The sequence below is a fragment of the Hermetia illucens genome, chromosome 6 (assembly GCF_905115235.1).
Source record: "Hermetia illucens chromosome 6, iHerIll2.2.curated.20191125, whole genome shotgun sequence".
NCBI lineage: Eukaryota > Metazoa > Arthropoda > Insecta > Diptera > Stratiomyidae > Hermetia > Hermetia illucens.
In genome coordinates this window covers 21,781,125-22,012,735 of record NC_051854.1, presented here as the reverse complement: position 1 = coordinate 22,012,735, position 231,611 = coordinate 21,781,125, and the positions used below count along the sequence as shown (strand labels likewise).

Below are 231,611 nucleotides of genomic sequence, written 5' to 3'. Positions count from 1 at the left end.
AAACCGTCAGGCCTGGACGGAGTACCGAATAAGGCCTTTAAGCTTACCGTAGAATCCAGACCGGACATGTTCGCTAAATTGTTCGAAACGTGCAGGACATCTGCGATCGGTTTGGGAAAGCATGGATCATGAAAAATTGCTAGGAGGACGTGTTTAATAGTATAATTATGTAATTTACACTCACTTACTAAGATTAGACTGAACAAAAACCCTTCCCTAATTATTAGATCATTGGATTTATATCTTAATATCTGCAAGTAATTCTTCACAAAGCCATCCTTATCGCAAGCTCCTATACGAATTACTTACAATAGCATCTTCCCGCGCGCCTTAATATCTATCTTCAACGGTCTAGTTTTTAATCTTACTCTTTCTTTATCACAACCATATCATTTATCTCGACTTCTCACTAAATATCATCTTTTTCTTTTCTGATCATCCCAATCGATAGGTGGCTTTGAAAGCGCTGGACGAGAAAAGCGGTTGTAAGCTGCGCGAGATCGGGCTAAATCTTCAAGTTACTGCTAAACGACTTGCCCATACTCATATCACCTGCAACGGCCAGTTATACTACACTAAGATATCTTAGACAATCTTAGTTGCCTACTATGGTTTCTTAAGATCAGTACGGTACGGGATTTGAAGGCACCAACAGCAACCTAAGATAGGAGCATCTGACTCCAAGCGTCTTTCGGGCAAACGGCTAAGACGATCGCGTTTATCCATCTGGAGGTCTGCAGACCCTAAACATTAACTAATTGTGGCGGTTGTTATTGTGATGCATGTGTGGTTTCTTTTAATTGAGTGGTCACTGGAAATTAATTGCGATGACCTGACCTAGAGTGCGTCTAACAAAAGGAAGAGAAATAACCTGTCGAAAGTTCAAGTGTGCAAACAAACAAGACGAATGGATACCAAAAGTCTTTACATGAAATTATAACAATAGTTCGTGATTCGGGAGTGAAAGTGATGGTGATGGATTTTGATACATATTTCGGTGTAACGTGAAGAATGGGTTGTGGTGTTACGCGCTGAAAAAGCTCTTGCTCTAATTAACTACATACTCGGCGCTGGAGTTTAATAAACAGCAGTAACTAGTTCTGCGTTAAACAATAACGATTTGTATTGTAACAACAATTACCTGCGCAGTGCGCAAGTTTACACTTACATACGTTCCGGATTGTTTTGTTATTGTTTGTTATCGTTATTATTACTCCATATTGTTTCGTCTGTATTGTTTTCTCTTCTGGGTTTCCGGCGAACTTCTCGGCCGACCGTTTAATAATGAATAATGATTCTATGCTTCCCCATTTTCCTCCAAAAGATAATGTTAGCGAAGAATAATGTGGAGCAGTGCCTACACCGAGTACTACAAGTCTGATGAATAATGGCATATTATGCATAATGAATGATGAGTGAGCGTTTTTTGTGATACATACATTGTGTTGAAAATTCAAACAGGGAATTCCTCCAGCTTTCATAAAAATTATGCCCTAGACAAATGGAATTTCTGTTCGTTTGGTTTTGTAGTGATTCATAATGATGCTAGTGGTATTTCGTTTAGCGGAAAGATGCCGGTAGATCATGGGTCTGGAAATTGAAGTAATTTCGAAAATTTAGGCAAAAGTAGAATTTTCGGAATTAAGACCAAAACGTTACAAAAGAGGAGTACAATTTCAAGCAAAAATGGTAACGTGTAAGTCTGACCTAACAGCACCGAAAATGGTGACTAGTAAAACGCGTAGAGCATCCAGCACGTCGTCTGGATTCCGACTGTTGGATGGCGATCAATTGGACAATATATCCAGTGTCAGCAGAAATTCTATTTATAAGCTGAAAATTGATTCAATGTTTGACGACTCAAGGTAAGTTAATAATTGATTGAATTATGCTAATGTTTTGAAATCAATAAAATATAACTCTTAAAAAAGAAATTCAAAAGGGCGCCCAACGTGGGACAAAAATACGAGTGGAATTATTTTCATCCCTTTCTTCTTAAGGGCAGTAGAAAGTATATACATCAAGCATTTTGTACAGTGAATCACTTATCAGAGGTGCACAGGCTCCCTACCGAGGCATACCACAGGCACATATACGTACATATTTTGATCCTTATTTTCTATAATCTCCTCTGGTGTTTGATTTTACTCACTACTAGCACTAGCCATACCGTAAAGATAGGAGGATCCTCCGCTCTGATACTACATGTGGCTCCTGATGACCTTTGCAGATGGCCTAGGTTCGTCACTTGTCATAATCGAACATGTCAACTTTGTGCAACCAACTTCCAAAATGTTCGTAATTTTCAATAAATTCCTCGATGTAATTTAAGTACATCTAGTGTGGTAGTCCGCATTAAACACGTGGGCTATAATTAATTACGAAGCCATGTTTTCAAGCACCATCCAATAGCCATGAAAGAGTGCTCAGTTCCAGATAGAAACAAAGAGAATTCAATCGAAAAATAGCTCTCTACATGCAGGTGACATATTGTTACCCTTGGATGGGCGCACTGCCAGGATCAAATACAATCCTTCCATAACTGTCACCAAAAACTTTATTAGTTTCAGATTCTTGCCTTATCGGCGTAGGGCATCGATAATCCAGGAATGTGTACCAGAAATTTCACGATCCAGACCAAGACATGTCAGTTCTCTGAACTGCTTATGATAAACAATTTTTAAAATTTTGTGGTAGATGACAATAGCTTCGTTACTACATTTCAATTAAGGATAAGGTTTTCAGTTTTTATTGACGAACTAATAAGTTGGATAGTGAAAACGCAAAACTATTAAACTACCCGCAACCCACTTGGACATTTCACTCTCATTTTGATTTGTAATTTCCTCCAAACCTGCTTTTGTTTGAAAAGCTCACCTTTGCCTTTTTCCCCATTGTTCAACGGCAAAAAGAATTGTGGTTTTTTTGGTTCATATAGATGGGTCCTAGAATAGGAACCGATCTCACTATTAAACAGAATGAAGACTAAAGGAGAAGGAGAAAACTCTCGCCCAAATTTTGAACTCAATTTACTATCCCCGTTGCTAAGCAGTTTCAAGTTCAAAGTAAACATTTCAGTAGTCAATCTAATCAGATAATTGCCAGAGATTCAAGCTTCAATGTGAAAAGTCCTTGCTTGTCCTTATGTCTTTATTTCCAATTATATGATGTTTTGGTCAAAGCCCTAATTTTAAACCTATAAAAAATAACCGGAAAATAATCAACTTATAGATGATAATTTTGCCCGCTTTTGTTATTGATTTCAATAGCCTTTGCCAGTATCTTTTGTTTTCCAAGATAATACCACCCCAGATTTCGCTACTGGTTTTATTTGACATACTCATATATCTCTCTAAACAGGCAAATCAATTGGTAACATCAAATATTTATTCGTCAATCTAGTCGTTCTGTAGTGATTTATTGGCGCTAGTGCCTGACTTTGCTCTTACCGTATTCCCCACAATAAGAACAAGTCGCGAAATCGGAAGCTTGATGCTTCAGGTATAAAAGGTTTTGTGTTTCCCTATGTGAGAAGCATAACGCAGTTCTCCTTTGGCTGATAGCTTTGACTCCAGATATTTAAATGGCTCAGTTCTGGCAACGGCGGTAACCTGCCCAGAACTAAGTCAATGCTATCAGCCAATGGAGAACGCATTAACGCAACCTGAATGAAGTGGCGTTGCACAACTGGTGTTCTTTATGATCGACAAAAGTCTCAAATCTAAAATTTGCCGCAATTTCGTCTGTCTGCCAGTCTCTATAGTTATGGGTGCTGGCCGACAATAAAAGACAATGAACGACGTCTTGTTGTAATGGGAACGAAGATGTTGCATTGGACTAGTGGCGCAACACGTTTTGATTACATCCGAAATGAGGATATATTCGATCAATATAGGGTTGCACCGATCGTGGAAAAACTGCAAGTCAGGCGTTTTCGATGGTGTGATCCTGTAATTCACGCTAACGAGAATTCACTTACCAATAGTGGTCTAAACATCGAAGTCAATGGTGAGCGACTAAAAGACCGGCCGGAACAACGGTGGCTAGATACAATGGATGGGGATTTAAAAGCCTCGCGATCACATCCTAATCAGGCATTTGATGGAATAAAATGGTGGAACCGATCACTGCAAACCGACCCCACTTGTGAACAGGACAAAGGCTGAAGAAAAAGAAGTGTAACATACCTAAAAATACCGTTGCCCTCTATTTTTTAGAAAACGATTTAAATAAATCATTTGATGGAAAGCCCTGTATTGGTAATAGTCAACCTCATACGCTTGACATTCTGAGTTTAATATTATTAGCAAATGGGAAGAATTTAACCCACATCAGATATAAACAAGTCGGAATACCGGAAGCTCGCGCTTCGGGTATAAAGGTTTTGTGTTCATTTATGTAAGAAATTTCAACGCACATTTTTCTATCCCTATATAACTACAAATCCAACATAATGCTTCATATTTTTCCAAACTACGAGACATACGTACATATTACAGCCATAGATATTACGCTCACCCTAAACAAACAGCCTATTTCCGAATACTGTACACATATATGCACGTATATAAATTGATCGTACCCATATTTCCGATTTACGTCTTATATCTATCTGAATTAGGCACTATCTGCAAAGTTCATTAGCACGCATATATCATATACCTACATACACACATGTCTCGTTGGAATAATTGATATTCATGTTCAAATGAATAAAAAACTAAAACAAAATAATCCTTTTCCACCCAATTGATACGAACTAACTTCGTTGTGGTATTGACGAATTGATATGTGATGATGACGTCATGCAGGTTGTAGAGTGCACAAAATTCACAAAAAATTGTAAAGTTTCACCCCCTATAAATTTGTTAATAATAGTAGGATTTTCTTCAAACTTGACTAGCTTGTGCACTATGTTCTTTATTATACGCATGCCAAATTTTGTACTTCTGCGATGAATATAAGTGGGGGTTGCCGGGTAAATTTCTAAAATGTGGAAATATACTATTATTAACTTTATTTGTGCAGATATCGGAACCGGATATATTTTGAAGCCTAGATTTTATAGAGATGCACCACTGTGATTTTTTTCAGATTTTTCGGTTGGATAGGTTCTGAGAACGAGACCTGTTACACTTTTTGGGGGTCATATTTTGAGCCCTCACTCGCTTATGTTTCACGCAATATCATATATTAAACCAGTTTCGAAAAGTACTAATTGAGACCTTTCGTTTGATACCCCACATCGCTACATTCTGTGAAAAAAAAATTTGGACCCTCCTTTCACTTGTATGGGGAGCCTCCCTTAAATTTAACACAAGATGGCGCCACTTACTGCATGTAAAGGGAACACCAGATTACATACTCTCACCAATTTTCGTGACAATCCGCATAGCCGTTTCCGAATAAATCGGGTGTGACAGACAGACAGACAGACGGACGGACAGACGGACAGACAGACACCGTCTCGATTCTAATAAGGTTTTGTTTGACACAAAACCTTAAAAAGGGCTGGGCAAAAGTAGATTCTTCATGAATGGCATTTTATATTTCACTCGAATGTCAATTATTCGTGTGAATTCGCACGAAATTGACAAGTTTGAACTGCTATAACTTTGACACTAATAGTTGGATATTCATGAAACTTGTGGTGCGTATGCACAATACTACCCTCTATGCCGGTGCAATTAGTATAATATCTTTGTAATGATTTATTAGTACTTCTAATGATGACGATACATTAGTAGTCCTAATGATGATGATGATGAATTTAAGGGGAGTTTTCCAGTCAGTTTCTAAAAGCTGGTAATATACCATTAGTAAGTTTATTTGAGCAGATGTCGGAGTGGGACAGATTCTATCTAGATTTTATCTAAGCGCACTATACTGATTTTTTCGGATTTTTGGGTTGGGTAGTTTCCGAAAATGAGTCCTGTCTCATTTTAAGTGTGTAAATTTTGCGCACTTTGCAATACCCGACATGACTATATTCGATGAAAAAAATGTTTACATCCCCCTTTTACATGGAGGGGAGCCACGCAAATTTATGTCACTCACTGTATGCATGGGATTTCATAGTTCTCATATGTCCACCAAATTTAGCTCGGATCGGTTTAGCCGTTTTGGAGAAAAGGGCATATGGCAGACAGACAGACAGATAGTGAATTTATAGTAAATCTTAACAAAATGAAGGCAGGAGAAAGATTTCACCATTGTATATATTTTAGGCTTCGCTGCGAGCTTACATTTGCACCACAGCTGACATCATTGCTGCTGTAGGCTTCTTTGTTGAAATAAGAGGGTAAAAACCCTCATCATTTAAAATGACATGACAACTAGTTTCTATTACTGATACCCCATATGTCTTTGTAATCCATTATGGCATGCTGTGAGTGCCTTACACTGGTTGCTTCAGCTTATTATGAACACTACCCCACTTTTCTTGAACGTTTCTTTTCGGTATACGGATGGATGGTTTTTTGAGTGTACTTAGAGATTTACTATCATTAAATTCGTGCTACTATTCCGAAGCTCACTAAATGATGATTCCAGTCTCCGTTTGTCTTCTGACCAAATACCTCAGTAAACCCAATTTGCGACCGAAACCTTGTGCTTATTCCCGCTTAATATCTAGACAATCAAATTCTTGGCCTCCAGGAAAGTGTGCCTCCACTCTTATCGTTCATAGATTGTTTCATTTGCGTTTTGCTGTTCTTACCAATTAAGCCTTCCCCCTTCTGGGACTCTACCTGTACTAGTTCATGTATTGCAAAAACTTAGTTCTCTCCAGTTTCATTGATTTTGTTAGAGTCTATGCAAAACACTTCGTGATACAGAACCTATAAGGCCCATACACTGCCAATTAAATTATACAATGGAGCGATGCGCAGCGTTGCATTGAGCAATTGTATTTCCCATTCACTTAATGAAGATCTGTTTAAACATTAATTACAGGTTGGAAACGATACAGGTAGCATACCATTGAAATGCTATTGCATCTATTTTTATCGGATTGGGTAGAAAGGCAAAAGGATGTCTCCTTCTGTAGCCCTCTTGCGTATTGGACGATAATTACTCTACCAGCTTATTTATGATCCGAAAATATCCCCTTTTCAGGGTCTCGTAACTTCAACAGAAGTAGAAAAGCGGGACATTTTTTCCTTCCATATATCTTACTATTACTCTCCGATTGGTTGGCAAACCCAACTTCATCATGATGACCCCCATTAGACGGGGGAATTTGAGTGAGAGGACATCCTTTACCACTGCGGAAATAGGGCTCAAAATTAAATCCTATTGTTTAAAGGGATGTTGACTGTCACACTTCTTTAATAGGATTAGAAAAAGAGAGCCTTTCTCTGTCTTCTACAAATCCTCCCCATCCTATCCTCCTCACTGGACAACCTTGAAAATTCAACTTGGCCATTCTGGTATAAAAGGAAGTCCACTGCCCGAACATTTTAAGGGTGATGAGCGTATCGGGTTTCCACTGGGTTTGAAGAGGGACACCACTCCCTTCCTCCTCCTTAAACTTTCCACCGCCTTCAGGGATGAGTTTGAAATTCTACCTTTAAGAATATTACATTTCAGCCGTAAGCTGAAAAAGCAACAGCATGCATTGCGCAATTTGTTTGATAATATATGGGCGCTACTAAATCAACATTAGGCCAAATACACTGTTCTGAGTCCTCCTTTAGATATCAGAAGAACTTCCATAAAGTTTGCCATTTAAAAATGGTTTTTATCTTTCACGATTTTTTTAAGTCATATGTTCTCAAACTTATATCGCCGCCCACTTTGATAATCAATTATTTTTCAGAATCACGCAATTCTTTTTTTGGTCTGGAATTGAATAACCCAATAAGGTGTCCACTCTTGAATATCTTTCATATTTGTAGCAACACAAAACAAAAAATTATTCCTTGGGTTTAAAGCCAAGCTGAAAGCGATGAAAAGAAAAATCATTTAAGTGATCTTTTCCTCCTGACAGTAATAGTCGTAAGTCAAGTGCTTTTACCTAACATATCGTAGGCTCTGCTTGACATTACCAGTGGAACTTCCTCAATGTAATAATAGCAAAGTTTGAAAGATTGGTCCCGCTAAGAGTCTGGACATTAAAATGATTGAACCAAAGGCAGCTTTTGGCCGGAATATAAGAATCTATGTGAAAGAATCCAAAGCGATAATATCCCTTAAGAAGGTATGCGAAACTCTGATAGGCCTTCAGGTCCTTTACTCAACTCGCCCCTACAATTATCATATGGCGCGGCTCCTATCATGTTAAACGATCCTGCAGAGTATCTTTTATTGATTTTATTGTTGGATACTTGTCTCTCCCCTCTGGATATCAGTGCGGGTTTATACTAAGCTGAAGATGGCTTCCTCTATTCCCTAACGTGCCCGTATCCATCCAGATGACTCAGATGACCTTCAATTCTCTACCTTTTTTGTCCCCGAAGGACTGTGCTTTTTTGAAACCCAATTTAGAAACTTTCGCCTTCAGCTGACACTGAAAAACAAACAAATGCCACTTGATGTATTACTCACTCAAATCCTCCTCAACCTCCTTTTCCTATTTTCATAGTGGGCATCCTCTTTCATTTCTAAGTTTCAGCTCTAAGTTCGTCGCAATCGTCACTTGTGCTTCCAAAATATCTGAATTTATCCTACTTTCCTCTTCCAACTTTAGCTCATTGCAGGCAACCCTCTCCCCCATACATTTATGAATTCTTAACAAGAAAAATTGCCACTCTTAGCTGCGATCGAGGAAAGAGTCCTCCAAAGAATTTTTAGCCCCCTACATTCCACATTCGTTACCTACACAACGACAAAATTTATGAGCGAGACCATGACCGCCTGATTGTGGATGAAATCCGGCTCAATAGGTTACGGTGTGCGGGTCACTAAATCCGTATGGAAGAGGAAAGTCTAAAAAGGCAATATCTAGGGTAGAAAAAAAAGATGAGGCAGACCCTGCTTGAGATGGAACGATGGCGTAGGTCAGGACGCCAGGCAGCTTTTAGGGATATCAAATTGGTGGACCTCGGGGCGAAACCGGGATGTCTGGAGTTCTTTATTAAGGCAGGCCTAGACCAGATACCGGTTGTTGCGCCGTTGATGATGAAATATTTATGAACCTGCAATCCTATTGATTCAATGGATTTGATGTTGTTGATTGGTTGGTTATTTGGTTGGTGTTTCCTTAACTTTAATTAGCTCAACTTTTCTATCACAATTCACGAAAGAATTGCTGACTGCTGCAGTAAACTGTAGGTGCTTTTGAGCATCTATCTCCCCCATTTTAAACATTTTATTAAAAAAAAATCACATAAGCTGGGACGAATTTTTTAAGCTAATATATGCATGACAAGACTCTTGGGGCCATCTCTGAACAAATAAAGGCATCTAAAGTTACCAGCAACCGTCTGAAATGTTGATGAACTTTCATTTTGAGATTATAAATAGTTGAGAATCGGCCCCACATTGGGCGCCATTTGATAAATGATAACTGTGACTCTTCCGTTTGCCGCAAAAATATATTTGCCGTACCCTTGTACCATTAGATGATAGGTATTTTTCACAGTTGAATTTTCCCATTTACATTACCAAAATTCTGAATAGACGACCTCTCCATCCATCCAAGTCCTTGGATGTTTTCACCAATATCTTCTGTTATATCTGGCTCTTACAGCTTTTGCTTCACTAACTATTGAATATTTAGGTAAAACTTCGAACAGCCACTTGAACAAACAAACCAGCGCTATTAAAATTGAATGGCTGCACCAGTTGGTATGAAGTTGCTTTTAGATGCCTAAACTACAGTCGACGGTGGGAGACGTTCATGATGGGACTGCCAGAGAAAATGCACATCATTAACAATAGGAAGATTAACATAATAGAACTCCAGGAGTCTGGTTCTACAATAGCGTTAAATTTTAACTTTAGAGCAAGAAGATTAGAACCCAAGTAGTCGAATGAAGAAATTTCAACTCCAGTGGCAAGCAAAAGTGTTCTTGGGAAAATCCAGGACCCTGTTTTGATTGTCCTTTAAAAAAAACCCTTGTGAAATTTTAATGAAGATACTGCCCTTTAAATAATCATCTGGAGAAAATGAAATTCTGGTAGTGGGCTCGACTATCTGTAGCCAATGTGAGGAATGAGAGACATGGTCCTTGTACTTCATAAGTAGCTGTTTGACTTCTTCAAGCTTAAGACATAGGTGTTTTTTCACTCTGAACCATTTAACTGATATGCAGTAGTTGCAACATCATTGGCATTCAACAGAGCTTCAAGTGCAAGGTTCAAGGTTAGTAAACAAAGTAAGAACCTATTTCTTCCTTAATCTGCTTCCTGTAGAAACTTCTCTACCGGGATTTCTGCTTCCCAAACCTTGTTTTTTTTTATTATATCAAACAGTCATCACATGGCGTTTGTCATACAACATCATCGTGCATATACCATCATTGCTTTTCGGGGATAGGCCTTCATTGCCACCTCAACACCGTCGACTGGAAATAGTTACTATTCTGAGTGGAAAAATTGTAAACATCAACCCAAACAGTGGATTTCGGGCTCCTGTCTACTCATGTTCGTTCTATTTCCAGGGAATGACTACCTTTATCATTGGTACTATTCGTAAGTCTTTGCAATCGTATTGAGAATTTTTACATATCTGGATAATCCTAGATACTACCGTTCTGTGGCTTGGTTGGTTGCTTCCCTTTAGTGACCACGGATGTCAGGGTTGATTGACACCGTAATGATGGTAACTCCTTTAGCTTTGGACTTGATCAGAGTGGTAATTAGTGATGGAAGGCATTTGTCAGAACCATAGTTCCGTTATCCCACTACTAAATCAATACCTGTGCCCTAAATACGGGTTCAGCCTGGAACAACATCAATTTGCACTTTCCATCTGTTCAATAAACTCAACCCCTAAAAGAATAAAACGTTTAAACAAAACTTTTCAGAGGGCCTAATTTCTCTCGATTTCCTGTGGCTAATGAAAAGACCCAAGAACCGAATAGGGTATTCGTATGTTGTCATAAAAATAAATTCTCATACACTGTCTTACAGAGATTGGGTAAGCATTTCCATATTTTTGTTCGTGGGCCAGAATAGTTATAGGAAAGGCACCTTAAGTACCAGCCAAAATAAGAAATGAAAAAGGCAGAGAAGTTGCACCGCAAGAGCTCAGAGCTCGCGTTTTGAGGTGAAAAAACCGTACGCATATTTTGACCGCAGTGTTTTGCTCTTAGAAGCTTGGCTGTAGTGGGATCCAATACCACGAAAGATCTTCAAATGAAGTACAATGTAACCGAGAAAAACCATAGTAAAGCCCTAAAAAGGCAAACCACGATGAAATTACTCATTGAGGACAGGGGTTATGACACAAGCTGAAAAAATCCCTGAATTTTGAACTCTTTTTTGACTACAAAAGCTTCGAAAAAGAAAGGACCTTGAAAGATGAGAGAGTTGACAAAAGCAATAAGCTAGTCAGGTCTCAAAGAGCACAGGACCTGGATATCTTCAAGCAGCTAACATAGAATGGGAGTAGTTGACCTGTTACCATTTATAAAGGACAAGCGGAACGTACACTAAGTCAAAACAAAACAAATTGGAAGCTGTGTTATGTTCATCAGAGTGATTTGTTGTATGCCGATAAATTGAAATAAGTTTAAGACCGTCAGCGAGTAAGTTTGCCATAGGTGATCAAAAAAGGTGAACGATGATCCGGATCTAAAAGACTTCTCCGAAAGAAATACAAGAATCTAAAAAACTCTGAAGGGAGACTTCACGTTCAATCTTAAGTGTATAAGTTCACAAAACTGCCGGCTTCCGCATACCAAGAATGACAGAGGTTATGTTCATGAACATGAGATCTCCGTATTATATAAGGATGTGGACGAAATCAAAATTAGAAGAAAAGTCAGCATCACCTAAAAGCAATCTTTCAAACTGCAGAAACTTCAAAACAATCATCTACTGTGAGTCGTGAAGAAGCATACGGCGGGTCTGTAATGACCACAATACAATTCCCAGCAAAGACAGTGCGTTAAATGCAGTGAGGAATGGCAGGATGAAAACCTGGCCAACATAATACATATAAGGCCATCATCATCCTTCTCTCAGCGTCAAATCTTGCCTTTTGGAACTTTCTACATGCTACTAAACATAGGACAAATTGAAGTACCATCCATCTAAAGTGGTTCTGATGTTGACTACAATAGCCCCTGCATCCAAAACGATAAAGAGGAAACCCGGGCCCTAACGTGATTGCATAACTCACCAAACATTTTCGATACCATCTTTACGAAACTAATACAGGAGTTTCGTTCCTTAAGCTTTGCTTTTCTGTATCCTGATACGAGTTTCCAGTGACTATTCTCTGATTACTGTAGATACTTGTATTATCCCCAGAAGTCGTTTATGACTGCCAGAGTCCCTGCCCTTTTAAGGGAATGCTGACGAATTGAATACACGTGATCTATTGTATAGTCCTTGAGTAGCCCCATTGCGACTCTCTAAAGACTCACCACAAACCTATGTTCGTCTTTAGGAAGAGTCTTTTAAAAGTTACATACTTCGTTACACGACCAACTTTCAAGAGCCTGTATTTAAAAAACAACAAAGGCTTACTAAAATCACTGTCTGCCTATTCGTCAGTCTGCCGTACGTACTTTGCTCAGAAAGTAAATTGAAGTAAAATTGTTTGGTGATCGCTGAGTAAATGCTAAGATATGTTTTGCAGCGGTAAAGACTGGTAGCTCAATTGTGGCTAGAGTCTACTTTTCAGTAGTTCATGGATCAGAACTATGGACTGTGGGCCATATAGTATAGCTGCACCAGACTAATTTGTAGGTTTTAATTTGAAATGAGTCTGAAAATGCAAATTCTGAAAGCCTCTCTTAAATTAGGGCGAAATAACACCATTTTTCCGGTCGAGGTAACACCGTTTTCAGTTGTGGATGCTACATACAATGTTGATTTGGGGCCCTGTGGCACTACTTGGCAATGTGCCCTTCATCCCCAACAAACGTCAAACGGGTCGGTCAATACCTTTTGCGTGTTTTTACGAGTGAAAAGGTGTTCCGCTATATTACAAAAAAAACTATTTAATTTAGTTAGCCCCTATTCCAGGCCCCTGACGAAACTCCGGGGCGGGGGGAATCACCACTTTTCCTCAGCCCTCTCTCGTTAGACCTTTCTACATCGTATGAAAAACTGCGTGATATAAAGACGTACATCAGGTTAACGTCATTCGACAAATCGTTTAACATTAGAGATCAATTTGTGTGTTCACCGGCCTTTCAGGAACTCGTTACACCCACCTGCGATTACCCCACTCCACCATTTCAAGTAAATAAACTAAAGTCATGACAATTGCTTTCAATTCTTCATCTTCTAATGTTGTTTTGTGGATATTGCAAACCGGCAAAGAAATCTGGCGGTTATGCTAGCGTCCACGCCACCATGAGTAGTAAATAGCAATATCGATTTCAGCACTCTAACTAGAGGCAAATTTTTATTGCGTTTCGGCATATTGACATACGGTAATATTAGTACAAGTGCCACCATGACACCTATTCGAGGTGTGCCTTAAAGCTCAACTCAACGTCTGCTATCATCAGATATTTGGAAGAAGACATCAAAATGACTCACTATTATACTATTACAATCTTCTTTTTGGCCAAAGTTAAATAAGCCCGTTTCCGCTGGTAATTATTCATGTCATCGAGGTGCGACGAGAACTACTTTATACATCATATTCCACGGTAGGGAACCTAGTGCCAAGCCTTATTGTACCTCCAATGTAGCTTTTCATTGTAGCTCCTTCACTGCAGCAGAAATGTTGTGCTTTCGTTGAATTGCGGCTACGTTTACTTTCGGCATCACTTCCATCATTTTCATTCTGCTGCCACCCTATAAACCGCACCCCAGGAGTTTTATACAAAATTGCTCCTCCGTATAGCACCTTTCAAGTTGCCTCGCAGGGAGTTATTGGCGGTCAACTCTACTTAGTAATGTCAACATCGAAGGTTCTTGCAAGACGTCAAAATGTATGCGTCGTTCATGCTTCCTTGAAAAAAGGCTGTAATCTGTATAAGGAGATCGTCTTTAACCTCCTACCGACGTTCAGACTGAACGCGTACTAGTAACCCCAACGTAATACACGCGTTCTCCTTAGGCAGACTGAAACCGTTCTTCAAGGAGGCAGATAATACTAGAAGGAAACGTGAACGCCACGTATATTTTGACGTCAGCCACAATAGCATCAAGGAGAGTTGGAATGCCTTCTAAAAAAGTGATTAATCCTATAGCCGTCAGGAATTTAAGAAAGTTTCCTGTTTATATTCTGGTATTACGTATTCTCCAAGGTACCTCATCCTACTTTACCGAACACTGTGCCAGAATATATATGAAGGTCCCGCTTTTCTCCCCACAGTATCCACAGGCAGTTATGTCTCTGTGAATTTACGTAAATACCTGTCCGGTGAACTTAATCCCACGGTCTTCTTAATACACGGATTGATTTTTTGACCACAATCAGAGCCATGCTAAGGCAAGCAGTCTATATTGAGTGCATCGCTCAATTTATTCGTACTGGTGGATGCAAGACCGACCTGAATCTCTACCGAACTTTGGAGTACGGCACCCGTGTTGAACCGCAACACCATTTTTGAGGTCCAAAGGTGTCTTTTTCCCTTGAACGTAACCACAATCCCCATAAAGTTCCTACTAAGGTACCAACCGCAAACAGCCGAGCTGAATTCACATCCCCCAGGATTTCTCCTGAAACAAGCAAATTCAGGAGCTATTGCGGTTCCCATGGTACCAGTACACCGCTGGTAAGGTTTCGTCGTCGAAGCCACTTCAAATAAGTCCCGATGCATAGGCTAGCTAGATCCTAACTTCCCAAATGGGAGTTTAGCCTACAGTGATCCAGGTGTACTTCCACTAGCAGAATCTTGCGAGCACTTTGGTTCATTTTCCCCTGCCAGGACCCTGGACTATTCCATTTCTGGTAACTTCATTATATAATTCCCTAAATCATTTCCCTCCCTTTCTTATTGTTGTGACCACAAAATCTTTCCTAATTTTTCGGAAGAATTCTGACCTACAAAACGGCATTTCTAATACTTGGCAAACCTATTAGGAACCTCGATGCCATCTCATCTCAACTGAATATATCCTACAACTTATAGCACTCAGACTTTATTGTGCGAGACAAGCGTGTTCAATTTATTAAGGAAATATGTGGCTCTCCCAGCCTGTCCTGTTGATCTATCGTGTTTCAAATTTATTATCGGGATGAAACGGCATAACCATGCTATCACCCAGTGTCATTGATTCGAGATGCCGCCTAGAAAGAAAGTCAATATTCCTTCGATTTAAGGATCTCTTTGCTCGCTGATACCGCTGAATATTCTGCACATTGCCGTCCTTACCTGCATCTGTGTGTGCAAATCAAGGGGTCAATTCAAGGATGCCGTCGGGCATGCAATTTCGTTCCATATTTCTGCATGCTATGTGTTGTCGAAAACAGAACTATTTCCTTATATCGATCATCTGACACAGGGCAGTATCGATTAATCGTGCTGCCCGGTAAGTGTGATAGTATGGATGTAAGATTAGTTTTCAACCTATGATCTTCTCCACTGTTTTCAGTATAGAGGACATTAGGCAAAGCGAAAGAGATTCATTTTACTCGATTTTGGAATTAAGACAACATGTTCGTATCTAGAGAAAGCGTTTGACCGTGTGCCACACGAACTCATCTGGCATGCTTTACGACAACACTTAGTGCCAGAAGAACTCGTGAGCTGGGTTCAATTGCTCTATCACGATCCGAAAAGTAAAGTTCAAAGTGTGATGGGTGTATCAAAACCGTATCGTGTCTCTGTTGGTGTTCACCAATCAATCAGCGCCCTCTCACCACTCCTCTTTCTCTTCTTGTTATGGACACCGTCACACGGGATATCCAACGTCCAGCGGGCTACACAATGCTTTATGCAGATGACGTTTTCCTAGCATCTGATAGCAAAAATGATCTCGAGCAACTTGTCCAAAAATGGAATGATCACCTCATGCAACACCATCTCAGATTGAATTTAAATAAAACTGAATTCTTGAAGACCGATCCCCATGAAAGAGGCACAATCACTGTCAGCGGCAGTGATCTGCCCAGAACTGAGCGATTTAAATACCTCGGAAAACTGTGTCATGAAATTGCTTCACGTATTAACGCAACATGGATTAAGTGGCGTTCCACAACTGGCGTTCTTTGTGATCGACGTATCAACGAACGTCTCAAATCTAAAATTTACCGCAATGTCGTCCTTCATGCTGCGCTCTAGGATTCTAAGTGTTGGCCGACTATAAAAGGTAATCGACAGCGTCTTGCGGTAATGGAGACGAAAATGTTGCGTTGGACTAGTGGCGTGATACGTTTTGATCACATCCGTAATGAGAATATCCGTGATCGCTATGGGGTTGCACCGATGGTGGAAAAATTGCGAGAGAGGCGTTTTCGATGGTGTGGTCACGCAATTTGTGCTAACGAGAATTCACTTGCCAAGATTGGTCTAAACATTGAAGTCGATGGTAAACGACCAAAAGGCAGGCGAAACAACGGTGGCTTGATACGCTGGATGGGGATTTAAAAGCCTCGAGATTGCACCCAGATCAGGCATTCGATAGAGCCAAATGGCGAAACCGAACCGGGATAAAGGCTGAAGGAAAAGAAGATTAATAAGGAACATGCGGAATCGAACGCTTATTTCACGTCCAGTGTCACTACAACAAGCACCTGGAAACCTTCAGAGTTTCTATTACGACCCTATAAGCCCTACTCGTGAAATTTGTGGCAGCCTTCATGTGCTATTGCTCCTCCGTACTACCAACTTAGATATCCCACCATAGAAGGTTCTTTACAACCTATTTACATCTCATCATCAACCAAGGAGAGTTAGAATGCACCTTAAAAGAACAACTGACCCTTCTTGATTATTAAGCCATGCGTCATGCTCTCCCAGACAGCCCCTTGCTGCTCTGTCTTGTTCAAATTTCTTACCAAAATGTCATAGCCATGCTATCCCTCAGAGTCAGTACTTCGGGGTACCGCCTAGAAAGAATGACAATCTTCTTTCCATTTAAGGACCTATTCACTTGGCTGTGTTCTCCTTGCCTTCATCAATGTGTGGAAACGAAGAGGAATCAATTGACGAATGTCGTTAGGCGTAATCTCTTTACTCCAGTGATAAACACATTGGCTAGCACTTGAAATTTGTACAATTTCTTGACTGTCTTCCCAGATTGTCACGCGGCAGGTAATCATTGGCTTTTTTATTGCAGTATACAATCAACGTAATGTTTTCGAGGTGTATCACCATTCTTTTGCTGCTATGGACTTACACATCAACAAAGCTTTTGTAGCTTTCCGATATATGTTCTTGACGTGCATCTTCCAAACTAGCTTCTGGTCTAGTGTAATTCCTGTTTAACTTCCATGACATTCAGACTGGCCTGCGCTTCCTTCTGAATGATAGAATGACAGTCTTGGCCGGATTGTTGTCCAGCCCCGTCCTTCTCTACCAGTAACTAGTACTTTTCACTCTGCCCATAATTACCCCTACAGAACCATACAATATTGTCAGTGTAATTCTAAACTGCCCTAGTATTTGTCAGCTCAAAGCTCTGTCAACTATTACACTCAACATTAGTGATGATAGTACCCCACCTTATGGGAAACCTTATCCATGGTAAAAGAACTGCTACCTGTTGGAACTTCTACTTGCCTTATTTCTAACATCACGCCCATTCAGAAAGCCAAGGTTTCCCCCTTTCCCTTGCGAATTAGGCCGTTCTGTATTTCTGCATGCAATGGGTTGCCGAAAGCACCTTCGGCATCCATTAGCACACGCAGCGCTGGTTCCTTCATATATAGTACAATGCGTAATACATCCATCAGCTGATACTGTGCAGTTTCTGCTCATCGACCTGCCTGACAAGCTTGTTGATATGGATCTAAGGGATAACGTTAGTTAGTTCTAATATAACCGCCCAAGATCTTCTACATTATTTTCAGTAGTCAGGATATCAGGGAAACTAGTCTGAAAGATTTAAGATGAAAAGGATTCTTTTTATCCGCTTGGTGATGAAAAACACATGCTCGACTCCCTGCCCTTGGTACGTGTCCAAGACTATGTTGCTCCTTGTTAATTTAGCAAGGAGCTGAAATTGATTCCCAGGTCCCCCTGAAGAAGCGTAGGAAAATGCCATCCACTTCGGGAAATTTCAATGTCTTAAAAGTTCCCACTGCTTGCGAGCATACCTCCTCTGCTATTTTCCAATTTTCCTCCCTCCTGTCGGCTATAGGGGTATCACTACTCTACCCCTCCGTGCGACAAGATTCCGAGAAATGAGTTTTGAGAAGCAGATGTGTGCTGTCCACTAGCTTACTCCAATGAATAAATGAAAATACTTTTTGGGGCTAAAAATAGCTAACTGGGATTTTAGGTCTCTAAAAGTTAAAGTTTCTTGCCGTTTTATCTATTACATCCAAGTATAATAGTTCAACGTTTCTTTCATGAATTGCTCCCTAATTTGTTAAGAATCGTCCAATCAACTTATGTTCATCACCATGCAAATGAAAACCTGACAATTCAAAAATATTTAGGTCAAATATTGATTCAGCTTTGAATTCCTAAGATAATCAAAAGCTACAAATCAATGTTTTAAATGAAAATCTTTGACAGCGTGTATCACTCTGACATCTTTGTCAACATAACTAACAATGCGTGCCCATAGAATTTCTTACAATGAAACTGTCCCTCGAAATTTATAGGCAATTAAAAAAGTCACGCATGTTATTTTTAAGTTCTCTATTATGTCGTCGTGCCTTATAAAATTCCGTATAAATCGAAATCGAGAGAGTAGCAGTAACCAAGATGATCCATAGAAGCGTAACGAAGATGATCCATTGAAAAGAAACCTCATTTCCAAAAGTGCGTATTTCCTCAATTTTTTTTGTATATTCCGATCTATTTACTCGTTACATACACTCTCCATTTGCACACATAATTAACCAAATTTCGCCAGTAAACAAGTTATACTCTCACTTTTTCTAGATTACAAAAAAAGACAATGGAAACCAGGAATAGGCACGGCCATAGACCAAAAATATGTTTCATTATTAAATGACATGTTATGACACCAAAGGGTCATCTCCAATTTAGTATGTTTACGCTCCACAAGAAGCTTGTTTTCGGTGAGGTGACCATGTCAAGAGGAAGGTCTTTTAGAGTAAGCACATGAATATCTTTCACATCAAAAAAGATTATTGTAATTAATACATATTCATGGGGATAAATATGAGGCGTTGCTTATAACAGTTCCGATTGTCGCTCAGCTCTTTTAACCGTATCCACTGGGACCACCTTGTAAGCAGCAAGTACTTCACATGGAAGTTCGCCATATAAATCACAGTAAAATTACAGATTGTTTTAGTTCCAATTCAAATATTATGCAATACCTTCAAGTATAATATCTTATCGTAAACAAATGGTAATTCTCATAGAAATCTTCATCAACAAAAAAGATACAAACAATAGTTTTCATTATTTCTTCTTGGCTAGTGAAGCCTTTCCGTTGATACTAATTTTATTAAAGATGATATAATTAGTCTTTGAAAAAAAAAGTGTAACGACTGTAAAAAAGATGACGATGCAGACGGCGTGACGTAAAGATACATAAACAACGAGAAAAGAGCTTTGGAGAAAATCACAAGCAGATATTATGCTTGGTAAACGCATCATTTCTCTGTGAATCACAAACAAATGAAATTAATACATGAAAATGCTTCTAGTAATCATAAAATTGTTGATTTTTTCCCGGGGATTGTTTTTATTTTTCCTTAAAAGTTTCATTCATAACGGTTAAGCATTTTTGCGAAATATCTTCTTCCGGAGCGGATTTAAATTGTGTTTATATGTTAACACCTTTCACATGAATGTGTTTGTAAGGCATATGTGCGTTATCTAGCATAAATTTCAATCATATTTACGGAAAATTAGAATACACGCTGTGAGTGTTATTTGAGAAATTGGAGTTTTTGCCCCAAAGAAATCTAGTAATGGTTTCACTCCTGCTTTTCATGCGTTTATGTAAGTACCTATTTGAATAATGAATATTGTATTTAGAGGATTTTTAGTATTTTATAATTTTTGTGCCAGAGAATCTGTGATATAATTACATGAATTGGTGTTAAGTGCTTTTTATTATGATTCAAATTGAGTAATCACGAGTAATTAGGTAAAAGTAATGAGAACGGAATGCATATAAACGGAAGTACTCTTATTTCTGCCGGCCGCAGAGAACTAACAGTTTTCCCTTGAAGTAGCTCGCTGGATTTTAGATAAATCATCGGAGTATTTGTGCCAGAACAGGATGAAGTGAAGCCTAAGCAAAGGCATATATAGCTTCGTGCAGCACATCACGCTAACCAATTTCCCACACCATTACTAATAATGCTGGTAATACTCCTCAATCTTCCACTTCCCCGGGACGTTGTCGTCAGTCGCCCCTTTTTTTAAAAAACGTGGTTGCAAAGGAAAGGGATAACTTGTGCTAAAAAAAAAGTGTTTGCCTCCAATTCATCAAGTGGATACGGACCCAACACTGCCTAAATCTTTAAACCAAAATACATGCCTCGGCCAAGCTTGCATCACGCACAACGAGATTGCATTCTCGGTTATCTGAGCGTCAGCTACCCAAAAAATGGTCAGTCAGCCACTAGTTTCCTCTACCAAAATTAATTGATTTTTCTCCTGAATATTGGATTCAACATTTTCCATCTAATTGTTCACAAAATTCAAAACGCATACCATTACAACATTTCAAATGAAAGTCAGTAAATACAGTGAAAACTCTCATGGGCGGACACCGCTCAAGAGGGATGTCCGTCCTTAAGGAGGAATAGTACAATTTTTCGAAAAAAATCTGTCGAGGGAGGTCGCCTTTGTAAGCTAAGGGATTCACTTTCTAAAGATATGATAAAATTTTTATTTCATTCTTTACCAGACAAAAAAACTTCAAAATTGAAATTGTTTTCAAAGCAGCCTGATTTGACAGCACCTCTGATGCTTCTTCAGGCTGTTCAGTGTCGGAATCCTCTTCATATAAGCAGATTTCGCTAGTGGAACAGTTGATCTTACGGTCTGGGAGTGTTAATGGGGACTCAGTGGCTAATTCCTTATCGATTTCGAAGAATTCTGTTGCGTCGGAATAGTCCTCCCCAAGTGTTTCTGCCAACTGAACAATAGAAGACAACGTTGCTAACGGCAAGTTATCTTCAGGGTTGAATTCTTCTGATACAAAATCATTTTTGTCAAATCTAACTTTTTCAAAGCAGTTTATAATAGTCACTGACTTCACCTTAACCCAGACTGCCTTTATGAATGAACAGTCTCCAAGGCGTTAATTAGTTTCTTCGCCGAAGAAGTGTCAATGCTTGCCAATATGTATTTAACATGCATGCTTCGATAGTGAACTTTGACATTTTTAATAACGCCCTGATGAAATCGCTGAAAAACTGATGTGGAAGAAAAATAATTTATATATTTTGTAGTAGCAAGTCATGGAGCGCGGTCCACAAACATACGTGGGGCTCTCCAGATGGAACTACTTTTAATCAAATTGACCACATGTTAATCTAACGCCACCACCTCTCAGCCTTGATGAATGTAAGAACACACAGAGGGGCCAATATAGACTTGGATCACTATCTCGTGTGAATACTGAAGCCATTCACAACACAGCCCTCCGCGACATCTATAAGTGGGAAATGGATGCCGCAGCTAACCAATGTTCTGGAGGTGAAGCATTAACAAATGATCTTCACAACCACTTAAAGAACATTATCACTGATACGACCACACACGACCGGCCCCAGCCACAAAAGAGTCGGAACGGCTGGTTTGAAGATGAATGTAAGCTAGCTACGGAACAGAAGAATGCCGCATACCGAGTAATGTTGCATTCTCAAAGAATGCGGGCACGCGCAGAGACTTATCACGAACTCCGTCGAGTGGAGAAGCGACTTCACAGACGGAAAAAGGAAGCCTGGGAGAACCAACAAGTCTGCGAACTAGAAAAGTACAGGGAACAACCGCACCAGTCGCGGAAGTTTTACCAACAAGTCAGCAGGATGAAGCCTTATACACCTCGATGCTCATCTTGCCGAGACAAAGAGGGAAATCGGATTTCCGACAGAATGGGCATATTAGAGCGGCGGTTTGAGTACTTTAATGAGCTACTGAACAACCAGAACATCGGCGAGTTGGAGGTCCCGCCAACTGAAGACGACGGACAAATACTGCCACCACCAAGTTTAGGAGAAACAGTCCGTGCAATTCATCGGCTAAAAAATCATAAGTCGCCAGGAGCCGGTGGAATTACAGCCGAATTGGTTAAATATGGAGGCGACCCGTTACACCAAGCGGTTCATCAACTTGTGCTCAAGGTATGGAACAGCGAATCAATGCCTGACGATTGGCAACGAGGCATTATCTGTCTCATACATAAAAGGGGAGATATCACACAGTGCAGCAATCATAGAGGTATCACGTTGCTGAATACCATCTATAAAATATTCTCCGCTATCTTGCTAGGCCGGATAGCCCCATACGCCCAGAACATCATTGGCCCATACCAAAGAGGCTTCACTCCAAGTAAATCAGCAAAGATCAGATTCTGTTTCTGCGGCAACCGATGGAAAAACTGTTGGAATAAGGACAACAGTTGCACCATCTATTCATCGACTTTCAAGCCGCCTATGATAGCATAGCCAGGGTAAAACTGTACACGGCCATGAGAGAATTCGGTATCCCGACGAAATTAATAAGACTGACTAGGCTGACCATGACCAATATGCGAGGGCAGATAAAAGCAGCAGGATCACTCTCGAGACCATTCGACATCAACAACGGTCTACGACAAGGGGATACCCTATCATGCGTCGTCTTTAACCTGGCCCTGGAGAAAGTGATCCGTGATGCTGATGTAAATGCGAGGGGTACGATCTTCTTTAAGTCCACCCAACTACTGGTCTATGCTTACGATATCGACATCATGGGATGAACCACCCGAAACGTACAAACTGCCTTCATCCAGATCGAGCAGGCGGCGCGAGATCTTGGGCTGCACATCAATGAAGTCAAGACAAAGTATATGGTGAAAACGTCAGCACCGAAAACCAACCAACCAACAACATCAAACCGCACTGGTCAAACGGGAAGAATAAAGATAAGAGACTACAACTTTGAGACCGTTGATAATTTCTCCTATCTAGGGTCGAGAATCAGAACCGATAACAGGCACGATGATGAAATCCGCGCACGGTTGTTGTCAGCCAACAGAGCCTATTTAAGCTTACAAAAACTGTTCCGCTCGAAACGTCTCACCATAGGGTCAAAGCTCTTACTGTACAAGACAATGATCTTGCCAGTCCTCATGTATTCCTCGGAAGCTTGGGTTTTTAACAAGAAAAATTGCGAACTCTTGGCCGCGTTCGAGAGAAGAATCCACCGAAGAATTTTCGGCCCCCTACATGAGGATGGACGATTCCGTAGCCTACAGAATGACGAAATCTATGAGCGATACCATGACCGTCCGGTTGTGGATAAAATCCGGCTCAATAGGTTACGGTGGGCGGGTCACTTAATCCGTGTGGATGAGGATGATCCAGTCCGGAAAGTCTATAAGGGCAATATCTATGGTAGAAAGAAAAGACGAGGCAGACCCTGCCTAAGATGAAGCGATGGCGTAGGTCAGGACGGCAGACAGCTTTTAGGGATATCGAATTGGTGGACCTCGACGCAAAACCGGGATATCTGGAGTTCCTTATTAAGGCAGGCCTAGACCGGATACCGGTTGTTGCGCCATTGATGATGATGACCATTGATAGCAATCCATAAACCTCAGGTTTCTTCCAGAAACACATGTACAGCCTTGGTTTCAATTCTTGTACTTTTAGTGAAGTCCTTCGAACGTCATTCGGACCGACAAATACGCGCTTTATTACGGCGGTCGATATAAATCTGGCATGCAAATTATCACGTATTTAACACCATAATTTCCGAACGACTCCGAATATCAAAAAAGCGCTTTGCCCATATATTCTACACTATATCCAGATACAACTGATGCCAAAAAAAAATCAATTCTGCGGATCCAACACACGGGATAACCCCCTCACCTAGTCCATCTAATTGTTCATAAAACTCAAAATATATGTATAGCATCACAAAAAAGCAGGGAAACCGGAAGCAGGTATGAAAGCTTCTGCGTATTTATGTTATAAAGACATTTGAATGTGCATTTATCCGATTAGTACGTAGAACGTAAATATGCATGTTACGAGAGAACTGGGCGTGTTCTCTTTAACAAGCGTTGTCACCTTCTCCTCAGTTGAATAGTTGCAAAGAATCGATGAATTAATCCTGTAAACTGAAGGAGAGAAAAGAGCCCCAAACACGAGAGTAGTTCCTGATGTAAACAGACTTGCTTTTACAGAATTTAATCCCACGATGAAAAGTGAAAGACCCTCTTTTCACTCACAATAATTAACTAATTAATTTAGGACTAAATTTAATTGTTATGTACTTATGTCGAAACAATGACGGACTGAGCGATTGAGCACGCAAGAAATAGAACATCTTGCTATGAAGGTGAATTCATCACGATGCGTATTCAAACATCTAGTATATTGGAATTTCGCATAGAAGCCAAATTTTATGAACATACACGAAAAATTGAAGGTTTTGTGCGGATGACGTGTCATGCCAATGCGATATCTAATTTTGCTAGCGTAACATGCATGTATTATGTTAGAAACCCCACCTTCAGGTGATACTGACATTCCAAGTCTTGAATTTGCATAGGAGCGACAAATTCGACCTATTATAGGTTTATTCGTAATAAAGCGATTTCCACCAAACTCGGTAGAGTCATGATCTATGTTATAGCCTACATTTCGTGGTTCAAGGATGAACTTAAGGATTCGGAAAGAACAGATTACAGAGACCTTTCATATGATACCCCACAAAACTATATTTGATGAAAAAAAATGTACACCTCCCTTTTGCATGTATGGAGCCCCCCTCCCCTCCTTGAATTCGGCGTAGAATTATGTGACTCACTGTATGCGTGAGCGTTCACAGTTCCCACCTTTCCACCGAATTTGGTACAATCGTCTCCGAGAAAAGTGCGCGTGACAGGCAGACAGACAGTAAATCGAGGTTTTGTTTTACACAATACCTTAAAAGATAAAAGTCAATAAATATTTTAATTCGGAGCAACTTATAGATTAATTAGTTTACAGTTAAGCTAACAATCCCACAATGAAAATTTGATAATTAATAGTAAAAAGAAAATAATTTTAACTTTTATGAGCTATAGGAGAAAAGAGATGTAAATAATCTTTATAGCCGATATTTGTTAACCAATCCTGAACAAGCCAATGGAAATTCCTCGGGAGCCGTAAAAGCGATGAATAGAATCAACGTTGAAGGAATGCGTGAGAAGAATTAGCTCGTTGCCACTGAAGATCTTCCGCCAGCTTTCTCGACTGCATTTCGAATAGAATACCTGATAAGGGATTTATTGAAATCCAATGAGTCGGGCTTTAAACTACCTTAAAAACTAAAATACGCAAATCACCCAGTTTAGTTCGCAGGCCTCTATAGATAGTTTACTCAATCTGCACACCTGGGTCACCAGTAAGTAACCGGAACCATTCTTTATTAAAATTGTCAGTACAAGCGGCTGTGAACTCCCTACAAAAGCTGCAAAATATTTTTTCCATTCATGTACAACTTACTCCATCAAATTTTATTAAGTTGAACCCCATTGTTCAAACCCTCTCTAACAACAGTTACAACGACAAAATTAAGCATCCCACCCCGCATGCACGTTTTTGAGTGGAAAAGCAATAATCATAACAATATTAACAAAATTAGTCAAATATAATATTTGCCTATCTAGAAAAAGAACATATTTGTGGGTTTACTTTTTTTACCTATGAATGCGGAGCAGAGACCAGGCTGCTCTCTGTCGATCAAGCTTGCGAGATGGTCTTTAATGAGTCCCACGATTATTTTAGCCATTATCTTTGCATCGGCAGGGAGCACGCAAATATCCCTCCAACTGTCACACTCAAAACGGCTGCCTTTGTATGGAATTTTAAAAGTAACCCCCTTCTTCCACTCTCTGGGAAAGGTCACGGATTTCCAAGATTTCCGTATGAGGGGAAGTAGCAGATCAGCAGCAACTGCAGATGGAGCGAAACATAACTCTACGGGAAGAAAATCAACCTCATCAGTTTTAATCTGTTTGAGTGCATTGATGATCGAAATGACTCTTGCTTGGAGGAATAGTCCGTATCCGCATGCCACAGTGACTAGCCATTCCATCCATAAGAGGAGGAAACTCATCCGATGTAATACGGTTAAGAACCGCAGTGAACAGTTTTTTCCACCTCTTCAGTTGATCGTCATCGTGTATGAAAAGTCAACCGTTGATATCCTTTACAGGACCAACAAAAGATTTATGATCGCATGCAACCTATTGTGGTCAAAAGGTAATATAGGTCTCAGGGCGAAACGTGGATTGGTACCTACGATGGAGCATAAAACCGCTAACGCACCACTAACAGCTCTATTACCAAAATCTCCACCTCCATGTGGTGACCGCTGGGAGCTCTTTCTTAACGAAAAGCTACAGACGGAGAAGGATGAAGCCAAGTCTCCTACAGCTAAAAAGGGGACAAATTGTACGAACTGGTCCTCCAGGTCGAGGGTTGGGTGGGGCCGACAACCCTACACGGAAAACCGAAGTTACGAAGCCAAAGCAGAAGCCTCGGACTGGACCCACAATACAACGACGAACCCGGCAACGACAAACTGCCAAGCTGCTAGCCGATACCCTGTCCCAATATAGGGTCGATGTAACAGCGTTACAGGAGATGCATTTGACAGGGACCGATTTCCTGGAGAAGAGTCGCTAAACCCAAAAAGTATAGCGGCCATCCAGTAAACCAGTCCGCCAAAAAATGAAACCTGCTGTTATTGGCTTTGAAAACATAAAAACGTAAACACTCTGCGCTTGCGAGGCAAATTTCAAAATACAGGGAGCGGCAGCATAACTTCCTTTTTTAAAATGCGCACCACTCAGTTAGTTGATGTCATTGCGGAGCGCTAGTAGTCTCGTTCAAGAGGGGATACTGTAAAGTTTTGTCCCGACATGGTTCAGTCGCCATCATGCGTTGGAATAGTGAGGAGCGTGCCTTTGCCGTTGAGGTTTACCTTTCAAGCGGATGTTCGGTTATTGCAACACAGCGTGCATTTCGGAATCGCTTTAATTTAGCCCCGTTGGCTCCCGTCCCAGACCGCAAATCAATTGTTACATGGGTCACTACATTCAGACAAACTGCAAGTGCGACAAAAGGAAGAACTGGAGTCCCTGGTTTGTTGAGGAAAATGAGGTTACAGTGACAGTGAATTCGGACCGGTATGTAAATATGCTACAGATTTTTTTTTTTCCACGGCTAGAAAATTTGGATTTGGGGGACACTTGGTTCCAACAAGACGGTGCAACAGCACACACTTCAAGAGCATCGATGGCTGTTTTGAGGGAACACTTTCCAGAGCGCCTTATCTCAATTAGAGGCGATTTGGAATGGCCGGCACGCTCTCCCGATCTGTCCCCTTCTGATTTTTTTCTATGGGGTTTTTTGAAATCCCGTGTTTATGTGAACCGTCCAAGAACCCTACAAGATTTGAAGACCAACATCCAAGAAGAAATTGCCAGCATAACACCTGCTATGCCAACAAGAGTCATGACAAACGCCAGAAATCGGTTTACGCAATGTATGGAGAATGGGGGACGTCACTTAACAGATTTGATCTTCAAAACAATGTAAATAAAAACTTTAGACATGTACCTACATTATAAAAAATAAATAAATATTTTCCGATGCATACAATAGTTTTTATTGAGTTTTGAAGAAAGGAAGTTATGCTGCCGCACCCTGTATAACCCTCATTAACGTTCACCACCCTATAGGGCAGACAGCAGAGTCTGAGAAGGTTACCTTCAACGAGGCAGTAGAACGAACACCCAAAACCTCTACCAAGTATGATATCATAATCAAACCCGTATTAAGGCGATAAGTTGGCTTCCATAGCTTACATCACAATACAAATGATAACGAATTGCGGATTATTCAACTAGCAGTGTTGGAAGTACATGGTTTGCGCGGAAAGCGGTCCACAAACAAACGTGGCCTCTCCCGACTGGACCGCTTTCAACCAAATCGCCGCCGCCACCTCTCAGCCTTGATGAATGTCAGAACATATAGGGGGGGCCAATATAGACTCGGATCACTATCTCGTTGGCATAGTGCTCCTTGCAGCCAACCGTTAGATGTAGCGAAATCTTTAACCCCAAGGTTTGAAGCTATTTCCTTGACTTTCTCTTCAATTGGTCCCAATAATGGAGTGTTTTGACTTCAGACCTTGCAAAACCAGTCATAAACCATGGGGTCAATATATTTCCCTTTTGAATTGATAACGTTATTTTGATTGTTGATATTTTTTCCAGCAATGTGGCCCTTTATACCTCCTTGTTACGCACAATAGGGGAAGCCTGGTCTTTCCTTTGTCAAATCTGGTTGAGAGAAGTCAAATTGATTTATCAATATTGAAACTGTTTTAGATTATTTGCCTATAGTTTTATCTTTTGGCTAGCACACGCACTGATGTATTTTCATTTTCATATGCGTTGTGAATATCTATTTGCTCTTTTTTTGTTAAGGATGCTGAAAGTCCTGAGTCTGCATCCACTTGATGACGGATGGGACCACTTCGGAAGCAACCTACTTCTTCTCTTGTGGTCCACGGACTCCTCCCCAAAGAAAACACCCAAAAGAAAAGAACAAATCTCGACTAATGGTTTCGTCCAGGGCAAAGCCAACTCATCTCTGCCCTGGGAGCTTTGAACTTGAGTATTTAACCCACACCACGACGACCAGGAGCATTGGTCCGCCTGCTGCAGCTGTTTCTCCACAATCTGTGGCGACCACTTCAGCAGGTTCGCGTAGGCAGCAGATGAAGTGCACTGAGGATATGAACTTCTTCATCATCCGCTCCAACAACGAAATAATGGCGGAGGCAGGTGCAACTAGTTAGCGAACCTTGTGGCACCAATTGGCGCACGTGACTCTACAGCGAGTTGCAGACTAGTATCGCTTTATTACTCGCAGCGATAGAATCCCGGCCATCATTTAGGAACGTGTTCGACTTGAGGTCATCGCGAAAAACGGTGATGAAGAGTCGATGGAGGCAGAGGCAGCAGTTTTAACAAAACCACACCGCACTGCAGCCAACAGTTTCAGTAGTCGCTGAAGTACTCTTCTTCATCGTCCAGCTGAAGTCTCCGCTGACATTTGAGATGGATTCCAAAGAGCGTGTATAGAATTCTCGGAAATGGATTTTTTGCATGAACCATATATTCCCAGGCTCTATGCAGCTCCAGTAACTCCGAGAATTCTTTCTCAAGTCAATGATGAGATTGCATCTCGGCTATGTGCTGATATGTTGTAATGATAAAAGTGAAAATAGGAGATCTGGTCGATCATCCTGAGTGGCCGATAACGACCTAGAGGGCAGAGCTATCCCAAAAATCTAAACAAATTGGCTAAATTGACCGTGAAGGTCCGCCCACAAAGATTGAAGCTCCATCAAAGTGCTTGGTCGACACGTTCTTGCACGCCTCTGTGCTAGCCAGGCTCGGGAATGTGGGGGGTCCTTTGAGCGCATTAATTCCTCACGCTTCACTACTACAAAACAACGTGTCTATTCCGATGCGTGGGTCCGTACCGGATTCTAAAATAAACGTTAATTAGGATATCACAACGGCCTATCGAATGATAAACAGAACGCGAACTAAATTGGAAAATAGAAAGGAAAAGAAAAAAAAAACGGCTCGACCGCGCGCGTGGAGCCATAAGTCTCCGGACTCGAGTGCCGCGATCAAGGAGGGGAAGATCCACGACGGATCACCGTCTCAATTATTGTTTCTTCCGCCTCAGATCTTGTATGAGGTGCGGCCCCTGAGGTTTCCACCCTTCCTCGACATCCTCAGGCCAGTTATTCATTTTGAGGATGTCGAGGCAGTCCAGACAGTACAGTTTTTGCGGAAATAATATTAATGTGCATATAATTATATACCAACATTCAGAGAGTTTCTGAAGAACTGCCACAGGAAAATGGGTTGAAAGTAGTGAGGACAAAGCCGAAGCATTCGCAACTCATTGGAAAGAAGTATTTAAACCAATCGATCCCTAAACGCCCCTGCAGTGGGGGAGGAGATGTAGGAAGTATGAAATTGTGACAATTATTCAAGAACCTGTAGAGGATTCCACTCAAATCAAATCATACAAGCCTATAAACCGTCCTCTCACAACATTGAAAGTATTAAAAAAAACTTCCACCCTAGGAGCAAATTCTATCTGACAACAACGCGATACCTAATAACTAATTCAGATTTAGGAAATAGCACAATACAGGAGTATTCCTTTTCGACAAACCACACAGGTCTTGTTAAAAAATCAAACGTCGACATCTGGTAGTTTTCATAGTCTATTAATTTCGTATTTAATGAAACTCAGATTCCAATTGAAATACAAAGATCTCCTCAGCGAACCATAAAGTAGGACAAGAATATCTCAAGGAAGTGTCTTGGTCCTATACTGTATCTTATCTTACCTATTTTACGCCTATTATTTAAACGCTTTATAAATCTTCAAAACCACAATAGAATTAGAGGAAGGATTGCAATTGGAAAACCGCCAAAATAAACAACTAAATCCATAATAAATTGCAATTTGTACTCACCGCCCGATATATCCTTGTCAAAACCCTCCTAGATCTGCAGCTCCTTCATGGATGATGCTCCTACAATAGTTCACACAACTCACTCCACATTTGCGATTACCGAATGGACACTGGTCAAAAATTTTAAAAATTGAATTCGATGTCAGCACTTGTATCACTTAACTCACTGGGATTCGTCCCGCCTCCGCCAATTTTGTCAGCTTTTTCACACTATCCTCCCGCACTGATATTTATTTAATCCTTCGTGGGAAATGGAAATCAAATAAGGAACGAAAAGATATGGAAACCGCACAAACAGATTGGAGAACTAAGCGAATCGTAGACACACAGGACTAAACTCACATGAATAAAAGTAAATCAAAACGCTATCAAGGACGATTTTATGAAGACCCGAAACTAAAAACACTAATTATTACCACGCGGAGCAGCAGGAAACTGGTTTTCACAATTATCGCGGTTTCTGAGGTGAACATGTTGCAGCTTGAAATATCCATGTGATAGCAAAGCTATTTCAATCGTCCTTTTTAGCAAGCATGAACGGAAAGAAAAAAGAATTAAATTTGATAAGAAGCTTATACAACACAAGGAGTCCTTTTTACCGAAAAAGTAGTGAAAAATTATGCAGAAACTTTGAATACGAAAAACAAGAATTTAATCCAAAATGCAAACTTGTCGCTCACGCTAGACTAGACACGAATGGCAAATTTGCATTAGAACCTTTCACTGAAGGGCTGACCGGTTGAGCGATGTTGCCGAAAAGAGCTGAGAGCGCAACATGATGAAGTTCTAAAACATGCAACCTTCATGCAACATGTTTGAAGAATTGAGACTGAGCAATATTTATATTAAAGAGGGAAAGGCTTCCATGATCATAAAATCAATGGTAAATCATTATTCATAATCCACTGTAGATTTATTTAAGTCAATGGGAGATACGTCACTTACAAAAATGTTAAATTTGTAATACAATATCGGAAACCAAAACCCATTCTTAATTGCAACATTTCTTAGGTTTATAAACAAGCTCAATAATTCGTAACCTGTCCCTATAATTCCTAGAATTTATTGGAATATTACATGATCTGATTAGCAGAACCAAATTTCCTGACCATAAGTCTAATTAAGGCACTACCAGAGAAGATACTCCGTAGTCTAACCCCCCTTGCAATTTTTTGAATAATAATTTTGGGGGGCATAATGCATAACGACGAAAGATATTCTTATTCTATACAGTAATATACTTGGATCCAAGGAATCACAGTCCAATAACTGTAATGAGTGAGGGTTGAAAAATCATTCCTCCTTAGCTTGCATTGTATCATTCACAACTTGATATAAATTGCGCCCAATGCGGGTCGAAACCATGTAATCTAACTTATATATATATAATTAGCTTAACTCGGCAGCCAACATTCTGTCTAAGAATATTTGCGGATGTTCTTCGTATACTGGAAGAAGTAAACAAATTAGGTGACACGCTTGTACTTACATTTCGTCCCCATGTACCCATGGAGGGCGATCAGATCCAAGTCTGTATTGGGGTTCATCTAAAGTATATCCTGACACGCATTTCTCTGGTTCGTCGCAGTTTTCTCTTTGTTTCAAGATAACATCATATCTTCTACCAAACAGATTATTATTATTCTGTTAAGGGACCGCGCACCGCGTCCTTGAAGAACTATTCTGACCGTTTTACTAATTATAGTGTACCTATTGATATAGTAGTAATATTATCTCAAGCGCGCCTGGAACCGTTTGGAACTTTACTATGTTCCCTACTTCCAGATCTTTGAGCTTCGCATCTGGTATTAAGTGTTCTCCCAGAAGTCTCGACCTACTTTGCACAAGTGCCGGACAATGTTCCAGGACGTGTATAGAGGTTTCGTCCTCCTCCTCACAAAACCTGCTGGCAGGGTCCGTAGATATCCCTAGCTTCCCTAGGTGATAGTTCAGCCGACAATGATAAGTGAGAATTCCCACTCTGATTCGGAGGTTCCTTTTGGTGAGGTTTCAGCAATCCTTTGTGCGCATGGGTTCGTATCCCCCAATAAGCACCCTAGACTGCTCCATCCCTGGTAGGCCCACCCAGTATAGTTCCCTCAACCGTTTCTCTTCATTTCTTAGATTCATAGCCATGAAACCGTTTCCGATTCCACAGAAGGATTCTGGCCCGTGTAAAGGTGTCCCTGCTCCTTTCTTGGCTAGTTCATCCGCTGCCTCGTTGCCTTCCAACCCAGCATGGCCTGGAACCCAAAGTATCCAGACCTTATTGGACGAGCCGAGTGTATTCAGTCTCTCAAGGCATTCCCATGCCAGTTTAGAGTTCACTTGGTTGCACCTAAGTGCCTTGATCGCTGCTTGGCTATCGGCGAGAATAGCTATGTTCTGCCCCCTGTAGTTCCTTTGCAGATTAAATGGGGAACATTCGTCTATGGCGTATATTTTCGCCTGTACCTGTCCATTGGCTCAAAGTACATTTTCCTTGGACCAATAACACCGGTACCCGCTCCCTCTGCTGTGAGGGATCCGTCAGTGTACCAAGTAATCAGTTGCTGGTTTAAGTCGTATGTCGCAGCCACGCTCTCCCAGTTTGCCTTGTTACTCTAACGTGTTTCAAACTTCTTATCGAAGTGAAACCTCGTTGTCATGTTATCCCTCAGTATCAGTAATTCGGGATACCGCTTAGAGAGAATATCAATCTTCCTTCGATTTAGGCAGCTCACTCATACTACCGGCCATCCTGAATATTGATCTCCTTGCAGGCATCTGTATGTGCAGATGGAGAGGGGTTAATCCCAGAAGGACCTCCAGGAATGCCGTTGGGCATGTCCTCATTGCCGCACTGATACACACGCAAGCCAGCCTTTGGAGCTTATGTAATTCCCTGGCTTGTGTGCTGAGTTCGGTTCTTTCTGCCCAGATTACCGCTCCATAGGTAATCATTGGCCTTACTATTGCAGTATATGCAAAGTATTATAGTATTTTCGGACTGCAACCCTATCTTTTTCCTGCTATGGATCTGCAAGTCATCAGAGCCCTCGCGGTTTTCCGACAAGTGTTTCCGACATGTAAGCAATTTTTGGTCTAACGTAATTCCCTGTTTCTCGTTTCTCCTCTATATCATGTAATCTTATGGCCCTCAAGTGATCAAGCTTACGCCTCCTAGTGAATGGTACTATGGTGGTTTTGGCTGGGGTGATCCGCAGTCCCACCTTCCTGCACCAGGCACTAGTAACCCTTAGTCCAGTTTGGATTCTATCACATAGGGTATCTTCATATTTGTCCCTACAGATTAAAACAATGTCGTCCGCGTAGCCCTGGACTTGTATTCCAGTATTTGTTAACACGTCCAGCAGTTCATCCAATACCATACTCCACATCAACGGCGATAGTACTCCACCCTGTGGACAGCCTTGAGTGGTGTTCATGATAATAGAAGTTGTACCTGTCGGTACCTCTATTTGCCTGCCTTCTAGCATTTCGCCCATCCAGAGTGCCAGGGTGTTTCCCACTCCTTTACGGCTCAGGGCATCCTGTATTTCTGCGATGTGTTATCGAATGCTCCCTCGATATCCAAAAACGTGCACAGTGCAATTTCTTTTGTTTCTATGGCATCCGTAGTACCTCTGTCAGCTGATACAAAGCAGTTTCAGATGGCCGTCCTGCCCGGTGAGCGTGTTGACAGTGATGTAGGGGATTACGCTTCAGAACGTTAGTTCTAATTTAGTTGTCTATGACCTTCTCCACCGTTCCACCAAACAGATGTATGGGGGTCTGAGAATCGGAAGGCATCACGAAAACTAGATTCTGTTCTCCCAATAAATCTTTCAATGTTTTGTGCCCCCACGTCCATTGTATTCCCATAGATCTAATCGAATTAGTCTATGAGCCACTCTCATTGCAGTGCTCTGAATAAACGAATACAAAAGCTGCAAACTGAGTAATGCATTCAGAGCTGCGCCGGATGTGGTGCTCATGGCACCGGGGATACCCAGGCACACAGTTCTTTGCAGTGTGGTTAGTTCACAGCGAAAACTCTTGTGTTTCTCCTTAACCCACCACACTACGGATGCATAAGCGAACATCGGCCTAATGATAGCAACATCTATCCACATTACTATCTGAGGCCAAAGTCCCCATGTTGAGGCAAATCGTTTCATCTTTACCTCTACATGTTTGTTCCAAAGAACCTTCTTGTCCAGAATAACTCCCAGATATTTCACTTCTTGGAGAGTTGAAGGGTTGCAGCCTTCATCTCTGGAAGCCAAAGATCATTCAGTTTCCTCCTTTTAAAAAAAAAATGTCATTCTGGTTTTATTAGGATTTACTGAAATTCCATGCCTGAGACATCAATTGTCAATCAAATCAACGGCGTGTTGTGCATTTCTACACACCATTTCGAGACCTCGACCAACAGCCAGTACAGCCACGTCATCCGCATAAGCTTGAACGTGTAGTGGTAAGCATGTTGGTTTTCATTTAGGGGGTGCGACTTTAGTGCCTTCTAGCGAATTGACGCTCTCCAAATATTTCATTTCATTTCTCTGCTGTACTTCCAAGAGGATCTGTGTAGACTCAACTCTGGAGTTCGTGAAAGTACCATCCGGTTTTCTGAGAGAGTCCAACTTGGCCGACTCATCCTTATTAAGGGCTCTGCACAACCTGGAAGTCTCCCTTTCACCTTCCTGTTCCTCACAGTATGCTATGCTCGTTTCGAACGTTTTACGAGCCTCTTATATTCAGCTGTGAGGTCCGGAAGTTTAGCCAGTCTTCATCTTTATTGCTTTTCCAAGCAAGACTTAAAATTCGTCTGGTTGATTTCCTGAGTCTCTGCAATTCTCGGTTCCGCCATGAAACCATTTTACCACTTTGGCCTCGGGAAATAGGACAAGCCTCTTCATAGCACTCTAAAAGTGTGCGATTCAGAGTTTTCAATTGATCTTCTATCGCCCAAGAAGTCCTTAGTCGCCTAGGGAGCCGAAGTTCATTGAACTTTATCCAATCCATTTTTCTAGGATTCTACTCTCTAGGATCTAGTACTCGCTAGTTTCTAATCAACTTTAACAACTTTGAAGTGCAGATTGTTAGGTCAATTACTTCACTTCTTCTTGGCCCCACAAACGTAGGGGCACACCCTAAGTTCGCGAAGTGAAGCGGAAGTGATAAAATCAAACAGCTTCTCTCCTTAAGGATGGCCTTTACTACTGCCCCAACAAATAAGCTGAGCATTCGCATCACAATCTATTAAAAGTCCAAGGCCACTTGATTCTGAAAACACTACCAGATCAATTAGTTCTTGCGTCGGCGGGGGGCACAAAGAATCATAGGGTAAGTAGACAGAGGCAACTATAACGTTTCTCCTCTTTCCATCAACCTGGTATTGTAAGTTGACCGCAACAAGGTCCTGTGAACAGAATTGCCTCAGCATGGTTGCCTCTAACAATTTTGACATCAAAAAGCAGGCCTCGGCCTCGAGGATCTTTCATCAAAAAAGATCCTGGTCCCCTTCACTGATCCAATGCCACAGATTCTGTTAAAGCGGACCCATGGCTCTTGAACCAGAAATATATAAGGACAGTCCTGCAACTTTGCCGCCAGTAGATAGGAAGAAGCTTTAGCATGCTGCAGGTTGATTTGACTAACTCTTATGTTTGTAGCCATAAGTCCAGTCTAATATGAAAACCGCCGCTAACTGAAAAGTCTACTGCATTCAATGGGGTACTTACCAGCTTGTTCTCACCTTCCACCGAAAGTTCCACTTTCTTGCGTCCGATTTCTCTGAATATCCCCACACTTGGTGGTGTAACAACGTCTATATCTTCATTCGTAAGAAACTTCGCCTTCTTTCGCAGTGCCTTCCGTTGTCGTCGGCTAGAAGCTCGCCTAATTTCACGGAGTCCAGGCTGCATGGATCTATTTTTACATACCGGCGTTAGACCAGTGGCGTCCACATTACCAGCTTCCCTTTCTTCCGTTTGTCCGGGTACAGGCGGAGGAGAAGGTTCTGACAAGCAAACCTGTAGACCCTTCTCCTTTGCCGTTGAAGTTTCCTTCTGCCGAGCCTTTCACCACCGTATTTTAGAAGAGTTAGGTAACAGTGTCACTGGCCGACCGGCCGTAGTCAGATTTCCAGTTGCTTTTATTAAGGGAGTTACTTTACTATCCTTTTTGGCTGACCGCGTCTTTTGCACTGAAGTGGAGAGCCTGAATTAGGTGAGACCTCCAAAATCCAAGGTGGTGTCCGAGGGGGAGAAGGGATAAACCACCTAAATGTGGATTTAAACAGCTGAGAAAAACATAATGAATCACCGATTACCGACACCGTACTTACAATATTGCGCACTACCCACATCTGAACAGTTCTCAATTTGGAAAAACATTTTTTAGCCATTATCACGCTAATGGTTGATTTAGATAGACACTAACCTCCATTCCGTAAGTAGTGCCAAAATCTGCAACTTTCCATTTCTTCTACTTCAACTTTCTGTATTGTAGGGCATAAGGCCTACATCCCTGAAAAGATAAATTACATTTAAAACCTGACAATCTTTCTACCTTCTTCCACATAATTGAAAAAAAAATTTCGGATCTCAAATTCGCAATGATGCAAATAAATTTTTTCGCCACTTAGGCCAGTTTGATGCATCAAATTTAACATGTATCAAGGACAAAAAGACTGACCTAAACCAGTAAATATTAGGTATGAATAAGAAACCGTTCACAGGCCCCTATTACGATTCATTTATGCAACTACAGATTCGTTTAAAGTAGCAAAAATCGCAATCGGTGAAAAAATTGCATAAAAGCAAGGCAAAACTGCATTGTTAAACTAAATGTCAAGTTTCACCATAAACTATGATTAATGATATTGAAATCAACAATGTCTTAATTTTCTGAAAAAAATGGGAAATCTTTTATTGTCAAACCAATTAAAAATGTCAATATGACCATCCATTAGATATACATAAGATATGGGATCACGAAATGGGCAAAAAAGCCTTGGGCGCGACGTTTCCCTTTCTAGATTTGCATCAATCTGCTGCCACATTATTACAGTTCATTAGCGGCTTGAATAAATTTCGTATCTTTTTTCCCGCGTTGAATAATTTAGCAGCAAGAATATTTGAAGCTTTTCAGATGCAAGCAAAAGATTATTATAATTTGACAAGAAGTCCATAAATATTATGCCTCCGCGAACGACCTTCACCTTTAGCGCCACATTTTAACAATTAAGAGTCTTATTAAGATTTTATCATTAAAATGCTATCATTAATTTGTTGTACAAATAACTCAAGGCATCAATTCGTCCATGGATATTATAGCAACCTGCAATTACCTGAGCAATCTAAAGGAGATAATTACATGGTTTGGAGGAAGATGACTCGCCCATGTTATTAAAAATAGTTGTTTCGAAGTGCGATAGTTAATTTACTTAAGATAAGAAACTGAAAGTACGAATTAAGTCAAATAAGATGGGCTAGGATGGGCTGCCCTAGATTGAAATATTTTCGAGAGGGAGGCAATTTGGTATAAAAAAGCTACGAAGAAGCTACACCTTAAGTTACACTATCAATTGCAATTTTAAGTCTATTTATTCAGAAGCAGTAAATCGGTTGTGTCGAAATCAATTTAACTGGATATCAATCATTTTCCAAAATTCATATAATTAATAACGTAACATGAAGATTTGCCGAGAAACTAATTAAATGGAACCTTGAAGTGTTCCAATGTCTAAACAAGAATGGCAACCATTAAAAATAAGAATGAGCACTGTTTGACCATTCACCCAAAATCCGGACCTTTCACAAATTACAAATTCATTGAACTAGATTATTTGATAGCTTTATTGATTCATATTTCACTGAAGGTTCATCATTATCCGTAAATGTTGCTTCATAATTTCAATGATGAAACTTTTTGTTGATAATACTCAATTAAAATTGCATGGAAATTCAATTGTGAAGCAATTTTTTTCGGTTAGATTATTATGCCCTTGCCGAGTTGCAACTATTATTGTTTTTCGTCACACCTAACAGAAGATAATTATGTTCTACGAAAATAAAAAGAAAGGAAGGAAAGTAAAAATTCCTAAGCAGACAGCTATTTACTTTGTAGGTATTGCTAGCCGGACGGTTCTAATTATGGTTTAGAATTCGGTTATGCCCTAGTTTTAGTTTAGTTTACTGGGCGGAGCCGCAGCTCTAAGCACTCAAGCCATTGTTAGGCCAAATGTATTATCCCCGTAAATCGCCTATTCAATGGCTTCCCGGCTACGGCATGCGCAGGCTTTAGTGAATCTAAGCACATTCTCCAGAGGCAGAGAGTGTCCAGATTCTTCATTGAAGAAAACCTTGTCAAGGTGTCTTCGTTTGAGATCTGAGGAGACCGCGCAGCTGCATAAAAAGTGCAGGGCCGTCTTTTCCCCCTCCCTACATTGGCTGCGCATAGCCGAAACCACCACCCTAATCTTTCCCATATGATAATTTAAGGAGCAGTGTCCCGTTAGGGTTTTCATGTCCCACGTCTTAAGGGACAACAAAAATGTCGCTCCTGGAGCCTGGAGTTACAGGCTCTCTCAAAAAGATTCCAAATTTCTCCACTCGGCTCCGTAAATCCTTGTAATTTCACTCTTCAGAGCAGGCCTGACAGTAGATGGTCGGATTCAAAGAGCTGGCTATTTAGAGCTGATAATGTCGCCCGAGTGTCGGAGCAGATTTGAATGGTGCGACCTCTACATTTTTGTCGCAGATATTTTTCTGCTGCCAACGAAATGGCATATATCTCCCCCTGGAATATGGTCGTCATTTTTCCGAGGGGTAGGGCCAGTTCTATAATCGATTTTCCCGAGAACACCCCTGTGCCCGATCCATCCTCCATTACTACCCGTCGGTGAAGATTATTAGGTCTGTAATCTGAAAAGACTCACCGCCATTTGTCGACCATTCTTCTCTTTCGGTGATTACGATAGTATATGTCTTTTCAAAGACGAATCTGGAAATAATATGCTCGGTCGGCATCAAGGCTACCGGATGTTTGTCAAGGAATTTCCAGATAGACGCATGACCGTGTGATTGGCCGCCTTTCCACGCCCCAATGGTATCGAGCCTATATGCGTCGTTGGCTGCTTTCCGTTTCACCCCTAAGTGGGGGGGGTAAATTTGGGATAGCTTCAAGTGCCATAGTCAGCGTTGCTCCAGTGATACTTAGGCAACCAAGCCTCTGAATCTGCATTAGCAACTTCCTGCTGTTAGCAAAGTTCAATCTTGGCCACCAGACGATGCATGCATACATCAAAATGGGTTTTATTATGGATGTATACCTCCAGTATGTCCGTTTTGGTGAGAGTCCCCAGGTCTTACGTATCGCATTTCTGCAGCACCAGAGCAATCTGCAGGATTTCTAATATTGTTCCTGGAGTCGAAGTGTACTCGTAAATACTTGACTGTTTGTACCAGCTGGATTTCCGCCCCTGCTGAGGTAGATAGCGTATACCTGCCCCACCTAACGTTCCTAGTGAACTTAACTAGTTCAGTCTTCCTAGCATTCACCGTGAGTCCATTGCGGAGACACCAACTTTGGGTTTCATGCAGAGTTGCATACAAGCGGTCACACATTGTGTCCGCAAACTTGCCAGTAATTATTACGGCTAGGTCGTTCGCAAATACTTGCTCGAAGACTTTTTGTCCTCAAGGAGCCACAGCAGAGTATTCATTACCAAGACCCATAACAACGGAGAGATAACCACTCCCTGTGGACATCCTGCCTCAATAGACTTCTGGCCAACCGATATGTGAATTTTTCTCCACTCTAGCATGTGAAGGATCCAACTGATTAGCAGCGGTTCAATTCCATGCTCTCTTGCCACTTCACAAATTGCCGCGAATGAGGCATAATTAAAGGTGCTTTCGATGTCCGTATTCCTTTTTGAACATCGCCTATTCAATTTTTGCCGTCAGTTCATGAAGTGCTGTCTCCGTGGATTTGCCTTTCTGGTAGGCATGTTGCCTATAGTGAAGAAGCCACTTAGGAATGTATGTATCCCTTATGATCCGATCTACTAGCCTTTCTAGCCCTTTTAGTAGAAAAGACGTTAGACTGATCGGTCGGAAGCTTTTTGCGTCTGAATGCAAATGAATAACCCCGTCACATCACGCCATTTAATTGGAATATGAGCATGTGCTAGGTATGCGGGATATATATTCCGAATGTGTAGACCCAGGGCATCCATTTCCTCTATTACTAGCGCAGGAATGATTCCATCCGGACCATGTATCTATGGAACGAGTTAAATGCCCATTTTACTCGCTCCAGTGATACTACTTTGCATGCCTAAGTCCAGTCTCTCGGTTGAGGGATGTATGCACCTGTTGGCCCCGAGATTAGATTTTGGATGCTGCTTGTGAAGTGCACTTCAAGCAAAAATGGTTTGCAGTTTCTTCGTCGTCCTTGTACCTTCTGTTCTGTAAACGTAAATAATCCAGTTTCTGGCTGCGTTCTTTAACTAGAATCCGCTTGAGCTTTGAGGTTTCCTCAAAAGAGTTAGTGTCTTCGCAAAAGCATCTCCATGATGATCGTTTAGCTGATCTTATGTTCTTCTTCTCTTTATAACGATTCCAACTAGCGCCTGAATCACACTTCAGAGGACGACTGAAGAGCATCCTTGTCGTTCTCCTCTATTTTGCCAAATCCTAGTTCCACCATGGTGTTTTACCCTTCTTTGGCATCTTGAGTGGACAGCTTTCTTCGAAAGCTTCTCTTATGCTAGTTGTGATCATCTGGGTTGTCATCTCAATTCAGCAATGGATTTGATGCGCTTCCCATGGATAGTGACTGTTCAACTCTATTTTATACATCACCCAATTTGTCTTCCGCGGATTCCGAAATGGAGTGCGTGGAGGTGGATCCATGTTCATTACGTCTGTGATCCGAGAGTATGATATCGTTTGATACTCTCCACTCTCCGACCAAAGCCGCGGTGTCAGGGGATATCACGGTGGTATCTCTCTATCCATGACCTCTCGCCTGACTACGTTGAAGAAAGCGGGTTCATTACTTAAATTAGGGATTTGCAAATCGGTTCCTACTAGATACTCCAGTAGTCTCGATACTCTTGCATCTCTTGGATCTCCCCCAGCATATGTGATGAGCGTAGACATCATATCCTGCTATTACCCCCATGCCTCTACTTTTGGCATAATGGAGCCGATGTGGTGTCGCCATCACATAGGTCGTTAACCAAATTAGCCAATTAGGTCATGTCCTACCTCCTGGGGTCACAGCAGTACATGGCTTATAATATAGATTAAAAAGTGATGGTGATAAATTAAGGTTCAGTGTTTGACTAGGTCTATGAAAAGTTCCTGCTAGCACTTCTAACCCAATTGATGATATTTGACCATTTCACGGATCAGATGGTTCTCCGTTCAGACAAGAATGGATACTTTTGCGTCTACTCCGATCAAATTCGCCCCCGACCTCACATTTCCTCTGCCACGTTGAGAAGTCTAATGACCACAGCTTAACCTCCTTCTCCCCTTCATGAGCCTTCAGATCCTCGGACTTATCCAATTCGAAGCGATTCAAATACTTTCTGCAACCACCGTCTCCCATTTGGAGTTGTGTCAAGTGGTAATTTAATTCTCCGCCTCTTCCTCCTATTCATTTCACAATGCACAAAAAGCCGACGGTCCCAAAGACCTCTTTCGAAATTATCCCAGCGTTTCTACCACTTTCTGTATAGTTTCTCCCTAGTGATTTTTTGACATCCAATTAGATAGGCGCGCATTCTTTTCTGACAGAAGCAGTGCTCCTCATACGCTAGCATACCAAGAAGGACCATTACAGCGCTGACCCACCTTACTGTACTACTGTACTCCACTGCACGACAGCACAGTTGTTGACCAATATGTCGAAGCCATCCTCTGCGGATTCACAATGTCCACTGTTTCGCCCCGACGAGAGCTATGCATTGCCGGAAAGCTCAACTTCGTTTCAACTAGCGCCTCCATAAACTTTATTGGCAATACCAACTCAGGTGCTGGCGATGTTATTTTCTATGCTATTTCTAATAATGACCGCCTCCATCGCACTTCTGTCCGTCACGTGTCATTTAACAAAAACTCCAGGTGTCATTATACCCATGCCTGGGCCCGAATCGGAACCTCACAATTAAACAAACATGCGATATCGCGCACACTTAACTGAAGTAAACACACGAGCTAAAGCTAGAAAACCGAAAAAGAAAACTGCTTGACCGTGGAATTCCGGATATGAATGACATGGTCGAGAAGGAACTTCCACGGTGGATCGCATCCTCGATAGAGGCTTCTCCTGGCTCAAATACTCAAGAGGCGCAGCGTTTAGTGTTCCCATCCTGCCCATCCTACAATGTTGCGTGTTTTTGTGAGGTAGAAAGGAGGAGGGGAAAAGGGAGCCCTAAGAAACTTAGTGCATTCGCATGTTCTATAATCAAAACAAGTCGAGAAAGCGAAAGCTTGACGCTCCAGGTTTTGTGTTTCCCTATGTCAGGGGCATAACGCAGTTCTCCATTAGCTTTGACTTCAGATACTTAAATCCCTCAGTTCTGGGTAGGTCACTGCCGCTGTCTCGGGTCAGTGCTATCAGCCAATGTAGAATTACATAATGGAATTTCTTCACACATTAACGCAACGTGGATGTAGTGACCTTTCACAACTGGTATTCTTTGTGATCGACGTATCAGCGAACGTCTCAAATCTTAAATTTATCGCAATGACGTCGGACCTGTCGCTTTCTATGGTTCTGTGTGTTGCCCAACTATAAAAGACGATGAACGACATTTAGCAGTAATGGAGGCGAAGATTGGTAGACCAGTAGCTTCCTTCAAGTAGCTTTATACTAATGAAGGGGGTAAGTTGCTCCCGAAATATTTTACACACAACGAAAGGTCGGCACTTCAGATATAAACGGTTTTGAAGGTACATATTTACACGATGGTTATATTTATATATAACTCGTGGTGCATATACGCTGAATATAATAATAATAATAATAGATTCGCTGTGGTGCTGACAGTTTATCTATTAGGAAGTAGTAATTCTTCGTTGATGAAAACCTTACGGGGTATATTTATCTGAGATCTGCGGAACCAGAGCAGCTGTACGCGATGTGCAGGGCTGTCTCCTCCTTCTGCTCACATTGACTGCATGTAGCCGAGACCACCACCCCATTTTTTCCATATGGTAATTTAAGGAGCAGTGTGCCATCAAAGCCTTAAAATTTTCATGTCCCACTTCTTAAGGAACAACAAAATACCGCCCAGGGTTGTTTCACAAAGATTTTCGCTTGCCAGAAAGAGTTCAAACTTCTCCATTCGACTGCGTGGAATATTTCTTCTAGTCGGGAAGTTCCAGCAGCAGCTGGTAGCAACTCCGATAATGCAGCCCGGCTGTCGGAATAGATTCAACTCGTCAATCCATAGTCGCACATATTCACCTATAGAAAACCATGACCCCTATCGAGAAATTTGAACAGCACCCGGTAGAAAACCAGTAGAAAAAAGCATAAACTTGCCTCTAATTGCACTAAATATAATTCTAAATTGTCATTTTAGTTCACTCTGGAAATTAATTAAAATTTTCCAACAAATAACGTACGCATGGAAACTTGTCTACCAGAAAAACTGCTCCCAAAAAGAACTCTGTGAGATGCGAAGGATTTCCGTTAAAGATCTAATGCGACTCTCCAAATCATCAAATAGCAATGCTGAAGTTGACGCACCTAATTAGCCCTACAACGTTCTAATGATGGAAAACTCAAAGAATCATCCATCCAATGACCTTTCGATTCAGCACAAGATCTTTTAAGAATAGTCTTCAGATTCATTGTTGCACATATTTCGACAACATTGAAAGAGTCAGTCCGCCGAATGGGAGGATAAATACGCAAAACTTAAAAGGAGAAACGCGTGACTCCACACATCCTTTTGTGGAATTCTTCAACGAGATGAGAATGCACCATTGGAAACGGTCAGATCCAGCACCTGGCTGTGATCCCCGTTTCCCAACTTAACACTTCACATTCATGAGTTCCTCCTTTCCTATAAAGAGAGAAAGCTAAATCAAAGGGAGAAGATGAAAGCCAAATCACGTCAATCTAATTTTTAATATTTGGAGTCAGAAAATTGTCTTGAGACGAAGTATTGGGGAGAGCTATGTACAGCCTCACGCTACCTACCCCTGTTCCGAATACTTGCTACCAACCAACATCCTTCTCTCGACAACAAAGGAAAGATGTCTTTTCAATTATTATGAATATCCAAAAACGAATATTTCAGAAACAAGAAAGAGCGAAATATTGGTTACAGCCAGGCACAGCTCCCAGTCGGAATGTATTCCTTCGACCCATCTTCCATCTCTTACCAGAGGAGTCACCCAGAGAAGTAACTCTCAATTAGCTGAGTTAAGTAGTTAGAGACACTCAGCTTAGTCAAAAAGCGCTTAATCCACTCCTGCTGAGCTAGATTCACCAAAATTTCTATCACCGTTACCGAGGCAAAAACGGCTTGTTGAATACCGCGCCTTTGCCATCTTTCTTATAGTGTTTAAAGGGTAATATAGGGCGATGTAAGGTTAAGATGTATGGTGATTTTTGCTGCTTCGTCAGCACAACCATTCTCCATGGCAAATTCAAACATGCTTTGAAAGATTCCGTCGTAATCCCATCCAATCCCTAAGCCCTCTTTCCTCTAATAGCTCCCCAGATTACCCGCAATTTTCCTCCTAAGAATACACCCTGTTGAACCGTTGACTGAAATTCACTCTCGGCCACAGGTACATTACTTTTGGTGTCAGGTGTAGTATACTCACTTATCGTGTTCCCTAAGCAGCACACCATGAAATCACATTAGCCTCAGGGCATAGGTATCTATAGCGACACCATTTATATTCCTGTCTGATCTCCTTAAGGTTATTTCGAAGATCTCAGTATTGTTCATGAAGCTCCCAATAATCTGGCTTCCCTCTGACTTTTGGCAAAGTCTCCCCGCTCACAGGAAAAGTGAAGTCGAGGTTTTCGCGTTGCAACAGTGAAGCGGTTACCTAATATACATAAGCCTAGCACTCGTACGAACTGTGATTGAATGGGGGAAGTGGCAATGAATAGGTCACAGATTCGGCAGGGGCGACAATTGAATTGCGGACTACGGCATTCAGTGGAATCCCCGCTCCTATAATGGTCGACGAGTAGGACGCCCCAAGGGCACTTGGAGTAGAACAAGATTGAAGGAGTCCAGGCATCTTGGGAAATCGTGAGGGGAGCTGAAGTACATTTCAGGCGATGGCGTATAGGTGTGGTCCTAAAGTCGGAAAAGACGGACTAATGGTCACTTACCTGCCCCTCCTGACTTCTTTTATAAACGAGATACTGAGATATTAGTTTGAGAATTGAGTCCGCATCCATTTGATGTCGGACCGGACCATATATAGGTAGGTAAGGTACTGAGATATATAAGGTCGATGATTGTGCTTGATTCCCTACTTCATGGCAGGTCGGCATGCATCTATCGTTGACTAATACGACGATTAACTTCACAAAAGTTTCGATTAGGATTTGGTATCTGATATCTGTGTGTCAATCACTTTAGAGTTGTGCTTCACAGCGTCTGATACCAAATGGGAAGCGTAAAAGCTGTATTTGTGAATGGCTTTGAATTTTGATTTAAGAAAGTGCTACAACTTCAAAAAACGTTTTGACAGCGTCAATGGGGTATGTTTCATAGGTTTTACCAAAGGCAGTATCCGAGAGATTCCGCTAAATTCTCGGTGTAATTTAAAGTTGCAAGTATAGTCGCGCTGGCTTACTTTCTGTCATCGAAACTATTTAATCCTGTTATAGTCAACAATTCCTCTCCCGCCTTAACAAAACAGCGTAAAGGCGTTCAAACTACTCCTCCTCTAACTCATCGATTGTTGCCATAACCTCGCCCTCCTTGCCTCAGCTAATCTTGTAAGCATTTTTCCACCTCCATTTTTCAGCGTTACCAGCAAATTATGAAAAAAATGCTTGTAGCCCTTTAAAATAATCATCATTAATGCCGCAAGAACCGGTAGCCGGTCTAGCCCCGCTTTAGTTAGGAACTCCAGACTTCCCGGTTTTGCGCGAGGTCTACCAATTTGATATCCTTAAACCTTTAAGACTTATGAAAATGACCGGAAAATCCACACGCAATTCATGCAGCTCCACTGAAGTGTTCTGTTGACACTCGCTTACACGCCTTTATACCAGCCAGGCTCGGGGACGTTTGGGGGTCCTTTTGTCAGTTCAGTTCCTCTCGCGTCATTATCAATTTGTAACGACTTAGTAGAATTGGCGAAGGTCAAAAGACCATTCAACTTAGCTGAAGTTAATTAAAACGGCAGAGTTTTCCCAAAAAGCTTAAGAAATTCTGAATTTGGCTCAGAAGATCTGCCCGAAAATAATCCAGCTCGGCTGAAGTTTTCCGGCTTCAACCATCGGTCAAGATGGTATTTTTTTTTATTTAAGAAGAAGAAGAACACGCGAGATCCTTAGAGGGACTGAACTATCCAAAGTAACCCCTAACCATAATCCCGTCCAAAAGCGTGTCGAGCTTCACGGTTCGGGTTTCCTAAATAGCTCTACCCTCTTAGTTCAATTCAGTCAAGTTGGATGGGTCTTTTGGCAACCGTCTAATCTTCTAAATCACGTCTTTGAGCTAAGTGGCGAAGAATAGGGGAAAAGAGTCCAAGCTTCCTCAAAAATCGGGGGAAGAGTTGAACCTATGTTCCATATGGGAAAAGGTTATGGACACTCTCGCTGTTACTCTGGCAAAGCTAGACCAGCGAAACGAGACGCTATGAAAGTTAGCATCACACCCCAATTAAGGTTAGTCATCTAACGTGCCATCACGCTCCTATTACCTACTATGACAGACAAAACGAAATGCTCTGTTGTCATAATATGTCATGGTAGATCGCCGTCGAACAATTCACTAGGGGGAGGGGTTTGGGAAAGGAAACTATGAATGGCGCTGAGGATGGGTGTGTTTTGAAAATTACGATGAGGAGTAGCTAGTCTGGAGAGATAGGAGGATTTGAGGGAACAGATGAGTTCGTAGAAGATTCGTTTCGACGATCTCAATCTGCTTGGCCTGGGAGATAAGGCGATTTAGATGGGATCGATATTTGTTGAGGAATTTGAGGGCATGGCGGGCTAGGACGACGTCAATGCCGGGAGTTTGACAGGAGTCGTAGAGGATTTGGTTGGAAATGTATTTGGAGCGATCTCCGTTTTTGTGGATGTTGGAACAGTGGCGTAGGATTCTGCGTTCTTTGAGACGGAGTCGTTCGATTTGGGTAGGGGAACTGTCGGACCAGAAGATGAAGCTGAAAATGAAGAGGAGACGGACAAGCTGTGTCCAGCAAAACAACTTGACTTTCGGAGGTGTTGGGCTACTGTATTTCAGGATCGGGTAAAGGAATTTGAAGGCAGCAGTTGCACGGCTCAGTGCCTTCATGATATGTGGGAGATGGGGTAGACGGGAATTCATTGTCACCCCAGGGTAGGTGATTTCCTTTACGGTGGGGATTGCGGCATTGTGGATTTTCGGGGGTAGGGTTGATATTTCACTCTTTATTTTCGGCGCCATCCTTGCATTACCGCAGAATATGATAGCCTCGCGTTTCTGCGGATTCAGGGATAGTTTTTAGCGGATGAAGTACCGGTAGAGCTCGTCCAAATAGGAATTCAGGCGGGCTCCACCGGCCGGTATTTTTCTGGTGGAGGTGTAGACGATGAGGTCGTCCGCGTATTTGAGGATTAGAATTGGATTTGGGTGTGAAGTTGGTTTGGATAGGTCTGCGGTGAACAGGGAGAAGAGGGTAGCGGAGAGGACTAATCCCTGAGGAATGCCAACTGGACTTGAATAGTAAGATCCAAAACTACATTACTATGTGTATTAGATAGTGGAATCTGCTTATAAAACAATGCTGATGAGTAATTTACTTTAGATGCAGGACAAGTGGAAAAGGGTATGGATTTAGACGGGAAACTGTGAAAAGAGTCAAAGCTCATGGCTAAGAACCGACAATGATGATGTACAAGACATGTTCAATCTGCTGACTCTACAAGCATACATTTTCATTCCTTACCATTGCAGTATCCACATACTATCTACGTCTATAAGCGTGTGTAAATTATCCAGAAATAGACAAAGGCTTTCAGCCAATAACAAAGAGAACAAACATTGATACAAATATGGTACATTGCCAAATAAAAACTTTCTCTTAATATTCACATGAAAAAACGCTATGTGTTTCGGTGTATCTGGTATTTTCCTCCCATAACGCAAAACTAGAAAAAAGACTCTGCAATAATAAAGATCAGAGTGAAAGCCACTCACTGGATCAGTACCAATATTCGAATTAAAATCAGTTCATAATCATCATTACCATCAACGCCATTATGATTGCCGCAAGACAGGGTCCATCATCACTAACAGGTGCTTCATTTTTTCACGTTACCTGGAAAAAAAACCTCTCGAAGCCCAACCATTTTTCTTATGCTAACAAGACTGCCGACACTACCGAAAAAAATTAACCAAAATTGCTTGGAATAATAACGCTTGAGTGGCTTAACGCCTAAAAGCCATTCATTCACAGATTTATTTCCATCTAAATTTAATGGCAACGTTGGCACCGGCCCAATACTTGTATCTGGAGAAGGTGTCGTACTCGTGACCAAATTGAAACGGTCATGTTGATTTCTCAATTGATGCCCATTGGCATTTTGTTGACAGAGGAAGGCTTAAATGTAATCAATTTTATGGGCTTTTATCTGAGTTGATTTAGTGGCTTTATCAGTCAAAATACTGTTAGGTGTTACGCATCGTCACAATAGTTGTATGTCATCTATCTTTTGATTAGGACCGGATAAGATATAATATTTTGAATCTGATTTTTTTTGGTATTAGATAAATTGACCTTAATCCGTAATAGAAGAAGATACATCTTTCTCTGAAGATGTGAAGAGTGCTGGTTAGTATTCTGAGAATTAGTTCAAGAAAGCTTGACCCAAGGGCTCGAAATAACACGATTTGCGATACAAAAATTTGAATAAATATTGGGCGTAGGTTCATATTTTCCTCAGAGACTTATTTTGACTTTTCTCAGTAGACTGACAATTATCTGCTAATAAGGTATGTGATTCATCTCACCAATGCAAAAGTACCTCTGATTTACCGCTCTTCAAATAATAGTGCTCTTTAGACTTCCCACTATATTAAATCCTATTGGTGCTGTTCCGGAAGGTCTGGATATATTTAAGCCTCCTCCTCAGAGATATTTATAGATAAAATACTAGGAAAAGGCTTAATCTAGCTGTTCTACATTGCATTGATCGATTCTCAAGGATGCCTATCTCCACAAGTAGTTCTATTTGCCCTTACAGGTTTACATGTAACCACGACTTAATTACTACACTTTCGCTTATTCAAACCCCTCATCCGGCCCAAATATATTTGATTTTTTTCGAGCCGGAAGTGTAGCAAACCTTGTTTTGGCATATTGGTGTAGACCAATCGTCAGAATGTGTAAACTGGAATAATCAAACAATGCCGAAACACTATCCATATGTCTGGTCATTCATTAGCGACCGACTGGAAACTAACTAAATTTACATTTCATTAATATTTAGAGGGTTTGCGATTATATAATATCATTCATATATTTCCATTCGTCTTATCGAAGCTGACCCTCGATTATTGATATTCCGAAATTTCATTTGATACCCAAATTGCCACATACTTGAATCGGCTAAGTGAAGCATTTCGATAAAATTTTCGTCCCCCTTGGACGAGCACTAAACGGATCCTTTAGACTTGAATTCAACCCTTAATGGGTCGATAGATATCTTTGTAAGATCGAGTTGAGTGACTCCATAATGCAACCTACTGGCTTATTGTATGCCTTACCAAAGTTCATTAAGTGGATTATTAATATTATTCTTTTAAGGGGAAGTCGAACCGCGTCCTTAAAGAACTATTGTGTACCTTTTACTGGTTATAGTGTACCTATTAATCATAGTATCTCAAGCAAACCTATAACCGTCAGGAACTTTACTATGTTCCCTACTTCCAGATCTTTGCATCTGGTGTTAAGTGTTCTCCCAGAAGCCTCGACCTACTTTGCACAAGTGCCAGACATTGTCCCAAGACGTGTATAGAGATTTCATCACACTCCTCACAAAGCCTGTGTCCGTAGATATCCCTAGCTTCCCTAAATGATAGTTCAGCCGACAGTGACCAGTGAGAATTCCCACTATACTTCGGAGGTTATTTTTGGTGAGGTTTAAGCAATTCTTTCTGCGCATGGGTTCGTATCCGTTAATAAGCACCCTGGACTGCTCCATCCCTGGTAGGCCCGCCCAGTATAGTTTCCTCAACTGTTCCTCTTCATTTCTTAGAGTCATAGCCATGAAACTGTTTCCGATTCCACAGAAGGATTCTGGCCCGTGTGAGGCGTCCCTGCTCTCTTCTCTCTTCCAATCCAACATTGCCTCGAACCCAAATTATCCAGACTTTGTTGAACGAGCCGAGCGTATTCAGTCTCTCAAGGCATTCCCATACCAGTTTAGAGTTCACCTGGTTGAACCTAAATGTTTTGATCGCTACTTGGCTGTCGGTGAAAATAACAATGTTCTGCCCCCTGTAGTTCCTTTGGAAATTGAAAGCGACGGATTTCTGCCTGGAATATACTACTGTGTCCACCCATTGGCTCCAAGTACATTTTCCTTGGAACAATGACCCCGGCACCTGCTCCCCCTGCTATGAAGGATCCGCCAGTGTACTAAGTAATTAGTTGCTGATTTAAGCCGTATATCGCAGCCACGCTCTCCCAGTTTGCCTTGTTACTACAACGTGTTTCAAACTTCTTATCGAAGTGGAACCTCGTTGTCATGTTATCCCTTGGTATCAGTAATTCGGGATGCCGCTTCGAAAGAATATCAATCTTCCTTCGATTTAGGCAACTCCGCGCCTGACTCATACTACCGGCCATCCTGAATATTGCCCTCCTTGCATGCATCTGTAAGTACAGATGGAGAAGGGTTAATCCGTTTGGCATGTCCTTATTGCCCCACTGATACACACCCCTGGCTTGTGTGCTGAGTTCAGCTCTTTCTGCCCACATTATCGCCCCACACGTATTGGCCTTACTATTGCAGTGTATATCCAAAGTAATATCTTCGGGCTGCAACCCCAGTTTTTTCCTGCTATGGATCTACAAGTCATCAAAGCCCTCGTAACTTTCCGACAAGTGTTTCCAACATGCGTCTTCCAAAGTAATTTTTGGTCTAGCGTAATTCCCAAATATTTTACCTCTGTTTGTCGTTTCACCTCCATGCTAAGTAACCTTATCACTCTCAGGTGATCATGCTTACGCCTCCTAGTGAATGGTGGTCTTGGCTGAATTGATCCGCGGTCCCACCATTCTGCACCAAGAACTAGTAAACCTCAGTCCAGTTTGGGTTCTATCACATAGTTTCTCTTCATATTTGCCCATGCAAATTAAAACAATGTCGTCCACGTAACTCTGGACCAGTTTTCCATTATTTGTTAGCATGTTCAGGAGTTCATCCCCTACCATACCTCACATAAGAAGCGATAGTACCCCACTCTGTGGACAAGCTTGAGTAGTATTCATGATACTCTCTAGCGTTATGCACATCCAGAAAGCCAGTGTGTTTTCAACTCCTTTACGGATCAGGGCATCTTGTATCTATGTGCGCGATGTGCTCAAATGCTCCTTCGATACCCAAAAACGCACATGGTACTTTTTGTTTTGTTTCAATTGCATCCCGTAGTACATTCGTCAGCTGATACAAAGCAGTTTCAGTTGACTGTCCTGCCCGGTAAGCATGTTGATTCTGATATAGGGGATTACGCTATAGAACGAAAAGTACCCTTTTTACCCGTTTCCGGAATAAAGACCACTTTTTCCCGCCTCGATGCCCTTAGTATATATCCCAGGGCTATGCTGCCCCCTCACCACCCTCAGAAGAGACACTAAGATGATTTCCAGATCTCTCTGGATTATTGCTGGGAAAATGCCATCTACTCCGGGAGATTTCAGTGGTTTAAAAGTTCCCACTGCCCACCTTATCCTAGCTTCTGAGCATACCTCTTTAGTTTGTTTCCAGTTTTCCCTTTTTCCCTTTTATTCGTCATTGGGGTGTCAGGCAGAATGTCGTCGTCTGCCGCCGTGGGGTACGACCCCGTAGAAATGAGTTCGTCCAGGGCAGAGGCAACTCATCAGATGCTGCCTCACCTGTTCCCTGTCCGTCACCGTCAGTCAAGATTTTTTTCTTTTTGAGCTTGGGTGTTTAACCCAGCATCCACAACAAAAAAAAAATCACTTCGGCCTGGTCTAGGTTTGAATTAAGGACAGATTTCACTTCAATATAATTCGCACTCATGTCGTGTTTGCAATTATATACTAATGGAGCGGTTACCATCTGTCGCCACTTTCGGTCACGCTGCTCCCAGGGCAGAGGTGAGGCACGGTCGAATCTACCCTGGACCAAACCATCAGTCAAGATTTTTATTTCAACATATTGCTAAGAAAAAATTAAAGGAGGTACTAGCTTCTTCTTTGGTGTGAATGCTTCCCTATACTTCGCGATGGGCGTTGGCGGAAGTGGAGAAGTGGTATCGCCCTCTTCTCACACAAATTAAGTGGATAGTCCCATCTTATTTATTAGGACGAGGTGATATTCGACTAAGCCGACCAGGTCAAGCCTCATTTCAGGATTTGTTACACCGTAGATAGTAAATATTGTACTTCCTTCACATAAGTGTTCGACAGTCTAGTATTATATGAAATGTCGTCTTGTTCTCTGAACGGCAAAGTCGGCATAGTGGATCTCCAATGTAAACATATATTGTTTGCAGATGCTTATAAGGAAGACACTGACTGGTTAATAAGTATTGGCATATTAATTTAGATCTGTGATACGTCAATTACCATAGCTTCCAAATCGACCTGGCTTTCAGAAAGAACTTGAATTTTAGAATATCTGCACTTCCTTAGCATATTTTCTCTGAAGCAAGGGTTTGTGGCGCAGCAGGATTCGCGGCATTTAAAATTTATTTTGAATGTTGCGGATACGACGGATAGATGGCGCACGCCTTTAGAACTCGACACGGGACTGGAGAGCTAGCGGTAAGAATGTGCCGTTGGTTGGGGGCAGAAAGAACCGGATCGGTTTCTTCTGCCTCTAACCTTGCGATAGACGGTTGTCTTGCGGTGCAGCGTTTCATAAATTCTTTAAAACTCTTTCGTTCCAATTAGTGGATTTTTAGTTTTTTCGTAGAGAGTATCGATATGTATAAATCATTCTGATCAAGCATTCACAGTCGTTTTTTATTCATTGTTTTGGGAATTTTGCGCACGATGCGAAAGTGGAATTGTTACAGTGAAGTGACACAAAACATCTAGGAATTTGATTTTTGTATGAGCTGCCGAACGGCCAGCGAACGAATTCTAATTGGTCCTATTCCTTTTCCATAACAACGTTCGAGCTTAACGAGCCGGGTCGCTAGGACTAGTTACGAAATAGGAAGTATAAACAAAGATTCATCGCGTACACATCAGCCCGAAATACGATTTTATGTTATATCGCGTTTCGGATGCGCCATTGCCGCTGTTCCATCTTCTGCTTCAATGGTTGCCCCACCAGAAACTCTCACCTCAATATCCCTTTCTTTATCCACACTCCCTCCGGAGCTGTTCAGTTGTTAACCACTCACCCTAGATACGTTTGTTATTACTGCTTCATCATCTAGTTGCTGGTGCATCCGTTTTACCGTAGCAAGCGTCACCCAGAGTTCCCGCCATTAAATGGGAATTTAGCTCTGTCTTGATGTTTCTCCTTGAAGTGCCAAATCTGGAGCTAGTGAATAAAATGTATACTGCAACTTCGGCTGCCCGTTAGCACACAGAACAATCCAGTGTTCATGCGAACAAACATATAGAAGCACTTGATGTACCCACGTATCTGTTTAGGAATTGAGTCTACTCAGGCCGCCACATTTGGACCAATTCCGCCTGCATGACGGGGTGCTCAAGGTGGTGACTAGGAAGATGAGGCAGCAGCCCTGCTGGCGAAGCCAAAACCGAGTGCCTATGGAGAAGCTCCTCGTAGTGGCACCGGGAAACGCTGTATTCACTTTAGATTGCTGGCCGTGATGCAGTAGGCGAATACTTCATAATTTAATCGGGGCATCCCATGTCTGCACGGGGACTCATCTGAAATGGCTTCGGTCACAAAACCTTACCAAAGGTATACTGGTACCAGGGGAACCGGGATAGCCTCTGGAATTTCATGTTGCAGAAGAAGTCCTGGAGCATGTGAATACAGTTCGGTTCTTTGCGATTGGCTCCCTTGTGAGAACTTCATGGGAGATGTAGTTATGTTCCAGCGAGCAAAAGATCTTCGGGCCTCCAACATGGGGTTGCGGTTAAACCGGGGTGCCGTACTCCAAAGTTCGGTAGAGATTTAAGTAGGCCTTTCCTTGCCTTGCCAGTATGAATAAACTGAGCCGAGTATTGGTACCGTTGTGCTTGTCTCAACGAGACTCTGTTTGTAGTCACAAAATCAATCTGTCTCTTAAGAAGACCGTGAGATTAAATTCACTGGACAGGTGCTCAATATCCTGACAGGTAGAATTACATCCAAAATGAGGATACCCGTGGTCGATATGGAATAGCACTGGTCGTGGAAAAATTGCGAAAGATGCGGTTTCGATGGTACAATCACGTGATTCTGGCTAACGAGAATTTACCCACCAGGATTGGTCAGAACATCGAAGTTCATGGTAAGCGACCAAAAGGCCGCTAGATGGAGATTGATACGCTAGATGGAGATTTAAAAGCCTCGCAACTATATCCAGATCAGGCATTTGATAGAACCAAATGGCGCAACTGATCATGACGACCCGACCCCGCTTGTGAACGGGGCAAAAACTGAAGAAAAAGGAGAAGAGTAATGAGCCGCTTAGCAACAAAGAGTTGACCACTTTTTCATATATCTATCGCATTAATTTCATCCTAGATCGGTAGCATTCATTAGTTATCCAATCTCAGGTCTGCATAAAACTAGCAAAAGCATAATAACGAAAGACAATAAAATGTTGGCAACTAGTTTCTCTTGTCCCCTTTGAACACAAAGACCATAGCTTCCAAGTGCTTAAGAGCCAAATATACTTCAACATTCTTAAATTCCAGAGTCACTCGCGATCAACCTTTCCCTTTGTTTCATAGCCTGGCGCTTTTTGTGTTAGAATATTTACACTTTCGAACTACTCCAAATTTTAAGCCTTCCCTTCAACAACTCCGCGCTTTGATAAATTTAGTATACAAAATTTCAATATAGTTATCATACATGTCTAAAATACTAAATGAAAACTTATTTTTCTTACCCTTACAGGTAAGCTACATGTTAACAATTACCATCAATAATAATGAACACAGTGAATGGAAGTAAGTAGCTTGGTGTTGTTTTCCAAGATAAGGATATCTAGGCAACTTTTAACATATTAGGATCAGTTCAATGTTAACTGAAATTTGTTCAATCATTTTTTGGGAGGAGAATAATTTTAAAATAGTTAAAGTAGAGTTTCCTTGTACTGGAGCATATGTTTTCTTTTTCGTTTACTGATTCCTCGTCATCAAAGTAAAAAGTTGAGTCTTCAACTAACCACGTTTGGTTTAAATAAGTGCACTTTACGAAGCTGTACGTTGTCATAAAGGAGAAAGATCCCAATCTTTACATTGAGAAGGGTTCAAGGCTCGGCAATTGTTGATTGATTTGATCACAGATGGGAATGCCTTCTATTTCATGAGCATTACATCCCAAAGGCCCGTGCCAATCTCCAAACGGCTTTTTGCAAACCCCGACAAAATTCTTGAAATAGCGGTCATGCTCTGTACGAGTATTCTGGTGAGGGATTGTTTTTGGAAATATGTCAAGATGTAGATAGGAGTATATCTAAGGTGCACTAAATTTAATTTTAAATGAAAGAAAATTCAGAAATAAACTGACAAACTGTAAGAAGAATCCAAGTAGCTGTAAAAAAACAGGTTGCTCGCTTAAATCTTTTGTTTTTATTAACTATTAAACTTGCCTATGTCAACCATTACGCTTCAATTCAAATGTTTATAGGATCTGCAGGCATACCATAAACCATATAGAATGGTGTATTCATCAAACATAAAAATACTATGAGTTGATCAGAGCAATGTCGAGATTAGTCAAATTAATCTACGGGAAAGTTTTGTTGTATGAATGATCATACAAAAGATATAGGCAAAGGTTGGTATTTCCTATTATAAGTTGAATAGCCACAATATTATTGCTAGAGGTTAATTATGAAGTAGAAAATGATCCTTGCAACCCATTATCTTCTAGAAGAACAGAACTGCTCGGTTTAGAAACCTTTTCTTGCAGGATAAATGCTCTCTAACCAAATTTGACAATATCCAATTCTCACATTTTGTTTAGCAATTAATTAGTCTCAGTAACTCCAGCTCTGTAAAACCGGCTGGCAGTCTAAGGGCAGTTTAGGTCCCAGGGCGAAACGTGGACTGGTAACCACGATGGCGTATAAAACCTAGGAAACGCCCGCTGGACCAATATCACAGCTGTACTACCAAACCCTATCTCCACTTCCACGTTATAATCACTGGGAGTTCTCTCTTAATGAAAAACTGCAGGCGAAGAAGAATGAAGGCGAGTCTGCTCAAAAACGGGACAAATTGTACCAACTGGTCCTCCACGTTGGGGGTTGGGTACAAAGCCACAGAAGGAGCCTCGTACAGGATGGAATTTAAAGTGGCGAACCCGGCAACAACAACGGAATAACGATTTCTCATGGAACGTGCACTCCCTGTACAGACCGAATGCTGCAGAGCGGCTAACCGATACTCTCTCCCAATATAAGGCTAATGTAACAGCGTTGCAAGAGATGCGCTGGACAGGGACAGGTTTTCTGGAGAAGAGTCGCTACACCATATATAATAGTGCCCATCCAGTAGATCATGTGCTAAGAGTAGTTTTCTTAGTCAGCCAAAAAATGAAACCTGCTGTTATCCGCTTTGAAAATATAAGCAAACGGATACGTACCCTGCGTTTGCGAGGCAAATTTGGAAATATAAACCTCATAAACGTTCACGCCCCTACAGAGGGGACTACAAAGTCGACGAAGTATAGCTTCGACGAGGCAGTTGAGTGGACCCTCAAAGCCTGTCCCAGATATGATATCAAAATCATGTTCGGAGAATTCAACAGTCAAGTAGGGACGGAGCCCGTATTCAGGCGATAGATCGGCTCCCATAGCTTACATAGAGACTGCGGATTATTCAGTTAGCAGTATCGCACGAAATGGATTTTGAAAGTACCGGTTTGCGCGGAAAGTGGTCCACAAACACGTGGGCCTCTCCAGACGGGACCACTTTCAACCAAATTGACCACGTGTTGATCGAACGACAACACCTCTCAGCCTTGATGAATGTGAGAACATATAGCGGAAATAATATAGATTCGGATCGCTATCTTATTGGCGTGGTGCTCCTAGCTCGAATTACAAGTTCACCTACAATCCCCTCTGACAATCAGGTGACGGTGAATACTGAAGCCATCCACAACACAGCCCTCCGTAATATCTATATGATGTCCTGGAGATGAAGCATCAACAAATGATCTTCACAACCACATCAACTTTATCATTGATGCGGCCACAAACGTACTTGGCCCCAGCCGCAACAAAAGTCGGAACGAAAGAATGCTGCATACCGACTAATGTTGCATTCTCAAAAAATATGGGCACGTGCAAAGACCAACCAAGAGCTCCGTCGAACTGAGAAGCGATTTCACAGACGGCCTGGGTGAACCAACAAGTCTGTGAACTCGAAAAGTACAGAAGCAAAGCACCAGACGCCCAAGTTTTACCAACAAGTCAGCAAGATGAAGCCATATACACCTCGATAGTCAGCCTGCCGAGACAAAAAGGGAAATATAATTTCCGATACAATGGACATATTGGAGGAAAAAATGCTGCCAGCATCAAGCATTGAAGAAACGGTCCGTGCAGTCCTCCGGCTTAAAAACCATAAGTCGCCAGGAGCCGATGGAATTACAGCCGAATTAGTTAAATATGGAGGGGACCAACTACACCAAGTGGTTCATCGACTGATGCGCAAGTTATGAGGGAGCGAATCAATGCCTGACGACTAGCAACGAGGCATTATCTGTCCCATACATAAAAAGGGGATATCACGCAGTACAGCAATTATAGAGGTATCACGTTGCTAAGTACCATCTATAAGATATTCTCCTCTATCTTGCTAGACCGGATAGACCCATACGCGCAGAACGTCATTGGCCCATACCAAAGAGGCTTCTCTCCAGGCAAATCAGCAACAGATCAGATGTTTTCTCTGCGGGAAGATGTATGGAAAAACTGTTCGATTATGGACAGCCGCCTATGACAGCATAGCCAGGATGAAACTGTACACGGCCATGAGAGAATTCGGTATTCCAGCGAAATTAATAAGACTGACTAGGCTGACCCTGACCAATGTGCGAGGCCAAATAAAAGCAGCAGGAGCACTCTCAAAACCATTCGATATCAACAACGGTCTAAGAAAAAGCGATGCCCTATTATGCGTACTCTTCAACCTGGTCCTGGAGAAAGTGATTCGCGATGCAGGCGTAAATACGAGAGGCAACATCCTCTTCAAGTCCACCCAACTACTGGCCTGCGTTGACCGTGTTGACATTATGGGAAGAACAACCCGAGATATACAGTCTACCTTCATCCAGATCGAGGAGGCAGCGTGAGATCTCGTGCTGCACAAAAACCAAAGAACGAACAAAACCGAATCGCACTAGTCAAACGAAAACAATAAAAATAAGAGACTACAACTTTGATACGGTTGAAAATCTCTCCTGTCTAGGGTACAAATCACAAAATCATAACAAAAACCTGTTGCGAAACATAAGAGTTCATTTTAGTCAAATACAATAAGTAGTTAGGTACTTAGGTAGGTAGGTATCAGTGGCCGCTCCGAGGAGCCCAATTAGCACTAAGAATGCGCCGTTTTGACGCCACAAACTCCTAAGGCCGTGACTGCTGTTATAAGAGCAGGGAGACAGAGTCCAGCAATCTCGCATCTTCAGAGCCAGCGCGTAGCATTCACGAAGGAAAGCAGTTCTCCCACAATGCAGCTAGAAATCTCTCATGCCTATGCTCTGAGGTCTCCAAAGAATGGTATACCCCGTGCCCATAACCTGACTCTAGCTAGAGCTAGCCCTTTACAGCCCCCAGCGAGATACCGACTGTATCCACCGAAGGGCTACCAAGAACAGAGCCCCGCCTGGCCATTCCGGCAGCCCATTTATTCCCCTCTATGTTCCTATGCCCGCAACCCAGAGAAGAATGACCTTGAGCGTACCACCCAGGCTATCCAGCGCGTTTTTGCACTGTCCCACTAACCTGAAGGATGTCGTCGGTGGGTACAAGGCCTTGATGGTCGCTTGGCTGTCGGTCAGAATGGCTATGTTACGCTTGGGAATCGAATTACGCTTCAGCCACCGACAGACTTCCAATATCGCCAGGACTTCTGCTTGGAATACACTAGCGAAACGTGGGAGGCCATATGACTGTTTGTTTTCGCTGACTCCACAGATCATCTTTGATCCGTTCGTAAAGAATACTGTGTCATAACCATGCAACGCCGGCGTTCTTCAACTTTGTGCTGGTTGGAAAGTCCACAGCAAAGTTTCTCGGGAAATTCAGCTTGCGTGTAGAGTATTCCGCGGGTTATTTCGTCAAGGATATTACAGTGGCCGTAGTACTTCGCTGCACAGCATCCGGACTCACATAGTCTGACGGCACTGCACGCTACAACGTGTTTAATGTGGAGATCTATCTGCCGGGGAGGACTGCACAGGTCCAGTAGCACCTGCACACGCGGTTCTTTGAATCGTATTAAGCTTCATCTTATTATATTTCTTGATCAAAGCCTGTCACCATACAATGGAGCCGTGAACATGCAGAGAACCATACTAGGCCGGAGACCCCATTTCTTTGCAAAAGTTCTCTTCCAGGCATAGAAGGCTATACAGGCCTTCTTAACCCTCAGCCAAATATAGTATTCTCTTATACCTTGTAAAAAGAAACGATATAACAACAAGCGCTTTTAAAAAAATGGAGTACATAACCCCGGAAAATTTGTCTCCACTGAAACTACTCCTGGTTTCTTATGTCTTCTATCTATGCTTGGTCTAAGTCAATCACCACACAGCAATCCTTCTGTCGAGGCTAGCATTATCAAGCTGGGGAATTATAGTCTTGGTTAATTGCAGGTAAATGGAAATACACTTCCTGACTGGACGCGCAAGTTAAAATTAACGGCCGGAAACCCCACCCATGCGTAATTATTTAATATGTCATATTATATGTATGCAATTTCAACCCTGCCCCTTTCACATTCAAAATAGCCACTTCAAGTTACACCACTTCCTTCTTTGTGATTCTTATCATCATCGGATTGAGAACCTTGTTTTTAATGGTATTAAAAATGAGTAGATATCATTAGCGCAGTTGAGATCCTTGAAAAATAATGTTCTGGTGCATTTAACTTCGCAGCACTCTCTGGCGAAACAAACATGAAGGACAACATCAGTGACAAGAAAAAATAATATAATAGAAATAGCACCATAAAGCAGACGGGTTAGCATGCTGAGGAACCTGTAAGTAAAGAAAATCGCTACAATGAGGGCAAATAGATTTGGCATTTATAATTTCACTCGACAGGGGTAGCCGTTTTTTGTGTACCAATCAGCCGCAAATATACATATGTAGCGGATTCTATGGAGTCAACACTTCTCATTATCGAGAAGAGAACCAACTTAACAAGATCAAGTTGACTTAACTCTTGGATTGTCCTATTTGATAAACCCCCAGCTAGCTTGCGGAATAGAGTGTCTTGTAGTCTTAAAACTATTCTTTAAAGACCAAAATACAGTTTGGACACAAGAGTGTACCCCAAATTTTGAATCTTCACTTTCGAAATCAATAAACTATTTTTTTTACATCATTCACCCAAAGTGTATAACCACAAATTAATTGGAATAAACATTGTTTTGGTTGCGCACGAGTTAGAAAACAATAACTGAACTCCTAGCTGTGGCCGACCCACGTGTTGGTTTCACTTTGACTAATTAGCACAGATAAATTTCAATCTTACCTGTTGCAACATCATTAATCAACAAAAAAGTTAAGTACCATATTGTTTTGTGGTGCGCTACCCGGAAATGACAAAGTGATATCTAATTAAAAGATGAGGTTGACAAATTATAGATTCACTAGGGAAATGGGACAGATACATGAGCGAAACTCAGCAGACAATACTGAGGGAAATTAAATAGACATTCATATGGTTGGGGAACAGAAATTTAGTTGAAGATGTTTGATTTAGATTTGGTAATATAAAAGACAAGAATATCTTACATAATGCACCTAAAAGAAGAGAGTATCTTACGTCTGCTGTGATGAGTCTGTTTTCGTTTTGACCCTCCTCCAGGAAGAGTTTTAGTCTAATGGAATTAAGCGTTTTAGTAATCGAAGAGCACTTTTCTTTTTGCAAAAATTTCAAGCAAAAAAAGTATCTTAGCTCCAAGTCCAGATGTATCTGTAATTGATTGCTTTTTTCTCCCAAGTCTGAATCTACTAATTTCAATTTGAAGCCAACACGTCGAGCTCCGGGCCACCTTCCTTCACTCTTCAGTTTTTAATAAGCAATTTGCTGATATTGCAAAAGCTCATGATCAACTTGATAGTGTTTTACATAAAACATAAAATTAAACAATTAACGTTTAATGGTCCATATTACGTTAGCATCAAAAACTGTAAGAAATGGCAATGCTAAATCTGGCAGTTAGACTCCTTAGCGGTGCGAATTGTGTCCAGTTAACAACATTTGTTATGCAACTGGAGCTGCACAGTAATGCGATGATCGTGTTTTCTTAATGCGGACCCTCCCTCTTCGTTGATCCATCTCGGAAGCAATCTTAAGAAGTGTTTTTGTTGCCGATATAAGATATTATTAAATGTGTATCATATTCATAAGCGCAACTGTTTAAATTCAATAAAATTGTATAAAGAAATAGTGCAGATAAAAGTATCTGAATCTTTCTGTGGATAAAAAACACCGAAATGGAAAGAAAAACAGTCAGCCACCGGCATCTGAGGCGAAAAATCTTAAATCTAACGTAAAATGGGTGCTCCATTTGTAAATTGTATATGCGAGCCATGGAGATTTGTTACGGTTCAGTTAAGTCAGATTCAAAATGGAACTCTGAAAAATTGGCTGGCTAAAATCGTATCATCATTGCAAAGAATATGAGCCAAGATTCATTCCGAGTAAAAAATTAAGCTTAATGATAGTGCTTAAATGATACAGTATGGCTCGTAAAAGCGATTTCGACTTGGATAGGGGAACAGTAGCTGCAACTGGACGTCGGACACGCGGTACTAAAAGGAGTGACCAGGAATGGACTTCGTCTCCAGAAGTTAATGTCACACCTCTTCGTTGTCTTCAATGACTCGACAGGCCAAATCGATCATTGGTCTTCAGCAATTTTGAGCCCCGCAAGGATATTGTGTACCGGTCCAGGAATTATTTTATAGTAAGAAAGTTGGATGCTCTCGGTATGCCCATTTTCACCAGTCAGTCCTGACCGCATTGTAACAACACGACCTTTACTACACGGGCCTTAGGAAAACTGTTTATATAACAAGTGATTGTTCCATTTTCTAGCTCCATAATTAACCATTGCTTCATTACTCATCAAATGAAGCCCCATAATTACGCGCATTCCAAGCCAAAAAGTCAAATCTAAACCTGAGCTACTGTATCCAGACCACTACGCGTTGCACTACAAACACACTCCAAACTTGGCTTCATCAAAATCGAAATCCAAAGATCAACTTTACCGGAGCTGTTAGAAATTGTGCTTCAGATATGAGTACACATCAATTACACACATCGCGCATATGGGCATTTACATATGTGGCTTGGCTAAGCTCAGCACGGATTTGCCTTACCCCGTTTTCAAGAGATGGAAAAATCATAGACCAGTGGAGGAGGCCTACCGTTACAGGTGAAGATAATCATAGTCCATTGATATTATGTCCATCCAGTCCAATTCGAAACCTCTACAATGGCATACGATCGCGATTTAATTTGAACCGTGCCTTTATGAAAGATACTCGCCCAAGTGATTCCCTTCTGGAAAACCTAAGAAAGATTGTGTTTCTAATTAGACCGGTATATCAGTAGCAGTTGCAGTGAATGTTAATTTTGAGTGATTGATTGAAAAGATACTTCTCCCAAGGAGCAATGATCGATAACCAGGGATTCGTGTCGTTGTGGTGCATCTTCCAATGATTCAGATATCTTTAAATTTGTGGTGTTACAGCGGTCCCAGTGTGATGTGTTAATGTAACTATGGATTCTGTTCAATGGTCGACTGGAGTGAAAGTGATTTAAAGTTTACAATACCTGATTCAAAAGAAACGCTGGAACATGTCTAAAAGTACGTCTGCGAGTCGAAGTTAACACGACTGGTTGGATTTTTTATTCACAAAATTACAGTACGTACTGTTGCATCTGTGAGTGTTAATTTAGTCAGTAATTGAAAAATATTCCAATTAGGCGGATCGGTCATTAAAATAACTCCACCGTATCCAATAACCGATCACAATTTACAAACGCAATAGGAAGCTCATCAAATCTACTGAAATATCTGAGTATCTTTCTATATGTTGTTATCTGAGAATTATACCTGCCCAAGTTCTCTAAGATTTTCTCTTCTCCAAATTCTTAAGAAATTCGCCGAACCTGCAACGATTACTTCTTATTTTTAGTGACAATACTGGCTACATCGGATCTTAGCTTTTTTAATGCACGCGGTATCTCTACTTCTTTCCTAGATGGTACATCTACTACCTCATTACCTCCTAACCCAGTATGCCTTATTGCACAAGTCAACTGTAGTTAACAAGACATTACCATACCAGTTAAGAGTTCATCTTTGTAGATTCAAATAGGGATACCTAATTACGGAGTGTATTTCCGTCTGAAATACCGCGATATTGGAGGTACTTTTTCCTTCGAAAAATTATCCCTGCACCTGCCCCCTCCGCCGTAAAGGAAAGAGTACACCAGGCAATCAGTTGCTGGTTTAAACATCACGTTAATATACTCTCCCAGTCTGCCCTGTTTGCCAGTCTTCTTTCGATTTTTTAATCCCCTCGGTAGTCTTTCGAGATATCACCTGAATTTATGTAAAAATGAGGAGTACCGAGTCCCAGAAAGATCTTGAAGGAAGCTCGTGGACATCTTCTCAGTTATATATACGAGTAGATAAGTCAGTGTTTGGAGTTTGTGCAAATCCGTGGCAGCTGTACGGACTTTAATACTGTCCGTCCAGATTATCGCCCCTAGGTGGACTGCACTCTTGAAGGTCATCATCAGCAAGGACGAAACAATTGGTATCCAATCTAGGCCTACTTTAATAAGGAACTCCAGTCATTCAGGTCGATATACCTAGAAGCTGTCTGGCATTCTGCCCACGCCATCGCGGGTCTGCCAAGTCCTCTTTTTCTACGATAGATAGTGCCCTATTAGACTTTCCGGGCTGATCATGCTGACCCGTCCACTCCAACCTATGGTATTCCGCCGGATTCACAACCACCTCCTTATATAGGCAGCGGAATCGGACCTTCTTTGAAGGATTTTTCTCCCGAACACGGCCAAGAGTTTGCAATTTTTCATGCTAAAAATCCAGGTCTACGAGGAATACACGAGGACTGGAAAGATCATTGTCTTGTACAGTAAGAACTTTGATCCTTTGGTGAGACGTTTCGAGCGGAACAGTTTTTATAAGCTTAAATATTGGCTACCAACAAGCGTGCGCAGATTTCATGGTCATAGCTGTTATCGGTTGTGATTTTCGACCCTAGATAGGAGAAATTATCAACGGTCTCAAAGTTGTAGTCTCCTATCTTCATTGTTTTCTTTTGACCAGTGCGATCCGATGTTGTTCGTTCTTTTGGTTTTGGCACTGACGTTGCCACCATATACTTCGTCTTGCCTTCATTGATGTGCAGCCCAAGATCTCACGCCGCCTGCTCGATCTGAATGAAAATAGACTGAACATCTCGGGATGTTCTTCCCATGATGTCGATATCGTCAGCATGGGCCAGTGTTTGGGTGGACTTGAAGAGGATGGTGCCTCTTGCATTTTCATCGGCTTCGCGAATGACTTTCGCGAGGACCAGGTTGAAGAGGACTATGGTAGGACATGCCCTTGTCGTAGACCGTTGCTGATGTCGAATGGTCTCGAGAGTGATCCTGCTGCTTTTATCTGCCCTCGCACATTGGTCAGGGTCAGCCTAGTCAGTCTTATCAATTTCGTCGGGATATCAAATTCTCTCATGGCCGTGTACAGTTTTACTCTGGCTATGCTATCATAGGCGGCTTTAAAGTCGCTGAATAGATGGTGCAACTGTTGTCCATATTCCAGCAGTTTTTCCATCGCTTGCCGCAGAGAGAAAATCTGATCTGTAGCTGATTTGTCTGAAGTGAAGCCTCTTTGGTATGGGCCAATGACGTTTTGGGCATATGGGGCTATCCGGCCTAGCAAGATGGCGGAGAATATCTAATAGATGGTACTCAGCAACGTGATACCTCTATAATTGCTGCACTGCGTGATATCCCCCTTTTTATGTATGAGACAGATAATGCCTCGTTGCTAGTCGTCAGGCATTAACATCATCATATCGTTAATAAATTTCGTCGGAATCGGAATCGTCTTTTTTTTCGAAGAATTCTTCTCTCGAACACGGCTAAGAATTCGCAATTTTTTCTTGCTAAAAATTTTAATCTCTGAGGAACCCATGAGGACTGACTAGCCCAGGTCAAGATTAATTCTTAAATAGTCGTTGATGGCAAATGGTTTTTAAGGTGACTTTGCCGCTTTTATGTGGCCTCCCACTTTAGCCGGAATCAGCCTTGTCAGTCTTATTTTTAGTTGGGACAGTAAATTCTCGCGTGGTTGTGTACAGTTTTACCCTGGCCCTGATATCATAGGCGATCTTAAAGTCGATGAGAAGGTGAACTGATAACCATACTCGAACAGCTTGTCAGCACAGAGATCTGATCTGTTGTTGGTTTGCCTGTAAAGAGGCTTCCTTGGTATAGACCGATAATATCATGGGGATACCCGGCCTAGTAAAATGACAGAGAATATCTTATGGGTGATATATTATTCACCATGATACAATCATAATTACAGCACTGCATAATTTTTTTAAGAGGTGGAAATCTTCAAAAAATTAGCCCCACGGTTCAAGATTTCTGAGAGTATCGGGTTCTTACTCACTAAAACTCACTTCTCACCAAGCTACGACTGAGATTTCCCCATCCAGCAGTTTCCTTTGCATATTTGAGGTTTGTTTTTATTGGGAAAACACCCTGTGGTCAACCCCAGCGCTTTGGTTGACTCGCTGTTCCTAAATGGCTTATATCATTAGGAATCCTTTATATTAGTCAGTCATTATGTTAGCGACTCATTCGGCTTTACTCTTTTCAGTCGTCCAATTACATTAGAGTCAATTTTCGGACCTCTCTCTCTCGTATTAGGCGGCTTTGCTTAATTCCTTGACCTTTGATGACTTTACTAACCAACTGCACTTTCAGGTCCCTATGCAGATTCTCATTACAAATGAACCACTTCCACTCGTCGACTATGCTTTTAGATACTTTATTTTGGAACGTTTGTATTCCCTTGAGGTTTAATTCTCTGCCATAGCCCTAGAGCTTGGTGCCAGTTGACCATATGAGCCTTAGGATTTGATTATAAATAAGCAACTTGTTGTCGACGGTCAACTGTCAATTCCTACCCAACACCCAGTACATCTGTCTGTATCTTTTTTTTGTAACGAGGTGGAAATCTTCGAAAGACTCCGGCATATCCAGGGGGATTTTTACCCACTAAAACCACCACTTCCTCCTGCCCCCTGGAACCACCATAAGGTATTACATCACGGAGCGGAGTTAGCTCTCCACTCTTCTATGCGTCACGTTCGTAACTGCGCCTTTCTCACCTCTTCCGCTTTTCGCAGTTTGCCCTAGATTGATGATTGAGTTGATCACATCCCAATCCTTCTTTGATGTTAGTCACATTTTCCGGTATCAGTGCTTCCCCTAAAGTTTCCTCTAGGCTTCTCCTCTCGTCCTTGTGTCTTGGAGAATGGAAGAATATGTGCTGTGGCTCCTCGCGAATTATCCAATTTGAACCTGCAAAGGTACTGGCGATTCCCACATGCCCCGTCAGAAACTGGGTAAGATTACAATTAATCTCTCTATGTTGTCTTCCCAGCCACTCCTTGATGGTAGGGATCAGCCTGTGTGTTTACAGGCTCTTTCCTGAGTGGCCCCAACAATCCGCGAAGGAGAGACTGACTCTAGATTACACATACTCGACATCTCATCTGCCAAAATGTCAATTGGCATCATTCCGGAGAGAACGAATGCAGCCTAATCTGAGACGGTTCTGAAGGCAGAACACACCCTTAGGGCTGTCCTCTTGTAGACCGCACTCAATTTATGAGCATTAAATGATTTTCCTCAAATAGGGAAGACACAAAGCAAGATCGAGCGCATCACCCTGACAATAATCCCTTGACATAAGCTTATTGCACGTGCTGTTTAGAACTTAATTTCATATCTATCATCACTCCCAAGTATTTGACAGTCTGTCTGTCTCTATTTGGCGTCTTCCTTCTTCTTCTTTCTAAGAATGTGTCTTTTCTTGCTAAGCTCGATGCTAGAGTGTCATACTAAATATTTGACCTTCCTCGGCTGTGGCACATCTTGTTGAGCACTACATGATATCCCTTTTTATCCGTGGGATAGATAATACCTCATTGCCAGCACCCCCAAGCGTTGATTCGCTGTAACAAACCTTGATTATAAATTGATGAACCGCTTCATATTTAAGCAGTACGGTTGTAATTCCATCGGCCCCGGGTAACTCATAATTCCTAAGCCGATAAACTGCAGGGAGCGTTTCTTCCATGCTTGGTGGTGCAACATTTGTCCACCGCCGTCAGATGTCGGAACCTACAACTCGCTGATATTTTGGTTATTGAGTAGTTAATCAAAATACTCAGCCCATCTCCGCAATATACCCATGTGTTTGGAAATCGGATTTCGCTCTGTGTTTCGACAGAACGAGCATCGAACTGTGAATGGCTTTATCCTACAGTCTTGTTGGTGAAACTTCAGCGCCTGATGTGGTTGCTACCTGAACTTCTTGAGTTCACAAATCTTTTGGTTCACCCAAGCTTCCCTGTTCTGTCTGCGAGGCTATTTTTCCACTCGACAGATTTCATAATGGATCAGTGCGCGTGCCCGCGTTCTTTGAGATGGCTCCATTCCCCAGTATGCAGCACTTTTCTGGTCTGTTGCTAGCTTACAGCCATCATCGAAACAGTACTTTCGACTTTCTTGCGATCGTGGCTAAATATGTGTCTAGCCGTACCAAAGATAACATTCTTCAGACGGCTGTGAATATCAATTGTTGGTGCTTCTTCTCCAGGATTTCTGTTTGCCGCGGTTATTCCTGCCCACATTTCCCCATGCAGTTGTTTTGAAAGACATTGCTAGTGGCTTTAATGTTCACTGTCACCTAATATACAGAGGGAATTCCGAGCGGGGTTGTTATTCGAGCCCGGAACACCGTGTCTACCAAACAATGATCATTGCCCCCCCCCCCCCCTATATGCGCTGACTTTCATCGAGACTGCCCCCTACTTTACCGCCGAAATTCCCAAGTATAATTTTAATATCATGCCTAGGGCAGGTGTGGAGAGATCATTCCATTGTCTCCTTCTCCGCCTCTGTAGTCTCCTTTGTAGGGACTTAAACATTAATGAGGAGAAACAGGTTTAATTTTTTGGCTGATTAGGACCCTACTCCGAATAAACTGGATGGCCGGTTGGTACGGTTTAACGCCACTTCTCCCGGAAACCTGTGATCTCAGCCTCATATTGGCATTCGGCACAAGGAGCGCACGTTCTATGAGAAAATATGAAAATCATTTGTCCATTTTCGGGGTCCATCACCTTAAAATCCATCCAATTCGAGGCTTTTATCGCAGACTCGTAACGAGTAGTTTTCCATGTATGCTTGTCAGTCACATACAAGTCCCAACCTGTAAGAACAGATGACTGGTTTTTAAACGCGGGAGATTCCCCTTCGTCCTCCTCCGTCTGTAGGCTTTCACTCAGAAAGAACTCCAAGCAATCACCACGTCGAGATGGAGATAGGGTTTAGTAGTTGAGCTCGTTATGCAAGCATTTCCAAGGTTCTTTGCCCTATCGTGGGCACTAATTCACATTTTCTTTTAGGACTTATATTATCCTATGACCTCCAAACATTACTAAGAATAAATTCTAGAAGGCACTTTCCTCATGGTTTGGTGTCTCTTCCTCCCTTTCTTCTCTTTGTGCGCAGTAACATCGCAACCAAAATATTTCACCAGTTTCACTTCTCAAAATATTTCACCAGCCTATCAACTTGCTCCCTTATGATCCGGGTGTCGTCTCTTCAGAAGTGGTGAGATGCAGCAGCTCCTTTACATTTTTTTTAGTTGCCTTTGAATTAGACAGGACCTCTGAAAGACATACGATTCAAGCTTTTGGTTTTTCGCAGGACATGAATTACCTGCATGTTTCCCCCCGGCTAACCAATGTTCCAACAACGTCCAATTAAATTTCCCTGCTGGAGGTATTTCATGATTGACTATCTTATCAATAATTGGTTCCTCTCAAATGTTATATTATTATCTTCTCTTTTTGACATACGTTTGTGGTGCTATAAATCAATTGTCAGCCATGAGATAGTGGGTTCTACTGCAATTCCGCTCCCGAAAGTTTCATTACATTTTAGAAGACATGGTTTCAGCAGACCTACAAAGCTGCTCTATATGTCTGATCAGTAGCCCAAATTCGAGGGCAGTAATTCAGATATAGCTCGCTAGTTGCGGCCAAATCGATGTGTTTATTGTGGGTAATCTGTGAGAGTAGGTCCTATGCCGCATCGCACTAATAAGGTTGTTTTGTGATTTATGCTGAGAGCTTTACTTCACTTGACATTAGAGCTACATTTCGCGGATATTGCGGAGCAATCAACCTTCAGACTTCTGCAGTTATGAAGAATGACAGAAGGAAGTAAGAGCAAAGTAAGGGGCAGAAACAAACGCTCGAAAAGCAATCGTGGTACCCACAGATCTCCTTTCTCCACCCAAAGATTAAAGTGTAGACCCAGAATAAACACCAAGAGATAAATTATAATCTCAGCCTTTTTCTTGTGAGGCATGGAAAATACGGCAAACGAATATGTCCTTTTTTAATTTTTCTAGATTCACTAATAGAAGAAAGAGTCTGCGGATACATTCGATCGGACCGTAGTAGTGAAATGTAGTCAGTTTTTTTTGTTGAGGATGCTAGGAGTCCTGAGTCCGCACCCAATTGATTACTTCCTCCCTCGTAGTACACGGACTCCTTTTTTGGGTTAAACACCCAAGTTTTTCAAAAAAGTTGACTGACGGTTTCCTCCAGCACACAAGCAACTCATCAGAAGCTTAAAGTTTACGTGATGTCTCAACACTATTGATTTCTCCATTTTGTAAGCCAAAGGCTCTAACTTAAAAAGAGACCTAAAGCTTAACATCAAACCACACTGGTCAAACGGGAAGAATAAAGATAGGAGAACACAACTTTGAGACCGTTGATAATTTCTCCTATCTAGGGTCAAAAATCACAACTGATAACAGCTACGATGATGAAATCGGCGCACGATTGTTGTCAGCCAACAGAACCTGTTTCAGCTTACAAAAACTGTTCCGCTCGAAACGTCTCACCATAGGATCAAAGCTCTTACAGTACAAGACAATGATCTTGCCAGTCTTCATGTATTCCTCGGAGATTTGGGTTCTTAGCAGAAAAAACGGCGAACTCTTAGCCGCATTTGAGAGAAGAATCCTCTGAAGAATTTTCGGCTCCTACATGAGAATGGACGATTTCGTAGTCTACACAACGACGAAATCTATGAGCGATACCACGGCCGTCTGGGTGTGGATAAAATCCGGCTCAACAGGTTACAATGGACGGGTCACTTAATTCGTATGGATGAAGATAATCCAGCCCGGAAAGTCAATAAGGGCAATATTTATGATAGAAAAAGAAGACGAGGCAGACCCCGCCTGAGATGGAGCGATGGCGTAGGTCAGGACGTCAGACAGCTTTTAGGGACATCGAATTGGTGGACCTCGGCGCAAAACCGGGATGTCTGGAGTTCCTTATTAAGGCAGGCCTAGACCTGATGCCGGTTGTTACGTCGTTGACGATGATGAAAATTAAGTTCCTAAGAACGAAGCCAAGAAAAGACCATTCCCCTACTCACGACTAAATAGTAGTGGCTCCTGATATCCTTTAAGTGTTCTACATTTTGAATTTTTTGAGTTACCGATTTCTAAGGCCTTGAATTCCGCAATAAGGCTGAAATTTGGCATCATAAACACAACAATCGGACAAGGTTAAACTTAATTTTACTAAATAGCGTAAAAGCCATTGTTGGCTTTGTTTCTTTCGCTGGTTTTAACCTTTTTGCAATCCATTGTTGAATTCCCTCAATATTTAGTAATAATTACGCTATCATGAATAATATCATAAGTGAAGCTCGTGCGAATTATATTCTGTTAATAACCATGAGTAGTCGGTTTCCATGAATCATGAATTTTCTTTCATTTTTTTTTTGTTTTCTTGAATTAGACAAATGGAACTAGAGTATTAGCTATTTATCCGCCAGTATAACCTGGGCACAAGGTGCTAAAGCAAGAAGGGACCACATACGTTGCGTCTTATTGCCCGCTGAGACAGAAAAGATATTACAAGAGGATGGAATCCGCCAAGGTTTTCCTTTGTTCGATGGCAGCGTCTAGGTTTCCGAGCGGATACTGGGTTACACGCGCGTAGTCGACCCGTTTATTTTTGTTTACTTCCAATATTTAAAGAATGTTACTATCATCATATGATTTTGTGGGTTAATGTTCCTGACTATTGGCTCCGAGTTTCTTACATCACATTGGTCACTTTTGATGTATTTCTCTCAGATATTAGTCTCTCTCTATGACTGTGCTGATGCTATTGAAAGTATTATTTCGCATCATCTAAGCAATCAGTCCATTAAGTAAAAAAAAACAATAATCATTGCAAATATAACCAAGTGGAAGCCTTAAGAACAAACGAATTCAAAAATGTTCAGGAAGGCCCATTCCAAAAACTCGAAACAAACACAATTTCCGTCCAATTCCTATTTTTACCACTGGAACTGTACCTGGCGACAATCTGCTATATTTCAAAAATACCTAAACCTATTGGAATAGTAACAGTTTTCTCTCACAGTAAACCACCGTAAAGATAACCAATATAGTAACATGTGCTTTGATGTTATTATCATTAGCTTGGTACAGCGTGTTGGATTCTTCTTCCGGCTGAATCCATTCGAATCAACCCTGGCTTTGCTTCGATGGACCGTGAAAGAAATTTTCCATAAATATCACTTAAAGTAAATAATATAAAAATAGTAAAAGTTTGAATAAAAATTATACAAACTAAATATGGATTTTTCTTCAAAACATCAACAAACAATAATACCATTTCAATGACTCTCCAACAACACTGAAATAGGCAACGAACTCTATTTTTAAAAATTGTAAAAATAAAATTTTGATTTTACCCAAAGCAAATCAAGCCACCTTGAACATAATCAACAAATAAAATATCTATTGCACATTTCACATGCATATCGAAAATGTTCATTTTAATTACTCGAAATTTGCATTAATCGCTTCCTTAATAACCATCTAATTATTCAAGACGACATGAGCACAGATATTACATTGTGATCATGTAACACGACACCCAGCAGAAGAATTATATGAAATCATTTTTTAAATATTCGAAAATTATTACAGTAAACTATCACGTGATCAATGTATACAAACAGTAAGAAATCCAACTGAAACTTGATTAATATTCTGTAAAATTTCATAATTCACTGAATCTTCCTCTGAAGAGATATTTTATTGAACTGGAAGTCATTGTTTATATAGTGTGAATGTGTGTGGTCAACGGTGAAAGCAAATCCGTACCGTGGCCATGTTGCACATTATCAAAGTTTGTTTGTAATCTTACACGATATTTTATAAACCATCATTTTGCCATGATTTTACGTGAATTGCTTTGTTTGCTGAGTATCTTTTTAACGGCAAGATTGGTAAGATGATGATCCGAAGATATATTTCGATGATTTCAGCTCATTTGTATCAGCTGTAAATGTGGTTTTAACTGTACCCTAAAAAGATAATGCATTGTTACATCTTCAAATTTGCCAACAGGCTAGAAATCATGTTACGTATGAATTTTCGGCGAAAAACTATTATATTTTTAGGAATTAGTCATTGAGCATTGTGAATTCATTAAATTAGATGCTTCGCGTGCCAGTGCCTAAAGCGTTCATAAATAAATTGTTCTTTCTCTCAGGATAGAAGTCTGCCACTGAAGATAAAGAATAAAAAATTCTACTTTAATTCAATACAGGTAGCTAACCTCCTCCGAGCAAATATTACGCTGGAAATTTCACCACTTTTTTAAATAAGCGCAAAATTCTGTTATTTAATGAATATTTTGCATTTGAATAAAAATTTTAAGTAGGTTGGTAGTGTGAAAGTCATTATATTCAGTTAGAAGAGATTCCCACTCTGGAAAAGCATAGATCCGGTCAAGTTAAAGAATTTTTATCGGAAATTCCTAGACTCAAACATGTGCAAACGCAATTATTAAAAAATATAAAATTGTGCTAAACTGGTTAGTGAACCGATTCTATATGTTCGCTGACATGTAAGCTCAATTACAATGAGTCAATATCAAACTGAAATTATTCGTAAGTAACTAAAATATTAAGAACTCCGGGCGCCCATTGCAATAAAACGAAAGACTTAAGCCAGTAACTCGATTTTTAAATTGCAAGAGAATTAAATAGAAAACTACACAGTTCGAAACTGAAACATTACAATATTAATCTGAAATGTTATTTGGTTGCAAATTGGTTCCAATCTTCCCTTCAAAAGTTGATATTTACCATAAAGTTGGTTACACGAAATGATTTACATTTCATTAGACATTTTGCATTGCATTATTGAATCGTACACAAAGAGTACTAAAGACTTCTTAAGCTTTAACTTCTTCTATATATTTTACTAGTTTTGCTACATAGATAACGTTGAATGTGACACTAAGACCTACATGAAATTCAGATAATTCTTGGGCTGCCAAAGAAAAATTGACTCATAATTTCGTGCATTATTATAGGATGCCTATTTGCCGAATTGACGAATATCACGAAAGTTACGTTCTTAGCAGCGGAATGCAATTGTGCCTCTGCATGAACCTAAATATTTTACCTAACAGTTCTCAAATGCATTTTATAAATCTAACTTTAGATAATCTCTTGAAACTTGCTGGGAAACTATGGACATTATAGGTCGCTAATGAGCTTCGCATGAACCTTCTAAAATTTAGTTCGAAGACAGATTTGAAAGTTTTCTAGTATTCTTGTAAAGAATAGAAGCAAAATCACCTTCAACGATTACTCCTTGCATCTAAAATTGTTTCAGTGTGATCATTTCACATATGCTACTGCACACGTTTTTTACTTCCATATTATTTCTGATGATATGCATACTATAGCCAACTGCAAAAGAGTAAGCAGGACTTTAGTACTAAAAACTGTGTCAAATCTGGAGGACTAAACACGGAAAACTACTGAGGCTTCATCATATATGTTCAGACTGGGTCTGCAAACCGGACTGAAAACAACGACTACAAGAAGCCAACACAATCAACGCCATTGCATCTTCCTACAGCTTGCTCACGGACCCTCTTCCACGCTGTCTTAGTAACCATTTAATAGACAACGCATTTGTCACCCTCGCAGGGATGGAAACCATGGTATAGCAAGCAGTGAAATTATCGTCCTTTCTAAATATGTGACATATCCACTGCTACTTTCATTTTCTTATCAATACGTCCACAGAAGTTTGGCCCATACGCTGACGTAGTTCTTCATTAGAGTTTGCTTCGGGTCAGATTACGCCCATGACAAGACGCAGATAAATTATGGCAAAGGTTTGAAGCTTTCGAGTTAAATTGCAAATTATTAAAATGCAGCAGGATCACTCTCAAGAACATTCGACATCAACAACGGTCTACGACAAGGGGATGCCCTATCATGCGTCCTCTTTAACCTGGCCCTCGAGAAAGTGATCCGTGATGCTGAGGTAAATGCCAGAGATGCGATCCTCTTCAAGTCCACCCAACTACTGGCCTATGCTGACTATATCGACATCATGGGAAGAACCACCCGAGATGTACAAACTGCCTTCATCCAGATCGAGCAGGCGGCGCGAGATCTTGGGCTGCACATCAATGAAAGAAGACAAAATATATGGTGGCAACGTCAGCACCGAAGACGAATCAACCAACAACATCAACATCGTCGAAAATCACAACCGATAACAGCTACGATGATGAAATCCCCACACGGTTATTGTCAGCCAACAGAGCCTATTTCAGCTTACAAAGATTGTTCCGCTCGAAACGTCTCACCATAGGGTCAAAGCTTTTACTGTACAAGACTATGATCTTGCCAGTCCTCATGTATTCCTTGGAAACTTGGGTTCTTAGCAAGAAAAATTGCAAACTCTTGGCCGCGTTCGAGAGAAGAATCCTCTGAAGAATTTTTGGCCCCCTACATGAGGATGGACGATTCCGTAGCCTACACAATGACGAAATCTATGAGCGATACCATGACCGTCCGGTTGTGGATAAAATCCGGCTCAATAGGTTACGGTAGGTGGGTCACTTCATCCGTATGGATGAGGATGATCCTACCCGGAAAGTCAATAAGGGCAATATCTATGGTAGAAAATGAAGACGAGGCAGACCCTGCCTAAGATGGAGCGATGGCGTAGGTCAGGACCTCAGACAGCTTTTAGGGATATCGAATTGATGGACCTCGGCGCAAACCTGGGATGTCTGGAGTTCCTTATTAAGACAGGCCTAGACCGGATACCGGTTGTTGCGCCGTTGATGATGATGATGAGTTAAATTGGTGGTCACTTTCCATTTGTTGCTCCCATATTAAAGCAGAGAACAATAGCGTGGAACAATCAAAGTCTGATACTAACGCTAAAATAGCTGCACTTCCAGGTTTTTTATCAAACAGCGAAAACAGAAGGCGAAGGTGACACCGTCTACAACACCAACGCTCTCCAGATACACTGTATCAGATGTATAAACATATCATAAAAAATCTCCCCAAAATGGATGAAGAACAGGATGAACAAAATCTAAATTTCGCACACTACTCCACAATAAAATAACGTGATCGGTGGGAAAGGCTCCAGACCGAAAAGCAAGCTGCTCTCCGACAACCAAGTTCCTTAATGCGTGCCAAGATTTTTCTAACCATTATCTTTGCAACAGCAAGGAGTACGCAAATTCCCCTTAAATTATTATCCTCTGCCACGCTTCTCAATAACTTTGTTAATTATCCTTTTCTTCCATTCACTATAAAGTATCTTTGATCCAGCATGTACAATTGAGATCCACAGTTAAATGGTCTTTTTTTACAGACGACTACGGTTTCGTCCAGCGCAGCATCAGACGTTGCCTTTGCTTCTACCCTAGGAGCAATGTTACCGAAGTGATTAACACAAGCAGTTTACTCCCTTTTGTTCACATTATGTGTGCGTATTATATCCAGAGGGAATACCACTTCGGTCACGCTGCTCACAGGGCAAAAGGCAGAAGCTGCGTCTGATGAATTGCCTCTACCCTGAAGGAACCTGTCTGCAAAATTGTTTTCTAACTTTTGCTATAAGCCCAAAAACAGGGGCCCATGGATTAGAAACGTAAGAGGCAGTTTATTTCCAATTGGACCGATTCCCCCTCGATTCCAAACAAGAATTACTACTTAAATCCCTCAAACCACTATCAAAAGACTTCCAGTCACCCAAAAGCTGTTTCTTAGTGCAATCTACGGTAGCGAAATCGTTGTTGTCACCTAGACCATATCTCCGAGAAGTGTGCTGTCAAAATCTACCTTAGCGTTCAGATCAGCTTCCAATATTACCTTTTGGAAGTCTCTTCTAAATTACGTGTTATAGTTCGCATGAAGCATTCTCCTCTGTATCAACAATTCCCGTTAGTGTGTAGCAGTAGCATGGATACTTGTCGGGACTTTTTCGGGAATACAATAATAAAGTGCCGCAGAGGAACACAAGTTCTCTCCAACGCCATCAAATATGACTTAGACACAGAATACTCAGACTATATCGGCGGAACTCCCGCTCAAGTTGGCGCAAACAGCCATTTGTGAGATCCTCGATCCACGCACACATTCCAAAATCCAATCAAAAAGCATCTTCGATAGCAAAAGATCACACCCAGGCTATTTTCAAACCCCAGCCCAAAGTAAATCTTGCAATGTACATGCAAGCAACCAATTCTATATGTTTGTACATATATTCTTAACTGTAATGGGTTGAATTATGTAGGTTGAGAAAATTCTTCATTTACCAAAAGCTCAACTGAAATGTATGAATAACTGAAAAAACGAAAGATTTAAGCCAGCAACTTGAATGAATTAACAAAAAATTAGTATTAAACACTTACATCCTTTCTTCAAAAGTTAAATTTTAGCTTGGCTAGTGCAAGTACAAAATTATTTAAGTTTCATTTAGCGTATCCAAAAACAGAGGAGAAGGCCAATAAGCAAAAATAAGATGTAAAAATAAATAAGGAATTGCAGATTTCAGCTCTTTCTGCAAAATTAAATAGGACGGGAATGAGACAACTAAGTAAGAAATATATAGACATTACAGGCATCTGTTATCCCAGTTCGGCCCAACGCACTTATTTCCGCGCATTCGTCCTTGAGTTGATACATGTCATCTGGCTTTTGAAAATTTTTTTGAGGAGCTTTCAAGAGGCAATCCGTAATGAACTCAACTGTCGTAAATACATAAACCAGAATCAATATTGAATTCATCACGTTATATTAGAGTCCTTCGTGCATCTCTTTCCGTTAGTGCATCAAATTCTGCAAAAGCACCAAAAAGTAGACTTCAAGATATGTTGTTCCTTGTAGTAAGATTAAACGTTCGTGTATTGCACAACTTTATAGATAGTCTTTCAAAATTCTAGTCTGATATGATTACATTTCGGAGAGAGAAATTCCTTTAAGTTTGAGGAACGGACCTAAATTCCTTGCTTTGCATGTTAACCAAACCCCAACTCGATTTTATAGTTGCTGATAATTGTATCTCAACGGACACACTAGACACCACTCCCGCATAGTATAATAGTTTCAAACGACCTCCAAAATATCTTGATATGGGACGCAGGGTCGGGATTCTCCTTCTGGTCAGGACGACTACTTCGGTTTTTTTCCAGCGAAAGGCTCAAACCGTGAGCAGTCATCCATCCGCTTACCCTTCGCATCAATATGCCAAGTCTGCTTTGCGCCTGTCCAACAGTGCGTCCAGCAACGTCGTCTGCATAACCGACCAGGCGTGACTCTTCGGGCATATCGAGTCTCAGCAGACTATCGTAGGACGCGTTCCAGAGGTCCGGCCTTAGGATGGAACCCTGTGCTACTCCCGACGTGATTTTTATGCTCTTTTGGCCCTCCAACGTCTCACAGAGCAGGAAGCGGTCTTTCAGATAATTCCTCAATGTCCGCAAGAGATAGCTTGGCACGTGAAAGGAATTTTCTAATGTGCCTAGCATATCTGTCCATCTTACGGAATTGAAGGCATTTCTGACATCAAGAGTTATATGGAGCACTATCCGTCGAAATCGGCGGATGTGTGCCTCGTCTCGATGAACCGCATCTACGACTCCCATAACAGCATCCACTGTAGATCTCCCTGTTCTGAACCCGAGCTGCCTTGCGGATAAGTCACCGGCAGCGCGGATCGCTTCAGCGAGTCTACCCCCGATGAGCTTCTCGAGCACTTTTCCGGCCGTGTCAGGCATACACAGTGGTCGGTATGCAGACGGGAGCTTCGGGTCTCCTTTACCCTTACTGAGTAAAGGAGTCTGGCCACTTTTCAGCGAGAAGGGAAAATGCCCTCCTTCAAGCAAGCCTTGAACACTTCAAGCATCAATTCTGGCCGTTAGCGGAACCTCAATTTGTAAACTTCTGCCGGGATGCCATCAGGACCTGGCGTCTTTCTGTTTTTCATGGTGAGAACCGCTTCTTCGAGCCCTCTCATTGTGAAAAGGGGGCAATCCTCGACGCTTTCCGCGCTATTTACTTCAACCCGTACTGGGTGTCTCGGGAACAATGCCCGTACAATGCGGTCCATCTGGTCGGTGTTCAATATGCGCAACTTTCACTTTCCTTGCAGGTCTTGCTTGATGACCCACTTGGCCGCATGTCCGGCATACTGTCCTCCTATCTGGACCCTTGGAAGCTGCTGACGCGTGTCCATAATCCAGACACCTGTAGCACTTGGTGGGGACCATCCGCATTCGCAGCCTGCATACTACTCATCTGATTTTGATTTTCCCACAGCCAAGGAGTTTCCTCGCATATTGCTCGGGGGCTTCCACCAGGGCGAGCTTTTGGCCTCCAGCATTTACACAGGTTATACCTACCCGGGCATTGGTTACCTCTGGACATTCACGCTTTAGCGGCTCCTCTACTTCGACCTTTTCTGCGAGGCAGTTAAGATCCCGAATTTCTTCTTCTTTATTTGGGCGCCCCGGTGACACATCGGGTATATCGGCCCTCGCTGCCTCTTTCGCTAATCGCTGCGGTGAGCGACACATTTTTGTGCTCCGCCCAAACGAACTCAGCTCTTTCTCCTTACCTGTTATTTCGTCGATTTTTTTTATAAGTTTATGTATATTCTCCACGAAAAAGTAACCAGCGCATCGTGTGCAAGGGAGCGGGCCGCAATAGTCAAGAACGGATATTCCTCAGGGACACAGCCCCTACCCCAGTTTCTTGAGCGCTGACCTACGCTTAGCTGATCCGGAATTCACAGACGGATCAACGTTCGCTCGGGGCAACGCGGTCTACTAAAACCGATTTAATGCACACTTCCCGACCAGGGTCCCGAAAGGGCTGGCTCCTGATACACGTCACAACTACCACCTTGGCAGACCTATGCTTACATCACCCCGTCGATGCCGACAGAGAGTTGTCGACGCCTCCGGAGACTCCCAGTGTGTCCCGACGTGTACCGGTCATTCGCGGTTCGCTCTTCACCGAGGCTACTTCCTAGGGCGCAGGTATACTGCTAGCTAAGCATAACATAAGCGACCCGTTGAAAGTCGCTAACGACCCCTGAGGGCGAGCTTTCTCTAGATTGGAATGGTTACATACGGCGGCAAAAAGCTTGCGGCCGTTCAGCTAACTTCTTTTCTTCTATAATAGTAGGACTGGAAAAAATAGTATGTAGATCGGTTCATAAAGATTATCTACTTTCTTAGGAGGGCGCTTCGCTTGAAGCAGCATACCTACCAGAACCGGAAATCTGCAGATTCCGCACTTTAAGGCAAAAATTTAGAAGGCAGATGGCACTGCAGCGACAGGAACTACGCCGACCGCGGCATCCAAAACTATCTATCCTGTAGATGTCTGTAGCTAATATCATAAAAATCGCACGTGGAAAGGCGACAGATCATAAGGTTATGCGAATTTTTGGAAATCCATGTACATCAGGCGGTTTCGATGTCTGCTACTTATATGATTTCCGCATCAATCTTTGAGAAGGGGTACTCTATTGCAATCAATAAAAGAAAAGAATAGCCGACAGATGCACATGAGTTTTTGGGATGGTAGATTTAATATTTTTCACCAACTGGTCGACTCCATTGTCGAAGTGGCCAACCAACCGTGTTTAATTCGAAGATATAGACGTACACGACAAAAATAACCGGGTTAACGCACCGCTATGAACCATTTCTAAAATAGCTGCAGGGCACGCGTACTTCGCAAGTAATGAGGAGGTTGGAAAGAGTATGTCTCCACAATTTATTTATTTAATGAAGACAATACACAGAAAACAACATATTGTCTTCAGAGGTAGGAGCAAGTAAATGGCTTACTTTACGCTAAAAATTAGAGGAGGAGACAGAGTCAAAGGACCCAAGATGTAGGGCGTTGTAAGACCGGCATATCCTCGGAATCGGAGAGTGGAAGTAAATCTCGGTTTCCGCGAAGGGTAATATCCGCCCTACGTTTGTTATAAGAGGCGATGCAGAAAGCAATATCGGAGTTGACAGAGCAGTCCATCAGCCAATTGCAGAGTTTGAAAAGAATACACACATGAAGGAAGATAATAGGAGTATCAGAGCCAAAATTTGCCTAGAACCGTTCTTCAAGCATGCTCTGTAAAGAGAAGTTACAAAGGAGAAGGATTATTTAATAATATTATTTCCTGATCTTTGGCAAAAATACCGGAGTCTCTGAAACGTCATTTTCATTGTCCTTTAAGAAGTACCACAAAAAACCCTGGTTGAGCTTGTAACGAACACTATCTTCTAAACCACCAAAAACAATTGTGGTTAGTGATCTTGTCAATATATAGACGAAGTTTAACAGTCTTCATAGCAAAGCCTGACCAAGATAACTATTCTAATCCAAGGAAGTTTAAACAGATTAGCTTGACATTATTCTTGTTGAAAAGTTTAGAGCGGCTGGTTGAGCTTCACATTCGTGGAAAGCGCTTAAGTCGCACCCACTTAGTAAAAACCAACATGCTCACCACCGGGGGAAGTGCTCTGAGTCTGTTCTTCATTCTTTGGTGTCAAAAATAGAGGATGCAACTCTCAAGGGTAGGACTACGCCATAGGGGTGTTCGCGGACATTGAAGGAGCGTTTGACTGTGGGTGTTTCCGAAAACTTTATCATGCCGCAGGTGGTGTCGCTGTTACTTTAAGTGAATCTATGCTATACTAACGCAAATATTGTTGTGTGCTGAAGTGGGTGTCGATCGCTACCTAATAGTAGAAGTATTGGAAAGTTGCCCTCAAAGAAATGTATTTTTGCCACTTGTATGGAGTATACTAAACGACTCAAAACTATGCGAACTGAAAAATTTACCAATATAGGCTTGCTGTCGATCGGGATTTTTGAACGGTGTGTAAAAATATGCAACGCGGGGCAGATACCATCTGTAACAACGACTGTGTTTCATTTGGAATTGGGAAATGTGATAATTGCTTTCGCCATGTTTCCACCATACACTAATGTTTGCAATGAGCATGTCCCCCCGTCGACCTTGTGAAAGCTTGTCCCTTCCGCGTTCCCAGAGAATATACGGCTGTGATCTTACTGCGGTCTGGCACTCAGTGTGCCCCTCCATTCGTCTTACATACCACACTCACTTCATTTACCAGAATGAGATCATTGTCGCCAGTACCAGCACTGCCGGGGTTCTAACAGCGTGGCAAAACCTTAAACCCATAAACCGCTAGACCGAATTCACCTGTTTTCTTCTCTGTGGATTTACAAGTGACGTGTATAGCAAAATGGATGACATCACTCCAGCTAAGAGCAATATTCTACAATGTTTCGTCCCGGCGACATTTGGCAAAATTCTTGCAAGTCCCATGGTGTCACTAACCGCTTTTTAATATGCATACTCTCGGTGCTCCCCGAAACTCAGTTTGGCGTCGATTATCACCGCCGGGTACTAGAAATCTAGAGGCAACCGTATGTCCAACGACTTCCACCTTTTTTTCTCAACGGTTCATTGTTAATATTACTTCCTTTTTCTCAACCGACGTGGTTGACCCGACCTTTTTCAACCACTCTTATCGTGTCTTCTGGCGCTTTACTGTAACAACTACAGCCAGATCATAGAATCAGTGCGTCTTTGCCAGGCCCACCATCATCCTTATTGCATTCACTGAAAGGTGGACGTGTCAAAACTCATTATGTTGCTCCGACTGGTAATTGCCGCTTCCTACGATAGATAACAATTTTCGTGGGTCACTCTCTGCATCATCTCCTGTGGGTTTGGGAAGCAACATCAACTTTTGCTTTTTTCTTTGAGCAACGAATATTCCTTCTTTTAAGCAGGCTTCGAAGATGGGGAAAACGTCCGACCAAATCTTCACTGCCAGATTCAAAGCTCTGTTAGGCGTGCCATCCAAACCTGGGTCCTTATTGTCGCCGATCCAGCCACATATTTCCCGCAGCACCTCGTCGACAATTGCAGGTGCCACGCTATTTCGTGGTGAGGAAACAGAATAGCGATGGTAGTTTCGAGGAGACCTCTGAAAATCACTGTCTGAATCCTTATTTTCGGCCCCACTATTTGCGCCTGCACTGCTTTATTTTTCGTAGAGTGCCTTTTATTCTCATTCAGGAGAGGAATGTCCTCATTATTTCCGCACTTGAATGCTATGTCTATCTCGTCTACCATGTCCTCCTCGAAACCATTATCAATGAGCAAAATTTCCTCTTCGCTGCTTGTTTTACGACCTTTCAAGCTGCAAAAGCAAGCATTTCCTGAATTTGCAACAACTAAATTTTAGTAATGTTTTCATAGAAAAAAGGAAATGTTTGGATTGGGTTAAGAAATAGAACCTGGGAATACATGATTAAAAGTTCCTAGCCCCTTGTCTGGGAAGGATGGCCGAATCGGTGCACAAATTTTCACACCGGTCGCTAAAAGCTTTTTCGGGGTAATTATTGAGATGGGGAAAAAGTCAAATTTCTTGATAAGAGTTCATACCTCAATTAATCCTTATTTATTATCATATTTACTTGCAAAACCTAATGATACACTTATATCGTTTCGCCTTGAATGCGCGGACCAATTTTCGTCTCCAAGTCATACCATTTAAAAGGGTGCATTACATTTCAGAATATGCCGTAAAAAGTGTTTGAATTCTGACAAATTGACTTCGCCATTGAAACAAAATATCCCAGGCATTTCTTATTATAACACCGTAATGTAAGCACAATATAACCATTAAGTAAATGCGGATATTTCAACTTATTTTGTAATCGCAGTCTTCACTGTCTTGATCGAGCCAGTCGTGAGAGTTAAGCTTCAGCTTGTGTCTTGTTTTTCAGGATTTGCAGCAGTTCTGAAGGTAGACGTTTATCCTAGAAGACTTGTAATTCGAATACCACGTTGTTGAGATGTTTCGGTAGCCATCGAAGTGGAAGCTCAAATTCACAGGTTGTCAAATCGTGCATCTCGTTTATCTAATGTTCCAGCTGTTCTTCAAGTAGATACTCTGATCCGGTCATATATTTGGCATGGGTCATTGTCTTCCCATATTTCAGCAGCTCTTCAAGTAGGAATTCATTTGAAAAGCCGTAGCGGTCACCCCTTCCCCCTTAGGAAATAAAGACGCTGCAAATGAGGAATATTTTAATATCACCATGGTAAGGTTTGATTCACCAAACCAGCCACCGATGTTACGGTGCCTCGACGAGAGACTATTTTTAACAAACTTCTTTGCAGGGCAATCATTGTTGTGATGTTCAAGGAGGCTTGCAGAGAGGGCTATCCCAAATCCATCCACCTCTTTCCGTAATATTACGGAAATGATCTCTTTTCGAGGCACCATAACCTTTAAACCGCAGATGACCTCCACAATTCTTCGACGATGTCAGAAAGGGAGGACCTTATCCTTCCTTCTGCATACTTTCTTTGTTGCCGTCTTCTCCGGGGGTAACGCTGACAGACCAAACCTTATGTTGATGATATTACTATACGATCTATTTGAAACGCAATTAGTTTTTAAGGAGAGGTAACCACTAAGATTTTCCATTTTTACTTACTTGCATACTTTTCCCCTAGCGAGACGGGGGTCAAAGGTAAATCCTACCGTTTTGACACGATAGTGGTCCCAATTTAGAGCTCCATAAGACTTAAGTGTGGGCAGCCATTGCAATTTTTTAACGGGGCTAGATAGGGGGACCATCCTCTTCCTCTTACACACCCCCGCCCATCCTTACTCTTTGACCCGGTAGGGTTGAAAATAAAAACAAGACCATAACGACATTACCGTACTATTCGAAGGGCCATAATTTTTCCAGGCGGGGGACCGCAACGAGCTCTAGATTGAAAAAAGGGGCGCCCCCTTCCTCAAGGATGAGGTTTACCGTCCAGCTGAAGTTTCCGCTGAGGTTCGGGACGAATTCCAAAGAGCGTGTATAGAATTCTCGGATATGGATCCTTTGCATAGACCAGGTATTCCCAGGCTCTATGCATCTCCAGCAACTCCGGGAATTCTATCTCAAATCAATGATGAGATTGCATCTCACCTGTGTGCTGATATGTCGCTGCTGCAACTACAATCACTTGTGTATTGTGGTCCAGTTGCGACTATCAGATTGCACGGTCAGAAGATTCGCTTTCGTGTTATTGGTTTGAGTGACCAAAGAGATCCACCATGGAAAATTCGTCTGGAACTGCGAAAGTCATTCCAGACGTGTCCAGAATGTAGCATACGCGAGGAACCAGCGGGGCTTTTTCAGATCTCTCAACCAATCCTAACAGAGCGTCCAGACAATACAGTTCTCGGTGACGGAAGCGAAAGTGTATTGGAGTGGACTTTGGGGGTTATCTGCCCAGCATACCGAGCATGATGAGTGGATCACCGTCGAAGGCACCCGCCATGCCAATACGCCTGACATGAATTTTGTGGATGCATAAACAGCTCGAAGAACTGGAGGAGGCCAGGTCTGGATCGGGTGCAGAATTTCTGGTATAAGAAATTTACCAGCATGCACAGTCGGTTGGCACGCAGTACAAATGCGGTCATGAGTCGGCCGGAGGAATTTCCACCCTTCCTCGCTGCGGAGATTACCTACTTTATTACTAAGAAGGACACGGTGCAGGACCCCGCAGACACAAGACCGATCACTTGCTTACCAACCCTCTACAAATTCATCACGTCCATTATTAGTGGAAGGATCAATGCGCACCTCGGACCAACAACATTCTGTCCGAGGAGCAGAAGGGCTGCCGAGTTGGGTCAAGGGGTTGCCAAGAGCAACTCATTATCGACCCGGTAGTTGTAGGACAAGCAACTAGAGGCCAAAGAAACCTCTTCAGTTGCTATATCGATTATGCCAAGGCTTTCGACAGCGTTCCGCATACCTGGCTAATCGATATCCTACATCTGTATCGCATTGATCCGAAACTAATAAAGTTTTTGGCGACAGTCATGGAAGGATGGCATACCACCTTATCAGTCCGTGCATCTGAGGGTGTTAATACCTCAGAGCCTATCCGTATATGGAGGGGCATCTTCCAGGGGGATTCATTGAGTCCCCTTTGGTTTTGTATGGCACTGAACCCCCTTTCATGGCTACTGAATGATGCTAGAGGGCATGGTTTTGCAATAAAGTATGGCCTACCTGCTAAATGCGAACTGACACACTTGATGTACTTAGATGACATCAAGCTGTATGCTGGTACTGACGACCATCTTAAAAGTCTGTTGCGAATAATAGACATGTTCAGCCGTAATATTCAAATGGAGTTTGGATTAGACAAGTGTCGAATCCAAGCCATCCGCAAAGGTCATCACGAGCCACTTGCCGGACATAGCATTGGTGACCTCCACATCGAAGCTATGACCGAGACAGACTTCTACAAGTACCTAGGAATTCTGCAAGGAACCCATGCTCGAGTTGGTGATCTGAAAGAAGCTCTGCTGTCCGAATTCCTGTGACGTGTAAAGCTGGTGCTGAAATCGCATCTCTCGGGGAAGAATAAAATAAGCGCGTTGAATGTATTCGCAATCCCTTCACTGGCTTAGGCATTTGAAATATTCTGGACGAAGACCGATCTGGAAAACGCCCAGCGGCGGATACGGACAACTATGTCCAAATTCCGAATGAATCATTCAAAGTCTGCCGTGGAGCGAATGAACTTGCCTCGTAACATCGGAGTTAGGGGCGTGGTTGACGTGGCGGCTCAACATCATCGCCAAGTCGACTCGCTCCGCGCTTATTTTTACAGTAAAGAGCGGGCGAGTCCCTTGCATGCGGCTGTCTGTAAGGCAGACTGTGGACTGACTCCACTTAACTTGAAGGATCGATCTTTCAATCCGCTGTGTGGGGTGAAGTCGAACCAAGACCGGATCGATGAATAGAAGTCGAAGGCAATGCACGGTTAACATGTGAATTGTCTTTGGCAGCCATTTGTCGATTTGCATTTGTCGAACAGATGGCTGTATGCTGGGGAGCTCTTTGCTGAGACGGAGGGGTTCATGTGTGCCATTCAGAATGGCGTGGTCGCCACCTGAGCTTATAAAAAGCTCATCATGAAAGAACGGGTGGAGAACGACCAGTGCAGAATGTGTGGTTCGGCGTTAGAGACGTTGGACCATCTCATTTCTGGCTGTACTGTTATGGCACCGGTGCAATACATCACCAGGCACAATGCTGTATGTAAGGTTATCCACCAAAACCTTGCATACAAGCATCGGCTGATCACGGGAACATGTCCGGTTTACCGATATGAGCCGCAACCAGTACTTAATAGTTCTGCTTACAGCATGTATTGGGACCGGCAAGTTCTGACTGATCGCCACACTCTACACAATAAGCCTGACGTACTGTTAGTTGACAAAACGGGTCGCTCCGCGTGTATTATTGATGTTGCTATCCCCCATAATACCAACATTGAACGGAAATACGTGGAGAAGAAGGTGAACTATGAGCCATTGGCTCGAGAAATCAAAGAAATTTGGCGTCTCGAGTGGATGGTTGTAGTTCCCATAATATTGTCAGCTACAGGTATTGTACCTAAATCCCTCACAGCTTCCCTTGATGTCCTGGGACTTTCGCACAGTCTGGTTCAAACCATGCAGAAGTACACCATTCTGCATACGTGCTCGATGTTGCGGGGAGTACTCGACGGATTCTCCCACTGAGCTACCACCGGCCACCACCACCAGCGCCCCTTTAGTTGTTAAGTAGGTAGGATCGTCCGAGCCTAAATGCTTGACACCTAGTCCTAGTATTAGGTAAAATCCGGCATCTGCCGAGATTGTGATAACTCGGAAATAATAATAATCGTTGGCGGAACAATCCATCTTGGATCAGAGCCTTGAAGTGTGTTAGAGCACTTCATTCAAGACCGTAACGGTACACTACAGTAGACTGTAGGAGGCAATGTGGTCAGCATTGCGTTCGCCGAGATTATTACCCTGATTTGACTCAGGTACTCATTCATAGCATAATACCATATTTTATAAATTTACCCGAAAACCCCTCTTAAGTGCATTCTAAAAGTACACATTTGGTTATATTATAAGAAATAATATAATACGCATTTTTGGGAAGTTTGAAGGAAATCCAACTTTTATTAACAAATTTATAGAATGTCAAAATTTTTATTTCACGAGAATTTATCGCAATCTAAGACATAAGTCATCACCATATAAAATGAACTTATACGAACGGTGGAGTTGGATATATCAAGGAATATTTTGAATTTGAATTTTGAATTAGCTATGTACGAATGGAAAAATGTGCAAAGAAAATTTCTCACACAAAATAAGCACAAATCCAGAAGGGCCCAGCTTCTGGTATTTCCACTTGTTCCACTGCTACCATCAGAATGCCATCAACTGTTTCAAACGGTTCAATAGTTAATTACCCGGTAGGCGAGGGAGGGGACCTACATCGAGAACTGCCAAATTCCGCATTCTTCTCCAAGGAGCAGCTCAGATTCAAAATATATATCTAATTTAGAAACTCAATTTCAAAAAAAACCACGCATTGCCTTTCCTTGATCTGAATTGAGTAGGTCAGGGTTAACATATATTCAGGTTACCGAGACTCTTTTGTTCCGATTTTGCCAAAAATCATAATCAAATTTTTCTTCACAAATAGATTGAAGATTTCATTTTATTAAGCTTATCTTTGGAGGATATAAACAAGGGCAAATAATAAATGTAATAAATTCGCGCTGCCAGTTGAATAATATGAATGGGAAGAAAACAACATTTTGAAAAATTATAATAATAAAAATATTTAAGAACTGGAATTGCTAACGTTTTATTATATGTTCCAGGCAAAATTCACTCCTAAATATTGAGTTTTACTAAAAACATGTAAATATATTCCTCTACGTCAACACCGCGGAAATTGATTCAAAACTGGCATAAATAAATAGAAAGACATCGATCAAAAGAAAGATCCATCAGAAATCCGTTTCAGAGAAATGTTGATGGACATAAAAACCGTGGAAAAACACGAATTAAAATCTAAAAATCCTCAAAAGAAAACTCTAACATCTCAATTTGCTTCGGTTTTTGTTACGGGGCCGATTAACTAGATACCGTAAAGCGAATTCACTCAAATAAAATTCCAACTTTAAAAACTCGAAAAAAAATCTTTTCATTTAATCAGTTACTCATTCATTCGGTCATACAAGTGGAAGAATTGAAGAAGATATATCGTACGCGGATGAATATACAGTCAAGCCTATTAACCTAAATTTATCAGACTTAAAAGATGTGTAGAAGTATGTGCACTCCACACATTACTGTGTTGATGGAGAAAAAATTCATATACGAGTATCTTCTAGTTTCTTAAGAGCAAGACTAGATACGAGTGGATCTTAACTTGATCGCATCATCTTCCTGATCTTCATCGACTCGTCGGAAATTTATGTACATGTATTCGTGTGGTAGGCAACAGCAGTTTCTTTGCCCGGTCTGTGATCTTGTACCAAAACCGGGTCTTATAAATTAAACTGTAACATGGCGGTAATCTCCTTTAGAGAAAGAAGACTAAAATATGATGCTTAAACTACTTTTTTTTATATATCGACAAGAATCCGATTCTAGACAAAAGAATCTAATTGAGGCTAGAGTGAAGATTGGCGATAAAGATATTAGAGCTTAATTTTCATAGCCGCACGCATCATACCTTTTTCCATTTCTTTTGTCATGTTCTGTCTGGAAAAAACTATGCAATTATTGGAAAGTCAATGTAGATTTAATCTTACAAGAGGGTAAAATATGAGGAGAAACTAATTTGGGAGTTACGTACGATATTCGAAGAACTAAGGAGCGCAAAGCATACTCATGTAAGTGAAATTTGCAAAGTAGCTTACACGCTCGGAGACTTAATAGCTTTCTCCGGTTCATTTCTAGTTCTTGTTAATTATCCGTAAATTATGATCGCTTTTTAATAATTCATTAATCCAACACTACTTCACAGACTAAACGTTCTTTAATTTCAAATGTATTGATTTAGATACAATCTCCATTTGCTCTAAATATGGACCATTCCAATATTCCAGTTTTTGATCTACGAATATATCTATCAATTCAGCTGAATTAATCTAATCTTTCTGTTCCTAATTTCAGATCAATAATAAGTCAACGTTTAGATGATCGTCGCGGATCTCATCGTACCGCATCAATTATAATGTACGGTCGACGTAGTGATTTTACCAATAACTCAGCCGCCAGTAATAGACTTTTATTGGCCAGTTCTAACGGTGACGATAAAGAAATCATTACAGAAGAAGTTTCAGCTACAATAAGTGCCGTACAGAAAGATGTTCGAAGGATAAGTAACAGTGTACAGGCACAAATCGAGAGGATGTTTACGGATGTGGCTAAAGATGCCACTTCGTGTAGCTTTCAAGTACGATGTTTAGGATCGTTATCATTGAAGGATAAAGTTACGAGTCTGCAAGGGTTGCAGGATCCACTGAGGCAGTTGTATCTGACTGGAGCCGGGCAAGGGGTAAGTGAAATTTTCAATGTTATCATGTTTGACTTAATCTAAATATTATTCGTGGGTCTTCGTCACCGGTATCTCAAGAATCATCATCATCATCAACGGCGCAAGAACCAGTATCCGGTCTAGGCCTGCCTTAATAAGCAGCTCCAGACATCCCAGTTTTGCGCCGAGGTCCACCAATTCGATAGTCCTAAAATCTGTCTGTCGTCCTGACCTACGCGATCGCTCCATCTTAGGCAGATTCTGCCTCGTCTTCTTTTTCTACCATAGATACTGCCCTTATAGACTTTCCGGGCTGAATCATCCTCATCCATACGGATTAAGTGACCCGCCTACCGTAACCTATTGAGCCGGATTTTATCCACAACCGGACGGTCATGGTATCGCTCATAGATTTCGTCATTGTGTAGGCTACGGAATCGTCCATCCTCATGTAGGGGGCCAAAAATTCTTCGGAGGTTTCTTCTCTCGAACGCGTCCAAGAATTCAGAATTTTTCTTAGTAAGAACCCAAGTTTCCGAGGAATACATGAGAACTGGCAAGATCATAGTCTTGTACAGTAAGATCTTTGACCCTGAAATAGGCTCTGTTGGCTAACACCTACCGTACGGTATCTTTAGAATGGTTCTTCAAAATGATACCTATTGAAGTTTTTCTCTAAATCATAACGGTTTTTTGTGGACGGAGAATGAAATTTTAAAAATACACTACTGTGCTAGAGTGTGTAGGTGGCACCCACAAAAACCACTCCCACTCTTGCTCCCGTTCCCCGAGAGGTAACCATTAAGCATTACTTCACAGAGAGAACTTTAGTCCACATCGGCAAACTAAGGTCACGCGTCCGACACACTTTTCGGTTTCTTTTTGTTTATACACTCCAATTGGATCAGAGCCTTGAAGTATATTAGAGCACTTCATTCAAGACCGTAACGGTACACTAAGGATTATAGCACCCTATAGAAGGCAATATGGTCAGCATTGCACTCGCCGGAGAATATTACCCCGATTTGACTCAGGTACTCATTAACAGCTGAGTTGACTAGTATCCGACATCAAATCACGATACAAATCCCAATGCCACCAGTGAGATTTGAATCGCAACCTTCCGGATAACAGCCTTGTGCTCTAAGCACAGAGCTATCCGGGCACGGAGGCGTTTACTGCGATTCAATGTCCTGAATCTCATACAAAATTCTCTTCAAGGGAATGGGGTACAATACCTATTTTGAAAGCGTCGTTAAACCTTCATCTCTTTTCCATGATCCTTACAGAATGGCATATATTGTGCTCTGGGTCCTCGGGTGTTTTAATGCATTGAAGACAATCGGGAGACTCGTTCAATCCGAAGTGATGTACATAGTATAGCCATAAGTTCTGTCAGTCAAACAAATCGAAGTAAGAAACCAAATCAATCGAAAAGGACACCATTACAAAAAAAAACATAGAGATTTCAAACGAAAAAAAAAATTATTCAAAATGACTGCCGCTAGCAGCTATACAGGCTCGAAGTCTGTGAGGCCATGCATCGATTGCTTCACCCACGGTATGAAGCAGCATTTCTCGAGCTGCATGCAGGATGCTAGCCTTCAAACTCTCCAAATCGATGTAAGTTTGATCGCAGGTAGTCTTCTCTAAATTAGTCCAAAAGCTGCAGTCCAGAGGATTCAAATCTGGGCTGCCTGAAGCCCATTCATCCGCGATTATGAAATCAGGAACATGCCCCGCTAACCGCTGCTGGATTATCTTGGCTTTGTGAGCGAGGGTCGCATCCTGCTGGAAGCACCACGGCTTTCCAACAAATAGAGATTCACTCAATAGGTCGACTACATCTTTTAACATCTTTCGTACACGCTCGCATTGGTTTTGACGCCCTTCCTCGCAGAAATGAATATAAGTTGCTCCGTGATATGAGACGCTCTACCATACCATGACAGAAGTCGTTTGGTGACGACGTTGGACTCGCGGAGCATTTTTTTTGGCTTCATAAGAATTGTAAGCGTATACTCGATCATTTTGTCGGTTGAATTTTTCCACAATGGTAAAAATTTTTTCATCACAAAATTGAGTTCGCCGTATTTCCTTCAGTTTTGGCGTTAACATATGGCTAACGCACCGCCGGTACGCACCAATACCGAGATCTTCTCGTAAAATACGACTCATACTTCAAGTTGAAACGTCCATTACAGCCGGCATTCGTTTCTGCTTGCGGAGAGGATTGCGACGAACACGCTCACGCATAACATACACAACATTCGGGCGACTTACGAAGCGCGGGCGCCCCTCCCGCGACCTGTCAACCACATCAGCTATTTCGGGGTATCGAGCTAATATCGTAAAAATGAATCGTCCATTTACCGGCAGCTTTTTTAACAAACTATGAATCTTTTTCGACGCATTCCCACATTGGTGCAACGCAAAAATAGCAATTCTTTTTTTGCAGTTATCGAACTTCATCGTGTTGTTTGAACTAGCTTTTACTGCCTTTTCCCGCGCATAGTCCAAGTGCCCGTTGAAACTCAATTCGACATCCATCACTACGCCCAGGTATTAAATGGTCAATTTTGAAACAATCTCTTATTATTGCTTTTACGGCGATTGGTAATGAAGGCCTCCCCTGTCCTTTGATCCGCTCAGTCCAGCTTAACTGTTCATAATCATAATTTGATAGTAACAATCGCTATATGGCCTACAAAACCAATGAACGTGGCATCATCTGGCACGCGAAGACCAAATATTCTATGGTAAATGACATGTACATAAAATTATCTAACATCTCAAATTATGCTATTATGGTACTAGGAAGAACGCAACAGCTGTACGTATAGACATCATTGATTTTTGCCCTAGCAAACTGACTACTGGTAAGGCCCTCATCGAAGCGTCCCCAGAGGTGACGTCCAAACTAAACGCTTGCTCACCACGTCGAAGCATGGGTGAAGACATCAAGTTCCTTAAGGGTGTGGACCGCTGGTTACACGGAACGAGATGGCGATGGAAGGCTTCCGTAGCAGGCGCAACAATCCCAAAGCCCATTTCTCTTGTCGAAGATCAGGTCAAACCAACCTTCAAACCTACCTCTGCCTCTCCTATTATCGACACCATCAACATTTTGCCAATTCAACTGAAGGGTTCTAGTTCTTATAGCGACATTTCGTTTCCTTGCCTAGCGGCTCTGGGTTAGTATCGCAACATGCTAATCACTATAATTCGTTTGAAGGTTTAAGTTGACGTTTCAGGCGTCTATATTTCTACCTGAAATATGCTGACATGATTACCTATTGGTTTCAAGTATATTTTATTCAAACCAATAGCCCCTATGGCTACTGCAAGGAACTCGTCAGTGTAACGGGAAATCATTTACTAGTTTACCCCACAGGTCACTAGCCCGCTCTCCCAGTCTTATTCTTCTCCTTCAGACTTTGTTCCATTCACAAGCGGGGCTGGCTCGTCGTGATCTGCGTCGCTATTTGGTTCTATCAAATGCCTGATCTGGATGTAGTCGGGAGGCTTTTAAATCCTCATGCAGCATATCAAGCCACCGTTGTTTCGGCCGGCCTTTTGGTTGCTTACCATTGAATTCGATGTTCAGACCAATCTTAGCGAGTAAATTCTCGTTAGTGCGAAAGACACCGTCCATTGTCTTTTATAATCGGCCAACACTCAGAACCATAGAGAGCAACAGGACGGATGACATTGCAGTAAATTTTAGATTTAGATAGAGATATAGAGATGTTCGTTGATTCGTCGATCACAGAGAACACCAGTTGTGGAACGCCAGTTCATCCAGGTTGCGTTAATGGATGAAGCAATTACATAACGCACTTCTCCATTGGCAAAAATATTTAAATCATCCAGTTCCGGGCAGGTCACTGCCGCAAACAGTGATTGTGCCTGTTTCATTTTTAATCAGAATCGATTTGAGACCGTGTTGGATGAGAACGATCATTCCGTCTTTGGGCGACTTGACACGAGGCTAAGAAAACATCATCTGCATAAAGCAGTGTATAGGGCGCTGGACTTTCCGTGTGATGGAGTCCATTACAAGAATAAAGAGAAATGGTGAGATGGCGCTTCTTTGATGGACACCAACAGAAACACGAAGCGGTTTTGATACACCCGCCACACTTCGAACTTTGCTTTTCGGATCGCAGTAGAGCAATTGAACCCAACGTACGAGTTCTTCTGGCACACTCTCCCAGGCTGCACATGATTTAGTCCTCATTATCTATTTCCTACATTGCAACAGGACGGACAATTGGCCAGCTAGCCACGGTTGTGTTTATATAGAAATCCAAATCCAAATCTAAGCCCGGTGGCTGGGTTATCCTAAAGAGATTGGCCAGTTGGCAACTACAATGCATACGAACCTGAAGGTAGTTTCAATAGACGCGATAGTGAAATTTCTCCGAAACAACTACGGTGATACTCCTACTAATATTTGCATGGTGCCTGTTAATACAGAATAGGTTCAAAGTTGGGAATTTGTGCCTGTGATTTGCTACTTGGTATCACACAATTTGAGTTAGTCTTTCCCGAAGAAAGATCAATCTCGTCTCTTCGAACTCGAAACACATTTAGCTCGATGATGTTAAAATCGGTACTTGATTAAAAGTGACATCAAATGTAACCAGCCAAAAGCTCTTCAATTTCGCGGTCGGCATGGTAAAGAGATACGAAAGGCACGTTTATTTCATCATGAGCTTTTAGGTCATCGTCGAACCTTCATGTAGAATAAGTGTGGCCTAGGTCTGGAATAATAAGAGTGGAAGTTATGTTGTGCGGTTAGAATTTAGGTGAAACACTCCGCCCTGTTTTTCATGGGCATATTTTCGACCGTGCAGTAGTCCTCCATGATATTAAAGAGAATTTAGCGGTTTGTTTCTCCGGACTTTTCCACGAAAGAACTATCGGACAAGAATTGCAGAATATCATTTTCGTATTTTATAAATTGAAGCAGGCACAATCACTGTCAGCGGCAGTCATCTGCCCAGAACTGAGCGATTTAAATACCTCGGGTCAACGCTATCAGCCAATGGAGAAATATGTTATGAAATTGCTTCACGCATTAACGCAACCTGGATGAAGTGACGTTCCACAACTGGTGTTCTTTGTGATCGACATATCAACGAACGTCACAAATCTAAAATTTATCGCAATGTCGTCCGTCCTGTCGCTCTCTATGGTCCTGAGTGTTAACCGACTATAAAAGATAATGAACGGTGTCCCGCGGTAATGGAGGCGAACATGTTGCATTGGACTAGTGTAATGATACCTTGTGAGCAGGACAAAGGATGAAGAAAAAGAAGAAGATTTTGTAAATTGTCCGTGCTTTCGACAACCTAGAGTGGGGGTATCTTAGAACTTGCCTTCTATGCTAGCAGGTTCTTTTACTGTTGTCAATTGGTAACAGTCAACGACTTATTTGTCTTAATGGCTGTTCTGATCAATGATCCAGTGAGAAAATTGTAGCCTAAATCCTGGAATAAACTCTACCAGAAATTTGTTTTTGCTGAAGCCCTCTTAATGGTTTATGTCGCATTCGGCTTTGACAGTTACTGTCGACCGTAAAGCTAAGGCGCTACTTTCATCTTTTTCTAAATGTCTTTCCCTGGTGACAACAGATCCGCTAATGTTGGCGTACAATTATCCGCTTTGTGGCAAAAACATGGTTCAACTGCCTCACGGTTCACTTATCGCTGTTTTGAAATCTGAAATTTATTTACACTGGTAACACTGGATGCTTTATATTTCGGTGCATATATATATACATGCACGACTCTTATTTTGACGCCTGATCTATTCTAAAGATACGCAAGTCATCTGCATATCTAGTTTCTTCAGAGAAAGCATTCTTGCGTCAACTTCGATTTTTGGTTTTCCAATGTGAATTTTTAATAATTTTAACTTTACGTTTTTGGGAATTTGAAAATATCTACCATGATTTAGTTCATTCTTGCATCATACTCCCGTTTTTTGTCCAAAATCAGTCCAGTTCGGAGATAATTTAGAATATTTATTTTTATTTTGTTGAGAATATTAGAATATGCTGACTTGCGGTAGTTGGGACTACGACTCCTTTTTCGTGGCAAAATATGTACTTTTAGTCGAAAATTAGGTACAGGTAGGCCAGATATATCTTAAATTCAGGTGCATGTTGAATGGGAATGTTCCTTAGTTTATACAGTTTTTACTTTTTATTCGATTTTTTATGCGATTCTTCGCAAGAGGTAGTTGCAGAATATAAGCTACTGGATCGCGACTGATTGTAAATCTAAAGATATCAGGATGTGGTACAATTTTGTATAGGAGCTGCAGTATGATTTTCTTGAAAAATTATCGCACTTAGAAATACTGAATTCATGTTGTGTCCTGGAATTCAATCATTTATTTATTTTCAAAAGAGCCAAAAAACAACTTTCTTGGAAATTCTTTTCCTAAAAACGGCCATTATCACTCATGAATAATTTGCCTTTTGAAACTAAAAAAAGCCGCTTTACTACTCTAAATAATTTAAATAAAGTCAGTCAAACTTTCCATTTCCGTTTCACATAAATTTAGTCTTCTCTCAAACCAACGTTCTGCTACCTATGACGTCAAAGAACGTCACGCATTAATTACTACGTATGCTATTCAAAAATCACCTTGATCAAACTTCTTACGGTCTCCTATCAATTTTCAGAACATTTCATCTTAAAGTTAAATCGAATGCATATCTGGACATCTGGAACACTTTCGTTCTTTAAATTCCCATGATAGTGCGTTATTGTGTTATATATAGAAAAATAAATATTCAGCATCCGCGAAGAATGGTAGAACTTTTACACCCTCGAAATTTGCGTAGGAATCGATAAAAAGAAGAGAGTTCCATTCAGCCGCGGGTTTGAATTTGCATTTTAGAAATTTTCGGCGCATATGCTCCTAAAATATGCTGCGGGGATACTTTCTTCTCGAAATTTGAAAATCAGAAGAACGAATTTGATATCAGGTCTAATTTATTCTTGCAAAGAATATTCATATCAGGTTTGGATATAGCGGATATTTAATATGCCTCCTGCAATCTTTTTGCATCAGAAATAAGATGATCTTTTATTTGGTTGATTTGGTAAAATTGAATAAGGTCAATAGCGGTCCATGAAATCTATTTTAAAAATGGTTAGTTCTATTTTTATTACCGTGGAAAATAAAAGTTATATTTTAGGCACGTGGATTGTCTTTTATTGACCCAAATATGCAAGATTAAAATAGTAAAATTATGTTGCTATAATTTTCTTTTTAATTCCTATGGCATTTGAAATTCAAATAAAACTCCAGAAAACTTGGAGAGTCCAAGGTTTTTTTTTCTTAACGGCCAAGGACACTTTTCGCACTTATCTAGAAAACATAGAGTTCAAGTTAAAGAGAGAGAGAGAGAAAAAAATGATTCGACGAAAGCCACAATAAAATCCAACACTTACCATATAATCAGTTAATGACCAAACTAGTGAGAAAGATGGATTTTTGAAAACTGCTAGATCCCCAGTAAAGGAATTCAAAATGAATGGAGTGCAAGTCATTAGAGATACACTACTCATTATTCAACAGTATTCGGGACGTATGATAATAGATAGAGGAGGGGATGAAGGCCAGGAATCTATAACATACGAAACTCGAAATAAGGACCATTTGGTTTGTTGCCCCGAGAAGCCGGCACTCTGTTTTCACTACAGCAATGAAGCTGTAGCCCTTCCTCAGCTTGTAGCCTATTTATTTCGCAAGTTTGACACTTCAGAGGGCCGGACCTTATTTGGGGTTGACTTCAGTGACTGGGGCATGCCTCATGCAGACCACAGAAGAAAACCGACTCTGGAAATGGTGATGAGAACGGGGTATGTACTTTTAAACAGCGGATCCACGTCAACGTTACGAAAAGAGCATTCATCTCCGAAGAAAACGAGCATCAGCCCGGCGTTCTTCCTACGCGTAGAATATAGCGAAGATGGTTTAGGATCCATGGAGATTCGGCTGTAAACTAATCACCGAAAAAATCGACTCTCCGTAGGAACTCTCTTCACTTAATGCCGAACAGAAAGAACTGAAAAGGAAGAAGAAGAAAAATCAGGAGGGGCCAGGAGCTGACAGTATGTCAAGAAATGTACATAAGCTTGGGTTTCACCATGGACCAAACCTACCGCTCAGTTTATTCAGTGTTTACCTAGAGTGGGACACTTCTCCTTGACGAGACCCACGCTAATTGGCTAAGGCAAAGGAGACTCAGAGCTTTCGTCCAAATACCAATCACCGTGTATGCTTGGCGCAGCCGAAAAAATAAATCAAAAGCTCATAAACAGCAGATTCGTCGAAGCAATACGTCCTGCAGGGGACTTAGCCCGAAGTCAGCTTGATTTTATAGCAAGGAGATCCACACTGAATGCTGTCATAGAGGTTGTTGATGGTGTTAATTGTGTTGAACCAAAAGATCTCGAAGAATAGTACTCCTCGTATCCCTTCATCATCATCATGAACGGCGCAACAAACGGTATCCGGTCTAGGCCTGCCTTAATAAGGAACTCCACACATCCCGGTTTTGCGCCGAGGTCCACCAATTCGATATTCCTAAAAGCTGTCTGGCGTTCTGACCTACACCATCGCTCCATCTTAGGCAGGGTCTGCCTCGTCTTCTTTTTCTACCATAGATATTGCCCTTATAGACTCTCCGGGTGGGATCTACCTCATCCATACGGATTAAGTGACCCGCCCACCGTAACCTATTGAGCCGGATTTTATCCCCAACCAGACGGTCATGGTATCGCTCATAGATTTCGTCATTGTGTAGGCTACGGAATCGTCCATCCTCATGTAGGGGGCCAAAAATTTTTCGGAGGATTCTTCTCTCGAACACGGCCAAGAGTTCGCAATTTTTCTTGCTAAGAACCCAAGTTGCCGAGGAACACATGAGGACTGGCAAGATCAAGTCTTGTACAGTAAGAGCTTTGACCCTATGGTGAGACGTTTCGAGCGGAACAGTTTTTATAAGCTGAAATAGGCTCTGTTGGCTGACAACAACCGTGCGCGGATTTCATCATCGTAGCTGTTATCGGTTGATCGCTTGATATCAGAAATGCCTTCAATTCCGTAAGATTGCAAATATGCTACGATTATCTGGCAGACTGTTCCTTACTCTATGCGAATGGTGTTGTGGCACTTTTTGTCAGTCAAACTAGTGAACAGGCACAAAACAGACTTGACATATTGTTGCGACGGACGATGAATGTATCCAATTTCGATCAGCGAACTGTTTAGTCAGTCAAACTAATAAATAAGTAACTTGAATTGACGCTCAACTTGAAGATAATCTGTTTCGAAATAAGATAAGATAAGATCACAGCTGAAGTTTCGACGTTAAGTCGTTTGATAGAAAACGTGGGAAGTTGATGAAGATGTTTTATCATGCGCAAGTACAGAGGCTGATAGCTTTGTGGGCGGTATCTACCCTTCGTACTGCCTCAAAGCCAATTGAGATGGTGAACGGAGAAGTTACCCGCTTAAGGAACGTAAAAATATTTATAAGCGCAAGGACGGAGACTTAAAGGGGAGCTCAGGTCTCTTTGCAAAACGAGTCAAGCGGCAGATGTACGACACAGTGATCGGGAGTTTACGTCTGTGGATCAACCGGAAACATGGTGAGATTGATTATTTCTTTATCAAATCTCGAAGCTGACATGAAGGCTTTCATTGTTACCTGCACAAGATTGGAAAGGGACGATTCCCCAACTTTGTGTTCTGCAATCAAATTGTCGACAACACCGATAACACCATTTTCTTATGGTACGTGAGATGGGGTTCGTCAGCAACTTTATACAGATATGCGAGAATTCTCTCTCTCAGAGGGATACCGAGGAGGTGGAATCGTGTCGATCATTACGTTCTAATCGTTCTTCTCGCGAAGAAGATTGAGCTCGACCAACTTACACTGCTGTTCCTCTTCTCCCCTCCCTTTGATGTTAAGAATTCCCTGATGTGCAGGCTCTCTGAGGCTGGTAAATGGAACCAGCTTTTTGATGAAGGGGTGATGATTGGTAGTTTGAAGGCTTGCCGTTGTCCAACTTTAATGCGCAAACATAATCCTAACCTACCTCACTAAAACAGAAAGGGGAATATATTTAAAATGAGAAATAAAACATCAGAAAATACTGTAAAAACAAAAGACGCATCCCTATGCTCAGAAATTAGAATCACGCGTTCTAATTTCTAAACCGCACATTTAAATAAATTGTTCGCCTTAATTTCCAGACTTTTCTATTGTAATACCTGTGAGTTCTGATTTTGAAGCGCCTGCTGTATTACGGCAAGACTTGACTGAAATGCAAAGCTGTTTACTTTACTTGTCTTACACTATGCTAAATAATACACTATCCCTCTTCTTCTTTGACATGTAACGCGTTCCCCAGCGGGTTGTCCTTCTGGGACAGGTTTGGCAATTTTCTTATTTTCTTGGTGGTAAGCTTAGTTTGGGTAGAGTAGAAAAGTTTCCGTATATGAAACCACCGCCGTTTCGGTCGACCTTTGAATCGATTTGCATCAACGTGTATATTTAGACCCACCTTTACTAGGAAGCTACCGCCGCGAAGATTACATGACCTTGCCATCGTAGACGTTTCTCTTACAACTGACCCACGATGTTAACAATGCCTTATTGATTGCGAATATCATTATTCCAGTCATGATCATACCTAGTTACAGCTCTGACCTGGCCCAAAAAGTTCAGCCAGAGCTCAGATCATAGAGCAAACGACCCCATAGCAAATTTTCGGTTTGAGGTGTTGATTACATTAATTATGAGGGACGCCAATTGTGGAATACCCCACTAAGCAGAATGTGCTAATTCGTAAAGATCTAGGTTGGTTAGGAGTGCTTATCTCACTCAATTAGCTAATATTTGGGCAGGTCGCCTGATTGTGATCATGTCTGTTTCTTCAAATTCAACTGTAGACTATACTACATGAAAATATAATTCCACAAATTGCTGAAGATCAACTCTACTATAATACGGTAAAAAAGCGCTGGAGATTAGATAACTTACATGGCTCTGCCCATGATAAGAATGGGGCGACGAGAAAGAACTTCCTTGGTGGAGACAGATAGAAAACGCGATTTAGCTTTACTCGAATTTTAGTATAGCATCAATCAGATTGCCTGCAAAGCCCATATCTGTGAGGCGGTTTAATCTTGATTATCCCTTATGAACCTCGCAGATTGCAAAATGACGTGCTCTGTTGCATTTCAAAAGTCTGCTACCACATCGAATGAATCGAATGAACATCAATTTTTTTGGGATCACTACCGAATTTCAACGCCAGTAGAAACGTATCTTCCTTCAAAGCGCCAGCGAATTAGAAAAGCACATTGGCTCTCCTATCCACGAAAAGCTTTTCGTTACCGACTCCTCCACTTTTATTGTGCGGAAAGATGGCCTGATAGTCAGTGTATTAGACTATATCTTTAGTTAACAAGGCACGGCACAATTTCTAACTAGCTTTCTTTTATGAAACTGGTTGCCAAGTGCGTCAATATTTTTTAAAAGACGTTTCCCCTATTTCGAGGCAACACTTGGGTGTAACTCTCACCCAAGTGGATATGGTTGATCGTCGCCCCATCCTGCACTCTGTCTGCTTTGATTACTAGTGAATGCTGCTGTAAAATAGTTAAATCATTGAAATATGTGAAAAATTTGAATTGCATATGATCTATCTATCTAATCTAATCTTCATATTTCCCGCTGAAATTAGATTAATCGCTGAATATGCCAGCCATGTTTCTCCTGCGCCTTTCTCATGCCCTTTATGCCTTAAACCACTCAGAGTGAATTACTACCCAATATAGCGCAATTTTGCGTCAGCTTAATTCGTCTAAATCTTTCCAGTTTATTCCTATCTTAATTTCTTTGAACTACAATTTCTACTTGCTGATCCAGCATCCTCCATACTTTTCCGGAAGTTTTGTCAACAGTCTTTCGCTAGGTTTATTTAATTCAAATATCAGTGTGGAGATGCGCGAAACATCAAATTAGTCGGTGATATCACACCACTTCACTACGTCGTGATATTATATCACCAATATCACATATTTCACTCGGCATATATTACCAAATATTATTTATCACTGGAATGATATTCCCTGCATTTATCACATTCATAACGTTAAAAAAAATATGTGCTATTGTAAGATATTTTCACACACAAAAATATGAAATCATAATTCTTGCAAACGTGCAGCCATCTATTGTATCAAAAAATATTAATCTGCGATGTTTTATGAGGTAATATTTCGTCCTGCCCGATATTGCTAAACATTTTAATGGCTTGACGGATTGGTGATGAACAAAGACTATCTAAGCTGGTCTAAGGCGATCCTGAAGCCGCTAAACCTAGGGGGAAGATCCATAAAACTCAGAGAGAAGATCCATGATGGATCACATTCACTTCACCGAAGATGAATTCATATTTCGATTTCAATTAACACTTTGAGTAAACTTACGACAATCTATGGCGAAAATGACTCCAGCAAGGATGATCAAAACATAGGCCGGCCCCAGTATACTTTCGGTACAAAGATGTCACTTGATTCATCGCCTGGTGGTCTGAACACTATTCTGGATGGTTTCTAATTATTGCAAAATCCTAATGGAATTGCGGTCGATCTCATACACAAGTGGTACCTGTTTGACTTTCTTGAGTGCAGCGCGATTACTTTCTGGCTCTGATACAGGCTTTAGTTTATCAATTTGACTTTTTGGATACACAACAAACCAGTTACAAAAAATTCATTTTTCCAAACCAAAACCAACCAGGAGAATAGGAAATAATTGTACTAACGGATTCACAAGATCTGTTCTGTATCAGCGTTAGATAGCCGCTGCTTGTGTATCGATGTGACGTTTAGAGCCTTATATGTCCTGTGATGTGATATATGATCCACATGAACGTTGCAAAATATCAAAAGATCATTACTTTTCGCAAGAATATTATCATCATCACTTATCTACCGTATGAAGATGAGGTGATCCTGTGATGTTAAGTGATGCTATAATGTCTAGATCGGTCAAGCGCGATATGTTGGCAATGTGATATTACACTTGAAGAAGATATCACTTTTGTGAATTAATATAAATCTCTTCACCATCTATATCACACAATTATGTAAGTCCTCCAGTCCAGGATAGGGTTTGATTTCTCGAAAAACATCAGCCTAGGATATTTCCATATTTTTAAAAAATAAATAATAATTCCGGACAGTTCTTTCTTTGGTATTCTCCTTGCAGGTGGTGCTCCAGTAACGTGAAAATTTTGCCGATTTGACCAAGGATTTTCCCCTAGCCTAGGTGCCTACTACAATTGCTTTTATCTCTTGGACATTTTGATCCTCTATTCGATAATTGTATCGCAATTACGCACAGTCACAAAACAGTGCATTACCCCGCTTGCCAAATGAGAGAAACACTATCCCATTTCTATTGCTCCCTTCGTCTCGTCATCCACTGAACAAATGAGTATCGACTGGCAGTTCATGTTTCATTCCAACCACTACGAGGCAGGATGCTCATATGTGGGTGATCTCTGAGTTCACTTCACCACATCCCACTTTATGTGACTATAACCAATCTTCCCACTATTAAGTCAGAATGGATGGCCTTAAAAATGGAAAGGTAACGCTTATCCGTGACTAATAAGAAGCGAAGTCGAACTACCTCGCCGTATTAACAATAAGGATGTTTTTTTTTGGGGGATTTTGAACCAACACTTACACTTATACTTTTTCTTTCGAAATATTCATTTGATTTGATTTGATTTGTTTATAGCCTCAAGCAAAGTGAGACTCATTTCTAAGGACAATTTTGAATCTGTGGGGTACAAAACTCGCTCCAATAAACTAACTAAAGTTAGTGCACGAACCTTATGTATGTAAAGTGCTTTAATTAGGCTTATAGAGGCAAGTGCGAACCATATCATATATTATTACATCAAACTATGAATAATAAAGCAGAAAATAGAATAAAAGTCGCCGAGTATGGAAAACTTATAGCTCTCTAAACCCAAGTCATCACAATCAATTCAAGGCAAGGTATTGGATGAACGTACGAGTAAGAGCTATCTACTGCTGAAGGCAAAATGTGAAGACAATAGGAGGTGACGTTAATTGAATCAGTCATCCCAAAGATCACCGTAGATAAGAGAATGACAAATTTCCATTTACCGCTGCGATGACCCTGCTAACTGATGATCAGGTCATAGTAATCTTCTTATCGCCAAGGTGCCACTTTGGTAGTGACAAATACCTCATCCCATTATCATATGCATGAATTTAAACCAGTCGGTGAATGACAAACGTTGAAAAACTCGTAAAAACACTAATAATTGAAATAATTCATGAGCATTTGATATTGCATTTAGTAGTTTATCCCATGCGGAAGTTATCACGGCATTCCGATATTGTCTAAGATAGAAGCATCGGGTTTCAATGAACCAATTTTTGTTACTTTTCTGGCGTCATCTGAAGCCGGTCCAATAGTGTCAACCAGCGTCCATAATACACCCAAGATTTTCAATTTATTCCCCGAAATGCTATAATTCGCTCTTGATTAGTTTAATATGCAGAAAATGAGCCTTGATTTGAAATTATAGCCCTACAAAGTTTTATTCATGTTAGTGATTGTACATCTATCATGAGTGAATAGGATTGAATTATGTATTTAAAAACTACCCTTAATTGATAAAGACAATAGATGTGCTTGATGATCGCGCATAATAGTCTTTAATGACCACGTTCACCTCTAAAAATGGCAATCCAAAGACCCCCACATTGGAGGAAATTCTTTTTTATTAGGCCCTTTTCGGTGACAATTCTTGTCAATCTGTCACTGAATTTCAAATTTTTCATCCCTGGAGTATCACCTTTTTTCATCGTAGGTTACGTCTATGGAAAAATCAACCTAAATATGTTTTGTATGACACCTACCCCGAAATGTAAGTTAATAGCCAAAAAGGCAGATTGACTAACTCCAACTGCTACGCCGTATGGTCGCAGTGGTAATTCTAATTGCTATGCCTGTTCGATCGATCCTGCTGAAGTTGCCATGATATCTGTTCTGAAATGAACATTTGAAAATTGTTTAGATAAACTCAATGTAACCGTAAACGTATATTCAATAATCTCACAAACCCTTGAATACGGAAAAGTAAACCCCAAATGCGACAAGCGCTTTGAACAGTGGTGAATGCAATCACTGCTAACTTTCTGCATATCTTTTGAAGTCATCTAAAATGCATACTCTTGCAACTGCTTCCAATTGCATACAACACATCAACTTCCTAGTTTACCTTCCTAGATTTCGTAAAACTTTTGCAATCAAAGATACAATATCAGATAACATTCTGATGTCATCATCGAGTCTTTCATGGAAGTGACATCTGGATATATCCGACGATTTGCATTTCGATACTATCTTTATCTGTGTATTCACACGAGATTTAGTCTATTGACTCTGCTGAATTGCATATTATTTTTGGATAACTTAAGTAGTGATATAACTACCGATGTCCGACTGCCCTCAATATATAATATTTACATTTGAATACCTTTCGCCATTTAGTAACGAATTCATTTGGCATAGCAATTAATTTTTTCGAAATTATGCTGTTATTTCGTGATGTTTTGAAAACAATCAAAGAAGTTCTTCCAAATTCACACTAAATGAAAAAACCTATTTTTAGAAAAAAGGTTTTTAGAAAGAAACCCGCCATCTTTATAGGTAAAACTTCAACTTCAGACAGTAGTTACTTTCTATATTGACCATTTTAGGGTAGAAGAAAAAACGTAATACGACTGAAAACCATTATTATTATTCTGTTAAGGGGAAGTCGCACCGCGTCCTTAAAGATGGCAGTGTACCTATTAATCATAATATCTCAAGCAAGCCTATAACCGTTAGGAATTTTAGTATATTCCCTACTTTCAGATCTTTCAACTTTGCATCTGGTATTGAGTGTTCTCCCAAATGCCTCGACCTACTTTGCGGTGCCAGATACCAGGACGTGAATAGAGGTTTCATAACACTCCGCACAGAACCTCCAGACAGTGTCCGTAGATATCTCCACTTCACTAAGTGAAAGCTTAGCCGACGTGAGCAGTGAGAATTCCCACTATGATTCGGGATTCGTTTTGGTGAGGTTGAGGCAATCCTTTGTGCGCTTGGGTTCATATCCCCCAATAAGCGCCCTGGACTGCTCCATTCCTGGTAGAGCCGCCCAGTGTAGTTCCCTCAACCGTTCTTCTTCATTTCTAAGTGTCACAGCCATGAAGCCGTTTCCGATTCCACAGAAGGGTTTTCGCCCGTGTAAAGGTGTCCCTGTTCCCTTCTTGGCTAGTTCGTCCACTGGCTCATTGTTTTCCAACCCAACATGGCCTGGAACCCAAAGTATCCAGACCTTGTTGGACGAGCCGAGCGTATTCAGTCTCTCGAGTCTTTCCCATAAAACTTTACAGTTCGTCTGGTTGAATCTGCTCGGCTGTCGGCGAGATTGCCTTCCTTGTCTGCATCTGTATGTGGAGGTGGAGAAGTGTTAATCCAGAAGGACCTCCAGGGATACCGATGGGCATATCCTCATTGCCCCACTGATACGCACGCAAGCCAGTCTTTGGAGATTGTTTAACTCCCTGGTTTGTGTGCTTGGTTCAGTTCTTTCTGCCCAGATTACCGCCCGATAAGTAATCATTGGCCTTACTATGGCAGTGTATATCCAAAGTAGTATCTTCGGGCTGCAACCCCATTTTTTTCCTGCTACAGACCTTCATGTCATCAGAACTTTCCGACAAGTGATTCCAACATCTGTCTTCCAGAGTAATTTTTGCTCTAACGTAAGCGTTTCACCTCCATGTCATGTAAAGTTATGGCTCTCAGGTGATGGTTTTGGCTAGATTAATCCGCAGCTCCACCTTCCTGCACCAGACACTAGTAACACTTGCTCAAGTTTGGATTTTATCACATAAAATATCCTCATATTTGCCCCTATAGATTAAAACAATGTTACCCTGGACCTGTATTCCAGTATTTGTTAGCACGTCCAGGAGTTCGTCCACTACCATACTCCACATAAGCGGCGATAGTACCACGGCCTGTAGACAACCCATGAGTAGTGTTCATGACAATAGAATTTGTACCTGTCGGTACTTCTATTTGCCTGCTTTCTAATATTTTGCCCATCCAGAATGCCAGGGTATTCCCACTCCCTTGCAGCTCAGGGCCATCTTGCATATCTGTGCGACGTGTTGTGCCCCTTCGATATCCAAAAACGCACACAGTGCTATTTGTTTTGTATCTATGGCATACGATAGTATATCCGCCAGCTGATACAGAGCAGTTTCAGTTGATCGTCCCGGTGAACGTGTTGACAGTGAAGTAGAGGATTATGCTTTAGAACGTTAGTTCTAATATAGTTGTCTATGAATTTCTCCACCGTTTTAAGTACGAATGGTGTTAGGCAAATTGGTCTGAAAGATTTAGGGTGAAAAGGATCTTTTTTACCCATTTTCGGAATAAAGACCACTTTTGCCTGTCTCCATGCCCGTGGTATATATCTCATGGGTATGCTGCCTCTTATCACCTTCTGAAAAGACTCTAACATGATTTCTAGGCCTCTCTGGATTAACACTGGAAAAATGCCATCTACTCCGGGTGATTTCAGTGGTTTAAAAGTTCCCATTGCCCACCTTGTCCTAGCTTCTAAGCATACGTCTTTGCTAGTTCCCAATTCTCCCTTCTTCCTCTTTTATGTGCTATTGGGGTATCAGGCAGAATGTTGCCGCCTACCGCCGTGGGGTAGGAGTCTGGGAAATGAGTTCTGAGAAGCAGCGGAAAATGTCCCATCTTCCTTCTGCAAACAGACAGAGGATATTGCCCCATCTTTGGCTACAGCCTTGTAAAGCCTGGTTGCTTCTGTGATCTATTCAATCCCTTCACATAATTCCCTGAAGATGTTCCGTTTTGTTTCCCTGATCGCGTTGCCATACGCAGTCAGCGCATTTTTGCACCTAGGCCAGTTCTTGGTTTGTTTTGCCTGAAGAGTTTTTGTACCTCTTTTCTCATCCTCTTGAAGACATATATATTTTAAATTACGTTTAAGAATTATGCAAGCTTTTGGTTTGTCACAAGAGGAGTTCCAAATTACCTGCATGCTTCCTCCTTACAGACCATGAATCTGCCCAAGGTACATCCAGGCTCCTCCTCCCTGGAAGTTGCCCTTTCATTTATCGCAGATACAGCTTTCCATGGTGGAGGTTTATCTGAGCAATCTTAATGCTGGCCATTATCTCCAACACGGCACTTTCCTGCGCGTCGCTGTCCACCCTGAGTCCTAGATGTCCTAGGTCTAGGTCGTTCAGCTTCTGCTCTTCACTGGGCAGCAGGTCTACTTCACGGCTGATCCAGTCCCTTCCCTCCTCTATAGCTTTCGAGGCTTCTTAGGGGACCTCGGTATGCTTTTCACCCAGTGTCTCTTCCGAGGTGTCTTTCCTCGGCTTTTCCCTGTGGACGTGCACAGGTATGTTGCCAAATCGATAGTTGATACGGCAACTCCGACGTTTGATTGCCTACAGGGATCGGTCATCTACCCTTGCCCTTCACCTTGCTCTGACCCTCCATAATCGCGCATGGAGATCTTCCTTCTGAGCGATTAGGAGGTCCATGAGATCTTCCGTCTCTATTGTTGTGGCTTTTGGGAGAAAAACTATCACCATGGGTGCTCCTAATATATCATTTCCAGCACATGTTGACAGTTCTGCTCCTTCCCAGGCTGGCAATTTTCGAACAGTCCACGAGTATGTGACCTGCCCAAAAGCATATCCCAGCAAACAAAAGTTTCGCAGTCCATCCCTTGCCCATCTGCCTGACGACAAGGTCTTCGATAATTTCCTGCTCCCCACGAGTGAGTATTTTCTCGAGAAATATTTTTGGTAGTATGGCCAGTCGAATGCCCTCAACCGCACTAGCATAGCTTATGGCTGGCTTCCTGATTCCTACCTTCACCCCTGACCTGCTCAGGTTTTCTCCCCCCTTGAGCTCCGGTTTAGATTTTTTGGGAGTATTCCTTCATGTGGGCTAATCATCTGCTGCTCCCCGCTTTCTTGGGTCCGATAAAAAACTGAAAACGATGATGGAGTATTCATACACCCCCTGGAAGTTTCACCAAGATGCGGTGGGAAATAACTTTTGGTCACAGCCCACACCTTACGAGTTTTGTCTTGGTATTGAAGTAGTGAAGCGTTAAATTCATTTCTTTTCACAACAATCATTAAAATTCCTGCACTTTCTGATCGACAAAACACAATTCTGGTGGTATTCCAATATTCTGACCATCTGTCTGAATTATATCTCGTCTCTACAACGAATTATCCCCTTTGTAACGACACAGGGATCGAATAGCCACTTCATATCGGACTGCTTGTGATATCACGGAATACTACTGTCTTTGGAGACTATTATCAGGGACCTTTTTGTTGAACATATCCCGAACCAAACTCTATGATCCACAGCTGGTTGCATTGCAGTTCAGCCGTTTACAGAAAGCTGTGGTCTGTTGGCGTGCAAATTGGTTTTATACAGATATTTTCTAATGCTTTAATATTGCTATTACGACGACTATGACCTTGACTAATGCAGATAAAAGCAGCAGGATTACTCTCGAGACCATTCGACATCAAAAACGGTCTACGACTAGGGTATGCCCTATCATCCGCCCTCTTTAACTTGGCCCTGGAGAAAGTGATCCGTGATGCTGAGGTAAATGCGAGAAGTACCATCCTTTTTAAGTCCACCCAAGTACTGGCCTATGCTCATGATATCGACATCTTGGGAAGAACGAGCCGAGACGTACAAACTGCCTTCATCTAGATCAAGCTGTCGACCGGAGATCTTGGACTGCACATTAATGAAAGCAAGACAAAATATATGGTGGTAAAGTCAGCACTAAAAACCCAACCAACAACATCAAACCGCATTGGTCAAATGGGAAGAATAAAGATAGGAGACCACAACTTTGAGACCGTTGATAATCTAGGGTCGAAAATCACAACAGATAACAACTACGACGATGAAATCCGCACACGGTTGTTGGCAGCCAATAGAGCCAACTTACAAAAACGTGTTCGGTGGGAACGTCTCACCTATTGTGAGCTCCTACTGTACAAGACAATGATCTTGCTAGTCCTTATGTATCCCTCGAAGACCTGGGTTCTCTGCAAGAAAAAGTGCGAACTGTTGGCTGCGTTCGAGAGAAGAATCCTCCTAAGAATTTTTGGCCTCCTACATGAGGATGGACGATTCCATAGCCTACATAACGATGAAATCTATGAGCGATAGCATAACCGTCCGGTTGTGGATAAAATCCGACTCAATAGGCCGCGGTGGGCTGGTCACTTAATCCATATGTATGAGGATGATCCCACCCGGAAAGTCTATAAGGGTAATATCTATGGTAGGAAAAGAAGACGAGCCAGACCTTGCCTGAGATGGAGCAATGGCGTAGGTCAGGACGTGAGGCAGCTTCTGGGGATATCGAATTTATTGGACCTCGGCACAAAACCGGGATGTCTGGAGTTCCTTATTAAGGCAGGCCTAGACCGGATACCGGTTGTTGCACCGTTGATGAAGATGATGATAATTTTAAGGCGCGCTTTTCATGTAACAGTGTAACTCGTTTTCTTTTAAAATAAATTGGCGAGTTTCTCTCAACACTTTAAATAAAGAAGGTACAAAAAGCAAATTCCCACGATTTACTTGTTCGAGTTCAAGCTGCTGAAACAGTTTACAACATCCAAGATTCGTTTAGTAACAAATATACAAGACAATGGTAATTTGAGGGTTTTTGCAGCAATGATAAGAGCCTTGAGCCTGATGCTTAATTGGAGCTGTTCAAAACCGCTCTATAGTATGCTGAGGGAATAGCTCCTGGAAATGGAATGGTTAGAATCACAAATTTGAAAGTAGAAAAAGCACGACAAATACGTGTTGCGCTGGTGGAACAGTCTTTCTGGTGACTGATCATCATTTCTTTTACCCAAGAAGAACAACTCTTTTTTCGGCCACATGTGACGTCTAATGGAAAGTAGATTCCTAAGACATTCCCCTCAGTGGTTGAAATGCGACCAAGCAGCACCATGCTTCCCGCAAACTGCACCAAAAAAAGGTTCGTCAACCAGAGCCAAAGTTGGTCAACAAAGAAGGGCCGATCCTTTTTCTATGGCTATGGGACCGCACGTCGCACTACAACAAAAGTTAAACAAACTGAGCTATTGTTCACCAAACCTCTTATCTACCTATTAACACTTTCTCAAGCACCTTGACAACTTAATGCGTGAAAAGTGTTTCAAAAACGCAGACAGGAAAAAATGTCTTCAGCGGCTTCATCGTCCGCTACTTGTTCTCTGTTGGCGTTACATGTCGCTAAGGTACCTGAAGGCCCAAGAAGAAGTAAAGAGGAATTTTGAATGGGAAAGCTTATACTCATCCTTTGGACCTAATTTTATAAGTGGCAGTCCGCTAGTTTTTGCTGTTCTCAACTTATTAGCTAAGTTTACCTTCTACGGCCCTACTCTAAAAACTGAGGATACTATGCTGAAAAAGTCGCCAGTTTTAAGTATTGAAGACTATGCTATTAATTGTAGAAGACGATCCATTCTCAATATTTTTTTCGTTTCAAATCCGTTTAAAGTAACAGTGTCCTGTACTACTTAAAACTCTCACCAGGCCGTGGTTATTCACCCTCAAGTACCTACACCTTCAAGAATGTCAGATATATTAACACTGGCACACTTGGAATGCATTCTGGCGAGGAGCAATGCAGCGTCACACTATCTGCACGTTGAAATGTATCTCCTTGAAGAATTCAATGAATTTAACTTTATTGGATAACTGTTGGTCACTTAATATTTTCTATTTGTAAAAATCTAAACCAAATCTGAACAGCATTTGTTGATATGTGAATTTAATCAAGCTTTGTGAGGAAAAATCTGTCTCCTGGAACACTTAATACACACCTCTAAATATCTAAAAAAAAAATTGCATTAAGGAGATGCCTAATGAAATCTTAAAAACCGGAAAAGCTGTCAGCGAAAAACCATAATTGCCATCATTTATCTAAATTTTCAATCGAAGATATTCAATATTTTGAGGAAGCTACTCACCACTTGCCGTGCAACTGACTCAAGTGGAAAATTTCAAGAGCCAAAAGCTAAACATGCAACGATAAAGTACTGTTTCAATTAACCATTCACCAAACCACTATATTCCACTTTTATGCTGCAAAAAAAAAGAACAAATATCACATTGGCAGCATATATCAAGCCAAACGTACTCGCATCTATTCACACTTGCATTTCTTACCCATACATATCCAGCTTAACACCTTTCTCTTTTCTAACTCCATTTTCACAATTTTCTTCTATCTTTCAATACATTAAATAAATGCTCCACATATAACCAATCGTATTATTTGAACGGAGAGCAAAAAGCCAACCGCATATGTGTTTTACATATTTATATCTTTTTTCGTATCTTGTATCTTCCCAATTCAATTGAATTGAATTCGATTTAAAATTTCACCGGAATTTGATTGAATTATGTAGTTTTATCCGTTTTTATCACGCGTTCTTTTCATGAAATCCAATCCATGAACTTGCCCGATGTATAAACAAATTAATGAATTGTTTGGAATAGAAATTATGGTAATAATCCGGAAGTAATGATATCTCATTAGAGTATGTACTTAGACGATGAGATTCATGTGATTTTAATTGGTCTGGAATGTTTGTTTTATATTTTATGATGATTACCGTTATTGGATTCGTCAAGACAATCGATCAATGGGGTATGTGTTATGAATGTATCTTCAATTTAACGGCAATATTAATTATGAATGTATGAACTTAACATTTGAAATTATAAATAAACTGAGTAGGCCTAGATATGCATTCATTTTATGACTAATATTTTAAGAATGAGGCAAAAAAACAAGGGGAAAGGCAGACACGAGAGCCTTTAGGTATAAATGACTTTATGAGGCTCTTATGTAGGATCACATACACAATTTATACTAAAGCACGTAACCGGGAATACTAGATGTCGAGATGGAAGGAATTTTTAGATTTGGACATATGAATGATTTTTTCTAGACTTTTCGGGTGGATAGTTTCTACAAACAAGTCTTTTCACACATTAAGTCCTTGTTTCAATCCCCCCATCTTAAGTATTAATACGCTTTGTTAGTTTAATCCCAAAAATAAAGCAAAATTAATAAACTTCAGCCAAAAGTGGTATCCTATTCTCACGAAAATAGTATTAATTTAAGGTCTCCTTCTGCCAGTTCTAATTATGACTCCTCGTCTGAACAAGCAAATCTGTTTCCAAAAAGAACATACCTATATTTACCTTGATGTATGTTGATGGCCTTTTGTAAACTGAACACTTACTAGATAAACAGTGTTAGCAGACAGACAAAGAGGCGAATAAACAGCAAAAGAATTGAACAAGCATATGAAAGCGCAGACAATCAGTGAACGGATTTCAACTTTGTTATATATGATATAAGCAGAACTATCGAGCTTCTACCACTTCCAGAAAAGTGCTAAAGGGAATTTTCAGATTTCTTCTAATCTAAATGCAACGGTCAAATTAAATATAGAAAATCATTAGTTGAAAACCCTAGGTAGCAGAAAAACCTAGATTTACATAAAAAGCAAATCAAAACAAAAGATTTAAGCCAGTAACTTCATTTTAAGTTAAACAAATCGAGGCTTTTATTTGGTATTTTTTTGACTCCTCTTTGGATTCCACTATTCACAAAGTAAGAGGAAAAGACAGTCCTAGAACAGAGGAAACCTTTCAACTGCATGAGAGAATTGTGATCATTTGCTAAATTGCTTTCAATGAGTGCGGATTAAAATTTGGACGTCAGCTGATTGAATCTTGCTAGACGACAATGTGGAGTACGTTTCTCGGTTGTTGCCAGGGAAAGAAAATTAGCAGACTATTAGCCTAATTTGAAGTCAACAGATTGAAGTAATCATAGACGTAGTAGACTCCAGATACGTCCGCAATCGGCACACTGATTCCCCCGTTCCTGAAAATCCTTAGTTAATGACAATGTACCTTTACTGAGCCCATGTGAGGCTTTTTGTTAAGTATTCGATAATGATGATCTTTGCCTTTTGTATCAGCAATGTTTCCACGCCAGAATGGATGCACGGAGATTTTGCATACTACATTTCTGATTTCACTAAACGTGACTGCCATTTACCCCTTTGAAGAGTATAGCACGTCAACCATACCTAAATGCCATCGCTCGCGGTTACTTCAAATGCCTTTCATCTTCCCCTACGACTTTCGGACACACGCACACTTTTCCTCTATTGTCGGCGGCCATCTTAGGAGAGTGTATTCCATTGCATGATATAGCCAGCAATACATTTGTCGCCCTTCCATAATGTGTGACCTATCCACTGCCACTCACGTCTTCCGATCACTGTGCGCCGACCAAGTCCTTCGTTTTAAATAGTGTGAAGGTAGGTGTTGAAGAAGGCTTGGAGCCTTTGAGTAACAGTTGGGTTCACTTTCCATGTACTACTCCCATATAGCAACTTAGGAAGAACACTAGCACAGAACAGTCTCAACTTGATATTGGTGTTGAGGTAACTATTATACATTTCCAGATTCTAAACAGGGCAGCGAAAGCGGATCTAGCGCTATTAATGTGTCGAGCGGCAATCACGGCAGAAATCGCGTTTTCTAGATATACGAATTGCTCAACGCCTTCGATGCTCTACCTATTAACGCGGATAGGGAAATTGCGATGACCCATCAGACTCAAAACCTTGATTTTGTTGGTGTTTATGTTCAGTCCAACTCTACTTATCTCTCTTTCCAAATCCACAGTCATTTGGCCAAGTTTCATGACCCGATGAGAGAGCAAACAGATGTCATCGGCGTAGTCGAGGAGTTTGAGGAAAGTTATAATCATCCATAGAACTCCTCTACTTCCTTCGGACAAGACAGCATGAGGAATGTCACCGATAACAAGAACATAATATCAGTGACAGAATGCAAACCTTGCGGACTCTGCTTTGGACCTCAAAATCCTCCCAGATTATATGTCAGTTCAGCACACGACATTTTGCGCTGTCATATGTCGCTCTAAGAATGGCTATCTTCGAAATGTCCCTTCTGCGTAAAACACTCCAGATGCACTCCCTGCTCACGCTAGTGAAAACGTTCTTGAAACGGATGAAGAGCAGGTTCAGCGAAAATCTAAGCTTCGCGCACTGTTCCAAAATGATCCTTATGGTGTTAATGTGGTCAGTGCAGGAGGATCATCATCATCATTAACGGCGCAACAACCGGTATTCGGTCAAGGCCTGCCTTAATAAGGAACTTCAGACGCCCCCGTTTTGCGCCGAGGTCCACCAATTCGATATCCCTAAAAGCTGTCTGACTTCCTGACCTACGCCATCGCTCCATCTTAGGCAGGGTCTGCCTCGTCTTCTTTTCTCGGCAGGAGGATTCGAAAGGGAAACAAGCCTGCTCTCTACCGATTAAGCTTATCAGATATTCTTTGATGCGTTCCAGAATTATTTTAGCCATCATCTTTGCGAAAGCGAAAAGCAAGCAGATGCCCCTCCAATTGTCACAAGCATAACGGATACCTTTCTTTCGAATCTTAATGATCAACCCCTTCTTCCACTCTTTCGGAAAGTAGCCGAATTCCTAAGTAACAAATTTGTAAATAACTCCGCTGAAAAACCGCCAATCCCAAGGGTTTACTCCGTTTTTCCACTACTTGGAGGATCCGCATGAACTTCGCCGAATATAATACAGTCAAAACGCTTGGTGAAGTGTTCTTTTCACCTCTTTAGTTGGTTGTCATCCTGGATGAGAAGTCGTCTGTTCACGTCTTTCACAGGACCATCAGAAGGTTTGCGACCACATGCAAGCTTTTTCATGATGCGGTATACACTTCTGAAAGCATTGCGTTCTGCGGTATCTTCCGCTTTCCTGACCAGTGCAATAGCAAATTCTCTCTTGTTAGGGCGTATACTATGCTGAACTTTCCGGGACTTCGCTCGGTATCGGACTTTTAATGCGGCACGCTCGCCATCGCTCACAGCAATCAATAGAGCCTTCCTCAGTTCTATCTGCCGTCCGATTAGCAAGATAGTTCACCCACTGCCAAGCGACAGCTGGATCACTCAAGTGGTCGATGTTAAACTTGGGGAGTCACAGCTCCCTGCAAGAAATGGTAGACAAACCACGCAAGCGAATGTAAGCGATCATCAAAGGGTCTCTTTCGAGGCCGATGTCAATGCCTCTCTTGTTACGCACATTCAACAGACAACTCCTGAAGCTACTGCTAATTGCGAAGTGGACGATCTGCTTGGCCGTACGGCGTCGGTCAGTTCAAACCCAACTGACCTCGTTGCAGTCTCTGAGCTGGAACAATGTACCACCAACTAAGAGGCGCTATGAGGCGGGTTGCAGAAATACACGGACCAACAAAGTATCCAACTCTGGAAGAGTAAGTTAAACCACTACACAAAGATTGTCACAATCTAATTAGAATAAAACTTCTTCATTTTTGGAAGTAAATATTATAAGCAGCTAGAAGAAGCCCCCATGAGGAACCCATACAACTCATTTTTCAGAGATCTCCTTGGCTAAAATGAAAATGATCTTCCAAAAGCATGGTAGAAGAGATAAAAGAAAAATGCGCACAATTAAAAGAGGAAACCGACCATATCTGCAATAGCTGATTATTGAGAAGGAAACAGAAGGGTTAGAACTGAAGATCTATATGGAATAGAGGGACACCAAACTATCCATCCCTAAAACATGGAATCTCGCAATACAACCACATGATATCCTTTTCAAAGGACACAGTAAAAACAAGCAAATATATTTTGGAAGTTGCCAAACTTAATGCCTACATCAACTGGATTATCAACAGTTTGACCGGGTCTTCATACCGACACAAGGTAAAGGCAATGTTTTAGAGTAGATATGTGAACAGCATTTGTGCGTTTATTAGTAAAACCAACGCAGCGATTCCCTCAACAAGCTACATAACAATATAAAATTCACCTTGCATATGGAACTTGAAGATCTACGGGCAATCAACGGATTCGAAACGAGCCATCAACAATACATCAAACCACGCCCATCAGTAACTGGGTTGCCTGACAAAAGAATTTGCAGGCGGTCGTAAGTGTCTGGATAATCTTGGGTCTTAAGGTAAGAGTAGACTCCTCCTCCACGACGACGAGCAGCTTAAGAGGTGGAGAGAAAATTCCGAAAGAAACACCCATTTTAAGTACATTTGGAAAAATATTTCTGTGCTTCGCGCCGTTTCAAAGATTAAAGCTCAAGTCAGCCTTCAACAGAACATTCCGAAGACTCGATCGATAAAAAGTAGACAGCCTTATACTCAAACCACTGAGCTATCCGGATAAGGGAATATGAATGATGGTGCAAAATGTCAGCTGTTGCATCAAGGTAAAATTTTTGAGAATCTGGAGTCAAAGCAGAGCAATGTTCTCTCTGTGCCACTGTTACCAAAAGGCTGCCATCGAGATGCTGTGTCGACGTACGGACCAGTGATGGCGATATATATTAGAAGGCGGAAGTGGCAGTGCCAATCACACTTAAAACAAAAGGGCGAAAACTCTGTTTCTGGCTATGTCATGCAATAGAATCCATTATCCTAAAGTGACCTATAAGTGGTTCAGAATACCTAGAAAGAGCTGAAGCTGCAGAGCCAACACTTAATCGGTTTTTAATTTGTTCGATCGGATTCAGATGTAGCCAGGCTATGACCGCAAGATATGCCTTCCCCCGGACAGAGGCCAAATCTGCGTGCTTCCACTCATTATCCCGCGTCGAAGTAAAACCACCCACCACCGCTTGTGAAGGCCAACTGACATATGACTTTACTTTGAGGGGCCGAGAATACAAGGATTAAAAAAGATTTCTTCTCAATGCTATCATAAGTCATCCGTGAAAATTTCATCCAAGATATTAAACGATTTACAACTCATCTAGGGTTTATCAACAACCCAATCGACCATATGCTTAAATCTGGAGTATATCAAATTTCCTGCACCCATTCCCGCAAAATAGAGACCAGAAGATTGAAACACGCCACAGCGAGCACCTGAAGGGAGTTTTTTGAGCAGCTGCATAATTAGCCATCGGATTTGCGTCTATTTGAACAAACCATAGTCGGAAATAGGGTTGTAAAGGATCGCTTAACTACTATCGAACATTAACGTGATGAGGCGCCTGGATCATATACTACGGGAAATTAAACCTGGCATTGTTTACCATCCACACACTGAGGGTTTAAAACTTATATAATTATATTTTCCGACACCAATAGATCAGCAAGATCTACTGGTCTTATGTCGATTTATACTTCAAATTCCCGCGTCTACACTTAGAGGAGTTTCAAATGAATGAAGACCCAAAAATAGTGGCGCACCACCAATACCCCGAACCTTCAAGATCATTATAATATTGAGATTGCGAGCTTTACGTTGATGGTGAAAGGGAGTATATTTTACTGTAGATGCGATGCGCGATGCGCGATGAGAATGTATCTAAACGACAAATTGGGAAACCCGTTGGGAGACAAACACAACTTGGAAAGAGGGAGAGCAAGAAGCTTGACTTTACTTACCAATAAGAAATATGCGAAAAGAATTGTATCATAAAAAATAGTAAAAGAACCCAATAAAGTTCAAAAAATGAACCAAAGGCCTTTGGAAGGAAATTTACAGAGGGATTTAATTTCCACTTCTGACGGAAAACATACAAAAACAGAATTCGTTCTGTGATGGGAAAAGTCCTTGTCTGCTCGGAGAACACCTTGCATCCCCTCGCTTCTCCTGATCTACTCCCAACTCCGTGGTTCAACTGTCGAAACAAACCGATCGATCGATTTGACCTTGGTTAAAATGAACTTAACTTTGGCCTGCCTCCCACCAATTTGGAAACTCGACTCACACATCAAAAGCGCGAATCTTCTGTGCGGTTGAACTAACAACGGCAAATCTTAGGCGCTCAACATTTCGCTTGAACCAATAGTATTGACCCAACTATTCTCGTATTTGCTTCGGTATTCAACTTTATGCAGAGCCTGCAATTTTGAGCATACGAGTTTTAAGATTGCTTGATATGGGAACCCCCTCAAGTCGCTTGGTTTACTACTGCTCTAAAAAAATTATTAAAGGCAGACGCAATGGGGAAAAATTCCCATTGATCCTGGCACAGTTGACATAACTAGGCACTCTACAATAGGCAGAATATTAGCTGACATCATGTTCTGTGATTGTATGGAGTCAATGATTTTTCGGACCCAAGGAAACTAGGGAACTGTGCAGTTTTAGCTCCCATCGAGAAACTACTTTATGCCGATATTGACTAGATACTATCGAATAATCATCAAGTTATTGGCCATGGTCGTTTTTTCTTGATGCGAGTGAATTTTATGTTTGCCACTATAGACAATACTTATCCTTCCTTAACTAGTAACCAATATAGTTTTTAGTTGTCCCTTGGAGACCCGCACCACGTGACAACCACTGACCTCAGATGGTAAAAGCTCGCCAACTGCGCTAATTCAAGGAGGCTCTGGCTCTCATATAGCAGCACTTGATCGCGATAGCTTTTGGCGATTTACAAAGAGTTCAAGCCTAAATTTACAATTTCCATTCTCAAATTTCCAGAGGTGGGGAGAAACCCTCAGACATTCCCTTACTCAAGTTAGAATTAGGTTGCGGACAGCAGAAAAACAATTCTCAAGGATCTCTGATTGTGGTTTGGGGAATAAATATTCCCCTTGATAGCTAGAGGATGAATAAAAAATACTGACTCGCCAGATTCAATCACAATCTTAAAGTTTTGTGGCAGCAAAATAGCGCATCACAGCACTAATTAGGATCCTTTGAGCAGCCACTAATACCTACTTGCCTCATCCTCTCGAAGATTCATCAACAAGTCATATTTGAAAAACGCGTTTGGAATGATACCAAGTCTAAGTCTAGTCCAAGGATAAGACACCTTGCACGGTTCCAAGACATTTATTTGTTCTTATTAATATCATCATCTATGTCATATCCAAAATTTGACCGTTTCCAGTCAATTCCTAAAATAAGAATATTATCAGTTCTAGCCCCATACTCCTCCGCTCTGTATCAAATGTCAAAAATGAAGCTAGCTTGAACTGTATTTGGGGTTCATTTATGGGGACTTCTCCCTCCCCCCTCCCCCCATAAACTCAACGTAGCAAGATGTTACTGACTACAAGAGATAGGATTCACAGTTTATACCTTCCCATCCAATTTCGTATAAAAAGGAGTAGCCGTTTCCACGAAAATACGTCTGACAGATAAACGAACAGATATTTAACCGATTTTAATAAGGTTTTGTTCTACAAAAAACCTTAAAAAACGTTTATTTTAATCAATGCGCCTTTCCTATTTTACTATTAATTAAAACACTAACAGCACATAAAAATGTGCATTTCGAAAGTTTCAGAGAAAAGACAGACCTGACAGAAAAACAAACTAGCAGACCACAAGGCAGACAAATATTGAAAAAAAAATCCAATAATATTCTGTTTCACACAAAACCTTAATAACTAATTTATGCAATACATTATCGCATCATGATGCAAAAAATAATTCAGGAAAGACTAAAATAACATTGAAAGGCAAATCAAAACAAAAGATTTAAGACAGTAACTTGCTTTATGGCATTCGAACTTATAATAGTTTCGACCAAATCAAAGGCAGAACTATAAATAGAAGTGAAGATTTATAACATAAAACATATTTTCTTGACTTCTTTTCGATTTCCGTTATTCGCTAAATCGCAACAGTGAAAAACAGTAATTTGAAAGAAAAAAAAATTTTGAATTGAATGACAAATCTTTCTCTAAAGAAAATGCTAAAACGGCCTAGGATTTCCTATTAATTAATGTTAAACTTACGACACGTTGCAACCAAGCAAATATGACCATGAATTGGTTAACTTATGTTAGTTTCAAGCCACTATCTAAGCATATTAATTAACATTTAATGTAGCTAACTTAGTAAGGCCAAGCAGATACGGTTGCATATTATATGAACTCTTTCACTTTGCAATTTAAGACGTATCATTTTTATGCATGGCAAAAACTTCAAGAATGACTCGATGAGTCTTTTTCCGGTAAAAACCACCTTCACTTACTTATCCCCCGCTGCGAAGCTATTTTGATACATTTAGCGGTATGTTTAGCGTTTAAGACTGCACACGATTAAAAAATAACGATAAAGTTTAATGATGTATATCAAGCTCCCCGGATCTCATTTCATCGGGAAATACCTAAAAACTTTTTGTGCAGACACCTTATCTTGTAAAAGAACAGTTGTACATGACCAACGTCTGAAACTTGCACAACACCCTATAAAAATTTTGTTGAAAATCTCATATTTCTTACCCTTTTTTTGACCAGCTCGTTCTCTTTCAGTGATGATTAGAAGAGCAATAAGCCAATATATTCACATTTATGTGAATGTAGGAATGAAACTATCTTATTTTACACAAAATAGGGTAAATGAAATTTCTTGACGTAAAAAAAGAAAGTAAAAATATTTGCTTTATTTGTAGCGTCTGGATTTTTTCCTCCATTTGATTTGAGCTCCTTCTCACACTCAGCTTAGTTTTTAGACTTCATTTTAAAATTGCTTCCTCATGGCCGTAAGCACGTGTTAATTCGGTGAGTTAATAGATATTTCCGGTTCAAAGAGTATTTTTATTTAAACTTTTTGGATTGGTTAGTTTTATTTTTGTCCATCTTTTCCAATCCATCAAATCGGTAAACTGGGCATTGTTGATAAACTGGAAAATATTTAAATGATTCTTATCTTGGTACCGTAGTGTCCAATCAAAGAGTTCATTAAATGCTACACTTCGAAAAAAACTAGTATCGGAGTTAATCAGAGTTGAATTTCAACGAACTATGTTTGTTATAAGACCTTTATCCTCATTCATCTGATGAACTGAAGCTTGCAAGTGGCGAAGATTATCAGCTGCTAATTAGGATACCAAAATACGGCGATATCTGGAGTTTTAATATTATTCTACTATATAACAGTTAAGACTGCACTGGAGCTCTTTTAACCTCATCAAAAGTAAATTATGTGCTACTCCATGCGTTTCGAAATAATCACCCCTACTTTTGATTCTTCTTTCCAGGAGGAAGGGGGTTTTCCAAACAAGAAGCTACTGAAAATGCTAAATAATAAGACGTCTTTGCTTTTTGATAGAGCAGCTTGTATTGAATAGAGAATTGGACACCTGATCCCACACATATCCGCCAATCTTTTTTTAAGGTTTTGTGTAAAACAAAACCTTATTAAAATGGGTTTACTGTCTATCTGTCTGTCCGTCTTATTTTCTTCTTTTTTTTTGCGAGGAGGTGGAAATCTTCAAAAGACACTGGCCTGAACACGCAAGCGTGTGGGACTCTTACCCACTAAAACCACGCCCGACTTCGGTCAAGCCCCGTGAAACCACCGTACGGTATTACATAACGGGGCGGAGTCAGCTCATTTTAGTTTGGTCCCCTTTCGTCTCTACGCGGCGTACGTAACCGCGCTTTTCTGGTCTCCTCTGCCTTTCACAGTTTGCGCTGGATAGATACGACCATGGAGTTGATCGCATCCCAGTCTTGCTGGCATGCTAACGTTGTTCTCTGGTGCGAGCACCTGCCATAGAATCTCCTCTAGGATCTTTCGTTCCTCCACAGACCTTGGACAGTGGAACAATACATGCTCTTGGTCCTCTAGGACTCCATAGCAGTTGGACAATCGAGTGAGGTATCTAGTTTAAACCTGAAGAGGTACTGCAATATCCTCCACGCCCCGTAACTGAGTAATAACTGAGTAAGATTATAATTAATCTCATCGTGCCGTCTCTCCAACCACTCCATAATGGAGGGATGAGCCTGTGTGTCCACCGACCTTTTCCCGAGCATTTCCAACGCTCTTGCCATCTATTTAGAGATCTCTCCCTTTTAGCGTTCTTCCAGAGATGACGAATGATGCATCCTCAGAGACAACCCTGATTGGCGAGCACACCCTTGGGGCTGTTCTTCTGTAGACTGAACTTAGTTTGTTAGCGTTAAATGCAACTTGCAATGCCTTCCCCAAACTGTAGCTCGAACTCACTACCCTAGCTATAAACAACCTGGAAGCATGCCGTGGCCCTGCCAAGTTCGGCATAATCCTTGCTAGGGCTACACTTGCAGTGGATGCTTTGCCATAAACATACTGCACTCCCAAGTATTTGATGGCAGGCTTCGAAGTGATGATATGTTTCCAATTTGAATACGGGCAAAATTTTTTTTACGGCGCTTGGTGATAAGGACCGCTTCCATTTTTCCTCCGCAAGTGTCAGACCAGAACTCTCCAGCACTGATCACTTCGCATGAGTATAACTCAGCATCTTCGAAGTGCTTTGCGACCACTAGCAGCGCTATATCGTCGAGGTAGGGAATATTAAGAACATCGTTGTACATGATGTTCCACAGCAGTGGGCCCAGTACGGAGCCCTGTGGGAGACCCGCAGAGATAACATACTTCTGGGGTCCGTCATCAGCGTCATACTAAAGCCTCTGTTCTTGTAAATAGCTGCAAGATAAGCAAGAATACCAATCTTCGCCAGAGATTCCCATATTAGGTTCCAATTGGCCGAATTGAATGTATTTCTCACATCCAGGGTCACTAACACGCAATATTTGCTAGTACTACCCTTTCTATGCATTGCATCTTCGGCCATGCCAGTAACCAATTTGATTTTATCAATGGTTGGCTTTACGGAACCCATACTGCCGATCTGAGAAACCTCCCTGACTCTCAACAACCAGGAGTAATCTATTATAGATTACTAGCTCTACCATTTTGCCCCACAGTGTCCAAAAGACAAATAGGTGTGTAAGAGGTTCCATGATGCAGGAAATATCCGCTCGGACATACACGCTTCGAACAACTCAGCGAACATATCCGATCTGGATTTCACGGCAAGCGTAAGGGCCCTATTCGGCACGCCATCCAGACCCGGAACTTTGTTATCTCCTATCCTAGCGCAGATCTCCAGCAGCTCGTCGTTGGTGACTGGCGGTACTGCCGTGCCGTTCAAAGGTCGCTGGAAGCTGTCTACGCCCTCCTCTTGCGGGGGGAATAACCTATGCCTGTCTGTCTGTCTGCCTGTCTGTCGGTCACACGTATTTTTTTCGGAAACTGTAGCAGCACAATTGGTGGAAAGGTGGAAACTGCGAGCGCTCATGCATACAGTGAGTTACATCCCTTTACGGCCAATTTAAGAGGGTCTCCACAGTTGCAAAAGGTGGATGTAAATTTTTTTTCACCAGATATAGTCATGTGGAGAATGAAATGAAAGGTCTCGATTAGTACTTTCCGAAACTGGCCCTAGTTTTGACATTTGTTGGAAAGGCGAGGAGTTCGGGGGATCAAAAGTGATCATTTATTTAACGGGGCCATTCTGAGAAACTGCCAAACCGAAAAACCTGAAAAAATCAAGAGGCTGCTACCATGTGGTGGCTAGGCTCCAAAATACCTTCCATACCAATATCCCTTCAAATAAAGTTAAAAATAATAGTAGGTAATAATAATATATTACTATAACTTTCAGTAATTGGCTACAGAACCTCCCTTAAGTTCAACCTACAACCTACAATATAGAACTTGATCCTACCAAGTTTGGTGGAAATCGCACTATTACCAACAAAGTTAGTTGTCACTTCTTTGAAAATTCAAGATTTTGAATGCCAATATCGCCCGAAAGTGGATATTTTCAGATAATATATGCATATATATCTAATGGGACAAATACACACTCAAATGGCTTTATAAAAGAAATACTCAAAACCTTCTAGCTTCCGGTTTCCCGAAATGTTTCATTTTGTATCATACACCATTTCTGCATATGTTCTTGTGCTTCTATGCTTCTTTAAATTATGATTGTGATGGGTGAACATAACTAAATTTTTATCTTCTGCACTCTAAGACAAGAAAGGGAAGGACCACACTTTCTTCAACTGAAAGTCTGCATCCTGACTACTCTTAATATTTCCGGGAACATTTAATCTGGGAACGGCCTCTCGTACTAAACGCAACGAACCGGTCTCTCTAAGGCCGTCTTTCCTGTCGAGGACCAGGTCGCCGGGAAGTCTAAAGTTCTCTTCCTGCATCAGCTTAGCAGAGCTGACAACAAACTCTTCGCATACCAAAGAGATAATAATAATAATCGTTGGCGCGACAATCTACTTTAGATCAGGGCCTTGACGTGTGTTAGAGCACTTCATTTAAGACATAACGGTAGACTACAGGATTGCAGCACCCTATAGGAGGCAATGTGTTAAGCATTGCGCTAGTCCGAGCTTATTACCCTGATTTGACTCAAGTACTGATTCAAAGCTGAGTCGACTGGTATCCATATCCAGTCACGATAACAGATCCCTCTGCACCAGTGTGATTTGAACTGCCGTCTTCCGCTATGACAACCCAGCGTTCTAATCACTTGAGCCACCTAGATAACAACACTAAGAAAAAAAATCTTCCTTACGACAAAAATGATTAGACACGACTCTCTTTACCTGATTCTTCACTGTGAAATAATCCCGGTTTTTTTAACCGACCCTCGTTGCCGGTTTCCCTCTTTCCAGCTACGGGATATTTTGCATGTGAAGTTCAAATCAATTTAGCGGATAGTGTCTTCTACAACATTTATGAAGGCTTCAGGCGCAGGGCCGCTCCATTACCAATGAACGTTATCATCACACTGAAGCAGACTCGAATCCTTTTTGCTGCATCATGATTGTCGTAGGAGAAACATACCAATGGTATTTAGGACTAACTTTAGTCCCTTGTTGAGTGATGAAGAATAATCCAAAATTTCGACCATTGGCGGTAAGAGACTTCGCAAAGCAAATCTCAAATGATAACATAGCATGTTTCGAGTACGAGCATCTTTTTTTTTGACTGAGACACTATCCTGTCATCGACTGCACTGGGTCTACTCATATATTGTGTAACCACAATTTCTTATACATCACCTTTGCCACAATTTCTTTCAAATCTAGGGACACTTCCCATATTCTGCCGCAAGAAAAGTGTACAAAACACAATACCCCGCATCTATGTACTTCGAATTTCGGACACTCAACCCAAAACGATACTCTTTCAAGCACCAGTCTCCAGCTGTTGACCTCAAAGAGGCTGCCAACCGGACCGCGGTTCAGCTAGATTACAATATCCGCATGTGCAATATTCCACTTTTGGCCGAGACAAGCGTTAGGAATGTCACATAACATGATAAAATCTATATGTAAACAACAAAAAAAAGGGTTTATGAGCCTTTCCGAGATCCTAGTAAATGTTAATGTTAGTAAATTTCTAAATTAACCTTGAAATGTTTAGATGAATATCTAACTAACTAAAAAGCAAATGGAGTGATGGTCCGGTTTCTGGACAGAATCTTCGCAGGTGCCCTGGAGTTTAGGTTTAGGTATGTTGAACTAACTGAAATTTCATCTGAAAATACTAACATATGCCTCTAAAAATATAAGTCATCAACAAATCAAATTGACCGTGATATTTCTGGACACCATACCAATTTAGGTCACTCAAAATACCTCCATTTCGAAAAGAAACTTTCCCTCTCTCCTTTTCTTCAGAATACCGACATGCGAACCCATGCAAAATATCATTAGTCGAAACTTTAAATGAAAAAAGCTTCTTGAGGAGCTGAGAATCGAATCAAAACATACCATCAAGGTTAATAAAAACACCACTGAGGAATGATTGATGTGCATCGCTCCTTTCTTCTTAATGGCTCCTCGCATATCTCTTATCATATTATCATATCTCTATGAAAACCTATTCAAATAAGCTACGAACCCATTACTATGCGCATCTTTATGCCTACACAGGTGGATGCAAATATTGTGGTGCGTCAATCGGAAATGCGAATACTAAAGTTTTGGGTATCAGAGTCCAATCGAATATATATTATGTAGATTCGAAATTATGACGTCAATGATCTCGAAAAGACCACCATTCCAGACAGGCCCAAAATGAAGAAAGACGTCTGCGTTGGTAATAAATAAACATAAAAAATAACCAAATCAGACAAGAATAGGAAGGAATTTATAGGCGAAATCTTAGTCTATGTTCAAAATATGTTGGCTGTGGGTTGAATTTGCGTAGCATTATGCGAAATTAATAGAAATGAAGAGCCAAACTGTCACCTAAGAGACAATTAAATTAATTAACCGCTTTTGCAATCTGTATCTGTATATCTTTTATAATTATAGCAGTTTGTATAGTAGTGGGAAAGTGGATATATGGAAATCACCAAAAAACATTTGTCTCGAATTGGTCTGTAGGGGACCACCAATAAGGAAAGGAACAAGAGTGAATACCATCAAATCGTTTGGGTATGTTGACATTGGCACTAACGTTCTAGAGTTTCAATTCGCTCTGATCTCTGCTAATACTGGCTGCCACTGATCATAAGTCAGTGATGATTTTCCGCTGCTGATTAGATCTATATGTATTGGTTTTATATTAACGCAGACGAAGGTAGCTACGAATCTTTCTAATAGACTCATACGAGCCCCTCGATATACCAGTTGATCTCCCATAATTCGGATTTTAGGTCGAGCTACTCGAAGGTTACTCCGTCTTTCGTTACGACAGAAAATGAGCGGTGCTTTACAAATCAACCAACGGAGTTTTCCTGATGGGTCATAAGTCCCTTTCGTGCCACGACAATTTTCTCCTCTCCCTCTTCTATCTACGCCTCTGCCACCGTATGAGTTGTTGCGCGAAACCCATATCCCTCTTGGCTTACCTTCCCTTCTGAAAACCTCATCCCACCCTTCCTTTATTCACTTTCATGAACACCTGTGACCCCCTTCAATTTAAACTTTTCTGAAATCAGATAAATCATATTGTTGATCTTGACCTCTCAAACGTTCCTCTGCGTTGCTTTTCCCAATCCCCTCATTGCTCCTGACGCTTATCATACTGATCTCAAGTTTGAGGCTCAGATCACCCGACCCCACTTTAGTATCGTGCGTCAGCCTGCCAAGTTTAACTTTCGTAAGGCGAATTTCCGAAGCCTGAATTTAGCCTTGGCAACAATGTGTGTGTGTGATCAAATAATCCCTAGCTTCTTACCATTCTATCAGATCTCCTTCCTTGCTACGTTCCCTCCCCCTTAAGTCCCTGCACTCTTACCCAGTCAGTTTCGAGACTAAAATCCACAAAAACTACAATAAAAACTATGATGATTTCGTTTTTTCCAAAACTATGCTTTCTTCGCGGAAATCTCTAATACCTAACTCCAAAAAGGAAAATACAGCCTGACTGGAGTGCAGAAACCTCAAACCATTCTGGTCTCACATTCGCAACTTACGCATTCTCGTCCAGCTTTCTCCTATTTTCATTAAATTCTCTGACTCCTCTGCTAACTGTCCCCAACTATCTTGTGATTTACTCTCCTGCTACTTTTCCTCAGCCTATCTTCCCTCTCTTCCTTCCCACAAGTGAATGTATCCTGTCCTGTATCTTCTGCCCTTCTCTTCCTTACCGCTTTCTTTTTCGAATACTTCATTGGCAACCTTGATGCCAGTGTCACCCTTGGTCATGACCAGTAGATTTGCCTTCCACTTCCCATTATTTTCAACAAGGGTCTCAAATAGGACCATTTTCTTATTCTGTGGAAAGAGGGTCTCATTATCGCCATTCACAAAAGTGGCGATCGCACAGGTTATGATTCTTTGCAAAATCTTTGAAAGGGAAAAATTGGTTGGCTCATACTTAAATAGCAGCCCGACTTTATTAAAAGTAAATCCACTACCTCCAACGTGCTCAACTTCACCCCTTTTTTAGCGAAGTGTCCAAATTCAAGCCAGAAAGGGCATGCTATCTGCAGTGATGTCGCTAAAACCTTCGACAATGTAAATCACAAGATTCTTTTGTCCAAATTCTCTTTACTCAGCGTCCCCATGTTACTTGTAACATAGGCTTCCTTCTTGCCTTTCCAACCAATTCTGCCAAGTCACTTTTGAAGGCTTCGCATTTCGTTCCTTTTTCCCCTCCTCTGGTGTCACACTAGAGTCTATTCTGACCTCTTTATTATTCTTCTTCATATCCCATTTCCCCTTCTTGTCCTTGCTTGCTCAATGCCTACGACATTTATCTATGCAAGATTATGGAAATATATACTACGCTCCTACTCTGATTTTGACTCCTTCCAACTCTCTTTAACTCCCTTCATATCCCTCGTTAAAAGTATCTTCAAATACTACTCCAGTTGCGTGTTCAGATGACGTCAGGAAGGGGACCGAGTGACGTCACTGTTTACATTTTTCACCCCGGTCTCTTGTCTGGCCGTCGGCTGTTTCCAGGCCGTTCAATGCGGCGGCAGAGGCGAATTCATGATGGCATTAGGGTTCGCTCCTCCGATGCGGCGACACATAATTGTCCTGAGTGCCCCTTCCTACAGCAATGTTGAACCTAGCTCAACTTATGGATACTTTTCAAACTTTCCACGGGTCTGATGGACTGCTCCTTCTCTAGTGAATGCACAACCAATTGGTCACTTAAACTTTTCTTACTTCAATAGTTTGAAGCATAGGTTATGTTTCTTCCCTACGCCTCCTTTTGAGTACAATAAATAATTGGAGTTTATTCTGTTAACGGTCCCTGAAATAAGTAAATAAATAAATTTAGAACATGTCATAATTATTCTGAAGGCGACTTTCGATTCGCTTGTGTTCAGTTGATAGGTTTAGCTTCACCATACATAGTCTAGCCTATTTCAGCTTATAAAAACTGTTTCGTTCGAAAGGTCTCACTATAGGGTCAAAGCTCTTACTGTACAAGACAATGATCTTGCCAGTCCTCATGTATTCCTCGGAGACCTGGGTTCTTAGCAAAAAAAAACTGCGAACTCTTGGTCGCGTTCGAGAGAAGAATCCTCCGAAGAATTGTTGGCCCCCTACATGAGGATGGACGATTCCGTAACCTACATAACGACGAAATCTATGAGCGATACCATGACCGTCCGGTTGTAGATAAAATTCGGCTCAACAGGTTACGGTGTGCGGGTCACTTAATCCGTATGGATGAGGACGATCCAGCCCGGAAAGTCTATAAGAGCCTGAGATGGAGCGATGACGTAGGCCAGGACGCTAGGCCGCTTTTAGTAATATCGAATTGGTGGACTTCGGCGCAAAACCGGAGTGTCTGGAGTTCCTTATTAAGTGAGGCCTAGACCGGATACCGGTGGTTGCGCCATTGATGATGATGATACATAGTCTAGACCACCTATATGCTACGAACTAGCAGCAGCAACAAGATTCGAAGGACCGAGAAAAGCGATTTAATATTTGAGATGAAAAAAATCCAGCAGGAACTAAACTGATGGCCTTTGTAAACAAGTCAAAAGGGGAAAATGTCGCAGTACATTCCCAAAAACATAAGATCTATATACAGCGCAAGGATCTTGATGAAATGGCATACAGAGAGGAAATCAGCACTATTTTAAAACATTAATTTCTTTTGAAACAGTTTCAGTCTAAGAAAACTCTATGGGTGTACTTATACGTCCACAATATGACTACCAATAGAGGCTCCGCGGAAGCTGTGGCAGTAGGGGAAATTCGAATTGGATGGCTTTTCTTCCGTCTAAGGGAACAGCTCTCAGATGATGCTGCTTCAAATAATCGGTCTAATAGATGCACAGGCTTTCACCCAGTGAGATTTAATACTGGCCAAAAAGGTGATGTAAACACCTATCGGAAAAGAGAGGTCTGGTGCAATTGTAGATCAGACTTTTTTCAGCCCCCTGCTGCGCCTTTTTTATTGTCCATTCGCTTCTTCGAGTAATCTGCGAAGTACATAATCATAGAATCTTCTAAGGATGGGATATATTCGAACTTCATTTTCTGTTATATTCCACAACGTCGGACCAAGTACTGAAGGTTGTAATTCAATGAAGCCCCATCAACTGTCCGATACTAAAATGTCCTCTGCAAAAGCTCAGTTTTGACCGGCCTTGCAGGAGCTGGAAACCGAAACTTTCCGCCACTATAGGCTTGTTCAAATAAAAATAAAGACCAAAACTGTCCCTCCGATAAACCACTCGCTGCATTCCCTATAGTTTCTACTGAACTGAAATCGGAATCTGAGACTTTTCCCAAAAACTGCATACTGCCGGTCAGGCATGCGTTTTCTAAAGGTATTCGCGTGCTCCCGCAAAATACCTAATACTGGAATGCATCAAAGAACAAACAGGAAGTGGGATCGGATGATAACTTCTGAACCGACCACATCAACACCATGTCAATCCTCATAGAATAGTGTCCACAGTTCTGGTTCATCTTCTCTTCATTTTGACTCTTAACATTTTTCAAGTAGATCGTCCAACAAACTCGTTCATGAGCCGCTCGTTAAAATCGACAACAACAATTTTTTGGCTATATCATCTCGCGTCCACTGTTAAAGTGCTCTTTTCAATTCCTTCGCATCTTCTCACACTCGACGAGTATTAGCCATTGATTTCTTCAACCTTCGTCCTTACAAACTCAGCTACAGCTACAGCTTGAACTCACATACTTCAGGAGAACTCCTGTTGCATGTGCATTCAGTCGGTTGTTTCTTTAGGTTGGCCCCTTAGTGGGAGCTTCATGGGAGTTGTGGTTGAGTTCAAGCGAACAGAGACATTCGGGCCTCAGCGTGGTGTTGCGTTTCAACAAGAATGCTGTACTCCTTAGTTCGGTAGATATTTTGGTAGGTCTTGCATCCACCAGTATGAATGTTGAGTCATGAACTCGGTATAGACTGGTATCGTCGTAGCTTGCTGCGGCGGGGCTCTGATTGTGGTCACAAAATCAATCCGTGCCTTAAGAACACCGTGAAATTAAGTCCACGAGACAGGCACTCTCGTAAAACCCCTAGGACTCTCGTAATAAATTCACAGAGGACCATTATTATCGCCAAGAGGGGGAAAAGCATATCAGTGAAGACTTAATTTCCACATCACTCTTGGCCACGGTTTCCAACCATAATTGCAAGTTGTGGATCTGATTACCTATCATTCAGTACCGCCCTATGGGATTTCTAAACTGCGTCTCCAAAGCACCGGTTAGAACTCTGCTGAATAGAGTTTACTCTGACGACATTTTCTGTATGTCCACCGTGACCACATACCTAGGCTGTAGGAATCGTAGCAGGCTGGCTATGAATTCTTCCTGAATGATGGAATGTGTAAATAATACGTCGTTGCATCCGACGCTATAAGTAGTTTTAGCAGATGCGTCGAAAACGACTCTGACCTTTGTCAAAGTACTGTTAGCTTTAACGACGCTATAACAAGGTGGGTCGTAGTCTAACTGGGAAAGTCTGTAACCTCCTGCATGGGTATGAAATCTCTCTCTTATTCAGGTTGAAATTCTAACTTACTTTCGAACAAATAGAACCTTGAAAAAACTGTTTTCTTAGCCTCATGTAGGGCGCCCTCATCGGCGGTGACAGGCAACGTAACATCATACCGCGCCTTAGCAATCCACTTGGTCACATTGTTTTGTTTTGAAATGTGCCAGTTATTGTGGAAATGCTGCTCAAACTCCGAAAATAATACACTTACTCCGACAGATCCTCCTCCTTCAATCCGATTCCCCATAATGCATTCTTCCTCCATCGATCGCTCCTACCACAATCAAACCTAGTGTAGTACTACTGAAGAACGAAGGGTTTAGCCCCCAGTTTTATTTATCCGATCGACAGGAGCTTACAATAGAGGAGTCGGCGTCGTAAGGGCAAAAGTCAAGGGCGTCCCCCTAGTGCAAGATTAGCATAATATGAGAAGGTGCTAGACAGTTTCGCGTTGGACGCTAGAGACCCTAAAATCATTGCCAGCGGTTTCAAATCATGGGCTTTGGTCTGGAGGAACCGAGTGATGAATACCAATATCTCGTTGGCGGAAGAGATGGACTGGAGGTTGAAAGATTGCTACACCCGCAGTGACCACCAAGCCATCCTTCTTGACATTAGAAACAGAGGAGGCAACTGTCTAAGGCGCAACTTAAATGGAAACACCAAGATGGCTGACTGGTCCACTTGATTTTTCGAGCCTTCTCGACATTTCTGGCAGCTTTCGAAAGAGATCATGGCCCGAAGTGAACGGCGCTGCAAAAGGTGAGTCAGCTATGTCAGCAGGTAGGCCACTCTGAAATGCAGGGGCGATGTTTCCAACACGGTAGGAAACCAAACCACTGGTGGAACCAGGAAATCTCGCTGTTGAGATCATCGATTCTGCATGCAGGGAGACTTCGCCGAAGGACAAGAGAGAAACCAAGACGTCGACAGGTGTAGAAAGAATACTGCGATATTCAAAGTAGCCGTAAGGCCATAGGCAAATACCAACCCGAGAGGTGTTGTAATGAACAAGATACGTAGACGAAAGTCAACCTATGTGCCGTATCTACGACTTTTCTTCAAAATAATTGCAATTGTTCTCCCACAACATGATAAAAGTAAACCTAAGCCAACAAGATGTCTTCTCGATCCTCAGGATGACCGAAGAGGAACTACAAGAGATCTGTGATCGAATTATAGATAATAAGGCTCCGATATTAAAGGATTTTTCGAACTAAGCCCTGAAGTTGACTGCTAAAATCAGGCTGCCCGTCCGAAAGAAGCAGAGATCGATTCTGCCACCGAAGCCTCAAACGCCTTCTGTCATTGAAAGACTATAGGGGAAATGTTGGAGATGATGATTTACAAAAGGCTGTTTTCTTTCGTAGAGCTAGCAGAAAGTCTATTGGAGCGGGAATGTGGGTTTTCGCGAGTGCGTTCCCCGTTCGATGCGTCACCTTTTGGTAAGTGCTACGCAGTGATGACGCTAGATGTCAGGAATGCCTTTAATTTGACGATGGGATTGATGAGACCTTATCTGAACCCGTTACCGTAATCATATAACTGGGACAATCGAACTTCACCTCTCGGAGACGCTTTTGGGTTTGGAGTGAAAAAATATGTTGTGACGGCAGGTATTCCCTAAGGCTCGTATTGCAGCTCTATGTGGAACATAATGCATGACGCGTACCAAAGGAGGTAACGTTGATTGGTTTTGCAAACGATCTGGTAGTTGCGGTAGTTGCGAAGCACTCCGAGGGAGAGAAACTTCACTGATATGAAACCATTCATGCCATCAACCATACGGATGGCACAACTGGGCCTGGTAAACGAAAAGACGGAGTCGGTCCTTATTACCAATCGCAGGAAAAACAATACTGTCAAGTTCGGGGTGGTAATCGTGAGATCAATTCAAAATCGATCATTAGAAACCTAGGGGTAATAATTGATTCCAAGTTTAGCTTACATGGTTACTTGGACTGTCTCTAGCAAGGACAATGCCTTATATTGGAGGATCAAAATATAGTCGCCGGCTTCTCATCACAGGGGTGATGAAATCCATCCTAATATACACGACTCCCCCTTGGAGCACTAAGCCACGAGGTGAACCTGAGAAGGGTGAGGGTGCAATACCGGCCAATCTTGCTGGAGGTGTGTAGCGCATATAGGACAGTATTGGGTGTGACAGAGTGTACCATTGCAAAAGATTCCTTCGGACCTTCTAGCGAGGAGGGCGGAAGAATCTGCCCAATGTGACTGCAGCTTTCCAAAAAACCACAAGGAATGATACGTACATAATATAATATCGTGGAGGAGATCATCATCATCATCAACGGCGCAACAACCGGTATCCGGTCTAGGCCTGCCTTCATAAGGAACTCCAGACATCCCGGTTTTGCGCCGAGGTCCACCAATTCGATATCCCTAAAAGCTGTCTGGCGTTCTAACCTACCCCATTGCTCCATAGATATTGCCCTTATAGACTTTCCAAGCTGGATCATTCTCATCCATACGGATTAGGTGACCCGTCCACCATAACCTTTTGATTCGGATTTTATCCACCACCAGACGGTCATGGTATCGCTCATAGATTATGTCGTTATGTAGGCTAGGGAATTGTCCATCCTCATGTAGGGGGCCAAAAATTCTTTGGAGGATTCTTCTCTCAAACGCGGCCAAGAGTTAGCAATTTTTCTTGCTAAGAACCCTTTGTCTCATGTATTGAGGACTGGCAAAATCATTGTCTTGTACAGAAAGAGCTTTCACCCTGTGGTGAGATGTTTCGAGCGGAATAGTTTTTGTAAGCTGAAATAAACTCTGTTGGCTGACAACAACCGTGCGCGGATTTCATCATCGTAACTGTTATCGGTTGTGATTTTCGACCCTAGATAAGAGAAGTTACCATCGGTCTCAAAGTTGTATTCTCCTATCCTTATTCTTCTTTGTGTTTGTGTTTGACCAGTGCGGTTTGATGTTGTTGGTTGGTTGGTTTTCGGTGTTGACGTTGCCACCATATATTTTGTCTTGCCTTCATTGATGTGCAGCCCAAGATCTCGCGCCGCCTGCTCGATCTGGATGAAGGCAGTCTGTACGTCAGCATAGACCATTAGTTGGGTGGACTTACAGAGGATCGTACCCTTGCATTTACCTGAGCATCACGGATCACTTACTCGAGGGTCAGGTTAAAGAGGACGCACGATAGAGCACCCCCTTGTCGTAGACCGTTGTTGATGTCGAATGGTCTTGAGTGTGATCCTGCTGCTTTTATCCGGCCTCGCACATTGGTCAGGGTCAGCTTAGTCAGTCTTATAAGTTTCGTCGGGATACCGAATTCTCTCATGGCTGTGTACAGTTTTACCCTGGCTATGCTATCATAGGCGGCCTTAAAGTCGATGAATAGATGGTGCAACTGTTGTCCATATTCCAACAGTTTTTCCATCGCTTGCCGCAGAAAGAAAGTCTGATCTGTTGCTGATTTGCCTGGAGTGAAGCCTCTTTAGTATGGGCTAATGATATTCTGGGCATATGGGGCTATCCGGCTTAGCAAGATAGTGGAGAATATCTTATAGATGGTACTCAGCAACGTGATACCTCTATGATTGCTGCACTGTGTGCTATCTCCCTTTTTATGTATGAGACAGATAATGCCTCGTTGCCAATCGTCAGGCATTGATTCGCTGTCCCATACCTTGAGCACGAGTTGATGAACCACTTGGTGTAACCAGTTCGGCTGTAATTCCATCGGCTTCTGGTCACTTATGATTTTTAAGCCGATGAATTCCACGGACTGTTTCTGCTATACTTGGTGGTGGCAGTATTTGTCCATCGTCTTCAGTTGGCGGGATCTCCAACTCGCCGATGTTCTGGTTGTTCAGTAGTTCATCAAAGTACTCAACCCATCACTCCCATATGCCCATTCTGTCGGAAATCAGATTTCCTTCTTTGTCTCGGCAGGATGAGCATCGAGGTGTATAAGGCTTTATCCTGCTGACTTGTTGGTAAAACTTCCTCGTCTGGTGCGGCTGCTCCCTGTACTTTTCGAGTTCACAGACCTGTTGGTTCTCCCAGGCTTCCTTTTCCTGTCTGTGAAGTCGGTTCTCTGCTCGACGGAGTTCGTGATAAGTCTCTGCGCGTGCCTGCGTTCTTTAAGAATGCAATGGAGGAAATGATGAGGTTTTAAGCAAACGGAAGCACAGTAAACGCAATAATAACTGCAACACCGAAATAAGCTTCATCAAGCACCGAAAACGTGAAGCGCGCTTAACTAAATTATGTTTTTTTATGAGTGAATGATTTTATTCATATAATTGATTATTGATATTGAACTTTAATTAATTAGCAAACAAGTCGGGAAACCGGAAGCTGAACGCTTCAGGTATGAAAGGTTTTGTTTGTTTCTTGTGTAAGTATATTTGAGTGTAGCACTATCCCATTTGTACGGTAAACTTTCAGCTACTGTAACTTTGTTACTAATAGTATGATTTTGATCAAACTTGGAAATAATATGCTTCATATTATATTTTATACTACTGCCACCTTTTATAACTCTGAGATAAACTTAAGGGGGGTTTTACTCAATTTTCCCAAAAATATATTAATATACTATTATTAACTAATTTGAACAGATATCGATATGAAGAGTATTTTGAGGCCTGGGCACCATATAGAGGCAGCTTCATGATTTTTTTCAGATTTTTCGGTTGGGTAGTTTCTGAGAATGGGTCCGGTAAAGAAATCATCAGTTTGCAGCCCTGCCACTCTCCGCTTTTCTAACCAATCTCAAGGCCAAGACCGGTTTCGAAAAGTACTAATCGAGACCTTTCATTTGATACCCCACACGACTATATTTGATGAAAAAAAATATTACACGCCCCTTTTACATGTATGGGGGCCCCCCTAAATCTCAACGTAGAAGGATATCACTCACTCTATGTCTGGGGGTCCCACCTTCTCACCAAATTTCGTGCCAATCGGTACAGCCGTTTCTGAGAAAAGTGCCTGCGACAGACAGACAGACAAACAGACTGACGGACAGACAGACAGACATTGAACCGATTTTAATAAAACTCACTTAAAAACAACTAAAACTATTATAACCCATCTAAATTATGTTTGATTCGATTGATCTTCATTACAAAACTCGGCAAAGACTTATTTCGCCATATTGGGCAATATTTTATTCAAATTTCTCCCCCACACAGTTTTGATAACGGAACTGGTTCATTGCACACAGGATGGTTTTATCCATGTCGAGTTTCGCAATGCCATCAAGTCGTTGATAGCAATTTTACGCCCCAAGTTTAAGATTAAAATTCCGAAAGTATTCCTCTTTGTTTGAGTTGAACCTTCTAAACCGTTAACATCACAGGTTATAGGGTTTTCCAAAACTTTCCCTTAACATAAGCCTATCCCATATTGTTTCATGCTACCACATTTTTTTTCACATTGAAATTGATGGAAGATAAGAGAAATTAATGGGAAGAAAGGCGTGGTGTCTTCATACATATCCAAGTTATCATACCATACGTTGTAAGATATGTAAATTCGCAATCTTCACTCAAATTTTATGGTTCATTCCTAAACTATCTATTACAGATGGGTCCTTTTCAAAACCAAATTGATGTAATCTGCAAATGTCTCCCACTCGAAACTTGCGAAAGAAAACATTTAAATTTTAAATAATACTTGAATCATTAATTTCACTCTATTTGGAGTGGACATTTTTTGAAAAGGTTAATCAAATGTTTTTCGAGAATTCCGTTTTTTTCGTATACTCCATGCAAAAGACAATTCATTCCAATCCAGATTTTTGGTAAACTCACACGATTTTGGATTGATTACTAAAAGCTTTTTCCTGGCTATGGTGTATATTTTTTATAGTTATTTATTTCCAAATTTACTTAATTATCAAATAAACTGAGAAAAATATGCAAAACAAAAATAAAAGGGATGTACAGTGTTTCCACTTTACATAAATACACCAAAACTTATTTGATGAGCATTCTTTTCAGGTCAATTTCTGAGATAAGATATTGCGAATTCAAACTAAAATTAAAACGAAAGTAGCTTATGGCTCTATACTTTCGTTCCAAACAACATATGTGCATACTCATATGTTCAGACGGCTGTGAATGCCGGTAGATATTTAGCAGCATCTGAATATATTAATAAATTACACAATCAGATTTGCAATCAATATCTGAACGACTTTTAACTCTTTGTTCCGGAATTTCACTCAGTCTTTCAACATTTATCGTTATAATACAGTTAGAATGCTTTTGTCGAATCGAATGCATCATAATCTGCATCAAGTTGGATTGCATTTATTTTGTTACATCTTTTTTCCAAAGCGAATTTACATATCATCTCAAGTTTCCAGAATAATATATGATAATACCCCAAAACTAAGATTATATTATATTATTTACATATGAATTTCCACATAGCATTTCCACTTATGGGAAGACATTAAATTTTGCCATCACCGATTTTATTGTATAATATTTGATTTTGACATCGATGGACCCAAAAACAATACTCCAACCTTTTTACCTGTATCTCTTATTAACATATGTTTTCATTAATCTTTTTCTGCCATCCAAATTTTTTACAGTGAACTAGATACTTTGAAAAATTACATCATATTCAGATGCTGAAATGCATTCCAACTAAAGTAGGTGAAAATCTGGGTGTGTAGTTCAGGAAGATTATGAACTCACCTAGTTAATATTGTAAATTGGAGTTTTTTTCTTCCCTGAACATTTATTTTTGGCATAAATGAGTACATACGTTACGAGTTGTGCCTAAACTTTTAGATATTTATGAGTGGAAGGCGTCGACGATGCCTAAACATTCGCATAAATTTGAGTGAGTTTTTGGGCAAGGTTTTTGCATCACTTTCAATTTTGTAAACCTTTTAAATTCGTATCTAGTTCGTAGGTTAAATAATAATTAATGGAAATGATATGATTTGTATCACTCTCACTCCTCACTTTAAGGTTGATAACAATAAAGTTGAAGATAATTGTTTCAAAGTGCACAAAAAAATAATGTTGATGAGTTTGTTCTGATTTTGATATGAACCTACTCCTGAAATGTTAAAATCCTATGACTTGTCGTGTATATTATATTTAAACCACCAAAAGAAAATCAGCAGAAAAAGTCGACCACAACGAATAGTGTATTTATAGAGCATTTTGGTAGCCATAGCCTTTACTGGAATATCATTGAGACTACCCTCACAACTCGGCTACTCGAAAAACTGTTAGGGTCAATTAGATCGTTTCTAAAACAATCGGGACTCTTCATGCCACCAAGGAGGGATGCCAATTCCCTACTGCTGAGCTCATGACCTGAGATAGTATGACATTGATTTGTTATTTAGCTTTCTATCTATATACATTTATTTCACAATATGCTCATCCAGAACTGACAAGCATCTTACATAATCATAATTGCACAGTGCTATGCACCTACGAAAACTTCCGATACAGTGGAGTAAGATGCTTTCTCTGAGCAATTACACGCCGTTTAGGAGAAACTTCCTAAAGGTAACATTGTGGTCATGATAGGTGATCTGAATGCCAAGGTGGCTCTGACATCACTTTGCTCAGATGTGTGACGGGGAAATATGGTATTGGCGACCATAACGATAATGGTGGGGCGTTTGCGGATTTCTGCAATTTCCTCCGCCTCGTCATTTGTGGTACATTGTTTGAGTACAGAGTTTGCCATAAATTCAGTTGTGTTGCAACTGATGCACAGCGTATTAAGGTTGACCACTTTGCGATCAACAGTAGATTCAGAAAAGAAGAGCTAACATCTGCCTCGACAAGGATCACCATCTAATGGTCGCTTGCGTGGTGCATTCGCCACTTCCCGCAGAGATAGTGAATTGTGACCTCCAAAATTCAACATTGGTCCCTTCTATGATCCAACTGTCACTCGACAGTGGGAGCACTATCATGCTGATCAGACGGCAAAAACCCTGAGTAACCCGCCTGATAAGCATCGAGCAGCCATCAAAAATGTTCTTTTCCCGGACGCTACGCAGGTCAGAGGCCCTCCCTCCAGAGACTGAAGGCTGTGCAACATTTATTTATTTTACACACACACCTCCAGTGCGGTCTGCTTAATGGAAAAAAGGCTTCAGCCTGTCCAAGGAGATCTTGTTGGGCTTCCTACCGAGGTCCAGACTGAGCAACTGCTCCCCATGCTCGAAGACCTTATACCCTCGATTGGTAGTTGCAGCGGCTTCCGTAAGGCATCAGTCCTCACCAGAACATGGGTAGACTCTTCGAAGCGTGGATTGCCAGCTGCATGTAAGAAGATGGCAGAGGTGGCTTTAATTTAAGACCGACATCTCGTAGTAGACTCAAGAATCCAGTCTCTCCACGGCCATCTCTCTTGTCGAGGGCCAAGTCCTCAGAGAGTTGAAGGCTCTCTCTGTACACCAACTTAATAGGGCTGGCAGTAAACTCTTCACAGACGGCTGTACGTAGTCTAAGGAATGAAAAGCAGGATCTGAGACCACGACGGCTCGTCACGCCCCCTAAGACGCGTCATTAGACTGCGGGTGGTATGCACCACCATTGGAATTTAAATCCCAATAACTTTCCGAACTGCGAGAAGTGATAAGATTCATATTGTATTCCTAGGTCATAATCGTCACACGGCGGGAATTCCATGACTGTGACTGACTGTGTCCTTCAGAGGTATTGTCTCAGGCTACCGCGTAAACCGATCAATTTTCGTGAGGCAAAACTAGCCGTGCGAGTCTCGCAAAAGGTCTGGTGATGTGGAAGCGCCTTGCCGACCTAGGGAATACACCTACTTCATTTCTAACATGTCTAGTGACATTTCACCTTATTCGTGAACGGCCAGAAATACTTGCTAGAGGCTAGCCAGTTCGTTGTGAGAATGCCGCGTCATGCTCGGGCCTAAATATATGGCCTAGGTCCCTTTTCAGATATCTCGCAGTAGATAGAGGAACGTGAGCTAAAGATAAGGAAATAATTGAACTTGTGTTTGAAATCCGACTGTAGGCTCTAAAGAACCGCCTCATCCTTCTGGGCCACAGCGATTGCCGACTGCGGCTGGTATGTTGATCTCGGAGATCCGGGACAAAGCGTCAGCGACTAAGCTGTCTTCACTGGACACATGTTGAATATCCGAAATTAAATGGTTGATGTAGACTAAGTGCTGAAGTTGGCGGGACGACGCTTAATTGAGCTCATGCCGTAAGGCTTCTGGTCCGAAGATGAACGGCCGGCCTTCCAGGAAATATCGGAAGTGATTAATAGTCAGACATGCGGCTAGTAATTTACTATCATAGGCATTGTAATTCCAATGAGCGGGATTCAACTGATTTGGGAAGAAATCAAAACACGTCTAGATGTGCATCTTGTTGAGAAAAGGCCAAAAGAGTAGCGTATACGAGCAGTTGCTTGGGGGTTTCAAACGATTCGACGGTTTCTTCTTTGGTGTTAAGACCAGACAGGAAGGCGATAAGTAATTCCTGGTGTTGAACAGCTTTGGGCAGGAAACAACGGTAGAAGCTTACTATGCCCAAGAACCTTCTAAGGTCTTTTACAGCAGAAAGCTCGCGATCGCTTGCACCTTGTCTGGGTCGGGTTGAATGTCGTCACGGGTGATGGAAAAGCCTAGAAATTTTACCTGCTGCTAGAGCAATTTGAATTTGAGAGCCAAGGTCGGGAAATCACGACAGTTTGCCAAATAATCCACAAAGTCTTGAATGAGTGAAATGGGGTGTGGATCAGGAATCGTCTGAGCACTCAGGCGTCTATAATATACACAAGGTCGCCATTCGCCATTAGGCATAAACACCAAATGGAGGGGGGATTGCCAATTGCTGTTGAAAAATCCCTGCTCATGTAGGTATTCAAACTCTTTCCGCTCAACAGCGAGCTTCTGGGGTGGTAGAGGATGCACCTTCGAGGAGATTGGGGAACCAGTAGTGTTGATGTGGTGCTATACATCTTGCTTACCTGGCTGAGAAAAACTACATTCCGTAGTAATGTTATGATATTTGTGGGCGAGCACGAATGCGAGTGTGGCGCGGCAGGATTCGAAGCATTCCAACTCTCCACTTTTTTGAACTCGCCACGGGAGTGGAGGACTAGCGGTGAGAAAGTGCCGTTGGTTGGGATAGGAAAAGAACGCATGGAAATAAGTCGGTCTCTCCTGCTTCTAACCTTGCGATAGACGGTTGTCTTGCGGTGCAGCGTTTGATAATTAATTTAAACTCTTTCACTCCAATTAGTGGATTTTTTCGTTCGTAATTAATTTAAAGTCTTTCGTTCCAATTAGTGGATTTTTCATTCGTAACTTCCTTAAACTCTTTCGTTACAATTAGTGGAGTTTTAGTTTGTTCATAGAGAGTATCGATAGGTATAAATCATTCTGATCAAGTATTTATGGTTATTTTCTTATTCATTGTTTTGGGAATTCGGGGCTCGATGCGAAAGTGAAATTGTACAGTGAGCTTAACGAGCCAGGTCGCTAGGACTAGCCGAATAAGAAAGCAAAATTAAACGAGAATCGTCAACGTTCTCAAAAATTATAGAAAGAGCGCTGTTGTTATAGCAGGTTGAAATTTTCCGTGGTGACCGAAAAGAGGTTGTGGGGCCTATCAGGGGCCTATGCTGCATATCTACCAGCAGCATATAGTGACACAGGAAGTCTGCGCCTAATATGAGGACATTGATGTTAGCCAAAATCGAGCGCCTCGAAAGGGTCGTGCGCAAGTCAAGACTCACATCTACTTGCCTGTAGCCAGAACTTGTGGTAGGCGTGAAGTTTGCTGTAGCTAAATTCAGCTGCTGAGACTTCTGTACCTGTTTCTATTAGATAATTGACGTGTTACTGCAATCTGTGTAAACGTGCCCCCAACGGGGTTGTGAGAAAAGTGTACCAGACATTTGGTGGCTAAATCCGCAAACTTATGATGCTGCCACCACACATCCAACGCCTATTTCCTGAAGCGGCCGTCGAATGAGTTCACGACTGCTCTCTTGAACGCAAAGCATTCACCGCAGAGGCAGTTCGGCACATTGCTCGCAAGCGCGGCTTCATTTCACGAAGCAGCTAGCAGGCTGTGCGATCGTCCAACGTTAGATCTGTCAGTAATTGAACCGACTTAGGTGTGTCTCTTACCGACAGGCGCCTCACCCAGCACTTCGACGATGAGTGCAACAAATTCCCCGTCCAGGCCAACCAACCAATGGCTGAATTTAGTAGCGTCCGTGGTAACGCCCGCAAGCATGACTTGCGCTTCAAACTGTACGAACACGCCTCCGGGTTTCGCCACCAACACGGTGGAACCCTAACCAAAACGGTGGTTAGGGCAGCAGAAGGTCTCACGACTTCTTTCTCTCGCGCGACATTGTCAATCAACATTTTTTCTTAACGGAATATTACAGCGGAGATACACCAACCAACTCACACCTCCTAGAACACGAGCCGGGTGAAAAGAGGTAGTGGCGACTCTTGCGGCCTAACGTATTTTACTTCAATAATGACGAAATAACCAAAAAAAAAAAGAAATTCAAACTATAACTGTGATTAAACTAGTTCCGCACATTTTGTTGCTTCTTTCTGATTCGCGTTCACCATAACTAGTTTTCAACTATAAATGACTAATCGGCAATCTAAGTACAATTTAGCACTTGTTCTCTGTACTCAGCATCAATGTATCTTGTATCTGTACTGTGTATCTGAAAGGATTTCAAGAGTTGAAAGCGACGCACTGACCACTTCACTTCTACCAACCGAACGCCGCAAATACTTCGAATGTTGCTTGTTCCCGTTAACTTCAAATCTCGGTCTGACTGTTCTACTCATCAAGATAATCCTCCTGCGGGACTGGATAAAAACAACGTTAAAATGAAGCCGAACACTCGCTACAATCACTCGGAATTCACTTCAATTATTCCCGAGCGACGCGGATTCTTCGGGGTCATCATTAGTAGGATTTATTTATTGTACTATACTAATCAATTTGTAAATGACTTTTTTATTTAAGAAATATATTTTCTTTTTAAAAACAAATTGAATTCAATATATCTAACAGAAACGTGCAAAATCCCAGGAAATTCAATCTAGCGTTCGCCGTCATAAAAGTGAATTTGCTATTGCGCTAATCAGAGGGCGCTCACCTGGGGAAGACGGAGCAGCAACCTTGTCGGCTGAACCAAAACCAAGTGGCCGAGGAGAGCCTCCATAGTGGTTGCACCAGAAGATGCTGTATCATATTGGTCTTCAGGCCGTGATGCAGTATGCGAATGCTCCAAAGGCCTAATTAGGGCGATCAGACTCGAGTCTGCTCGAGGACTCATCTGAAGTGCCAACAGGTCACGAAACCTTACCAGAGGTATACTGCTACCATGGGAACCGGAATAGAAACTGAAGCAGAGAGGAACTACAAACTACTATCAGAGCGACATATGATGGTACAAAATGCCACGTGCTGCACTGAAATAAAATCTCGGAGAGCTTTGAAGTCCAAGGTTCCGCCAGGGCTCCATCCATTTCATAGGTGTGGTTGATGCGCTAGAACCTACCAAGGATGAATGGCAACCATATATACATTAAAGGAGGCTCCCCCTACATACAAAGGGGGGGTGTAAACTTTTTTTCACCGAAAATAGTCATGTAGGACATCAAATGAAACGTCTCAATTATCACTTTCCGAAACTGATATTAGTTTTGACATAAATTGTAAAATGGGCAAGCTTCCAAAACTACCCAACCTAAAATTGTGGTGAATTATTATTATCATTATATGAAACCTAGCCCTCAAGCTATGTATACCATTCTGATATCTGCTCCAATAAACTTAATTATAGTAAAGTTTCATGCACTCATCGTTCCTTACATAGGCAAACGCTAAACCGCTTATACCTGAACCGTCCAGCACACGGTTTCCCGACTTGTTTATTATACCAAAAAATCAAGTAATTAAATTAAGTTAAGGCGCACATCAGCGCCATAAAGCTTATGTTTCTTATGTCACCCTCTACTCCTACCCCAAATTTCATGTCAATCGGTCTTGACCGGCGGTTGCATCCGATTTTCAACTCCAATAACTCAACTAAATTTGCACTCTTCCAAAACGAAACAACACCTTACAAGTCATATACTTTTACTATCATTGCAGTTCCTTCATTCTATGCAAAATAAATGAAAATTGACAACCAAAAGAATCTCTTCAGCCGGGACCCAAGGATCTTGGTAGTTACACCATAGCTCCGTCAAAAATTAAATACCCTGTCGTAAAATGATTAAATCCCCAAAATCGCAATAAAATTTGGAAAAGAATTTATCACTCAACTGAATCCATAACAAATTGGATATAAAGTTAGAACTTTAAAAGTGTACTCACCCCTGGTATATCCTCATCAAAGCATCCTTAGATCTGAAGCCCCTTTATAAAGGACACTCCGACAATAGTTTTCACAACGCACTTCACACGCGCAATTACCATATAGACACTGATAAAATTTCCAAAAATTTAAAAAATTAAATCAGATCAGTCACATGTATCACTCAATCCTATACAGTTTGTAATTTTTGATGCACTATTCACCCACACTGTTATTAACACTTGCCCGAATTGCATGAAGTTTAACTCGAATAACTTCGATAATCCTTTGTAAGAAATAGAAATCAAATTAGGGTCGAAAAATATATGAAAACCACACAAATGGATTACAGTACTGAGAACACAACAGGAAGGAGTTAATACGCATGAATAAAAGGAAAACGAAGCCGCAACGAATGACGATATTTGGTGATTCATAAAAATTAAAAATGCAAAAATTGGACCCGAAACTAAAAACACCAATTATTAGCACGCGGAATAGCAGAAAACTGGTTTTCACACTTATCGCAAAGACTTAACTGAACATGAAACACGTCCGAATCCGAACCATCCGTGTAATAGCAAAACTATCATATTTGAATCGCGAGTTTTAGCAAGAATCGACTAGAAAGAAAAAGGATTGAGTTCAATGTGGAAATTATGCAATACACACGAGGTCCTTTTTTCCTAAAGAGTAATGAAATATTAGACAGAAACTTGGAAACGAAAAAAAGAATTTAATACGAAGTGCACTACTACTACTAGTCTAACCTCGCTTGGTATTTGTTGAATTGTAATCCTTTACGGAGGGCATGATTCATGACCATATCACGTTGGTGCATTGAAATGATAAAAGAAATCCTCCTTCTCTGTATTAAAAGGCTTACCGGATCCATTAAAGCAAAGTCAACTGTGGGTTGCCAAATGGTTGCTTCTTAGCTTGAATTGAATCCTTCACCACTTATTATAAACTGCGCCCAATGTGGGCTCGAAACTATATGAACTAAGTTATTGGTAAACCGTCCACCAAATCATTTTCCAACTTCTTTGAAATTGCTGAAATGCTGCTCTGGAAGTGCATACGCCATTGTTGCGAAATGGTGATAGTCATATGACGCGAAGTCTGGAGAGTACCGCAGGTGTAAAAGAATATACTATCCAAACGATTTCAAAATTTCTTTCACTGATTTTACTGTGTGAGATGGCGAATTATTATGTAACAAAACACGGCGGGAAGTGCATACTATCTACAACTAACTTTGCTCAAACTTTTGACACTGCAAATCACAAAATACTTCTGTCCAAACTCTCGTCTCTAAGCGTTCCGACATGATTTACTTACTTTTGCAACCGATCCCGCCACGTCTCTTTTGGCTGCACATCCCACTCCATTTTTATATTTATTTTTTATCAACGACCTTCCCCCTCCTTACTTGTCCCTGTTTGCTCTATACCGAGAACCTTAAGCTGTCTTCCCCTATATCATCGCCTACTGACTGTACCTCCCTTCAATTAAACCTGGACACTCTACTTTGCTGGTGCTCTGTAATGGTTTAGCGCTAAACGTCAGAAAGTGACACTCTACGTGCTACTCGCTTAAATGCTCACCAACTTCCTTCTCCTACTCTTTTAACGGACATTCCCTTTCATATCAGAACTCCATTTAAGGGCTCGAAGTCACTTTCGACAATAAGCCCGCTTCGACATCCATCACCCATCGCAAAGTTGTCAGGCTTTATACTTCACAACTCCTCTGATTTTGAATCCATCCAAACCTCCGGATGGAGGTCTCGTGGGAAGTACCCTCGAGTACTGTTCCGTGATCTGGTCACTCTCCCGTAACTGTGATTGTGTGGCTCTTGAAAAGGTGCAACGTGAATTCGCCGATCCTTCTTCTTTAAGAAAAACTTTCCTTTGTGGACTACCTCTTCCGCCTCCGCTTTCTGAACCTCCCCTTCCCAGCGTAGAACCTACCTGGAGTTATGATCTTTTTTAAGGTTTTGTGTAAATACAAAACCTTATTAAAATCGGTTTACTGTATGTCTGTCTGTCTGTCCGCCTGTCTGTCTGTCCGCCTGTCTGTCTGTCCGCCTGTCTGTCTGTCCGTCACACGCATTTTTTTCGGGGACGGTTATAGCGATTGACACCAAATTTGGTAGAAAGGTGGGAACTGTGAACGCTCACGCATACAGTGAATTACATCCTTTTACGTCGAATTTAAGGGGGTGTCCCCATACATGCAAAAGGGGGGTGTAAAATTTTTTTTCATCAAATATAGTCATGTGGGGTATCAAATTAAAGGTCTCGGTTAGTACTTTTCAAAACCGCCCTTAGTTTTGACATCTACCCAACCGAAAAATCTGAAAAAAATCAGGAGGCTGCCACTATATGGTACCTAGGCTCTGAAATACCTTCCATACCGATACCTGTTCAAATATAGTTGATAATGGTACATTACTATAATTTTTAGTAATTGACAGGAAAACCCCCCTTAAGTTCACCCTAGAATCACAGCAATATAGACTACAGCATAGAGCATTATTCTGCAAAATATGGTGAAAATCGCACTATTACTAACAAAGTTATACTAGGTCAAAACTGTCGCTCCTCTGCAAATTCAAAACTTTGAATATCAATATCACTTGAAAGTGGATGTTTTCACATAATATATGCATATTTTACGTGCTACTTGCTAATGGGACAAATGCACACCCAAATTTCTTTATAAAAGAAATACACACAACCTTTCATACCGGAAGTGTCTAGCTTCCGGTTTCCCGACTTGTTTAAGCTTTCCTCGGGTCTGATGGACTGCCCCATCTTTTACTACATCTCCTACCGCTCTGCGTCTTATAATACATGCAACGCACACATTTTCAACACGCCCTTCGCGGAGCTCGAACTCTACTTCCATTCCCCTATTCCTAGACTTCGTCAAAGTAATAATTGCACAACAGCCTGGTCCATTCAATCAAGTAGTTTTAAGCATAGGTTAAGGTTTTTGCTTTCCCCTCCTCCTGGAGACAATAAGTAACTGAGGTTTACTCTCTTTATTGATAATTAATAATAAATAAATAAAAAAATATATGGTCTAACTTAGTCCTACTGACGTTAGCGTTGGGTATTAATGGTTTCGCCAGGCTTCAAGAGCTAATTTTCTGTCATCCATCACAATTGCATGCAAAAATTATTTCCTTTCGTAGTGTGTAAGCACATGTGGCTTTCCGATATTCCATTTGAAGTTCAGTCAAATTACAGGGAACCAATCTACCGAGCTTATTGATATTCCCCATTGCATTCTTTAAACTGACCAGATGGACGCTTTGTACGGGCATTATTCCTTAAATATCCCAAACGGATTGACGACAGCAATGGGGTATGCGGGGTTTGAAGACGCAGCTCTCTTTCAGGGGCAAATCCTGATGGGATCCCGTTGAAAGTACATAAACTCATGTTCCACCATCGATCAAACCTACTGCTCGGGTATTTTTGCTTCCCGCTGAAAGGTGAAAAAGTTCGTACTGATCAGCAAAAGGAAAGGAAAGGAGGTCCTGAACTGCCGTCTGGATACCGATTGGTGTGTATGCTTGACACGGCCGGGAAAGTGCTCGAAAAACTCATCAGGAATACACTCGCTATAGCGATACATGCTGGCGGGGATTTACCTCAAAGGTAGTTCAGGTTTAAAGCAGAGTAATACACCGCAGATGCGGTTATATGGCTCATGGATGCTATTCACCGAGCCGAAGTACAGAGCGGCCCATCTAAACGGGGAGTGCTCCTCGTATCGTTTGATGCCAGAAAGGACTTCAATCCCGTAATATGGACAAATATGCTAGGCAGACTAGAAATTTCCTTCCGCGTGTCGGTTTATATCTTGTGAATATTACATCATTATCTAAAAGATCACTCCCTGCTCTATGAGACGTTAGAGGGCCAAAGCAGGGTGCAAATTTCGTCACGACTAGCACAGGAATCCGTCCTGAGGCTGGCCCTCTCAAACGCTAAATGATAGTCTGCTAAAACTCAATATGCCAGAAGTTGCCACGCTTGGTAAGTTATGCAGCTGATGTTCGGATACACTATTAGACACGCCACCCATTGATACAGCGTGTAATCGGGTCGATTCATGGATTCAGCCTTGAGTTGGAAAATTCGAGGTAGTCAGTCATCTCATCCAAAAAGAGAATCCCGACCCTGCGTCCTCCATCCATACGCGCATTAATTATAAAGTCGAAACTAACAGCTAACTGGTTTAAGGATTTTAACTGCCTTTCATCTTCCAGTAACACAATAAAAGTGTTCGATATCCTCTGCGCTTTTGGGTCGAATTTTGACACAGAAGTTCATACAGATCTCTCCCTCTTTTCGAGTCTCTAATTAATCATAAAGATTTTTTAAGTAACTGCCCGAGTAACAACAATTGCTATACTAATTCGAGGTTTCCATTTCTATAAATTTTAAATTTGCAATTAATCAACGTTTTACCGACAAGCAACTTATAATAAAAGCGTTTCTTCTGATGGACCTACATTCAAACATCGCCATTCCGAAGCGAAGCATTACTGCTACTAAAGCGCTTACCAGATTCGGTGAATCCAGTGGTTGATTAGGTTGCTTTGTGGATCATATTCTCTATTCTGTTCTTAGTTTCTTTGATGCTCGCCATTTATCGGATGAGTGAGATCATTTCGTCTTCTTTCCCGTGAAATAGAACCCATTTCATTCGCAGTGGGACTGTGCCATCCTCTCGTTTTTTCAGTGGTGGTTTAGGATGCACGATGGTAGCCAATGGCCTATATTGAGGTGATTTTAAGCAAGAACAGTCTTATGGGAATATAGTTGACTTCAAACGTCAAACATAAATCAGGTGTGAACATTGAAAAGAAAACTACAACTTTTTTTTTCTTCGAAATTTATAAGATTTCTGTTTGAAAAACAGAAACCTCTTTCATAGGGTGTGATGAACACGAATACTTGAATCTGAAATTAAATTTAGTAAATTGAAACGTGAATTTACTCTACGTGAAAGTAAACCACCGAAACTACTAAATACTAACCGTAGTTAGGATTGCCCAGAATAACCAAATGGAATATTTTGCTTTTGAATCTTAAACCAACTGATCTCCATTTCCACAGAGATAATTCAAAAAATAAGTTGACAAATGAATTTATCAATGTTGAAGTGGCCCATGTAGTTCACCAGGAGCTAATTCATGAAAAGAAATTAGCTCCTTTATGATGGCATCATCGGACATACTTTGTCAAAGGTGTCAATTACGAGTGCTATCTCTATCGAAGTCTTTCCTTATTGAAATTAATAAAATTGAAAAAAGGCCGACTGACGGTTTCATCGAGGGCAAAGCTGCTTCACCTCTGCCTTGAAAACAACGTGGCTGAAAGTGGTTAAAGATGTTACTCGCATATTTATATATATTCGCATATACGACATGAAATAGACAAATTTTAAACAGGATCTACAGGCTTCAATGGTACTGGCCGAATATTTTGATGAAGAGAAGAATAGGCAGGTTTAATTCTGTCAAAATAAGGAAAAAATGGTTATATTATTGCGACTGAAAAAAGTGCACTGTACAGAACTATTCAAGTAGAAACTTTCTTGCGTCCAAGCCTAAAATGACCGAAATAGACTTTTAAGTTTGAGGATTGAAAGAATCCTGAGTCTGCGTTCGCTCGATGGCGTCAGCAGAACAGGAAAAAGGGATTTTCCCTTGGATATGTATTCCTTATTCCTTTGCTTTTAATACTATTTAAAATAGGCTTCAAAATGGACACAGACACATGAACAAACCAAAAATAAAACAGTTCTTCCGGAAATTTTCCTTGAAATATACATAACTACGTGCCACAAAACTTGTGAAGTCAACCCATTTACCCTTCATATCACTTACGTTTCTTCTAAATGAATAAATGAAAAGAAATCGCTCCAATGATCTTTAATATTTACAACCCAATCGAGCTTCATTTCTCTAAGAATCATTGTTATCTTCTCTTTTACAGAATCACAGCACTGGCAGTCTGGACATTTGCCCAAAAGGACTTCGCATATCACACTCCGGAGACTGTGACACTCTCATTACACCATTTCATCATATCGCAGTATGGTCAGCCGTGAAATTTGTAGTTTCCCCTACGGAAGGTGGAGCTGCATTCCTGCCATTGATAACAGATCCTGAAAATATAGATAAATCCAGTTTATTTCGCCCATTGACGTAAGTATAACATAAAAATTGCTCCGACAATGGTGTTAGGTTTCAAGCTGTAACTAGTCGTTAGTAATGATTTTTTCCACCGTTTTTCAAGAAATTTAATAATATTTAAATATCTGATAGGCTTTGAACTTTGTTATCCTGAAAACATAGTGGATACAAATTTTAGATGGACACATCATGAGTGAAAAATGGAGAATTTCAATATGTTGATTCGAATATGAAACATGACTAAATAAAATCTGATCCTTGCTCAAGACCTATATTAGACTAACTATGGTTTTTGGACGCTAAAAACTAGGCTGCCAATAACATATCCAATTCAAACTTGGTCACGGTATACAAGGCCATTCACCCCCATCAATCAACAATAAAACAATAAGCCGTTGAAAACAGTTTCCGAAATCAATAGGTAATGTAACGTCGGATGATACCCATAATAGCATGATGCTATACTTTCCAGTCTCAGACAAACTACCCCCTGTTGCATCTTTTTTTTTTTTTTTTTTGTACGTACACGGAGGTGGAAAATCTTAGAAAGACACGTCCGCCGCCCGAACGACGGAACTACAGCAGGCGCTTCTGGGATTCACACCCACTAAAAACCACCCCCGGTCTCTCCAGCCCCAGCCCCGCGGGACCACCATTGAGGTATTACTTCGCGGGGTAGGTTTGCTCTTAGGCACTCATCCTTCTCCTATTTGCAGCTTTCCTCCTTCTTTGTTCCTTCAGCAACCCCTCCTGCATTTGGATGATTGCGGAGCCAACCGCAAGCCACTTCTCCTCGGACTCCAGCATCTCAGTAACCAAGCTCTCCGGGATCCCGCTCCTGCCCAGCATCTGGTTTAAGCTCCTTCTCTCCATCGCAAATCGTGGGCAGTGAAACATCACATGCTCGGGATCCTCCGGTATGCCATCGCATCTGGGGCAGTTCGGAAAATCATCCAACCCAAAGCGGTGCAGATACTGCCTGTAGCAACCACCGTGTCCCGTGAGGAACTGGGTAATGTGGTAGTTGGTCTCCCCATGTTTTCGCTCAAGCCACACCCTAATGTTGGGAATGAGCCTGTGCGTCCACCGACCTTTCGCAGACTCGTCCCATCTGCGTTGCCAGAGATCAAGCGACTCTGACCTTGCCGCATTTCTACGCTGTGCATGCCCCTCCATATGTCTTGCATTGTGCAGGACACTCATTTCTTTGGCTAGAATGTCAACCGGGATCATGCCTGCCACCACCAATACTGTCTCATCTGATGTGGTTCTAAAAGCACTGCAAACCCTCAAAGCCATCCGTCGGTAAACCGAGTTCACCTGCTTCCGTCTCTGAGAGCTTGCAAGCGCCTCTGCCCACACAGGCGACGAGTAGAGCAGGATGGAGCGCACCACTCCGGCTAGCACCAGCCTCCGGCAATGTTTCGGCCCACCAATATTTGGCAACATTTTTGCAAGTGCCGTGGTGGCACTGGCTGCCTTTTGGTATGCATACTCTAGGTGTTCCCTAAAACTCAATCTGGTGTCAATTATTACTCCCAGGTATTTGATAGCCGGCTTTGATACGACCGTATGTCCACCGACCTCCACTTTTACAGTGTTATTTTTCCTGCGTTTCGTTATTAAGACCGCTTCCGTTTTCGCGTCCGCCAAGGTCAGCCCGGCCTTTTCTAGCCAGGTCTTTACCGCTCTCACTGTTTCTGTTGCGTAAACCTCCACATCTTCTGGGTGTTTTGCTGCAACAACCACAGCTAGGTCATCAGCAAAGCCGACAATCGTAGTCCCCTTTGGGACGGGAAGAGCAAGCACCCCATTATACATGATATTCCACAACAGGGTACCAAGTACCGATCCCTGTGGTACTCCGGCTGTGACAATGTACTCTTGTCAGCCAACGCCCCTTTAATTCTATTCCAGTTGGCCGAGTTGAATGCGTTTTTCACATCCAACGCCACCACGGCACAGCAGCCGCCAGAAATCAGTGCACCTTTTGCCAGGTTTGCCACCATGCCAATTGCGTCCACCGTAGAGTGGGCGCGTCGGAAACCAAACTGGCGTTCCGACAAACCATTGCTGGCTTCGACGATAGGCAGGAGTCTGTTGTAGATGACTCTCTCCATCATCTTCCCCATTGTATCCAACAGGCAGATAGGACGATACGACGCTGGGTTTCCAGGTGGTTTGTCAGGCTTCGGAAGCAACACCAACTTTTGCTTTTTCCACTGGGCAAGGAATATTCCTTCTTTTAGGCACGCCTCGAAGGTGTTGGCGAAAAGGTCGGGCCTAGTCTTCACTGCCAGTTTCAAAGCTCGGTTGGGGATGCCATCCAAACCTGGGGCCTTGTTGTCACCGAACCTACCACATATTTCCCGCAGCTCCTCCACAGTTACAGGCGGTATTATGCCGTCATTTAGCTGGACAAAAATTTGCCTTCCCCTATTTTCGTGGTGAGGGAACAGAATGGTAACAATCTGTTTCAGGAGGCGCGGACAGGTCACCTGGGGTGATTTCCGCAGCCTTTTCATCACCACTCTGTAAGCCTCGCCCCAAGGGTTTATGTCGGCATGGTCGCACAGCTGTTTGAAGCAGTTCTTTTTGCTCCTCCGAAAGGCTTCCTTTAGGCGGCCACGCAATTGCTTTTGTGCCTCCTCTCGACCGTCGCCACCGGGTTTTCCCCTGAGCCTCTGGCAAAGCCTCCTTGCCCGAAAACATGCGGCTCGCAAACTTGCGATTTCGTTGTTCCACCAGTAGTTGGGTTGCCTACTGGGGAGCAATCGCCTTCTGGGCATAGTAGCATCGCATGCTTCCGTCACCAATCGAGTGATCTGGGTGGCTTTCTCTCCAGCCGTACCATTCAGGGATATGTCGGATTTGAGCACCGCCGAAACCCCCTGTTGCACCTAGGACACATTACATCAGGTCAGGCCTATTCAGTGTAAGAGCATAACCTCGTAAAAGACTCAGCCAGCCTGGTGTCTCCCCTATGTATCTCCCCTTTTCACCTTAAGATTATCTTGAGTGTAACCTGCCACTAAACTCCACCTATCCTGGTTCCATCCACCGCATCATTGCTAGTAAATACAGTTGGGCGACCCTAATTTCCTGATGGTGTGTAGATAAAACTGAAAATACCTATGTCCTAGAAGACCTAGATTTGGTAACAGTCGATTAAACCAAGGCCGCACGTCTTTAATGAGATGCGCGGTCCATTTACTTCTCAATTTTGTTTCCCAAAATTATTGCGTGCCGCCTCCCTCTTCACAAGCCACAGATTCCTTATTTCCATCACCTTTTCTAAGAGACCTCTGCTCCGCATCATGAAGAGCAAACGGAATAACTCCTGCTATCGCCATGACTGCTAGCTTCGCGACAGTCCCATGCGGAACACGCAAAGCCACTCGCCATTGTACATGTGCTAGGCGGTTGCGGTATATCTCCTTATTAAGGGTACCCTCCCATACTTCCGGACCGGAAAGATCGATCAACAGAACGACGCTCATTAGCAGTCGACGTCTACTGGAAAAGGGGGCTCCGATATGGGGCATCAGTCGGCAAATCGAAAATTTTATAGCTGCAGCCTTAACTGCGGTGTTCCAAATCTGCTTGAAGAAACTCATCATCGTGTCTGCCGAAGTCGTGGTTTCACCAAGCTAAGTACTTCGGTTTTCTCCAGAACTAGGGAGAATCATGCTCAGTCATCCCTCTGCTAACTATCGGAATTATGTATGCGGCAATCAGTGCCACATCATCATCTACGTATTCGGCCGGACGTAATTCGTCAGCCATCTTAAAGGGTAACAGACTGTCATATGTCTAAAGGTCTAAAAGGTTGGACCAAGAATTGATAATTGAGTTGCCCGATGTGGCCACCATTTTGTTCTGTGCCTCTCGGGTCTAGTTGAGCAGGGCGCACTCCTTTAAATAATTTAAATAGTCCTCAACATCCTAAAAAGGTAGCCTGAAATATGGAAACAATTTTCCAGCATGTCTCACCACCTCGCAGAATTGAAAACGTTTCTTACTTCTAGTGTCACAAAGACCACCCCTTGCCAGCAGTATCGACTGTGCACCTCAGCCAGTCTGACCGCTTACACCACTTCTTCAATCGTATCATTTATGGATGGCCTTGTTCTAAAGCCATATATTTTGTGCAACATAGTCTCAGATTGAATTTGAATAAAACAAAATGGTGAACCACGTTATGAAATTGTTTCAAGCATCAGTACATCTTGGTTGAAGTGGAGTTCCCACAACTGACTTCCTCTGTGATCGCCATATTAATTAACATCCCAAATCCAAAATTTATCGCCGGGTCGCGTTCTATGGTTCTGAGTCCTCACCGACTATAAAAGACAATGTACTGTTCCTTACGGTAATGGAGACAAAGATATTGCGGTGGGCCAGCGGCGGAATACGCCATCATCATATCCGAAATTAGAACATTCACGACAGATATGAGGCTCCACCGATATACATCGCTGTAGAAAACTTTCTCAACTTCACTGAAAACCAGGTGGAGCGGTGATTTAAATTCCGGAGGCTACTCCATTCCGAAAAGTGCTATTGTGGTCAGTAGAGGAGGATCCAGAGTGGAAACTAAGCTGCTCTCTGCTGATCTAGTTTTCTATGTGTTCCTTGATGCGTTTCAGAATGGTTTTAACTCAAGTCTGCACCATAGTAGGAGGCATGCTACTATTGTCGCAGTCAAGGTGATTACCCTACTTCGGCAGCTTGACGATCATCTCCTTCTTCCACTCACTGGGAAGGATTTCATATTCTGAAGATTTGCAAATTAGCAGAAGTAGCAGCTTTCCAACGGCTGTAAGGGCGGATAGAAACAATTGCGTAGCAAGACTCTCAAACCCAGCAGTTTTTCCAGCTTCAATTAATTGATAGTTTGCTCTCCGGATGTTATACTTCCCACCAAATTATCGAAAGGCTTACGGTCATCTGAAATTTTGTTCCTTATATTGTATACGATAGTGAATTCGTTGCTATTTGCGGCGGCTCCAACTTGCCTGGCCAACGCAACCATCCAATTCCTTTCTATTATGATGTGGTTGTCTGGCACTTTCTCATTAACAGCATTCCAGCTTAGCCACTTCCTCCTTTGTGTCACAATCGACAGAAATCCTTGCGTTTATTAATCTAGCCCTAGTCAGAACTTAACCCATACCAAAGGTACTATCTGAGCTTACTTGGCGTTCAGATCAACCATCTCTATCACAATGCCACCTTTGGAATGCCCCTCCTGAAATTTCTCTAATTGTTCATAGAAAGTCTCGATCTCTTCTATATAGAAAATATCCGTTGGTATAGCGCTGCACAGTTGTGATGCTCTTTAGTCTAGACCGGAATCTCGAGTTGAAGATTCTGTCAGGAAATTCACTAAGTTTTCCAGAATAAAACATTTCAGTGCCATAGGTAGTAGAGAGGAGCTCCATTATCTTATTTTGCTTAGGCCCAGAAGAGCCGAGAAGCTTATTGCATAGACTGTCGGATGGGGCAGCCGGACAATGAAAGTTAGAGGACGTGTTCTGCTGAGAACATGCTAGACATATTACTTGCCAATGTCGGAATCTCACACATTATCAAAAAAAGGAGCCTGGAGTCTATAATGAACCTCACATACGTAAGCGACACTTTAGCCAGTAGAATTAAGTCAGTAAGAACTGTTCCCGCAATGATAACTTTGTGACCATGCCGATTTAAACCCTTGGAGAGGGGGGAGAGAAAAAAGAAATAAAGAGACTGTTGCCACTTTGTTTCACTGACACTCAAACAGCGAAAGGCAAACAGTTGAACTCAACTAGTGCTTAATACCTCCAGTAACCCAGGAGGAGTTAAAAGAAATATCGGATAAAATCGGCAACAACAAAGTCCCAGGTTTGGATGCATCTTTAACGGAGCCCGGCTTTTTCGCCAACACTTAAGCCAACTGCAGGTCCAGCAATATATCGCCCGATCTGTCTGTTACATACAATGACGAAGCTAATGAGAAGAGTTATCTCCAACAGATTGCTACGCGTAGTCGAAAGCAGCAATGGCTTGGCCCTAGTATGGGTTTCGGCCCGCCCACCCTACGGTTGATACAATAAGGATAGTGGTGAATCTGGCAAAAGACCCGCAGGTTTTCGGTGGCGGCTTTACCGTATTGACAATGCATGTGAAAAGCGCATTCAACTCCAACAACTGGAACCGAATTAAAGCATATGGGTTCCCGGGTATTTAGCGAGTCTGGTCGAAAATTACCCCGCGGAAAGTACTTTCTGATATGAAATGAATGAGGGCACAAAGGGTACGTTGCCACAGCAACACACGTTTAGTAAACTTAAGTCAGTAACTACCCTCTCTTTTCTGTGTTGTCGCTTAAGAAAGGTAAACATCCTGGTGAAATTCAAAATTGGCAGGAAAGAAGGTGTTGATTAATTTTCACATCTCGGAAGTATGGACAACTTGACGTTGCTCAACGTATTAACGGTGCTATATGCACCTTTGCTGCTTGTCCAAAATCTCGAATCCAGCTATCTCAAACGCGATGATATGTGGGTTCTTTGGCGCGCTGAAGGGTGAATAGCAAACTATACTGATACGCGAAAATCGAATACTGGCTCCGAAGAAAAAGGACATGAAAGTCGTGATAGGGAAAACCTTCAGAAGTGAGTATGGGGGGATCGGCTATCTGCAGCCTATATGAAGAAGAGTGGATGCAATATTTAGAAGGATTCTATATTTTATGTAACTCATTTCGACCGTTTTCGCTACCTTATCTCCTTGAAGTTTTGAATCGATGTGACAAACAGTTCAAGTAAGAATATTGGGAGATATAATAGGCCGTAGCATGGCGCCTTGGCATTAGCTAATGGAACTTACAGAAACAACGTCCCCGCTATCCATGATTATCCACGGATCATTCAGTAAGCCTTTGTTTATCACTTTCTCCCGGTTTCATCATTATTCTTAAAGTCCCCAAGAATGCAGCAGAAGATCTTTGTAAAACTTACTATTCTATGATATTTGCTAATCCTGTTAGAAAATCATCGTTATTGTTTCTCCACCATTTTTAAAAAAAGAAAAATTTTAGGCATGTAGGAATACATTTTCAGTCTTACCAAGACTTCACCAAGTAATCATCCATCCGTTTTGTCTATCATTGTAGTAAATATAAATGTTAACTGTCCCATAAATCAAAGAATATTTTTTTCTATATCTTTTTACAGTGCCGCCGATCAAAGACGCCTCTCCTCTGGTCTACATGCACCAATCTTCGCCGTAGTTATGCGTTCCGCCGTAAACCCTAAACTCTTAGAGTGTCATGCATTTGTATGTCAAAGTCCGGAAGATGCAATAGTCATCGCTGCAACGCTCTATCAAAGTTTAATGGCCCACGTCAGTTCCAGTCCGCACAATAGTACAAAACGAAGAACACCACGAAATCAAAATGGTGTCAGCTGCATAAGCATAGCCAGCAGCTCAGCACTGACCAATTCCACCCCAGCCCTCAGATCCGTATCAAAAAAGAACTCCTTCCGCGGTTCAACCAACAAACTACCACCGATTCCATCTCGTCCACCACGTAAGAAGCGAACAGCCACAAGTTCACTTAGTGGCGATAGTGATACCCTCCGTGAAGTTATCGAGACTACAACCGAAGAAAGGAAGAAGAAATCGCATAAGACAAAACGTGCCCCACCTGTTCCCGGACTAGCGAATAGTACACGATCTCACTCAAATGGAGATCTCTTCATGTCATCGATGTCATACTTGGATAAGCAGAATCGTGCAAGACACTCCCACCGATCATCCGATGCTCTGTACCACGATCACGATGGAAGCAGTGGTGATATCCTGACGAGGGTTGCGATTCCGAGATCGGGCAGCTTTTTGAACACGAGCGGATTAACTCGGTATAAATCGCGAGCAACAAGAAGGCATTCAGGAAAAAGTGGTGGTGGAGGTGGGGGGTAAGTTTGCTTAACTGCCCTCATTTACGATATGAACATCCAGATATCCTAACAAATTACATTATACAAACACCCACACACTCTCATGACGCGTTTCATGTCCAGCGAAACTTATTCAAATCAAAGTATCACTACAGTTACGAAAGTTGATTTCGTAGCGTAATCAGATATTTGCTTTCCATTTGGTTTTGGAAAATTAATTTTATATTTAGGCTACACACACTTTCATGCTTTTTATCACTGAATTTTGCTTTTTCCAGCGTTGGTCTGAAGAAGGCACGAAAAAAGAATGTTTTGCCACAGAACTAACATGCGCCTTCTTCTTGGAAACCAGGTGCCACTCCTTCCCCTTTGAACTAAGCAAATTCCGTCATCATTGATGCATCTTATAGAAATCGTTCTATCTTAAGAAATCCATTATCGAAAGTACTCTTACATATTTTGGAGACCTAGCAACCTCGCTTTGTTGACCATGATGTAGCTTCAGCCCTTTCTACTTCCCTCCTCATTGATCCCATATAGAAGCTTTGGCCCTTATAGAGCATTTAATTTCATGTAGTCGTTGATACTCATGCCCATGAACACTCCACATGAATAACAGCTTTCCGCCTTAGAAATGGCCCCCCACACTATACAAGATCTTTTCCACAGATCATCCAACATAGCTCCAGAATACTCTTATGATAGTGACCCTGAATGTTCCCACGATGATCCAACAAATCCAGTTGCATCCAAAAAAGCTTCTAAGCCGTCCCTATCCAGTACAGATGACCTACATCTGGTTCCATTACCAATTCCAATTCAGTACGCCTACAACCACAGTCTGAATAAATCTAAGTTCCCGCTTCACCTTTCCAGATCGCCGCTTGGCTTCAGTGAACTATTCAATGAATTTCGATTGCATGAAAATCTACATTCATTGGATGATATCTTAAATGCCATAATCGATGCTGATGGGATGTCGTTTAATGATCTTAAACCGATCTATAAGGAGTTCCTCTTGAAATTGGCCGTTACGTTGACAAAGGATGAACTCTATCAGCGTTCCAAGAATATTATGCGACGACAGAAGAAAAAGAAGCTGAAACGAAAGAATAGTGCAGCACAGGTGAGTAGAAGATTTTAAATTTATTGATTATTTAGATAAACGTGTCATAGATAATAATAGACTAATCATGAATTGCGATCAACCGCTGTGGATTAACTCTCATTTACTAAACTCTACATATGGCTGAACAAAAACTTTGGTTTCAAAAATGTTCAAGGAATTGACATATAGAGCACTTAAATATTTACCTTCCAAATGGTAAATAGGTAGGTAAGGTAGATCCGAAGAGCCCAATTAGCGCTTTGGTGCGCCGTTTTGATGCCACAAACTCCTAAAACCGTGACTGCTGTTATGAGAGCAGAAAGGCAGAGTCTAGCCGGCTCGGATCTTCAGAGCCAGCCCGTACCATTCACGAAGGAAAGCAGCTCTCCCACCCTGCAGCCAGAAATCTCTCTGAGGTAACCAAAGATTGATTCACCCAGTGCCCGTAGCCTGACTCTAGCTAGAGCTGGGCAATCGCAGAGAAAGTGCATGAAGGTTGCCTTTCCCCCCGCAACTTGCCGTGCAGACCGCCGTAATCTTGAATGCATTTACACGCGTCTGGCACAGTAGCTCTCGTGATCGGGCTATATTATTAGCGGGCCAAATTCTCCTTGATCTGGTACAGCTCGTAAGTCTTTGCCATCTAAGGCCGGCTGCCAAGTAGTGCGCCTTTGCCTTCCAAATATCCCTTTCGTTTTGGTGAGTCTAGAGAGCCCTAAATCCGCATTCAGTTGACAGCGGGCGCATCAGTTGGAGAGAAATGATCTCTAAGATTTTCGTTCCGCTGTTTTTAAAAATAAAAAAATGTCTAGCATGGTTTTGTCGAGGACACCGGCAGACGCTTTGACTTCTAGTTACGACTACGCGGAAACCAGGCGGGAAGTAAGTGAAGTAACTATAATATCGCATCTTCTAACTTCTCCCATACTTTCTTTCGAAACAAGGAAGTGTTAAAAACTCAGAAAGACTCTTATGATACTCGTGGCTGAAACTGGCATCTGCTGTAAAGTGTATCCTTAAGGTAATTTCGAATAAACGAGTCCCTTTATAGCCTTTTTGGCGCACTGATGTAATCACTACAACTGAATTGCAAAATGGTGTGCCAAAGAATTGTCTGGATCCATCTATATCCAACGGCAATTCAGGTCAAACAATCTACACGCATTAATTCCGGAAGTCTTACCACTTATGTTCCCAGCTTTCAGCGCTGTAGAACTTTCTGTATCTGCTTCTCCCATGAATTTAATGGCGTCCAGTGTTTTGTTTCGTCCTCCCCATCTCTATCCCCATCTCTATGAATACTCAACTGCGTTTACTACTAGTTTTATCTATGTTTATCCCTCTCAGATCGTTTACCACTTTGCGTATTACGTAGTACATAGCGAGGTTGAAAATGTTTGCCGCCAGCCCACCGCCTTATTCAAGTACACATTCTCGCCCTAAAGCTTCGAGTTGATCGGCCTTGTTCTTCCACCTTAGCTGATGATTGACTCTTTAGCATTTTAACGAGCCTGACTCGGTAGGACTCCATACTTAAGCAATATTTTATACAGGGCTATACAATGAATACTGTCGTATACTTATTTAAAGTTCACAAAATTCTAGCAGTCGTTAACTTTGCCTTACAAGTATGTCTCCAGAAATCCACCAACAATATCTGGTCGATCCCCCCTTTAATATCCGCTAATTATGTTCCTGGTGTAAAGCTCTACTCTTTCTTTAATAATTTTGACTTGTACATAACGATGAAATGTCTTTGCAACTTTCCCACAAGATTTTGACCGCCCCCCCCCCTTTTTGCATATTCTCTGGCATTGATTCCTCCATCCACATACTTGTCATTGTGGAGCTCCTGGAATACTGTTACTAGCGCAATGATCCCTAGTTTTACAACTTCCGGTGAAATTCCACCCCCGCCACTTTATAATTTTTGAGAACTTGTACCGCATTCTTGATTTCTTCTAGTGTGGGTGGGGGTATAATGGCTTGCTGCATTCCAACTACTTTGAAGTCGAGCGTTGGTATTATGACGTTTAACGCAACCAACCAATCTATTCTTTATTAACTTCATTTCTTGTAGGAGGTTTCCTTACACTTTCTTACACTGTTTACTTCGAAGTTGGAATTGCTCTGCTCCTTCGATGTGGTTCCCTGGCCTATACCCCGTCCAAATAGTATCAGGCGAGCGTCTTCTGACAATGCGTCACAGGCAAGTATTCAAGCCTTGAAGTAATAACAGTGGATGAATGCTGCAGAAATCTCCATGAACCTCTATCCGTTATCATTTCTTATACTATGACGAATACGTCACCTGAAGATTGCGACAATGTCCCATTTTCGATAAGTGCTCTATGAACAACTTGAAAATAAAGTGAATATTTCAGGTTCCAAATCAATATACTACTATTCGTAGCCATTATCGTTACGCCTCAATCCGGAGCTTGTCATCGGGTTTCTGGCCAGGGTTCTTTTTCTATGTCAAACCGTCACATAACTAACTTCAATGCATCCGCGTTCATCATCACTCACTTAGATACCGCTATCGAAGTATACTCGACACCTTTAAGGGGTATATACTTAAAGATGGAGTGGCCGACTTGGTATCAGTTGCTTTTACACAATAATTCTTATCTATGTTCCGATGGGATAAAAGATTGCAGTGTTATTCTCACAGGGACCCATACCAGCCTTCACAGCATTACCAATCTATATCACCCAAAATAGAACTATTTGTTTGATTCTTATTATGTTGGATCTGATTCTCTGGAATATACTACTCACCCAGCGTTCCCTATCTGCCCTTCCATATTAAAGGAAAAATAAGCCAGTTTCTGAGGGTATACAATTAACTCCCAATTCACATCTTCAACCGATGGTTAGAAAGTTGAAACCGACAACGATAGCAGCGTTCTATTGAGAACTCTATGTCCAGAAACGTTATCGTACGGAAGGCCGCGGTTCAAATCTCACTGGTGGCAGTGGAATTTGTATCGTGATTTGACGTCGGACACCAGCTGTGAATGTGTACCTGAGTCAAATCAGGGTAATAATCTCGGGCGAGCGTAATACTGACCACATTGCCTCCTAGTGTGCCGTTACGGTCTTGAATGAAGTGCTCTAACACACTTGAAGGCCCTGATCCAACATGAATTGTTGCGCCAACGATTATTATTATTATTATTTTGTCCAGAAACCTCAGATTTCATTTACTATTGTTCAGGACTAAGTTAACCTAATATTCAGTATTGGTACCAAAGTTTGGTTTGTCTGGCAAATATTAACCATTAGCTCTAGATATACTTTGAAAAAGTTGGGGCAGACTGCCTGTTAAACCTTTGGGGCATTTCATATCAGATTAACCTCAATTATAAATTGGATCCACAGTATCAGTTATCCCAAAGCTATACTTCTCATTCTCCGAGTCTGACAGTAGGAGATTTGGAGTGGAATTCAACACTTCCAGTGTTTTTGGTTCGCCTCAACATCAATGGGGGCAGTGATGCGTTTTCTTCTACTGGTACCGACCAACAAGAAGAAGAAATTAGGCCTAGCATCCACATTTTCAGCCCTTTTATAACTGATAAAAATTCCTACCCTCTGACCAAAAGTTTCCATATGAAGCAAAACCTTATCAAAATTGGCTTACTATCTCTCGGTATGTTTGTATTTCACACGCACGTTACTCAGAAATGCCTCCACGCTGTCAAATGGGATACAGCTACTTAATTTACAGTCTACGACTTTGGTAGGGATGCCCCAACTAGCTCTGCATTTCAAATTCATTGACCCCTATGTGACGGCCTACTGTGTCTCCGATCCTGTCTCAGTACCTCGCGCCCTCAACGGGGCAATTTTCACAGCACAATTTTACTTCCCGTCGCTGCTCCATACCCTGGTACTTCATCTACCCGTACCAGTCGCGGAAGGATAAAGGTGGCCTTCCCACCAAAACTGCTGTTTATCTGCACACTAGCGTTAGCTGCTTCTATGAAGTACTGAAGTACACTAAAAGCAAATTTGGTTCATTTTCACGATGGTTCTGTATGAAACTGACAAAATACAGTAACCCCGGCCAAGTGAGAGCCTCTTTGAAAGCCACTCATTCCCACGAATTCGATGTAACTGGCAATCCTTCTTTCTTATCAGATGTGTTCATCAAGCCACATAAGTGCACCAATTTGTGAGTAAATTTCAGGAGAGCCCGTCTACCTCGCTAACCAATGTAACTGGTTCCATCTATACTGTCCGTGTCTTCTATCAAAATGGAAGGGGTTTACAAACCAATTCAATTATCCGTGTTCCATTTTCCGCTGGCAAAGGGATCGGAATCTATCACGTAAATCCACTAGCGGTGGGGTCCTAATTGCAATAAACGGCCTAAGTTTCTCCCGTTCATTATATCTGCATACGCGCCTCCTGTGCTTATCCGTCTCACCTATACGAAGAATTATTTGACAGTTTGTCGGAACTCTTTACTGTTAAATTTCCTTCCCTCCCTTTCATCCTCCATTGACATTTTAGTGTGTCTATGCTCAACTGGTATAATCATCCTAGCCTTCCAATTCCTTCTAACAACCTCCCACACTCTTCCCTCCAATTCTCTTTTTTAATAAATACTTGTTCTGTCCTGACTTTTAACCCCACCAAAAACTTCTTGAATCGCACTCTCTTTCTCTTCCTTTCCAATCTTCCCGAGCGTCGCCTCTCTTTATTTGTTTGCACATCTCCGTATGTCAAAATTCACGCTCACAATTCACAATTTGACTAATACAACGGAAAATCATATTACTACCACAGCGTCTAAAAAGAACCACAACAAACTTTGAGGTGTCCGCCTTCTTACTTTAACCAAAGCTGTCCCTCAAGGATACAAATCTGTCACTTCAAAAAACTACTCAAAAGGTATTTGTCAGCTTTCCGTTCCTTGAAGTCAGGTCTGCTTCGCTCAAAAGGATACATCCCGTGACTCAGCAATCTTATTGTTTCGCCAATAATTTTGCCGAGGCTCGAAGAGTCATCTAACGAGGAGCCGAACTTCAACCGCTACCTGTTAGATTTATCAAAGCAGCTCTCACGTTACCACCTAATGATTGAGATTGAATTGAATCAACCTCATTCCCTACTTAATTATGGTCAAAGCTCTCTTAGTTACTGGGCAACTTCTGCTACCTGTAATGTTCCTTCCTATCATTCAAGATCTGTTTTACATTCCCCAAATATGTGATGTCTTATTAAATGTTTTGTATACCCTTTTAACATGTCACAGTCTCCTGCCCTTATGTGGCAGGCTCTCGGAGTCGACAATAAACCCAGCCTTCTAATCTTAGCAGCCGCTAGTGAATTGAGTACCACTGGTAATAGTTAACTTATGGTTGCGGTATGAACTAGTCGACATGCTTCTCTAAGCACTCCAATTATCGACTTCATCAATCTCCTTGCGTTAAATATTGTAATCCCTTTTGTTCCTTACTTCAGCCTATTATTCTATGGACTTCCCACAGAGTGAACATTTTCTACCGTCTTGTTCCAATATAAAATGTTCCCTTTAAGGAACACTTGATCTGGTACATTTTCTTTAGCTTCGACTAAATTGTTGATCACAGTAGACCCAATCTAGTTCTATTTCACAAGGAAGCCCGAACGTGCGTCATAATTGTTGCAGCCGTACCGTTGGACCACATCACTAAGTCAGAAACTACAGCCCCTTGGCAGACGATAAGAAGCAGACATGGAGATTCCAAAAGATCCAAATAGTCCGATTCGTAATTTCAGTGACGAGATTAGTCCTGCAAAATTTACATAAAGCACTGAAAGCGCTCGATCTAAGGGCGGATTACACATGGGGATGCAAAAAACTGTCAACCTTGCAACCTGTGCTATAGTCCAAAACAGGTACCAGTCTGGCAACATGTAGCACACATTTTCGCATGGTCGCATACACTTTGCTTTGCTTGCCCACCCTCCTCTGGGTTTCCGGGCATTGGAACATAGAGAGGAATGAGCGGGTTGTCGGATTGGCCAGGCGAGGCTCTGCTCTTGGCAGCTCTTCGGTGAATACAGTCGGTTTTTCCCTGGTGTCTGTCAGGAGCGCAGTCTACTCGCACTACCTAGCAACTGTAGGCCATAGATGGCGAAGGTTTACGAGCTGTGCCAAGTCAAATGGAATTTGGCCCGCGTACAAATGCATCCAAGACTATGGCGGTCTGCACGGGGCACTGGCCCATAGGGGACCATGCCACCAGGCTCGGGATACCCTATAATTCATATTGCCGAAGCTGCGGAGAAGGAAGGGAAAATGCCACTAACAAAAAGCTGCGCGGAGATCCTATGCTCCACAAAAGAATAATCAGGAAGAATGTATGTGTAGGATTGCAGCATACTCATTACAAAAATGCTACCTACATCCTGATAACCAGTCTATGGCTTAAAGAGAGACATTGACACTGGGAAAGATAGCAACCGTGACTACATCATTGATGGACCACCTAAAGAAAGAATTTTCCTCATCGCGACATGAAAGGGTGAAATCAAAGATGTTCATATTTACAGTTACTGCGCTCTCCGTAATGTAACAATAGGACAACATTTATAAATTGAGAAGTTGAAATGTTGAACTTAAGGGATTACATTACACAAATAATGACTAAAAGTTTTAGTCATTTCGCGATTATCAAAAGCATACTGAAAGCATTTGGCGAGCTAAAATTTGTCCTGGCAAACGCCGGAAAAATGTTCAAGTTCCAAGGGAGACGGACGACCAAACGATAGTCGTATCTTTGGCCGGAAAATGGCCGGTAACAGAAGGAATTCTCGCAACGAGAGAGCCAAAGTGTGGAGAAATAGACACTGCTGGGTAACCCAGAAAGTTGAATTCGCCCTGCCTTCGTACGAGAAGACGTTGTCATAAATCGATATAGAAATCGGATCACTGGCAGAATGAATAAAATTATTACGATTTCTGAAATAGTCTCAAGGGGGCTATATGAAAAGTGAAGAAAAGGCTTGAGACGAGCACAGACCGAAGTCACCATATACAAGATACCATACCAAAAGTCATATCAAACACAAGTGCTACATCGAAAACCCTCTCAGACAACATAGCACGGTTAATCTGGAATTATCTTTTGGAAAGGCTTTTATGGTACGAGATAGGCGGAGGGCTGAAGAAGTTCATTGCCATGATAAGATTTCCTCACAGTTCCGTATTAAAAGATCAGACAGCAAATCATAAGGCAGTACAGACAATACAGCTCCGAAAAGAGCCTGTGACAGTGTTTCCAAAAATAGGTTGAGTTACAACTGCAAGGCGACCTGGTCTGATTATGCTTCAGGTTAAGGTTTCACAGTTTGGCACACAACCTTTTCGTGGTGGCCGCTGGAAACCATCTTCAGAAAGGCCAAAAATGTATAGGGCCGGGCAGGGAGTAGGTTCTTCTAGCTGACGAAGATCTGTTTGCCTGCCAGTCATGCGTTAGGAGCAAGCGGGTCTGGAGGCGTCTTCCTTGCACAGGAAAAGGTGCTAACAATACCCCAACCCAAGATGGAACAGCAGCCACCGAAAGCCTCGTGGTCAATGTCACTCTGGAAGATATTCAGAGAGCACCTCCAGTTTCAAGCAAGATCCTTACCCTGGTGTCCGGGCTAGCCAGGGGGGATATTTGTCTAGGATTACTCATGGGACCACGACATTGACTCCAAAAACAAAAATAAGAAACGGACGATAAAGGAAGAAAAGGTGGCGATGCCAGGAGATCATCGTTGGACAACATACCTTTGAAGGCAGTTCAGTCAGTGCCAGCCGTAGCACCGCTGGCTGTGCTGAAACCATAACAGGAATCTCCAGGAGCGAGGCGGCAGACGCACTAGTTGCCTCTAGCCTGGGAACCACTATCGTCAAGCAAGGCGTAGCGAGTAACACCCGTAGTACTTACAATACGAAACCATCGACGTCGGGGGTCCCCCAAAAGTAAGAGGTAACATGTAAAGACGCGGAGGTCCTGCTCAATAAGATTGCGAAAAGTAAAGAGACCGGAACTGTCGACGAGCGGGATGTAAAGGATTTCGTTAAATAGAAGATAATTCTTGAAAAATACTACAACGAACGAAATCAGCAGAAGGCGAAGCGGACCGCCTTCAATCGCAATCGATTTCAAAACTAGGTCGAATAACAACACAAGCAATGCAAACCACTAACCAGCAATAGTAACGTGACCAAAAGTCACCTACGTGTGGCGCTTGCCGATAGTAATTCCGCTAGCAGCAACCTGGCGCTGAATTTGTTGATTCGCTGTCGGAGGTGTTCATCGAGCACCTCCTGGATGGCAATAGAGAACAAGGGGACTCACCCCTTGATTTGATTCCTCCCAGATATTTCATGGGATCCATGTGAGTGCAGGGACTAGTTCTTTATTTCTCTGTTCGTGCGTCCCTAAGATCGGTGACGCCTGCAACAGCTTTAAACTCAACGTCATCCCATCCGACTAGATTGTCAGGAGACCGGTCGCTCGTAATTGGTTGCCAAAGATGTCCATACATAATGGAGAGTGCCTGGAGGCACTGGAAAAGGCAGACTAAGTGCGATTCAAAGTCCCGTACTCCCGCATGGCGAAACCGGACGATGTCCTGGATCCAGTCGACGGCATCAAGCAGCTGCGGGAAAAAATGAGGATCGACGGTCCGATGGGGACTGAGGAACCCCCTTCGCAAGTAGATCTTACTGAGGGTAGTGCAGATAAATTGGTAGCACTCGAAGTGCGATTCAGTTAACCTGCTCGTCTTCCTCCTAGTGGAAGACATCGCCGTCGTGTCAATACAGGAGCCTTGGGTCGAACCAAGCCAAAGCATCAAAGTGATCTGAAACAAATATTAAAGTTAATTCGACAGCACAACGGATACTGTTCGGGACAGACCTAGAGCATGTATACTCAATAAGAGGAGCCTGCTTTTCTGTGTCTGGATCCGGGATCCAGCAACCTAACCGTGGTGAAACTAGAGCAGACCGGAGCAGAGAACGTGGATATCTTCTAAGCTTATATTCGTATTGCCGAAGCTAGGGAGAGTAGTCCTCAGCCAGGTTAAGTAACCCATTCTCTGGGCACCTCAGCTGCTTTCTTTCCTACTTACGTTGCTCTCGCCACAGCAGTCATGGCCTTAGGAGTTTGTGGCATCATAACGAAAGAACGAACATGATCCATTTAATTTAACTGAATGTTGACGGGGCGAAATAAACCCGAGAAAGTAGTAGTAGCGTTAGGAAATGGAGCAGATACGCAGTTCTGCTAGTTTTTTAAGGCGTGCTTTAACGATCTTTGTCTTCTGATTTGTATTAATCAGCTTATTTTCGAGAAAAAGGCCATGCTATTGCAGGTTCATCTTGATTTTGAAAGAACATAAGTCTTTCCTCGTCTTATAATCCCAAGACGAAAAAGCTCTCCTCGATTAAACGGGTTGACCAAAGTACACGCCTGCTTACATTTTTACGATCCTTCGTGTGCCAAAAGTTTGCAAGGGATGGTTTGGACCAAGTCCTTCATTACCTTCGATATACATATCTTTCTTCATTTGATAACTTAGCTGTTTCTCCGCATCATCTTCCTATTGTGCTTGCCAAAAACATGACTGATAGACATACGACTCCCCCCAATCCAAGGAGCCGCGAAAAATAAATGAATTTAGATTTTCCACGTATACTTAAGTCATCAATGTTTTTCTTGATAGCCCTCACTTAAGACAAATACCAATTTTCAATTTATCTCCTGCAGTTGCAGAAGTCAAGCAAAGGATTCATTCTCAGTGCTCGAAGTCTGAAAAAGGTGTTTTGGTTCGGTCAATTCCGATCATGCAAGAAGCCTAGGTCAAAAGCCAACAAAGCCACCATCATCACCACAAGTGCAACATCAGCAAAAAACGCCTTGAACGCCCAGACTGCAACCAGTGGGTCCGACATGTCGGAAACACGAAATGAACACGTTCTGAATGCAATCAATCGAAACAGCTCGAGCGGGTAAGTGGTCACGACTCCTTAACAAAGTCATTATTTACGGTATCTCCTCCATATAATTTATAATAATTTTAGCTATGTATCATGTTCCGAATGCAGCTACGACTCCGAGGCTTGTACCTGCACATCGGCCGACCGGTGCTACTGCAGTCTTGGAGCCGATCACGACCGTGTCAATGAGAAATTATCGAAAACAGGTGTCCGCGACTCACTCGTTTCCTGTAAGACTGAAGACAAATGCTATTGCTCCCTTGGAGAAACGAACGAGGAAAGCTTCGAGACGACATCATGCGACACCGATAGCTGCATCAGTACCAGCAAATGCTATTGCAAACGCTCCCAGAAGAATGGTCGCAATCAAGAAACGGTACACCGTCAGAAGGATCATCAATCTAAAGATGATAAGTTGGCCCTCGATTACGAACTTTTCACCGTGGGTGGAGGAAGCGCGAACAGTCGCCCAGTCAAGGCCCACGAAGCTCTTAGTGTGAAGAAGAGTGTCGAGGTCGCAGCAGAATTCGCGGATGTGAAACTAAGTCAGACGACCGATATCAAAAGTTTAACAGCCGGAACCCTCGTTGAAAACAACAAAGCCAGCTCGAGGCGAAGGTCCTCGTCCAAGAAGGGCTCACAACGATCCTCACATCGATCATCAAGCACTAGTGATATTATCTCGAAACTGAATTCAATCGAGAAGGAGACCAGCAGAAAAGGTTCAATAAAGATCCCTGGCAACGACAGTAACTATCAGTCCATGCGACCCGTGAGTAGATCACTCGAAGATACTCTTGGGTATCTGCCATGATACGAAGATCGCGTTACTGATCTCATACAATCGTGCACAGTTGCAACTCCGTATCCTGTTTGCATGCTGACTGGATTGCTAATTAGGCATACTTTATTGTACCACGAAAGAAATGTGAAAGTAGTTCGATCAGTTGAACCTATTTTCTGTCTGATATATCATACAAACAGCGTAAGTTGGATCGATCAGATGAACTGTACATATCTTGAGTATAGATAATAGCGTAATAGTCTTAGTTAGAGAGCTAAATCACTAGTTGTACTTAGTTAAATATCCACAATACTGCAATCTTCTCGTCATATAGTAAGCAACTGTTGAATAAAGATGGAAAGACCGGTTCCTATTACTCAGTAATTGCTGCAATCGGCATTTGGTGAATAACAGTTGTGATAAAAATTATCATTGCAGTTGTTTCAGATGGAATTTCTCGGGACTTCAAGTATCAACGAACGGGAGAAACAGAGAAACTTTAATTTTTTAATGATCTTAATAGTTAGATTTTCAACCAGTTGCCTCAGAAGAATATTATCAACTTTTATTAGATAAAAATTGATAATACTCGCGTGTAATTGTCATCTGTTACAGTCAACGGGCTTTGATTGATAATTTTATGAATTTCATTTTACAAAAGTTTCATGCCACCAACAACTCTCTAGAGAAAACCTCGATAAAGTAATTCAAATCTTTAGAATTATAAGTTTTATCTTATTTTTCGACTTAAATATCTGTTGCTTTTGAAATTCAATTTAAAGAAAAGATTGGATGCGCCAACAATCATTCAAATGAATTCAACTCGATTTATTTCGAAATAATTTGAGTAGATGTAAATATCTTCTCTTTGAATAGAGTCGACTATTTACGTGGATATTCAGTGAAAAGATTGTGCGATTATTACTCACGCAATAGATATTTAACTCCTCAATTAAATAAAACCTTTAGTTTAAGTCTCCCCCCCCCCCTAGACAAAATCAAAATAACTAAGGTGAAGGTAGTTTAACTAAAAATAGTATCTATGCAATGGGACTTCGGGGCCGCCTGGAAAAGGGTCACGTTTAACACACCACACTCTCTCTATCACTTTTCCTAATAAAATACGCGTTTCAGACGAAATAATCACTTAAGCATAAGTCAGACGAGAAGATGTGCATTTTATCTCAGATTAAAAGCTTATATAGTCAATTTATAGATGATAAAGTATCTTTTTAGCTTTTTCCTAACATTTTCAAGGTATTTCAAGTGCAATTATCCCAAAACGTACTCTGTGCAATATTCATAGTACTCAATTTCTATTGTTTTAAGTGTGATAATGCAAACTGTACAGAAATCTTTGCAATATAAAAGATAAACTTTCTTTCTAAACAAGCAATTATAGGGAAAATTAACTAAAATCTTATGAGAATTTTAATGATAAATGCAATATTTTACGATTACATGCCATTTTTAGAATATTCTCTTTTTTTAGTGGAGTCCCCTTTGTAAATTTTGAATATAATAAAAGCGAATAAATGCAATATTGGATTGAAAGGAGAGCAATAAACAATAATATTTGTGCAATATATCTCCAAATATGATAGAATGAAAATAATATAAAAATGCGCAGTTTGTATCTGTTATCCAACAAAAAACAGATGTGATGACGCTATGGATGTAATTTCGTGCAATTTTTTATTGTTTTATTTATTATTATCATTTTACATAACTGTAATAAAATCAATAAGAATATTCAAGGAGAATTTTAGTTACCAATTATGCAGGTAAGAATGTATTAAATGGCCTGCAGCTAGCTTCGTGCGGGAAAAGATAGATGACATAAATATTTATAGTTGCGACGATAATCCAAGCGCCAGATTGGCGGATTTCAAGGGCTTACTAGACAAGCTGGTCTCAGATGTAGAGTGAGGTCTGCTAAAAGTACTCACCAGCACCTTTAATCTCAAAGAAATCAAACACGAGGGGATCAAGTTTCTGGCGGTACGGTGTGGAAGAAACCCCGTCACACGCGGACTGCCGCATACGCTTCTAACTGTTTTCCATAACTTGTGTTAGACTAGGTTTCTGTCGAAAACCATAAAGATTGGTCAAATCAACCTGCAGCATGCCAAAGCTGCCTCCTACCTGTTGGCAGCAAGAGTGACAAAGCTACAGGATTTCCCCTACATCTTTCTGGTGCAAGAGCAGTGGGTTCGATTTAACAGAATCTGTGCCATTGGATCAGCAAAGGGAACTAGGATCTTCTACGATGAAAGATCCATAAGATCGAGAGCTTGCGTCCTGATGTCAAGACGGTTAGAGGCAAATATGCTGAGACAGTACTGTTCCCAGGACTTAGCTGCGGTCATCATACAATACCAGATAAATGGCGAGAGGAAAACCATCATAGTTTCCTCCGCTTCTTTACCCTATGATTCTTTGTATCCTCCACCGACACAGGAGCTTAGGGATCTGGTGGCGTATGCAGAATCAAGCGGTCTCGAGCTCTTAATAGATTGCGGTGCGGATACTCAACATATTTGTTGGCGCAGAAGCAAATGCAATCCGAAAGGAGAGAAGCTATTTGATTTCATCAATTCAGCTGGTCTTATGACTGCAAACCTAGGATGAGCCCCTACGTTCGTGGGACCGAGAAGAAGCGAAGTAATTGATCTAACAATCTGTACCTGAAAAGTGTTAGAATTGATTACACACCGGCGAGTGCTAGACGAGGTCTCACTGTCAGATTACCGATACCTAGAATTCAATCTGACTATTGCGGACGAACGGTCTGAAGTGCAAAGACGGAACCCTAGGAAAACGGATTGGACAAAGTTCAATGAACTTCTCGGCAATAAAGTACAGTTCCCTAGGCGACTAAGGACTCCTTTGGCGCTGGAAAATGAATTGAGAACTTTGAACTGCACACTTTTTGAGTGCTATGAAGAGACTTATCCTATTTCCCGAGGCCAAAGCGGAAAAACGGTTCCTTGGTGGAACCGGGAACTCCAAAAACTCAAGAATTCAACCAGGCGACTTCTAAACCGTGCTTGCAAAAGTAACAAGGACAAAGACTGGTTAAATTTCAGGAACTCACAGCGTGAATATAAGAGGCTCGTTAGGTGCTCGAAACGAGACTCCTTTAGAGCATACTGTGGAGAGACTGGTGGAGCGTCACATTCGTGGAAATGCACTTAGGTCACACCCACTTAGTGAAAACTAACATGCTTACCAGCGTGGAAAGTCCTGTGAGTCTACTCCTCATTCTTTGGTCACAAAGATAGAGGATGCGCCTTTTCAAAAACTTGGTGATGCCGCCTGCAGGCATGGTGTTGATGATACTTTAATTAAGTGGATCCAAGCTATGCTAACGCAGAGATTGCTTGTGCGCTCGGATGGATGTTGATCGCTATCTGAATACAGAAGCAACGAAGGGCTGTCCCCAAGGAGGTGTGCTTTCGCCACTTTTATGGAGTATGCGGATCGACTCACTGCAAACTATAAAATTTGCCAATACACGCTCAAGCTTATGCTGATAACGTGTCTGTGCTTGCTGTTGATCGGGATCTTGGAACGGTGCGTAGGAACATACAACGCGCCGTTGATTTGATAGATAGTTGGTGCCTCAAACATGGCCTTTCAGTTAAACCAAATAAAACCACAATGGTTTTATTCACAAAAAGGAGAAAACTGGATGGACTTTGCTCCCTGAGATGAGGGGTACTACCCTTCAATTCTTCGAAGAAGTTAAATATCTGGGAGTTACTCTAAATAAAAAACTTCTTTGGAACAAACATATAGAGATAAAGATGAAACGAGCTCTCACAGCTTATGGGCTGTGCAGGCGGACCTTTGCCTCGACATGGGGACTCAGGCCTTATGTTGTAATGTGGATATACGTTGCCATACGTTGCCGATGTTCGTATACGCATCCGTAGTGTGGTGGGTTAAGATGAGACAAAAAGGTTTTCCCCGTAAACTAGGCGCACTGCAAAGAACTGTGTGTTTGGGTATCACCGGTGCCATGAGCACGACATCCGGCGCAGCTCTGAATGCACTACTCAATTTGTAGCCCCTGGATATATTTATTCAAAACACTGCAATGAGAGCAGCTCATAGACTAATTCCATTAGATATATGGGGAAACAACGGATGTTGGGGGGGGGGGGGGGGGGGGGGGGGGGGCACAGAGCATTGGAAGAGTTACTGGGAGAACTGAATCCAGTTCTTACAATACCTTCCGATTTTCGTGTCCCCATACATCTGTTTGGTAGAAGATATGAAGTTATCCTGAATCGTAGAGGACTGAGAAGACCCAGAGGAATGCGTGGCGGGATATACATAAGTCTACTACACCGATGGCTCAAAAACAGAAGAGACTACCTTTCGAATAAAAATCAGAAGTGGGCTTTTCCTTTGGGACAATATGCAACGGTTTTTCAAGCCGAAGTTTATCGATCCTAAGGGCGGCAAACTGGGTGATTGACGAGTGGTTGAAGCGCAGGCGCATCGTAATCTGCAGTGGTAGCCAAGCTGCATTGAGGGTGTTGAGTAGTTCTTTGATCACTTCGAAAATCGTTCAGGAATGCAGAAATCTATCTATCTCTAGGTTCAATACGGTGGAAATACTCTGGGTACGTGGTCACTGTGGCGAAGAGGGAAATGAAATCTCGGATGCTTTAGCGAAAAAGGGGTCAATCTTCCCTATGTCGGGACCGGAACTAGCAATTGAAGTATCAGTAGCATTGGCAAAGTCTGTTTTCAAAAACTGGGAACAAGCATCCCACAATGACAGGCGGCAGAGCCTAAATGCTGCTCGACACACCAAACTTTTCCTGCCAGAACCGAACATGCATACCGCAAAGTTTATCCTGTCGAAAAACAGGAGTACTTGCAGGTGTATTGTGGGCATTCTGACAGGCCATAATTCACTGGCTGGGCATATGTTCAGAATAGGAATTACTCTAGATGATATGTGTCCCTCCTATAATGAGGAAGCGGAATCCACGGAACATTTCCTATGTGAATATCCCGCCTACGGACGCATCAGGTATCAGATCATTGGTACCAATGTTCTCCAGGTGCGACTTGTAGCATCACATTCACTAACGGAAATCCTGCAATATGTTAACGAATCCGGAATATTCCGTTAGACGGGAGTGGCGAGTACAATGAGCCTGAGTGCCCAGAACCTGTAGCACACACACACACACAGCACCTTTAATCTTTGCACCACATCATGGGGAAGTTCACTTACGAATCTTGGGAGACATTGTCTTTTGAAAGCTTTCACCCGGCTAGGCATCATCTTAGTTAATGAACCCGAAGCTACTGGAAAAGGATTTCTGGTTCAATCCGTTAGTCCTTTGCTAGTTCGTCTTAGAGTGTCACCCAACTTTAGAATACAAGAATTTAAAAAAAACATCTTCATCCTGGAAAATGAACAACACACAAAATATCAGACTGACTTCTAAAGACGAAAGTCGAATAAAAACGTGGGGAGCACCTAAAAATTATAACTGCGTAATTCAAATATTTCGCGTTTCCAGCTATCACGTCTATCTCCCTTGAAGATGATTCAAGATTATTTCCCTCAGGCAGACGCTACTAAGGCACTCTAACAACTCTTAAGCAATTAATACCTGCAGTACCAAAAGGAGAGCAACTTTAGATTTGAAGCTCCGCTGACTATAACAGTTTCGCGTTGGCAGTGACAGATCAAAAATTCCTTTAAAAAAAACGTGAAAATGCAATGCTCCTAAAAGGTATTGTTGTTACGTGAAATTAATTCAAGTCGAACAATCAGAGCCTAATAAAGGGGTGCAGGTATATACTTGACATAGAACATTTTTTTTTGAGAGTGAGGTATGTGAATGCGTTCACTCGCGGAGTTTTGGACGCAACAGTACGGCGTCGGACTACCAACTAAAGACTTCCCTATCATCAGAGAACTAGCCTAGAACCGTTTGACATTACTTCGGGCTAGCCCTTCCGCTCTCCCAGTTTTGGGAGCCTTGAAGTCAGGGAATCCCTTTCACCAACGGGATGCTGATTAATACTAGATCCACAGCAAACTATGCTAGAAATTTGTGGGCGATTGCATTCCAATACACGTTCATTTTAGGATGCGAATCATGCCAGCCACGTCTAGCCCTTGATAGTCCCGCCTTGAAGCCTGGGCACCGCCTCGAACCCGCAGTATGCGCAATGCTCTCACCAAGCACGCGAAGATCGTTGAAGACGATGGCAAGTTTTCGCGTCTACCTCTATCATCTATCTCTTGGTGATCGCATCTACGACTGTGAAATTCCGCAAATGTTTTGCCCCCCTCCTCCTTGAGCGAAGCCAGTGGTCAAGTCTTTTTACGTTCCCTCGTTTTTCCCTTGGTGATCCCATATTCGTAACCCTCTTGACTTTGACAGATGGTTCTTTAAAGACGTGGCGTATTGTTTATTTCCTTCTTGGCCTTTTCTGAGCCCCGGTGCATACTTGGATGAAATCTCCTTCATACGCGTCTTCCTCTTTCCTTTTCTCCCCAATTCGCGCTGCAATAAACTGCCTGCTATACATTTGCCATTTAGGGGGCCTCAGTGGAAAGGGCGGTTATTTCTGATTCTTGAGAACAGAATAAAACTGCTACCTCAGTTCCCTAAAACCTGCCCTACACTTAGCTGATCCCCAAATCAAGGACAGATCAGCGCTCACTCGAGGTGACGCGGTCTACTAATACTGGTTCAATCTGCCCTAATGGGTTACAAAATTATTGCGAGTGATGTGTGGTCACAAACCTTTTCATGTTTGTTGCACCAAAAAACTGAAGTCACTGGAGTGGATGCTAAATCTATTCAGGGTAAATTTGCCGAACATAGATCTGGGACTAATAAGAAAAGCACATTCTTTACAACAGATCAGTTCATCCGGGGCAGGGACAAATAAAAAAGGATCAGGCCCGTCTTCCCCACTAGAGAAAGACCCCGGAAGCGGTAAAACATGATTTTCGAAATGTTTCATTCTTAAGGCAAGTGTTCCCTGAAATTCCGGACGGAAGGAGGTCGAAAGGTAACTTCTAGGAAGACCAACGAAGGCTTTGTTTCATTTCATTTTTTCGGTTGTATGTGTCTGGCGAAAACAAGAAGCAGACCAACACATGCCCTTAAATCATTGGTAGCCAGACACATCATCGAGGAGAAATAAACAATAACGAGGGATAGTCTTAATTAGGCGCATTAGAGAGTTGGGAGATTTAGGAAGGCCTTGCATCCACCAGCATGAACCGGTACCGTTGTGCTTGTCCCAGCGAGGCTCTGATTGTGGTCACAAAAATCAATTCGTATCTTAATAAGATAATAGAGTAAAGTTTATAGGACAAGACCTCACCACCAAGTCTTAACTCTCCCTTAAAAAGGCCTGAACTCACTAAAATGCATTAACGAAATAACGCCTACACTTTTTATGGACAGTCCACACCCCTTTCCTAAATAAAACCTTTCGTTTCTCTTGGAAAAAATTTATTTAACTTAATAATAAAATAAACATAATTAAACATAATTTAACGCCATCATCCAACCACCGCCATTATTCTTCATTCAGATTCAACTTGCCCCCAGCCGCTTTCATTTCGTTCTCAAGATTCTCCTGCTCTCCTTCTGAAAACAACTCCTCAGGCCAGACAAGTTGCGGTAAATAAACCTTATTCACTTTCGACCATGGTAAACTCAGCATAGAACAATTTTGAACAGCGTCCATGACTTGACTTGCTAGCGGGTTTCTCAAAGAATTTCCGAGTTGTCTTTTTACTTTCTTCAAATTTGGTAAACTGGTATTCCTTGTAAGGTCGTCGTCTTGTTGGATTCTTCTTAGAGGTGTTGATAAATTAACGGGATTTCCACTATCTTCTAAAAGCGAGTCCAAACGTTTACTAGTTTTTAACAAACTGGAAGGTTTCATTATTTTGGAGCAGTTGGTCGGCGAAGAATTGCTATTTGTTGGTAACTCCCCAGAAATAGTGAAACGACGAGATGGAGAAATGATTTTGACTTTATTTGGATGTGTATCCATTATTTTACTTCAAAATCTATCTAGGATTGAAAATATGAATGATAAAAGCGAAGGAAACTTCACAGGCTTTATATTTCTAAAATTAACAGTTTCGAACTGTCATTGAATTGTATCTTAGGAACATTTGAAAAATTAACATAAAAAAAAATCATCAATACAGAGAAAATGATAGGCAGTAAGGCAACTTTTACCACTAAGTAAAAGTAGCTGCTTTGCTACTAAGTAATCGCCGGAAAATACTGCCCTGTTGGGAAAAAACACAAGGAAGCATCCTAAAAGTAACAATAATCCTAAAAGCCCCTAGAAATGCATTTTTATTCCCTATCATAAGGTAATTAAATTAGTCGGCCTGGTTCATCATTCAACGTTCTTGTTTGATGGCACTCTAATTTCATTAAGCCTGAGTGAATTCCATATGCAACAATGGACCCGGAGCGAAAAATGTTGAAATTCCAGATATTTTCCTCAGACCAGCCTATCAGTTAGCAGTTAGCCTTATGTCTGACGTGATTTGATTTATGGTTTTATCTTCAGAGTTTACAATGCCACTGCCCTGTTCAGTTGACTGGGATCGGGATTTCGTCCCGGCATGAGCTGCACATTGACTAGCATGTCCTCCATCGCTCCAACCACTCAAATATTAATTGGACCTTGTCCTCGGTAAAATTTTTAATTTGTCTCCTTCTTTGTTTTTCTTTTTGCTTTAGTGCCAATATTTGGTACCACGATCCACAGTTTTTTGATCACCGCCTGTATACGAATACTCAATACTAATTCCCTTACCACCGCAAGGTGGGTAAACACCGACGGCAGTTATACGTACCAAGCCCTTCGTTTTAAAGCTAGCATTACTCTTTAAATAAGTGTGAATTAAAGTTGGTTCTTGATGACCTCTATATTTGCTATAGACTAGCCTTCTGCCAGTATAAACTTAAGTGCGAGTTACAGACTTCCAGACAAGGTACGACACCACACAACGAACCGCACACAAAACCTTTTGTTTCTTTAGACCAACCACCATAACCGTGTTATTGTACCATCAGAACTGGAAAATGACCATACAACAATCATGAGAATTATTTCCACCAACGGGAGGGGAGTTGAGGGGAAAAAATGTGAGTTCAAACAACCACCGGACATCCCGTCCCTTCACCGGTCGACGGCTATCTTCTTTACAATGAGAAGAACCCGAACTTAATGCGCAACACGACTCCATCTTTCAGCGCTCCTCAGCATTTCCTTCACAATGTTGCCTCGAGAAAGATTCTTGAAAATATATTTACTTATAATGGATGGGGTAATATACTATTATAACCTTTATTTCAACCGTTATCGGTATGAAGAGTATTATGAAGCCTAGATACCGTGTGCATGGACCACCATATTCTGTTTCAGATATTTGGGTCGGGTAGTTTCGGTCATTGAAGTAGTTGACCCTTTTTGTACACCCCCTTTTGCATGTATGGGAACCCGTCGAGCTGTGCGGCTATATGCCTCCGCACGATGAATGGCATCCACAACTTGCATGACAGCATCTCCCCGTGAAACTCCCCGCTCTAAAGCCGAACTTTCGTGGCGATAAGTCTCCGGCAGCATGTATCGCTTTACCGAGACTACTTCTGACTTTCTACCACTTTTCCGGCAGCGTCAAGCATCCCAAGGGGTCGAAATGAAGACAGCAACTAGATGTCGCCTTTTCCTTTGCTGATCAATATGAGCCTCGCCAAGTTCCAAAAGAAGAGAAACAGCCCTCTTTCAGACAAACGTTGAATGCGCTTAATCTAGGCCAATTTTGGAGCTCCAGTTTGTATATCTCTGCCAAGCTACCATCAGGTCCAGGCACCTTCTTGTTTTTCATAGACAGGACTGTCTCTTCCAACTCTTATATAGAGAAAAGTGAGCAGTCCTCGTCACTATTCGGGTGCGTAGCAAAGTCAACAAGGGTTTCGCAAAGACCCGATTTTTCGGGTTGCCAATTTGGAAGTGAGTCTCCACGGGTGCCCATTCACCTCGTTGACCAAGTGCGGCCAGCAGCGAGTTTCATCCCTATTAATTGCTTTGCGGAGTCTCTATCTGGCTGATCTCCACTATGTCATTGTGGTAGATTCATCCGGCCGGTCGTTTATTCCTTGTGTCAAGCGGTGGAGTTTGTGACACTCCTTCCGGAGCTCTGCAATTTCCGCCGTCCGCCAATATATAGAAGGCTTGTTACGTCGTTATCAGGTCCATAACCTGGAGTGCCCTCCTGTGCGGGGCCGTCTGCTACAAGAGTTTCGACAAACGCAGGGGGAGCGCCGGGTTGGTGAACCCCAACAAATAGCGTTAATCACGTCGAACGCGAGGTACTGGTGATCACTCGCCGAAAAATCTTCTTCAACTCGCCACCCGTCCACCGACGACATTATTGATTCTGACGCGAAGGTTACGACGGCAGTGCTTCCCTCCCTGTCTTGGCACCACACCAGTGGCGTAGATCCGTTGTTTGAAACTACGAGTCCTGTTCTCGGCACCATTTCGAGAATTTCTTTCCCACTGGAGTCTGGGTGAAGCATACTCTATTCAAAAGCCCTGGCATTGAAATCACTCTCGACCAGAACCCGCTCCCCTGTGCCCAAGATAGCATTCTCTAGTGCATCATGCCTGCATCGAAAGTCTGGCATTCGACCCCATCCTCTGAAGTGGTCCGGATGCGGTTTCGAATCAAGTCCCAGAGGTCTGTGTTAGACACCAGATCCCTGAAGCAACTCATAGTACTAATTGTAAAGCGTTGCGATGACTGAGATGGGTGAGGCGTCAATTCGACCATCCCAACGTCGTGGTCCGGATTCGAATTTCGAATATAATCATGGATGTCTACTAAAGACCTAAGTACTTGACCGGTTCTCCCTTTCAAGAAAAAAAACTACTTGTAAATTTTTCCAAATCTAGCCAGCCTTGCTTTTCCTTGGCTAGCATATATAAAAACTAGACAAATTTAATTTCACCCATTCTTCTTGCAATGAAGTCTTTGGGTGTCAATAACAAAAGAGTTATGCTCCGAAGCAACCTGGACAGAGGAATCTTTTAAACCATTGAATCAACCGCAGTGAATAGCGTAATCACAACTCTACCCCAAAAGGGACTAAAAATGATGATAATCTCCAGTATAGAAAAAGTGCTAAACAACTTCTTTAAAACTAGCTTTCCAAGGCGTAATCATACGAGGCAATAGACATCATAAATATAACCCAGGGTTATCTACGAATGAGGCACTTTCACCGTTAATATGAGGTATAATAGTTGACGCAATATAGCAATAAATCTTAGAAGAGCTAACAAATACATTAATGAAGGTCCAGGGTTATGCCAATGATATTGCGTTAACCTGTAGGAGTAAACTTGAAGACTACCTATGGGACAGAATTCAAGTGGAATGGCAAATCACTGAAGCAAGGCAGCGGGACTCCAATCCACCCAAGTTCTCCGTAGTATCATTCACTAGGAAGCGTAAGCTTAGTTACTTGAGGACCATTAGATTGCATGACATAGAAAATTAACAGGAAACAACGAAATATTTGGAGATAACACAAGACCTACTCTGGAAGAAGCACATGGGCAATATGTATATGTAGGTAAGCCACAAGTACTTTGCTAATTTGCAGGAAAGAAATAATGGTGCAGTAGCAAATATAATCAAACTCGTCCCAACACTGATGAAGTTACACAAACTACAAAGACTGGCTTGTGTGTGAATCACAATGATTATGCGGCCAACGGCATCCCTGAATGTCCTTCTGCGATTGACTCCTCTTCATCTTCACATACAGATGCATATTTTTCAGAAACTCTTATTTGCGAAGAAGAGAGCCCTCGAAATCGAAAGAAGATTGATATTCCAATAACAGATGACGAGGGATAGCCTGATAATGGAATCGCATTTCGATAGGAAATTTTAAACAAGATAGAGATACAGGGTAGACTAGGAGAGTATATATGCTTAAACATGGAACTGGTTAGCGCTTGTAGTATCCCTTACGACAGAAGGAGCTGACGGAGAGGTCATTGGTCCAAGTATATTGCTTTGAACCAATAGGTAAGCATATCGGTATATACCAAGCAGAAACGTAGGAGATAAATAGGTGTGCCTACTTTAACCTTCAAGGAAACTATACGGAGTAGAATATTGTGTCAAACCGACAGCCAGGCGGCCATCAATGCACTCAGGGCCAACCAGCTGAACTCGAAACTGATGTGGGATAATAAAGTGAATACATTTTTTGTTTTGTAAGGAGGTGGAAATCTTCAACAGACACTGTTCTAGATATCCCAATGTATAAAATTATTATGCACTGAAACCACCACCGAAACCCCACCCCCTGGGACCATCATTACATCAAGGGGCTGTATTAGCTTAGCTTCAGCTAGGACTCATTTCTTCTATGCGCTGCATTCGTAACTTCTTCTTCTTTCCATAATTTACCCTAGATCATTGCGATCGTGAAGTTGATCGCGTCTCAACCCTCCTGGACTATGTAGGATTCTCCGGGCAAAATTTTCTGGTGATAGCATTTCATTTAGAGCTTTCTCTAAATTCCTCCTTTCTTCCACGAACCTCGGGCGTTGCAAGAATATTACGGATTTCCATTAATCAAATCAAGTGTTGATGATATCTTCAATGGGTGAAGAGAATCTGGGTGACATTATAATTTATCTCCCAATGCCTTCTCTCCAGCTATTCCCCGATGGTAGAGATCAACCCGCTTGTCTAGCGACCATTTTCTAATCCCACCGATGTTGCCGTCTACTTATAGATCTCTACCTCTCGGCTTTTGTTACTTGCGGTAAAGAAGAGATGGACTTTACGTTATATATGTTCGCCATATCGTCTGACAGTACGTCAATCGGCACCATTCGCAAGGTGATGGACACCGCATCATCTGAGACTCTCCTGAAGGCAGAGCACATCCTTAGGACTGTTCTTCTGTGGACCGCACTCAATTTGTGTTCAAACCAATGCAACGCACGTTTGTGTTACATAATCAATGCAACGCTGCTTCTCAAATTGGGACTGCATACGAAAAGACGGAATTTCCCACCTTATCAATAAGTAGCCTGCAATTATGCCGCGGCCCTCCTGTATTGGGCATCATTCTTACTAGAGCCAGGCTCATGGGGAATGGTTTTTCGCAAATATATTCTACGAATCAACTTCAATTTTGCACCTATCATGACTTCAAAGTATCTGACTGCCTGCTTGGAGGTAATTATATGACTTCCAATTATAATACGATCGTAATTTTCCTTGTGGCGCTTGATAATGAGGACCGCTTCCGTCTTTTCTTCCTAAAGCGCCGATCAGGGCCATCGAATCAAACCTTAACAGCACTAATTGCTTCGCATGAGTATATTTCAAAATCTTCGAGATGCTCTGCCACCACAACCAGTGCAATTTCGTCGACGTAACCCACCCCGTGGCCTCCTCCAGAAGCGGATGATTAAGTAGGTCATTGTAAATGAAGTTCCGCAGTAGTGGGCCCAATCCCCTGTAAGATACCCTAGCCAACGTACTCCCATCCATCACTGGTATCATACTAGAGCCTCTAATCTTGCAAATGACTGTTAAGAATTGCAGCGAGATCAGTGGAACTATCAGTCAACGCCAGGGATTTTTATAATTCTCAAATTGACCGAATTGAACACATTCCTGACGTCCAGGGTAACCACCACGCAATATTTGCTAATACTGCCCGTTTGGGGAATTACTTCTTTGACCAATACACTAGGGCATCGTTAATTGATCTGACTTTACGGAAGATATACTGCTACTCTGAAAAGCCTCCTTGGTTCTAAACAACCGGAAGCAAACTATTGTAAATTACAGGCTCGAACATTTTCTCCATAGTGACTAGGTATATAGGAGGATGACTTACCTCGGGGTTACCAACCTTAGACAACAGTACCAGATTCTACCGCTTCCAATCTGCAAGAAATACACACTTCGAGTAACTCAGCGAACATGCGCGTCTAGATTTCACGGCGAGCTTAAGGGCCTAGTATCCCATCCAGGCCTGAAGCTTTGTTATCACCAATTCTGCTGCAAGCCTCCAACAGTTCTCCTGTAGTTTCTCGAGGAATTTTGGCTACATTCATAAATCTCTGAAAGGTGTCAACGGCCCTTTCTTGCTTGGGAAATAGCCCCTGGATGATTTTCAATAAAAGGGTTGGACACGTGATCTATGAAAGTTACCGGCCTCAGAGTCATCCTCTCACAATTCTATAGTCTCCCCCTAGGGTTTACATCCGACTCAGAGTAGAGCTCCTTAAGACATTGCCTTTCATTCCGTTAAATAGCTAGCTTCAAATTTTTGCGCAGTTCCTTATATGCTAGTTTTTTTTTTGCACCTGATCGATTATACCTACCACCCTCTTAGTGGTTCGTTTGACTCCGTGGCGGGGTAATCGAAGGCTGGCCTGTTCACAATTCTGCCAGTAGTTGTGTCTTCTACTGGGGCATATTTTTCCTCCATGAAAGCAATCCCTTGTCAGAGTTACAGCTTCAACCCAGATAAGAAAGTGTAACCCTGCTTAACAGGCCGATTTAGGAAATCCAGCGTATGAACAAAATGTGAAGGACAAAAGTTTGGCAAATTGTACCAAATTCACTTTAAACCAAGACAGTAACTAAATTGAGAGACTGATGTTGTGGCTATTTGACCATCCAAGAGTAAAGTTTCAAACCTTCTTTTTTATTACAACATTTATTTTCTATACATTGCCTTACACTATAAAACCACTGGAAACCATGTGTTGACATTTCATTAATCCACACTTGGAAATCGATAGGTCATTTTTCATACTTAAATTGATCGTGTTTGAACAAGTGTCGGAACAAGAAACATCCAAATTTACATACATAAATATTATCCAGGTTATGAGATACTCTTGACCCACGTCAAATTTATTATGCATACAATATGGGAATATAAATAATTTCACATTTCACACTTTGCAATTTGATATACTTTTCTGATATCAAAATGTAAATTCTAGAATTAAAGATTCAATTAAACTTGATTAATCTCAATTGACATTCCGATGTAATCAATACATGTAACCGCTAGACAAACAGAAGAAATTATTCATTAGAGTGTCTTATCTACAAATAAGAGAGGGCAACCATGGAAAACTTATTCATTTTAAACAAAAAATTTATTTGTTATTCAATTTTTTGGAAGACGAGCTTAAGACTAATTTTTGTCGAATAAATTAATATATATTTGTAATAGTAGAAATAAAAAAAATTACCGCTGCTAGTTCTATCTGATTACTTCCATCCATGATTTTTTATTAAATTTTTTTATGATCTTTAAAATACTCAGTGGAAATTGGTATAAATTAATGATGGTGGAAATTTATACAAAAAATTTTCCCCTTCTTCCGTTCGGCTCATTACACTATATGACATCAACTTTCTATCCAATTAATGAAAAACACAAATACGTGATTACTACTACTATGCTGATAAGAATTATCAATTGAATTAAAAAATAAATTCTAATTTTTAACCATTCAAATAACACTGAATACAGTAAAATTAAAAAATTTCTTGACGAAATGGATTCTTCCCAAGAATCAATAGCAACAACATGTAAACAGATAACAATCGTGTATTGACCGAATGATTTGCATTTTGTAATTGTTTTCGTAATTTCGAATGATTCAGATGCTTTAAATATGGAATAATATAACTATACCGGTCCTCCCTTACCAAGGCTAATACGTAATAACGATGACTTGTACAATTTCAAGTAATGGCAGCACGAGTTGCAGATTAATTTACTGCAATTCATTATTCAGTTATTTATATAATACGAATCTATGGCCTAGAAGACGAAAATTGATGGCGTATCTCATTATTTTTCTTAAAAATCGAGAAAGGAAATGGAACCTATAACCTCTTGCTTCAAATTCCTACTCTCGCTTTCTCATGCTAATTCCATGAGTCTTCATTAATTACTGGTAAATATTGGGTACCATAGGAAAAAAATAAAATACCAGAAATGTCTGTTTAATTTTGAAATTTAATTATTTAAAAAATATAAAATAATAATTATATAAATTGGGTAATTCCCAATTTTTCCCAAAAAGTTTAACTAAAAAATTAATGCCATATTTTCTCCTTTAAATTATTCTATTATAATTAAAGTTAAAGGATTTTTTTTTTGTATAAAATCGAATTTTTCATTTTAATACTACCAGATAAAGACAAATAACGAGGAATAAAGTGTTAAAATAATAATCATACTAGCCTTACCTCTAATATAATTCTAATTTACTCTTAAAACCAGAGTAAATACTTTTACTTCTCTTTCTTTAATATTTTTTTTTTTCTAATTTAATGTTTTTTTTGTATTTTTTTTTGTATATTTTTTGCTCTGTTTCAATTTATTACCAATTTCTCATAATTTTTTGTAGTATTTAACTTTAATATTTATGATCACTTATTTTTTCACTTATCACTTATTTTGTCTTTTCTTTTCATAATTTGTTATTATAACATATACACAGTATCCAAAAAGTAAACGATAATGCTTAAAGAGCTGATAGAGCAACTCACAAGGATCCAAAAAATCATTAAATGACTTTGTTAAAAATTGATGATTTTCGTGATATTGGCAATTCAATGGTATTCATTAAGGAAATAACGGTATAACCTTTTCACTGATAAAAAAGATCATTTTAAACGTAATAAATCAAATGATTGTGACCCTAGCGCGAGCACTTTATTGTGAACAATTGCAGAATAATCTACTGTCTTTTTCTCCTTTTTAAGGTTTTGTGTAAAACAACAAATGTCAACATCACTCGAAAGTGGATACTCTCATATAACATATGCATATATTACGTGCTACGTACTAATGAGGCAAATGCAGACTCATATATCTTTATATAGGAAATACACAAAACCTTTCATACCTGAAGCGTCCAGCTTCCGGTTTTCCAACTTGTTGTAAGACTATTTACATAACAGAGATACTGGCATTAGTTAGCCTGAGAAAAATAGTCACGCTCCCGCTCGAGAAGAAAGACCCCTTTTGAATTACGATGAACAAGTTCAAAGAGAAGAGAGGTACCCATGATGGAGCATAAAATCTGGGAAACGCCTGCTGAACCAACACCAACAGATTTACTACCAAACCCTATCTCCACCTCCACGTGGTGACCGCTGGGAGCTCTTTCTTAACGAGAAGCTGCAGACGGAGAAGGATGAAGACGAGTCTCCCGCGCCTAAAAACGAGACAAATTGTACCAACTGGTCCTGCAGGTAGGGGGTTGGGTAAGGCTGACAACTCTACACGGAAAACCGAAGTTACGAAGCCACAACAGGAGCCTCGCACTGGACGTATAGCACAACGACAACGGAATACCGATTTGCGGATTTTCTCATGGAAAGTGCGCTCCCTATAAAGAGGTGGAGCTGCTGAGCAGCTAGCCGGTATTCTGTCCCAACATAGGTCTGATGTAACAGCGTTACAGGAGATGCGTTGAACAGGGACCGGTTTCCTGGAGAAGAGTTGCTACACTATATATTATAGCGGCCATTCAGTAAACCATGTGCTCGGAGTAGGCTTTTTAGTCAGCCAAAAAATGAAACCTGTTGTTATTGGCTTTGAAAACATAAGCGAACGGCTATGCACTCCGCGCTTGTAAGGCAAATTTAGAAATATAAACCCCATTAACGTTCACGTCCCTACAGAGAAGACTGCAGAGTCGGAGAAGGATACCTTCTGCAAGGCAATAGAACAAACCCTCGAAGCCTGTCCCAGATTTGATATCAAAATCATACTTAGGGATTTTAACAGCCAAGTAGGGACGGAGCCCGTCTTCAGGCGATACGTTGGCTCCCATAGCTTACATCAAAATACAAACGATAACGGACTACGGATTATTCAATTACCACTGTCCTACGAAATGGTTGTTGGAAGTACCTTGTTTTCGCGGAAGGCGACCCACAAACAAACGTGGCCCTCTCCAGATGGAACCCCTTTCAACCAAATTGACCACGTGTTGATGGACCACCGCCACCTCTCAGCCTTGATGAGTGTCAGAACATACAGGGGGCCGAGATAGACTCAGACCACTATCTCGTTGGCACGGTGCTCCGAGCTCGAATAACAACAACACCCAGAGTCCCCTCTGACAATCAGGTGCGAGTTAACACTGAATACATCCACAACAGAGCCTTACGCAACACATATAAGAGCGAAATGGATCCCGCAATAACCGCAGTCAATAGAAATCCTGGAGATGAAGCATCAACAAATGATCTTCACAATCACCTGAAGAACGTTATCATTAACACGGCACAAACATACTTGGCCCCAGTCGTAAAAAGAGTCGGAACAGCTGGTTTGACGATAAATATAAGCTAGCAACGGAACGAAAGAATGCTGCATACCGAGTAATGTTGCATTCTCAAAGGACGCGGGCACGCGCGGAGACGTGTCACGAACTCCGTGGAGCGGGCAAGTGGCTTCGCAGATGGAAAAAGGAAGCCTGGGAGAACCAACAGGTCTGTGAACTCGCAAAGTACAGGGAGCAATCGCACCAGGCGCGCGAGTTTACCAACAAGTCAGCAGGATGAAGCCTTATACATTCCGATGCTTATCCTGCCGAGACAAAGAGGAAAATCTGATTTCTGACAAAATGGGCATATTGGAGTGATGGGTTGAGTACTTTGATAAACTACTGAACAACTAGAACGTCGGCAAGTTGGACGTCCCGCCAACTGAAGACGATGGACAAATACTGCCACCACCATCGGCTTAAAAATCATAAGTCGCCAGGAGCCGATGAAATTACAGCCGAATTGGTTAAATATGGAGGCGACCAATTACACCAAGTGGTGCATCAACTTGTCAAGGTGTCGGACAGCCAATCAATGCCTGACGACTGGCAAAGAGCCATTATCTTTCTCACACATAAAAAAGGAAATATCACGCAGTGCAGCAATTGTAGAGGTTTCACGTTGCTGAGCACCATCTATAAGATATTCTCTGCTATCTTCCTAGGCCAGATAGCCCCATGCGCCCAGAGTATCATTCGGCCATACCAAAGATCAGAACAGATCAGATTTTCCCTCTGCGGCAAGCGATGGAAAACTGTTGGAATATTGACATCAGTTGTACCATCTATTCATCGACTTTAAAGCCGCCTATGAGAGCATAGCCAGGGTCAAACTGCACACGGTCATAAGAGAAGTCGGTATCCCGACGAATTTGATAAGACTGACTAGGCTGACCCTGACCAAAATGTGAGGCCAGAGCAGGATCATTCCCAAGGCCATTCGACATCAACAACGGTCTAAAGCAAGGGAATGCCCTATCATCCGTCCTCTTTAACCTGACCCTGGAGAAAGCGATCCGTCATGCTGAGGTAAATGCAAGAGGTACGATCATCTTTAAATCCACCCAACTACTGGTCTATGCTGACGATATCGACATCATAGGAAGAACGACCCGAGACATACAAACTGCCTTCATCCAGATCGAGCAGGCGGCGCAAGATCTTGGGCTTCACATCAATGAAGGTAAGACAAAGCATATGGTGGCAACGTCAGCACTGAAGACGAATCAACCAACAACATCAAACCGCACTAGTCAAACGGGAAGAATAAAGATAGGAGACTACAACTTTGAGACCGTTGATAATTTCTCCTATCTAGGGTCGAAAATCACAACCGATAACAGCTACGATGATGAAATCCACGCACGGTTATTGGCTGCCAATAGAGCCCATTTCAGCTTGCAAAAACTGAAGAAGACGAGGCAGATCCTGCCTTAGATGGAGCGATGGCGTAGGTCAGGACGCCAGACAACTTTTAGGGATATCGAATTGGTGAACCCCGGCGCAAAACCGGGATGTCTAGAATTCCTTATTAAAGCAGACCTAGACCAGATACCGGTTGTTGGGCAGTTATCAACTATGAAGGAGGAACTATCCAACAACCTAAAAAGAATAGAAAATTTTAAATTGACATCCGGCCACACCAGTGCGCAGTCTAACTGTAATCCATATTTACATCGGTTTGAACACCATTGGAACTCCAACCCATTCCATCACTACGAAACATTCATGTATCTTGGATTTATTACAGCAGGAAATTCCAACGGGACCTAAAAATCTATACCAAACAGGCATAACGAGACCATGATGCACGTATAAATGGAAAAGGAAAAATGGCGCTCAACCATACGCGTGATATTGAATTTCCACAATCGAGGAACAAGAAATCCTTATCAAATCACTTGCTCAGCTGGTGTTGAAGTACGGCTTATGGATTCGGTAGTCGAGCTACTTCTGATGAAATGTACAAATGTTGTCAAGGCTTTTAGGGAAGAAAATAAAGCGTCGATGAAAATTTTGATGATTAGTATGATTAATTCTACAATGATCCGAAGATAGATATACTACACAATACAAATATGAGCCCATTTAAACGAGAGAAGCAAACATGTATAGAAAAACATCACGCTCTCTGCATTATGCTTGTCGATCTAGAGAAGGCGGGCCACACCAGGTTAGCTGGTATGTAGCAACAAATTGTGCAGGGTTAAACTGACCGTGACCTAAAGAGCAGAACCTAAAATGTCGTCAAAACATCGAAACCTCTACTCATCTCCAGTGATGTCTACCAAGAAAGCGTCCTATTGCTGTTCATTTACGCGTCCGTCACAATTATTATAACGTAGCGAATCTAACGCCCTATGAAAGCGCTATGAAATTACTTCACATATAAACAACCCGGATGCCCACAACTGGTGCCCTTTGCAATCAACGCAACACCTTTCGGCCTGTCACCAGCTATATTTTTAGTACTGTAGTACATTGCCAGCCACTAAAGACAGCGAATGGCACGTCATGGTTACGGACACAAAAATCATCAGGATCAGTGGCCTAACTTGCTTCTGATCATCTCCAAAGTCGTAGCGTCCACGACAAATATCATTGCACCCATAATCGTGAAACTGCGAGGGAAATGCCTTCGAAAGTACCTACCAAACAGGGAAAAAAGAAGATACTACTATTATGCTAATCACACAGACACAATAAGCCGCGCAAGTAATACCTGATGCGAAACGTAGATTGGTACTCACTATAGTGCATAAAACCTAGGAAATGTCTGCTGAACCAACACCAAAAGCTCTATTACCAAACCCTCTCTCCACCTCCACGTGGTGACCGCTGGGAGTTATTTCTTAAAGAAAAGCTGCAGACGGAGAAGGATGAAGGTGAGTCTCCCGCGCCTAAAAACGGGATAAATTGTACCAACTGGTTGTCCAGGTTGGGGGTTGGAAAGGGCTGACAAACCTACTCGGAAACCAATTTGTTACAAAGTCACAAAAGGAACCTTGGACTGGACTGATAACGACGAACCCGAATAACCCATTTTCTCATGGAGCGTGCGCTCCCTGTGCAGAGAAAGAGCTACCAAGAAGCTAGCCGATATCCTGTCCCAATATCGAGCTGATGTAACAGCGTCGCAGGAGATGCGTTGGACAGGGATCAGTTTCCTGGAGAAGAGCCACTACGCCATATATTATAGTGGCCATCCAATAAACCATGTGCTCGGGGTAGGTTTCTTAATCAGCCTAAAAATGAAATTTGCTGTTATCGGCTTTAAAAACATAATCGAACGGCTATCCACTCTGCGTCTGCGAGACAAATTTATAAATATAAGCCTAATTAACGTACACGCCCCTACATCGGAGAAAGATACCTTCTAGGTTGCAGTAGAACCAACCCTCGAAGCCTGTACCAGGTATGATATCAAAGTCATACTTGGGGATTTTAACAGCCAAGTAGGGACGGAGCCGGATACCAATGATAAAGGACTGCGGATTATTCAATTAGCAGTGTCACCGAAATGGTTGTTGGGAGTATCTGGTTTTCGCGGAATGTGGTCCACAAACAAACGAGGGCCTCTCCACACGGGACCACTTTCAACCAAATTGACCACGTGCAAATCGAACGCAGCCGCCTCTCAACCTTGATGAATGTCAGAGCATATAGGGGGGGGCAATATAGACTGAGATCACTATCCCGTTGGCATGGTGCTCCGAGCTCGAATAACAACACCACCCAGAATCCCCTCTGACAATCAGGTGAGAGTTAACACTGAAGCCATCCACAGCGCACCCCTCCGTAATAAATATTAGGAGGAAATGGATGCCGCAATAACCGCAACTAACAGATGTCCTGGAGATGAAGCATCAAAAAATGATCTTCTCAAATACCTGAAGAGCGCTATCATTTATACGGGCACAAACATACTTGGCGCCAACCGCAAGAAAAATCGGAACAACAGGTTCGACGATGACTGAAAGTTAGCAACGGAATGGAAGAATGACGCGTATCAAGTGATGTTGTATTCTCAAAGAACACGAGCACGAACTTCACAACAACCAGAACCGTTGAAAATTTCTCCTATCTAGGGTCGAAAATCACAACCGATAACAGCTATGACGATGAAATCCGCCCACGGTTGTTAGCAGTCAACAGAGCCTATTTGAACTTACAAGAACGGTTACGCTCAAAACGTCTCACCATAATTCAAAGCTCTGACCGTACAGGACAGTGATCTTGCCAGTCCTTATGTATTCCTCGGAGACCTGGAAATTGCGAACTGTTGGCCGCGTTCGAAAAAAGAATCCCATGATGAATTTTTGGCCCGCTGCATGAGGATGCGGTGAGCAGGTCACTTAATCCGTATGAATGAGAATGATCCAACCCGAAAAGTCGATAAGGGCAATATCTATGGTAAAAAAAGAAGACGAGGCAGAACTTGCTTGAGATGGAGCGATGGCGTAGGCCAAGACGCCAGACAACTTTTAGGGATATCGGCTTGGTAGACCTCAGCACAAAACTGGGAAGTCTGCAAAAGCCTAGACCGGATACCGGTTGTTGCGGCACTGATGATGATGGTGATAGACAGCCTAGTTCATTATTCGCCTCAGAGTCGTTGCAGCACTTATTCCTTTATGCATGGACACATGGACACATTTGAACTTTTCGATCTCTGGCAAAGTATTTAGAATGCTTCAACCTTCTTTCCACTGGCTCGGCAATTTCCTCACTTATTCCGTCATAGATTTTACTTAAATTATCTTCTGTTCATTTTTCCTTCCCAATAGAAAACTTTGAGAGAACCTCTACAAAGGACCACTTTTTAATATTGAAATGATATCAAAGATGTTGTTCTTCCTGTCTTTTACCCTGACTTTAATATCATTCACTGTATCAGTAGAACTAAACCTGTCTAATACTGTCAAAAAGAGATTGAGGTTCTTTAGTGCCAGCGCACCCCCTGCAGTGTATACGAAAGTAACCAGCGGTTATCACACAGAAATTTCAGGCCTTCATCAATTCTGCTCAATGACCATGTTTTTCATAACAACTCATTTGTTTATACTTTCATATTTCCGTCTAATATTTAATGAATACTGGCATATTTAAATACTAGGCCACTTATCTATACTTAATTATAGTTTTCCTGTTTATCAAGAAATCTCAGTAAAAACCTTGATTTTTTACAGCCTATTGTGATCCAGTCAACGTAACTTTGATGTCATAGGCCACACCCGAAATTTTTGTACTTTTGACGTACAAGCTTTATCTCTTGCGTACCCCCAGCGGGTTTGGAGGTTTCACTTTATCTAATTGAAGAAAAAAGTATAAACAATTTTATTCTCTCAAAGTCAACAATTTACAATTTTCAATTTTTCAGGAATTGAGAATTTTTTTTTCAGTTTTATTAGTCCAAAGATAACAGCGGCCTCACCTTCAACTTTGTTGACTTATTTAACGCTAAATGGAAGATGGTCACCTTTTAGACCAAAAAAATTGGTACATCCTAAATTTTTCTGAATTTTGATGAATACCAGATTTTAATAAATTCATAAAATTTCTTCATCTGAACTCTGCATTTCCAATTTCCTGTCAGCATGCATTCAGTCACGCGGTTAAAGTCCATTTTCCCGAATCTACGTCCATGCTTGAACTAATACGTACAATGGGAATGGGAATGACGTATCAGCGAGAAATGCAAAAGAAAGGAAAAATATATATATAACAAACATTGCCGGCACCAGATACATGAGCTTTTAGAAGTAAAGTCGTTAAGATAGAACTAGAAAAATGGACGACAAACGCCAGTGTAAATTGACAACAACAGGGAAGGAGGAAGAGCTAAGTGCGTTTGGGCGGAGCACAAAGAAACCCGTCATTCAGTGCAGCGATCAGCGAAGGCTGACATACCCGATGTGACACCGGGACGCCTAAATAAAGAGGAGGCCTCATCAAGTGGCGCGACTGACCGTGCGGAGATGGCAACTCCAATAAATTGTAGTGCCCCTGTTCCAGAAGAAAGCTCAGTCAGAATCTCTAGTCCTGATCAGATGGATTCGGACACAAACCGAGTGGAAGTGCAGTCGACCGTCCTAGCTAGAGGCGAAGAGAACAGGCTCATCAGGAAATGCGCAACAGTGGTGAAGCGAATGCGGTTGACAACGTTCCTCCAGAGGAACGTCAGCAAAGGCGTCAAAAACGGGTTGATGGGACTGGAGGAACTATTGAACCACATCTCCTTCTATAGGCAAACGTGGAGAGCAGCGGAAGATGATTGTAGAGCAGAAGGAGACTTTATCGAAGTAGTTTCCAGGGCCCAAAAAAAGAAGGCGATGAAGGAAAAAGAGAAACAACTGACTCTGCCGCAAAGGCACGTCTGTCCAAAGAAAAGGAGGCTGCCAACCAAAATCCAGGAGCAGTAAAAACGAGGAAACGAAGAAGGACTAGACCGTCGGCTCTGCTCATTAAACCGACGGAAGGCAACACATTTGCGAAAGTCCTTAGTGAAATCCGCTACAGGATGAAACCCGAAGACAATGGAGCAGAGGTGTCCTCCATACGGAAAACGAGGAGTGGCGGAGTTCTCATCGAATTGTGCCCAAAGACGACTAACAAGAGTACGTTCTGGGAAGCGGTCAAGGGGCTATTGGGGAAGAAGGCTCCTGTTTCCAACCTAGAGCCCATGTGCTCTCTAGAAATCCGGAATCTTGACTGCCTCACAGAAAAGATCGAAGTAGAAGAGGCGATAAAGCGTGAATGTCCAGAGGTAACCAATGCCCGGGTATCACCTCTGTAAATGCTCGAGGCCAAAAGCTCGCCGTGATGGAAGTCCCCGAGCAACATGCGAGGAAACTCCTTAGCAGCGGGAGAATCAAAATCGGATGAGTAGTATGCAGAGTGCGAATGCGGATAGTCCCCACCAAGTGCTACAGGTATCTGGACTATGGACAAGAGATGCCGGAGATGCGGCCAAGTGGGTTATCAAGCGAAAACCTAAAATGAAAGCAGGAGTTGCGTTCTCTGCAGAGATCGTTGCGCGTGGTAAGAGGTGATTTTAATGTCAGGGCTCTTGAATGGGGGGAAACGGATTCTGGAAATGGCGGCGAGAACCGGAATCGTAATTTTAAACACCGGATCCACGCCAATGTTTCGGCGCCCAGGCTGTGAAGGAAGCATTCGTGATATCACTTTTGCGTCGGAATCTCTGGCATCATCGGTAAACGGGTAGCGAGTCCTAGAAGACTTCTTCGATCACCAGTACATCGCGTTCGAAGTGGTTGACGCTACTTGCCGGCGAGCACCAACGCGGAGGGCGCTCCGGGGGTGGTAGTGTCAAAGCTGGGACCATCGTAAATTCAGTGATGAACCTGATGACGACGGCGTGTGAGGCTTCTATGCCCCGGAAAGGCTTCAGGCGCGACAAGCCTTCTATGTACTGGTGGACGGCATAAATTGCCGACCTACGGAAGGAGTGTCATAAGCTTCGCCGTTTGGCACAACGTTTGCACGCCAACGAGGAGGCATGCGCCATAGAGGCACAGTATAGGTCAGCAAAAAGGAGACTCCGCAGCGCACGGAAAGCGTCGAGAATTGCCCCCTTTTCCCAATGAGAGAGCTCGAAGAAGCGGTTCTCACTATGAAAAACAAGAAGGCGCCAGGCCCCGATGGCATCCCGGTGGAGGTGGAGGCTGTCATGGAGGTCGTAGATGCGGTTCATCGAGCCGAGGCACACAGCCGCCTATCTCGAAAGATAGTGCTCCTCATAACGCTTGATATCAGAAATGCCTTCAATTCCGTAAAATGGACAGATATGCTAGGCACACTAGAAAACTCATTTCACGTGCCAAGCTATCTCTTGCGAATATTCAGGGATTATCTGAAAGACCGCTCCCTGCTTTATGAGACGCTAGAGGGCCAAAGGAGGATGGAAATCACGTCGGGAGTAGCACAGGGATCCATCCTGGGGCTGGACCTCTTGAACGCTTCTTATCATAGTCCGCTGAAACTCGATATGCCCGAAAAGTCGCGCCTGGTCGGTTATGCAGACGACGTTGCGCCACTTGTTGCCGGACGCACTGTTGAACAGGCGCAAAGCAGACAGCAGGTATATTGACGCGACGGGTAAACGGATAGATGACTGCTCACGATTTCAGCCTTGCGCTGGAAAAAACTGAAGTAGTCATCTTGATCAGAAGGAGAATCCCGACCCTTTGTCCCATATCGATCGGCGAGTTGACTATAGAGTCAAAACCAGCGGTTAAATACCTTGGTTGAATGCTCAATTCGAAGATGAGCTTCTTCGAGCAAATCAATGCAGCAGCGGACTGGGCTGCAGCTGGAGTCGCGGCCTTGAGTCGGCTAATGGCGAATGTTGGCCCTATATCAACTAGGAGACGTCTCCTTATGGGAGCAACGCAGTCGGTTCTGTTCTATGGTGCGGAGGTATGGGCTGATGCCCTTGACAAGGAAGTGCATCGTAAACGCCTCGCTCAAGTGCAGAGGCGGGGAGCTTTGCGAATGGCATCTGCTTATCGCACCGTCTCCAAACCGGCTCTGATGGTGATCGCGGAAGTGATCCCGTTGCCTTCCTTGCCAAGGAGCGTGAAGCTATCTACTGCCGTAAGGGCGATAACTTAAGAGAGGTGGTTCCCCGTGAAGAACGCACCCTTACCGAGTGGCAACTTTCTTGGCAAAATGAGCCAAGGGGCAGATGGACTGCGCAGCTCATCGACAAATTAGACCCGTGGTTGAACCGAACGCACGGTGAAATTGATTACTTCCTTACCCAACTTCTAATTGGGCATGGAGGTTTTCAGTCTGACCTGCACAGGATTGGGAAGGCGCGATCTCCTCATTGTGTGTTCTGCAATGGAGTGGCGGACGACGCAGAACACACCTTTTTCTCTTGCGAGAGGTGGGACAGCTTTCGTCAGCAGCTTTATGCAGGCACAGGGGAGCTCTCTCCAGACAACATTCTCAGAGATGCTGAAGAGCGCTGGCAGCTGGAATCGTATTGCGCATTATGTTCGGGCTCTTCTTATTGCGAAGAAGATTGAACTCGACCGGCGGAGGGATCGGACGGTAAGGGGTTCCCTGAACTGACAACTTCCTTCTTCCCCTCCCCTCCTTAATAATTTTATAGGGTTTCTTGTTTCCATATCATTGGAGTGTCTTAGTAATTAATTCTGTACAAATAAAGATACCGGTACGCAAAACTGACAGGCTGGCATTGAAAACCCTGACCTAAGTTAAAAAATTATTAGCAAGACCTGATATTACAAAAAAAAGATAGATATCTATATTGTTCAAATTTTAAAGGCTCTACCCTTATGTATTTTCATTCAATTTGAATATTTAAAAATATATACAAAATTTCATTAATAAAATGCAATTTTTTAAAACTAAAATCATATCCTATTTTACTTTCTCCATCACGTGTATATAGAAAGCAGGATCCTTGATATCATCCAATGGCTTGAAGTCACCATAAATGGTATGACCCGATTTCGATCCGAAAATTTCCTTGAGCATCGTTGTGAAAACTTTCAATTCATGTGGATAATATGAAAGACGGAACTCATTCTGCTCATTATTAACGTTTATCAGGTAATCCATCGCAACCATTGCAGGCTTACCACAAACATACAACACGGAGGTCTTAATGTCGGCTGTGTGACTTGACTGAAAACGAAACATTGGTTGGTATTCGTAGCTCTTCAAGGATGTGCTCAAATTCACTTACGTTATAATATAAACTCTTCGCTGGTGTGGCTCCAGTTTCCATAATATGATCGTAGTTTCGGTGATCGATAAGCAGCAAACCACCTGGTTTAACACATTTCTCAAAGTTTCGGATTGCCTGCTTTTGTTCCCGTTGATCTCCAAAGGAATCCATCATATGTGCAAATGAATTTCCCAAGCAAAGAACTGCATCAAATCCATCTTGAAGAATATCTCGCACATCATCGTAAAGGGTGAGCCAATTTGCCTCCTCGATAACTTTATGAAAAATAAAGAAATTTAGGAAACTTGTTTTCGGGAAATTTATAGAAATTTAAATTTTGAAGCTGACAAAAACATTTTTCACAAAATTTTTCATGAACATTTAAGGAAAAAATCTAATTTAAATACGCCACCAAATTCACTTCACTTTTCCTTGGATCCAATGAAAAGATTTTCTCTAAACCAATAAATTAATGAATAATAAATTGCGTCTTACTCCAATTATCGAATGCAGGCTCTTTCCTTCGATTCCAACGTTCTTGCAAGGCGTACTTAAGCATTTTGTCAGACGCATCAACAGATACAACCTCAAATCCTTCCTCCAACAGCATAATGGAATCAACCCTATAAAAAGGACAAATTTTTTAGACCAGAATACCGAATTTCACTGTTGAAATTTTTACCCTGTACCGCATGCTACATCCAGCACCCTCTTGCATCCTTTACCCCTAAGCAATTCCACTATAAAATTCTTATAGTTGTCCGTCCTGGATTTTTTGTCTCCTATGAATATTTCCCAGACTTTTGCAGCCTTGCCGTCAGCATATTGATCGCGGACTCCTTCGGCCGAAATTCCAGCGGAACGGGTATGAAAAACTATATCTGCCTCTGGCATTTTCCCGACGACGTATGTTTCACAATAAATTTAAAATGAACTCCCATGAAAGCTATTAACTTCAATCTTTTATAGGTTTCGTGAAAATATAGCTTTGGCGATAGTGTTATCAAGAATATAGTCTGGAATAGCTTTCACTCGCTTCCAGATTTGACATTGAAACTGGTAATATTAGGGTGTCATGCACAAGATAATGGAAGATTCGAACCAGTCCTGAAATATGCACGTGCGAAAGAGGAGAATTTACTATTCCTGAAAATATAGAGGCTACAATAAATCTAATTTCTGTAACGAAATTTGCAAACTGTTCGCTGAATTCGCTCCCAGTAAATATCGCTGAAGTACATTAAACTGAGCAACGAGAAATGGAAACTGCTGCTGACCTTATCTCAGAAACTTGAAACGGTTCGCAATACATAAGAGGTCTCCCTCAATGATTTTGTATAACAGTAACAAAATCAATACTCCGAAAAAATGTGTTTCGAAAACCGCCATTTCTTGCTTCTCGCTTTACCCAACGATAAGTTAAGTAAGTGGAGGAACTCCACTATTGTGGAACCAGACTCTTGTCGAACCAATCTGCCAGCATCTTTATGACAAACAAGACGCAGAGTACCCATATTAAGAAGGCTTCGTTCAAAACTGGGACATTGCTCACACCCCCTGGAACTGCGGGTTTCTTGATCTCAACTGTCACTGCTTCCGAATTCACTTTAAGTTCTCTTAGCCTAACGAAAACCAGCTTACATGTATACTAACTTTTGTCTTTTCTTTACTCTATGTTTTTCCTTTTCTGCGCCTGATCGCTTTGACGAATAGGTAGTTGGTGAAGTTTTCGCGCCCGGCCAGGATACAGTTGACGGCCTGACAGGAGTCAGGTTCAGCGAAGAAAACCGACCACGTGATCCCGCCAATAGGATTACTGAGCAAATCTGATGCTTGGCGAGTGCTTTTTTGAAACATCCGCCGGTTCAAAGAAGGCCGGCCTTTAGTTCCGATAAGGAAACCCACTTGGACCCGCCCCTAACGTTGAGCTTGAAGGAGTGCTCTCCTCGCTCCAGAACTCTAAAGGGCACTCGTATGGTAGTTGCAGCTGCCTCCGAGAAGCGTCCACCAGAATAAGGATCTGTGAGCATGCCTCGAGGATCATGGAGGTGTTAACTTCCGGTGTCGTGTGTCGGGAAGGTAGAGTCGGCCGCAGTTTCGAAACCATGGCTCTGAGCAGACGCAGCATGCCAAAGTCGCTTAAGCCTGATCCGATGTCCAGCACAGGGTTGGCGGGGAGGCGCAGTTTCTCCTCGTACACCATCTGCACAAGGTTGGTCGTCAACTCTTCGCGGTGGGCTGTGCGAATGCCGAGGAGGACGAAAGGCAAGAACCGCCACCACGACGGATCGTCGCGAGCCATTAAGGCAGCCTTTAGTATCCGATGTCAACGTTGCAGCATCCCATTAGACTGTGGATGATATGTAGTAATCCTGTGGCGTTTAAAAACCCAAGATCTTGCCTAACTCCGAGAAAAAAGTAGACCCGAACTGCATCCCCTGATCCGTGATGATTAGGACTGGTACACCAAAGCGCTGGATCCACTCTCGACAAAGGGCCTGGACACATGATTGTCCCGTTGTCAGTCAGAGGTATTGCTTCAGGCCACCGCGTAAACTTGTCGATAATTGTGAGGCAATACGTCTATCCGTGCGAGTCTCACAAAGGGCCAATGAGGTCAAGATCCACGGTGTGGATGCGCTTGATTGACCGAGGGAATACGACCAGTAGGAAACTACTGGTCTAACTACAATTTACAATACCCCCTTGGTCAGTACAAAGCTGCTTGTAGCTATGGGGTAAGTTGCTTCCGAAATATATATCTACATTGAAAAATAAAATTTGTAGTTAGACCAGTAGCTTCCTACTGGTCTATCAATTCCAAATACAAGTTCAAGAAGTTTCTTATCTTCGGCACAAAATCAATTTAAGGCTAGACTATAAATAGCTGACAATATCTAATCTCTTTGTATTTGGAGTTTGCCTTCAGGCTCTGAAACTCTGCGTCGCCTTTCTGCGCTTTGGCGATTGCCATATAAGCAACTGCAGCGGGGACTGTTTCGAAAAGAAATTCAACGGTTGCTTTCTCTGACGCATCGACAAACACAACTAGAGGTGCATCTGGCCGAGGAAATGCCAGTAGTCAACTAGTTGTTATTTGAAGGTTTCAAACGCCTGGACGGCCTCAGTGGTCCACGCAACCTCTCGGGAGTCTTTGGTCTTGGGCCTAGGCAAGTAAGCGTTGAGGATCGCTTGGTGATGAGCAGCCTTCGGCAAGAAACAACGATAAAAACTTAACATGCCAAGAACATTCGCAGATCCTTCATCGTGGTTGGCAGGAGAAAACTCTCAATCACTTCAACCATGTCTGGGTCAGATTGGATTTCGTGAAGGGTAATCGTGCGGCCGAGAAATTTTACCTGCTTCTGTAGGAATTTGCATTTTTCAACGTTAAAAATGAGTTCCGCCTCAAGGAGACGTTGAAAAATGCACTCGAGATGGTCCAAGCGCTCAGATTCGGAAGAAGAAGCAACCAAAACATTATCTATGTATACGAAACAGAAGTTTAAATTTCCTGGAATAGATGAATTTCCGGAATATCTCTGCAGCACTGCGCAAGCCGAAAGTCATCCTGGTGACTTCGAGGAGTCCAAATAGTGTGCAGATAGCCGTTTTCAGTATGTTTTCGAAAGCAACAGGGATTCCATGGTACGCATTGGCTAGATCTGTCTGGGCATTCAGACGCCTGTAATCTCCGCATGGCCCCCATTCGCTGTTTGGCTTAGAGACCAAATGAAGTGGAGATGACTAACAGCTATTGGAAGGGTCTGCAAATACCCTGTTTCATCAAATCATGAAACTCTTTCCTGGCAACAGCTAGCTTTTTGGGTGATAGAGGACGAAACTTTTGAGAAGATCTGGGAGCCAGTAGTATTGATGTGGTGCTGCGCATCGTGCTTAACCGGCTGAGAGAAACTACTTTCACTATTGATGCTGCGGTATTTCCTGAGGAGTGCGCGAATAAGATGGTCGGCAACGTCCGCGAAAACTATGGAAAGGGTATCGTTTGCGCTGATGGAAATCTTCCCTGACAATGGGGGTACTAATGCCCGCCATAACGAATCACTACGTAAACGTTCGGCGCAATCCGAGACTCACGTTCACCTGCTTATAGCCATAGGTGCGGATAGGAGAGGAGTTCAGCCAATCGTAAATTCTGCGGTATCAATATATTTGGACGGGGTACCGGGAGAGCCAACACCTCAGCGCCCGAGGGTCGAAAATCGTAAGGCGATGGTTTTGTGCGTCCGCAGGGGCGAATTCACCACGGCGATGCATTTGTGATTCGCGCTTCCGATGTGCCGCCACAACCTAAGGGATGTGTGGTACCAAATGACTTTAATATAGTGTTTCTGTTTGGAGCTGTTAATGCCAGTTCACTATAGAAATGGACTCCAATTATGTATTTGTTCTCCATACGAAAAGCCGGGCCAACTCTATACATTCATTACACCTTTGGGACTGTGCATGTCACAGTTCTTCGTCAGCAAAGCAGAATGTAGGACTTCTGTATTGTTCCTTATTCAGTATTGATACACCATATAGTTTTGAATTAAGATACATTTCTAAATATTCAACTATTAGGGTAAGTCGAATTTCAGCCCTCATAAAGCTTGTAGTGTATAACTATCCTTTTTTAAATTTTTTAAAAAACAAAATTATTCGAGTCATTTTAGCATTCACCATGAGCACCACTTGATACCGCCCTATAGCCGATAAAGGGGCCAGTTGGCAATATACATATCTCTAACGAACCGATCGAACTTCCACTTAGCAGCCGAATAAAAACGGCAAAATCGCCTCCGAGATGATCGGTTAACTGACCTTATGCTTTTCTTGTGAGTTTTCGAGCCTCCTTCAATAAATTCCATCCTCCACTTGTCATCTTACCATTCTCCCCTGCCTTTCTCCTATACTATACGTCGTAGCCTCCATTGTCCCCCAGGGGACAGGAATAGGGACAAGAGCAGGGGCAGGAACTAGGAACACAGGACAAAGGATGGATTACAGAAGACGGGGGAACAGGAGACAGGGGACGGTTGGTACAGGGCAGGGGATAATACCCTCCCTCACCTATTCTCTATCCCACTGCCTGGGTGGCCTATCTGCTGTTCCCTGCCCTCCGACCTGTGTTCCTTACGCTTTATCCTTTATCATTTATCTTGCTCCAACGGCGAACCAGACATAGTACAATCCCCTGCTCTGTGAACCGATAGCGTGACATGGTTCCATACTCGCCACTCTCCGATGAGAGTTGCTACACCAGGTGATAGCACACTGATTGAAGTACCTTTATTGCCCAAGTGAAGGATCTGTACTTCTGTTCCTACTAAAAAGTTTAGCAGATTAGGTTCTTGCTTATTGTTGTTGGATCTTTTAAAAAAACTACCCTATCCTTTTCCCCATGTTAAGATTGTTCTGAAGACCAAACTGTTCAAGGTCCTCAATTTTGTTCTCTTCCTGAGCAAGCTTCACTGGGATATTAATAAAACGATGTACAGCTAAAATGGTTATTCTCGTGTATGCGGGAAAAAATAAAAATATTTACAGGATAAGGAAAAAAACCTAGTTGTTTTTCCAACTTATATACCAACTCTAAAAAAAAAACATGGACATTAATTTCAACCTGCGTTATGAAATTGCTTAACGCATCTGTGCCACTTGGATGAAGTGGCGTTCTACAGCTGGCATTCTTTGTAATCGACGTGTCAACGAATGTCCCAAATTCAAAACTGACCGTAGTGTCGTCCGCCTCGTCGCCCTCTATGGTTCTGAGTAATGGCCGACTACATACATGAGTACATAAGACAATGAACGGCGCCTCGTAATAATGGGTACGAAGATTTTTCCTTGTACCAGTGACGAAACACGGCATAATCACATACGAAATGAGGACATTCATGATCGTTGTGAAGCTGCATCGATTATGGTAAAATTGCGAGAAAGTCATCTTAGATGGTATAGGCACATGCCAAGACTAATCTGAACATCGAAATCAATGGCAAATGAGCAAAAGACCGGCCAAAACAACCACGGATTTATATGTTAGACGGTGATTTAAGCTTCATAGCTCCCTCCATGTATGACCGAGCCCAATGGCGCAACCGATCAGGGCGAGCTAACCTCGCCGTACGCTAAAGAAGAAGGCTCAAATACGATTACCCAAGTTAGTGAAATCAATATTTTAGCAATAACTTATGGAATTGACCCGAGCTTTTTTTCATTGCCAAACAAAAATTGATTGATTGCACTTGGTTGGTGCAACTAGCTCCTTCGGTAGGAATTATTCTCGTAGTGGTGTCTAGATAATCTAAAAGAGTCAAAGGAAGCTGGTATAGCAATGTTATTATATTGTCACGAAATCTACAATCAAGCCCTGAATAAGCGAAAACGAATATTGTGTGCCACTTTATCTAAACCCGAAGTCGAAATTAGTAGAAAGCCAGATGGACTATGAGAACATACACAGAAACTAACCATAAGAAAACATACACGAATTGTAGGTAAAGTTTTTCGAAGGATAATAAAATGACACAAATTTCGTTTCACCATTCAGACCCAGAACGTCCAGCTGATACCGCTAAAATGGAGACCGATAAAATTATTATCGAGGAGAAGTGCATACATTTTAAAAATCAGTCCTCATCCTTAAACAATACCAAGCAAAATCTCTCCACATAATCTATAGGAGTAAACATACCAGTAAATATGCATGTATGACTGGACTGACCAACTTGCCTCTTAATTTGAGGAAACTTACAGGTACAACTCCGCATAGATGCATGAAATCAAGACCAGCTTCCCAAGATGATAAACTTCCATCCGCTGATTATCACTATCGTCATCAATGATGCAAAGACTCCGGGCTTAGCTTCCCGCAATCAAAACATTTCATTTCATTTCAGCTCCTGCTATTAATTCCGTCCTTAGACGCTTGCCGAGTACGGTCTTCCTTCATGTTGTTTTTAGCTGTAACTTTCGACACCAGATAGAAGAATGAAAGAGCTTCGAAATTGTATCTTCCTAGATCTTGTCACCGTTCCCGATACTGAATACCATAAATTCGATCTTGTTTTTATCGATATGCATTCCCAAGTGTTGTGCCAAATAGTTAATCTGGACGAAAACTTCTTTCGAGTAAATTTTTCATCAACGTTAATATCGAACAAAATCTTACCTCATAATACAAGCAACAAATTAACTTGAAGAATCCGCCCAACTCGCAATTTACTCACGGTCGTTCTGCTGATGCCCAATGTCCTCAGAATCACAATTCCCTTAAGATTTCACAACACCTGTAATCTAGATTTAGACAAGTGTTATTAAGACTTTTCCACAAGAAAAAAACCACCAAGTATTACCAAACATGTGTGAGATGGTAGTATTTAAGATAAACATACGAAATGCCTGGCACTAGAGAAAGAGCAGGAATATGAAGTCAATCGACGAAACTCTAATTCCACCGTAAGAGAAGTCGTCTAGTTCAGAATAGCTTCGTAGAAGAGGAACTCCTTCTCGAGGTAATTATTACTAAATACAATTGCTCAACTTCTCAAGAAATCAAGCTGTTCTTTCCAAGGAGCTTATATACATGATTGTTTTTAACCCCTTTGTGTAGAACAGGGTATCAATCGCGTCAACTCCTCTCGCAACTTCCCAAGACGGTAGCACTCCTCCTCTACTGTTCTGCGCCAAGTACTTCTGGGCGGCCCACTCGTCGGGCATTTTGGGAGATTAAGTACCACTGCATGGCATAGCCAACAATGCAATTGTCGCCGCTCTTTAATGTGTGGCCTATCATTGTCCACGGGTAGAACAACGAAGTTCTTTGTTTGAAATACTATCAGGCCAGCATACTTTGATGATATGAATGATACACGAAGGCTTGTAACTTTCGATTAGCAGCGAAAATGGATCTAGCACTGTTAATGCGTCGGTCAGCATCCAATTCGGTGCCACCTTCGGCAAAAACCACGCTTCCTAGATATACAAATTGGTCGATGCCTTCGATGCTCTGCCCATTAATGATTAAAGATAGGGAGAGTACGACGATCCGTTAGGCTCACAAACTTTGTTTTATAGGTGTTTACCTTCAGTCCAACTCTTCTTGACTCTCTTTCCAAATCCAGAGCTACTTGGCCAAGAGTCAATATCGATGACAAGATGCAACCTTGGCATACTCCGCTTTGCACCACAAATTCCCCTGAGATTCCACCTCGGTGTAGAACATGACATTTTACGCCATCATATGTCGCTCGGAGATTAGATATTAGTTTCTCTGGAATGCACCCCCTGCTTAAAGTACCCCAGATACAATCGAAAGGTTTCTCGAAATGCAGATGAAGTGCAGATCTGGATCCACGCTCTATTCTAAACTGATCTACGGAAAAGTAGTCAATGTAAGAGGATCCGAAGCGGAAACCAACCTGCTTTCTGTTGATCAAGTCTTCAGTGTGTTCTTTGATGCATTCCAGAATTATTATTATTTTTTCCACTGGTCACCCTCGAGCCAAATTTTGGAATCTTAATGGTCCCAGAAACTGCAGGTCACGGCGCACATCTTACTGAACTTTCTGCAATTTTACATGGTCTTGAAGCTCAAGCGCGCCATGCTCGCCATCACGACAGTAGTCAATAGAGTCTTGAATCCTTTCTATTTATCAATCCGCTTCTACGATTCCGCAGTCATCCAGATCTTATAATGTCCCTTCTGGACGAACACGACCTGTGGAGCACCCGAAAAAAAAGCATTTTTGATGGCAACACAATGTTCATCGATATTCTCAGGCGGGTTAATCCGGGCATCTGTCGTCCAATCAGCAAGATATCTCTCCCACTGTCGAACGCTAGATCGTGTAAGCGGTCGATTTTAAACTTGGACAAATGACAAGGTGATGGAAGTTGCGGAAATACGCGCACTTCCCATCATTATCGTTACGGTTGCCAAGACATTTCCCCATCACATGTCCGAGCAAGGTATTATCAAAGCCCATCTTAGCATTCAGATCACCCAACACGGTCACAATTCCAGATTCGTGTCTTCTACCATTTGGCTCTCCAAAAAAAGCACATTGCCGCAAGAGGTGGAGGAATACTCTTCGGAGTATTACCATCTTACAATTGCTAGGCTCAAAATATCCAACTTATCTACCTCAAATGTATCTTAATAAACTCGGGCATAGATGGTTCAAGCCTGTTTGAAGAGGACGAGGTTGTCTCAGGTGGCGTAAATTTCATTCGAACTAACAGTATTTATTATTAAGCGGATAAAATGATACCCCTTGAGGTAGTCAGTTCCCCGTATGCTGAGGGTTTAGAATTCATTCAAAGATTCCGGGGACCGGTGCCACTTAGAATATCAACTGCTAAATTCCAATTCACCATTAAGAACATCTCAATAGTACAGTGTTACGCACCAAAGAGACAGTGAAGAAGGAAGCTTTCTATGAGCAATTCAATACAATCCGGTGGAAACTTCTTAAAAGTGACATCCGAGGGGTTTGTGGCTTTTTACAGCTTCCACCGCCTCGTAGTTGTCCAAGCGCAGAGCCTCCAATAGTCAAATCGACCACAATGCGATCACTAGCAGGATTAGGAAGGTCTTCTGGATGTGCAACCCCAGAGGGCACTTACATCTACCTTGGCCGAGGCCATCAATTAACAGTCACTTGAGTATTCCGCCAGCATCTACTCACAGGAGCAGAGTACTATACATCGACCCGCTAAACTCACACTGCCGCTTTGCGACCCAATAGTCATTCAACAGTGGGAAAACTACCTTGGTAGACGTCTTGAAAGGTTTACCTGACAATATTGATCAGTATTAGGCGGCACACAAAAGTGCTCTTTTCTCTGATCCAAGTCAAGTTGTTAGCCACGTCCAAAAAAAGCCGTTTAAGATAAACCCAACTTCTAAAAGTTGGGAGCAAATTGACGTAGGGAACTGAAGGTGATAGCGTGGAAAATCTCAGGAAATACAGCATAATGTGCATAATGACAAAAAAGAATTTATTATTTCGGTAGTCAGGGAGGCACATGAATTCTGCGAATCTCAAATTTTCCCCAGTAAGTATGTAGAGGAAGAAGAATCCGTACTGATATATGGGAAAGGAACCTTAAAGTGACTGCCACCATTACTTGATAGCTCCAACCACTCGTCGAGATCTGTCTGTTTGACCAAAGCCTGACTCAATTTCGTACGACATTCGTACGGACAGGTGAGCTTGTTTGGCATATGAGGGGTCCGAAATACATATCTTCTTGATGTTGTTTCAGACCTAATTGAGAACAATTTACTCTCACTTTTTTTTGGTCGATGATCCCCTCGCTTTTGGCTCCGCGCCAATGTACGCAAAAAAGACGGAGATGGCTATCGTTTTCGTCTATGGCACTCATCAGATACTGACTTACCTCTAATTTGGAAACAGCGTAACCGAAAGTGGCTACAGATGACAGTCGATCCTTTTTATATAATCGCAAACATTACATGGGTGCGCACAGTGTCTGATGAATTCCCCCTGCCCTTGCCCCTTGCCCTGTTAGTCGTCTTCGTCTATGTTGATTAGAAAGGAGGAGTAGCAATGGCTAAGTACCATTTTAAAAAATGACCGATTGGATATACTATCCCAAGTTAACCGACGAATGGATCACCCTAGAAACATGTGACACGGAACAGTAAAGAATGAATGTAAGCTTCCCAGAAACATTCTGTGTGAGCTGACATTTTGTCGAACCGCAACGATATGATGTAGGTGTGGTATAGGCGCTATTTAGGGAAAAATGCAACTACATAATATGCATCCGCTGCTTAACTACCTCCTAGATACAAGAGAACGGTGGCTGATTATTGTATGTTGCCCAATTGTTATCTATTTCTTGGGGTTTCTTACGAAATTTAGGAGAAAGCTGATAGGATGTTCGAATGTCAGCCTCCAGTAATCATAACCAAACGCTATTCGGTAGTCATCACCAACGGGGTAATAACCGATGGCCGATCTGAACCTACGAAATAGGAGTGCTAGGGGCTTGTTTCACCTACGTCACCGGTTGCCCCGAAGTTGTAGTACGATAGTCCGTAATTTCTAAATGTTAGGCTGCTTGGATCAAATTCGCTGAGGTCGACCTAATCCCGACTTATCTATTAATGCAAATCCCAAACCTTTCATAGATCCATGGACTTCGCTTTAATTGTAGAGAAAAAATACTTCAGAAATAATGTTATCTATGTTATTCGAGTTAGGTGATTAGTAATGAGTTTCACAATCTCAGTGTCAGTCTTTTCTACTTGAAACAACACATACACAAGAATTATGGTGTTTCCACTGATAAATGTCGCACATGTATTGTATAACACTAAATAAGATTCTTTTAGTAAATAGCGCCCAATGTGGGAAGCAATCTATTTCGGAAATCTTTTCGCTTCTTATGCATTTTATCAAAATCACAAATATGAATGTTACCCCCACAGAAACAAGAAGCGCCGTCGAGATTTTTGAACTTCATTATAATATTCTGATTAAGCGAATTTAATGTCCTCAGTATCGAGAGGTTAGACAGATAATAATATTCTAAAATGTAAAATGATTTCAAATTTTTTATATTGTCTGTCTAATCTTAAATGTAAATATTGATGACCTTCAATGAATTTCCACTAGTTTTTGAAGAGAATATGAGGATTAGTAGAAATCTACAAATTTAATAAGCGTACTTAGCTTTAGGGGTGTAAGCTATGTTATACAATAACAAAATTGGTGATAATTTTCTAAATCTTACTCGAACGGGGAATTAGAAAAAAATTCAATAATTTCAATTATTTATTAGTATCTTATTCTCAGAGTATATTGTTAAATTGTCTGTGAAACTAGAAGAAATAAATATAAATATAGTTAAATAAAAAACATGTACAAATCATCTAAGCAATTATAGCTCAAACGAAAATTGATTTTTTATCCAAAAGACAATTTTCTAAGGATCTTACAAGAAGCCTCCCAATATATCTTTTATTTCATGTAAGAAATGTATATATAACACAATTAATATTAAATTTAATATTTTATTTTTCCTTTATAATAATCGTTGGCGCTACAATTTATATCGGATCAGGGCCTTGAAGTGCGTTAGAGCACTTCATTCAAGACAATATTTCAGCCAACCCTAAAAGCATTCTAAGAGGGAGTTTTCCCAGAATCAAGACAAAAATAAATAAGAGAAATTTTTGCTGAAATTTTAATCCTAATTTTAATTAATTAATATTAAAAGGTAATAAACTTTAAGGAAATGCCTGCGCTAATATGAAATTAAATTTGCATATGTATATTACGTCCCTTAAAAACTTAAGAAATACATACAAAGGTGGTAAAGTTGAGTTTTAATTCTATTCTAATTGTAACTACCAAATTATTACCTTAAAGACGAACCCTGATTATTGCTTCAAAAAATCCCAAAAATATGCAAACTGACTTAATTTAAGAAATTATAATCATTAATTTAATCAAACGCTACCGGCTAGTCACCAACAGATGGCAGTTTAGCTGATTTTACTTAAGGGGTGCTCCAGAAATATAAAAATAAATGGGAAAATTTTCATGAAGTTTATCAAATCGATCTGATCTTCAAAAACAGCTTTTATTTTTTCTCATTTCTAAAGAAAAAATAATTTAGAATTAAATTAGGAGATGGAAGCAGCTGCTTCCAAAATGAAAGCGTTTGGGGTTTGCACGTGATAACCTATAGACGAACAGATTTTTAGTACCGACCGACAGCTGGTTTGATTTGGTTGAGTCGAATTTTTCATGATGCTTTCGTATTATGACGTTTATAAAAGAAATATCATAATAGTTTATTAAATAGTTAAAAGCTTCTGAATTCGACTTGCGTTATCAAAGGAAAAAACTTATTAGGGCACTGGCATACGAAGCAATTTCACCCGCCATGATAGTCGCAGACAACCAACTCGAGACTTAATAACATGGCTATGAATAAGCGCTATCACGAGGATAAAACTGCCCTTACCAGAAGAAAACTACTGATTTTCTGGCAATTAATACGTTTTCCTGAATCGAATAAACGGCAGTAATGCTAAGAATTAATGCAGAAAAATGAGCAAGACATTCTTGAAGCCAAAGGAAAAAATTATCATGAAAGCCTTTTCGATAAATTGCCCAAATTTGACTTCAATGGAAGCGCCCTTCAGATTCTGCTGAGCTCTTTACTTCCTAACGGGGATTTGTGTTCCCATATTTTCCTCTTAAGACTTTGTAAGTAACAGAACCCTATAAAATTGGAATTATCTGCCCTTGTCTGTTTCATATTATTGTACCGTGTCTCAATTTTCGTTTCATTACAAGTACACTTATTTAAGGGCACTTGCGAGGAGGTGCAGTTGAATGCCCGTTTTGGGAAACGGAAAGCCGCGCAAATAACTTGAAAACATCAAGGTTTCAAAGGTAGTTAGTTACTTAAGTTTACTGGGGGGAGCCACAACTTCGAGCACTCAGGCCATTGTTAGGTCCATTGTACTATCTCCGTAAATCGCCTATTCAATGGCTTCCCGCCTATGGCGTTCGCAGGCTTTAGCGAATCTAAGAACATTCCCCAAAGGCAAAGAGTGTGCAGATTCTTCATTGAAGAAAACCTTCCCTTGCCTACGTCTGAGATCTGAGGAGGCCGGACAGGTGCAGAAAAAGTGCAGGCCCGTCTCCTCCTCCTCCTCACATTGGCTGCACATAGCCGAAACCACCACCCCAATCTTTTCCATATGGTAGTTTAAGGAGCAGTGTCCCGTTAAAAGGCCTACTAGGGTTTTCATGTCCCACTTCTTAAAGGACTACAAAGATGCCGCTCCAGTGAACCCAGGCTCTTTTACAAGGATTTTCGCCAAGTTTAAGCACCTGATGACAACTCCACACCAACTGGCTTGATATGTCCTTGCTGTTTAGTGCTGATAATGCCGCCCGACTGTCGGAACAGATTCAAATGGTGAAACCCCTCCATTTTTGTCGCAGACATATATCTCCGTCTGGAATATTATCGTCATTTTTCCGAGGGGTTGGGCCAGTTCTATAATCGGATTCCCCGAGAACACCTCCGCGGCCGATCCACCCTCCATAACTGATCCGCCGGTGAAAATTATTAAGTCTGTAATCTAAAAAAACTCATGGCCATTTGTCGATCATTCTTCTCTTTCGGTGATTACGACAGTGCATGTTTTTCAAAGACGAATCTGGAAACCATATGATCGATCGGCATCAGAACTACCGGATGTTTGTCAAGGAATTTCCAGATAAACGCATGACCATGTGATGGCCGCCTTTCCACACCCCAATGGTATCGAGTCTATATGCGTCATGGGCTGCTTTCCGTTTCACCTCCCAGTGAATGGCAGGTAGATTTAGGATAGCTTCAAGTGCCGCAGTCGGCGTAGTACTCAATGCTCCAGTAATACTTAGGCAACCAAGTCTCTGAATCTGCGTTAGCAGCTTCCTGTTGTTAGCTTTTTTGTCCTTCAGGAACCACAGCAGGGTATCCATTACCAAGAGCCATAACAATGGTTAGAGAAACCCTCCCTGTGGGCAGCCCCTAAGACATCCAATATGTGAATTTTTCTCCACTCTAACGCTTAAGGCGTATTCTTTTTCGGACATCGCTTTTCAACTTTTGCCGTGAGTTCATGGAGTACTGTCTCCATGGGCGTGGGCGTAGGCGTGTTGCCTATGGTGAAGTGGCCACTTAGGAATGTGTGTATCCCTTATGCAGCGATCTACTAGTCTTTCTAGTCCTTTTAGTAAAAAAGTCGTTAGACTCATCGGTCGGAAGCTTTTTGTGTCTGTGTAAGGTGGGTTTCCCTGGTTTAGGAATGAATGACACCTTCAAATCACGTCAGTTAATAAGCGTTTGCTAGGCATGCGCGATATATATTCCGAATATGTAGACCCAGGGCATCCATTTCCTCTATTACTAATAATAATAATAATCGTTGGCACAACAATCCATATTGGATCAGGGCCTTGAAGTGTGTTAGAGCACTTCATTCAAGACCGTAACGGTACACTACAGTAGACTGTAGGAGACAATGTGGTCAGCATTGCGCTCGCCCGAGATTATTACCCTGATTTGACTCAGGTGCTCATTCACAGCTGAGTCGACTGGTATCCGACGTCAAATCACGATACAAATCCCTCTGCCACCAGCGAGATTTGAACCGCGACCTTCCGTACGACAGCCTTGCGCTCTAACCACTCAGCTATCCGGACCCTCTATTACTAGTTACGAGTTAAATGCCCATTTTACTCGCTCCAGTGATGCTACTTTGCATGCCAGATTCCAGTTTCTCGGTTGACGGCTGTATGCACCTGTTGGCCCCGATGTTAGATTTTGGATGCTGCCTGGGAAGTGCACTTCAAGCAAGTGGTTTGCCGTTTCTTCATCGCTTTCTGTGTACTTCCCATTCTGTAAACGTAAGTAACCCAGTTTCTGGCTACGTTCTTTGACCAGAATCCACTTCAGCTTTGAGGTTGCCTCAAGAGAGTTAGTCTCTTCGCAAAAGCGTCTCTATGACCATCGTTTAGCCGATCTTATGTTCTTCTTTAGAACCTTCTGTTTTTCTTTATAGTGATTCCAGCTAGCGTCTGAATCACACTTCAGAGTAAGATTGAGGAGCATCCTTGTCGTTCTCCTCCTGCAAGTTTCTCAGGTATACCCATCCGATATATGCTGTCGAAAAACCAGGTAGAGTTGGAACCTTAAATATCAATGGGGGCGATGCCTGTTATCGCACATGCTACTTCGTCTGATGTTGTATGGTAACCACACGACGTTCTCAATGCACTTAATCGATATGGGGTTGCGATTTTTTTCCTATTTGCTTCTTACTTCAACAAGCGTGTCCAAACTGGAGTTGCATAAAGCAAGATGGAGGTAACAACTCTCGAAATAAGGGGCCGACGGCTTTCCCCAATCCCACCTACATTCAGTAACATTATCGCCAACAGTGTAGTAACTCCGAGAACCTTTGTCGCCAAATGCTCAAGATGCGGTTTGCATTTCGATTTTTGGTCAACCGTGACTGATAATGATGATGATGTGCTCACCATTTCTGAACTTTTGCTTCCTTCGTTTGGTGATCAAATCTGCCTCTGCGATTGACAGACCAGCGACTTCTTGGCAAGATTTAATTTAAAAAATTACCTTGTTTTTAAGGACATTGCGCTCCCCAACATCTTGCGCCACGATAGTCACTCCAATGTTATCTGCGAAGCCAATGATTGTACTCCTTTGGGTAGTTGTAACTTCATTCCATCATAAACTATTATTAGGACGAAGAACTGGTCCTTGTGAGACCCGCAGGTTGTTCTATCTATCTTTGGGGCATTGTGCGAATCGTAACACAATACCCTCTCTCGGAGGAATTCTATAACTATGCACACCAGGTATTTTGAAGCGCTTTATTTCGCTATAGCTGCATTTATTTGTTCCATTTTCGAGCATTGAAGGTATTCATCGAGAGTAACTACCGCACAAGGTTTATTGGTATCCATTGCATCTTCCGCAATATTCGCCACCGTACTGTTCGCATTGACAGTAGGTCTTGCCTTTCGGAGTGCGACCTGTCTATCCGAGAGACCACTCTGCCTTTCTGTGATCAATACCATCCTATCGAAAATGAACTCTTTGAAAAGTATACCGATGGGGGTTATTAGTCAACAAAAACGCCAACAATTATTATTGGATTGTGGCAGGTTATTTCGTAAGCTAATCTTTCCACCATCAATACAAGTTCATCTATCGTGAGGCTTGGCGCAGCATAGCAACTGAATATGTGAATTTCGCCTACGTTAGCTCGTATCAATCCACTGTAGAGATCTTTCTAATATCTGCATATGATGGCAACGCCAATTTTATTTCCAAGCACGCTTTGGGAGAGCAAATTCTGAACTGCCTGGAAATGGTTTAAATTCAGCTGTAGGAACTTTATTTACGAAAGGCTGAAATCGCCGACTGTCTGTCTGTTTGTCACACTCGCTTTTCTCACCCATTGACACAAAAGTATAGTGGAAATTACACATTTACAAAGCTATAGTAGGTCAAAGTTGCCTTTTTCACGCCAAATTGTTACTACCTAAAAGATAAAACGTCAGTACCACATCGCCTTCCACAATCCAATAGATACAGATAGAGGAAAGCAGGCGTGCTCATCCATTTCTCTCAATGCTGTCCAGGTATTCGATTAGGTTTAGCACCAAAGTCGGTTGTATAAATTACATATAGACCTCCCAGAAGAATTCCTCGAGATCCTAAAATCATATGTATCCGTGCTGCTATTCAGAGTAAGATACGAAGGAACGTACTCTGAATTGATAAAAATTGTAGGTGGTGTACCACAAGACAGTATTTTGGCCCCAACACTGTTTCTCCTGTATACCAATGACATAACTTTCTTTGAGGAAGACCAAATAGCGACATTTTCCGACGACACTGCCATTCCTACCATAGCTAAAAGTGCCATCAGAACATTATAGAATGGACCAAGCAATGGAAAATTAAATTAAACGAAAGCAAATCAACGTACATTAACTTCACAAACAAAAAAGAGAATCCAGCTAAAGTCATTATAAACGGCCAAATATTTAGGTATGACACTCGATGCTAAGCTCAGCTGGAAAAGACTCATCCCAAGAAAGAAGGACGAGCTAAATGCCAGATACATACAGATGTACTGCCTATTGGGGATGAATTCCCAACTGACCATCGACAACAAGCTGCTAATTTATAAGCAAATTCTAAGGACGTACGGCATCCAGCTCTAGGGCTGTGCCAAGAAATCAAACCTGATGGCCATAAAAAATACTTAGAAACCTAGTAGACACTCCCTGGTTCTTTCGTAATAAGGATCTGCATAAGGGTGTGAAAGTACAGCTGGTTGGTGAAGTCATCAAAGACCACCGACTACGATCACGTGAGAATAACGCAGTCGGAAAATTGACTGATGTGTCTAATATAATGAGGCGACTGAAAAGAGTAAAACCAAACGACTTGTTAACATAAAGGATGCCTTATGATATAAGCTATTGAGGAAAAGCCAGTTCCTCAGCGAAGCCAACCAAAGTGGGGGTATGGGCCATAGGCTCTTTTCCCAATAGAAATGAAAGTTAAATATACAAAGAAAGCTGCTGGATAGGAAAATCTCAGCCGTAACTTGACGAGAGGTGGTTTTAGTGGATAAAAATTCCAGACTCTCAGGGATCCTAAACCCCGCGCTAGTCTTTTGAAGGTTTCCATCTCTTAAAAAAAGGAAATTACAAGAAGCGGAACATTGCAATCGTAGCTGACATCTGAGCAAACCAGATATACTCTTGTCTGCGAGAATAAGAGTAAGGTTCCTTGGATTCATTGTCTCATTGGGTTAGAAGGCAATGGAGCAGCCAATTAATTAACCATGAAAGGAACACAAATGTCTCTCAATTGATCATAAAGCTTATGTAGAATCATGAAGGCTTTCATGATTATGACATTGCGAAAAAAGGTACGGTTTAGGGTTATTCTGGGCTAGTCTACCAAGAGTGGAACAATCAAGGGTATTACATTTGAACCAAAGCGCTCTCAGGATGGTTTGGACCTTACAAAAAGAACCTTAGGATCATAGTGGGGATACTCATAGGTTACTGCAGGCTAAACTGCATTCTTTGAAAATTGTGGTAGTAGTAGAACATTGCCTCCAGATTTTATGGGAATAGCAGCCAAATCTCCACAAACTAGCCCTTGAGATTCCAGAAAGCTATCAAGAGGAGAAAGGCCTCTTCTCCGACGCTGCTGCTTGCACTTCTAAGAAAATCTTGGAAATCCGAGACCTTTCCCAGAGAATGGAGGAAGGAGATGATCATAAAGATCCCAAAGAAAAGGACCCGTTTTGAGTGTTACACTTGGAGGAGTATCTGCGTGCTTCATGCTGTAGCAAAGGTCATGGGCCTTGGCCAAATAGCTCTGGATTTGGAAAGGGTAGCAAGTAGAATTAGACTGAAAATAAACACCAACAAAACCAGGCTGACGGGTTATCGCACTTTCTATATCTGCATCAATGTCCAAAGCATCGATGGCATCGATCAATTTGCACATCTAGGAAGGGTGATTTCTGCAGACAATAACACTGAACTGGATGTTACCGACGCATTAACAGCGCTAGATCTTTTTTCGCTACCCTGTCTAATATCTGGAAATGCTATTATCTCTACACCAAGTTCAAGTAGAAACTGTTCTGTGTTAGTGTTCTTTCTGTGTTGCTATATGAGACTAGCACATGGAAAGTGAGTTAATACATCAATACATATGAGCGTCATATCATCGAAGACACTATCTCAAACGAAGAACTTAGTTGGCGCATAGGCCTACCACTTGTACGCGCAGTGATGGGAAGACGAAAGTGCCAGTAGATAGCTCACACTTTAAAGAGGGGCGGCAATTGTATTGCTGGCTACGCGATGAAGTGGTATCCACTCTTTTAAGATGGGCGACGAGTGGGTCGCCCTAAGGGCACTTGGCGAACAATAGAGGAGGAGTACGAGCATCTCAGGGAGTTCTGGGGGGTACAGACCGGCATTTCAAATAACCACGAACGACGGTACGTAACTGTGATTGACGCGCTATACCCCATCAAGGGGTGAAGGACAACCATATATAGAAGAATCTATAGCACGAACTCTAAATCCAGATCAGCCAAGGAAAATGTTCAGAAAAAAGTCGGCCGAAAATAATAATTGTTTTTATAAAATGCAATATGTTCACAGCTAAAGAACTTGACAGATAAGGTGAACTAGATTTAAATAAGTACAATTAAAGAACAGGGAGTAGTTTTTGTAGTAAAGTAGAAAAGTAATTGGGTCAACTAGAAAGGGGCGCAATAGATAGGTATAACCGCTGATTGTAAGGAATTAAATGAGATCAGCCCCGCGAAGACAACGCCGCTGCATTTAAAGAACTGTTTATCCTAAGTGGCCTGGAGTCAAGCCTCCGATAGAGCATCCCCTTGCTTTAAGCGGCTGTTGGTAGTCTCGGGAACGATCCCGCTCAGGGTGACCCTAGTCGAGATATCGAATTCTATCATGGCTGTATAGAGTTTGTCCCTGGCTTTGCTATCATAGGCAGAATCACCGCTTAACATAATTGGAACTGGCAAAGTGACAATAGGGTGGGTCGTGCACAGGCCCAAGGAACACGTATCCCTAAAGAGATGCCTCCGCCAAGGATTGCACCACACCAAGGTGTTGATGAAGGACATATTGCAGCAAATTTTCGGCTTACAAAAATGAACTAAACCGTTTGGGCCAGAAAGGTTGGTATGGATCAATTAATCAATCAATTGAAGTATCGAATATCAGCATTGCATTAATTTGCCAACCACATCAGAATCGTATTCATATGCTCTTTAAAGCTAAGCATGGCACTAGCCAAAATAGAAAACATATCCTAGAGACAGTATCAGTCTTAATTAATAATGTAACGTACGTCGGTATCTCTTTAACGGTGAGATTATCTGGAAGACGGAAGTATATTAGACTCACCGGGGTCATCATGCCATTCTCATAGATATTGAGAACAAAAGAATGGACGTTGCGAATGGTTTCCGCAACAGTCATGCCAGGATTTGTGCCAAGGACATTTACATATAGAGATAAAAGAATAAATAATAAGAAAATCATGATAACAATCATTAGTTAAACCACTTTTGAAAAGAAACGCCTTTCAAAAAGCATAATGTCATCGGATCCATTCTAACAATAATGTCTGGAAATTATTTTCTCAAACTTTAAAAGTCCCTGTAAGTGCCTCCATGGAAATACAATAATTAGCGCGTGTCAAAAAATATTATCAGAGAACGTGAGCAAAACCACGCCTCTACTCCCAGCGGTGGGTCGATTTTAAACAAAAAAGAGGGCAAAGTATCTCTAATTTAAAGTTCATAGAAAAACTAGTCAAAATATGTTACTATGTAAATAATAGCTTTTTCGTGACTAGAAATATATTCCTTTATAGAACATAGAACATCCATATAGTCTTTTCTTCCGAATTATTATCACGTTTTTGAGCTTTTTACCCATAATCTATTGAAAACGAAATTCATAGCAACAAACTTACAACTGTGATATCAATATACGAATATTATACATGACAATTCCTTTCATGGTTCAAAGAAAACTCGTGTGGGTAATCAAAAAGCTACTCCCCTAGAAGAATTTTTATCAGCACTTGTTTATAAATTGTTTGTTTATTTATAAAATAAACAATTGCTAATGATAACCAGATGTGCCAAATGTTCATAGAATTATCTATGAATAAGCGTTAGTAATATATATTTCTCTTGACAGCGTATTGATTGGATTATGAATTTACTATATAAACCGCAACGGCCAACAGTTCTCGTATCCAGATAGTTGTAAATAAGGTGACCCAGCTGTATCACTATTGGTAACATGGATGAAATTCAAATTGATAGTAGATGATACCATATGAAGGATATTTTGACACATAAGGTGTTTTCACTTGGTATCTGTGATCCCTAAAAAAACATACATGCCAAAAGTTTCGGCAATGAAGTCCTGATAATTTTTAAGTATTTATGGGAAAACACAATTTCGAGTTTGGCATATATATATAATAAAATGTATAAAACCTCAGAGAAAAATAAAAAAATATGTTTGCCCATAAAATAAAACAAAATTGCTATTTTCCTATTTAAATTTAAGACAGATAAAGAGAATCACAAACTATCTACAGATAGATTCGGGGACTAGAATTAATATCTCGAGACAATTCCTAAAAGTAATTTATTAAGGAATAAAAATTATGATTTTGATATGACAAATGACATATGGCAAAGAGGAAAAGTAACAAAAAATGTCCTTTGAAGAATTCAACTTATCTCAAACTTAACTCTTGAAATTGTTTATTCAAGCAGAAACCGAAAATTTTATCGGGTTGACCGAAGAAAAGAAACTTTTTATATTCGAAATGTATCTTTTATTAAAATATATCGCACAGCACCCCCAAATCCTTATATAAAAGGAATCTCTTAAAAAAGTGATTTCGAGTGATTTCAATAGAAAATTACATCTAATAATTCATAGAATTTACAAATTTCAATTAACATCAATTAATCTTTTTAATTTGATGAATATAATATGTTGGAACATCAAGAAGATTTACAGGTTTGAAGTCACCATAAACCGTGTAAGGGGCGTTAGTGCCAAAAACACCCTTAAGGAGATTCGTAAACGATGTGAGCGTATGTGGATGGAAAGAGAAATTCAATTCTGTAATGTTATCTCCTTCACCAATCAAATAGTCACGTGTTATCATTTTTGGTTTATCATTTTCATAATGAATTTTTGTGTTGATTCGAATCGGAGTTTTATGAGTCGCCTGAAAAAAGTGATTAGATTGTAGTACATTTACCATCAGACCATGGAAATTATTTAATAGTTTTGGAAGCTGATATGATGTCAATGTTTTTCTCGAAAATCACGTTTTTGACATGTGATGCTGATTGAAACTTACATTGTAGTAAACATTGTTACTGTAATCCGACTCCGATGTGTCCCCAGTTTTAATCAGTTGATCATAATTTCTGTGGTCTATTAAAAGAAGTCCACCAGGTTTGAGACATTTCATGAAATTCCCAATAGCCTGTTTGTGTTCCTTTTGGTCTCCGTGTGTATCATGGAGATGAGAAAATGAGCTGCCAAGGCAGATGACTGCGTCAAATCCATCTCCAATATGAGACTTGATATCTTTATCAATCGTTAGCCAGTTTCCTTGTTCGATCACTGGAAATAGGCAAAAAAATATTTTTGAATAATTTCATTTGAGTTGATCCTGGAAGGATATGAAGTATGTCCAATGGATGCTATGGATATAAGTAGATATAAATTGTGAAACGAAAGCAGAATGCGATTGCAAAGCAGAAAGAAGTGGTGACAAAAACGCGAGGGATTAAGCGACGGAAAATTAAGATGTGAAGTAGTAACACGGTCCTAGGCTGAATCTAAAAAAAGCAAATATCTCGGTCCAATCCTATCTCCCAATGGTGATTTGCTCTGCAAAATTACCTCGCGCATCAGCGCAGATTGGATGAAGGGACGATCCACAAGTGGTGCTTTTTGTTAGCGACGTATAAACAAATGTCTCGGGCCCAAAATGTTACGTAGTGTCATCCGCTGCCGCCCTCTAAGATTCTGACTTTTGGCCGACTATAAAAGCCAATGAACGACGGCTAGCGGTAATGGAGACTACGATTTTTTGTTTGAGGATTGAGCGGCCCTAAGTCCGCGTTCACTTGATATCGGACCGAACCAAATGGAGAGCAACTTACTCCGACTTTTTTTGGTTCATAGGCTCCTCATTTTGAGCCTTGCAACCAATGTGCAAAAATGAGGCACGAAGACTGTTTATAGTTTCATTCAGGGCAAAGGTAACTCATCAGATTCTGCTGCACCTGTGCTGCAAAATGCCAATGTATAAAAGAAGAGCACACTGGTCCCAAGGTAGGAGTGAAGCACTGTCTAACGAGTGGCTTCTACCCTATACGAAACCGTAAACCCTCTTCGGCCCCGATTTTTGGAGACAAATATATTGCATCCGAAATGAGGGTAGCCACGATCGTGGAAATATTATTAGAGAGGCGTTGCTATGGACATCTAATTCACTCTGATGAGAACTCGCTTGCCAAGATTGGTTTGAACATCGATATTGATGGAAAAGAATCAAAAGACCGGTCAAACAATGGCTAGATACGCTGAGTGGCGCAACAGATTAAAATGAGCCGACCGCCCCTTTGAATGGGACAAAGACTGAAGAAGAAGAAGAAGAAGCTTGATGGCTGTTTCATTATAAAATCACCAAGGTTCTATCGCAAAGACATTTATCATTCAAAATAATTATCATTCACCCGATAAAAAGCAAAAACTGTAGATACTAGTGTTTCGATGATTCATCTTTGCAACATGTATCTTTTCTATGAAGCCAACCTAATTGTGAACTAGCGAATTTCAGATTGGCAATTTAATAACTTCATATGAAATGAAATGAAATGAAATGAAATATTCCCATATATTGGTGAAAAAACAATAATAATAAGCCCCTTCTGCATAGATCTAGCCATAAAAATGTTGCATCACGAAACCCCCAATAACGTTCAAAGGAGAACTTTCATGCGACCTCCATTTAGGATTTTAAGACTGTATGTCTAGCTTGAGCCTACTCCCTTTTTTCGAAATGTTTACCAACTTGTTAGTACCATAAATAGTAACTGAATCTTATAAATCAGGAGTATTTGGAATCACCCTTGCTACTCCTTTCTCTATATGACACATCATTTCTAAGATAAATAAACGACTTCCCCCACCACGCGTAACTCCTAGCTACCTTGTTGACCAGATAAGCAAAATTTAAATGAGAGCGATTCCTCAAGACGTTTTCGCCGAAGACCAAACCAAACCAACTAAATCCAATGCTGGATTTAGACGACAGCAAAGAAGGCTCAACCGAGAATACTAAAATTTGATTTTCAACCGCTGCATCGATCGTTGGATCTTCCATGAAAGTTTGGTTGACGACAAATACCGGCTTCAATTGCCAAGACTACATTACTGGTTTGATCCGCCTGGTATACACTATAATATTTTAGGATAGAAATTTTCCAAAGCGAGCACGGTATCCATTATCGCTATGTGAAACAATTTATGCCTTGTGTTAAAGAAAGTGACTGAGCTACCCAAGTTCCAAAAGTTCCTTCTCTAACTTACAGAAAAGAAGCAAATTGACGTTGAACAATAGCTTTGTATACAGCACAATCTTAGCATGACTTCCCGAAAGGTTTCTAATAAAGGAAATTACGATCAGAAATCGGGTTTGATCGGCTGGTGTCCAACAAATAGTGAAGACACGATTGATAGATATAATTGAAATAGCTGGGAAAAGCAAAAATATCTACTTCCTGTTCACTATTTTGTGGAGTATTGAGAACTCACACCCTCTGCTTTTTCATTGCTTTCTCTTTTTCATATTTGATAAAGCTGTGTTCAGTTTCATCATAATCACACTGTGCAAGTGCTTAAAGCAGCGGAAAAGCACAGAGACGAATACAAACTACCATAATTAACCGGGACTTGAACCCGGGCTCGGCTATCGCACTCTCAAGAAAAAAACGAACATGTTGGAAACAGAGTAACTAGCCAAAATGTATGTCTGACATTTAAATCACTACTCGTAATAGTATTCCACCACGTGCTAAGAATGCAAGGAAAAGACCTGCAGGAATATAGCCTAGAAATACCTTAATATTGAAAATTGAATCTAAATTGACGGTGATCAGTCCGGCAATGAAACGACCTCAAGAGTAGAAGTTACACTAGAAAGAAAATAACATGAGGCTATAGGCACCGCTAAAAAATGCGAAATAACCAAAATTCTGGAACGTGAAACATTGACAGCTCCAATAAAAATTCGCTGGCCTTTATCTATAGATACCCATCTATAATGATGACCAAACTGTCAAACTTTGTAATGAGAAGGATGGGACGCCCTTTCATGCCCAGTAGAGGAGTGACAACTGGCGAATAACAAACCCTGAAAAGGGGTACCTAGTCGGAAATCCCCCGAGCTTAACAAATAGCATCTAAGTGAACTTCTATAAAGCATACAATAAATTAACAGAACGCAACATGGGTCCAAAAAAGTACATCCTAGATTAATATCCTTGGCACATCTTCCTTATTGTTCAAAATAGTGGAGAATATGTTCAAAAAGCAAACAGAAAAGCTCCAATAAGCTAGATAATACTGAATACTGTTATAAGATAGATAGGTAATGACGATGAAAGGAATTGCATCTATAAATATTCAGGCAAGAATAAGGTTGGTATTGACATTAAATTAGTGGTAATTAATGAATTCACGATTATCTGAACATTAGCCACTCAAAGCATGCAATGGTCCTCGTAAAACGAAACTGAGAAAACAGAAAACGAAAACCCATTTTACTTCCAATTTGCTCAACAACCAAAACTGAGATGAGCGTATATTTTTCCTCAGTCCCACATTGGGCGCAATTTATTAAAAAAGGTATTTTCTTAGAGATTTGTAATGAATTTCTGAAAAAGTGAGAGGTACTCGTTATAAAAATATTAAGTACTTTATTTTAACAACCACCGTGCCTCCAATACTTTTTATTGCTTTAGATATAGGTTCTCCCAAAATCGTCCATATAACCAATATTAAACCTAGTTGCCCAGGTTTGAATAACCTTCCTACTAGGAACTGTGGAACGAATATACAATAGGCGGGTACCAGTAAAGATTCAAGATTTCCTAGCCTTTATTTAAATCAGGGGTTAACAGGGATGCAAAGAGAAATTTTAATTTTACCCTATGCAATATCAACGGAAGGTACCAAGGTACTTTAGAACTGAGATGCATATACTTGTAGAAAGTGTAGAGGTTTTGAAGCAAATTTATAGCTGGGGTCGTTCGAAAATGAAACATAAGTAAATCAGAAAAATAAAGCAAGCTGCTAATACTGACGCAGCTCTAGGGACCAATTGATATACTACTACAGTGATGCATTGTACTCGAAAATAATCTCTAATCTCATCAAACTCCTGCTCCTCCTGTCTATCAAGAATTGGTATCATATAAATCAAAACTATACTTTTTTTGTTTAAGGATTGAAGAGTTCGCATCCAGTTGATGTCGGACCGGACCAAATGGGGAGCAACTTGTTCCCACCCACCCGAAGTTCAAAATTAAAAGCGGACGAAAACGGCTTACTTGCTGTACTGTACTACTCTTTCGATTATAAGGACTACGATTGGGTCCCTAAAAGTTCTAAAGGTCTCACAGAGTCGGGGTTGGTCCGTCTGCTGAGGGACAATCTCCGACGCATAAAAGCCACACCACCCACCCGACACTCGTCCAAACCTGCCTGTTCGCCCAAGGAACTGGACACGTGCACGCACGTTCTGGTCAGGACGGATGCCGTCCGGAAGCCGCTGCAGCCTCCATATGAGGGCCCGTACCGCGTTCTCGAGCGTGGAGAACATTTCTTCCAGCTCGAGATCGGTGGACACAAAAAGGCGGTCTCTCTGTCCAGGCTGAAACCCGTGTCCGCCCCGAAGCAGCGTCGTGTCCGCTTTGTGGATTGACGGTGAACGAAGTTCCGGGATCAGTCGCCGAAACCCCTAGGTTTCATCTGGGGGCGGAGTGATGTGGCGCGGCGGGATTCGCAGCATTCGAAATTTATTTCGAATGTTGCGAATGCGAACAAATAGATGGCGCGGAACTATCCACTTTGTAGAGCTCGCCACGGGAGTGGAGGACTAGCGAGGAAAGTGTGCCATGATTTAGGGGCAGAAAGAAACACATGAAGCGAGATCATTCTCTTCTGCCTCTAACGTATAAATAGTCGTTTGCTCTTACTGATTCATTAAAATTAATAAATTCTAATTATTATATCTATCGAGTATTGACTGTAAAAACCTAGTCTATGTTCCGGTGTATCTAAAAATGGTGGTTTGCAAAGAAATAGACTATTTTAGTTAAAGTTCTTCGAAAGTAACCATAACACATCATGCTAGGAGCTCATACTTTCAAATATAATGTCGGATCTACTTTGAAATTATCAATAAAGGATAAACACAATTTTATATCTGAGTGTAATTATGCGGTGTTTCCTGCGATTAATCATTCGATATAATAAAAAATTTGTTTTTTTTTATTCGCTAGTGTTGATATTTTTATTTTTTGACAATACTGATATTTCGGGAACCACTTGTTCCCTGCATCAGTGCCTACAAGTGGTTCCCGAAATATCAGTATTTTCAGTTTCAGGAAAATCTGCTATTTATTGGGATTGGAAAGCTAGATATTTTCTGGGAAAATTCCAAATTGGATATGCTCTTATCTTCAATATTGACCCACATCCATAACAAGAAACAGCAACAACTAAGCTAACTAATTCACTGAAAGAAGAGTCGAGGCTGGTCTCGCAATCAAAAGTGTGAACATTGAATCTGCATTTAAAAAGGACTAACACCTTCTAATGAAATGAAGTATATTCGCTGGTCAGACAATCTCCATCCCAGTTAAAGTGGAACCTGAAGCCTACACGATCCGTCTATCCTACCAATTACGTCTGAAGAGTGCACAGTCGTTCCTTCCGTCTGTTGGACTGAAAACACCATACATGTACCGGCAAGTCGGACTTTAATTTCAGAATTTTTAATAACCTATTATACTTCCTTAATTATTTGAGATGAGTAACAACTATGGACTATGATGCTATTCCCAGCCATATAATTCTTCAAAAGCTACTTCTTACACTGTAAGAAATTAAGCCTCATAGACCTCACGTAAACTATTCTTCAAATGTATATCGCTATGTAAATGAAACAAGATTATTATATATTTTCACGAATCCTAACAGACATCTACACTTCTGTTTTAAACTCCACACGTCAATTTGAACTGTTTTATAGTATAGTATCTTGTGGTCCAAATGGCACATTGTGAATCGCTTATCAGAGAAAATGATAAAAAACAAAAACATCCTCGAACATTCGGAATCGGAACATTTAAACGAAATCAACCATTCACGTATTATACAGTAACTGGCGGTATACATCCACGTAAAAATTGACTAAAATATTTGCAAGGGCTTTGTAAGGGTTATACCTAACTTAATGACAATAAACGAATAATCCTTAACAAGATTCTCACTCACCCCAATTATCAAAAGCTGCTTCTTTACGTCTGTTCCACCGTTCCCGATATGCTGACTTCAACATCTGATGAGAAGCATCAACTGACACAACTTCGAATCCTTCCTCCAACAAGACAATGGAATCCACCCTGTTTTCAATTCAATTCAACGAAAAAATCTGGTGTCAGACCCCATCACAAGTCCATCCGCAAAGCACTTACCCCGTGCCACATGCTGCATCCAAAATCCTCTTGCAACCATGCTCCCTCAAAATCCTTATCAAAAAGCTCTTAATATTCTTAGCCCGAGTCTCGCGATCTCCAACAAAAACATCCCAAATCCTGGCCGCCTTTCCATCGGCATATTCATCGCGATTTACTTTCACCGGTGCAACTCCATTTTTAAGGGGAGTCTGAATTTCAGCCTTTTGCTGTACAACGGGAGCGACTTCTGGCATCTTGTAAGATGGAATGCAACGGACTAACTGCGGTATTTCAAATTCGACAGATTTATGTATTTATATTACCTCCAAAAAAATTCAAGTCATTTTGATTAGGATCGGGAAGTGACTTCACAGTGAAAATTAATCGAATTAATAGTTGCCAAGTCATACGTAGTGGTGATCTATGGACTCGGTCGCGTGATTGATTCTCTTGACAATGTATACAAGGGTATTATCACTTTGATTTCAGATGATGTAAACACAGCTATATACTTACGCTTTCATTGCGAAAATCATAAGACGATCC

The 231,611-nt window shown here is 41.6% G+C and overlaps 3 protein-coding genes across 8 annotated transcripts; 1 reads left to right on the top strand and 2 right to left on the bottom strand.

Annotated features, from left to right (window-relative positions):
* The first annotated feature begins 562 nt into the window (after positions 1 to 562).
* Positions 563 to 175,657, top strand: LOC119659920. Of its 6 annotated transcripts, XM_038068247.1 has the most exons (8): positions 566 to 1,865; positions 91,576 to 91,960; positions 153,924 to 154,135; positions 161,344 to 162,087; positions 162,739 to 162,891; positions 162,946 to 163,195; positions 172,939 to 173,180; positions 173,253 to 175,657. In XM_038068247.1, exons 1-8 carry the CDS (start codon positions 1,687 to 1,689, stop codon positions 173,980 to 173,982), a joined length of 2,895 nt encoding a protein of 964 aa, XP_037924175.1. In that variant the 5' UTR covers positions 566 to 1,686; the 3' UTR covers positions 173,983 to 175,657. The 6 variants fall into 6 exon arrangements, with proteins under 6 accessions (XP_037924174.1, XP_037924176.1, XP_037924173.1 ...); XM_038068246.1 differs by having other exon boundaries at positions 563 to 1,865; positions 162,739 to 163,195; positions 173,277 to 175,657; XM_038068248.1 differs by having other exon boundaries at positions 565 to 1,865; positions 161,344 to 162,030; positions 162,739 to 163,195.
* Positions 175,658 to 201,693: 26,036 nt separating this feature from the next.
* LOC119660372 (glycine N-methyltransferase-like) lies at positions 201,694 to 203,076 on the bottom strand. The gene is made up of 4 exons (XM_038068889.1): positions 202,803 to 203,076; positions 202,616 to 202,743; positions 202,139 to 202,395; positions 201,694 to 202,077 (listed from the first exon to the last, which is right to left on the bottom strand). The coding sequence occupies exons 1-4, from the start codon at positions 203,012 to 203,014 to the stop codon at positions 201,811 to 201,813; spliced, it is 864 nt and encodes a 287-aa protein (XP_037924817.1). The 5' UTR covers positions 203,015 to 203,076; the 3' UTR covers positions 201,694 to 201,810.
* Positions 203,077 to 223,787: 20,711 nt separating this feature from the next.
* Positions 223,788 to 231,369, bottom strand: LOC119660404 (glycine N-methyltransferase-like). The gene is made up of 4 exons (XM_038068938.1): positions 231,084 to 231,369; positions 230,884 to 231,011; positions 224,666 to 224,934; positions 223,788 to 224,530 (listed from the first exon to the last, which is right to left on the bottom strand). The coding sequence occupies exons 1-4, from the start codon at positions 231,317 to 231,319 to the stop codon at positions 224,258 to 224,260; spliced, it is 906 nt and encodes a 301-aa protein (XP_037924866.1). The 5' UTR covers positions 231,320 to 231,369; the 3' UTR covers positions 223,788 to 224,257.
* Between the last annotated feature and the right edge of the window lie 242 nt (positions 231,370 to 231,611).

Bases quoted from the DNA above. Each gene is read 5' to 3' on its own strand.
- LOC119659920 (XM_038068245.1), top strand. From the start codon at position 1,687: ATGGTAACGTGTAAGTCTGACCTAACAGCACCGAAAATGGTGACTAGT. The intron at 91,961-153,923 runs GTAAGTGAAATT...TCTCTTTTACAG, and splicing joins TGACTGGAGCCGGGCAAGGG to AATCACAGCACTGGCAGTCT. The intron at 162,088-162,738 runs GTAAGTTTGCTT...TCTTTTCCACAG, and splicing joins AGTGGTGGTGGAGGTGGGGG to ATCATCCAACATAGCTCCAG.
- LOC119660372 (XM_038068889.1), bottom strand. From the start codon at position 203,014: ATGCCAGAGGCAGATATAGTTTTTCATACCCGTTCCGCTGGAATTTCG. The intron at 202,396-202,615 runs GTAAGACGCAAT...TTTTTCATAAAG, and splicing joins GCCTGCATTCGATAATTGGA to TTATCGAGGAGGCAAATTGG. The intron at 202,078-202,138 runs GTAAGTGAATTT...TTTCGTTTTCAG, and splicing joins CGAAGAGTTTATATTATAAC to TCAAGTCACACAGCCGACAT.
- LOC119660404 (XM_038068938.1), bottom strand. From the start codon at position 231,319: ATGCCAGAAGTCGCTCCCGTTGTACAGCAAAAGGCTGAAATTCAGACT. The intron at 231,012-231,083 runs GTAAGTGCTTTG...AATTGAAAACAG, and splicing joins GATGCAGCATGTGGCACGGG to GGTGGATTCCATTGTCTTGT. The intron at 224,531-224,665 runs GTAAGTTTCAAT...CACTTTTTTCAG, and splicing joins GTAACAATGTTTACTACAAT to GCGACTCATAAAACTCCGAT.